Source organism: Salvelinus fontinalis, chromosome 31, assembly GCF_029448725.1.
Source record: "Salvelinus fontinalis isolate EN_2023a chromosome 31, ASM2944872v1, whole genome shotgun sequence".
NCBI classification, from domain to species: Eukaryota; Metazoa; Chordata; class Actinopteri; order Salmoniformes; family Salmonidae; genus Salvelinus; species Salvelinus fontinalis.
Genome location: NC_074695.1, coordinates 30,604,548 through 30,852,047, shown reverse-complemented (window position 1 = coordinate 30,852,047; position 247,500 = coordinate 30,604,548). Strand labels below are relative to the sequence as shown.

General features: G+C 43.2%; 4 protein-coding genes across 11 annotated transcripts in view; 3 read left to right on the top strand and 1 right to left on the bottom strand.

The window, feature by feature from the left end:
- samd11 (sterile alpha motif domain containing 11) overlaps positions 1–47,734 on the bottom strand; it is an 85,373-nt gene extending 37,639 nt beyond the window's left edge. For 2 of the 5 annotated variants that reach the window (XM_055892186.1, XM_055892188.1), the window contains exons 1-4: positions 46,521–47,732; positions 45,235–45,326; positions 31,882–32,057; positions 18,256–18,365 (exon numbers count right to left, since the gene is read on the bottom strand). In XM_055892186.1, coding sequence (XP_055748161.1) covers positions 18,256–18,365; positions 31,882–32,057; positions 45,235–45,326; positions 46,521–46,974 — 832 coding nt within the window. In that variant the 5' untranslated portion in view covers positions 46,975–47,732. Of the gene's footprint in view, positions 1–18,255; positions 18,366–31,881; positions 32,058–45,234; positions 45,327–46,258; positions 46,390–46,520 lie in introns of those variants that run through there. The other 3 variants (XM_055892187.1, XM_055892190.1, XM_055892189.1) reach the window with 3 other exon arrangements.
- Positions 47,735–100,856: 53,122 nt separating this feature from the next.
- LOC129830032 (forkhead box protein J3-like) lies at positions 100,857–187,202 on the top strand. 3 transcript variants are annotated; one of them, XM_055892183.1, is made up of 13 exons: positions 100,857–101,118; positions 135,080–135,197; positions 135,566–136,012; positions 149,570–149,644; positions 157,707–157,790; positions 163,001–163,102; positions 166,207–166,335; positions 174,400–174,517; positions 176,567–176,911; positions 177,928–178,029; positions 179,691–179,894; positions 182,069–182,170; positions 182,439–187,202. In XM_055892183.1, exons 3-13 carry the CDS (start codon positions 135,662–135,664, stop codon positions 182,549–182,551), a joined length of 1,725 nt encoding a protein of 574 aa, XP_055748158.1. In that variant the 5' UTR covers positions 100,857–101,118; positions 135,080–135,197; positions 135,566–135,661; the 3' UTR covers positions 182,552–187,202. The 3 variants fall into 3 exon arrangements, with proteins under 3 accessions (XP_055748158.1, XP_055748157.1, XP_055748160.1); XM_055892182.1 differs by having other exon boundaries at positions 174,313–174,517; XM_055892185.1 differs by lacking the exon at positions 163,001–163,102 and having other exon boundaries at positions 174,313–174,517.
- Positions 187,203–195,714: 8,512 nt separating this feature from the next.
- LOC129830031 (skin secretory protein xP2-like) lies at positions 195,715–212,885 on the top strand. 2 transcript variants are annotated; one of them, XM_055892180.1, is made up of 5 exons: positions 195,715–196,218; positions 208,884–209,306; positions 209,657–209,765; positions 210,348–210,417; positions 211,457–212,885. In XM_055892180.1, the coding sequence occupies exons 1-5, from the start codon at positions 196,152–196,154 to the stop codon at positions 211,511–211,513; spliced, it is 726 nt and encodes a 241-aa protein (XP_055748155.1). In that variant the 5' UTR covers positions 195,715–196,151; the 3' UTR covers positions 211,514–212,885. The 2 variants fall into 2 exon arrangements, with proteins under 2 accessions (XP_055748155.1, XP_055748156.1); XM_055892181.1 differs by lacking the exon at positions 210,348–210,417 and having other exon boundaries at positions 195,718–196,218.
- A 17,240-nt stretch (positions 212,886–230,125) lies between these two features.
- The window catches only part of prdm2a (PR domain containing 2, with ZNF domain a), an 18,903-nt gene continuing 1,528 nt past the window's right edge, over positions 230,126–247,500 (top strand). The window contains exons 1-4 of the mRNA XM_055892179.1: positions 230,126–230,451; positions 231,427–231,494; positions 236,248–240,750; positions 245,413–247,500. The exon at positions 245,413–247,500 is cut by the window's right edge and continues 1,528 nt beyond it. Of these exons, the coding sequence (XP_055748154.1) occupies positions 236,341–240,750; positions 245,413–245,427 (4,425 nt within the window). The 5' untranslated portion in view covers positions 230,126–230,451; positions 231,427–231,494; positions 236,248–236,340 and the 3' untranslated portion in view covers positions 245,428–247,500. The remainder of the gene's footprint in view (positions 230,452–231,426; positions 231,495–236,247; positions 240,751–245,412) is intronic.

Below are 247,500 nucleotides of genomic sequence, written 5' to 3'. Positions count from 1 at the left end.
TATTTTGGGGCTCTGTGGTGTCTGTTTGCATTTGTAAACAGAGCCCCAGAACCAATAGGGAGCTCTTCTCTCTAGGTTAATCTCTCTATAGGTGATGTAAAGTTTGGTTGTTGCTTCCTAGGTGGTTGTAGAATTTAACTCTCTTTTCTGGATTTTGATCATTAGCGGGCATCGTCCTAGTTCTGCTCTGCATGCATTATTTGATGTTTTACATTGTACACAGAGGATGTTTTTGCAGAATTCTCAATTAGGTATTTGTCATTTTGTACATTTTTGGTTGGTGAGTGGACCCCAGACTTCACAACATAGAGGGGCATGGGTTCAATGACTGATTAAAAGTATTTTTAGCCAGATCCTAATTGGCATGTCAAATTGTATGTTCCTTTTGATGGCGTAGAAGCCTCTTCTTGCCTTGTCTCTCAGATCATTCACAGCTTTGTGGAAGTTACCTGAGGTGCTGATGTTTAGGCCAAGGTAAGTATAGTTTTTTCTGTGTTCCGAGGCAACTGTGTCTAGATGGAATTTGTAGTCCTGGCAACTGGACCTTTTTTGGAACACCATTATTGTTGTCTTACTGAGATTTACTGTCAAGGCCCAGGTCTGACAGAACCTGTGCAGAGGATCTAGATGCTGCTGTAGGCCCTCCTTGGTTGGGGACAGAAGCACCAGATCATCCGTAAACAATAGACATTTGACTTCAGAGATGAGTAGGGTGAGGACGGATGCTACAGACTGTTCTAGTGCCCTAGCCAATTCATTGATATACACTGAGTATACTAAACATTAGGAACACCATCCTAATATTGAATTGCTACTTACCCCATTCAAAGGCGCTTAAATACACTGCTCAAAAAAATAAAGTGAACACTTAAACAACACAATGTAACTCCAAGTCAATCACACTTCTGTGAAATCAAACTGTCCACTTAGGAAGCAACACTGATTGACAATAAATTTCACATGCTGTTGTGCAAATGGAATAGACAAAAGGTGGAAATTATAGGCAATTAGCAAGACACCCCCAATAAAGGAGTGATTCTGCAGGTGGTGACCACAGACCACTTCTCAGTTCCTATGCTTCCTGGCTGATGTTTTGGTCACTTTTGAATGCTGGCGGTGCTCTCACTCTAGTGGTAGCACGAGACGGAGTCTACAACCCACACAAGTGGCTCAGGTAGTGCAGCTCATCCATGATGGCACATCAATGCGAGCTGTGGCAAGAAGGTTTGCGGTGTCTGTCAACGTAGTGTCCAGAGCATGGAGGCGCTACCAGGAGACAGGCCAGTACATCAGGAGACGTGGAGGAGGCCGTAGGAGGGCAACAACCCAGCAGCAGGACCGCTACCTCCGCCTTTGTGCAAGGAGCACTGCCAGAGCCCTGCAAAATGACCTCCAGCAGGCCACAAATGTGCATGTGTCAGCATATGGTCTCACAAGGGCTCTGAGGATCTCATCTCGGTACCTAATGGCAATCAGGCGAGCACATGGAGGGCTGTGCGGCCCCACAAAGAAATGCCACCCCACACCATGACTGACCCACCGCCAAACCGGTCATGCGAATTTGCCAATCTTGGTGTTCTCTGGCAAATGCCAAATGTCCTGCACAGTGTTGGGCTGTAAGCACAACCCCCACCTGTGGACGTCGGGCCCTCATACCACCCTCATGGAGTCTGTTTCTGACCATTTGAGCAGACACATGCACATTTGTGGCCTGCTGGAGGTCATTTTGCAGGGCTCTGGCAGTGGTCCTTGCACAAAGGCGGAGGTAGCGGTCCTGCTGCTGGGTTGTTGCCCTCCTACGGCCTCCTCCACGTCTCCTGATGTACTGGCCTGTCTCCTGGTAGCGCCTCCATGCTCTGGACACTACGCTGACAGACACAGCAAACCTTCTTGCCACAGCTCGCATTGATGTGCCATCATGGATGAGCTGCACTACCTGAGCCACTTGTGTGGGTTGTAGACTCCGTCTCATGCTACCACTAGAGTGAGAGCACCGCCAGCATTCAAAAGTGACCAAAACATCAGCCAGGAAGCATAGAAACTGAGAAGTGGTCTGTGGTCACCACCTGCAGAATCACTCCTTTATTGGGGGTGTCTTGCTAATTGCCTATAATTTCCACCTTTTGTCTATTCCATTTGCACAACAGCATGTGAAATGTATTGTCAATCAGTGTTGCTTCCTAAGTGGACAGTTTGATTTCACAGAAGTGTGATTGACTTGGAGTTACATTGTGTTGTTTAAGTGTTCCCTTTATTTTTTTGAGCAGTGTACTTTGTCTTTCAGAGGCTGAATGGCACACGTACACAATCCATGTCTCAATTGTGTTAAGGCTTAAACATACTTCTTTAACTGATTGACTTGGATTTAACAAGTGACATCAATAAGGGATCATAGCTTTCTCCTGGATTCACTTGGTCAGTCTATGTCATGGAAAGAGCATGTGTCCTTACTGTTTTGTATAATCAGTGTACATGTTGAAGAGGGTGGGGCTCAAGCTGCATCCCTGTCTCACCCCACGGCCCTGAGGAAAGAAATCTGTGTGTTTTTGCCAATTTTAACTGCATACTTGTTGTTTGTGTACATTGATTTCATAATATTGTATGTTTTTTTCCCCTAACACCGCTTTCGATCAATTTATATAGCAGACCATGGGGGACAAATTGAATCAAAAGCTTATTTTTTATCATCAAAGCATGAGATGTTGCATTTGTTTTTATTTATTTGTTTGTCAATTACGGTGTGCAGGGTGAATGCATGGTTTGTCGTACAGTAAATTGGTAAAAAGCCATTTTGACATTTGCTCAGGACATTGTTTTCACTGAGGAAATGTAGGAGTCTGATTTTAATGACAATGCAGAGGATTTTCCAGAGGTTGCTGTTGACACATATTCCACAGTAGTTATTGGGATTGAATTTGTCCCCAGAAAATAGGGATTGGGGAGATCAGTCCTTGCTTCAAAATATTGGGGAAGATGCCAGAGCTGAGGATGATGTTAAATAGTTTAAGTATGGCCAGTTTGAATTTGTGGTCTGTAGATTTGATAATTTCATTTAGGATACCATCAACACTTTAGGCCTTTTTGGGTTGGAGGGTTTGTATTTTGTCCTGTAGTTGGTTATGGTAGTCTTTAATAGCTGATTCTAAGATTTGTAATTGATGTATGTATACGTTTTTGCTGTTTATTCTTTGTTATAGGACCAAAAAGATAGGAGAAGTGGTTTATCCACACATCTTCATTTTGGATAGATAGCTCTTCATGTTGTTTCTTTAGTGTGTTCTTATTTTCCCACAAGTGTTTAGATTATATGACTTGTGAAATTCCATTGATCTGATTTCTGACGTGCTGTTCTTTCTTTTTTCTTAGTGTTTTTCTGTAGTGTTTTAGTGTTTCACTATAGTTAAGGTGTAGGTTCAGTTTTTTTTTTATGTTTGTGTTTTTGGTTGGGTAGGTTTCTCAATTTCTCTCTTAGGCTTTTGCATTCTTCATCAAACCATTTGTCATTGTCTCTCTCTCTCTGTGTCTCGGTGTCCTCTCACAACGATGGTCAAGCTGCATGCAACTCCTTCCTTCCTTCCTTCCATCCATCTCTCTCTCTCTCTCTCTCTCTCTCTCTCTCTCTTCTCCATGTATATTTTTATGGACAGGTTGGGTGGAAAAAGAAAACCATGCTTTTTTTCTATCAGGTGAAGTGCTCGCTTTTGTTTTGATATTTTGTATTGTTGAAAAGGGTCAAAGTGGACAGGAAACAAGATCTGGTATAAATCCTTGAGAATGGTTTTGGTGATCCATATTATATCTTCAACTGAGTTCATTCCCTTTTATTGTTACCTTGACAACAAGGAAAGATCCTGAATCGAGGGGCCAACCTTGAACGGAGACATTTTAACCCTTGACCCCTAACCTTTCTACTCTCTTTAACAAGAAAGAAAGAGAGAGACAGAGTGGGAGGAAAAGGAAGAGAGAGAGTGCAGAGGAGAGAGAGGAATAAAGGGTGAGAGAGAAGGAGAGAGAGATGGAAGAAAGCATGAAATAGTGTTTGGAGTGGCAGAGTTGGGGTCTTGGAGGCTTTTGTTTGGTTTGTGGAAGAGAGGAGCCCTAGTGTCGGAGGAAGGAGGTTTACTAATGATCCCCCTGTTTGATGTTTTCTCTCCGGGCATCTGGAGATCCACTCCCTACCCCTCCCCAGAGACGGAGAGATCGAGAGAGAGAGAGAAAGAGGGAGGGTGGGGGGGCACTCTGCAAGTGCAAACACACACATACAGATTCTCTCTTTCTCAATGTCTACTTGAATGAAAGGAGTAAGCTCCAGTGTCTTTTTCCTTCTTTCTCCTGTCTTCTCCTCTCTCCATTTCTAATACATATCCAACTATTGGCCTTTAATGTGTGTAAATGCATAACCAGTAGTATAATATTCTTGATTATTTTAACCATGATTGATAAAATATTTAATACATTAGCCTATATCAGACCTGAAATAAAATACTGGGATTGCCGAGCTTCCATACTATTTAAACCCTGTTCGTGGAAATAGGCTTATAGAAAGACAGGGCTGATATTCACAGGCACACACGCACATGCACACACACACACACGCGCACACACACACACACACACACACACACACACACACACACACACACACACACACACACACACACACACACACACACACACACACACACACACACACACACACACACACACACACAATTCTCTTGGGCCGACTTCACAGAAGACAGTGTCTCTCCTGAGCCATTGCCTGAGGGTCAGAGATTTTAAGGCGGAAAGCTTTTAAAGCCAAATTTCAATGCCTTCAGAAAGTATTCACACCCTTTGACTTTTTCCACATTTTGTTGTTACAGCCTGAATTTAAAATGAATTAAAATGAGGGTCAACAAGTATTCAACCCCTTTCTTATGGCAAGCCTAAATAAGTTCAGGAGTAAAAAAGTGCGTAATAACTTGCATGGACTATGTGTGTGCAATAAAAGTGTTTAACATGATTTTTGAATGACTACCTTATTTCTGTACCCCATACATACAATTATCTATAAGGTTCCTTAGTCAAGCAGTGAATTACAAACACAGATTCAACCACAAAGACCACAGAGGTTTTCCAATGCCTGGCAAGAAGTGCACCTGTTAGTAGATGGGTAAAGAAAAGCAGGCATTGAATATCCCTTTGTGCATGGTGAAGTTATTAATTACACTTTGGATGGTGTATCAACAGACCCAGTCACTACAAAGATACAGGAGCCCTTCCTAACTCAGTTGCCAGAGAGGAAGGAAACCACTCAGGGATTTCACCATGAGGCCAATAGTGACTTAAAACAGTTACAGAGTTTAATAGCTGTGATAGGATTGCATCCTACCTGGCAGGTCGCTCCTACCAGGATCTGTGTCTGCACCAAGTGCTCTCACTACTGGTGTCCCCAGGGCTCGGTTCTAGGCCCTTCTCCTCTTTTCTCTTTACTCAAAGTCACTCGGCTCTGTCATATCCTCACATGGTCTCTCCGATCATTGTTATGCGGATAACACTCAACTACTCTTCTCCTTCCACATGTGGTGACACGCATCTCTGCGTGCATGGCAGACATCCCAGCTTGAATGTCGGCCCACCACTTCAAGCTCAACTTCGACAAAACTGAGCTGCTCTTCCTTCTAGGAAAGGCCTGCCCGCTACAAGACCTCTCCATTACAGTTGACAACTCCACAGTGTCCCCGTCCAAGAGTGCAAAGAACCTTGGCGTGACCCTGGACAACACCCTGTTGTTCTCTGCAAACATCAAAGCAGTGACTCCCTCCTGCAGGATTATGCTCCACAACATCTATAGAGTACGACCAGGAAGCAGCGCAGGTCCTAATCCAGGCACTTGTCATCTCTCATCTAGAATCCTGCAACTCTCTGTTGGCTGGGCTTCCCGTTTGTGCCATCAAAACCCTGCCACTTATCCAAAATGCTGCAGCCCACCTTGTGTTTAACCTTCCTAAGTTCTGCCATGTCACCCCGCTCCTCCGCACACTCCCCTGGCTTCCAGACAAAGCTTGCATCATCTTCAAGACCCTGATGCTTGCCTATGGAGCAGCAAGGGGAACTGCACCTCCTTACCTTCAGGCTATTCTCAAACCCTACATCCCAACCCGAGCACTACGTCTCTGGTCTCTTGGCCCTCCCATCTCCCACTCAGCCCAGTCAAAGCTGTTCTCTGTCCTGGCACCCCAATGGTGGAACAATCTTCCCCCTAAAGTCAGGACAGTTGAGTCCCTGCCCATCTTTTGAAAAAGTCTGAAAGTATCTTAAATAACTCATGGCGCCTCCATAAAAAAAAAAAAAAAGAAATCCACTTCTCTTTTCCCACTAGCACAGACTTTACTGCTAGATACTTTGTTGAGGGAAAATGTACTTGATACAATTGTGATATGTTGTTGTCTCACCTAGCTATCTTAAGATGAATGCACTAATTTTACATTTCTGTGGATTAGAGCATCTGCTAAACTACAATTTTTTTTATTGTAAATGTGATAGGAGAAAACTGAGGATGGATCAACGATGTTGTAGTTACTCCACAATACTAATCTAAATGACAGTGAAAAGAAGGAAACCTGTACAGAATAGGAATATTCCAAAAAATGTTTGCAAAAAGGCACTAAAGCAATACTGCAAAAAATGTGTCAAAGCAATTGACATTTTGTCCTAAATACAAAGTGTTATGTTTGGGGAAAATCCAATAGAACACATTACTGAGTATCACTCTCCATATTTTCAAGCACGTTGGTGGCTGCATCATGTTAAGTGTATGCTTGTAATCCCTAAGCACAGGCAAAATCTTAGAGGAAAACCTGGTTCAGTCTGCTTTCCACCAGACACTGGGAGAAGAATTCACCTTTCAGCAGGACAATAACCTAAAACAAAAGACCAAATCCACACTGGAGTTGCTTACCAAAAAGACAGTGAATGTTCTTGTGTGGCCGAGTTACAGTTTTGACTGAAATCTACTTGAAAATCTAAGGCAAGATCAACAACCACTTTGACAGCTTGAAGAATTTTGAAAAGTATAATAGACAAATGTTTTCCATTTATGAATGTGTTATTCAATGCGTTTCTATGGGCTATAGTAATAAAGGCCAAATTCAATATTGTATCAAAAAATAAAACAAAGGGATCCTAAAATTCAAATAACTAAATGATCCACGGTATGACCATATGTTAGTTTAGTAGAACCCACCCCCAACAGCTTAGACTTTTAGAGGTTTAAAATGTTGAGGCTTCCATTTAACACCAAACCCGCTTTAAACCAGTCTGAGCTCTGTTAGCTCAAATGCTATCTCCTTAACTCCCAACACCAATGCTTATAACCAAGTTTGCTACTTCGCTAATTCTCCTGCTTGTTTCCCCTCAGCCATCCATTCAAAACTCCAAAACTCCAGGGAGCCTTGTCCTGTTCTGCCCTCTGGCCAACTGTATAGGAAACCCACTCCCTTCCAGGAGAATGAGGGATGAGAATGGTGTATTTGGAAAGAAAGGGAAACAGCCTTCAACAGAGGAAGAACCCGCCTAGGCATCTTCATAATCTACCACAGAAGCCGTCAAGCAACCACAGGGACATCCTCTGTCTCGCTCTCTCTCTTCTCCTCTCTTCCTTTCATCCTCATCCCTTCTTTCTTTCTCCTCTTTTTCTCTATATTTTCTTCCCGTGGAGGGCCCGCTGACAGCTCAGACAGCCAGACTCCTTAATTCCCCCTCTTATTCCGTTAATCTGTCATCTTTATCAGGCTGGGGGGGAAGTGGAGTGGGGCTGGGGAAGGGGCCTGGAGCCGTGGCCCCCGATCAATCTCCACATTACAGCTGACAGAATGGTGCTAATGACTTATTGATCCCCCTTCTGTGAGCTGGGCCTCCGCCGGCCCTGAAAGCCCCTCATTGATTGGCTACGGACCGACGGGGGGTTGGGGGAGGGAGGGAGGATCTTCCGTTCATACTGAGAGAGGGTTCACCACCGCCACTGCCGCGCCACACACACGCATTAACACACACGCTGTTCCTCTCTCCCACAGCGCAACCTCAGGGGAGCAGAGATAGATGGGGGGGGGGGGGGGGGGGGGGGGGCAAAGGGAGAGATGGATAGAGATTAGGGAGTGAGATGATTAAAGAGGAAAAAATGTAGCTAGAATAACCCATGAATTTATAGGAGGGCTGGGTTCACCCACTGTATATCAGTGATCAGGGTGTGTGTGTGTGTGTGAAAGTTTTGATGCCCAGAAAAATGTTTCACAGTGGTGCATGAGTTCCATGATGGCATGATGGCTAATATGCAAGATCACCAAGAGTCATCTGAGTAGTTTCCAGTCACAGAGTGAAACAAGGCTGTGTTCTAGCACCAACTGGGATCCACTTCAACTACCGCTTTGATGGGGGGCTGTTCAACCTGAGGAGGATGCATGCCAACACAAAGGTTGAGGCGGTGACTGTCTGCGACACAGAGGTGGGTAGTAATGGGCTACAAGTAACGCGTTAGATGTACTTACACTAGTCCTTTTCTAGTTACTCTCTGTGGGCTGTACTTGTACTCTTACTCAATTAATTTCTGAAGGACGTAGTTAACTTTTTACTCTGTTACATTTTACCAAATCACTTCAGGTACATAGCTTTATATTATTATATCTTCGCTGTCAGATTAAAACCTTGTCACTCCAAATGTTATTTGTAATTTTTTTACATGAATCGGTACTATTGGTTCCCCCTTTACGTGTGTAAGAACGTTTCACGACCCCTTGACCAATGAAATGTATTCAAAATATCTTGTCATCAAAACTCTCAAGTCCAGTGGCTTTCAAAGTTGTCTGTCAAACTCTGCATCTCCATCACCTCTTGAAGTGAAGTGCACGTCTTCACTCCTAGGAACATTTTTGTTTGTGGGTTCTTAGCCAAACACGATCAGAGGTAAGTTGCACTATAATTACCTTCTAACTTTGTAATATTATATATTTCTAGAGTAAGATTAGTATTTCTCTGATATAATTCTGCTGTTAAAATTGTGTTTTGAGGGCGAGTGCAAATGAAATGGCAAGGTAGCTAGCTAACTAGCTGGCTAGTTTGCTTTGGCTAACCCAGAATCTGACAGAATGTTTGCTGTCTGGTTTTTAGTTCCCCATATGGCCTCTGCTTGTTGGCGAGGTTAACTAACCACCTTGTCATTTGCATAAAGAGTGAACAGATAAATCAGATGTGTGTGGCAATAGCTAACTAGCTAGCTATCATATTAGGTTGCCTCTAGTCAACGGGGGGGTGCACCTTTTGGTTTTTGCCCGACCACTACACAGCTGATTGAAATAATCAAAGCTTGATGATGAGTTGGTTATTTGAATCAGCTGCACTCCATTGCTCTCTCAATGTGTGTGTGTGGTGTGTGTGTGTCTAAATTCCGTTTTTAGCCCTATAAGCACATCTGTCATATAGTGAAACATCTCAGTAAGCTTTTTGTGCGTACTGCGATGTGCTTATATAGCTACTAGAAATAAATTAGTGGCACAAGCGAGGGGGAGGAGAACGGGCCAGCCAAGAAAATAAAATAGCCTTCAAAGAGGAAAGGAGAAGTTCGGAAGAGGAGGATGGAGGGTAAATCCTAGCTTGACAGGAAAAAGATGATTGCGTTGTCTATGGCAATTGATATCTGCACTGTTTGATTATTTATTACTTACACGATTCTTACCTGAATATCTACCTTGATGTTTAATTCCATCCGGAAATGTGTCTGATTTGCATACTAGTAACATGATTGTGTAACGATGTGTGCTGAGAGTCGGGAAGCAAGTTCAGGGAGTGAGTGTCTTAATAAATAAATGAAACCAACACGTAACACAAACAAAGCACAGACATGACCCAGGAACAGAAACAATAACGCCTGGGGAAGGAACCAAAGGGAGAGACATAGATAGGGATGGTAATCAGGGAGGTGCGCGTAACGATGGTGACAGGTGTGCGCCATAACGAGCAGCCTGGTGACCTAGAGGCCGGAGGGATCACACGTGACAGTACCCCCTCCCCGGCGCACGGCTCCAGCTGTAGGACGCCCTCCAAAATGACGATCCTTGGAGATCAGGAGCGGACCGGTCACCTCTGCTGAGGCGCAGAAAACCTGTCAATCCAACTGAGACGCGGGAGCATGGTGACCTAGAGGGAGCACACGTGACAGTATCCCCTCCCTGGCGCGTTCGGCTCCAGCTGCAGGACGCCAACCAAAGGGACGGTCCCGGGGATCAGGAGCAGACCTGTCTCCCCTGCTAATGCACAGGAACCTGTCTCCGGCTGGGGTGCGGGAACCTGACAGACCGGCTGAGGCAGGGGAGCCTGGCGATTCTGCGATGGCATGAAAGACAGACGAGCCGGCTGAGGCAGGGGAGCCTCTCGATCTGACTGAGGCATGAGAGCCTGTAGCGGCTCCAGGACCTGACGTCATTCCCACTGACACACAAAAAAAAGACTCCCTGATGCTTCGGTTAGTTGAGGCGTTATTCTGTAACGATGTGTGCTGAGAGTCGGGAAGCAAGTTCAGGGAGTGAGTGTCCTAATAAATAAATGAAACCAACACGTAACACAAACAAAGCACAGACATGACCCAGGAACAGAAACAATAACGCCTGGGGAAGGAACCAAAGGGAGTGACATTTATAGGGAAGGTAATCAGGGAGTGATGGAGTCCAGGTGAGTCTGATGACACGCAGGTGCGCATAACGATGGTAACAGATGTGCGCCTTAACGGGCAGCCTGGTGACCTAGAGGCTGGAGAGGGAGCACACATGACAGATTGATAGTGAAATGTCGATATTGATTGTTTGACTGTTGTAATACTTACCTGATCCTCCTTGATACATTCTGAGTAAAAAGTGAAACATCACACTTGGTGTTAATCTTTTTAGTAGGCTACGCATTCACCATGTACTTAACATTATACTGTGAAATCCATTTTCATCAATGCTATTGAAATTGTGAAATTATTCCAATGTCTCAAGTACCGTTTACTTTTTTATGAAATTGAGTACAGTAGCTAGGTTTCCATCCAATTTGCGACAGATTTTCATGCAAATACTATAAAATTCCCATTACAAAAATATGCAAATTTTCCATCCAGTGATGTGCTTCCACCAAAACAGCTGTCAAGCATCGATCATCATGTCACCAGAACAAGAACCTCAACATTTATTGGAAAGGAGCATCAAGCTCATACTTCCACTTCCACCACCCTGAAGGTCATCATCATTTATTTCATATGTAGCCTAATTTTAACTGAATGGCTTCCCGAATCGCAGTGGGAGGACCACACACCATGTCATCGCGTGACTTCAAGTTTACTTCGATATGATGGTTATTAGATCAATATTTGCGCATAAAGGCATTTACACCGCCATTTCTCGCATAATTAATTGTACTGACACAAAAAGATCCCACCATGTTGAACGAACAAATGATCTGCCGGCATTTATGAAATTGTACCGAAACTTCCTTTTTCCAACACAGCCATAGTGATGTTTTATATACGGGGACTTTACTCATATAACAACTGTGGACGGAAACGTGGTTAGTGATAAATATGAAGTCAACTTTGAATAAGACCGTAATTGAAACTGTACAGCCTGTCAGTCTTCATTGGAGACTACCTGTGCTGGAGGACATCTGCAAGATGGTGCTGGCAGGCTTAAAAAATACATACATGTCAAATCAATTGCACCAAGTTGTTGTTCTTTTTGTTTGCTGTCACAATTTACCATAAGGTGTAAAAAATCTCCTAACTAAATTTGGAACTAGCACTTAAGTCGTTTTCTGACCGCGTAATTGTTTACTTTTACTCTAATAGTTTCATAAGAGGGCTACTTTTACTATAGTAAATTACAATCTAATTAACAATACTCTACCCATTTCTGCTGCGACCTCTTGTCTGCAGACTATTAGCTCCTGGCTCACAAGCTGTTCTGCAGATCCTCATGGACAACTTTTCATCAGCCTTACAATCAGTACAAAGAAGACCGAAGTTATGGACCAACCTGACGCTGGTAATCCTTTACGTTGACCCAACCATCTCTGTGAAAGGTCAGAAACTGTCAGCTATGCAGCGGTATAAGGTACTGCTTCGCAGTGCTTGAGGCGTCAATACAGCCCCAGGTTCGATCCCAGGCTGTGTCCCAGCCGGGCCCTGACTGGGAGACCCATGAGGCGGCGCACAATTGGCCCAGCGTCGTCCGGGTTAGGGGAGGGTTTGGCCGGCCAGGATTTCCTTGTCCCATCGCACTCTAGCGACTCCTTGTGGCGGGCAGGACACCTGCAAGCTGACTTCAGTCGCCAGTTGTACGGTGTTTCCTCCGACACATTGGTGCGGCTGGCTTCCGGGTTAAGCGAGCAGTGTGTCAAGAAGCAGTGCGGCTTGACAGGGTCATGTTTCAGAGGATGCATGGCTCTCGACCTTCGCCTCTCCCGAGTCCGTACGGGAGTTGCAGCGATGGGACAAGACTGTAACTACCAATTAGATATCACGAAATTGGGGAGAAAAGGGGGTAAAACTGTGGACAAATTCACCTACCTTGGTAGCACAATGTCCTGTGCTGTTCACATAGACAATGAAACAAACATCAGGATCCCCAAGGCTAGTGCAGCCTTTGGCCATCTGCGAGATTCGGTGTAGGAAAGAACAGGCATCAAACTGGAAACAAAACTGAGGGTTTTCCAGGGAGTTATATTATCGACCTTTATTTATGGCTGCGAAACCTGGACAGTCTACAGTACAAATGCCATACCAGGACACTTAATCACTTTCACCTGAACTGTTTGAGGACGCTACTGAAGATCAAGTGGCAGGACAGAATCCCAGACACTGAAATCCTCAGCCATGCCGAAATGACGAGCATTCCCACACTGCTTATGAAAGCACAGCTCAGACGGGTGGGCCATGTGACCAGGGTGCCTGCTACCTGTCTCCCTAAGCAGATCTACTTCGGAGACATGAAGAATGGGAAGCGAGCACAAGGTGGGCCCAAAAAATGCTTTAAAGACACCCTGAAGACCTCCCTCAAGAGCTTTAACATCGATCTAAGCTAATGGGAAAGCCTTGCTCAGGATCGTCCCACCTAGTGGAATCTCATCCAGGATGGCGCTACCACCTCTGAAACCAGCAGCACCAAAATGCCATGGTGAAGAGAGAACAGAGCAAGACCAGTAATAACACAGCCGTCGGTCAAGAGACTACAGAAGTACCATGTCCAGTGTGCCAAAGAGTGTTCCGGGCTCAGATTGGTCACATCAGCCATCTGCGCACTCACCGTACCCCAGACTCAACCCAATGAATCGTGTCATAGTCATCATCAACCTATGATGGACGATCAAAAAGGTGTGTGGGGGTTTAATAGGAGTATGATGGACCAAGATGGTACTAACACTCCTTTTAAGGCAAATAATACCCTGTTAAAAAGAAATTTGGCCTTTTAAACACACAAACCTCCCTGACCCCCACCCCCCTCCCCGACACACACATCGTCATCTCCTCTATAACTACGTCTGGGAGTCTGAATGAAGAGAAAAAAAGTGATAAAAAAAACACCTTATCCGCCCGTTAGAGTCTTTCTGGTCTGACCGCAGAGCCAAGGTTTACAGTTTCCACAGGCAGCCAGACGCTAAGCCCGGCGCCCCTGCTCTCTCCCATCCTCCTCCCTCCCTCCCTCCCTCCCTCCCTCCCTCCCACAGCCCCAGAGTAGCCAGAGGCCTGGGAGGCGGACGGTGGAGGGAGGAAGGGAGGAGAGGAAGGAGGGGGGAGTCAACCCTCCTGTCTGTCCCTCAGATTTAATTAACGGCCCACTCCGGCGCGGAGACGGCCCAGCAGCCTGCTTCCCTTTCCTTTGACTCATGCACACAGACACGCGCACACACACACACACACTCACACACTGCCGCCACACCCGCTGTCTGCCCTCCCCTGATACCGGCACCACACTCCTTCATCGCTCTCTCTGTCTCTTTCTCCCTCTGTCTTCTCCCTCTCCAAACTTTTCTTCCGCTACACAACCTATCCCGTTCTCTCTGCCTCTGTTTCTCTCTCCCTCTTTACTTCTCTCTGTCTCTCTGTCCCTCTTTACTTCTGCCTGTTTCTCTAACCACAGGCCTGTTATGGAAGTTAGACACAGAGTGGGGAGTGAGCTGAATAAAATAACTGATGCTACAACAGAACAGAGAGCAGTTAGTACTCAATTATAGTATTACAGAGGTACAGCACTAGAGTAAGAAGTAATGTCTGTTTGGGTGTGCATCTCAAATGGCACCCTATTCCCTATATTATGCACTACTTTTGAGACCCTGGTCATATAGGGAATAGGGTGCCATTCAGGACCCAGTCTGGGTCTCCTCTGATACTGTCGCAATCCCACCACAGCCAGAGTCACTATTGAAATAGTTGATATAGAAACAAAAGTTCACCCCATTACATGATAGCTACAGTGTATTCGATAAGTATTCAGACCCCTTTACTTTTTCCACATTTTGATACGTTACAGCCTTATTCTAAAATTGATTAAATTGTTTTTTCCCCTCATCAATCTACACACAATATCCCATAATAAAAAAGAAAACACTTTTTTGTATTGAGCAAATCTATGAAAAATAAATCAAATGAAATATCACATTCACATAAGTGCTCAGACCCTTTACTCAGTACTTTGTTGAAGCATATTTGGAAGCAATTACAGCCTTGAGTCTTCTTGGGTATAACACTACAAGCTTGGCACATCTGTATTTGGAGAGTTTCTCCCATTCTACTCTCAAGCTCTGTCGGGTTGGATGGGGAGCGTTGCTGCACAGCTATTTTCAGGTCTCTCCACAGAAGTTAGATCGGGTTCAAGTCCGAGCTCTGGCTGGGCCACTCAAGGACATTCGAGACTTGTCCCAGAGCCACTACTGCGTTGTCTTGGCAGTGTGCTTAGGGTCATTGTCCTGTTGGAAGGTAAACCTTCTCCCCAGTCACAGGTCCTTAGTGCTCTGGAGCAGGTTTTCATCAAGGATCTCTCCGTACTTTGTTCCGTTCATCTTTCCCTCAATCCTGACTGGTCTCCCAGTCCCTGCCGCTGAAAACATCCCCGCAGTATGATTCTGCCACCACCATGCTTCACCGTAGAGATGGTGCCATGTTTCCTCCAGACGTGACTCTTGGCATTCCGATCAAAGAGTTCAATCTTGGTTTCATCAGACCAGAGAATCTTGTATCTCATGGTCTGAGAGTCTTTTAGGTGCCATTTGGCAAACTCCTAGCGGGCTGTCATGTGCCTTTTACTGAGGAGTGGTTTCCATCTGGCCACTCTACCATAAATGCCTGATTGGTGGAGTGCTGCAGAGATGTTTGTCCTTCTGGAAGGTTCTCCCATCTCCACAGAGGAACTCTGGAGCTCTGTGAGAGTGACCATCAGGTTCTTGGTCACTACACAATCCTGTCTCGGAGCTCTACGGACAATTCTTTTGACCTCATGGCTTGGTTTTAGCTCTGACATGCACTGCCAACTGTGAGATCTTATATAGACAGGTGTTTGCCTTTCCAAATCATGTCCAATCAATTGAATTTACCACAGGTGGACTCTAATCAAGTTGTAGAAACATCTCAAGGATGATCAATAGAAACAGGATGCACCTGAGCTCAATTTTGAGACTTATAGCAAAGGGTCTGAGTTCTTATGTAAATAAGTTATTTCTGTTTTTTTTTTTTTTATAGATTTGCAAAAATGTCTAAAACCAGTTTTCACTCTGTCATTATGGGGTATTGTGTGTAGACTGGTGAGGAAAACATTTCATGTAATACATTTTTGAAGAAGGCTGTAACATAACATAATGTGGAAAAAGTCAAAGGGTCTGTATACTTTCCGAATGCACTGTATAACATTTGAAACGGTTTATACCATCATGACAAGAATGGTCAAAAAACGAGTCAAAAGTTTATGTCAAGTATTAAAACTTTTCAAAACTCACTATATACATCTACACTCTCCAAAACTGATCTTACCAATAAGGTGTGTTCATTCTCCGTCCTATTACCTCCATGTGTCCCAGTGTTTGCATTTGTGTGTGTGTTTATGTGTTTGTGTGTGTACTTGTTTGTGAAAGTGTGTGTCTGTGCGTTCGTGTGTGTGTGTGTGTGTATGAACATGAGTGGGTCGCTCTCTAATTTCACCGGTAGACAGAATGTGAGCCAGTGGCTGATGGGATTGGACTTGTTTACAGACACAGATCGAGCCGCTTAGCCACCCTGTTAAATCTCCCTGTAATGCTCAAACTGACAGATTTTAGGCCCAGGCCCCCTCCGGCGCAGGCCACACCGCGCTCAAATCTCCCTCCCTCCCCCCTCATATCCCCACTACCCATCCCTTTGTGTCTTTCTCCATTAAGATTACCATTCACGAGCTGATTTCCCCATTAAGCTTAGCAGCCGATTAGACAGGTCTTTTTGGGAAATCCGTCCCAAACTGGGGTCTAAAAACACTGGGCGTCTGAGACTATAACACCCCCGTGTCCCACGCAAATGAGGAAGGATAGGCAGACACCCCTCCATGCCCTCGTCCCTCCACACCTCCACCCCTCATCCCTTTCTATTAGCAAACTGTATGGGCAATTAAGCTACTAGAGGGATGAGCTCAGAGAGACTGTGTAGAGGACGAGGTGTTGGATTTGTAGGATGATTATGCTACATGTATGACCCTCTGACTAATGGGATGAAGAGGAACAGACCGTCCACAGGGGATAAGGATCTGCTCTCTGAATACTATACTACTTGACCATGGTAAGGGTACTTCTTTATGGGTTAAATCTGTGGTTGGTCAACTTTGTTGGTAACTCTTGATAAGTTTGTATTGGCTGTTTTAAAGGAAACCAAACCATGGGTTACAGTTTTTCCTGGCCCATAGACTACTTTCAGAGTGAGGAACCATCTAACCTCAAGTTGTAGAATCCTGAACTTCCCTTTTAAGATAAACTTTATAAAGGACATTTGACACTAAGGTAAAGGGGATACCTAGTCAGTTGCACAACTGAATGCATTTAACCAAAAGGTTTCTTCCACATTTAACCCAACCCCTCTGAATCAGAGAGGTGCGGGGGGCTGCCTTAGTCGACGTCCAAGGCACCCAGGGAGCAGTTGTTGTTGGAGGTTAACTGCCTTGCTCAAGAGCAGAACAGCAGATGTTTCACCTTGCCGGCTCAGAGATTCAACCCAGCAGCGTCTCGGTTACTGGCCCAACGCTCTTAACCACTAAGTTACCTGCCACCCTTTACAAATGTAACAAAGTTTTACCACTTCCTTTTTATTCTGTGACTCACCTCCAGCCTTTTGATTTTTTCTTGTGACAAACTGTATAAACGGAAACTCAGCTGGTCTAAGCCTATTTTTAACCCACAAACCAGCAGGTCCCCACCTAACCAACATTTGGGACATAGTTTGGGTTAAAAAAATATATAATTGTCAGTTTAAAAGTACAGTATGTCGTTGCAGTAAAACAAGGCCCTTCCAGACACCTCTGACTACTAAAACAGTTGGGGACTTCCGACATGGCTAATCCCTATTATTGGTAGTGTATGTCTACTGAATAGAAAACACACACACACACACACACCCTAAACACACATATGCACAAAGCATGATATGTAAGGACAAAAAAACAGAAAAGACACAATACAACACACAACAGCTAGAGTATCTAAATACCAATTAACTCTATCGTGTCTAACTTTTGCCATGTTACCCAGAAATATTACACACGTATCTACCTCAAAACATACTTATCCAACATTCAGTCTAACTCCGGACTTAAACAGTCTGATTCAGAACAACTAAAACTAATGAAACAGTGTCTGGTGTTAGGGGTGTTTAACCGTGGGGCTGTAAGCTGTTAGAAGGCTCTAAGCTTAACACACACCATGGTTCCTTTATGCCCATGAAACTGGATTAATGGCAAACAAAGCTATTTATTTAGTGGTCATTTAAAACAGGGGGTTAAGGAAAAACCTGGAGTGCAATAGAACAGGCAAAAAAATTACATTTAGTAATTGACTTGAGAGCCACCTTCAGGAATCAGTAATAAGCTTACAGTAAGTTCCCCAATCAAACAAATTACAGAAAATTAAGGGACTAATGCATAATAGTGATTAATTACTCATGCTAATAGAAGAATACGTAACCTCATTACAAATATATGGCATATGGAGAGAGAAAAATAGACAAACACACATTTATCCTACCTGTGTGTCCTGTGTTGGTGCTGAGGTCGGTGGCGGGCTGGCTCTCGGGCATGCCGTGCTGTCTGGTGTGGTGGAGGTTGGAGATGATCGTAGAGAGGTCACTGTCACGACTGAAACACAGAGTCAGGGGGTTAGCAACACACATTGCTTTACATGACACATTAAAACACAACAAGGCACACACACATAGTAACACAACATAGCAAAACGCACACAACCCCCCCCCCCCCCCCCCCCCCCACAAAACTCCAACAGGGAAAGACACAATGTACCATAACATGGCACAACACAACAGCACATAGCTACAGCTACAGTTAATTAAATATGTCAGATAACAACTCAAAACAGCTCCATTCTACCTTGTCACTCACAACAAACTTCATCCTCAGAAGAAAATTCTACTATAGAATTATAACAAAACGTTATGCAGGAAGTGGAGAGTCTGATCTGTAGCATACGAAAGATCACACAAACGCAAGCGTATATCCACACACACAAATCCACTCATCACCACATACAGCTGTGTGCGCACACATATACACGCTCGCACACACACACACACACACACACACACACACACACACACACACACACACACACACACACACACACACACACACACACACACACACACACACACACACACACACACACACACACACACACACACACACACACACACACACACACACACACACACACACACAATTCTCTTGGGCCAACTTCACAGAAGACAGTGTCTCTCCTGAGCCATTGCCTGAGGGTCAGAGATTTTAAGGCGGAAAGCTTTTAAAGCCAAATTTCAATGCCTTTAGAAAGTATTCACACCCTTTGACTTGTTCCACATTTTGTTGTAAACACACACACCTATACTGACCAAGAACCTCTCATCTACCAACTGTATTTCTGTATACTGAAGCAATTGGAATTCAAACAGACTTCATGAGTGGCAAATCAACCTGTTCTTCCCTTGGCTTTGAGGTACAGTGCATTCAGAAAGTATTCAGACCCCTTGACTTTTTCCACATTTTGTTACATTACAGCTTAATTCTAAAATTGATTTTTTTATTAACTGGGAGACCAGTCAGGATCGAGGGAAAGATGAACGGAGCAAAGCACAGAGAGATCCTTGATGAAAACCTGCTCCAGAGCGCTCAGGACCTCAGACTGGGGCGAAGGTTCACCTTCCAACAGGACAACAACCCTAAGCACACAGCCAAGACAACGCAGTAGTGGCTTCGGGACAAGTCTCTGAATGTCCTTGAGTGGCCTAGCCAGAGCCCAGACTTGAACCCGATCGAAAATCTAAAAGGTCTGAATAAAGGGTCTGAATACATATGTAAATGTGATATTTTAGTTTAAATGTTTTTAGATTTTTTGCAACATTTCTAAAAAACATGTTTTTGCTTTGTCATTATGGTGTATTGTGTGGAGATTGATGAGGGAAAAAAATATTTAATACATTTTAGAATAAGGCTGTAACGTAACAAAATGTGGATAAAGTCAAGGGGTCTGAATACTTTCCGAATGCACTGTATGTATGACACCCCAATGACAGACTCCTAAGCACCAAGCACTTTTTGGTCTCATCCCTACTCATCTTGAACCTTACAGTAAGATACTTTATTCAACACATTCAGAACTCAACTAAGTCGCTTAAGAGCTTAAAATGAGATTATTGTTCCCCCAACATTCAGATGGGAGAAGAGACCAGTTTGTAGTCTCTGTCTAGATACACTACAGTGATTTTATTTATGTATGTACCTCATTGTTTAAAACATTCAAGTAAACTGCAGTAGTCCAACTGGAATACTGAGCCTCAGTCAGTCTGATTCGCTAAAGGCCAGACAGTTCAAATAGTCTTTTGTTTACTTCAAATACTTTAGCTGCATTCGACTGAGCTTGCCTGGTGCAATGGAACCAATAACATAGTCCCAAAAGTGCAAAACCTGCCCATCGGGCACTCCAGAACTCAGTGAAAATTGACCTTATTAGGTTACAGGGACGATGCACATTTAGCAACATTTCTGTAAATGTGCCAGTTTGCTAATTTTGAACTGAATTTTGCTGAAAGTATTTGAAAGGAAACTAAACGCCCTCTCTCTCCCACAGTGACACCACTGCCCTAGCCTCTTGTCGAGACCAAACCCGAGGAGGGTTTTAGTGGTTAGGGCTGCCAAATTCCCCACCAGCTCCCTCTAACCCAGCAGCAGCAGCCATGGACATAAGTGTGTCATGGAGGTACTTCCACTCAATCTGATTAGCGCTCTGATCGCATTAAACAGCATAATGATGTAAAATAGGCGCTTAGCATTTGAGGGAATATCCCAGACAAATTTCTCTGTCACTTTATGGCGATGGGCAAACATTTTGGTTCACTAAATGTTGAATTGGTTGTTCAAGAGTGACGTCCTCAAGTGTCTACTTTATTGTAGAAAATATAAAACACAGATAAATCAGATACAGATACATCTCATTAAATTAAATCGTTTTCCCCTGTTTCCTTACATTTGGAGCATCAAGTCCAACTGAATATGTCCAAATCAAGTTCAGTGAAGATTCTAGTTACAGCATAACTTTGTCTAACATGAAAACAGGAGCCATGGAACATTATTGCTAACCAGGAAGAGACAGCGGAGGGTGTCATGGTAACGAGGCAGAGTGGCTGGGGATGGTTCTGATTGGTCAGCACTCCGAGGAGGCCACATGGTTTGCGGCTGCTGGATGCTGCCTTTTTTACAGCACAATGATTATAGGCTCTGGCTCGGTAATGCCAGCCTGTCGTGCTCCGAGCTGTTATCCAAATTGTACAGAACAGATGCGGGGGAATTTATTTTGTCTGATTCTGACCACGTTGGGTTACCAGTCGCTTCTCAGTTAACGGGAGTCAGTGAGTCAAACTCAAAACAAAACCAAACGCAGATATAACATCCTGTCTGGTTGCTAAGCAAGCGAGGATGCTTTTGTTGTGCCGGGACGTCACACTTTCGGTGACACTAGTCCGACTAAGCCCTAGACCTAAATCAAAATACTTACAAGTTGTAAATAATATATCATTTTATTTGTTGATGTTTTTATTCCACTCAATTCGGAGGTCTACTTTCATAAGGTTCATAGTCAGACTGCTGGCCAACTCAGATTAGCCATGCAACTCAGTTCCGCACTCATCCAAAATTGAGATCCCGTAACCGCTAGCAACTAAAGCCTCACCTGCTCCCAATCACACAAAGTGATCGTGATAATGTCACGCTGAACTTCTCACTGAGGCTACGATGTTATTATCCCGTGGCTAAATAGCGGCGCTAAACTGTGACAAGCAAGGACATCGTTAGCACTGGTAATTAGCACACTTTTCCTGCGCTGTCCATTGTGGATGGCTAAAGAGGGACAGCCCCTCCCTCCGCCCACACGAGTGGCCAGGTCAAGGTCATAATCTGTGCCTAGGGCTATAGGGGATGAACATGGGGAGATGTGGCTGTGAGGGGGGCTGGGCGGAGGGAGGGGGGGGGTTAAGACCTAGCCTCCTGACTCAGCTCTCCCTCATGAATTTGGGGGGGGTGCAGCTAAGAAGGACATGAGCTGCGTATTATCACCCAGGCCGCACACTGGAGACAATCATCTCATCCTCGGCTCATCCTTAAACTGCTCAATACCCCCCTAATCATCTTCAGTTGGTCCAGTCCACAGGACAGACAGACAGACAGACAGACAGACACCATGACCCAGATGCTACTACTGTAATAGCCAGGCCCTAATGCAAGGTAACTTTGACATGGATTACTATGGAAACTACATGTATTCATAAGCAGCATAGAAAGGAGGTTATTTTCATTGCTTACTGTTTGAGAATCAGAGAGAATCAGAAACTGGATCCATTTAATCCAATGAGCTTCGAAATCTACTCATCAAAAGATGAATACTTTTAGAGAACCTTTAGAGAACATTGTTGTGAGTTTAGCCAGTAGCTAGGTTTCCACCAGATTTTCATTCGGATATTCTAAAATCTGCATAAAAACAATATGCACATTTTCCTACCGGAGATGTGTTTCCATCAAATGAACTTCTTGCGGATAAAAGGATGTGCATGATGATGTATTGCACATAAAAATACATTTTGCGGTTAAATTCCCATATACTGAATAAAAAAGTTTTCATTGCATTTTCATTTTTTTGTTGCTTCATATAGCGAGTGTGCCCACTCTGGTATTGGTATGTGTGCTCTAGCCAACAGCACTATCTGCGCTCAGTTGGCTAGAGCGCACCAAAAGCTGAGATTATTATTATGGACAAAAGGGTAAGACTATTTTTATTTGTCAACTGCCAGCCGAGCATCAATCATGTCACCAGAATAAGACCCTCAATATTTTTTGGAAAGGAGCATCAACCTCATCACCTTACACTTTCACCACCCTGTGAAGTTCATCATTTATTTCATCTGTTGCCTTATATCAATATTTGCGCATAAAACATGTCCACACACATTTTCTCGCACAAATCATTATACCAAACACAAAAAGATCCCACCTTGTCTAGCATATTTAGTTTTGTCAACATTTGGAAAGTTTACTTAAAAATGTTCTGTTTCCATCAGGCCTGTCATGAAGTTTTTATCCGATGTAATTCAATTGCATAAAAAGGTTGGATGGAAACCTAGTACGTATAATGCTCTATAACATCCTTTATAATAACTTATAATGTGTTATAACACTGACCATAAGCATTAATAATAACTCATAAGCTGTTTATTAAACTCATGAACTACAGCAGGACCCAAACAGAAAATAGCTCCCATAGAAAAGGCTCAATGGGAAAGTTACTGGAACTTCCTCCAAAGGGAGATGGCAGCTGCTGCTCTGACATTACTACAGGAGACACTACTCACACTCTCCTAATGCCATGAAAAGCATCTTCTCCTGGCATGGGACCAGAATAGCGGAGGGTGACCACCACGGTGCCACGCTGTGACATTGTCAAAGAGGAGCTGAGGTGACAAAGCTGGAGGGCATAGTGTGAGCTGGCACGGGTTGGCAGTCTGGGCACCCCGATGCCATGTCTGACACCACGACTGAGACCGCATTGATAGACAGGGGTATTGGGGGGGTGGGGGTGGAAGGGGAATGTGCGCAGCTGCCATGGTGGGGCAGAGGAGTTGTCACGCAGGTGTAGAGCGAGGCAGCTTGCATTCAAAATAGCACCCTATTCCCTATATACTGTAGTGCACTACTAGAGCACTTAAGTCAAATGTAGTGCACTCTATAGGGAATAGGGTGACATTTGGGACAAACATGGAGAGAAGACAGCCTTGGAACAGCTGGTGCCTGCAGGTATGCTGCTACTGCAGCGCCCTCCCTCCTCCTCTAACCTCAAGACAACAAACAGACCACACAGCCAGCTCCAACCTGCAACTGCAGGTGATCCACAGCCTTTACTCAAGCCAGCCCTGACTCACTTTTAAATATTACCATGTGATATAGGCTCATGCCAATACAAAGGGAGAGTTCAAAAGGAGACCGCTTTAATAACCATTGCTGAATTATCCTCATTCTCCGAATGTAAATAAGATATTTTCTTGAGAGAAAAAACTAACAATTGTGAAAGAAATTTAGGCTTAATGCAAAAACATGGATTTCGACAAATTGTATGTTTTGTTTTCAGACAAAGACTTGTGTTCGTATACCGCTCACATTTGGATGGAAAGACAGCCTGCAACTGTGGCAGAGCAAGAAGAGGGAGTCATAAATAAATCCAGAAATAGATACATAAATAAATAACAACAGGCCAGGATATCTCTTGGGCTTTCCCTGTTGTTCCTTACAGAAGCTGATGTGGGGTCGATAAGGCTGCAGAGAGAAAGGAAAGTACAATGAAATAAAAGAGTCTGCCATGTGAAGGCTTGGTATGGTTTTCTACCTAGGCTAAACTGAGCCAGAAAATGGTGTCTGAATCTAATCTCAATGTTTATTGAAGTAGATGTATGTTGAATCATTGATCAAAACAAATATTCTCCCCAAGGTCCTATGTGATATCAGATGTTGTTTCGATTATGATCTATTATTATCTATTATCTAATATTAACTATAGACTGAGTTGTCGCTTTGTGCAGAGCCGATATTACGTTTTACAAAGTAAATGTATGAGTCCAATGACCATGATAATTTGGGATTCAATTAAACAATTCTTCAAAACAGGGACATAGATTCAAAACAGAACAAGATTCTTTAGGACATAAACCCTAAAAAAGGCATGAGGGTAGGTTTCCTATAGTACATAATCATACAGCTTTTTTGAACAGCCCTCTGTTTAAGGTACTACCCTCCATATGTTTAAATGGAGAGACCCTGAGTCCTGAGTATCTTTTGCTTGCCCCCCCCCCCCCCCCCCCCCACACACACACACAGCAAGCGCAGTAAGAAGACAAATACTCAACTTCCATGTGTGGAAAACTCTGTTCTTGCTACAAACACCTCCTAATCTGTCATTGGATTGTTAGAACCCTGTTGCCATGGAGAAGCGGTGTGAAAGGAGCAAATAAGTCTTCAGCCTTTCTTCAGAAAGCTTGAAAAAACTTTATGTTCACTAATTAGTGCTTTCGGTGAAAGCCCTTTTCAGGAATTCTTCTGTCGCCATAATGTCCCCTTGCTGGCTTTAACCTTAGACACAATTCACCAAGAACACCATAAGAGGGAAACTTCAAAGGAGTAAGAGAAAGGTTAACCCTAAGCATTTGTTAGCTGTACATATGTACGCGATACATGAACAATACAGTACTGTTACAATATTCATAACTTTTGTTTTAGGAGCAAATAGCTGTCTATAAGGAGAGGAGCAGACACAGGCCAACCTCTTATTCATGGACTAAAGAATTTAACTTAAGAAAACTGTCTGGACAATTCTAAGACAATGCTATAACTGAGTATAGATGTCTACCCATTCCTCCACTACACAACTGTAAACACACATCTTTCAGTCTTACCTACTGGTTTTAAGGAACGTTACCTCCAACAAACTTTCTCTTTGCGGAGCTGAGGTTTATCCCTCAGCGAGCATTATTGTTGCATCTACATAAATAAATTCACAACAATTACATTTTCTCTTTCTACAATACAAAAAAATGACATAAGACAAAATTCTAATTTACGCAGTGAATAAATTCCACTTCAGTACATACCAGCCTTGTCAGGTATCGTTATGCTAGCAGAGGTTGTGCAAGTTGGCCCTCCCCCTGGGTTCAACCTCTAGCACCTTGCACATGAAAAGTTAGCTCTGCTATCCAGAGAGGGCCTGGACACCTTGCAGGAACTAGTTCCACCTACACAGAGTCACAGCGCAATGTTGTGGTGGCTATGTTAGCATCCGGCAGTTCGCGGAAGGCTATGCCTGGTGGAAATGGGTATGGCAGCTTTGTACAGTTACCTCTCTCTCTTTGTCCCCCTGCGGAAGGGCCTGCCACCACCACCCTCATGACAGCCTCCCTCCTCCCATTTCCTCCCATGTAATCTACTTAGACATGTATACTACACAAATAATACTGCTCTTTTCCCTTCAATAAGAAATGGGGAAACATTTTGCTTTTGAAATAGGAATAATTGTATCGTTGTATATATGAAATAGAAAAACATTACATAAACGCACGACTTAGTGAGATTTCCAGGGCTATAGACGTATGTGTTGTGTGGCTTTTTTCTCCAGAGGGTGCCACCTAAAAGCCCAACGTCAGCAGGTGGAATTTATTTAACCCTCTCCCTCAGCATTTTCAAAAAGTCAAAACCTTGTTATCTTGACGACGTCCAACTCAAACAATACTCAGGTAGGCTGTGTTTTCCCTTGAGTATAAGACACCTAAGCTACCACCGTCAAATATTTAGTGCCGAATTTGATTACCGATTGCATCAATACACTTGCAAGCCACTCCATGCAACAACAACAAAACGATTGAATATCTACCTAATCATTAAACACCTTTGTCTCGCCGTATTGGAAGCTTCTGTTTCTATGGTATTTGTTTTCTGATCAGGATCTAGTCTCCTCCCTATTCACTGGTTGTGACTTTGCAGTTTGAGTTAAGGGAGAGAGGGACTACCCCACACATCGAAGACATTTAACTTTTGTTCCAGATGCGCCGGGGTTGGACCATTAATCATTGAGTGGGTTCCCCCGGTTCTCTGTCCTGGTTCAATCAAGCCTCAGGGGGTTTGCCGGGTTCTAAAGTGTCTCGGGCACTCTTTGCTTACTCAGCAGGAACGATGCGCAGTTCTCCGCACTGTTCTGGTGGGCCTACTGAACTAATCACCTGTAAAGCCGATGGCCATTAACATTAATCCGGTTAAAAGATATAGAGCTCTCTAATGAACTTGACAAGTCCTCTTCAAGGATGACAACACCTCCGAAGACCTTTTTGACAACTAGGAAATCCTGTTACTACGTAGCCACAGTACCTTAGCCTGATCCAAGAGCCTATTCCTCTGTGTTATAGCACGTCCACGTGGTAACATCCAAACCATTTAAAACGTGCAAGGTCAATATCTGATTGTTTGAAATATATTTGTAATTCTGAAAGGAAAATATGAATGAACGTTAAATGGTCTATAGGTCGAAGGTATTTCACTTTAATATTCTTTTAACCTTGATGAGTTGAGGTCACAAAACAGTAAACCCCTGATGAAACCCTAAATTGATGTACAAGTAGACCATACCACAATGTTTTTCAATTTAATCAGGTATTTTTCTGCATCAAGATGAGAATAACATAGTATAATTATCACAACTGAATATATTGCAGGATGTACCCAAGTGCGATGTGACACAATGTTAGCGAGAATCTTGATGATGTGTGAGGTAGAGAATAGATGAGGTAGAGAATAGATGAGGTAGAGAATAGATGAGGTAGAGAATAGATGAGGTAGAGAATAGATGAGGTAGAGAATAGATGAGGTAGAGAATAGATGAGGTAGAGAATAGACACACTCACACGTATGGACAGCATCCTGTATTTTTCACCATCCATTGACCAAATCCAATTTGTTAAGACCCCTCTACGACTCACTTACTGGGTCTGTGGTCAATATAAATCAGATTTCCTTGATTGGACATCCCATTATCCCTTTTGCTCAGACCCATTGCATTTGGAGTAAAGTAGGGCCGAGACGGATGCCCGGGACAGATCGGAGCTGTGGCTCCAGCGAGTCCGCCGCCTTTTAAAGGGTAAAAGCCTGACATATTAGTCATAAGTGTTCTTTAAATTCATTATCATCTTAACACGCGAGCGGCGCATGTGTCAGGGGGGGAAATAAGCCTCTTTAATGAGGTTAGTGGATCCATTTAAAGCTTTACAGTTGCTGTGCTGTCCTCCATGTCACAACCAGTCTCGAGAAGGCAGCAACAGCAGCATCCTCTCCTTCAATGAGATTGCACAAGTCGCTTCTCATGCAGTGAGCGTTAAAATTAGTTTCACTCAGGAAGTCAACGAGCAGATACTATTAACATTTCTGACAAGCTTGGCCGACAACAAAACGATACAAATCTCTTTTTGTTCCTCATATTTGCATGCACAAAAATTTTACGTGGATAAAAGTTAAAAACAGGATCTGGGGAGATTTTTATTCCCAATTACTTTGATTCTATTTGACTAGCATAGCACACACAAACGTGGAGTATGTCACCTCACCTGTGCTGGTGAGATATGTGAGCCTTTTCAGGAAAATAGGCATATGTTGCACGTCACTACTTCACAGGAAAGGCATTTGAACGTAATTCTTTTTTTTCTTCAAAATGCGTTTTTTAGAACCTTAATACCAACTTGTATGCCATCTGTAAACACAAATTAAATTGTTAAATTAAGAGCGTAGTTGGTTTAGCCACGGAAAAAGACAGGAAGCTTCCCGCTCGCCATTATTAGCTGAGATAATGGATGGGCTGGACATGCCAAGAGATGAGTTCGGATTGGCATGCCATGTAGCATGCTTCTGTCTATAACATGAGCTGTTCAGTATGTGTAGGGAATCCTTTCTACCTGTGCTTTTTTGAAAGATATCATGAAGAACTGCAAAAGTGTTGCTACTGTTCGTCACTTTCTGGAGGATGATCGTGCCATGCTGATTCTCTCTGACTCTGAAAATGAATCAGACGATGAGGAAATCCCTGATTTAGGTACACATATTTTAATTGAACCATAAATTGTAGTCTTCTGAAATGGCGATCAACAGTGTTGTTATCACGGAAAAAGCTGAGCGAGATTTGAAATCAGTGGAATTCCCGGTGGAAGCAGAGTATGATAGCTAAGGAGATGGAGACAATTCTGGCATTTGATTGCAAATATGCAGAGGGAGTCGAAAAGAGAACACAGAAGGTTGTTGTATAAAACACCTGTCTCCAGATGACATCTTCAAACTAAGGGCAACCATGGCATTCGTGACAGAGAGGGAGAAGCGTCCATCCATGTATACGGGTAATTTTGTGAGAAAGTTATTTTCATTGCAAATGAAAGCATACTGTTAGCTAGCTAGCTAACATTAGTTTGCTGGCTCGCTAGCCAACATGCATGGTGGCTAGCTATGATAATCAGTTTGTATTGTTAGTAGTATGGGTTGGGATTATTGCCGCATTCAAAACATCTGAACTTAGAACTGGGAACTCAGAAATCTCCGACTTCAGTGCGTTCAAAAAAACGAGCTCCGACTGGGAAAAATAGTTTTGAACGGTCCTCCAACTCAGAATTCCAACTCGGGAACTCAGACCTCTTTCTAGAGCCCCGACATTACGACCTGAAGATCACTGACGTCATGATTTGACCTCGTATTTTTCCAAGATCCCAGTTGTCCTAAAAGCACCATTAGGTTCATTGTTTAGCTAGCTACATGTCGAAAAAAACAGATGATTACTTGACCCATCATGTTAGCCGGATGTGTCTGTGGGTGATTACAATCTATTGTATTTCATGAACATGTGTACATGTCTAGACAATAGTGACCCATCCACTTAGCTAGATGTGGCTGGGCCTACTACTTTCACCCCTTTAGTCTTGAAATATTTGGTTGTTTACTACACTACCTTACTCTGTTTAGCACATGGCCTCACATGTGAATCCTTAAAGAGATGGGTGGGGCTCAGGCTTTAGAGGGTGTGAATGAATCTGAATGGGTGTAGACAAAGAAGAGCTCTCTAAGGTGGTGTACTAAAACATTTAAGGGCCATTTTCACAAAAGTGGGGTTACAAGTTTATCAACTTTCAAAGCAGAATTACTTTCCCCTTGTTCCTGAAATGCAGTGTATGACATACACTTTTCTAGCTCTGAGTCTACTTTTATCCAATGTAAAAAATAAAAATAAAAGATTTTTAAATGTTGCTACATAAGACCGGATCGAGCCGGTCGGTCACATATACCGTGTCTCTTTCTTTCTCTCTCTCCTCCTTAGGAACTCTTGGAGCATAGCCTTTCAGGCTATGACTTCTCTCTCCTCTCTGATCAGGCCTAGAATAATGCCTTGTAATGCTTTGTAATTTAAGCTTTTGTATTGTACAGGGAGGCAGGTAGCCTAGCGGTTAAGAGTGTTGGGCCAGTAACCGAAAGGTTGCTGGTTTGAATCCCCAAGCCGACTAGGTGAAACATCTATCGATGTGCTCTTGGGCACTTCACCCTATTTGCTCTGCATAAGAGCATCTGCTAAATGACTGGAATGTATGTGAATCCCTTCATTTTACAATGTTAATTCATTATTTGCTATTGATATAGACAATTCTTAGTTCTTGTTTGTCCTTTCTCTTACTGTAGCTCAGCTATAGTCTCTTGCATATTGCTAAATCATTTTTATGGAGTCAGATAATGAATTGAATGGACTTCGTTAATTGCATAGTCTTATTATGAGTTGCAGGTGAGGTGTATATAATATATAATATAATATTACCCCACTACACGCTCATTTGGTTCATCTTAATGGGGTGACTTCCCCACGAACCTGACTGTGTGAGTGCGTGTGTGTTTGTGTTTGTATTTTTTTCGGATGAGCGAGTGGGTGTGCATGTGTGTGCATTTGAGTGAGTGGCCTACAGAGTGCGATGACAACCCAAATCTACTTTAGCCGCCAAACACCATCCGCCATTACCCAATATTAGGCTCATAACTACTACCTCACCCACATCTAAGGAACAATTCAGCTTAGAAAAGTATATTGTTGGTCTTTGATCCACATTCACAAGAACGTGCTTCAATGTATTGTCACTTTGTCACTTCTGTCACTTTGAGATTAAAACAGTTGCATCCAAAAATATATCATTTTTTCCATTCCCAGCTCTTCAAATCTTATTTCACCTAATGCAAATACATCAAGATGTCCTTGTATACAGTAAACAGTCATTTGTAAAACAAGGTATCTGATGTCAATTTCATTACACAAATATTGTAGCCAGATGCCAATAACCATCAACATTATCCAACTGACACCTGGCACCAATACTAAACAGTACTAATAACAACAATACTACTACTAATCCCTACTGCCTATTTTATAAGATTAAACATAAAATAAAGGATAAAAAAAGAATAGCTGTGACTTTTATTTCCCTATTATGTATGAGATTATTGAGATTATTGAGATTATTCCAAACGCTGAGAAACTAGTGCAACAGCACAACTGGCGTACTGTGACAGACTGGATTATCTGCTCATTTTCTACCCGGTCCTGGCATGAGTTGAAATGAGAGTGATCTACAGCTTTGGCACAAAGAAAAATCCCCACTGAGGTGAAACTACCCATAACGTCTGTTTGAGATGACTTTCTGACTATTATCTGAAGCTCCTGTGGTACTGATATCTGAAACACAGTTTATGGCAAAGGTATTCAGTCTTTGAGATTTTCAGGACAAGATGTGTTAGAAGAGATGGCTTGATATAAGTATTTTTCTCATACTGTATTTGGACAATACTGACAACAGCAGTAGCAGCAAAGCAACATCATGCTCTCAAAAGCAGCAGCTAATGCATCAGAGCTCGTTCCTGCCTCAATGCTGTATTTTCCTTTCTTCAAGCCCTCCTTTACCCTAACCGTTGTCATGTAAAAGACCACACCATCTCCATCCACCATCAGAAGGGGTTGGTTCTTTAGTTATTTCTGGGGTTTTGGCTTATCATGCGGCTATTTGTATGCACTGAGTGTACAAAACATTAGGAACACCTGTGGAACGCTTCCACACCTTGAGTCTATAACCCGACAAATTGAGACTGTTCTGAGGGCAAAAGGGGGTACAGCTCAAAATTAGGAGAACGTTAGTTTTATTGCACTCACTTCATCCTGTACTTTAGAGCATTATTAGTATTATAAAGGGTTATTGCGCATATTCAACTCTATGAATACCAAAATACTGCACAGCGGTGGGAAGTGTTTCAGTGACTCAAATATTGCACTGTAGACTGAGCAAGGAGGATAAGCAAGAAAACACCAATGTCTTACATGTCAACACAACACTTTCTGTAAGCACAGAGCTTGTACACTTGTACACCACTTAAAGCAATGAACTGAGACAGGTTGGGAATGGGTATGGACAGATCATAGGTGATGAGTTAAAAAATGTAAAAAATGAGTTATTTGTATATCCCAATATCATTCAGACACAGGAGTTCATCCAGACCTTACCTCTTTCTCATGATACTGTAATGTAGCTCATCCTCCTGCTTGATGTGGGCATGGTCTCCGCTGGTGCGGTCGCTGCCCTCGCTGTCGTCACTGCTAAAGACGGAGGAGAGCTCCCTCTTGGGCACACGGTTGGGGGGCAGGGGGATGGTGCGCTTCTCTGCCAAACGCCCGCGGTTCTGCAGGAAAAAAGGTGCTCTTAGAGATGTGGTTCTCCAGTTTGATGCTAACAGCATGCACGTGCTAACATGCTAACATTAACCACATGCTAGCATGCTAACACTAAGCACGTGCTTAATATGCTAACAATAAGCACGTGCTAACATGCTAGTAGCTAGCGTTCGAAGCACTCCTCCACTCTAAACATCTGACTTGGTGTGCAGTGGCCACCATAATATTCCCCATCAGTCATACACAGAAATCAATGCTGCTGCTGTCACGGGCGCAATAGCATACATTTATACTAGGAGTGATCATTATATGAGATTAATTTGTTCTACAATACATACATTTTTCTTAACAGCATTTAGCATTATTCAGAGGCAATACTAAGAACGTAGAAAGTACCACACGGGCTCAAGCTCCATAGCTGAACATAACAGCTTTATTGGTCATTTGTATGACCGGAATATTCCAATAACTTATTCCAAAATGATCATTATTATTATTAAGTACAAATATGGAGGCTATTCATGAAACAAAACTACCAAAGAAAAATGAACACCTTAAAAAAGCCACCACGATTAGACTGATTAAAGTAAGATGATATCAAAGGATAAGAAAGTCATTTATTGCTATCTAATATGGGTGTCAATAAGTATTTACTTTTCAAGGGGGGGGGGGGGGGTAAAGCGATAAATGTACTATTTTAAAGGAAAACTCCACCCCAAAACTATCTTTTGGTATTTGAAATGGGAAACCTGACACGTGTGATCAACGGTCCTCGCAATGTGCTTGAAAAAGCAAGCCATTACTGGTGCACAAGCCCACTGAAATGTGCTCAACTGACTAAAAGTAGGATAGACTCCATACAGGAAACAAGGGAAACACTACTCTCCAAAATCATATGCTTTTCCTGAAGAATAGGCTTCATGTTCTGGCTGAGACCCCGCTGACACATATATAGGCCTACTATATGATATTTTTTGTGACTATAGCTGCGAGTAATGACACAGAATATGTTTCAACTTACATTATACCCCAATACAGACATACTTATCAAATTTACCACTGAAATCATAATAGGGGGATTGTCTAAACAACAATTGTTTACCATAGCCAGAGTCCTAAGTGATAAGGGGGTCATGCAAAGGGAGGACAGGAAATGATTATGCTTGGTGTGTTCAGAGCTTTTGGGCCACAAAGCTCTAATGAGCGGAGCGAAAGGAAAGGAGGAGTGTGGCCCTGAGGGGTTCTGGGAGTGAAGCTGGGTGACCTTTAATGTGACCTGAAGAGGTCACTGCAGATTAACACGGCTCTATAGAGATAAATATGGGGGGGAGAAAAAGAGAAAGAGAGAGAGGCAGAATGGGAGGAAAGGGGGGAGAGAAACAGAATAGGAGGAAAGAAAGAGATAATTGAATTTGAGTAAAAGGAGAAAAGGCTATACAGATAAACACAGAGAGAGTGGACATAGCCTTGAAACCCTCTAGCTCTCTCTATCCCCACCCTCTCTCTCCATCTCTCTGTCGCTCTTTTTTTCCTCCCTCCCTCTTGCTCTCTCAGTGCCTACATCTCCAGTCTACTCTCCCGGACGCCTCCGAGCCCTCCAGCTATCCCTTCCACCACATGCAACCCCCCCATCTCTCTCTCCCTCCATCCCACAAGGGGCGAAGACATGAGTGGCAGGCTGGGGCAGGGGCGCCTAGCCAAGAGGCAAACAGGTGCAGCCCCTCTGGAGGCTCTCAAGTGGCAGACATTAAAACGAGTGAGGGGGGAAAAGGGAGGATAAAGATGAAAACATCCCTCAGGATGAGCAGGGCCACATAGTTCTGAAAAGAAAAAAAAATCTATTTTTCTGTCTTACCGAAAGAGTGTTTTTCCTTTCTTCTTTCCACAGGCAGATCTGTGAAGAGCAGTACCTTTGTATAAGTTCTTCTCAACTGCGTGAGGACAGTGGAGGAGTTTTCTTCTATTCCCGCTCCACTTCCTCTGACTTAACTACTTGGACTAGAGGTATGGAGTATGCTCTCTCTCTCTCTGGATTTCTCTCACTATAAGACAGACACACACCTGTCATATACGCACACACGCATATACACACACACCTGTCTTGTGAACTCACACACGCTCTCTCACACATACATACACACACACCTGTTCATGGGCACACATACCACACCTGTTCCTGCATGTAAAGAGGGGTTTTAATTAGCGGACATCGTGTGCTGGTCTACTGGAATATTCTGCCTATATTATTCTGAATATTCTTCGTGTGTAGACAACCACCCACATGGCCCTGACATACCCAGACCACCAGCCCTGGAAACCCCCTATCCTTTCTTTAGCAGCACTGACGCAGAACTGGGGGTGGGCTCCCACTGTTTCCGGCAACACTTCCGCATCGCGGAGGAGGGCCCTCTAAAACAAAACATGAAACAAAACACACCCCTGGCAGTCCACGTAGGAGTGTAAAAAAAGACACAATCATAATAAACACACACAAAAACACACACATCAACAGGAGAAGTAGTAGTGAATACACACATGTATAAACATATATGTAAACACACACACACACACACAAATACACTGTAAAAAAAAAAGTTCGTTGTTTCAAGTAATTATTATTATTAAGTAACTGGTTCTACAGCCTTTTTTGTTTCCTCAACTTTTCAGTCAAAGTGTTACCTAAAAAAAGTGTTGGCCCAAACTTAGCTCCAACTTTAAAAATTCAGTCAACTTAAAATTGTGTTTGCTCAAGTTGTCTTGTAGTTAAAACACCTACATTTGTATTTATTTTAAGTACACGCACAGACTTAAGGCGGCCTTACTGTGTGGTCAACCCTCTGTCGGCCATGGAAAAAGTCTTTCAGAAACAATACACTAAAAGCACCTCTATGAATATCCCCTCCTACACATTCTGTCTGACGGTCCAAGTCTGCCAGCCAAGAAATCTGTATGAAATCATCACACACCAACAACACACACATTCGCGTGCACACCGACACACCGACAGCACCCACAAACACACAGGTTTAGGCTTCAACAAAGTATCATATACAAGAACTGTGGCTGGAATTCTTCCCAAAAAGCTTTTGTAATTTCACTAAAACCACTTATCCGACCAAAGTGTGTGTTTAACTGCATGCTGGCGTCGGCTATCCACCGCCGCACCACACACACACCAGTCTCTTTAGGAACATGGGCTGTGTACATTCATAAAAGGAGAGAATAACTGTTCTAAAACTACAGAAATATCCTGTTCTTATTGTTGTTGTTTTATCAAAACCCCAGCCTATATTTAATGCCAAACAATACCGGCAAACAGTCATTTTGTATTTTTTTACTAAGCTTATTCCAGACCTTAAATGAAGCCTCTGTGGAAAGGCTATTAATGTGTTTTTTTTTAATCTCCCTGCCTTATTTCCTAAAAGGTGCTGTACCCTGCCACTGGCTCAAACCAGCATGCACACACACACACACACACACACACACACACACACACACACACACACACACACACACACACACACACACACACGCTGAGAGGTAACGGCAGACAGGCGCGTGACTCATTAGGCATTCATCCCCCAGGGAGAACGCTGGGGGGGCGCGTGCGAGAGAGAGAGACCGCTGCAGCTGCAGGAATGTCGCGGGCGGCTACCACTGTGTGTGTGTGTGTGTGTGTGTGTGTGTGTGTGTGTGTGTGTGTGTGTGTGTGTGTGTGTGTGTGTGTGTGTGTGTGTGTGTGTGTGTGTGTGTGTGTGTGTGTGTGTGGGTGTGTGTGTGTGTGTGTGTGTGTGTGTGTGTGTGTGTGTGTGTGTGTGTGTGTGTGTGTGTGTGTGTGTGTGTGCAGAGGCAGGGGGGACTTGGCGCAAGGACTGGCAGAGGGGGAGGGGTAGTTAGGAGATGACAGGGGGTTGAGGGAGAGAGACCGAGAGAGAGAGAGAGAGAGAGAAGGGGAAGGAGGAAAGGGCAGTCATTGCCACGCTCACATAGGTCCAGTGAAAAAAAGAGCCAAACGAACGTGTTTGTGTGCACTTAACTCCTTTTTCTGTTTATGTTTACCTCCACTCTGTCTTAATCACCCACTCACTAAAGTAAGCTACAATTCTGAAGGTACGTTACAGACTTTAGAAGCTACATTAGAGACACATTATGAGGGAGGGATTTCAAATCATACAACCCCTCCCACAAATAATTCAACCTCCTTTTCACCATATTGTACATACGGCGCATCTATAAATGCTTAGCCGCGGACTATATTTAATAGTGGAAAAGACTGTGTGATAAAAGTGTGTGTCTGTGTGTTTGTGGAGGGGGGTACGTAGTGGCAAGGCAACACTTGGTTTTTCATGGCCAGAATAATATTTGGGGGGGGGGGGGGGGCATAGGGGGGGAGAAAGCACTGTAGGAAAGGACAGGCATGCAACCAAACACCCCCCTCCCCCCGTCACCTCCCTCCCTCACACACACACCATCCTCCCTTTCCTCTCTCTGCCCCCACCCCTCGGCCCTCACACGCTGAGCTGAACGGGCGGTTGCGGCCCAGTGGAGCAGGACGAGGGACGAGTGGGAGGAAGGGAAGGGGTTCTAGGAGGGCGAGAGGCGGCGAGGGGGAGAAGGGGCGGTGGTGAGAGGTTAGTGGCGGTGCAGCCAGGTGTGCCAGCGCCTCTCTCTTGTGTTTGGATAGGCCCGACCAAGGCAGCCGTGCGAGAACTTTAGACAGGTAACGACTCTGCCATTCTTTCCCCAGACAAAATCATCGGAAGAGGGAGAGGCAGGGAGGGGTTGTCTAAGGGAGATAGAGAGAAAGCCGAGTCCAGCAAGGTTGAGTTTTGCAGAATAAAACGAAAATATACTGTATGTCTGAGAACGCTTCATATCCGCCCCAATGTCTGTATTTTTGTATAAAAACAAATTTATGCAAACCTGTATTTATAGCATTATAGCATATATCTTTCATTCAATCACACTACTCTGCATACTGTGGCATGTGTGAAACACTGAGTTGAGCGACTACACTCTTGGAAAACAAGGTGCTATCTAGAACCTAAAAGGGTTCTTCGGCTGTCCCCATAAAGAGAAACATTTGATGAAGCCTTTATGGTTCCAGGTAGAACCCTATTAGGTTCCATGTAGAACCCTTTCCCCAGACGGTTCTACATGGAACTCAAAAGAGTTCTACCTGGAACCAAAACGGGTTCTACCTGGAACCAAAAAGTGTTCTCCTATGGGGACAGCCGAAGAACCCTTTTGGAACCCTTTTTTCTAAGAGTGTGGCGTCAGTGAAGAGGCCCCACAGAAAGAGGAAGAGACCACTCGACCACTATGCTATCATATGAGGTCAGACGTCTGTACACATACTGGGAGGAGAGAGAAGTTCCATAAATATCTCTGCTGGCTTTGTCATCATCAGCTGTAAACAACTGATAGATGAGCAGTCCACCTTATTTAGCTAACTCCATCAGTCCCACCGAAAAACACACACACATGCACACACACACACAGACAAGACAGGAGAAAGGCAAGGTATATAGGGGCTCTGATCGAGGCCAGAGGCTTCACTCTCCCTGTCAATCTCTGGTCCTGTCATCTAGCCTCTTACTGATAGTGCAGGCTAACACAGGCTAATGGCTAATTCACTGGCTAATGGCTAATTCACTGGCATAATGGATCATTGCAGACAGAATTATTCATAGATATATAAAGTGGCTATGTTGAGTGTATGTGTGCGTGCGTGTGCAGGCCTGTGTGTGTGTGTTTGTGTGTGTGAGACAGAGGGAGGGAGTGTGTTACAGTACTTGTAAGCCTGCCAATAAGTTGCACTTTTAGTATTGATTGCTAACACTAAGGCTACCCAGAATGCAAGGCCCCTAGTGAATAAGCAAATCATTAGAGACTCAGTTATTCTCTAATTTGGCCAATTGACTAAGAAACACACTAGAGTCCTGAACCATGCATCGCTCCTTCCCTAAAGATGGGTACTGTGGTTGCCATGGTAGCATAGCCTTAGTGCCATGTGGGACACACACAGAGACCCACACACACTGCACACACACACTGCACACATACAGCACAAACACACTCACGCAAATACATACACACATTTGTGCAAACGCATGCGCACACACACACACTCCAACCCCCTGCAGGGAGTGAGCTGTTCAGGGACAGAGAGGCGTCAGCCCTGCTTATCCCCAGCATCACAGTGGCACTCAGCCAATAGAAAGTCCCCAACAAATGGCCATATCAAAGCAATAACCAAGGGTGCGTTCAGCAGGAAGCAACGTTTTGGAACGTTCAAATATAAATATGCTATGTAGGACAAACATGCCTCTCCGACGTAGAATAAGGAATCATGTCGGCTCTCTTCATGGAATTTCTATCTGCAACGTTCGACAACGTTTTGCAACTGAACATCGCCGTGCGTCGTACAATATCAACAGCAACTTATATTGGTATTGTACTGGTAACTTCCTGTTCTTCCTGTCTTATCATTAAGAAAGGCACTAATATGGATCACTCCCTAATAACTACTGACTCTAGTCCACATATCAAATGAATGTCTGCTGCTACGCCTTGCCAGTGTCACACTGGGTTACAAGCATTTCGCTACACTCGCATTAACGTCTGCTAACCATGTGTATGTGACCAATAACGTTTGATTTGATTTGGTTACTATGTGCAATACATTGAAATATACACAAAACTCACACAGGAAATCTGATTTTGAAATGGGAACCTATGGCTCTTTGAGTTTCAACCGCCCTAAAATGACTGTTGTTGGAAGCAGGGATGTATAATAATAATAACAAAGAGTCATCTCCCCACAGTACCCTAACATGGATGTGTGTGTGTTTATGTGTGCGTGTGTGCTAGCGTTTGTGTGTGCATCTGTGCACATACTTTCCCACATTTTGTTGTGTTACAGCCTGAGTTTATAATTGATTACATTTAGATTTATTTTTCACTGGCCTACACACAATACCCCAGAATGTCAAAGTGGAATTATGTTAATAAAAAATGAAAAGCTGAAATGTCTTGAGTCAATAAGTAATCAACCCCTTTGTTATGGCAAGCCTAAATAAGTTCAGGAGTAAACATTTGCTTAACAAATCGCATAATCATTTGCATGAAAGCACTCTGTGTACAGTAATAGTATTTAATATTATTTTTGAATGACTACCTCATCTCTGTACCCCACACATACAATTATCTGTAAGGTACCTCAGTCGATCAGTGAATTTCAAACACAGATTCAACCACAAAGACCAGGGAGGTTTTCCAATAACTCGCAAAGAAGGGCACCTATTGGTAGATGTGTAAAAATACAAATAAAAGCAGACATTGACTATCCCTTAGAGCATGGTGAAGTTATAAATTACACTTTGGATGGTGTATTAATACACCCAGTCACTACAAAGATACAGGTGTCCGTCCTAACTCAGTTGCCGGAGAGGAAGGAAACCTCTCAGGGATTTCACCATGAGGCCAATGGCTGTGATAGGAGAAAACTGAGGATGGATCAACAACATTGTAGTTACTCCACAATACTAGCCTAATTGACAGAGTGAAAAAAGGAAGCCTGTACAGAATAAAACATTTCCAAAACATGCATCATGTTTGCAACAAGGCACTGAAGTAATAGTGCAAAGAATATGGCAAAGCGATTACATTTTGGTCCTAAATATGAAGTGCTTTGTTTGTGGCAAATCCAATACAACATATTACTGAGTACCACTCTACATATTTTCAAGCATAGTGGAGGCTGCATCATGTTATGGGTATTCTTGTAATGGTTAAGGACTGGGGAATTTTTTAGGATAAAAAAGAAACCGAATGGAGCTAAGCACAGGAAAACCTGGTTCAGTCTGCTTTCCACCAGACACTGGGAGATGAATTTACCTTTCAGCAGTACAATAGCCTAAAATACAAGGCCAAATCTACACTGGAGTTGCTTACCAAGAAGACAGTGAATGTTCCTGAATGGCCTAGTTAGTTTTGACACAAATCTACTTGAACATCTATGGCAAGACCTGAAAATGGTTGTCTAGCAATGATCAACAACCAATTTGACAGCTTCAAGAATTATGAAAATAATAATGGGCATATGTTGCACAATCCAGGTGTGGAAAGCTCTTAGAGACTTACCCAGAAAGACTCGCAGCTGTAATTGCTGCAAAAGCTATGTCTACAAAGTGTTGACTCAGGGGTGTGAATACTTGTGTAAATGAGATATTTCTGTATTTTATTTTCAATACCTTTGTTACAATTTCTAAAAACAAGTTTTCACTTTATCATTAGGGAGTATTGTGGGTAGATGGGTGAGAGACAACAATCAATTAAATCAATTTTGAATTATGGCTGTAACACAACAAAATGTGGAATAAATCAAGGGGTTTGAATACTTTCTGAAAGCACTTTATGTATGTGCGTGCATATATGTGCGTATATGTGTGCATGTGTTTTGTTTTTTCTTGCTCTGTGGTCAGGATGCAGGAGAGGGGGAGGCCCCTGATTGGAGGTGCTCTTTACGAGCCGGAGGTAGAGAGTGTACTTTCCTCCTGGCCTCCGCCGGTTCCGCTGGAATAACAGAGCGCAGAAGGCCCGGTTCTCCCTGGAGCACACACACGCACACACACACAACTTAACCCTCTCTCAAACAGCGACCACACACACCGGGTAAATGAAGAGCACAAATCTACAGAGCAGTTAAACGAGGGCGCTACAAGCAAAACATGGCTTTATTAACATGTTCTATTTTATTCATGTATGTCATACCTCAACATTATAACCTCAGTATATGAAATACAAGCAGACAAACCAGGCAATTGTCAATTATACAATGGGTGGGTCTAATCCTGAATGCTGATTGGTTAAAACCGCATTCCAGCCTGTGTCTTTTCCACAAGTTACCGCTGGCTAAATATATGACGTTAAACTGCCTATTTACTCTGTTCCATCTGACTGTGCAATCCACTGTCTCATCAGCCCAGCCAAGCAATTTATAAACTTGATCTCCACTATAAAAAGCATCAAGACATTATCTCACATTTCTTTTAGACTAACATTTAGTTTTCAACAGTGGAGATTTGTACAATCCTTGCCTGTCTGTCTCTCCGACATTTGCAACATTGTTTCAATATTCAATTCGGATCTTTGTCTGTCCCATAGTAATGAACGTGTTGGGATGAGACAGACAGACAGGCAGCGTTTCTCAGCCAGTCCGAATCATGAATCAACTGCCATCATTTTTATGGACATATACAAAGAAATGTCAATTGAAAAAAGGTCAGTTTGAAGTGCTTGTGTTAGCGGTGTTGTTGGCTTGCTCCTCTGAACAACAGTGTCCTGACGAGTGAGCACATTTTCTATGCCAGGCGAAATCGCACCTCATTAGCTCATTGTTATGGATGTATCCAAAAAAATGTCTCTAGAAAACAGTTTAAACAAATGCAAGTGCAGCTACTTTGCTGTTATTCTGGCTGCACGGTTTGACATGACTAAGTTAGCCGTAGTTGGCTGGCTAGCTAGCAAGCAAGGGATAAAAACGTTGCCAGTCAGTATGGCAATAGAACATTTAGAACTAATGACTGGGTCGCGTTCATAGACACAGAACAAAAAGACTGAATGACTGGGTCGCGTCTCTGGCAACCGAACCGATAGGACGAACGATCAGCTGGCTTGGGTAGCAACCCCAGATTTGTGTCGGGACTATATCTCGTGGAAGGATGAAATAGTATGAATAAATTCATCAAAATAAAAAACATTTATGATAATGTGTCAATCATTATTTGAATATGTTGGTAACCCGTTGTATAAAAGTGATAATGCCCTCGAAGCCGGTGTTTGGAGGATTTATTGACATGGTTTGCCGGACCTCGACCACCCGTGCCAATATATCCTCCAAACAAAGGCTTCTCGGGCATCATCACTTTATCAACATACACTTTTGTCTCATCTACAGTACACACAGTGTTTCCATGCAAAAACGGTATATATCTCAATGGTGACAGTAACTGTTAACAAAACAGTATACTGTATTATAGGCCTAGTATGGTAGAGCATAACACAAAACAATGAAAAGGGCTCAAAATTGCTCAATTGTTACAGTGTGAATATGTTCAGTAGCTCTGTATTAGTGTGGTGTGTGCGCGCATACCCGCATGTGTGTGAGATCATTTTCTATGCCAGGCGACTGGGTCGTTGCCACACTCTCATCACAGAGAGAGTGCTAGTGTGTACCATTCGGCGGAGGGCGGCACGGGGGAGGAAGACGCCGAGACAGGCGAGACAAGCCCCGCTGCCTTCCCTTCTCCTCCACACCTCTCGTGAACCCGCCGACACTATGTGCTGTGCTGTGTGCTTGCGTTTGTTATTCACCTGGGTAGCCTCTGTAGCTCTACCTCCCGAGAGAGCGAGCGCGAGAGAGAGAGAGTGAGCGAAAGCGAAAGTGAAACTGGGGGAAACTATAGGTTTGGACACACTCAGCACAACAGTACCATATTGTCATCCAACATTATCATGGCTTTTCAACCCGTGCCACTTTCAGCTACTTGATTGCCAAACAGGAGGCTGTCTACAATGTATTACCTTCTGCTGTACCAAGGATGTCATAAATAAGATGATAAGATGTTCATTTGTGAGATACAGGTAAGCCTACAATGTGTTTTCAGCAGTAATTTCAAATCTGTTGAAATCCCATCTTTGGTTTGTGAAAACAATTCACAGGAACCCGCACTGCTCATAAACAATAGATAGAATGAGGCACCATCACAAGCCATCAGACAAGCACATCTGTAGGGAAAAGCCTGCCATTTCTGGCTAAGCAAAGAACAGGCACTGACAACAAAGAGGTGTGCACACTGCTATAAACAGTACGATTACAATAGGCTTTTGTGTCAGGACTCAGAAAGCCAACTCCTGGCAAGTTACTTGAGTCATGTCACTCTATGACTGTTAATTTACTGTCAGTAGAAATGACAAACTTTTTTTTTAAAGAAAGACAATTTGCAGACAACCCGACAAAATGTATTGTGCCACTGTTCAGCTGCAGTATAACATTTGATGTTAAATTCCCCCCAAAACAAATCTACTTATGTATTCTCCCAGAACTCTCTTTTTAGCCAATGCATTCCATTTGTAATATTGTTTTCATGAACCCTATGTGGTAGTAGCGTGTATCTGTATTCTTGGCTGTGAAGAAAACGTCACCAGTTTACCTGTATCACTCAAACACCTCCAGCTTATCTAAACCGCTTTTGCCTTGCGTGCCTCACAAACAAAAATCAGCAGTAGCCACGCTCAGTAGCTCGCTAAGCCTCTTACTCCCTCAAGATTAGAGCTTTGGAGCGATGACAGATGCACTCTGTAGTGATAAAAAACACACACACACACACACACACTGCACCTGTGTGAACAGATTTGGCGACGGTGAGTCGGCGACGGTGAGTCGGCGACGGTGAGTCGGCGACGGTGAGTCGGCAACGGTGAGTCGGCAACGGTGAGCCAGCAACGTGCTCGCTCAAAGCCAGCACACTGGCACAGACACCACACCAGTGACACCTCACAACCTGCATGGCATAATGCCATTAGCTCAGCTGAACGGGGACGGCATGGCGAACACAGCCCAGTGAAACAGCTAGGAGAGGAAACGCAGCAATGGACAGAGGAGCCATGAGAATGAGACCAATCTAGCAAAAGGGAGCCTGACTAGTCACCCATTCATATTACTTATTAACATGGACTAGAATTGGGCCATTCAATCTCGGCTTCATGTTGTGGTTTGAGCCAGTGTTGATTTTAATGTTGTGTATATATCTGTGAATAATGACATAAAGAAGTGCATACTCAACCAACAGAACGAAAACTTCAGGCCAGGCACCATTCCCTCATATGGTGTTTTTCCCCCTTAATAATATTGCAATCAACTTTTACCAGTTGAACGTAAACACACATATAATAATTTTTTGTATTACAATTCTTCTGAAATATTGTATTGAAATATGAAAATTTGGCAAAATATCTTTAAATATGTGCAATAATAGTGTTTAACATGATTTTTGAATGATTACCTCATCTCTGTACCCCACACACATACAATTTCCTGTAATGTCCCTCAACCATGCAGTTTATTTCAAACACAGATTCACTACAAAGATACAGGTGTCCTTCCTAAGTCAGTTGCCGGAGAGGAAGGAAACCACTCAGGGATTTCACCATGAGACCAATGGTTATTTTAATAAAACAGTTACCGAGTTTAATGGCTGTGATAGGAGATTACTGAGGATAGTTCAACAACATTGTAGTTACTCCACAATACTAACCTAAATAGAGTGAAAAAATAGAAGCCTGTACAGAATACAAATATTCCAAAACATGCGTCCTGTTTGCAATAAGGCACTAAATTAAAACTGCTAATAATGTGGCAAAGAAATTAACTTTATGTCCTGAATGCAAAGTATTATGTTTGAGGCAAATCCAACACAACACATCACTGAGTACCACTCTTCATATTTTCAAGCATGGTGGTGGCTGAATCATGTTATGGATATGCTTGTCATTGACAAGGACTAGGGAGTTTTTTAGGATAAAAAGAAACAGAATAGAGCTAAGCACAGGCAAAATCCTAGGGGATAACCTGGTTCAGTTTGCTTTCCACCAGATACTGGGAGACAAATTCACCTTTAAGCAGGACAATAACCTAAAACAAAAGGTCAAATATACACTGGAGTTGCTAACTAAGACGACATTGAATGTTCCTGAGTGTCCAAGTTACAGTTTTGACTTAAATCGGCTTGAGAATCTATGGCAAGACTTGAAAATGATCAACAACCAATTTGACAGATCTTGAAGAATTAAAAAAAGAATAATGTGTTAAAATTGTACAATCCAGGTGTACAACGCTCTTAGAGACTTACCCAGAAAGACTCACAGCTGTAATCACCCAAGCATTGAGCATTATAGACCAATATTATTCTGAATATATTCTGTCACAAAAGGCAGATTGCTTAAGACCAATGCTGCTTACTCTGTGTCTCAATAAAAATAAAATGTAGTTTAGAGCAAGCTTTTAGCCCAGTCGTCATCACAGACAATTGGAATCAGCAATGCAACATACCGTTTTAAACCAATGATAAAGCAAGGAAAACAAATGTAAGAATTGAAATGCTGATGAAACCATAATCTTACCACTGGAGACGAAATTCGACACCCAGGGCAATCACAGATTGGAGGATGTACCTGTAAAATTCCTTTGGACATAAGGGTCTTTAAACTTTTCCCTGGGAGAGAGAGAAAGAGTGAGAGAGAGAGAGTTAGAACGAGTTATAATACAAAAATATACCATACTTATACAGGACCCATTGATATCAGCAACTTTAAATCAATGGCATGTATAACCTACACATGGAGGTGATTACAAATGACAGGACATTCAAGAGCCTTATATAGGCCAATATATTTGTCTAGCGAACATAAGACTATGTTAACAGAGTCTACACATAAACATCAATAAAACAGTTTGTGCAACACAAAATGTGGATAATTATTGAATAATCACGAATCCAAAACTAAAACATAAACATTACATTTGGAATTGCCAGTTTTTCAAACTAAATGACCTAGTTTCATCGATGAGTTCTAGTTGAGCCCCGTGTGTTAAGATACATGACAGTAGGCTATTGTCATTGTATCTAATCTCAGATATGTAACTATCTTTTATCAGGCTAGCATGTTTTGCCTGAGGGCAACACCCTCTCCCAACAGAACTTGGGGTGAGGTGAGGTTCTAAAATAAGTGCGCACGCGGCCAGCCCAATAATGGGTAATTATTAAAATAGTCCCGAAGTTAGTCAATAATATTCATTGTTCTAATAATAAATCAATTAATAAACATCTTCTGGTACGTTTGTTTTGTCTGAGCCAATGTATAACTTTTGAAACCAAAATAGTAGCCGGCCAATAACATCATTATTTTGGATAGTTGCAACGCAAACATAATCTACCCAAAATAAACCAAAAGAGTAAGGAATAGCCTACAACTTCAAGTCAAATAATTTCGTTCCCTGTCTCCAATATCATTCTGGTCTTTTGAGGTGTCAACACCCATTTAGCCTTCTGTTATACCCAACACTCAACGGAATGATACCCGCAACGTCTATCAACTGCCATATACTGTTTAAACAATTCTGTACCCAAATATTAACGTTTTTCACCTTAGTCCACGACTCCTTACGCCCCGTTTTGCGAATGGTCGCTGCCTGTGAAGATACAGTGAGGGTATGTGCTTTTCTCATCTCTCTTCTTACGCGCTGTAGTTGGTGTACTGCTGAGTAACCCTTTAACTACGAAACGCAGAACCAAACCAGGGAAACCGAATTTCCACTCACCAAACAATGACAAAAACCTTAAATTGGGTATCCTCCTCAAAATGAACATACTTAAAAAAAGGTATACATAATGTTTTATGTTGCCTACCTTTGTGCCTTATACTTCGTTTCCAATCTTTGGCGGTCTCCCTTCCACTGACGAACTGGAACTCATTCGGGGTGAGCCACTCGCCCCGGTATTTGATTGAGGGTCCCTTACTACCTTGGCACAGTTTGTTAATGTATAGTAAAGCCTTGTTCTCCCCGCACTCCACCTCGATGCATGGTTCCCCGTTCTCAAAAAACGGCTGAAAGTCGGGGATGGAGGAAAACCTCTCCAGCATTAAGTCGTCCGGGTGATGGTGAAGGTGCTGGTGATGCAGTGCGGAGTCGTGGAGCCCCAAGTACAAGCGGTGATGGCCGAAAATATGGTCGTACTGCGGTGGGTGCGGGGTCACCACAGTGATAGCGGTGTCATTTAAAGGGGCCAGGTATTCGGACTGGTTGAAGGCAGCCAATGCCAATACGTCCCCATCCAGTCTCTCCTTTTTGATGGCAGGCATGTTACTGGGAGCGAAGCGCCAGTAACAAGTGATTAGCAGCTAGTCCGACCAACTTGTGTGTCCTCTTTTCGGAGTTGGTCAGCCGCCCCAGACTTGAAGACGAGACACTTTGTTTTAGGCAGGGCTCTGGTGTCGCTCTGTGACAGCGGTCTGTTGAACTTCCCCGACAGATTGCCATTCACTAGTTTCCAGCTCTCTGTAGTCGCCGCGCTCTCTGCCGCCACACTCCACCACTCACCACTCGCATGACGGTTCTCGCCGCGCTCCTGCCTACCACCCGCGCTTCTGCCTACCACTTTTAATCGGACTTGCGCTACTAATACCTGACACGTTGGAGTGGTCATACCTTAGCCATGGACATCACGTTATCCACAATGATCATTGACACTTCCCCACATGTCTCTTCAGTTTAGTATTTTCTAAACAGTAAGCCTATTGTTATGATGTTGGTTTCTCTTATTTTACCGGCCTTTATTTATTGCAATTAACAAGTTTACAGTCATTGTGCCTTCCAATATGCTGGTATTACGCAAGACGGTGTCTACCTGAATAATAAACAATACTAGGCTATACAACGTCTTATTTGATGTATTAGAAGTTGTACAAAAAGATGCAGGTATAGGCTCCTTTGCTACATACTTTCCATATGCCATAAAACTAGAGCCTCTGGCTATCTGAGCATTGCAAACTTCCCTATTTTTCAAATTATTTCAAAGTATTTGCGTGGAACAAATTCAACTGATGGGACCTTTGAAATAGTTGTTTTTCAACCCTGTGTAGGCTATATCGTTAAAGTCACGGTGAAGTTCACAGACCCAGACCAAACAAGATTTGCACTCTCCGCCGCTTCTAAACTTGGCCCATTTAAACAGCCGAGGTTTTGCGAGCGCGAAAACTTGAAGGGGGGTGCGCGACGGACGTCATTATTGCGCAAAATTTAGCCTAAACACAGTCACATATTCCTGACACATAGTGTAGCCTACGGATTATAATATTTCCCTATTCTTAAATGTTTATAATATTCATGTTCATATATCAGCAGGTACATATAGCCTACAACAACAATACATATTGAAACAATAAAATTCAATGTCAGTTGATGGTTAGGCCTACCAAGGTAGGGATACATTTTTTGATAGGCTATGCTAACATAGAAGTAGGCCCCATTGTCTCGCAACAACAAGAAAACACGTACAGGCCTATAGATCATATTCCATTCAATTTAACAACAGCTTTGAACACATATATGTTCATTCTCTTTAATTGGTCTTTGCTCATAGTTCTACCCCTCACAACCTCTGAGGTTCAGAATGTGGTGGGTGTTCTCTGTTGTGCCCTCAGTGCTTGAAGTCAATATTTTTCTTGTACTCTTTGTAATCATCTTCCCACTACTGTAATGGTCACTCTCCTTTGAGAAAACTATGGCCATTTTAAATATCTGGAAAGGATATCATAAAGAATAGAAGATTTTATTCATCACATTTGTTAAGTCAAAATATCAGCAATTTCTCAGAATCTGCCTGCAGTTGTGAAGCTTCAAATCAAATGCACCAGACTAAATGTTGTGTGTTTGACCTTACCAAACATATATTACCTACAAATACCAATCACATACAAATCTAATCCCACACAGGTTGTTGTGAAATGAACAAAGGCGTGAGTGCAATTAGATAATGGATAGAAAGCCCTGTACGTGCTGTTCGCCTTCACATAGTCCCATAGTGGTAATATCTCCCATTGAAGAGGGCAAGAGCATGATCCAATGGACCTAAAGAAAAATCAGAGTAGAAAGTCACATCAGGAACGGTACTCCAAGCTGATCTAGAATCAGGTCCCCCTGATACATATATTCTTATTGATACATATATTCTTATTCATTATGATCTGAAAGGCAAAACTGATCCCGGATCAGCACTCCAGGCCCTGACCCGTCAACTTATCACCACCCAGGTTTATCCATTCTCCACACCACCACATGGAATAGCCATTCCACAGCAGAGGTTGGGCCCAAAGTCCTGTGTGTCAGACGCATATAAATCACACCGAATGCCCCCTGTCACGCACAGGAAGGAGCTATGCACTGCAAAGGGGCCCGGGCGCAGAGGGCCATAGATAAAGCATTGCTGGATAGCTCTACTGCTTGGGTTATACACCTATAAGCAAAAACATGCATGCACACATACGTACCCAAATACTGTACACACACACACACACACACACACACACACACACACACACACACACACACACACACACACACACACACACACACACACACACACACACACACACACACACACACAGTATGTGGACACTCCTTCAAATGAGTGGATTCGGCTATTTCAGCCACACCCATTGCTGACACGTGTATAAAATTGAGCACACAGCCATGCAATCTGCATAGACAAACATTGGCAGTAGAATGGCCCGTACTGAAGAGTTCAGTGACTTCCAACGTGGCACCGTCATAGGATGCCACCTTCCCAACAAGTCCGTTCATCAAATTTCTGTGGTAGGCCACACAAGCTCACAGAACAGGACTGCCGAGTGCTGAAGGGCGTAGCGTGTAAAAACCGTCTGTCCTCGGTTACAGCACTCACTAGCGAGTTCCAAACTGCCTGTGGAAGCAACGTCTGCACAAGAACTGTTCGTCAGGAGCTTAATGAAATGAGTTTCCATGGCCGAGCAGCAACACACAAGCCTAATGTCAACATGCGCAATGCCAAGCGTCGTCTGGAGTGGTGTAAAGCTCGCTGTCATTGGACTCTAGAGCAGTGGAAACGCTTTCTCTGGAGTGATGAATTACGCTTCACCATCTGGCAGTCGACGGACGAATCTGGATTTGGCGGATGCCAGGAGAACGCTACCTGCCCCAATGCATAGTGCCAACTGTAAAGTTTGGTGGAGGAGGAATAATGGTCTGGGGCTGTTTTTCATGGTTCGGGCTAGGCCCCTTAGTTCCAGTGAAGGAAAATATTAATGCTACATCCATCAATGACATTCTACACAATTCTGTGCTTCCAACTTTTTGGCAAAAGTTTGGGGAAGGCCCTTTCCTGTTTCAGCATGACAATGCCCCTGTGCACAAAGCGAGGTCCACACAGAAATGGTTTGTCTCGATTGTTGTGGAAGATTTGACTGGCACGCACAGAGCCCTGACCTCAACCCCATCAAACACCTTTGGGATGAATTGGAACGCCCATAAGGCAAGGCCTTACCGCCCATCTCACTAATGCTCTTGTGGCTGAATGGGCGTAAGTCCCCGCAGCAATGTTCTAATATCTAGCGGAAAGCCTTCCCAGAAGAGTGGAGGCTGTTATAGCAGCAAATTAGGATCAACTCTACATTAATGCCCATGATTTTGTTTGATTTTTGTTATTGCGCTCTTGACATTTAAATGTATCTTCCGGTTGAGCCAACCTAAGCCACATGGACTGTTCGCCATATTCCAGCCCAACAGGCGGTACCGGTGAACCAAGGCTCAGACCAAAAGACTCATAAACAACTTCTATCCCTTGGTCATAACACTGTTAAATGGCTAACAACTACTCCTCTTCCTCTCCCACAGACTATCCACACGGACTCTATGCCCATCCACAGGTCTCTACCCACTCACAATCACAGCATTTCTGGGAAAGAGCTCTCTCATTTCACTGTACTGTTTTACACCTGTTGTATCTTGTGCATGTGGTGAATAAATGTTGAAACTTGAAATAAATGCAGCCTTTCCGTGAATGCGGTCTCTGCGAACATGGGAGCATTGCCTTTAAAAAGTAGGCCTAAATAGTCAAAGCGCGATCGGATTGTATCCCGGCTTAAATCAAAAGTGCCTTTTAACTAATCTGAACCATAGATGACCGTGATGATAATATCTGATCTGTAAAGACTGTAGATATCATGCCTTGGTTCATAGCAATATTACAAAATGGTGTGGTATGCTAATTTCTCCAGTGTCTCTAAATGTAGACTACATCTAATCAACCAGGGTATTATAGTAACAGGCAGGAACAAAACCTTGCATAAGCAACGGACCTTCAAGGTAGAATGAACAACTGTTTCTAGGAAGGCGACTTAGTAGGTGAACGTTTTATTTTAATTCTCTCTTTTCGCCCCCGTCACCTCAGAAACACCTCTGTGGAAATGTGGGCTCCGGTCTCGATAAGGGTGCTGGGGTGGACCTTTAGGAGAGCCCTGGGGAACCCTGTCATCACTGTCATATCGGGGATACCCATGCCCCCTCACACCCACTCCCAGCCTGTGACTCATTGGCTCCATTGCATTACTGCACCCAGACACCCACCTTGGAGGGGTTCCCCCAAACTCCGACTGACATGGCAACATCTCGGCCTCCAGCAGTTCTCTGAAGAGGGTTGGCTGTTATTGGGCGTATGATTTCGTTATTGTTCAACCACCACCACCCTCTTGTTCTTTCTCTTTCATTCTATATCCATGTGTGGACATAATTAAAACATCACTTTTGATCGCATGTGCTACTAGGACACCATCTTTTTTCACCGAAAGAAATGGGATTCAATTATAGTTTTGTTCAAATATAAATGACAATAAAATTCTGTGTTTTCTCAATAAAATATTCAGTGAATGGCGTTTTGTTTATTCACTCCACGTCGGCCATATAGATCCCCCCTAATGACGCCCCTGCCTCTGCGCGGTTGTTGGCAGCGGCCCCAGAGCCGCTGCGCTGCCGGCGGGGGAGAGAGGCAATAAATAACCCGGGGAGAGGAGCGGAGACCCCCGGGCGGTGCACAGTCTGACCTGACAAATACTCACTGGAAAACCATCACAGAGTGAGAGCCCACCCCTAGTGCTTAGAGCCAGCCTTTCAGACATGAGCTGCAATATAGGCCTACCCCTACTGGAAAAAGCGGCGTCTCTCCCTCCATCTCTCTCCCCAATCGATAGCCAGACACTGTCTGAGACACGGCGTCAGTAATTAACTATTTAGAGAACTGTTTTGAATTTCTTGCTTGCACAATTTTATAAGCCTCTTATCTTATTGCCCCCACCAAATAAATGTGTCCCCCAGACTTTGGCACCAATTTGAGATTGATAGGTTCTTGTCCTGGTTCAAATAGGCAAGGTCATAAGTGACCCCACAAGGTAAACCATTAGTACAAAAATAGGTAGAATGTTTTCTGTGTATGTTTCCTGGCTGTCCTTATAAAACATACATTTTTACCGCCTTCGCCTGAAAGCTCACTGATTTGCTCTTCCAAAGACATCCAAAATGTGGTTTCAGATTAAACTGACAGTGGCACCAAGAGAGCTCTTTGACTTCCAATATTTCAGCACAGCGAGCGGACGCTGTAACAGGACCCGCAGAGGCTCATAGAGTTTTTGCTGTCGTGCCGGCGCCTTTCGTCTCTCTCGCAGGATCTAAGGGTCAGGATGCTGTCTGTGTGATCCCACACGGCTGCTCTTCCAAATGGATTTATTTCCTTTCTGGACGGCCAGGCAGGCAAGCAGCCCAGGAGGATACTCATTTTAGACCAGCGTCTGTAGCTGTCAACGCAAACAGAGGCAAGGACACCCAACCTTTTTCTCGTGGAACCCCCCTTCCTCCTGCAAGAACACACACACACAAATCAAATTCAATTTTAATTGTCACATGCTTCATAAACAGCAGGTGTAGACTAACAGTGAAATGCTTACTTACAGCCCTTCCCAACAACACAGAGAGAAGGAAAATAGAGAAATAATAGAAAAGTAATAGCACATAACAATACAAATAATAATAAATACACAATGTGTAAAAATAGCTCAGCTATATAGAGGGGGTACCAGTACCAAGAAATGTACATATAACTAGGAATAAAGTGATTAGGCAACAGGATAGATAACAGGATAGATAAACAGTAGCAGCAGCGTATGTGATGAGTCAAAAAAATTAGTGAAAAAAGGGTCAATGTAGATAGTCCGGGTATCTATTTCATAACTATTTAACTAACTATTTAGCAGTCTTATGGCTTGGAGTTAGAAGCTGTTCAGGATCCTGTTGGTTCCAGACTTGGTGCATCAGTACCACTTCCTGTGCGGTAGCAGAGAAAACATTCTATGACTGGGGTGGCTGGCATCTTTGACCATTTTTAGGGCCTTCCTCTGACTCTGACTGGTATAGAGGTCCTGGATGGCAAGGAGCTCAGCCCCAGTGATGGACTGGGCCGTACGCACTAAATCAAATCAAATCAAATCAAATTTTATTAGTCACATACACATGGTTAGCAGATGTTAATGCGAGTGTAGCGAAATGCTTGTGCTTCTAGTTCCGACAATGCAGTGATAACAACAAGTAATCTAACCTAACAATTCCACAACTACTACCTTATACACGCAAGTGTAAAGGGATAAAGAATATGTACATAAAGATATATGAATGAGTGATGGTACAGAACGGCATAGGCAAGATGCAGTACATGGTATAGAGTACGGTATATACCTATGAGATGAGTACTGTAGGGTATGTAAACATAAAGTGGCATAGTATAAAGTGGCTAGTGGTCCATGTATTACATAAGATGGCAAGATGCAGTAGATGATATAGAGTACAGTATATACATATACATAAGAGATGTGTAATGTAGGGTATGTAAACATTATATTAGGTGGCATTGTTTAAAGTGGCTGGTGGTACGTTTTTACATAATTTCCATCAATTCCCATTTTTAAAGTGGCTGGAGTTGAGTCAGTATGTTGGCAGCGGCCGCTAAATGTTAGTGGTGGCTGTTTAACAGTCTGATGGCCTTGAGATAGAAGCTGTTTTTCAGTCTCTCGGTCCCTGCATTGATGCACCTGTACTGACCTCGCCTTCTGGATGATAGCGGGGTGAACAGGCAGTGGCTTGGGTGGTTGTTGTCCTTGATGATCTTTATGGCCTTCCTGTGACATCGGGTGGTGTAGGTGTCCTGGGGGGCAGGTAGTTTGCCCCGGGTGATGCGTTCTGCAGACCTCACTACCCTCTGGAGAGCCTTACGGTTGTGGGCGGAGCAGTTGCCGTACCAGGCGGTGATACAGCCCGACAGGATGCTCTCGATTGTGCATCTGTAGAAGTTTGTGAGTGCTTTTGGTGACAAGCCGAATTTCTTCAGCCTCCTGAGGTTGAAGAGGCGCTGCTGCGCCTTCTTCACAACGCTGTCTGTGTGGATGGACCAATTCAGTTTGTCCGTGATGTGTACACCGAGGAACTTAAAACTTTCCACCTTCTCCACTACTGACCCGTCGATGTGGATAGGGGGGTGCTCCCTCTGCTGTTTCCTGAAGTCCACAATCATCTCCTTTGTTTTGTTGACGTTGAGTGTGAGGTTATTTTCCTGACACCACACTCCGAGGGCCCTCACCTCCTCCCTGTAGGCCGTCTCGTCGTTGTTGGTAATCAAGCCTACCACTAGTGTCGTCCGCAAACTTGATGATTGAGTTGGAGGCGTGCATGGCCACGCAGTCGTGGGTGAACAGGGAGTACAGGAGAGGGCTCAGAACGCACCCTTGTGGGGCCCCAGTGTTGAGGATCAGCGGGGTGGAGATGTTGTTACCTACCCTCACCACCTGGGGGCGGCCCGTCAGGAAGTCCAGGACCCAGTTGCACAGGGCGGGGTCGAGACCCAGGGTCTCGAGCTTGATGACGAGTTTGGAGGGTACTATGGTGTTAAATGCTGAGCTGTAGTCGATGAACAGCATTCTCACATAGGTATTCCTCTTGTCCAGATGGGTTAGGGCAGTGTGCAGTGTGGTTGCGATTGCGTCGTCTGTGGACCTATTGGGTCGGTAAGCAAAATGAAGTGGGTCTAGGGTGTCCGGTAGGGTGGAGGTGATATGGTCCTTGACTAGTCTCTCAAAGCACTTCATGATGACGGAAGTGAGTGCTACGGGGCGGTAGTCGTTTAGCTCAGTTACCTTAGCTTTCTTGGGAACAGGAACAATGGTGGCCCTCTTGAAGCATGTGGGAACAGCAGACTGGGATAAGGATTGATTGAATATGTCCGTAAACACACCAGCCAGCTGGTCTGCGCATGCTCTGAGGACGCGGCTGGGAATGCCGTCTGGGCCTGCAGCCTTGCGAGGGTTAACACGTTTAACACGTTTGGTAGCGGGCCGTGTCAGTGGCACTGTATTGTCCTCAAAGCGGGCAAAAAAGATATTTAGCCTGTCTGGGAGCAAGACATCCTGGTCCGCGACGGGGCTGGTTTTCTTTTTGTAATCCGTGATAGACTGTAGACCCTGCCACATACCTCTTGTGTCTGAGCTGTTGAATTGTGATTCTATTTTGTCTCTGTACTGGGACTTTGCCTGTTTGATAGCCTTGCGGAGAGAATAGCTACACTGTGTGTATTCGGTCATGTTTCCGGTCACCTTGCCCTGGTTAAAAGCAGTGGTTCGCGCTTTCAGTTTCACGCGAATGCTGCCGTCAATCCACGGTTTCTGGTTTGGGAATGTTTTAATCGTTGCTGTGGGTACGACATCGTCAATGCACTTCCTAATGAACTCGCTCACCGAATCAGCATATTCTTCAATGTTGTTGTTGGACGCAATGCGGAACATATTCCAATCCGCGTGATCGAAGCAGTCTTGAAGCGTGGAATCAGATTGGTCGGACCAGCGTTGAACAGACCTGAGTGCGGGAGCTTGTTGTTTTAATTTCTGTTTGTAGGCTGGAATCAACAAAATGGAGTCGTGGTCAGCTTTTCCGAAAGGGGGGCGGGGGAGGGCCTTATATGCGTCGCGGAAGTTAGTATAACAGTGATCCAGAGTTTTGCCAGCCCTGGTAGGACAATCGATGTGCTGATAGAATTTAGGGAGTTTTGTTTTTAGATTAGCCTTGTTAAAATCCCCAGCTACGATGAATGCAGCCTCAGGGTGTGTGGTTTCCAGTTTACAGAGAGTCAGATAGAGTTCGTTCAGGGCCATCGATGTGTCTGCTTGGGGGGGAATATATACGGCTGTGATTATGACCGAAGAGAATTCCCTTGGTAGATAATGCGGTCGACATTTGATTGTGAGGAGTTCTAGATCAGGTGAACAGAATGACTTGAGTTCCTGAGTGTTGTTATGATGATCACACCACGTCTCGTTAATCATGAGGCATACCCCCCCGCCCCTCTTCTTACCAGAAAGATGTTTGTTTCTGTCTGCGCGATGCGTGAAGAAACCAGCTGGCTGCACCGACTCCGTTAGCGTCTTTTGAGTTAGCCATGTTTCCGTGAAGCAGAGCACGTTGCAATCCCTGATGTCTCTCTGGAATGTTACCCGTGCTCGGATTTCATCGACCCTATTGTCAAGAGACTGGACATTGGCGAGTAGTATGCTAGGGAGTGGAGCGCGATGTGCCCGTCTCCGAAGCCTGACCAGGAGACCGCTACGTTTGCCCCTTTTACGGCGTCGCATAGGCTCCCCGGCTGGGATCAGGTCCATTGTATTGGGTGGAAGGCAAAACACTGGATCCGTTTCGGGAAAGTCATATTCCTGGTAGGAACGGTGGTTAGTTGACGTTAATCGTATATTCAGTAGTTCCTCCCGACTGTATGTAATGAAATCTAAGATCACCTGGGGTACCAATGTAAGAAATAACACATAAAAAAACAAAATACTGCATATTTTCCAAGGAACGCGAAGCGAGGCTGCCATCTCGCTCGGCGCCACTACCCTCTGTAGTGCCTTGCAGTTGGATGCCAAGCAGTTGTCATACCAAGCGGTGATGCAGCCAGTCAAGATGCTCTCAATGGCGCAACTGTATAACTTTTGAGGAACTGATGGCCCATGCCAAATCTTTTCAACCTCCTGAGGGGGAAGACGCGTTGTCGTGCCCTCTTCAAGACTGTGTTGACGTGTGTGGAGTGGACCATAATAGATCCTCAGTGATGTGGACACCGAAGAACTTGAAGCTCTCCACCCGCTCCACTACAGCCCTGTCGATGTTAATGGGGGCGTGCTCTGCCCTCCTTGGGTGTAACCCACAATCAGCTCCTTTGTCCTGCCAACATTGAGAGGTTGTCCTTCTTGCACTATACTGTCTGACCTCCTCCCTATATGCTGTCTCATTGTCGTCGGTGACCAGGCCTACCACAGTCATGTCGTCAGCAAACTTAATGATGGTGTTGTGAGCAGCCATGCAGTTGTGGGTGAATAGGGAGAACAGGAGGGGACGAATAACGCACGCCCGAGGGGCCCCCATGTTGAGGGTCATGGTGGAGGATGTGTTGTTCCCTACCCTCACCACCTGGGGGCGGCCCCTCAGGAAATCCAGGATCCAGTTGCAGAGGGAGGTGTTCAGTCCCAGGGTCCTTAGCTTAGTGATGAACTTTGAGGGTACTATGGTGTTGAACACTGAGCTGTAGTCAATGAACAGCATTCTCACATAGGTGTTCCTCTAGTCCAGGTGGGAAAGGGCAGTGTTGAGTGCAATGGAGATTGCATCATCTGTGGATCTGTATAATTGGAGTAGGTCCATGGTGTCTGGGATGATGTTGTGGATGTGAGTTATGACCAGCCTTTCAAAGCATTTCATGTAAGTACTATGGGGTGATAGTCATTTAGACAGGTTACTGTGGTGTTCTTGGGCACAGGGACTACGGAAAGGGGGATACCTAGTCAGTTGACCAACTGAAATGTATTTTTCGCATTTAACCCAACCCCTCTGAATCAGAGAGGTGGGGCTGCCTTAATCGACATCCACATCTTCGGCGCCCGGGGAACAGTGGGTTAACGGTCTTGCTCAGGGGCAGAACGACAGATTTGTACCTTTATCAGCTTGAAGGATTTGATCCAGCAACCTTCCAGTTACTTGTGTAGTAACCAAAATGTGTAGAATTGCAGGAAATTAGCTTTAAAACTGCAACATTTTCTCTCAGCCTCGTGGCAAAATGTTTAGAATTGCAGGAAATTCGCTCTAAAAGTGCACATTTTTCTCTTCGCCTTATGACAAAATGTGAAGAAATAGCATTATAAAACTGCACATGTTACTCTTTGCACCATGGCAAAATCAGTTTCCCTCCCCCCAATTATTTTGTTGTTGTTGCAGTTTTATAGCTAATTTCCTGCAATTCTAAACAATTTGCCATGACGGGGCCCCCTGGAGTATGGTGCCGTGGGGGCCCAAATACGGTAGTCTGGCCCTGGGCAAGCACACACACTCAAGCATGCCTGCAAGAACACACATTCTGTACACACTCACTCAAAAGCATGCAAGAACACACACCAAATGTATCGTATGAAAAGCAACCATAGAATTAAACAAGGAAGCTTAGAGAAAAACAAACATGTAAGGAGGTAAGTGAAATCTTTGTAATCAATGATCAAAATGTCAATAGTTTGTTCTATGATTCGAAAATTTGACCTTTCCAGTCTTTATCAAGCAAAAATTACCATGGCCTCATGTGTCCTCCAACCAGCCCCTATTGGTATAAAACACAATGTGTTCCCTTTCCACCTCAGTAGAAGCTCTGTTAATAATTTGTGCAGTAAAATATAGCGTGCCTCTCTAAGTTTGTGGGAGTTATTGGCACAATATTCCCCACACAGGAGGTTGGTGGCACCTTAATTAGGGAGGACTGGCTCGTGGTAATGGCTGGAGCGGAATTAGTGGAATGGTATCAAATACAACTATGTGTTTGATGCCATTCCATTCGCTTCCTTCCGGACATTTTTATGAACCGTCCTCCCCTCAGTAGCCTCCTGTTATTCCCCTCCATATTTGTGCGAGGCAGTGATAGGAACATAAATTATTTCTTATCTCTTCGGCAATCCATTTTTTAAAGGGTTCACCATATTTGAAAGGTAGCAGCGCCATCAGCCAACCTCAGATAATACTAGGCTAGCCTTCAAGAGAATCCATTTACAGATTTGAAATTAAATTATTTTTCAAATATTGGAATAACCCTAATTAAAATGGTCAGTCCTTAGGTCTATTCAACGGCCAATAAAACCAAAATAAGGTTATGACAAACAAACATACATTGTCTCACTTGTTTCAAATAGCCTATGAATGGTTGCCAAGATAGCCAACCAACAAGGAAATAGACATCCTTGCGCTTCTTCTAGCAAATATGTGTGGAAAGTATTAGTCTCTAATGTCAATGTTGGTTGGCCCCCAACCAAGAATCAACATAACGTTTGGCATTTTCTTGCCTTACTAAAATGTTATAGGCTAGCCCTGACTGTAAATAAACAAAAGCTTCAAAATATTAGAGATTTTTTTTAATGAACTGTCAGTCCTTTCTTCCATTTGGATATAAGATTGAAACAGGATTGAAACAGGAATTAAAGATATAGTTCAGAAATACAGTACCAGTCAAGTTTGGACACACCTACTCATTCAAGGGTTTTTCTTTATTTGTACTATTTTCTGCATTGTAGAATAATAGTAAAGACATCAAAACTATGAAATAACACATGGAATCATAGTCACCAAAAAAGTGTTCAACAGATCAAAATATATTTTAAATTTGAGATTCTTCAAGTAGCCATCCTTTGCCTTGATGACAGCCTTGCGCACTCTTGGCATTCTCTCAACCAGCTTCATGAGGTAGTCACTTGGAATGCATTTCAATTGAGAGGTTTGCCTTGTTAAAAGTTAATTTGTGGAATTTCTTTCCTTCTTAATGCGTTTGAGACAATCAGTTGTGTTGTGACAAGGTAAGGGTGGTATACAGAAGATAGCCCTATTTGGTAAAATACCAATTCCATATTGGCAAGAACAGCTCAAATAAGCAAAGAGAAACGACAGTCCATCATTGCTTTAAGACATGAAGGTCAGTCAATGCGGAAAATTTCAAGTGCAGTCGAATTTCTTCAAGTGCAGTCGCAAAAACCATCAAACGCTATTTAGTCATTTTTTGAGGTGCTATGATGAAATTGGCTCTCATGAGGACCGCCACAGGAAAGGAAAGACCCAGAGTTATCGCTCCTGCAGAGGATAAGTTCATTAGAGTTACCAGCCTCTGAAATCGGCAATTAACTGCACCTCAGATTGCAGCCCAAATGCTTCACAGAGTTCAAGTAACAGACACAACACAAAATCAACTGTTCAGAAGAGACTATGTGAATCAGGCCTTCATGGTCAAATTGCTGCAAAGAAACCACTACTAAAGGACACAAATAATAAGAAGAGACTTGCTTGGGCCAAGAAACATGAGCAATGGGCATTAGACTAGTGGAAAACTGTCCTTTGGTCTGATGAGTCCAAATTTTAGATTTTTGGTTCCAACCGCCGTGTCTTTGTGAGACGCAGAGTAGGTGAACGGATTACCTCCACATGTGTGGTTCCCACCGTGACGCATGGAGGAGGTGTGATGGTGTGGGGGTGCTTTGCTGTTGACACTGTCAGTGATTTATTTAGAATTCAAGGCACATTTAACCAGCATGGCTACCACAGAATTCTGCAGCGATACGCCATCCCATCTGGTTTGCGCTTAGTGGGACTATCATTTGTTTTTCAAAAGGACAATGTCCCAAAACACACCTCCAGGCTGTGTAAGGGCTACCAAGAAGGAGAGTGATGGAGTGCTGCATCAGATGACCTGGCCTCCACAATTTCCTGACCTCAACCCAAATGAGATGGTTTGGGACGAGTTGGACCGCAGAGTGAAGGAAAAGCAGCCAACAAGTGCTCAGCATATGTGGGAACTCCTTCAAGACTGTTGGAAAATCATTCCAGGTGACTACCTCATGAAGCTCGACCCTACACCCGCTAAACATGTGTACATGTGTGCTAAACATGTGTATGTGACCAATAATATATGATTTGATTTGAGAGAATGCCAAGAGAGTGCAAAGCTGTCATTAAGACAAAGTGTTGCAACTTTGAAGAATCTCAAATATAAAATATATTTTGATTTGTTTAACACTTTTTTGGTTACAGCATGTTTCCATATGTGTTATTTCATAGTTTTGATGTCTTCACTATTATTCTACAATGTAGAAAATTTCCTCATATCCCGGCCGATATTGAGTTTTGTTCCGTGCGATTTGAAACCAGCAATCAGCACTGCGGTTTGAGATAGCCCTGAAACCGGAGCCAAGACGTCGATGAGTCGCCGACACGTTTCAATTAGAGAGCCGCCCTGGCCGATCTATCCCCCGGGGCGTCACAGCTCAGCAGTCACGCCCCACACCGACTCCACACGAAAAGGAGTTTAGGGAATCAAGGAGTTTGGAAAGCATTGGTAAAATAATACCTTCTTAAGTGTTTTTAATTACACATCATAACTGTTGTTTTCATCACGATGCTAGAGGATTAGAGATGGAGGCATAGTTGCTTGTTTGTAGTGCTTGTAATCGTTTTTATTCCACAGTAATTACCAAGTAATAAAAGCCTCTGAATATTCCTGTGGGCATTAATGAAAAGACGGTTGGTTTCAATGTGAAAACGACATATTTTTTATAACATGAGTAGTCTGCTGAATTTGTGCAAACAACATTCAATCCCTTGAGATAGTTCTATGAAAAACACATTTTTCAATATTTTTGGGCTGAATTTGGCCTCCATAAACCATAACATTGCACAAATTACTTCTGATATGCCCAATCCTGTATGTAAAAGTACATTTAGCATGGTCACTGTCATAATGGTCAGTTTAAGGAGGAAGTTCAGTATTTTACAACTTAATGTTCGAAGGTTCCTCACCCTGAAAGTAGTTCTGTAGAGAAACCGTAATCCATGGTTCGGTTTTCTTTAAACAGCCACTACAAACTTTAGCGAACTTTAGTCACTGCTAGTTAATGCCATATTGGCATTTTTAGCTGTATAATTTTCAGACCATTGAAGCAACATGTGTGGTATGAGAAATTCATAATTCTAAAACCTTTAATATATGCTATCTAATGATAATTTCAGCTCTAGCCAGCTACTTAACTTGGTGCTGGGATCAAAGGCTTTTAAATTTGACTAACGAGTAGCAGACAAGTTCAAAACCCAGCCCATCCCCTTCTGAAAAGTCTAGTATACAATCAGCCCAGTCATATCATACCACCACCTCATCCAAATCAGGATTTGCCAAAATAATCAGTGACACCAATCCACCACACTGGAATATATTTTTCTCCCATTTTTGAGATGTGCACATGAGAATGGAATTTTATTCCAATTTTTATTTGAAGAATTGCCGCTGTAGTATAGATCTTACAGTTTTGGTGCATTAATTCAATGATTCAAATCATTTTTTAGAGAGGAAAATTACTGTATAATTGGATCTTGTGTGTGCACTGTGTCGGGATGTGTGTGTGTGGATGTGTGTATGTGTGTGTGTATCCTATGTGTGTGTGTGTATTTGCGGTGTGCAATATGGATGCGAGGCAGTCTTGGGGTCAGCACTATCCCTGCCCCTGAGCCATGATGCACGGCTCTGACTGTCCTCATCAACAACAGTAGACTGCACATTGTGGAGGAGTGTGCAACGGGGGCTGGGGGGTTACGGGTGAGCCACGGGGGCTCAGCGACAGCTCACTACCCCCATACCCCCCACTGCCCGCATCCCCCCCGCCGCCTCTGGCCTCCCACTCCTTGGCTGGATTGCAGCCCTGCATCAGGCTCACTGCAGGCGCTGCTCGCCTTCCCCACAACCCCCATACCCTCCCCGTCCCCCGACTGCCCAATCGATATGGCTCTTCGCCTTTCATCTGACCAGAGCTTTGGAGGAGCCGCACTTCCTGGAGAAAACCCAATACAGCACTCACTCTCGGGGTAGCTTACTGTTTGTGTGTGTGTGTGTGTGTGTGTGTGTGTGTGTGTGTGTGTGTGTGTGTGTGTGTGTGTGTGTGTGTGTGTGTGTGTGTGTGTGTGTGTGTGTGTGTGTGTGTGTGTGTGCGTGCCTGCGTGTGCATGTGTGTGTGCGTCCGTGTGCGTGCGTGCGTGTGTGTGTGTCCGTGTGCGTGCATGCGTGTGTGTGCGTGCGTGCATGTGTGTGTTGTCTGCACACGAGTGTGTGTGTACTGTGTCTGTGTCTGTGTGTGTGTGCACGCAAGCATGTGTGTGTGTGTGTTCGAGAGTTATAAATCAATTAACACACAAAATCAATGAATACAACACGTTCAGATTCATACCTTTTACTATTGTCAATACTATTTTCTCTTTAAACAAATGAATGAATGATGGAGTGCCTGATTTAAAGGGATTTTAAGACATGAAGTTCACAGGACCAATCTAGAAGCAGAACTACCACCTGACATTATATGGTTAACATGCATCAGGATGTGTGTTATGAAAATGCCTAATGGCTATTAGAGTAACATTTCCTACATGAACAATATCCTCATGTTGACGATTGGTGCCCTGATTCTGATCACACAGTACGTCTACCAGTTGTTGAGGTTTGCTTGTTGACGAGAAGTGGCTTAAGAGAGGTGAGGTGTAGTGTGGTAGGTTACTAAACTAAGCTCTCACGATGAGTCACCTTGCCTTAAAGCTATAATTCACTCCTAATCTCAGAGCGCTAACTCAGTCTTTAGTCACACAATCACACATGTATGGTATCACTGTTTATGGTCATCATTATTGTAATTTATTATGCAATTCAATTTTATATTGTATTTTGTACTCTCTTACTGTTTCATGTTTATGTTTTGTACTCAGTTATCATTCGAAAAAGAGATCACGGATCTCAATAGGATCTCCTGAATAAAAAATAACAAAAAATGATACTGAAACACCCAGAAATGTATTATGACTGGTTTCATAAAGGTGTTATGATTGTCTAATGTGTACCCTGTATAGTAAAGTGTTACCTAAAAACATACTGTTTACACTCAGATGTTCCTCTGAGGTACCTTGGGTAGCTTCATGCTATACTGCGTATAATAGTGTTACTTCCCGAGAGGGAAATTCACCGTTAAAGATCCTCCTCATAAATACTCCAAAAGCTGGAGACAGCATAATCCATCTCTCTTCCCTGCCTCTGCAGACAGTTTCCTGACTCTTGTTTGGGAATTCCTAGCTCTGCCTTCCTGTACTAAAAGACACAGGTGAGTGTCCCAAATGGCACCCTATTCCCTATTTAGTGAACTTCTTTTGACCAGGGACCATAGGGTTCTAGTCAAAGGTAGTGCACTATGAAGGGAAAAGTGTGCCATTCGGTACGTAGCCACAGACTGATCCTCTTCACTCCACAGCAATGTGCTAAACAGGGGGAACTGGATTGGTCAGGTCACACAGAAGCCAGATATAAACCAACCAAGGAACGTTCTTCTGGAGAAGACAGAAAAAGTACACTTCTGCAGGCCTGCAGAACAAAACACTTGGATCCCAAATGACACCCTATGGGTCCTGGTCAAAAGTAGTGTACTATATAGGGAATAGGGTGCCATTTGAGACGTACACTTAGAAAGTCTATTGCTCCGATGCAATACATTCATTACAGTAATTAGCTAAGCTGCCTTCATCAGGTTTTAACATAAACCAAGGAACAACCACAGGGAACTAGGGTGAAGCACAAAGGGTTATACAAAATATAACTAAAATCCCATGGTGTTGAATTAACATGGCGGTCATGTATCCTGCTCTTTGTATAGAATGAGTAGATATTCTGGGAGTCCAGGTATTATTTTATTATAAATTACCTCTAAGTGGTTCAGCCCTGTTCAGGTCCTGTGTATCTCAATTGGTAGAGCATGGTGCTTGTAACTCCAGGGTTGTGGGTTCAGTTCCTGCTGGGACCATTTATACAAAACTATATGCATGCACTTCTGAGTTGTGTTGTGTTGGATAAAAGCCTCATAAAAGCCTCATCTAAATGACATATATCTTCACTTCCTGTTAAGCTGATTCTGGATGGGGTAGGATATAAACACACACGCAGCACCACAAGGAGAAACTACAGTCTCGACGCTGTCCAAACAGATGTTCATTCTGCCCAAAGCGGAGCAGGCCCACTGTCTCTTGTTTTTATTTTCCGCCCTGAATCCTCGCCTTTCGTGTAACCATAGAGGCTCTGTCGCGGGGGTCAGCTCTTTCAACCCCACATGGCAGCACAGAGATGTGGCGGCAGCATCGAGACAGGGAGGAGGAGGAGAAGGGGGAGGAGGGCCTCAGCTGCCAGACTCATGGCGACCGACCGAGCCCTGGCCAGTCCTATAAACATGACGCAGTGTGGCCATCAGGGACTTGTCTTTAAAAACGTCCCTCTGGAAAAAATCTGCACCAGAGTGACTCACCGTCCGAAGAGGAGGAGGAGAGAGAACATGAGGGGGAACTGTCCCAAACATTTCCAGACAATCGAAAACAGGCCCGGTTTGTCCCTGACTGATGGTAACCAAATGTTGAATTAAGGGTAACGTTTTGCTGTTGTGTTTCCATGACAGAATAGAAAACCAAAGCTTCTTTATAAGCTCACGTGACCAGGGATAATGAATACGTGATGAACATTTTTATTCAGCATTTACGTACCATGGGAGTTGGTCAAGTGACGGGATGGGATTTCATTGCAGTGTGTGTGTGTTCCCTGTGGTCAAGAAGTGGTTTGTGTGAACCACTTCTTGATCCAGATTGAATAGAACTCAAATCCTATGGAACACTATCCCCACTTTAAAAAATATATAAATCCCAACTCACTGTTATTAAAACACATGAGAAAGTAACACATATCCAGCTCCCACATTTCACTGAATAGTTTCTCCAAACAGTATTGACAACCATCTTCCGTTCCTAACATCCAAATTAGTACCAATAGCCTACTAATGGGGATAGAAACACATGGCTGTACGCTGCTAAACTGTTACACAGAACCAGACATTAGCCCTGCTAATTCCCAGTCAGTATACAATATGTCTGGTGTGAGTTAAGGAAGCTAGTGCTCCACGTGGTCAAGGGGAAGAGGTCAGGGAAGCGCTACAGAAATGCTCGGTGAGGCCGCTGCCTTGGCAGGTAGATGAAGTGTGGATCACATGGGGCGGCGTAGGGGTGATTCATGCGCAAGGGAATGCACTGTAAAGAAAACAACGGCATAAATCAGCCAGCCCAGCTGCCATGCTAATTGTAATTGAAATGAATTTGTCTCCCGCCCAGTGCCGGTAATTGCAATTGGTATTGACCAAAAAAAGTCCACCGATGGTTGTTGGGAAATGAAACAGTGATTTGTCTCAAACGGCACCCTATTTCCTATATAGTGCACTACCTTTGACCAGAGCCCTATGGACCCTGGTTAAAAGTAGTGCACAACATTGGTTTTGTCCAAAATGGGAGGCCTATTCCTTAAGGAGCACGCTAAGAGCGATGTGGGGCCTAGCATTTGTGACGTAAATAAAAGGAGGGAGGGAAGGAGAAAAGAGGGGGGAAACATGTAACAGGTGAGTTACCGTTGTGCCTTGTTTGTGATGATGTGTTCAGTCAAAGTGTGATGTCTTTCATTTCGAGGGATGTCAGAGCTTGTGCTATGGCATGAAACGTAACATGGCTTATTGAATCTCACTTAGGCCAAGGACAGGTTGCATACTGAACATACACTATGCCTCATAACAAAGAGGTCCACTGTTACTATGTGATTTGGTTTAGTTGGAGATTGACCTAATACCTTGATTTTCACATGGTAGTAGCCAAATGCGGTCTATGAATTATGATTTAACACGCATCTGTTTACAAATAATTTAAAAAATAATGATTATTAAATTATGAATATTCATATTGCATTGGCTGTTTACCTGGCAATAATTATACCTGATAGTATCTGATTAAGTCAAGTGCAGGTCCTATGTGCATCATTTTTCTCCCCTCTTCAAAAAACTAGTGCAAACGACCCCACCGTCCCAATCGCCCCTATTGGCCGGTTCAGCCCTATTCTAGTCCTGGAGGGCCGAAACACTTCTGTTATTTCAAATCAAATCAAATCAAATATATCTCTTTTTTATTTCTCACATACACATGGTTAGCAGATGTTAATGCGAGTGTAGCGAAATGCTTGTGCTTCTAGTTCCGACAATGCAGTAATAACCAACGAGTAATCTAACATAACAATTTCACAACAACCACCTTATACACACAAGTGTAAAGGGATGAAGAATATGTACATAAAAATATATGAATGAGTGATGGTACAGAACGGCATAGGCAAGATCCAGCAGATGGTATAGAGTATAGAGTACAGTATATGGTACAGAGTACAGTATATACATATGAGATAAGTAATGTAGGGTATGTAAACATTATATAAGTGGCATTGTTTAAAGTGGCTAGTGATACATTTTTTACATAAATTTTTCCATTATTAAAGTGGCTGGAGTTGAGTCAGTATGTTGGCAGCAGCCACTCAATGTTAGTGGTGGCTGTTTAACAGTCTGATGGCCTTGAGATAGAAGCTGTTTTTCAGTCTCTCGGTCCCTGCTTTGATGCACCTGTACTGACCTCGACTTCTGGATGATAGCGGGGTGAACAGGCAGTGGCTCGGGTGGTTGTTGTCCTTGATGATCTTTATGGCCTTCCTGTGACATCTGGTGGTGTAGGTGTCCTGGAGGGCAGGTATTTTGCCCCCGGTGATGCGTTGTGCAGACCTCACTACCCTCTGGAGAGCCTTACGGTTGTGGGCGGAGCAGTTGCCGTACCAGGCGGTGATACAGCCCGACAGGATGCTCTCGATTGTGCATCTGTAAAAGTTTGTGAGTGCTTTTGGTGACAAGCCAAATTTCTTCAGCCTCCCGAGGTTGAAGAGGCGCTGCTGCGCCTTCTTCACAACGCTGTCTGTGTGGGTGGACCAATACAGTTTGTCTGTGATGTGTAGGCCGAGGAATTTAAAACTTTCTACCCCCTCCACTACTGTCCCGTCGATGTGGATAGGGGGGTGCTCCCTCTGCTGTTTCCTGAAGTCCACGATCATCTTCTTTGTTTTGTTGACGTTGAGTGTGAGCTTATTTTCCTGACACCACACTCCGAGGGCCCTCACCTCCTCCCTGTAGGCCGTCTCGTCGTTGTTGGTAATCAAGTCTACCACTGTAGTGTCGTCTGCAAACTTGATGATTGAGTTGGAGGCGTGCATAGCCACGCAGTCGTGGGTGAACAGGGAGTACAGGAGAGGGCTCAGAACGCACCCTTGTGGGGCCACAGTGTTGAGGATCAGCGGGGTGGAGATGTTGTTACCTACCCTCACCACCTGGGGGCGGCCCGTCATGAAGTCTAGTACCCAGTTGCACAGGGCGGGGTCGAGACCCAGGGTCTCGAGCTTGATGACGAGTTTGGAGGGTACTATGGTGTTAAATGCTGAGCTGTAGTCGATGAACAGCATTCTCACATAGGTATTCCTCTTGTCCAGATGGGTTAGGGCAGTGTGCAGTGTGGTTGCGATTGCGTCGTCTGTGGACCTATTGGGGCGGTAAGCAAATTGGAGTGGGTCTAGGGTGTCAGGTAGGGGGGAGGTGATATGGTCCTTGACCAGTCTCTCAAAGCAGTTCATGATGACGGAAGTGAGCGCTACGGGGCGGTAGTCTTTTAGCTCAGTTACCTTAGCTTTCTTGGGGAAAGGAACAATGGTGGCCCTCTTGAAGCATGTGGGAACAGCAGACTTGGATAAGGATTGATTGAATATGTCCGTAAACACACCAGCCAGCTGGTCTGCGCATGCTCTGAGGACGCGGCTGGGGATGCCGTCTGGGCCTGCAGCCTTGCGAGGGTTAACACGTTTAAATGTTTTACTCACGTCGGCTGCAGTGAAGGAGAGTCCACAGGTTTTGGTAGCGGGCCGTGTCTGTGGCACTGTATTGTCCTCAAAGCGAGCAAAGAAGTTGTTTAGTCTGTCTGGGAGCAAGACATCCTGGTCCGCGACGGGGCTGGTTTTCTTTTTGTAATCCGTGATTGACTGTAGACCCTGCCACATACCTCTTGTGTCTGAGCCGTTGAATTGCGACTCTACTTTGTCTCTATACTGACCCTATACTGACGCGATTTCCTTGCGGAGGGAATAGCTACACTGTTTGTATTCGGTCATGTTTCCGGTCACCTTGCCCTGGTTAAAAGCAGTGGCTTTCAGTTTCGTGCGAATGCTGCCATCAATCCACGGTTTCTGGTTTGGGAATGTTTTAATAGTTGCTGTGGGTACGACATCGGCGATGCACTTGCTAATAAACTCGCTCACCGAATCAGCATATTCGTCAATGTTGTTGTTTGATGCAGTGCGGAACATATTCCAATCCACATGATCGAAGCAATCTTGAAGCGTGATATCAGATTGGTCGGACCAGCGTTAAACAGACCTGAGCGCGGGAGCTTCCTGTTTTAGTCTCTGTCTATAGGCTGGGAGCAACAAAATGGAGTCGTGGTCAGCTTTTCCAAAACGAGGGCGGGGGAGGGCCTTATATGCGTCGCGGAAGTTAGAATAACAATGATCTCGGGTTTTACCAGCCCTGGTAGCACAATCGATATGCTGATAGAATTTAGGGAGTCTTGTTTTCAGATTAGCCTTGTTAAAATCCCCAGCTACAATGAATGCAGCCTCAGGATATGTGGTTTCCAGTTTACATAGAGTCAAATAAAGTTTGTTCAGGGCCGTCGATGTGTCTGCTTGGGGGATAATATATACGGCTTGTTTCTACCTGGTGTCCCAGGCATGAATTAGTCCCCGAATTAGGATGAACAGCCCTGACCTAAGGAATGGGGTGCCGTTTGGGATGTAAAAATGATGACTTTTATATGCCAATATATTGAGATTTGTCTGGTTCTGGCTCACACCACACATAGCCAGGTACTTATTCATTAAATCAATCTCTCGCTAGCTAATTGGGATGTGAACAGACCTGTGTGTGGACTGGAAATCAGCTAGAAGAGAAGAGAGAAAGGAAACATGTCCTAAATAGGATATACAAATATTTAATTGGATATTTTGGGACAAGGTTTACAAATTTGTGCAGGAAGACAAGCCACAGATATCCAGAGATACAAATTTCACTACCAAATGCATAGGACCTAGAATCAACAATTCAACAGTGTACTGTTATAGTGTTGAGAAATTGACTAGGTTTCCTGGCAGTATTTACAGTTTTTACTTCTGTATTCAGCAGATGGGACCAACAGTGTAATAAAATAGTGCATTGTTTATATGACAGATTTTTGGACAGTTCAGATTTTTGGACATTCTCTCTGTTGCAATGACTATGGATGTGATAGATAAACCAGTTGTGAAAGCTACCATGCCCCAAAATGACACAACGCTTCCATCGTGAAGCCCAGAAGACTCCACACAGTCGGAGGAGAAGACCACAGGCTTCTCTGCTCCACCGCACCCCCTCCCTCTCCGGCAGGCAATCTATATTTCATAAGCGGGCTGTGGAGCTCCAGTGCCCAATTATCAGCAGATAAGGCACAGGAAGCCCTGCAGCGGTGGCAGAGCTATTTAGACAGGGGGAAAGGAGGGAAGGCAGGCAGGGACTCAACCCCCCAGGGGCACTTCACCCACCCTCCCACCCTGCCTCCCTTCCTTCCTCCCTTCCTTCTCTGACAGCCTCCTCCCTTACCTTACTGCAAGGGTTCAATTAGTTGCGGCGGCAGCTACACTAGCACCCCAAGTCAGGGAGCAGGGAGGGAGCCATTATATCACCGCCACCACCGCCACGCAACACTGAACTCAACCTCTACCCAGCAACCTCAGAGTAGGCTCTGGGTTGATCTCCCACACACACTCTTACAGGAAAGCTTTGGCTTCCTCAGCCTGGAAAACAATAAGGTCATTCGTACGAACGTGAACTTAGCACTGAGGAGAATGTGTCAAAAATCAACAAAAGACGAGGATGGCTTATCTTTATGATTCCTAAACCTTTATTTTGCAGTCGATAGCAAAAACAACACTGTGACCTCATAGTGACTCTGGAGTCAAATTGTATCCCGTTTTCTGAGGCTTTGACCTGTATACCTCACATTAAGTAATTCCTGTCTTTGACAAAGTGCTTCCTGTGAACTCATTTCCTAAATGTTACAGCGTCATCGGCTTTATCAGTTAAGCACTTTAATGTCAGGGTTTTTCACCCCCCCCAAAAAAATAAATGAGTCAAGAATAAATTACTTTGAACCCAGAGTTGATTACTTTGAGGTAAAGCTCTATGCCGTGTTGGCGTCACACTTTATTTTGCCTCTGTCTGCTCAGGAGAGGAGCTCCAGGAACTAGTGCTGCGCAAGGTCGGACAAAGATCAGGCACGACTCATGGATACGAGACAGATATCGATTTGGAGGGACAAGCGACACACACACACTCCGCAGGGCAGGGCAGCCCATAGATCAGCCAGGGACAGGATGCAGGCTGGGTCAGAGATGAGGGTGTGTGTGTGTGTGTGTGTGTGTGTGTGTGTGTGTGTGTGTGTGTGTGTGTGTGTGTGTGTGTGTGTGTGTGTGTGTGTGTGTGTGTGTGTGTGTGTGTGTGTGTGTGTGTGTGTGCGTGCGTGTGTGTGCATGCGTGTGTGTGCGTCCGTGTGCATGCATGCGTGTGTGTGCGTGCATGTGTGTGTTGTCTGCGCATGAGCGTGTGTGTGTACTGTGTCTGTGTGTGTGTGCACGCAAGCATGTGTGTGTGTGTGTTCGAGAGTTATAAATCAATTAACACCCAAAATCAATGAATACAACACGTTCAGATTCATACCTTTTATTACTGTCAATATTATTTTCTCCTTAAACAAATGAATGAATGATGGAGTGCCTGATTTAAATGGATTTTAAGACATGAAGTTGACATGTATGTGCACGTGTGTGTCAGTGCGCACTCACATACAGTACCAGTCAAAGGTTTGAACACACCTACTCATTCAAGGGTTTTTCTTTTTTTTTACTATTTTCTACATTGCAGAATAATAGTGAAGACATCAAAACTATGAAATAAAACATTTGGAATCATGTAGTAACCAAAAAACTGTTAAACAAATCACAAATTAACAAGGCACACCTGTTAATTTAAATAAGCTGGTTGAGAGAATGCCAAGAGAGTGCAAAGCTGTCATCAAGGCAAAGGGGGGCTACTTTTAATAATTTCAAATATAAAATATAACCATTCCTTTATTGGGGGTATCTTGCTAATTGCCTATAATTTCCACCTTTTGTCTATTCCATTTGCACAACAGCATGTGAAATTTATTGTCAATCAGTGTTGCTTCCTAAGTGGACAGTTTGATTTCACAGAAGTGTTATTGACTTGGAGTTACATTGTGTTGTTTAAGTGTTCCCTTTATTTTTTTGAGCAGTGTATATGAGATTGCGAGAGAGCGAGAGAGCGAGACCGAGAGCGAGAGAGTGAGTGAGAGAGACAGAGAGACAGAGACAGAGAGAGACAGAGACAGAGACAGAGACAGAGACAGAGAGAGAGAGAGAGAGAGAGAGAGAGAGAGAGAGAGAGAGAGAGAGAGAGAGAGAGAGAGAGAGAGAGAGAGAGAGAGAGAGAGAGAGAGAGAGAGAGAGAGAGGCCAAAGCGAAAGAGGCCAGGCAATGCTCACGGGCATGGAAAGCAGGCCAACTCCACCCCCCACTATAGAGACACTCCAGACTCCCTGCTGAACGGTCATGTCGAGGTACCATCTTTCGCTCTCTCTCTCTCGCTCTCTCTCTCGCTCTCTCTTTCGCTCTCTCTCTCTCGCTCTCTCTCTCGCTCTCTCTCTCTCGCTCTCTCTCTCGCTCTCTCTCTCGCTCTCTCTCTCTCTATATCTCCCTTCCAACCTTTCTTCCCACATGAAAAAATACTATAGTATACTTTGGTATAAATACTATAGTATTCACTGTAGTGTTTTTGCGGATTGTAGTATACTGTATTATATACTGTAGGGTTTTTGCAGACCATAGTATAGTGTAGAATTTCCTGTAGTGTTTTGGAGACCATAGTATAGTGTAGAATTTACTGTAGTGTTTTTGCAGACCATAGTATAGTGTAGTATTTACTGTAGTGTTTTGGAGACCATAGTATAGTGTAGTATTTACTGTAGTTTTTTGTTTTGTTATCTTTGACATAGAAGTGGACACCTACTGGTGAAATATTAAAAGAGCAGATTTTCCACAACCTCTAGGTAGGTAGGACTGGGGTCTGAAAGGATATTCCAGGGTATATTCAAATTAAATACTGTAGTTTTTTCAGACATTACTGTAGTATTTACTACAGTGTTTTATATATATACACTAACTGGACAGTTTCTTAGGTACACCACCCTGTTTATGAAAATTGACAGTGAGTCACGTGGCCGTGGCAGACAGGCATCGAGGCATTCAGTTACTGTTCGATTGAACGTTAGAATGGGCAAAACAAGTGACCTAAGCGACTTTGAGCGTGGTATGATCCTCGGTGCCAGCGCGCTGGAAACGAATGCCCTCCTTAGGTTTTAATGCATGACACTGTCTAGGGTTTACCGAGAATGGTGCGACAAACCAAAAACATCCAGTCAGCGGCAGTCGTGTGGGTGAAAACAGTTTGTTGATGAGAGAGGTTGAAGGAGAATGGCAAGAATCAGGCAAGCTAACAGGTGGGCCACAAATAGACAAATAACGGCACAGTACAACAGTGATGTGCAGAACGGCATCTCGGAACGCACAACTCCTCGATCCTTACCATGGATGGGCTATTGCAGCAGACGACCAAACCGGGTTCCACTCCTATCAGCTAAAAACAAGAGGAAACCGCTCCAGTGGGCACGCAGTCACCAACACTGGACAACTGAGGAGTGGAAAAACATTGCCTGGAACATGACAGCGAGTTCAGTTTACTTGAGTGGCCTGGTCAGTCCCCAGACCTCAACCCAATAGAGCATCTTCGGGATGAGATGGAATGGGCTGTTCGCAGCGCGAACGTACCGCTGTCCAATCTGCAGCAACTGCGTAATGCATGGACCAACATCCCTGTGGAGCGTTTGCGCAACTTCTAGAATGCCTTGAAGTGGGGTCCGACCCGGTACTAGATGGTGGTAACTAATAAACTGGCCGGTGAATATGTATAGTAAAATAAAACATGTTATAGTAAGTACTACACATGATCATGGGATACTACAATGTGTAATATAATTCTGCAGTATACTACAGTTTACTGCAAAATTCTATAGTAAGGACTGTAGTATTCTATAGTAAATTGTAATATTGTTTCATGTGGGTTTAGCTCTCTTTCTCAATAGATTGTCTGCAATCTCTTAACTGCCTAGTGCTCAAGCTGTAGCTTTTCACAGAGAGAGAGATTGAGAAAGAGCAAGACAGAAAGAAAGAGAGCAAGAGAGAGAAGTTTCCCTTTTTTGAAGTGCATGTTCCATTGCGAGAATACCCCGGCAGCGGCAGCCCCAGACATCTGGTTAGAGTTAACACCGTGACGCGTTTCCTGTGCCAAACCGGGCCACGGTTCACGAATAGCTATTTATAAACCCTCCGACATAAGTTGAGGTCTTTGGCTTTGGAGACCACTTTAACACTTTCAAAACACTGTTCCAAAGTACGAGTAAAACCCATGATAACGCCATCACAGGAATTGTATCTAGAAGTACAACTAGAGGTAACAGGAGATGCAGTGTTACTCTGCACTTTGAGTATGATCTTGATCAACCACAGAGAAACTGAACACATTATCAGTGTCACACAATTCCAGTCACTCTATTCCCGATAACGATGATACTGATAAGTCATACTACATAGAACAGTACTAATGTCATGAAGCATGACTCTCCATAGGCTTTTTTAGTCCAGGACTAGGCTTAATCTGTGTCTGTGGAAACCAGACCCAAATAATCAGTGTTAAGCAGATAGGTCCTGCGTTATAATCTTTATGTGAGATGGAGGAGTGGAAAAGTGTGAACCCAGAGAGTAGTGGTGGAATGTGTAACAGAGGTGAGGGTTGAACCCACACACAGCCATGCTCTACAGGGAAACCCTGTGTACTGTGTGGGCCACGCCGGGGCTTGTGGGTAACGAAAGTGAGAAATGAGGGGGAGAGACCCAAGTCAGAGAACTGAAAAAGCAAAGAAGCGGAGGTGGAGAGAGGGTATAGGCCTTAGAAGGGATTTCCTGCGTTGGAGGGACACCATTTAGACAGATTTTCAGTAACTACAAAAGTAAGGGCACTGTTGTAGGCTACTTCTCAAAAGAGAGGATGTTCTTGAATTCAGTGTGAAAGTTCATACTCCATACACTGAGAAGACAAAAACGTAAACAGAAACGTATCAGTGGCATATTGCCTACCGAAATCCTTGTGTCATAAACTTGTGTCATAAACTACATTCTAATGTAGTGTAGCCTCTGAACTTGACTCCTGAAACATCGCTTGGATTGTTAAAGGATCAGTGCAGTCAAAAATGTGATTTCTGTGTTTTATATCTATTTCCACACTATGAGGTTGGAATAATACTGTGACATTTTGAAAATCACGATAATGCCCTTTTAGTGTAAGAGCTGTTTGAAAAGGCCGCCTGAAACTTCAGCTTGTTTTACAAGGATGGAGTTTTGGGCTGTCTGGCAACATCACCAGGAGGTATAAGTTAGTAGACCAATAACACAAAGCGTTTCAAACATTTCTGGCAGTAACTAGTTTCCAGGTTACATATCACTCCTGTTGCTCTCAGATTAGGCTCCTGCAATTGTGCCCCTCACTCAGACCATTACCAGACAGTCCTAGCAATATTCTTGCTTGAGAAATTGCTTTTTGCTAAGAAGCTATTTTTGTTTCTTTTTGACCATATTAATTGAAAACAATCAAAATAAGGGTTCTGTAACGGCTTTCCTCTTCCTCTTCATCAGAAGAGGAGGAACATGGATTGAACCAAGGCGCAGCGTTTTGGAACGACATGATTTATTAAACAAAAAAAACGAGGACGAAACGAAAACACTTGAATAAATTACAAAACAAATAAACGGTGTAGACAGACCTAGACGACTCACATAACACACGAGAACGCACGAACAGGGAAAAAAGCCTACACATAAATTACACTGAACAAACAAACCGAAAACAGTCCCGTGTGGCGCAACGACATACACAAACACAGGAGACAATCACCCACAACGAACACTGTGAAAACACCTACCTAAATATGACTCTTAATTAGAGGAACGCCAAACACCTGCCTCTAATTAAGAGCCATACCAGGCAACCCATAAACCAACATAGAAACAGAAAACATAGAATGCCCACCCAACCTCACGTCCTGACCAACTAACACATATAACAAACTAACAGAAATAGGTCAGGAACGTGACATAACCCCCCCCATAAGGTGCGAACTCCGGGCGCACCAGCACAAAGTCTAGGGGAGGGTCTGGGTGGGCATCTAACCACGGTGGTGGCTCAGGCTCCGGGCGAGGTCCCCACCCCACCATAGTCAAACCCAGCTTCCATCTCCCCCTATGAATGTCCACCCTCATCTTACTCCCACAAAATCCTTTTGGTAACATCGACAACAGGGGCAGCACCGGGACAGAGGGATAGATCAAGACAGAGGGATAGCTCAAGACAGAGGGATAGATCAGGATAGAGAGGTAGCTCAGGATAGAGAGGTAAATCAGGATAGAGGGGCAACTCCGGACTGAAAGGCAGCTCCGGACAGAGAGACAGCTCTGGACTGAGGGGCAGTTCTGGGTAAATAGCCGCTCCGGGCTAAGGGACAGCTCATGACTGGCTGACGGCTCTCGACGCTCATGGCTCGCTGACGGCTCTGGACGCTCATGGCTGGCTGAAGGCTCTGGACGCTCATGGCTCACTGACGGCTCTGGCAGATCCTGTCTGGTTTGCGGCTCTGGCAGATCCTGTCTGGTTGGCGGCTCTGGCAGATCCTGTCTGGTTGGCGGCTCTGGCAGATCCTGTCTGGTTGGCGGCTCTGGCAGATCCTGACTGATGACTGGCTCTAGCGGCTCCTGACTGACTATCGGCTCTGACGGCTGGGGACAGACGGGCGGCTCTAATGGCTCAGGACAGACGGATGGCTCAGACGGCGCTGGGGAGACGGATGGCTCAGTCGGCGCTGGGGAGACGGATGGCTCAGACGGCGCTGGGGAGACGGATGGCTCAGACGGCGCTGGGGAGACGGATGGCTCAGATGGCGCTGCGGAGACGGATGGCTCAAACTGCACCTGTCTGGCGGAAGGCTCTGGCTGCTCCTGTCTGGCGGAAGGCTCTGTAGGCTCATGGCAGACGGGCAGCTTTGCAGGCTCATGGCAGACAGGCAGTTCATGCGCCGTTGGGCAGACGGCAGACTCTGGCCGGCTGAGACGCACTGTAGGCTTGGTGCGTGGTGCCGGAACTGGAGGCACCTGACTGAGGACACGCACTTCAAGCCTAGTGCGGGGAGCAGGGACAGGGCACACTGACCTCTCGAAGCGCACTATATGCCTGGTGCGTGGTACCGGACTGAGGGCACGCACCTCAGGACGAGTGCGGGGAGAAACAACAGTGTGCACAGGACTTAGGAGATGCACAGGTGGCTTAGTGCGCGGTGCCGGAACTGGAGGCACTGGAAGCCTGGTGCGTAGTGTAGGCACTGGGGTTACTGGGCTGGGGCGGGGAGGTAGTGCCGGAAATACCGGACCGTGAAGGCGTACTGGCTCCCTTGAGCACCGAGCCTGCCCAACCTTACCTGGTTGAATGCTCCCCGTCGCCCGACCAGTGCGGGGAGGTGGAAAAACCCGCACCGGGCTATGTAGGCGAACCGGGGACACCATGCTTAAGGCTGGTGCCATGTAAGCCGGCCCGAGGAGACGCACTGGAGACCAGACGCGTTGAGCCGGCCTCATGACACATGGCTCAATGCCCAATCTAGCCCTACCCGCACTGGGCTATGCACTCGTACAGGAGACACCGTGCACTCTACTGCGTAACACGGCGCCTGCCCGTACTCCCGCTCTCCACGGTAAGCCTGGGAAGTGGGCGCAGGTCTCCTACCTGCCCTTGGCCCACTACCTCTTAGCCCCCCCCCCCAAGAAATTTTTGAGGTCTCCTCTCGGACTTCCAGCCACGTCTCCTAGCTGCCTCCTCATACCACCGCCTCTCTGCTTTCGCTGCCTCCAGCTCAGCTTTGGGACGGCGATATTCTCCCGGCTGTGCCCATGGACCTCTCCCGTCCAATATCTCCTCCCAAGTCCATGATACCTGTGTAGAATCCTGCTCGAACTCACGCCGCTTGGTTCTGGATTGGTGGGTGATTCTGTAACGGCTTTCCTCTTCCTCTTCATTAGAAGAGGAGGAACATGGATTGAACCAAGGCGCAGCGTTTTGGAACGACATGATTTATTAAACAAAAAAAACGAGGACGAAACGAAAACACTTGAATAAATTACAAAACAAATAAACGGTGTAGACAGACCTAGACAACGGACTCACATAACACACGAGAACGCACGAACAGGGAAAAAAGCCTACCCATAAATGACACTGAACAAACAAACCGAAAACAGTCCCGTGTGGCGCAACGACATACACAAACACAGGAGACAATCACCCACAACGAACACTGTGAAAACACCTACCTAAATATGACTCTTAATTAGAGGAACGCCAAACACCTGCCTCTAATTAAGAGCCATACCAGGCAACCCATAAACCAACATAGAAACAGAAAACATAGAATGTCCACCCAACCTCACGTCCTGACCAACTAACACATATAACAAACTAACAGAAATAGGTCAGGAACGTGACAGGTACCCCAAAATAGTTTGATATTGAGATAAAAACGTCAGCGTTGGACCTGTCGTACCCATATACGGGTTGAAAATGGAAGATTTAGACATTGACAAGTGCCTAAATTGGAATGCAGTGGCTGTACATGTCGTCAGAGTTCAGGGTCTCCACTTCACAGCTCTGTATGGGTTTTGACTGACAGCCGTTCTGAACTTGAGCACCGCGCATGACAAGGAGTTGCCCCCATCCCTCCCGCTAATTGGACAACTTCTGAAAGATTTTTGTTGTCTGAGTGAGAGAAGGTGTAAATTACAAGGACTCTCTGTATTTTGAAAGATGAGACGTTGAGGATTATAATAAATACTGCTTGATGTCAATCAAGCAAGACAAACGCCCAGTCCAAATGTGCACTTCACATTGCCATGCCATAAAACTCATGTAATATACAGTGTCAACATTTATGATCACTATGTTTGACGTACATTTACAAGATTACATGGCATTGTACCCTGGGTTGTCCTGAACAGAATGAGCCTGTTTGTAGTATTGTGAAGAAAATTTTCCCCAGGCTGCACTTCTGAATGCACTCATGGCTCCATTTTATGCGCACCAAAATTACCATCTGCTTATCTGAATTGCCTTGTGATACTTAATACTGTAAGATCATATTCTATCATTTATCTAGTCATCGAACGAGCTTTCAAATTATGCCCACTTGACCCAAATTGCGATTTATAATGGATTGTTTTTGGATTGCATAAACTACAACAGTAATTGTGTGATGGCTGGGATGCAGGGCTGTGTTCAAAACAACTAAAGGTGTGCTTGCTCTAATTCCTCAACGGCACAAAAGAAAAACACCTTATAGTTGAAAACTCTTCTTTGACTCATAAAGGTGCATTGATATTACGTAGGAACTGTGCAAACTTTGGAGAGGTGTGTAGCCACTTGGAAACACCAGTTAGACCTCTCACTCAAACACTTGTCATTTTTTTGTCTTATGTTGCACCTACCCAAAGGTTCCCATAATATTATTTTCATGTTACTGAATGTATCCAAAGAATTTTCAGATTTCGTTATCAACAAACGCAGCGAAAGGTACAGTAAATGTAAAATGCACATAAAATCAACAGTATAATGTTTGGATTCAGTCTTGTGTCAGTGGAACTGTTATGTCCTCACCTTTAGTCTAATAATTTCCCCATAATCTCCAAACTGATCCCTTTTAATTGCTGCCATAGTTATGCATATGCTTTCCATATTTCTTCTGTAAGGAACATTTCAATTTAGCCCTATCCATATAGGCCAATTCCCACAAGCGTAAGAGGTTAAGGATTCAATCATCCCACTCAAATTCCAATATTCCAATAATTGCCTAGAGATTTAAAGGATATTGAGTGGTGTAAATGGTTCTAACCAATCCAATCTGAGCTGAAAATACATGTTTAGGTTTGCAATTGAATCAGAAGACGGCAAACGAGGACAAACGAGGACAAATGAACGTTTAAGGAGAGTGTATTGATCTGTGTGAGGGTCACGGTGAGGTCAGCACTATCTGATGATAAATGAAAGGGTCCTCGGCGTGGACAATCACCTCCTGACCCACTCTACCTTTTCCAGGGCGAATGACCCACAGCTGCACCTGCCCACCGCACAGGATGCATGTGGGTGACTAAGACATTTGACTAAGACGGTGGAGCTAGCTGACGCTTTATCGCTGCAGCTAACTAATGGTGCTTTTCAATCCTATATGCACTCTTGTTTGTATCTCTCTTTCTCTCTCTGTCTCTCTCTCTTTCCATCCTGGTCTCTTCTTCCCACTTGAATTATCCCTCTCTCTGTCTCATTTTTTTTACATTCCTACTATTTCTCCCTCTCCACTCTCTCCATGCCACATCTCCTCCCGTCCTCCCTCTCTCCCTCCATCCTTCTCTCCCAGGCAGGCGGCAGTAACCGCCCTCCAGCGTAACATCCTGCAGGTGCCCTCAGGTTCTAACCTGTCAATAACCCAGCATTTTAGTATTTTTGGCACAAATCCCATTCAAGTCATGGTACCGATATTAGCATTTTCTGGGCCATTTGTGACAAAACCATGGACCTCCCGTCCCTCAGCCAACCCGCAGTGCCGATTAAGGCCTGTTCTCAGTTTACTGCTGAGTTAGATACATGGTATGATGGCCAGGTCTTGTATTGAACAGTCATAGGACTTACGGAACTGGAAATGGAACTGCAGGAATAGAGGGAAATCTTTTGGTTGAAGTTTGAGTGAGAGCCAATTGGATCTGCAACCACTAAATGTTTATCTATATACATTTCAGTGAGATACACAATCTATGTTGTTTATTTGATTTGGGAGAAAAAATAAGAAGAATTGAAGCCACGGAGGTTCAAGGCCAACCACCAGGCATTGTTTGCAGAAAACAGGATCCCCCTTATAATGAATGGATTGGACAATCTTCATGGTCAGTCTTCATGTAAAAACAAGACAGACGAGGTACCAATAATAGCCTGTCATATACCACAATATAACCTTGAACAGATTATTAAAATCGCACACAGAAGAAGTTCAAAGGATAGTTGAGTTGCTAATGGTAGCCTGCTGTACCCCAGTCGGCCTTCAACTTGAGTTGAGTTACTTGAGTTACTTGAGGTTACTTCAAGTTACCCCTCAACTTGAGTCAACTTGAGTTACTCAATGAGTTACTCAATGAGAGGGGGCAGCATTGAGATAGCCTGCAACGTCACTTCCTGGAGTAGCTCAAACTGCGCATGTTACAGTATGTCTCCATGACATGCCATCTTATCCAACTTTGTTTGGTTTCAATGCGCTTTTGAGTCTTCACATAGGAATGAATGGTGTGAAGTGATCGCTGGCTTTGTCCATTCATATATACAGTAACTTATCCCAAAAAATAAGTCAGCTAACCCATTCATGTCCATAACGGAAATGTATTATTTCCTTTAATACCTTTGTTCTCTGAGCGTACTGATGGACAATTCTGAAGACACTTTATTAAATTGGCCAAATCGCTTGTCTCCAGTTTTTATATATACAGTATATTGTACTGCAGTGAGTTTTTGTTTTACTACAGGATTTAAATAAATTGTTATTGTGTTACAAAGTGGGATTAAAATGGACAACATTGTAGTGACTTCACAATAGGGACCTAAATGACAGAGCGAAAAGAAGAACACAAATATTCCAAAACATGCATCTTGTATGCAACAAGGCACCAATGTAATACTGCAACAACAAAACATGGCAAAGGAATACACTGGCCTAAATGCAAATCCATGTATGGGACAAATCCAACACGACACGTCACTGAGTAACTGCCTCCTTATTGTCAAGCATGGTGGTGGATGCAGCATGGTATGAGTATGCTTGACCTCGGGAGTTTTTCAGGATAAAAAGAAACGGGTTAGGGCTAAGCACAGGCAAAATCTGCTTCAGTATACTTTACTCCAGACACTGAGAAAATAATTCACCTTGGCTACACAGGCTACCTGAGTTGACTAAGGGGTCTGAATACTTTTGCAAGGCATTTAGTCTTTCGACACATTGAGTAATTGTTTAATACACATTTCAATGAATCAAGTCCCTCTCTCACACACACATAACACAGACATACAAACACACAGGTGTACTTTGATGTCTGTGGTATGTGTGTACACACGTGTGTTTGTGAGAGAGGGAGAGAAAGAGGGAGAATGCGATCACTTGACACCATTCATTCCTATGTGAAGACTCAAAAGCGCATTGAAACCAAACGAAGTTGTGTAAGATGGCATGTCATGGAGACATATGTAACATGCGCAGTTTGAGCTACTCCAGGAAGTGACCCTCGACAACCACTGTGATTATTATTATTTGACCCTGCTGGTCATCTATGAACATTTGAACATCTTGGCCATGTTCTGTTATAATCTCCACCTGGCACAGCCAGAAGAGGACTGGCCACCCCTCATAGCCTGGTTCCTGTCTAGGTTTCCTCCTAGGTTCTGGCCTTTCTAGGGAGTTTTTCCTAGCCACCATGCTTCTACACCTGCATTGCTTGCTGTTTGGGGTTTTAGGCTGGGTTTCTGTACAGCACTTTGTGACATCAGCTGATGCAAGAAGGGCTTTATAAATACATTTGATTGATTGATTGCTGTAGCAGGCCTCACTCGCCATTGACTTACACTGGATTTGCTTATGATATACTCTAGGAATGTGTGAGAGTGTTTGGGTTTCTTTAGATATTATTTTTATTTACAGTACCAGTCAAAGGTTTGGACACACCTACTCATTCAAGGATTTTTCTTTATTTTTACTATTTTCTACATTGTAGAATAATAGGGAATACATCAAAACTATGAAATAACACATATGGAATCATGTAGTAATCATGTAGCTGGTTGAGAGAATGCCAAGAGTGTGCAAAGCTGTCATCAAGGCAAAGGGTGGCTACTTTGAATAATCTAAAATCTAAAATATATTTTGATTTGTTTAAAAGTTTTTTGGTTACTACACGATTATACTTTTCTTTCAAAGTAAATTTGTTTTTAACCCTTATGGTATATAGTATTTAGCATTTATTAGGATCCCCAATTAGTTCCTGTCGAGGCAGTGGTTACTCTTCCTGGGGTCCAAACAGGAATCAAAACACAACAAATAAAATACATAAATACATAAATAGCCATTCAGCAGGTGCTCCCATCCCAGAGTGACCCACAGCTAATACATTCATCCCAAGATAGCCAGTTGAGACAACCCTATATCAAAGTTGTATCACAATTATACATATCACATCGCTACATAATACAATACATAACACAATGCAAAATACAATACAAACTACATACAAATGTACTGTGTCTCTTCACAGTCCCCTTTGTGCAGTAAGGTGTTTTTGATCTGTTTCTTGAATCTGGTGTTATTGCTAGATTTAGTTACCTGGGGTGGCAGAGAGTTCCATGTAGTCATGGCTCTATTTAATACTGTGTGTTTCACAGCCTCTGTTCTGGACCTGAGGACTGTGAAGAGACCTCTGGTTGCATGTCTTGTGTGGTACCGATGAGTGTCCAAACTGTGTGCCAACTGATTGAACAGACAGTTCGGTACCTTCAACACATCAACACCTCGCACAAAGACCAATAGTGATGCAGTCAATCTCTCCTCAACTTTGAGCCAGGAGAGACTGACATGCATGTTACTTACATTCGCCCTCTGTGTACATCTCCGTGAAATACGTGCTGCTCCGTTTTGGACCCACTGCAACTTACCTATGTCCTTCTTTGCTGCACATGACCACACAACCGGGCATTAGTCCATGTGTGACAAAACTAGGGCCTGTAGGACCTGTCTGGTCGACTGAGATGTCAAGAAAGCAGACCAACACCTTACCATGGACAGACCTCTTCCAATTTTAGAGACCATTGAGTGTATACAGTTTTGACCAGGACAGCTTGCTATCTAGGGTTACACGCAGCAGTTTAGTCTCCTCAACTTGCTCAGTTGCCACATTATTCAATAATAGATCTAGATGAGGTTTAGGGTTGAGCGAGTGATTTGTCCCAAAAAACACTACTTTTTATTTAGCACCAGCCTATTGCTAGTTACCTATTCTAAAACGGACTGTGTTAAGGGTGTTAGTTAGTTATTTTACTGCCGTAGCCGACGTGTATACCGTTGTCGTCGACGTACATAGACACACAGACTATATTCAAGGTCAGTGGAAGGTCATTAGTAAAAACAGTAAACAGTAACGGCTCAGAGCATCTACAGAGGGACTATCTGGACAATCCAAATGATGTGTGACCCAAACATGATGTGTGACCCACAGAGAACACACAAATGATGCATGGCACTAACAGTCTTGTGAGGGACTCTCTCCAGTCTGAGATGAGGGTCCTCCCTAGGCCACACAGTACTGTAGGTGTGTGAGGAGTTCATGTCATCCTGATCCCAGCCGTAGCATGTGGCAGCATGAATACCATCCTCTCCTAACTGGGGGGCAGTGCGTATTTCTCCCGTGATCTCCTGTTACTGCGGTTAGCGGCACAGACGTCATGAAAATCGTCTACTCTCTACTGTCAGGTTGCCATTTTGCGAGCGGTGGGGCGGCTTGGCAGCGGCTTGATCTACAGTGCCTGCCTGCGTCATCCCACAGGCAGCAGCATTCAGAGTAGCACTACACCATGCCATCCCCTCCAGGTACAGGTATGATTTAAGCACCCGAGTACGCCCCCTCCCTCTCAATCACTATACACTCAGTGTAAAGAGTTTACTGTGAATTTGACAGTAGCTTATAGACAACTCGGTGGCAAGTAAAATTCTGTATTTCATATTACAGTACACCTACTGTAATATAAATACGGTATCAAAGCAAGTACAGTGTAATGACACACAGTAAACTGACTATTATACTGTAAAAGAGTAAATGCTACCGTAATCGGAAACAAATGAATGAATGAAGGGGAGGGGTTTGTACTTCACAGTATTTTACTGTAATTACAAGAGATTGGTGCAAGCAGGTTGGCTGTTAGGTAAAGTGTTTACACATTACAGTATATTAATGAATATTTGGTGTTTTATATCACTTGCACTTCCAGAGGCCTTAATAAAGGCTTGCAAACAGGAAGCCACTGCAGAGCAAAACAGAGCAAAACAACACAGCAAAATGCTCAAGCGATTAAGGTTTTAGACTTGCTGCCGCTCCAATCTGTCCCCTATATAAATTGACAGGGCACTATGACCATATAAGAGTTAAATTAGTACAGCATTCTCACTCACCGGTGCAACAAATACAGCCTCTTACAAAGCACGCCTCAAAATATGTTAATGAGCCAGAAACAATAATACCATTCACCCACTGTGGTCGAAGGTTTTTTTGGCGCTCCAAAGATACGATAAGGTACTGTATTCTGTGGGGTGGAATTACAGTACCATTCACAATACAGAAATTCTTACCCTGCCCACAACATTTTCCCACAATGCACCATCGTTTACAGTATGCTGCAGTAAAACGTTTCAGAGTATTTTACTGTTGATAATTCCCCAAATTTCCGTATAATTGACAGTTTTCCATTACAGTGCTCTCACACTCTCTTAGGATTTGCGATTTACTAGAGATCTGTATTGAGTGAAACTGCTTCTTGCTTTACTTGCCTGAAAATGTATTAGGGCAGTTGACGGCTGTAATTAGTGGTATTTCCATGATTCTGTTTCAATTGCATTGTTATTTAATGTTTTATAAGCTGCTGTTCTCCTTATTTTTGCCACACTTACAGACTGGTCTGCCCAATATACTACAAATCTGTGCCACAATGTGTTCCCCAAACCTGCTCAGTGGGTCATCTCTCATTGTGTCATGGCCGCTTCTATGGAACAGATCATCCTGGAGAAGCATGGGGGAGGTTGTTTTTGGGTTGTCCCATTGAGGTGAGGTGCACTCGAGGGTCAGCAAAGAGGGGACCCTCTAACCGCGACGAGGGTGCGATGGCTCTCCCGCTCAGCGTGGAATGGAATGGCACTCATGAATGATGCATGGGGGACATCTGCCACCACTGAATTATAGATCAGTGGAGCCCAAGCATATGGGAACAGACTAGCATGTGTTAATGGATGTGGCATGTGGCAGATATCATGTCAAACACATACAGTACATATCCATGGTGAATGGAAATAACCAAGAAACCCCACATTGTAGTCTACTATAGTATTTACTGTCGAGCTTTTGCGGATTGTAGTATTTACTGTATTGTTTTTGCGGACTGTACTGTAGTGTATTATTCACTGTAGTGCTTTTGCAGACTCTAGTATACTGTAGTATTTAATGTAGTGTTTTTGCAGACTGTAACGGGTGTCGTCGGAAGGATGAGACCAAGGCGCAGCGTTCTTTGAGTTCCACATAATTTATTGACGAAGTGAAACTTTAGAAAAGAAAAACAATAAAGAATACAACGACCAAATAGCTTCGTTGTGCAAACTACCTGCACACAAACAAAGAACAAGATCCCACACAGAAAGAGGGAAAAGGGCTGCCTAAGTATGATCCCCAATCAGAGACAACGATAGACAGCTGCCTCTGATTGGGAACCACACTCGGCCAGAAACAAAGAAATACAAAACCTAGAGATACAGAACATAGAATGCCCACCCAAATCACACCCTGACCAAACCCAAAATAGATACATAAAAAGCTTTCTAAGGTCAGGGCGTGACACAGACATTACTGTAGTGTTTACTGCAGTGTTTTTGTTTTATAATCTTTGACATAGAAGTGTAGGATTTTTCTTTCAGGAAACACACTGGAGAAATACTAAGAGAGCAACCAGTAGGTAAGTAGGAAGGTAGGACTGGGGTCTGGATGGATACTTACATATGGTCTATACTTGTTTTGTGGGTTTCTCTCTGATGCGTGGCAAAAATTGCGATATGGGGGAGGGGAATGGGCAGGGTATATGCAAATTAAATACTGTAATATTCACTATTGTTTAAAAAGTGTAGTGTTTTGGGGGACTGTAGTGCTTTTGTGGACATTACTGTAGTATTTACTACAGTGTTTTTTGTGGATTCTACAGTATACTACAACATAATATAGTAAGTAATACAAATAATCTCGGAATACTACAGTACAGTATGTAGTATAGTATTCTACTGTATACTGCAGTTTACTATAGAATTGTTTCATGCAGGAGTGAAGAAGATTCTACTGTACAATCCAGGTCCAATGGCAAGAGCAGTGGTGCAGTGGAGGGTAAACACACTTAATTAAACAAACATAAACAAAGTCATTGCCGTTTGCGTACCTTATTTACGGGAAAATGGGACCATTATTTTCTTCACAGTGAAAGGCGGTCAGTGTAAACCCACCTATATTTTTACCACTATGTCACTGGGCAGAAACCTTTACAAAATATTGGATGTGCCAATGTAAAATGTACAAGTGGTGATGATGCATTGTGTTCGGTTTGACATTTGCTCAAAAATCATTAACCCAATCTAAGGGATATGACTCAGTGAATACCAGGGATGGACTCAATTCCATTTCAAATTAGGAACTAAACAGAAATTACAATTACTATTTTAAAAAATTTGTCAGGGAGAAGTGTTGAGGAAAATTGGAATTGGAATTTCAGTTTAGTTCCTACAATCGCCTGAAGTCCAATGGAATTGACCCCAACTTAAAAAAACGACCTCCAATTTCCTCATGCTGGTAGTTTGTAAAGGTTCAAATGATGGAGCTAGTCTTCTAGGCATCCCTCTCGCTCCTTAACTCAGGCCTGCTTGAATAGTCTATACTCTCTGCTTACAAATCCGCTTGTCTTTTAAAGAGGGCAGATTTTCTTTAAACATTTCAACTCTAGATCTGACATGGTACAGGTGTCTTCTTTTCTTAAGCCCATAACCATGTGTGTGAGATGTATACTTTTGTTTCAAAGTAGATTTATTTTAAACTACCAAGAAATACCTTGTCTGACCCTGATTTAGCCCACTGCAGTAAAAGGTTAATTAACCAGCACCTCGCTCCAAACCACCCACATCTCACTCAGGCTTCTTTTAGCTCAGCTCTCCCGGAGTAAAAGGCGAGTGATCAGAAAAGGGCAAAGTTGACATCGGTGTAGTAGATGAACTGAAAGTTGCATCATACGGAACCCCCTCGCCCTCACATATATCTACACCACAGGTTTCAAAGGGAATCCTCTCGCCCACCACTGTTCCATGGCGACTCACTCTGTGTGTGCGCGCGCGTGCCTGCGTGCTTGCGAGTGCGCATGTGTGTGAAACTGTGCTGCCACTCACTCACCAACTATTTTGCCATTGATGCCTGCTGATACCTGACAGTGGAAACAGGCGTAGGCTGTAGGGCGTAGGGTGTAGGTGGGAGATTGGTGGTAGGAAACACCAAGAATTCCTCTGAAGTTCAGAGCACGCGGAACAGAATGGAATCAGCCCTGTCGCTTCTCACAACCACATCTCTGTCATGTGTATGTCCTTCTATGTATGTACTTAGTAAAACATTTTATAAAACTAAATACTGATAAACTTTCTTGCACTCACACTTGTCTTTTCTTAAAGGGAGTATCTACTCAAACATTTTTTTTGTAATTTTTTCATTAGTCCACTGTTAATACAGTCCCAAAATGTTTTCCATGTCAGCAGTCAAGTTTTTTTTACAATATATTTGGCATTTTAGTAACATAGTAGACACTCTCATCCAGTCAGTGCATTCAACTAAAACAACCACATATCACAGTCATCGCAATAACAGGTCAAATTCACCCCAAAATAATTGTGCTTTTTTTTTCATGTCAGCAGTCAAGTTTTCAATATATTGGACTTTCAAGATGCAGTATCACTGGCCAAATCATCATGATGATACAAAACGCATCACATGATGCAAAAAAAGGTGTTCAGAGTCAGAGACGGCCCAATAGTTTTGTACACACCTACAGCGGGCTAATTATCTGGCTAATAGAATCAGCGAGCATGGGGTCAGCATTGGGTCAGCTGAAGGCGAGTGTGAGCGCGCTGACTGCTGCAGATGAAAAAGATGGAGGGGAGAGAGGGAAGGAGGGAGTGGGCGGTGCCCTGCCCTGGCGATTGCCAAATGGCGGGGCTGGGGCGTGTGGGGTAGGCCAGAGCATTTATACATTAGCAGGCCCCGGCACACTAATTGCTTCTCACTTAGACAAATCTCCCGCAAATCACAGCTGCAATAGCAGCGCTGCTGGGCCCCCCCGGGACTGGAGACGGCAGGCGGGCAGAGGAGGAGAAGAGGAGGGAGGAGTGTAGGAGGAGGAGGGGATGGGGGGTGGTTGCTGAGTGGAGCGTGTGCACCAGAGGCGCCTCAGAGCAGGAGGAGAGGAGGAGGAGGGAGGAGTGGAGGGAGGAGGAGGGTTGCTCCCCTGAGAGAGTGGAGAGAGAAAAAAAGCTCCAACACTTCAAGAGCACCTCTCTCTCTCTTCTTCTCTCTCTCTTCTTCTCTCGCTCTCCGCTCATGAACAGTCCAGGCTGCACGCGCCCCACCCCCCTCAACCCCTAACCTCCCCTATCCTCAGAACCCCCACCACTTCTCCATTCCCCAACCACCCCTTCCGCAAGCTTTCAGATCCCTGCCCTACCCCCATGCTTAGCCATCCTCTCTCGCTCTCTCTCCATCACTCCTCTGAAAAGAGCGGAGAGTGGAGGAAAGACGAAACTCTACAAAGAGGGAGAGAAAAAAAAATCAATAACACAGATGGATAGCTGGATAACAGGGTCCGGCATGCTCCGGCAGTGAGGCAATCCAGAGGGTGCCCACACAACTTCCACACAGGCGGAGAGATGAGGAGACGAGAGGAAAACAACGTGCTGTGAAGAAGGTGGTGGTGATCTGCTGAGGCCTATATAACACACACACACACACACACACACACACACACACACACACACACACACACACACACACACACACACACACACACACACACACACACACACACACACACACACACACACACACACACACACACACACATGCACATAGACACACACGCGTGCTAACACACACACAGCTTTAGTACCCATTCAACCTAATCAGTGAAAATGATGTACAGTACATTAGAGTTAACTGGTCAAAGGAATGGTTACCTTATAAAATGCCAGTGAAAGAAGGAAACCATCCGGCCTGCCAACTGACTCTGGAGGTAATCTGAAATACTGAACGGCTGGTGGCAATAGCTTTCTGATCATCTGTAGTATACTGTACATTGTACACGTACAGTGTACTCGCTGAGCACTACCTATTATGACAGCGCCCACACTCATCAAACTCATTTCTGCTTTTCTGATATCATTTATATTTGTCACATTTGAAACATGCATGGCAAGCTAACTAGTTTAAAGCAGGGTTTCCCAAGCTCGGTCCATAACTTTGAGGATGCTGCCCTCTTGTGGACATACAAGATACCCAAAGAAAGCGGAATGTATTGATCATGTCAGGAAGGAAAGTGCAGTCATCAACTTAAAAAAGAAGATTAAGAATGAATTTCATATCTACGACTTTCTTTAGCCTCTTTCACAAAAACACTGCTAGGGCCTAAGAATATCTTAGCATATGAGGCTGTATGGACATGTACATTTGCCTACATGTACACACTAAGAAAAGAGGGTTCCTCAAGGGTTATTTAGGAAGGGTGATGGTAGAATAGTAGAATATACAAAGTGCAATTTCGAAATTTGGTTGAGCATCACCAATTTTTCTCTTGCTTTGTCAGCAAAGCCTGGCCTCATAGACTAGACGTAACTTGGTAAATGTAAATCCACAACACTCAAATTAGTATGATATGTTATGTTTGGTGTGGTTAGTTGGGGTGGGGGGTGCATAACGTGAACGTCTTGGAACTGAAAGGTTGCAAGTTCAAATCTCACGAAGGACAACTTTAGCATTTTAGCTAATTAGCAAGTTTTCTACTATTTACAACTATTTAGCTACTTTGCAAATACTTAACATGTTAGCTAACCCTTCCCCTTCCCCTAACCCAAACCTTAACCCTTTCAGCTAACCCTTCCCCTAACCCTAACCTTAAACCTTTAACCTAACTTCTAAACTTAACCCTAACACTAACCCCTAGCCTAGCTAACGTTAGCCTGCTAGCTAACGTTAGACACCGAGCCACCTAGCTAGATTTCATAACATACCATATGTTGTGCAAATTGATAACATATGTAACGTATTGTACTTTTTGCAAATTCATAACATAAAATACAAAATGTACAAAAATGTACAAAATTCATTCATGCCATTCGAAAAGTAACATATCACACTAAATGGAGTGTCACGGATTCACGTACAGAATAACACAACATGCTCTGAGACCAGGTTGTTCAACAGGACAGTTGCTTACCAAGTAGACATTGAATGTTCCTGAGTTGCCTAGTTACAGTTTTGACTAAGTCAAGATGTTTTTATAAGTTATACTAATCAAGAATCAATGGGTATATGTCATTCATTTTAAAGGATGTATCGGATGTATAGATTTTATTGGCGACGGCTATTCTTCCTGGGGTCCGACACGTAATGAAAAAAACATTACAGACAAAAAGACTACAATATACATACATTTTAAAACATGAACATAGACATTACAGATTTACACACATATATACATTACTACATATACATATGCCTTAACTAGGTTAACTGTGTTAGATAGGAGAGAGGCGTGTTGTGAGGTGTTGTTTTATTTGTTTTTTTAAAGTTACAGTGAGCACAAAGTATTGGGACTTAGACAAACATTTTGTTGTTTTGGCTCAGTACTCCAGCACTTTGGATTTTGAAATGATACAATGACTATGTATTTAAAGTGCAGACTGTTAGCTTTCATTTGAGGGTAGGGGACGGGGGACGGGGGGGGGACGGGGGGGGGGGGCAGGGGAAAGGGTATGATTTTTATGCCTCTGTAACGTTTTTAACTCTTATCGTAGATGTATATAATATGGAGAGAAAACTACTAAGCAGGAAAATAACATTGTTCGACGAAGGCTTTCAGTGTCATTGCACAACAAGCCTCCGTACATTTATAACAGGTCATACTCCTCCCATTGCAACCATATATGTTTAAAATTGTTATTGTAACAATAACATATATGATTGTGTTTTTCATTATTGAATGAGGGGTCCAGAGGCTTGGCAGCTTAATATTTTCCCCTAACAATGAGTGAATTATCAACCAGTATAACTCCTACACTGCATAATGAAAGTCCTCACATCCTGTGCACAGTTGTCACATATTGCTGCCTTATATTTCATTCTAAAAAGGGATTAAATGGGATTTATTTTCTATTTATCTACACAACCTACTGCATATTTACAAACTAAAAGAACAATTATTCGGGAACAGATCTGTTATTTTCAACTCTTGAGAACCGTTCAGTAATGTTATTTTTTGCTGCAAAATAAACTATGATGTCTAGCATATACTTCTGTAATTCGGTGAAGTTGTAATGCTACACTGAACAGAAATAGAAACGCAACATGTGAAGTCTTGGTCCCATGTTTCATGATCTGAAATAAAAGATCTCAGAAATTACCTACATAATTTCTCTTAAATTTTGAGTCAAATTTGTTTACATTCCTGTTAGTGAGCATTTCTCCTTTGCCAAGATAATCCATTCACTTGACAGGTGTGGCATATCAAGAAGCTGATTAAACAGCATGATCATTACACAGGTGCACCTTGTGCTGGGGACAATTAAAGGCCACTCTAAAATGTGCAGTTTTGTCCCACAACACAATTCCACAGATGTCTCAATGTAATGTTAATTTCTCTACCATAAGCCTCCTCCAATATTGTTTTAGAACATTTGGCAGAACGTCCAACCGGCCTCACAACTGCAGACCACATGTATGGCGTCATGTGGGCGAGCAGTTTGCTTATGTCAATGTTGTGAACAGTGTGGCCCATGGTGGCGGTGGGGTTATGATATGGGCAAGCATAAGCTACGGACAGCGAACACAATTGCATTTTATCGATGTCAATTTGAATGCACAGAGATACCGTGACTAGGTCCTAAGGCCCATTGTTGTATGATAATGCACGGCCCCATGTCGCAAGGACCTTCGCACAATTCCTGGAAGCTGAAAATGGCCCAGTTCTTCCATGGCCTGCAAACTCACCAGACGTCAACCATTGAGTACGTTTGGGATGCTCTGGATCGACGTGTAAGACAGCGTCTTCCAGTTCCTGCCAATATCCAGTAACTTCACACAGCCATTGAAGTGGAACAGGACAACATTCCACAGGCCACAATTGACTGCCTGATCAACTCTATGCAAAGGAAATGTGTCTCGCTGCATGAGGCAAATGGTGGTCACAGCAGATACTGACTGGTTTTCTGATCCAAGCCCCTACCTTGTTTTTAACAGATGCATATCTGTGTTCCCAGTTATCTGTGTTCCCAGTCATTTATGGCTCCCGAGTGGCGCAGCGGTCTAAGACACTGCATCTCAGTGCTGGTGGCGTCACTACAGACCCTGGTTGTATCATAACCGGCCGTGATCGGAAGTCCCATAGGGCCGCGCACAATTGGCCAAGCGTCGTCCGGGTTAGGGGGGGGGTTGGCCGGAGTAGGCCATCATTGTAAAATAAGAATTTGTTCTTAACTGACTTGCCTAGTTAAATAAAGGTTAAATAAAAATAAAAAAAATCCAGAGATAATTTTGATTCCAACCACAGGTGCCAACCATGGCTCAGCCTCCACTTTGAAATGGAATTTTCTCTCTCCTCCAAAGGAGGCAATATTGTGAGGAAATTGTTACAGAGAGAGGCATTTTGGATCTAAACTGTTATTGGCTGCAAATAGTTCAATTTCATTTCCAAGCCCCTCAGTTGAGCACCTGTCAAGCTTTATTTTCAATTTACCGCATTTGTCATGGTTGTACACGGTATAAGAGGCAAATGTATCTACCTTAAGTATCTTAATATCAGCAGATAGTATGTAGGCTACAGTAAATGTATTAAACATTGCATCTTCCTTTGTCATTAGAGGGATCGGTGGAGAGTATGGACAGTCTCATGATTGTGCTGCTGGGGAAGTTGGGAAGAGTGCCACAGGAAACACCATCCTGGGAAGAGAGGTGTTTACGGTGGATGTCGGTGATGGATGAGTCACCAGTGTGTGTCATAACGGGATGTCTTAAGTCAATGGGAGACACATTACTGTGATTAACATTCACGGGCTGTTTGACACAGACATTGACAATGTGGAGATCAGGCCCCACATCTTCCTCCTGGTCCTAACTGTGGGAGCATGCTTCACTCAAGAGGAGAGAACAGCTGTTAAGATAATCAAGAACATGTTGTAATACCATTGTACTATTCACTAGAGGAGATGACCTGGAAGGAAAGAGCAACAGCATACAAACATTTGTTGAAAAAGCAGGACGCCACATAAGGTAAATAACTCAGAAATGTGGGAACAGATACCATTCATTTAACAACAATTACAAAATAAATCACTCTCAGATCTGGAAAGTGAGGAAGAGAGAATACTGAAGGAAAGGGAGGAAGAGAGAATAAGAGAAGGAAGAGTTGAAGGTCAAACAAGAGGAAGAAAATGCAAAAATGAATAGAATCAAAAAAATATCAGATCTCAGGTATGACACAGATGCAGACAGTGTCGAAGAAACAAAAGTTTACTTCTAGTACAGGGGCAGGCAAACGACAGGTCAAGGCAGGGTGCAAAAGGTCCAAAACGGCAGGCAGTCTCAGGGGCAGGGCAGGCAAGGGTCAATAATCCAGTGAGGTGGTGCAAGGTATTGAACAGCAGGCAGGCTCAGGGTCAGGCAGAAGGGTCAAAATCGGGAAGGACTAGAAAACAGGTGCAAGAACAGACAGGCGCAGGGAAACAAACGCTGGTAGGTTTCACGAAACAAAAGGAACTGGCAACAGACAACCAGAGAACACAGGTATAAATACACAGGGGATAATGAGGAATGGGGGGGGGGGGGGGGGGTGACACACAGACAGGTGAAACAGATCAGGGTGTGACAAAAAAGCAATACGTGAAAAAGAGAAGGCTTCTCTTAAGAGGAAGACTAAGACAGAAGCAAGAAACCAAGCTGTAAATGAATTTAGTGCAAAATTAGAGTAAGAATTTGCAAAAGCTGGAGCGAAGGGGTATAAGGATGCACAATCTAAACTATTATTAGTTGGACAAATTGTGGGATTCACTTATGGTGCTCCGGTAGCAGCTGTTGAGGAGCTGAGCAAGCAGATTTTAGAAAAAGAACAACAACAAAATCTGACTTGCATGCATAAGATACTAAACAAATTATGCATAGGATATGTGATATTTGAGTCTCTCTCTCTCACTAATTGGTTGTACAATTGACACAGATATTATTTCAGTTTGTGTGATATGGGGGTTGGAGACAGAGAAAAAGAAAAACTTTTATTAACAATGGCAACACTGTCATGTTGATCTGTGCCTTGATGTTAGAAACCCAAATTAGTGTCTGACTTTCTTCTGTCGCAGTTGCACCTCCCCCAACATCACTCCTCGACTTTCGTCTACAGTCGGTTGCTTGAGCCTTACCACTTGAGCGCCCAATGACTCTGAGGGTAAACATTATTTCTACTCAGAGACAATCAAATGCAAGCACTGAATGCCACCGTTCCCATTCAAACTCGAAATCCAAATCGGAAGTTTGCCAGACTTCCAATAGTCGAGTGTACGAGACGAGAAGGAGCCAATAAGCTGATAGGAGCCAATAAGATTCCTCTAAAGGAAGAACTTTAGACCAGTTGAGTAAAATGAAAGAAATCTGTACAAGAGAAACAGCATACTGTGAAAAGCAACACAATCTCTAAATAAGATGTTGCAATTTGTCACATGTGCTGACATGTAATCAGTGGTGGAAAAAGTACTCAATTGTCAAACTTTAGTAAAAATAAAGATACTTTGGGATTTTGGCAGAGGTCCTTTATCTAAATGGTATCCACGAGTTTGTCTGAGGATGTCACGTTCCTGACCTGTTTTCTGTTGTTTTTGTATGTGTTTAGTTGGTCAGGGCGTGAGTTGGGGTGGGCATTCTATGTTCTGTGTTTCTATGTTGGGTTAAATGTGTTGCCTGATATGGTTCTCAATTAGAGGCAGGTGTTTGACGTTTCCTCTGATTGAGAACCATATTAAGGTAGGCTGTTCTCACTGTTTGTTTGTGGGTGATTGTTCCTGTGTCTACCACACGGGACTGTTTCGTTTGTTCGGCTAGTCTTTCCTGTTTGTGCGTTCTTCGTGTCTACGTAAGTTCTCAAATTCAGGTCTGTCTACGTTGTTTTGTATTCTATTCAAGTGTATTTCGTGTCAGTGTTCGTCTTGTTAAATAAATTCTTTGTCTGCATACCTCGCTGCGTGTTGGTCCGATCCATGCTCCTCCTCATCGGAGGAGGAATATGACGAACGTTACAGAGGAAGTAGATTAAGGGCCTCATTGCCAAAATCCTGAAGTATTCCTTTAATACAAAATGACTCAAGTAAAAGTGAGAGCCGCCCAGTAAAATACTACTTGAGTAAAAGTCTAAAAGTATCTGGTTTTAAATGTACTTAAGCACAGTGGTGGAAAAAGTACTCAATTGTCATACTTGAGTAAAAGTAAAATGTAAATGCTAGTCTTACTTCAAACAAACCAGACAGCGTGATTCTCTTGTTTTCTTTTTTAACGGACAGCCAGGTGCACAGTCCAACACTCAGACATAATTTACAAACACAGTATTTGTGTTTAGTGAGTCCGCCAAACCTGCCGAAAATCTGGTGTTTCTATGTCAAACAGTTTTGTTATATTTCAGTCTATAAAGTGTAATATTGGAATGCACACTCAAACTTGAATTTATCTGGCATGGTACAGGTGTCTTCTTTACATTCAGCCCATAACCATGTGTGTGAGGTGTATACTGTACTGTTGTTTCAAAGTAGATTTTTTAAAGACTACAAAGATGCACTCTGTGTGACCCTGATTTACACCACTGCACTAAAAGGTTAATAATGTTTTTGGCAACAATATTAATCATTCAATATGATATCAACATGAGCCAGGCATATCGTGATATCGCTTTATCCTTCCTGTTAACCCACACTATTATGTCAACAACAAAAAAAACACCTGGCTGTTCCCGCATGCACAAAACCCTCTCAAGGGGCTCTCAGTTTAGAGAGCAGAGCAGGGAGAGACCGAAAGGAGAGCTGCTGCACTGCAACCATGCACACCACCAAGACACCCTCTGTTTCATCCCTCTTTGATCCCTCTTTGATACCTCTCAGATACCTCTCAGTAACCTATTGAACGAAGTTGTGTTAAAAGTCTATAAAAAAGATTTCCATTTTTATACACTCAGGCAGAGAGGACCTGACCTCTAAAAAATAAGGTGGCAAAGATCCATGTTTTATACAATCATAATGTATTTTGTATGTGGGATGTTAAAACAAAGAGAATTAAAAGACAACAGATACTATTCATTTTCTATGGTTGTGTTTACCTAATGTTATTCCAATATGGTTTCGCTAAGAATGTTCATGAATCAAGAAAATCTAAACTAACAAGTCAATTATTGAGCAATTTACTCTTTTAGAAAAAGGTTTGGGGTTGCCAACATACATCTCTCTCCCAGTAATACTGAGAACTTTGACTCACAGTTGAAACGTTGATGTGCAGTAACAATTAACTATGTTTATAATCAGCCATGGGTAAGTCAGAGGTCAAGATTACCCAGTCCTGAATGAGTAGGATTGCTTGGCTGTCTCTTTGACTGAATATCCCTGTTTCCCTGATACTAACTGTTACCTGGTCTGGGTACCAGTTTATTTCACAACTACATGGAGTGGCATGTTAGCTAAACAGAACGTTTCACAGGCTAGCTTTAAGCCTGTATTTATAGCCCCAGGAATGAACCTCATTACTGTATACAGACATGTAAGCAGAAAGGCATATGGGCTATACTCTTTGCAAATTATGTTATTATTAGGGCACAAGGCGAGACCCAAATGCAGACACAGGAGGCAGATGGTAGAACTCCAATATTTATTATAACAAAGGGAGTAGGCAAAGGCAGGTTGGGGACAGGCGAGAGTTCACAAACCAGGTCAGAGTCCAAACAGTACCAGATGATAGGCAGTCTCAAGGTCAGGCCAGGCAGGGGTCAGAAACCAGATCCGAGTCCAAAAACAGTACAAGGGGATAGGCAGGCTGATAGTCAGAACAGGCAGAGTGATCAGGCAGGTGGGTTCAGAGTCAGGACAGGCAAGGGTCGAAACCAGGAGCACTAGAAACAGAGACTGGGAAAAATAGGAGCAAGGAAAAACGCTGGTTGACTTGGTAAACAAGACGAACTGCCACAGAGAGACAGGAAACACAAGGATATATAGACCGGGGATAATAAGCGACACCTGGAGAGGGTGGAAACAATCACAAGGACAGGTGAATCAGATCATGGTGTGACAGTTGCCCCTAAAACTCAACTCTTGACCTCAAAGCCAGTTCCACTGCGTTTTTATTGTTCCCCCCTTTAATCAGCTATGGATTTAGACCTGGGACATCAGGTGGGTGCAATTAGTTATCAGGTAGAACAGAAAACCAGCGGACTCCGGACCTCATACGATAAGAGTTGAATACCCCTGTTATAATGGATGGCATGAAAATGAAGATGGATATTCTAGGGAGCTTATTTGTGAAATATTTGCATTGACCCCCCCTTTTTTCCCATGCTGCTGCTACTCGCTGTTTATGATCTATTATCTATACATAGTCCCTTCACCCTTAACTACATGTACATATTACCTCAATTACCTTGACTAACCTGTACCCCTGCACATTGACTCGGTACCGGTACCGCCTGTATAAAGCCTCATAATCGTTATTTTATTGTTGCTCTTTTATTTTTTATTTTAGTTTATTTAGTAAATATTTGTATTTATTTTTCTTAAAACTGCATTGTTGGTTAAGGGCTTGTAAGTAAACATTTCACGGTAAGGTCTACTACACCTGTTGTATACCTGTATTAGGCGCATGTAACAGATACAATTTGATTTGATTTTAAATGATATTATGCTGTAATTACATAGGTCTGTTACTGACATCTACAGGCCCAAGGTGGTAAGGCAGGACAAACAAGTATCTCTATGGCAGTTATTTCAGTTATTACACACACACACACACACACACACACACACACACACACACACACACACACACACACACACACACACACACACACACACACACACACACACACACACACACACACACACACACACACACACACACACACACACTTGTATAACTAACCTTGTGGGCACACACAATTCAGTCCCATTCAAAATCCTAGTTTCCCTAACCGCTAAACCTAACCCTATTTCTTACCCTAACCCTAACATTAACCCAAAAAACCTAACCTTAACCCTAACCCTAGCTCCTAACCCTAAAACTAACCCTAGCTCCTAACCCTAACCCTAAACCACCTAGAAATAGCATTTGACCTTGTGAGGATGAACAAAATGTGTTTGTTTACTATTCTTGTAGGGAAAGAGGTAGGCCCATTGTGGTTTACGGAACTTGAGGTTTGGTCTCTAAGGGCCACAGAGAATGACACAGGGACAGAGGAGGCATTAGAGCCAGGAGGATGGAGGAGGAGTGAAGCTGCACAGAGGACTGAACCTTCTCTCTGTAACCGAAGGTGGGAGTGAGAAGGCGACGGCAGGTGGTGAAATGATGGAACCACAATGTCCCTCACATAGGGAAACCCCTGAACCCACTATGCCACGTTTTGACCTGAAGGTCTTCATCAGGCTGAAGCCAAGTTCATACCTGCTCTCAGTCCTGCCACAGGGGGTGCCCAGGCTGGGATTGGAGTCCCCCCCCCCCCCCCCCCCCCCCATCAACCTGAACATACACAGGGTAGGATTCTGTTATGATTGCCAGTGTAGCCATATATAAACTCAATGTATGGCAATGTATTAAAACGGTATTAAAATGCTACACAGATTTATAAACTATCTATAAATATGACTTAACATGACCTTGCCCAAAGAAATATAGAATATAGAATACATATAGAATCATAAATCATAGAACCTCTATCGCCACCACTGAGCCAGCTCCTTTACCAAAGGGAGAGGGATAGCAGGATAACAAGAGCAGCCACCAGAGGGGACTGTTGTTGGATAAATCTGACACACAAGTCATTCTCACCAACCAGCACCAGTTTCCTAATCACTGAAGGACTATAAACCATAACTCACCATCTACAGTATATATATATATGTCTCCCTGTCTGATCATATGTTGTGATATACTATATGTCCTGTGATGTATGCTATCGGAAGTGATGTGTATGCAAATTTCCCTATGGGACAAACATTTCTTATTTCCTTTTTTCCTTCCTTTTTCCCCTTCCTTCCTTCCTTTCTCCCTTCCCTACTTGCTTCATTTCTTGCTTCCTTCCTTCCTTCATGCATTGTACCACTAACTACTGAAACACTCTGCCTACATAAATAATAGGCTGTTCTAACTATGACAATTTTAAACACAAACTGAAGACATGCCTGAAAGCAAATCAACATTATAATGATGACTAGTTTGATCCATGCATAATTTTTATAATCTGTCTGATGTAACCTGTCCAGTGGCTATATATGTAAATTAGATTACTAGAAGAAGAAAAAATAACAGTTTATTATTATTATTAGCAAGTCGTTGTTGGCGATAACTAATTACCCACGAAAAGTTAATTAAATATGTAACACGGGAACTAGTTATGTAGATGTTAAATATGTTGTCAGACTGTGGTGCATGGATTTGTCTTCAACGTGCTCCGGTTGGCATTGGAAGTAGTTCCGGTGGTTTAGCAAGAGAACGGAGTCAGGAGACGCGGCGGGATCCTGTTGTTGGAGAAGCAAGCGCGAATAGCGGGATGAGGAAGTCTCCAATTCATGGCACACAATTGACCACAGCACCGGTCAATGTGACACGAGTATTGCATGGAGCATGCAACTTCAGTGACAGCCCTAGAAGGTGAAGAAGCTCAGTCCTCGGAGGAAATGTTCAAGTGCAGCGCTGGAACCTCTGTAAAATTTTAACCGGTTCATAACCATCCACCCGGGTAAGTAAGCTGAAGAATTGGGCAATGTCTGTAAGCAAGGCCGGGAGAAAATATCTCACATAGGCAAATACATTTAATTGAGCTTTGGGGTTACGTTGCGTACAGGCCTTGACAGGTTTTCTCTCCCTGTCATGCATATAGACAGCCCATGTTATTTGAGGATAGCTTTGAATTAAACTTCCACAAGTTTTTTTCAGGGTGATCCTGAGTCGTGCTTATCTGATTGATTGTGTTGTTTAATTGCCTTGTAAGGAGCAGAATGACTTTGACATTGAATTTAGAAATTGATCGAAACGGTTGCGCAAACATTCTGACATGTATGCATCAATGCATGCACTATAGGCTACTTTTTAGACATGCGTGAACTTCTGAAGTGGTGACATATGGTAGGTAGGGTCCAAAATTATTTACACCCTTGATAAAAAAAAAATGATCCGAATTGACTGCACAAAATAAATAATTCAAATACTGAGCTATTTTGTATGCAAAAAAATGGGAAATTATATTATTTTATACTTTTTTTTCTCTCAAAAGGGTAGGGGTAAAAATGATTGACACCCCTGTTTTCAATACATTTCAATACCTCATCTTGTTTTCAATACCTTTCAATACCTCACCATGTTTTTATGAGCTGGAAAACACATGGGGAGGGATTTTAGACAATTCCTAGATACAGAATATTTCCAGATCCTTGACATCCTTCATCTGCGTTTATGGACGGCCCTCTTTGATTCAAACCACAGTATTTCAATGGGTTTCAAGGCCGTAGATTGTCCGATTAATCTGGCTGTAATTAATTGGTATATACAGGCAGACACACTGGGGTGTAAATGTTCCTTACAAGCCAGAATATTTAATGAAAATACATTTAAACTTACTCCAAAAAAAAGTTATGTGCGGTTCGTCCTTCAGACGCTCAAAATTGATGACAAAATATCCACAGGAAAGTATTGTTTACCCGACTTGTTAGAGAGCCGTTAGGTATATGGTTTTGTTGGCTTGTATTTCCGGTTTATATTTTCAATCTACTGACGCATGCTTTGTGGTGTAAACACTTGCACAATATGTAAATGATAAACTATAACTGAGCATAACCAAACCAAACCATAGACCAAACCATAAACCGTTGCTCGCATTCAGCTGGCAGTGGCAAACCTACCGGCACTCTAAAAAGTCTGGTAAACAGTACTTTCCTGTGGATATTTTCTCTCAAATTTTGAACGGCTGAAAGAAAAACTGCACAGACAATAGAGTAAATTTCAATGTAATTGTATTAAACATTCTTGCTTGTAAGGAAAATGTACAAAATGTTATACTCCAATGTGTCAGGCTGTATATACCAATTAGTTGTGTATGACAGCGTGATTAATCAGTCCGGAGACTGAGATGGCCATGGCAAAATTTGATTTTGTGGCCAATTAAACCATGTTCTATGTGGATTTTGATGTGTTATTGGGGTTATTCTCTTGTTGTTTCAGCCTTTTGGCAGATGCAACCATGTTTTTGCTAAAATATCCTGGTCACTGGCCTACACACAATATCCTATACTATCAAAGTTGAATTGTGTTTTCAGAATGTTTTGAAAACTTTATAAAAAAGGAAAGCTGAAATGTCTTGAGTCTATAATTATTAAACCCTTTTGTTATGGCAAGTGTAAATAAGTTCAGGAGTAAAAATTCAACCACAAAGACCAGGGAGGTTTCCCGATGCCTCGCAAAGAAGGGCACCTATAGGTAGATGGGTAAAAAAAAGCAGATATTGAATATCCCTTTGAACATGGTGAAGTTATTAATTACACTTTGGATGGTATGTCAGTAAACCCAGTCACTACAACGATACAGGCGTCCTTCCTAACTGAGTTGCCGGAGAGGAAGGTAACCGCTGAGGGATTTCACCATGAGGCCAGTGGTGACTTTAAACAGTTAGAGTTTAATGGCTGTGATATAAGAAAACTGAGGATTGATCAACAACATTGTAGTTACTACACAATACTAACATAAATGACAGAGTGAAAAGAAGGAAGCCTGTACAGAATAAAACATATTCCAAAACATACATCCAGTTTGCAATAAGGCACTAAAGTAAAATTGCAAAGAATGTAGTAAAGAAATTAACTTTTTGTCCTGAATACAAAGCGTTATGTTTAGGGCAAATCCAACACAACACATCACTCTTCATATTTTCAAGCATGGTGGTGGCTGCATCATGTTATGTTAGTTTTTTATTTGGATAAAAATAAACGGAATAGAGCTAAGCACAGGAAAACTCCAAGAGGAAAACCTGGTTCAGTCTGCTTTCCAACAGACACTGGTAAACAAATTCACCTTTCAGCAGGACAATAACCTAAAACACAAGGCCAAATGAACACTGGAGTTGCTTACCAAGATGACATTGAATGTTCCTGAGTTTGACTTAAATTGGCTTGAAAATCTATGGCTGTCTATCAATGATCAACAACCGACTTGACAGAGCTTGAAGAATTTAAAAATAATAATGTGCAAATATTGTGCAATCCAGGTGTGGAAAGCTCTTAGACTCACCCAGAAATAATTACAGCTGTATTCGCTGCCAAAAGGTGATTATAGCATGTATTGAATACTTATGTATGTGAGATATTTCTGTATTTCATTTTCAATAAATTTGAAAAACATTTCTAAAAACATGTTTTCACTTTGTCATTATGGGACATTGTGTGTGTAGATGGGTGAGAAAAAAATGGACACAATTTTGAATTCAGACTGTAACACAAAAGGTTGTATGAATACTTTATGAAAGCACTATGTATTTTGTGCATAGAGCACACTTCTGACAAAACAGAATTTTCTGCTATGTTGAAACTAGCATACGGAACAACTCTCTGCAAAATGTGTCCTTTTCAGTCTGAAAACATTGCCGAACATAACATGTAGCACCAAAGGACATGTGTGGGGAGGGTTCTTGCATTATTATTTTTTGCAATATCAAATTCTCCAGACCTCCAAGGGAGGCGTGACAGCGATGTGATTTTGGAGGTATGGCAACGCGAGACTACTACCAAGAATAATTTAGCTACACTATATATACAAAAGTATGTGGACACCCCTTCAAATTAGTGGATTCGGCTATTTCAGCCACACCCATTGCTGACGGGTGTATAAAATCCAGCACACAGCCATGTAATATCCATAGACAAATATTGGCAATATAAAGACCTTACTGAAGAGCTCAGTCACTTTCAACGTGGCATCGTCATAGGATGCCACCTTTCCAACAAGTTAGTTTGTCAAATTTCTGCCCTGCTAGAGATGTCCCAGCCAACTGTAAGTGCTGTTATTGTCAAGTGGAAATGTCTAGGATCAACAACGGCTCAGCAGCAAAGTGGTAGGCCACACAAGCTCACAGAACTGAACCGCCGTGTGCTGAAGTGTGGAGCGCGTAAAAATTGCATGTCCTCGGTTGCAACACTCAGTACCGAGTTCCAAACTGCCTCTAGAAGTAACGTCAGCACAAGAACTGTTCGATGGGAGCTTCATGAAATGTGTTTCCATGGTCGAGCAGCCGCACACAAGCCTAAGATCATCATGCACAATGCCAAGAGTTGGCTGGACTGGTGTAAAGCCTGCCGCCAATGGACTCTGCAGCAGTGGAAACGCGTTCTTTGGAGTGATGAATCATGCTTCACCATCTAGCAGTCCTATGGACGAATAAACAATGAAATTCTAGATGATTCTGTGCTTCCAACTTTATGGCAACAGTTTGAGATGGTTTGTCGAGATCAGTGTGGAAGAACTTGAATGGCCTGCACAGATCCCTGCCCTCAACCCCACTGAACACCTTTGGGATGAATTGGAACGCTGAATGCGAGCCAGGCCTAATCGCCCAACATCAGTGCATGACCTCACTAATGCTCTTGTGGCTGAATGGAAGCAAGTCCCCGCAGCAATGTTTCAACATCTAGTGGAAAGTCTTCCCAGAAGAGTGGAGGCTGTTATAGCATTGTCTTGGAATGAGATGTTCGACGAGCAGTTGTCCACATACTTTTGGTCATGTAGTGTATTTGATTTTGAATTGTAGGACCGCTGTACGTACAGTTGAAGTCGAAAGTTTACATAAACTTAGGTTGGAGTCATTAAAACTCGTTTTTCAACCACTCAACAAATTTCTTGTACATAGTTTTGGCAAGTTGGTTATGACATTTACTTGTCATGCACAAAGTAGTTTTGCCAACAAGTTGTTTACAGACAGATTATTTCACTTATAATTGACTGTATCACAATTCCAGTGGGTCAGAAGTTTACATACACTAAGTTGACTGTGCCTTTAAACAGCTTGGAAAATTCCAGAAAATGATGTCATTGCTTTAGAAGCTTCTGATAGGCTAATTGACATAAGTTGAGTCAATTGGAGGTGTACTTGATGATGTATTTCAAGGTCTACGTTCAAACTCAGTACCTCTTTGCTTGACATCATGGGAAAATGAAAATAAATCAGCCAAGACCTCAGAAAAACATTGTAGACGTCCAAAAGTCTGGTTCATCTTGGGGATCAATTTCCAAACGCCTAAAGGTACCACGTTCAAGTCAAAGTTTATTTGTCACATGCGCCGAATACAACAGGTGAAATGCTTACTCACAGGGTCTAACCAGTAGTGCAAAAAAGGTATTAGGTGAACAATAGGTAGGTAAAGAAGTAAAACAACAGTAAAAAGACAGGCTATATACAGTAGCGAGGCTATAAAAGTATCTAGGCTACATACAGACACTAGTTAGTCAGGCTGATTGAGATAATATGTACATGTAGATATGGTTAAAGTGACTATTCATATATGATGACCAGAGAGTAGCAGTAGCGTAAAAGAGGGGTTGGCGGCAGGTGGGGTAACACAATGCAGATAGCCCGGGTTGGCCAATGTGCAGTAGCACTGGTTGGTCGGCCCAATTGAGGTAGTATGTACATGAATGTATAGTTAAAGTGACTATGCATATATTATAAACACAGAGTAGTAGCAGCGTAAAAAGAGGGAGGGGGGGGGGGGGCACACAATGCAAATTGTCCTGGTAGCCATTTGATTACCTGTTCAGGAGTCTTATGGTTTGGGGGTAAAAGCTGTTGAAGTCTATTTGTCCTGGACTTGGCACTCCTGTACCGCCTGCTATGCGGTAGTAGAGAGAACAGTCTATGACTAGGGTGGCTGGGGTCTTTGACAATTTTTAGGGCCTTCCTCTGACACCGCCTGGTGTAGAGGTCCTGTATGGCAGGCAGCTTAGCCCCAGTGATGTACTGGGCCTTACGCACTACCCTCTGTAGTGCCTTGCGGTCAGAGGCCGAGCAATTGCCGTACCAGGCAGTGATGCAACCAGTCAGGATGCTCTCGATGTTGCAGCTGTAGAACCTTTTGAGGATCTCAGGACTCATGCCAAATCTTTTTAGTTTCCTGAGGGGGAATAGGCTTTGTCGTGCCCTCTTCACGACTGTCTTGGTGTGTTTGGACCATTTTAGTTTGTTGTTGATGTGGACACCAAGGAACTTGAAGCTCTCAACCTGCACCACTACAGCCCCGTCGAAGAGAATGGGGGCGTGCTAGGTCTTCCTTTTCCTGTAGTCCACAATCATCTCCTTAGTCTTGGTTACGTTGAGGGATAGGTTGTTATTCTGGCACCACCCGGCCAGGTCTCTGACCTCCCTATAGGCTGTCTCGTCGTTGTCGGTGTTGTGTCGTCTGCAACTTTTCTTTTTTTTACCCTTTTTTTCTCAAATTTCGTGGTATCCAATTGGTAGTAGTTACAGTCTTGTCTCATCGCTGCAACTCCCATACGGACTCGGGTGAGGCGAAGAAGGTCGAGAACCGTGCGTCCTCCGAAACACAACCCAACCTAGCCGCACTGCTTCTTGACACAGCGCACATCCAACCCGGATGCCAGCCGCACCAATGTGTCGGAGGAAACACTGTACACCTGGCGACCTGGTCAGCATGCACTGCGCCCGGCCCGCCACAGGAGGCACTAGTGCGCGATGAGCCTGGGCTCGAACCCAGAATCTCTGGTGGCACAGCTGCGATGCAGTGCCTTAGACCACTGCGCCACCCGGGAGTCCGTTGTCTGCAAACTTAATGTTGGAGTTGTGCCTGGCCATGCAGTCGTGGGTGAACAGGGAGTACAGGAGGGGACTGAGCACGCACCCCTGGGGAGCTCTAGTGTTGAGGATCAGCGTGGCAGATGTGTTGCTACCTACCCCCACCACCTGGGGGCGCCCCTGGGATAATGGTGTTGATGTGAGCCATTACCAACCTTTCAAAGCACTTCATGGCTACGGACGTGAGTGCTACGGGTCTGTAGTCATTTAGGCAGGTTGCCTTTGTGTTCTTGGGCACAGGGACTATGGTGGTCTGCTTGAAACATGTTGGTATTACAGACTCAATCAGGGACATGTTGAAAATGTCAGTGAAGACACCTGCCAGTTGGTCAGCACATGCCCGGAGCACAAGTCCTGGTAATCCGTCTGGCCCCGCAGCCTTGTGTATGTTGACCTGTTAAAAGGTCTTACTCACGTCGGCTACGGAGAGCGTGATCACACAGTCGTCCGGAACAGCTGATGCTCTCATGCATGTTTCAGTGTTACTTGCCTCGAAGCGAGCATAGAAGTGATTTAGCTCGTCTGGTAGGCTCGTGTCACTGGGCAGCTCACGGCTGTGCTTCCCTTTGTAGTCTGTAATAGTTGCAGGCCCTGCCAAATCCAACGAGCGTCGGAGCCGGTGTGGTATGATTTAATCTTAGCCCTGTATTGACGCTTTGCCTGTTTGTTGGTTCGTCGCAGGGCATAGCAGGATTTCTTGTAAGCTTCCGGGTTAGAGTCCCGCACCTTGAAAGCGGCAGCTCTACCCTTTAGCTCAGTGCGAATGTTGCCTGTAATCCATGGCTTCTGGTTGGGGTATGTACGTACAGTCACTGTGGGGGGGACGTCCTCGATGCACTTATTGATAAAGCCAGTGACTGATGTGGTGTACTCCTCAATGCCATCGGAAGAATCCCGGGACATGTTCCAGTCTGTGATAGCAAAGCAGTCCTGTAGTTTAGCATCTGCTTCATCTGACTATTTATTTATAGACCGAGTCACTGGTGCTTCCTGCTTTCATTTTTCCTTGTAAGCAGGAATCAGGAGGATAGAGTTGTGGTCGGATTTACCAAATGGACGGCGAGGGAAAGCTTTGTATGCGTCTCTGTGTGTGGAGTACAGGTGATCTAGATTTTTTCCCCCTCTGGTTGCACATTTAAAATGTTGATGGAAATTTGGTAGAACTGATTTAAGTTTCCCTGCATTAAAGTCTCCGGCCACTAGGAACGCCGCCTCTGGGTGAGTGGTTTCCTGTTTGCTTATTTCCTCTGTACAAACAATAGTACGCAAGTATAAACACCATGGGACCACGCTGCCGTCATACCGCTCAGGAAGAAGACGTGTTCCTAGAGATGAACGTACTTTGGTGCGGAAAGTGCAAATCAATCCCAGAACAACAGCAAAGGACGTTGTGAAGGTGCTGGAGGAAACAGGTAGAAAAGTATCTGTATCCACAGTAAAATGAGTCCTATATCAACATAACCTGAAAGGCCTCTCAGCAAGGAAGAAGCCACAAAACTGCCATAAAAAAAGCTTGACTACAGTTTGCAACTGCACATAGATACATAGATTGTACTTTTTGTAGGAATGTCCTCTGGTCTGATGAAACAAAAATAGAACTGTTTGGCCATAATGACCATCGTTATGTTTGGAGGAAAAAGGGGGAGGCTTGCAAGCCGAAGAACACCATCCCAACCGTGAAGCACGGGGGTGGCAGCATCATGTTGTGGGGGTGCTTTGCTGCAGGAGGGCCTGGTGCACTTCACAAAATAGATGGCATCATGAGGTAGGAAAATGATGTTGATATATTGAAGCAACATCTCAAGACATCACTCAGGAAGTTAAAGCTTGGTCGCAAATGGGTCTTCCAAATGGACAATGACCCCAAGCATACTTCCAAAGTTGTGGCAAAATGGCTTAAGGACAACAAAGTCAAGGTATTGGAGTGACCATCACAAAGCCCTGACCTCAATAACATAAATGTGTGGGCAGAACTGAAAAAGCGTGTGTGAGAAAGGAGGCCACTAAATCTGACTCAGTTACAACAGCTCTGTCAGGAGGAATGGGCCAAAATTCACCCAACTTGTGGTAGGCTATCTGAAATGTTTGACCCAAGTTAATCAATTTAAAAGCAATGCTCCCAAATACTAGTTGAGTGTATGTGAACATCTGACCCACTGGGAATGTGATGAAAGAAATAAAAGCTTAAATAAATGATTCTCTCTACTATTATTCTGACATTTCATATTCTTAAAATAAAGTGGTGATCCTAACTGACCTAAGACAGGGAGTTTTTACTAGGATTAAATGTCAGGAATTGGGAAGAACTGAGTTTAAATGTATTTGGCTAAGGTGTATGTAAACTTCCATATATATATATATATATATATATATATATATTTGATGAAACATTGAATTTCGCCTTTTTGCTATTAGCCCATAGAAACACTTTGAATAACATATTCATTCATGGACAAATGGATTGAAGTGAAGTGAAATGAAGGATGTTTTGAAGTGTCTGTCCTATATCTGAGATATAAGAAAGCGCAGGAAAAAAGTAAAACATTTTTTTTACTGTGGAATTACTTGTATACCATTGACATGGAAATGCCTTCTTCCGGGTTACCTTCAGACGAGTCCCATGACACTTGTGGGGGTCGTAGAGCAAAACGGAGAACAGTCTTTCCATAGAGGAGTCATATTAATTTGTAGGCCAAACCGTACAGACGTTTTCGTGAGTAGACCGATTTTCGAGATGTCTCCTGGTCTGACATATCGATGTAGCTCAGACACCTTTGATTGCAGATGCGGAAGGTCGACATCGGCGGATGTGCTGGATTGAGACACAGCCCATGCAAAACAATATCTCTAGCTTAAACAGACAGATTTTGATGATTTTATTTATTTTTTATTTATTTTTTTATTATGCGTCGAGCGGAGCATGGGAGGCCTCAAGCGGAATGTTATTATTTATATTTTTTAATGCTCAGATCATGAGGACCCTTGATGATGTGATGCCTGAGGACATTGACTCTTCTGCCTAATGGTATTTCCACCTGTGGATTTATCTTTTTTGTTACAATTTAGCCATGTACGAACTCCATGGTTGAATGTGACATAGGCCTAGGTCTACATTATTATTTAGTCATTTTGAAAGCATCTTAAACTAAGCACAAGGAATTGTGCTGATTGTGAAATACAAGAATGATGATGCAATTGTGAAGTGTAGGCTATTCACTGGTAGCCTACTCAAGTCCATGACAAGCTAACATCTGTAGCCGACAATAGCCTATATTGGGACGTTTTTGTTTGAACAATGACCAATAGCATATTCAGTCCATGGCGTGTGTGTCTGCCTTTGAATACAGACCCTACTACTGAAATCATATTGCATTAGCCTTCTTTAGAAGTGCATTTGGTCAATGGGTTGTAAAACGAGCCTTGTTGGGGGTTTTTCTGTTTAAAAAAACCTTACATGCATTTGGTGTTGATGCATGTATTTAAATCTGAGAAAATCCAGTTTGCCATAGAGGAGTTGGGAATGACTCCTATCACAACACACTGCAGCTTCCAGCTACAGTACTGTGGAGACCCACATGATATATAATTGAACATAGGTCTACTGAAAGAATGTCATGCTTAATCTTAACAGAACATTAAGTGAAAGGTTGAAAGATGCCTGGTTCCTGATTTGGATGCGTCCCAAATTCCTATCAAGATGAGAGCTGTCTGAACAGATTTTTCTCATCATTATTTGTGCTGAGATTTACATTCGGTCTTAAATAGTGTTGATTGAGGGTAATTTGGCGTTTTAATTGCAGAACAGCTGCCACTCTCTCTCTGCTGATTGCCATTGTAGACATTCTCAATAGATCACTCATAGACCCTTAAATGCCTCATTAAAATATGTTATGCAGATTCCCATTAAACTTTCTAAAAAGGAACCTTCATAATGTTTTCTGATTTCTATTTTATTCTCAGAGGTCATTATAATCACTGTCAATGTCAGCAAATGCATCACCAAGAAATTAGGGATGCAGAATCAACCTACTTTTATTAAGTGAAATTGGAAATTATGTTTTGTATTTGGGCAAATCCACAGTAACGGAATTGTGCTGAGACTTATATTTTTCAGTTTAAAATGTACGCTAAACAAAAAACATTGATTTTGAAGTTTAAAATCAAACAAACAAATTACTTGAGTATCTGTTCAATATAATGGATCATCTGTGATAAAGAGAAAACATGTAATGTAACATCTAATTAGGGTCCCCTGGGAAACACTGACCAGCAACACTTTGGTTCCTACATTGTCCCATTAATTCCCCCCTGGCTATTTAATTTGTCATATCACACTACAGTGTGTTAAATGTGCTGCTCACTATATTCCAACTATAGAATTAGAATAATCATTCTATTTCCATGATTCCAACAGTTCACAATTATTGGGCCTCGCCGTTTTGCCCATATCATGCAGCGCTATGCCATTTTAACTTTTTTTTTTGCTCACCAAGCGAGGAGTTTGTATGGTCAATGAGTGTCCACAAGTGTGGAAATTAAAAAAAAATGAATGCAGGAAATGCAGAAATTGATTAAAGTACTTTTTTGGTTGAAGTTGGACTGAACAGTATAAAACAATCCAAATGGAGAACACCCCATTGAAATCACTTATAATTTGTGTGGCCACCCTAGGCTCATTAGGTACTCATAAAACATGTTTAGAACTTTTATTATAAAAATTTAAAAAACACTGAAAAATATCATATGATATTTTGGCCATATCGCCCAGCCCTAGTGTGTGTGTCTCTGTCACCAGATCTCAACCCAATTGAACACTAATGGGAGATTCTGGAGCACCGCCTGAGACAGAGTTTTCCATCACCTTCAACAAAACGCCAAATGAATGAATTTCTATTGGAAGAATGGTGTTGCGTCCCTCCAATAGAGTTCCATACACTAGTAGAATCTACGCCAAGGCACAATGAAGCTGTTTTGGTGGCTCGTGGTGGCCCAACGCCCTATTACGACACTTAATGTTGGCATTTCCTTCATATTGGCAGTTACCTTGTATATGCTTCGTTGGAGTTTAGTTCTTTGATTAGTGCCATGCATTGAAACAAATAAGATATCCTGATAAGCTCCAGCTCTTTGGTCGAACTGTAATGCTGTAATGCTGACTATATTATTTGCATAGGAGTATAGATGTCTGCAAATGATACATTTCAATTACAGCTCCGTATCAGACGACACGACTATGAAATTGTGCAATTGTTTCTCCAACCACATTAATACGAGGGAATGTTCCCACCTTTGCATACCAATTTGATCATTTGGAATTCCAGTCCTTTATCCCTGAAAGCATTACTAAATGCTACCCTTGTTAAAGCGATTATTCAAATGACCTGCCATTAGTTGAAGTAACAGACCCCTGTAGGTAAATTGACTCCAGAACAAGCTCAATGTGCTTTCAAGTCTCCATTCTGCTTGGGCTATTCCCAACATGTACTCTTATCAAGGACCTTTTCACAATCCATCCATGCCTAAAATGCTGTACCTTTTGAAATATACAGTACCAGTCAAAAGTTTGGACACATACTCATTCAAGGGTTTATATTTATTTTTTACTATTTTCTACATTGTAGAATACTAGTGAAGACATCAAAACTATGAAGTAACACATATGGAATCATGTAGTAACCAAAAAAGTGATAAACAAATCAAAATATATTTTTGAGATTCTTCAAAGTAGCCACCCTTTGCCTTGATGACAGCTCTGCACACTCTTGGCATTTAACCCCAATTGCTCCTGTAAGTCGCTCTGCATGAGAGCGTCTGCTATATGTCTAAAATGTAAAATGATGAAGAGGAAATTATATTACTAGCAGTGTGTACATTGATATTATTGTTCTGTGGGTGCTGCAGTTGAGACCAAGGACTTCTAGATGGATCTGAAAATCCATGCTGTGATCGTGGTCAGGGCCCTAACTGTTGCACATCACCAGAATCCCAAATTGATTAAGCGCTTTTCAACCGTGGGGTCTCCGACCTTTTCTAGCATGTGAGCACACTCATTTGTTTTAAAGCTTTCAAATAGGCACATTCTTCTCTTCTCCTCTCCCTTAAACTCCTCCCCAGGTCCTTAGTATACAAGAGAAAGTAGGGCACTATGTTTTCTGTCAATATACCTGGTAAAATAATGGTTAATAAACAAGTCTTAGGGGTCCTATAAAATCATTTTTTTCTCAAATTCTGTTTTTTATTTTCCCATATTATTATGTTTTCTCAGTTAAAATGTTCCTGGTTTTAGATTTGTTTTGTTTTTCACTCTCAAAATGACAATTGTTCATAGATAAAATAATTACAATGAAGTAGGATGTTCTGAGTCCATGTACAGTAAATGTTTAAATTACATCAGAAGACCTTTTTAGTGTAATTCCGCCAGATGCCTTTAATTGTGCATCTAGCAAGTGAGGAATGGTCCGGTCTAACAATGGTTATGCAGGCCTACTGCCGTGCTCATTTCATGGCAAGGTTTGCAAATAACAAATAATATATACAAATGATATACTTATAATATACTTCTGCCAGGTAAGTCTACTTTGCAGTTAACATTTAATTAAGACGATTTTGGGGAAAGGATGTCTGTCAACCCACAAGGCTGTTATCACATCAACTGGCTACACACAGAGTGATAGACAAACTTGTGCACTACGTAGACAGACGGGCAATTTTGCTGGAAATTAATTGGCAGATATTGTTAAGTTTGGCTTTTTAAGCCAATAGTGGATAAACCGGGTTGGGATAATGTTGCGTTGATTAGTTAGTAGCTGGGAGCTTGCCGTGTCTAATACTTTGTTTATGAGATTTGTTTCTGACAGTTTACGGTGGAAAACATGAACTGCGTGTATTTTCAGAATTGTTTGGCGAGCTACATATATGTAGGTCGCGATCGGCCTGCTGGAGACGTCTGTGTTAGAAAGACCTTTAATGATTTATTTTGAAAAATGTGTTCTGTCATTTCAAATTTAGAGAAAGACTTCAGATAAGTGGGACTCATTAGGTTTAAATGTCTAGTGTAGAACTGGTTAAGGAGAACTGAACTGGCATTTGCAAACTTAGTTCTGCCAACACCCTATGCAACTAGTGAGAAGAACACAGAAGCTCCACTTCTGAACTCTGTGTAAAACCTTGGGTTGACAGTAGTGTACTATTGCATTGTACTGGTTGTTTTTTAACGAGGAACAATTGTCAGCCTATTTGCATGTAAAACAATGTAATTATAAACAACCATCAGAAATATGTAATACTTCTAAAACATGTAAATGACTCCCCATTATAAAGTGCAACAAAACCAAAGCCGTTCCTTCAAGCGAATGCCTCTAGGTTTTGGGGGTTGTTGCATTATTAATGCTATCCAGAAGCCCAACTTTTAGGTTGGCGCAGTTGGGCGTTTTTAATCTATTTTTGCTGTAAATCAATGAATTTTTAAAAAGGACTTCTGAATATTGGTGGATGTGGGAATGCAGTTGATTTCCTTGGTGACGCAGTGCTGTAGCCTTTACTGTGCTGAACCTAAGTTCATAAAGAGCGTCCTTCCCTCTCCTGGGACCTTTCGGAGGGGGAGTATGCCCAAATGCTGCACTCCCATATTTTATTCATGGTAAAAGACGCCTTTTTAACTTTTCCGTTCTCAGGATTTGGAGTTGCGATAGCTTTTTCCTTGTTATAGGTGGTAAGTCGATGGGTTGCAACCTCTTCTATCGTGGTATGTTTTTAGGCGTTACTGTTTATCTGTGTAGGCTAGATATTTGATTCTAAGTTCTCAAAGGGCTCAGTGTGTCTTAAACTACTGGTTGAGACCATACCACCGCCTGGATTTAGCTAAACGGCATTGTCACTTGTATTGGAACCTGTGCCATAGTCAGATGACATGAAAATAGAGCTCTTTTGCCACACATACGAGTGGTGGGTTTGGTGTCGAAAAACTGAAGCATATGCAGAAAAGTACCTCATACCTACTGTAAAATATGGTGGTGAGGCTTTGATGTTATGGGGCTATTTTGCTTCCACTGGTCTTGAGGCCCTTGTTAAGGTCAACGCCATCATGAACTTTACCAAGTACCAGGATATTTTAGCCAAAAACCTGGTTGCCTTTGCCAGGAGGTTTAAACTTGACCGTATATGGATCATCCAGCGAGACAATAACACCGAGCGCACATAAAAATCCCCAAATAAATGGTTAATTTACCACAAAATCTACATTTTGCAATGGCCATCTCGCTCTCCGGACTTGAACCCCATTGAAATAATGCCCTCTCCAAATAAACCCCTGTGGTTTTATTTGGAGAGGGCAGTCCATAAGCGCAGACGAAGGATATCAAGAATCTGGAAAGATTCTGTATGGAGGAATGGTCTAAGATCCTTCCCAATGTGTTCTTGCAATCTCATAAAACATTTTAGAAAAAGGCTCAGTGTCATTATCCTCGCAAGGGGAGGGTGCTGGAGTATTAAAACAAGGGTGCTAATCTTTTGTAGATGTTTTTTTACACTTATTAAACAAAATCTCTTTCAGAGAAATTGTATTTATTGCGTATACAATATAGCTCAACATTTGTAGTATTTATTTTTGTATTTTTTGCTGATCTTTATCAAGAATGCCAATCATTTTGGACATCAGTGTACAGTACCAGTCAAAAGTTTGGACACACCTACTCATTCCAGGGTTTTCTTTATTTTTACTATTTTCTACATTGTAGAATAATAGTGAATACAAAAAAATCTTGAAATAACACATATGGAATCATGTAGTAACCAAAAAAGTGTTAAACAAATCAAAATATATTTTATATTTGAAATTCTTCAAAATCGCCAACCTTTGCCTTGATGACAGTTTTGCACACTCTTGGCATTCTCTCAACCACATATGTTTTGATTTCTAAGACATTCTAAGGTTTGTATCATCCACAACTAGTGATGCATCGATATTACATTTTTGGCGAATACCGATATCCATTTGCCCTGCCAAGAAAACCGATACCAATATTACATTTTAAGCATTCTAGTATAGTTCAATAGTTAAAACACAGGCACTGCATCTCAGTGCAAGAGGGGTCACTACAGATCCTGGTTCGAATCCAGGCTGTATCACATCCTCCCGTGATTGGGAGTCCCATAGTGCGGCGCACAATTGGTCCGGGTTTGGCCAGGGAAGGCCGTTATTGTAAATAAGAATTTGTTCTTAACAGACTTGCCTAGTTAAATAAATGTTACACACCACACTGACCCAAAAGTTATTTTGTTGGCATTTATGTATGTCCCCATTTCCAGTAAAACATAATCAAAACCTATTTCTTTCACTTACTTGCTGTGCTGTTTCGTTGTTCATTTGTTCAGTCGTTTCATTCTAGCTAGCTAACTATATAGCTAGGTGTCATAATCAAAAATAACCCTAATTTATAAGACAGTTCTTATTTGATTAATGGTGGTCGGACCCATCTATGTGAAGCTAGCCACAATAGTGGACTTTGCAGTTAGCCTTCAAAATAAAAGTATGTCCTTGACAGTGATGCAAATGAATACAAATAGTAGAATTTTGCCATAATTGAATACATCATGCTAAACGAGGCTGGAATGTTATTTAAAATCAACAAAAGACAATAATTTGTTCATTTGACAATCTATTAATCACACTGGACGTAATATAAACTCAGCAAAAAAAGAAATGTCCCTTTTTCAGGACCCTGTCTTTCAAAGGTAATTTGTAAAAAACCAAATAACTTCACAGATCTTCATTGTAAAGGGTTTAAACACGGTTTCCAATGCTTGTTCAATGAACCATAAACAATTAATGAACATGCACCTGTGGAACGGTCGTTAAGACACTAACAGCTTACAGACGGTAGGCAATTAAGGTCACAGTTATGAAAACTTAGGACACTAAAAGGGACTCTGAAAAACACCAAAAGAATGATGCCCAGGGTCCCTGCTCATCTGTGTGAACGTGCCTTAGGCATGCTGCAAGGAGGCATGAGGACTGCAGATGTGGCCAGGGTCAATAAATTGCAATGTCAGTACCGTGAGACGCCTAAAAAAGCGCTACAGGGAGACAGGATGGAGAGCTGATCGTCCTCGCAGTGGCAGACCACGTGTAATAACACCTGCACAGGATCGGTACATTGGAACATCACACCTGCGGGACAGGTACAGGATGGCAACAACAACTGCCCGAGTTACACCAGGAACGCACAATCCCTCCATCAGTGCTCAGACTGTCTGCAATAGGCTGAGAGAGGCTGGACTGAGGGCTTGTAGGCCTGTTGTAAGGCAGGTCCTCACCAGACATCACCAGCAACAACGTTGCCTATGGACACAACCCACCGTCGCTGGACCAGACAGGACTGGCAAAAAGTGCTCTTCACTGACGAGTTGCAGTTTTGTCTCACCAGGGGTGATGGTTATATTTGAGTTTACCGTCAAAGGAATGAGCGTTACACCGAGGCCTGTACTCTGGAGCGGGATCGATTTGGAGGTGGAGGTTCCGTCACGGTCTGGGGCGGTGTGTCACAGCATCATCGGACTGAGCTTGATGTCATTGCAGGCAATCTCAACGCTGTGCGTTACAGGAAAGACATCCTCCTCCCTCATGTGGTACCCTTCCTTCAGGCTCATCCTGACATGACCCTCCTGCCTAACAATATCACCCTCCATACTTCTCATTCTGAGCATGATTTCCTGCAAGACAGGAATGTCCGTGTTCTACCATGGCCACCGAAGAGCATACCACCATAGTCCCTGTGCCCAAGAACACCAAGGTAACCTGTCTAAATGACTGTCGCCCCGTAGCACTCACATCTGTAGCAATGAAATGCTTTTAAAGGCTAGTCATCGCTCACATCAACACCATCATCCTAGACACCTTGGACCCACCTTAATTCGCATACCACCTGAACAGATCAGGGTTTCCGTTAGCCGGTATATGACAGCTTTTGGCCGATTAAGAAAATAGAGAAAAATAAAAAACATTGCAAAATAATAATTTTTATTCATTGATGGAAATACCAGTCGATGTGCTCCAACTTCAAAGGCAAATATACTTCATATGATTATAAATCCTCACGTTGCTTGGAAATTAGTGTTGGGTGTGTGTGTTTCCATTTTTACTCACGTAAAGGAACTTGAGGTCATCATAAGGGACTTCAGATAAGAGTGCCCCGACTAGGATTCTGTTGATTATCCCTGTTTCCAGTGTGCCCGCCGAGAGGATTGTGTTGATTATCTCTGTTTCCAGTGTGCCCGCCGAGAGGATTGTGTTGATTTTCCCTGTTTCCAGTGTGCCCGCCGAGAGGATTGTGTTGATTATCCCTGTTTCCAGTGTGCCCGCCGAGAGGATTGTGTTGATTATCCCTGTTTCCAGTGTGCCCGCCGAGAGGATTGTGTTGATTATCCCTTTTTCCAGTGTGCCCGCCGAGAAGATTGTGTTGATTATCTCTGTTTCCAGTGTGCCCGCCGAGAGGATTGTGTTGATTTTCCCTGTTTCCAGTGTGCCCGCCGAGAGGATTGTGTTGATTATCCCTGTTTCCAGTGTGCCCGCCGAGAGGATTGTGTTGATTATCCCTGTTTCCAGTGTGCCCGCCGAGAGGATTGTGTTGATTATCCCTGTTTCCAGTGTGCCCGCCGAGAGGATTGTGTTGATTTTCGCTGTTTCAAGTGTGCCTGCTGAGAGGATTGTGTTGATTTTCGCTGTTTCCAGTGTGCCCGCTGAGAGGATTGTGTTGATTTTCGCTGTTTCCAGTGTGCCCGCCGAGAGGATTGTGTTGATTTTCGCTGTTTCAAGTGTGCCTGCTGAGAGGATTGTGTTGATTTTCGCTGTTTCCAGTGTGCCCGCCGAGAGGATTGTGTTGATTATCCCTGTTTCCAGTGTGCCCGCAGAGAGGATTGTGTTGATTATCCCTGTTTCCAGTGTGCCCGCCGAGAGGATTGTGTTGATTTTCCCTGTTTCCAGTGTGCCCACCGAGAGGATTGTGTTGATTTTCGCTGTTTCCAGTGTGCCCACCGAGAGGATTGTGTTGATTTTCGCTGTTTCCAGTGTGCCCGCCGAGAGGATTGTGTTGATTTTCGCTGTTTCCAGTGTGCCCGCCGAGAGGATTGTGTTGATTTTCGCTGTTTCCAGTGTGCCCACCGAGAGGATTGTGTTGATTTTCGCTGTTTCCAGTGTGCCCGCCGAGAGGATTGTGTTGATTTTCCCTGTTTCCAGTGTGCCCGCCGAGAGGATTGTGTTGATTATCCCTGTTTCCAGTGTGCCCGCCGAGAGGATTCTTTCTCCAAAACAGCAGAAAGACGGACTCAAGATTGCTCTTTCTTGAGGACAAAGTAATAAGACTAATGACCATTGCGAGCTGCTCCAAGAAGTTGGACAGTTTTGACTTCCCAACAACATTGATCATTGTAGTCCCGTGTGGCTCAGTTGGTAGATCATGGCGCTTGCAACACCAGGGTTGTGGGTTCGATTCCCACAGGGAACCAGTATGAAAATGTATGCCCTCACTACTGTAAGTTGACTAAAATGTAAATAGTTAGTCCGGGTAGCTACTCGGTTATCTACAAGGACCCTTTTTGCACTAACTATTTTCAGTCTTCACATGCTGTCAATGATCTACACAAAATACTCTAATGTCAAGTGGAAGATTAATGAAAAATAAAACACTAATATACCTTGATTAGATAAGTATTCACCCCCTGAGTTAGTACCTATTTGAAACACCTGAAAAACTTTCAAGTCTTTGCTGATGTTATTTGTGTAGACAAACAGTGAAATGCTTACTTACGAGCCCTTCCCAACAATGTAGAGAGAAAAATGTTAACTTACCAGTACGGAGTAGTGTTGTCACGATACCAGATTTTTGACTTTGATGCCATTACCAGTTTTATTATCACAATACACGATACCGAAACAATACGCAACACCAAAACGATACTCGATACCGCGGCAAAAAAACAAAACAGGCCATTTGACTGATCACATTCTCATTTACAGCAACAGCCTGTATAATAATTACAGGGGAGATGAGGGGGATGAATAAGCCAATTTGAAGCATGGGATGATTATGTGGCCATGATGGTATGAGGGCCTGATTGGGAATTTAGCTAGACACCAGGGTTAACACCCCTAACTCTTACAATAAGTGCCAAGGGATCTTTAGTGACCCGTTTTAACATCCCATCTGAAAGACGGCAGCCTACACATGGCATTGTACCCAATCACTGCCCTGCATATTGGGATACATATTATTTTTTACCAGAGGAAAGAGTGCGTCCTAGTGCATTCTGAAACCACTTCCAGCAGCATCTTGTCTCCCATCCAGGGACCGACCAGGACCAACGCTGCTTAGCTTCAGAGGTAAGCCAGCAGTGGGATGCTCCTGGCAAAAAAAATCTAATTGTATTAGTTAAAGTCAAAGAATAAACACTGGCCTTTTATTTTTATTTTTTTTACATTTTACATTTACATTGATTACTGGTAGAACACATACAATAGAAAATATAATATATTCAATTTCTAGCAAAAATTAAACACCATATTAAATAACAGAAAAATACCTTCAATTTTCCTTATGCAAAACCATATTGGAGACTCAGAGCAGAGAAAATAATTGTACAATTACATGTAAACTGTTTTAAAATGTAATTTGATACATATCAGGGTTACTTTGCTCATCTATAGCCATAATATTGTCAATTGACATTCATTAGACCTATAATTCATTATTCATTATAACGAAATAATTGTATGTATTGAATGAATAGTTTAGTTCCAAAACGACAGGGACTCTACAAGGTGTCGAAAGTGCTCCACAGGGATGTTGACTCCAATGCTTCCCACAGTTGTCAAGTAGGCTGAACTTTTGGGGTGTTGTACCATTCTTCATGCACACAGGAAACTGTTGAATGTGAAAAACCCATCAGAAAATCCCAAACCGGTGTGCCTGGCACCTACTACCATACCCCGTTCAAAGACACTGAAATCTTTTGTCTTGCCCATTTGCCCTCTGAATGGCACACAGACACAATCCATGTCTCAAGGCTTAAAAATGATTCTTTAACCGGTCTCCTCCCCTTCATCTACACTGACTGAAGTGGATTTAACAAGTGACATCAATAAGGGACTGACCAGGTGAATCCAGGTGAAAGCTGTCATTGAAAGAGCCTGTTCTTAATGTTGTGTACACTCAGTGTAGCTTTGGACAGCACAACAGCAATCAGCCTGTAGAGCAGTGGACGGGAGTTCTCACGGCCGGCAGGGCACAAGCACGAAAGACGTGCTGGTGTTATATGCCGTTCCGTACATTCTAATAGAATTAGTAGAGAGGAGAGAGCGATAGCAAGTGGAGAAGAAACGGCACAACATGTTAAGGGGAAATAGTAGGCTCGTGGGTTACACACCTGAAACCAAACATAAAGCCTAGACTGGAAGCATGCGCTAGAGCCGTGCTAGATCAACATAAAAATGTCATAGTCCCATGATGAGTGAATATGATTGTCTAACCTGTACAAATGACAATACAATTTGATACAATGAAGGCTACATTGTAAAGACTATGCCTATGCATTGCATGCAGAACTTAAGAATGAAGTGGCAATGAGTAACGATGAATATCGTCAGATAAATATAGGTGGATCATGAATTATACTGTATGCACCCTTGTCCCTGCAGAAGATAGCTACTGTATATTTTGAAATAACTGTTTGGTCCCTGCAAGATAAAGTTTGACACAAGACAAAATGATGTTTAGCAAAGAGCCATAGTAAGAATGTATGACACTGAATATGAATCCCGGATGTAAGGAAAACCCATAGGTTAAGTGTTCCCCATGAATAGACTTGAGACTTGAGTAAAATGAGCGTTAACAATAAATCCAACCAGATCAGATAGCTGAAGTGAATGATATTATATATCAATGTGGAATGACAGCTAACCACGCCCACAGATCTTAGAGATGTAATTATCAAGCTCTCTTCTCCAGGAGTTAAGCCCCATGTTTAACTCAATTTTATTGAAAGATGAGCAAGAACCCGCAAATAAAGGCATCGGCTTTGCCTCAGTATCTAATAATTGAACTTTTTTCAGATGGAATGTCGTCTGGCATCGAGGCGGAGAGTAATTATGATTATGGATTTGCCTTTTTGGACCTTTTTTCTCCCTCTTTCAAAATGCCCAGTACTCCCAGACATGACAGTTGTTGGCGTGCCGACAGGCTCCTTTTGATACATTAGCATAGTCCTCCTCAGAAACCCCGTCAGCTCATCACACTCGGGGGTTGTCATTACTTCGCCTTCTTCCGATAGAAAATATTTGGATTCCTCCTTCTCTCTCACTCCATTCAGAGTCCCTATTAAAATGCAGAAGTGTAAAGCCACTCTTGGTCTAAAAGCCTGGCGAGCAGCGGGGGGCTGTTAGCGATGCAATCATCTGAGTGAGTGCATCCCAGCCACAAAGTCTAATGGGTGAATACAATAACAATAACACACAGGCCCAAACTCTTCTAAAAATGGACAGTATGCCCAGTTATGAGTCTCATAACCAGTTCACAGGGTTGTGCTAATTTTAGGGCTTTTTGAAAGATGTTCAAATAATGTTTAAAGTCACTGAAACCCCCCCCCCAAAAAAATTCATCATATTCTGTTACTGCTCATGTTTTTTAGGTCGAGGCTAAAAGTTGCAAATCAATTTAAAATGGCCCTATTGCTCACTATTTCCTCTTGAAGGCACCAGACATGTGTGGCAGACAGGCTTTTGTCACTATATTTTGAGCGGGGGAAGGAACATATTACGGGCCCTAATCTCGTTCACCAAAATATGCATATCTGTTTTAGTTACAGGCAAATGATATAATATTGAAAGTCAGGATAATAAGGAATAATAGGAATCAATGCAATTACCAAAGTCCTGCTAATCTAATCCTCTTTGGGATCACCCTTCTTTCTCTCTGCACAGAGTGTTTCAGTTTTGGTATTTTGGGGTATTTTATTAGGATCCCCATTAGCTGTTGCAAAAGCAGCAGCTATTCACCCCGGGCTCCACACAAAACATGAAACATAATACAGAATTACATAATACATCACATCAAAAGACAAGAACAGCTCAAGAAGAGAAATACATAAAACATTTTAAAGGCACACGTATGGAACCCTGACCTGTTCACCGGACGTGCTACCTGTCCCAGGCCTGCTGTTTTCAACTCTCTAGAGACAGCAGGAGCGGTAGAGATACTCTTAATGATCGGCTATGAAAAGCCAACTGACATTTACTCCTGAGGTGCTGACTTGCTGCACCCTCGACAACTACTGTGATTATTATTATTTGACCATGCTGCTCATTTATGAACATTTGAACATCTTGGCCATGTTCTGTTATAATCTCCACCCGGCACAGCCAGAAGAGGACTGGCCACCCCTCATAGCCTGGTTCCTCTTTAGGTTTCTTCCTAGTTTCTGGCCTTTCTAGGGAGTTTTTCCTAGCCACCATGCTTCTACACCTGCATTGCTTGCTGTTTGGGGTTTTAGGCTGGGTTTCTGTACAGCACTGTGACATCAGCTGATGTAAGAAGGGCTTTATAAATATATTTGATTGACGTAGCATACATATCAATTCATACACACAAACTATCCAGGTCAAATAGGGGAGAGGTGTTGTGCCGCGAGGTGTTGCTTTATCTGTTTAAAAAAAAAAAAAAAACAGGTTTGCTGTTTATTTGAGCAATATGAGATGGAAGACGGTTCCATGCAATTAGGGCTCTATATAATACTGTATGCTTTCTTGCATTTGTTCTGGATTTGGGGACTGTGAAAAGACCCCTGGTGGCATGTCTGGTGGGATAAGTGTGTGTGTCAGAGCTGTGTCTAAGTTGACTATGCAAACAATTTGGGATTTTCAACACATGAATGTTTCTGATCAAAAGAAGAAGTGATGCAGTCAGTCTCTCCTCAACTCTGAGCCAAGAGACTGGCATGCATAGTATTTATATCAGCCCTCTGATTGCAATTAAGAGCAAAACATGCCGCTCTGTTCTGGGCCAGCTGCAGCTTAACTATGTCTTTCCTTGCAGCACTGGACCACACGACTGGACAATATTCAAGATTAGACAAAACTAGAGCCTACAGAACTTGCTTTTTGGAGTGTGGTGTCAAAAAAGAAGAACATCTCTTTATTATAGCCAGACCTCTCCCCATCTTTACAACCATTTAATCTATATGTTTTGACCATGGCAGTTTACAATCTAAAGTAACTCCAAGTAATTTAGTCTCAACTTGTTCAACAACCACACCATTCATTACCAGATTCAGCGGAGGGCTAGAACTTAAGGAATGATTGGTACCAAATACAATGCTCTTAGGTTTAGAGATGTTCAGGACCAGTTTATTACTGGCCACCCATTCCAAAACAGACTGCAACTCTTTAAGGGTTTCAATGACTGCATTAGCTGTGGTTGCTGATGCGTATATGGCTGAATCATCAGCATACATGGACACACATGCTCTGTTTAATGCCAGTGGCAGGTCATTGGTAAAAAATAGAAAAGAGTGGAGGGCATAGAGAGCTGCCCTGCGGTACACCACACTTTACATGTTTGACATTAGAGAAGCTTCCATTAAAGAAACCCCTTTGAGTTATATTAGATAGATAGCTCTGAATCCACGATATGGCAAAGGTTTAAAAGCCGTAACACACGTTTTTTTCAACAACAGGTTATGGTCAATAATATCAAAGTCTGCACTGAAATATAACAGTACAGCTCCCACAATCTTTTTATTATCAATTTCTTTCAACCAATCATGGGTCATTTGTGTCAGTGCAGTACATGTTGAGTGCCCTTCTCTATAAGCATGCTGAAAGTCTGTTGTTAATTTGTTTACCAAGAAATAGCATTGTATTTGGTCAAACACAATTTTTTCCAAAAGTTTGCTTAGAGCTGGCAGCAAGCTTGTAGGTCTGCTGTTAGAACCAGTAAAGGCCACTTTACCAGTCTTGGGTCGCGGAATTACTTTGGCTTCCCTCCAGTCCTGAGGACATAGACTTTCCTCTAGGCTCAGATTAAAAATATGACAGATAGGAGTGGCTATAGAGTCAGCTACCATCCTCAGTAGCTTATCATCTAAGTTGTCAATACCAGGAGGTTTGTCATTATTGATTGATAACAAAAAAAAATCTGCCTCTCCCACACTAACTTTACAAAATTCAAACTTGCAATGCTTTTCTTTCATATTTCTTTTTTAATGCATGAATATAATTGCTCACTGTTCATTGTTGGCATTTCCTGCCTAAGTTTGCCCACTTTGCCAATGAAATAATCATAAAAATAAATGGCTTATTCCTCACAAAACTATCTGATTCAATGAAAGTTGGAGTTGAATTTGTCTTTCTGCCTATAATTTCATTTAATGTACTCAAGATTTTCCCATCATTCTTTATGTCATTGATCTTGGCTTCATAATACAGTTTCTTCTTCTTTTTGTTGAGTTTAGTCACATAATTTTTCAATTTGCAATAAGTAAGCCAGTCAGATGTGCAGCCAGACTTATTAGCCACTCCTTTTGCCCCATCTCTTTCAACCATACAGTTTGTAAATTCCTCATCAATCCTTGGAGCCTAAACAGTTCTAACAGTCCGTTTCCTAACAGGTGCATGTTTATCAAAAATTGGAAGAAGCAATTTCATAAATTCATCAAGTGCAGCGTCTGGATGCTCATTAATCACATCAGAAGAACAAATATTTTTAACATCATCAACATAAGAGTCACAGCAAAATATTTTGTATGATCTCTTATACACTATTTTAGGCCCAGCTGTTGGAATTTTGGCTTTCCTGGAAATAGCCACTATATTGTGATCACTGTATCCAATGGGTACGGATACAGCTTTAGAACAAGGTTCTACAGTATTAGTAAAAATGTGATAGATACATGTGGATGATCTTATTCCTTTAGTGTTTGTAAACACCCTGGTAGGTTGATTTAATCATCTGAACCAGATTACAGGTTATTACATCTCTTGCGCCTCCAGAGATGCAACCTCTCTCATCGGCACTCAATGCCTAGGTTTACCTCCACTCTACTCGCACCCTACCATACCCTTGTCTGTACATTATGCCCTGAATCTATCCTACCACTCCCAAAAATCTGCTCCTTTTATTCTCTGTTCGCAACGCACTAGACGACCAGTTCTTATAGCCTTTAGCCGTACCCTCATCCTACTCCTCCTCTGTTCCTCTGGTGATGTAGAGGTTAGCCCAGGCCCTGTGTGTCCCCAGGGGCTCTCATTTGTTGGCTTCTGTAAACGTAAAAGCCTTGGGTTCATGCATGTTAACATCAGAATCCTCCTCCCTAAATTTGCTTTATTCACTGCTTTAGCACACTCCGCCAACCCTGATGCCCTAGCTGTGTCTGAATCCTGGTTGAGGAAGGCCACTAAAAATTCTGAAATTTCCATCCCCAATTACAACATTTTCTGTCAAGATTGCAACTCCGCCCCCTTTAGCAGTTCTATCTACTGCAGAGAGAGCCTGTAGAGTTCTGTCATACTATCCAGGTCTATGCCCAAACATTTCGAGCTTCTACTTTTAAAAATCCAACATCTTAAATAAGCATGCCCCTTTCAAAAAATGTAGAACTAAGAACAGATATAGCCCTTGGTTCACTCCAGACTTGACTGCCCTTGACCAGCACAAAAACATCCTGTGGCGTACTGCACTAGCTTCAAATAGTCCCCTCGATATGCAACTTTTCAGGGAAGTCAGGAACCAATATACACAGTCAGTTAGGAAAGCAAAGGCTAGCTTTTTCAAACAGAAATTTGCATCCTGCAGCATTAATTCCAAAAGTTTTGGGACACTGTAAAGTCCATGGAGAATAAGAGCACCTCCTCCCAGCTGCCCACTGCACTGAGGCTAGGAAACACTGTCACCACCGATAAATCCACGATTATCGAGAATTTCAATAAGCATTTCTCTACGGCTGGCCATGCTTTCTACCTGGCTACCCCAACCCCGGCCAACAGCTCTGCACCTCCCGCAGCAACTGGCCCAAGCCCCCCCCCCTCTGCTTCTCCTTCACCCAAATCCAGACAGCTGATGTTCTGATAGAGCATACAATTGGCCGATGAAGACGGCTGCACAGTACTGTCTTTTATACAATTGTATCCCTGATGTCCTTACACAGCTCTCTGGTCTTGGCCATTGTGGAGAGGTTGGAGTCTTTTTGATTGAGTGTGTGGACAGGTGTCTTTTATACATGTAACGAGTTCAAACAGGTGCAGTTAATACAGGTAATGAGTGGAGAACAGGAGGGCTTCTTAAAGAAAAAACTAACAGGTCTGTGGGAGCCGGAATTCTTACTGGTTGGTAGGTGATCAAATACTTATGTCATGCAATAAAATGCAAATTAATTACTTAAAAATCATACAATGTGATTTTCTGGATTTTTGTTTTAGATATCGTCTCTCACAGTTGAAGTGTACCAATGATAAAAATTACAGACCTCTACATGTTTTGTAAGTAGGAAAACCTGCAAAATCGTCAGTGTATCAAATACTTGTTCTCCCCACTGTATATCCACAGTAAAACGAGTCCTATATCGACATAACCTGAAAGGCCACTCAGCAATGAAGAATCCACTGCTCCAAAACCACCACAAAAAAGTCAGACTACGGTTTGCAATTGCACATGGGGACAAAGATTGTACTTTTTGGAGAAATGTCCTCTGGTCTGATGAAACAAAAATAGAACTGTTTGGCCATCGTTATGTTTGGAGGAAAAAGGGGGAGGCTTGCAAGCTGAAGAACACCATCCCAACCGTGAAGCACGGTGTCACGCCCTGGCCTTAGTATTCTTTGTTTTCTTTATTATTTTAGTTAGGTCAGGGTGTGACATGGGGAATGTTTGTGTTTTGTTGGTTTTGGGTGATTATATGGTAAAGGGGGTGTTGGGTGTAGTGTATGGGTTTGTGTTGAGTGCATGTGTCTAGCTGTGTCTATGTTGGTTTAGTTTTCTAGGAGAGTCTATGGTTGCCTGAATGAGTTCCCAATTAGAGACAGCTGATTTCTGTTGTCTCTGATTGGGAGCCATATTTAGGGTAGCCATAGGCTTTCATTTGATGTGGGTAATTGTCTATGTTATACGTTTGTAGCCTGTGTGTGCACTTTGTTCTTAGCTTCACGATCGTTTTCTTGTTTTGTTTAGTGTATAAGTGTTTTTGTTTCGTTTTGCCTCCGTATTCATTAAAAGGAATATGGCTTATTTTCCTACTGCTGCGTTTTGGTCTGTCAATCCTCCACACGATCGTGACAGAATTACCCACCAATACAGGACCAAGCGGCATGTAAAGCGGCAACAGGACCCACCTACACAGGATTCTTGGACATGGGAGGAGATACTGGATGGTAAGGGGCCGTGGGCACAACCGGGAGAATATCGCCTTCCTCGTGAAGAGCTGGAGGCAGCTAAAGCCGAGAGGAGGCGATATGAGGAGGCAGCACGGAGACAAGGCTGGAAGCCTGTGAGTACAACCCAAAAATGTATTGGGGGGGGGGGCCTTAAAGGGAGTGTGGCGAAGTCAGGTAGGAAACCTGCGCCTACTCCCTGTACTTACCGTGGAGAGCGAGAGTACGGGCAGACACCGTGTTACGCAGTAGAGCGCACGGTGTCTCCTGTACGCGTGCATAGCCCGGTTCGGTACATTCCAGCTCCACGTATCGGCCGGGCTAGACTGAGCGTTGAGCCGTATGTCATGAAGCCGGCCCAACGCATCTGGTCACCAGTGCGTCTCCTCGGGCCGGCGTACATGGCACCAGCCTTACGCATGGTGTCCCCGGTTCGCCTACATAGGCCGGTGCGGGTTATTCCACCTCCCCGCACTGGTCAGGCGACGGGGAGCATACAACCAGGTAAGGTTGGGCAGGCTCGGCGCTCAAGGGAGCCAGTACGCATGCACGGTCCGGTATTTCCGGCGCCACCTCCCCGCCCCTACCCAGTACCACCAGTGCCTCCTCCACGCACTAGCCCTATGGTGCGTGTCTCCAGCCCTTTACCACCAGTGCATAAACCACGCACCAAGCCTCCTGTGTGTCCCCAGAGTCCTGTGCGTCCTGTTGCTGCTCCCCGCACTAGCCCTGAGATGCGTGTCCCCAGTCCGGTACCACCAGTTTCGGCACCACGCACTAGGCCTAATGTGCGCTCCCAGGGTCCAGTATGCCCTGTTCCTGCTCCCCGCACTAGCCCTGAGATGCGTGTCCCCAGCCCGGTACCACCAGTTCCGGCACCACGCACCAGGCCTACAGTGCGCCTCAGCCGGCAAGAGTCTGTCGTCTGCACAGCGATGCCTGAACTGCCCGTCTGCCAAGCGCCATCTGAGCCATCCGTCTACCCAGCGCCATCTGAGCCATCCGTCTACCCAGCGCCATCTGAGCCATCCGTCTACCCAGCGCCATCTGAGCCATCCGTCTGCCCCGAGCCATTAGAGCCGCCCGTCTGTCCCGAGCCGTCAGAGCCGTTCGTCAGTCAGGAGCCGCTAGAGCCATTCGTCAGACAGGATCTGCCAGAGCCGCCAACCAGACAGGATCTGCCAGAGCCGCCAACCAGACAGGATCTGCCAGAGCCGCCAACCAGACAGGATCTGCCAGAGCCGCCAACCAGACAGGATCTGCCAGAGCCGCCAACCAGACAGGATCTGCCAGAGCCGCCAACCAGACAGGATCTGCCAGAGCCGCCAACCAGACAGGATCTACCAGATCCGCCAGCCAGCCATGAGCAGCCAGATCCGTCAGCTAGCCATGAGCAGCCAGATCCGTCAGCTAGCCATGAGCAGCCAGATCCGTCAGCCAGCCATGAGCAGCCAGATCCGTCAGCCAGCCATGAGCAGCCAGATCCGTCAGCCAGCCATGAGCAGCCAGATCCGTCCGCTAGCCATGAGCAGCCAGATCCGTCCGCTAGCCATGAGCAGCCAGATCCGTCCGCTAGCCATGAGCAGCCAGATCCGTCCGCTAGCCATGAGCAGCCAGATCCGTCCGCTAGCCATGAGCAGCCAGATCCGTCCGCTAGCCATGAGCAGCCAGATCCGTCCGTTAGCCATGAGCAGCCAGATCCGTCAGCCAGCCATGAGCAGCCAGATCCGTCAGCCAGCCATGAGCAGCCAGATCTGTCAGCTAGCCATGGGCCGTCCCTCAGTCCGGAGCTGCAGTCCCTCAGTCCGGAGCTGCCGTTCCTCAGTCCGGAGCTGCCCCTTATCCTGGTGCTGCCCCTTATCCTGGTGCTCTCCCTTACCCTGGTGCTGCCCCTTAGTCCGGAGCTGCCCCTTAGTCCGGAGCTGCCCCTTAGTCCGGAGCTGCCCCTTAGTCCGGAGCTGCCCCTTAGTCCGGAGCTGCCCCTTAGTCCGGAGCTGCCCCTTAGTCCGGAGCTGCCCCTTAGTCCGGAGCTGCCCCTTAGTCCGGAGCTGCCCCTTAGTCCGGAGCTGCCCCTTAGTCCGGAGCTGCCCCTTAGTCCGGAACTGCCCCTTAGTCCGGAGCTGCCCCTTAATTCAGTGGGGTTAATGTGGAGGGGGGTCATTTGGAGGAAGCTAAGGAGGCGGTTAGTGACTGTGGTGGGGTGGGGACCACGACCAGTGCCGGAGCCGCCACCGTGGAAGGAAGCCCACCCAGACCCTCCCCTAGACTGTGTAATGGTGCGCCCGGAGTTCGCACCTTAAGGGGGGGGGGGTTATGTCACGCCCTGGCCTTAGTATTCTTTGTTTTCTTTATTATTTTAGTTAGGTCAGGGTGTGACATGGGGAATGTTTGTGTTTTGTTGGTTTTGGGTGATTATATGGTAAAGGGGGTGTTGGGTGTAGTGTATGGGTTTGTGTTGAGTGCATGTGTCTAGCTGTGTCTATGTTGGTTTAGTTTTCTAGGAGAGTCTATGGTTGCCTGAATGAGTTCCCAATTAGAGACAGCTGATTTCTGTTGTCTCTGATTGGGAGCCATATTTAGGGTAGCCATAGGCTTTCATTTGATGTGGGTAATTGTCTATGTTATACGTTTGTAGCCTGTGTGTGCACTTCGTTCTTAGCTTCACGATCGTTTTGTTTAGTGTATAAGTGTTTTTGTTTCGTTTTGCCTTCGTATTCATTAAAAGGAATATGGCTTATTTTCCTACTGCTGCGTTTTGGTCTGTCAATCCTCCACACGATCGTGACACGATCGTGACACACGGGGGGTGGCAGCATCATGTTGTGGGGGTGCTTTGCTGCAGGAGGAACTGTGCACTTCACAAAATAGATGTCATCATGAGGAGGAAAATTATGTGGATATATTGAAGTAACATCTCAAGACATCAGTAAGTTAAAGCTTGGTCACAATTGTTTGTTCCAAATGGACAATGACCCCAAGCATACTTCCAATGTTGTGGCAGAATGGCTTATGGACAACAAAGTCAAGGTATTGGAGTGGCCATCACAAAGCCCTGACCTCAATCCTATAGAAAATTTGTGGGCAGAACTGAAAAAGCGTGTGCGAGCAAGGAGGCCGACAAACCTGACTCGGTTACACCAGCTCTGTCAGGAGGAATGAGCCAAAATTCTCCTAACTTATTGTGGGATGCTTGTGGAAGGCTACCTGAAACATTTTACCCAAGTTAAACAATTTAAAGGCAATGCTACCAAATACTAATTGAGTGTATGTAAACTTCTGACCCACTGGGAATGTGGTGAAAGAAATAAAAGCTGAAATAAACCATTCTCTCTACTATTATTCAGACATTTCACATTCTTAAAATAATGTGGTGATCCTAACTGACCTAATACAGGACATTTTTACTAGGATTAAATGTCAGGAATTGGGAAAAACTGAATTTAAATGTATTTGGCTAAGGTGTATGTAAACTTCCGACTTCAACTGTAAAGGCAATGGCTTCTAGACTGGCAATCATTTGTGTATCTTTTCAAATAAGTTATAGAAGCATGGGGTCTTTAGATGTGAGTCCTGTGATCATAGCCGTGTGAATTTATTTATTTTTTTGCAGAAAATTTGTTGTCAAAGGGGGTGGCAAAACTCTTCTTTTTTTTTTGCCCGCGCTACAGTCGTCTATAACAGTCAGCTTGTAACGGCAGTCTAAGTCGTCCTCCTCCTCAGACGAGGAGAGGCGAAAAGGATCTGAGGACCAATGTGCAGCGTGGTAATTTTCCACTATTTAATTCACACAAAACAAGACACTATACAAAATGACAAAACAAACTGTCACAGTCCTATCTGGTGCAGAACACAAACACAGAGACAGGAAACAACCACCCACAATCCCCAACACAAAACAAGCCACCTATATATGATTCTCAATCAGGGACAACGATTGACAGCTGTCTCTGATTGACAACCATATTAGGCTGGACACAGAAACAGACAAACTAGACACACAACATAGAATTCCCACCCAGCTCACGTCCTGACCAACACTAAACAAGCAAAACACATAAGAACTATGGTCAGGACGTGACACAGCTAATACAAGGCTAGTAAATGCCCAATGCACTACTTCTTTGAGAACATGTCTCTTTAAAAACAATACAAATAATTTTTAGATTTTGTTCAGATTTTTCAGGGGGTGCTGCAGCACCCTCAGCACCCCTACTTCCCGTCGGCTATGCTTGTGATTGTATTGGTGTCGTTGCTGTCACCACACTACTATGCATTTGAAAGGTTCCTTACTCACAGCCCAGCTGCAAGGAGAACGAGATAATCCCTCTGATGTGAAATTCATTGGAGGTTGTTATTCAATATTTGACATGAAATATCAATGTATTTTATTAGATGTTTGTTTACATTTTAGTCATTTTAGCAGACACTCATATCCAGAGCGAAGTACAGGCGCCTTTAGGGTTAAGTGCCTTGCTCAAGGGGACATGGACAGATTTTTCATGTAGTCGGCTCAGGGATTCAAACCAGCGCCATTTCGGTTACTGGCACAGTGCTCTTAACCGCTTGTCTACCTACCTGATTGCCCCTTTAATGAATCCATTTGCAGACTTGGCACAAGCCCCTTCTATCCAAGGTATCAGGGTTCCCACAAGTCTTCCTGTTTTTGCCTGTAATTACTATGTGTCAAGTAACTCTCATGACAGGCAATTCTTCTATGGATGGCTGTGGTACAAGTTGTGGTTACATTCAGATATTTGATTTTGGAGTTTGCTTCATCATGGCTGAGCCGTGGTTACAGAAGCTAAATACCTCAGTTATGGTATTAACACACAACCACAAATCAGAGACAAGCTCTGAACCCTGTGTACCAATTGAGCCTGTGCTACGGAACTCAATGCTTCAAAATAGCTAGCCTATTTAACTGTTTTACTCTAGAAAGCTCAGTAAGGCGTGTCTATGCAGACTTGAAGGAAAACAAATGAACTGTAACGGCACACTTGCTTCAGATACAATAGGCAGAGCGCTTCCAGGTATATGGGTTAGGACAGTCACTGTGGGACTTGTTGACTGGGTAATCACTGTCTTTGTGTGTTCGGTCCCCTTTTTCCCAGAAGCAGTGTCATGCCCCCTCGCTGTTGTAGCGTATTACTCATCCTAGTGCCTCGCTATGCTAACGCTATGCCATCACAACAGTCAAGCCCACGCTCTAAACTGCAACAACAACAGCAGCAGCAGCAGCAGCAACACAGCAGGTCGGGGCTTGTGGCAGCCTGATTTGCAGCTAAAGCCTACTCTTAATGAGGGGAAAATAATAACTTGTGTTGTTTTTTTTCCCTTCCCCATCCCCCTGCAGCAAAAAGGTGGACTAATTAAGATGGCTTCCTGGGATTGGGGGTCTGGCTCTGCTTTCTCTCACAGTGCCACTGTCAAGGGCCTTCAGGAAGAGACGGGGGTGGCGGTACAAAAGCTCACCCAGCATTTTCCCAGCATGTTTGGCTAGATGAATATGCGTTAAACATTTTTGTTTTTTCAACTTGTAATTAAACTGGTTTGCGGGCAGAGTATTGTCTTCGTTTTCTTCTCTTGTATGTTGCTCTCGAGGGTGATCTGCAGAAACCGAGTTTTGTATTCCTGGTAGACCGCCTTAGAAGTTTCAGGAGATGATACTGTGTGTGTGTGTGTGATTGCGTGGGCTGGTGTGTTTGTCTCTGTTTAAGGACACTTGAAGGTTGAATGGGCTCAGAGATGTACAGGTATCCTTTGGAGGCTTAGCTCTACTACTGACCAGGTTTTAGCCTGGAAATTGTATTTTCAGGGTTCAAGCAGGACATTGGTCCACACTGAAATGATTCTATACTCTGAAATAGATAATTTAGATTTTATTAATATATGAAGTGCTATTTTATCATGTTATTTGTGTACAGCAACATTTAGCCCTGCTTGTGTTCTTCTACATACCTTTGCGGATTATGGTACTGTGTGGATCTGAGTCTTACAAAAATAGCTGAAAACAAATTAAAAGTAGAGCCTTCTCTTCTGAAGCACTGTGGTTGTTTTGTGGCAGAAGCGCTACTACCTTCAGGTCTGAAACTGAGAGGTGGGCCTGGACTTGACAGCAGAGTGGGGCACGTCGACAGAGAACAGTGGAGATTCTGGGTTTTCGGGTTCCTCTGGGGAGTTGGAATTCCTCCCGTGCTGTTCCCCCATTTGGCAGGCAGTTGTGAAAAAAATTCCCAAGCTTTTAGTCACTACGCAGATCGAGTTGCCGTTTCTACTTTGTTGGAGGGAGAATGACAGAAGCAAGCCAGATAGACAGAACTCCGACAGTGTTGCTGTTGTGGTGGGTGGCTTTGCGATAAAGTCTTTTTTTTTTGTCACTAATGAGTGTTGTCAGCCAGGACTTGACAAACTCCCCTTTTGTGTGTGCTTTCTGTATTACAGCATTGGCGCCTCAATGAGGAGCGTATGAACATGCACCATAGAAGGACTACTCTACCTTTCGGTTCAGTACATTCCACAGATGCTTGGGCCAGAGAAGAGATGTAAAGATACTAAAACAGTAAGAATTTGCTCAAATTAACTCAAATGACTCTGTTTGCTGATGCCTTTGTTTCTTTATTGTTACATGTACAGCTTTGAGTGAAGTTGAAACTTAGAGGAAACAGTTTCTATGTAAAATATATGTTTGATATTGAGGGAGGCTATGACAGACACAGTATTTGCTGTGCTGAAATCTGGACCATTTCATGAAAAGAATCAAGAGCACCAAATCCCTCTCCTGGCCATATCTGATCACGTACATACACTATCATCTCCTGACACTTCTATCCATCCGTAGTCCAGTCAGCTGCAGTGCATACCGTTTCATATCTGTTCATTTCTTCCTAGTTTTTCTATTGTTTAGCAAACACCCTACTTTTCTTCTAGATTTCAGCCGGTGCCGCTGTGCAACAGCAATCCAGTGAGCGAAAGGAGAGCATCTCCCCACCCTGCCCCTGAGTCCCCCAACCCTTCACCACCATCATGACCTCTGAACTAGGGAGCAGCCTTACCTCCATGGACTGGCTTCCCCAGCTTACCATGCGGGCAGCCATCCAGAAATCCAATGCCGGGCACCAACACCACACTCACGTGTACCCCCATGGGCATCATGGCCACGGGCTGGGAAAGAAGAATGCCCCGCTGGACCAGGGAAACATGCTGGACCAGGAGGAGGTGGCCCAGCATAGGGATGGCAAACCACCCTACAGCTACGCCAGCCTTATCACCTTCGCCATTAACGGCTCGCCGCACAAGAGGATGACCCTCAGCGAGATCTACCAGTGGATCTGTGACAACTTCCCCTACTACCGGGAGGCTGGCAGCGGCTGGAAGGTAGGAGGTGGATATGGAAGAATGGCATTTGGTGTATATTAACGGGATGGTTCACTTCAGATTCAGTTTATTCTAATGGAATTAGGTGGTGCTCATCTTTCCTATTAGTTTGGGATTGAGGTCTGCATATTTTTCTGATTGCATGATGTGGGATCTATGTAACCCACTTTTGAGGATACGAATGTCTGATAAACTTAGATTTTTGGTAAACTATCCCGTCAGGTACGTTTATACCTGTTGCAGTAACGGGTCTTGTGAGGACAGGATTTTACAAGTTCAATTAGCAGACTTGGTCTGACATAGTCCACCGTTTATCACCTTCTAAATTCAGTATAATGTATATTATAATCTGGGTAGTTTGGGTCCTAGATGCTGAAAGGTGTGGAATATCAGACCAATATTACATGAGTATGACAAAAAAAATGTTTTTACTGTTCTAATGACTTTGTTAACCAGTTTATAATAGCACCTCTGGGAGTTTCTGGTATATGGCCAATACACAGTACCACGGCTAAGGGCTGTATCCAGGCACTACGTGTTGCGTCGTGCGTAAGAACAGCCCTAGGCCATATACCATAAATCCTCAGGCCTTATTGCTTGATTTCAATGTGATAAAAAAAATACATTGAATAAGTCTGAACCAGTTTTGACATTTTGTTTGAATGTTTGTTTCACATTTAATTGCTGCGCTGGTCTTGACTTTACAACTTGTCTCGGATGTATGAGGAAATATTACTGGTGACGGTCAGTCATTGCGACAGTTGTCAGATCCAACAGCAGAATGTGGAAAAAGCTTTGTGGAGGAGTACGGCAGTGAGTGACCGCGTGCATGTTCCATTCAGGTGGCATTAACAAATTATTAATGGTGCAATCTGCGATTTGTACATTAATTTAAAATGTTTTTACTTTAAATGTATTATATATGGATTGCAGCTTTCATGTAAATGGCATTGCATGAATCTAGGCAATATGATATGACATGCTTCTTTTACTTGAAAGGTGAGTGGAATCATCTGGAATCTTTTGGTTTAGTCTAGGGAATACCTCCCATTATTAATCACATGACAGAGGCTGTGCTTTTTCTGAGGAGGCTGCCTGGCTCCAATGTCCCAAGTAGATGAGTCCCAAATGGCACCCTATTCCCTACAGGCCCTAGCCAGAAGTAGCACACCATATAGGGAATAGGATGCCATTTGGAACAAATCCACAACAATCTCCATTTAATCTCTTTTTTTCTCAGTGAGTGAAAATATCTTCCCTCTCCATGCTCCGTTCACAAACCTATGTTTATTCTCAGGATTTAATCTTCCTGAGCTAAATTGCATGCCAGCAGCTCAAAATGGTTTGTGATAAAAGTCTGTTTGTTTTGGTAGGGTTCCAAGCTTGTTGACATGGTCATGAGATATGTTCTGCAGATTTCTTCTTTCATTTGCTCACAGAAAACCAAGAGAAATAGATTTTCTAGACCTTTCAGGTATTGTGATTAGTTTTTTCTTGAATTGTCAATGGTTTCTCTCTCAGTTCAGGCGGTTACGCCGTCATATGGGCAATATAACTCAGTCTTAAATAGGATAGGCATAATGCCCTCATTAATACGTGTGGTACTACAGATGTTTAAGATCTGTAAGCTTTCTCTGATGTGCTTATAAGTATTTATTTAAGTACCAAGAGTGGTATGTCTTCCACACAACAGTAATAAGTAAGGTTGACCCCAAATATTCTATTCTATTCCGATTCTATGAGAAATAACTGAGTTTTGGCGCAGATACAGTGACTAATGCTAGCTAACGTTAGCAACCATAGCTACTTAGCTGACATTTGTGGATTTGACAGATACCATATTTGTTTTTAAATGGCAAATCTGATTCAAACCTCACAATTGGGATTCAGGGACAGCCCTAGTATTATGAACGTTAATACAGACATCAATACTAAACTGAATCTATTGATCAACGATTTGTATTTATATTATTATTGTTTTTTAACTCTGCATTGTTGGGAAGTGCTCGTAAGCAAGCATTTCACAGTTGTCTCCACCCGTTGTATTTTGTGCATGTGACAAATACAATTTAATTTTCGTTAGAAAAACACTTCTTCAGTACATTGGCCCTCTTGGGTATTATAATTGTCCTTGCATTGACAAGCTAGATGAATCACACGTGTACTTACATGTGTAAAAAGGCTACCCATATATCCACCATAAGCATAAGAACCATCCCGAGGATTTGGCCTTTAATTTCCTCAAGACCAAACTAGACATCCTAGGAATACTCCAGATGACCAGATGATGAGATGCACAGAATAATCTGGCACGAGGACTGTTGAGGACTAATAGGCCGACTGCATACATGGCTCAGCCTCAAGCTGTAAACATTTCATCCCGGATGTACGTGGCCAGTGCAGAGGTGTTGTGGTTGAAACGGTGATCTGCATCAAAGTGAACGTGAACGAATTCATTACAGTCAAGGTGATTACTGTCAGCTGCAAACAGTGGGAGACAGACATGGAGCCCAAGCAGTGTCTGGATTCCTTGATTTGGAGAATATACTGTTGATGCTCAAGTAAAATAGCTTGTACAACACGCACGCACACTCACACAGACACTTACGCGCACACACAGTCCACACACACAGTCCACACACACACACAGTCCACACACACACACAGTCCACACACACACACAGTCCACACACACACACACAGTCCACACACACACAGTCCACACACACACACAGTCCACACACACACACAGTCCACACACACACACAGTCCACACACACACACAGTCCACACACACACACAGTCCACACACACACACAGTCCACACACACACACACAGTCCACACACACACAGTCCACACACACACGAGTGAGTGTGTGAGTAAGAGAGACTCCCACTCAGGTAGGCATACGTGTGCAGTCTACAGATTACAGTAGGGCTGCTCAGCCAGAGGAGATGGGTAGTGGTGAGTTTACTACCCAGCACACGCACACGTCTGCTCTGTATGATAATGTGGATGCACAGGCAGCAGAGAGGCCTGGTTGAAATCAGGCCAACGCTAACTCCTCTCCCATTTTGAACACAAGCGCATTAGCCACAGGATACACTGAGTGTAATCAGATAACTCGTCAAGGTCATAACACGTCCACATGGTATGAGGGAGCAGGACATGGGATGCATCCCAAATGGCACCCTATTCTCTTTATAGTGCACTACGTTTGACGGGGGCCCACGTAAACCTCTCACTCATTGGTCGATAACAGCATTTCTCATACACATAGGGCTCTGGTCAAAAGTGGTGTTCTACAAAAGGAAAAGGGCTCCATTTTGGACATGGACTCTGGTCAAAAGTAGTGCACTATAAAGGGAATAGGGTTCTAATTTGGAACAAGGGCCCTGTTCAACATTTGTGTGCAATATAAAGGCAATAGGGTGTTGTTTGGACTAGAGGTTGGCAGAGGTTGATTCCGGCAGGAATGGGAGAGAATTTCTAGTCAAGTTCGGAACAGGACAGGATTCCTTATTGATGTCACTTGTTAAATCCACTTCAATCAGTGTAGATGAAGGGGAGGAGACAGATTAAATAAGTATTTTTAAGTCTTGAGACAATTGAGACATGGATTGTGTACGTGTGCCATTCAGAGGGTGAATGGACAAGACAAAAGATTTAAGTGCCATTAAACAGGGCATGGTAGTAGGTGCCAGGTGCACCGCTTTGTGTGTCAAGAACTGCAACGCTGCTGGGTTTTTCACGCTCAACAGTTTTCTGTGTGTATGAAGAATGGTCCGCCACCCAAAGGACATCCAGCCAACGGCAGGCCAGTGTTCGAAAACGGGTTATTGATGAAAGAGGACAAAGGAGGCTGACACAAATTGTGCAGAGCTAGTTAGTCAACTGACATTTCAGTAGAATATTGCTGCCCAAAGACCAATAAAAGAATGCACAACTCGTTGTACCTTGACACGAATGGGTTATGGCAACCAACTTACGTTCTACTTCTTTCAGCAAAAAACAAGAAACTGTAGTTGCAGTGGGCTAAGGAATGAAAATACTGGACACTGGAGAATTGGAAAAACATTGCCTGGTCTGACGAATTGAGGCAGTTCTGAGGGCAAAAGGGGTGTAGCTCAATATTAGGAAGGTGTTCCTAATGTTTGGTAAACTCAGTGTAATTTAGTTGAGAAAAAATAAGAAGAAGAAAATAAATGCTAATTTCCCCCTTCCGTCAACTCACTCATGCCTCGCTCCAGTTGTAGCCAGCCACTACTTTAACTTATATGCACGCGGAGACCCACCATTACACATGCCCATATCCATAAGTTCATCCAACTCTGGGTAAGAGGAAGGGCTGCCTTCATTGCCCAAATCTCGTACTGTGGTTATTAGCTGTGTGTGCAGGCAATGGTCTCGTGAGCGCTGAGCAGCAGCCAAACGAAGCAGTTGCTATGGCTACTCACAACCCAAGCGGGAGACAGACGATTTCCACTAGATGGCACAGCCACGAAGTCTAAATTGCCTGTATTGGAAAAATGCATGAACACTAAATTGAAATCTTAGGTTAGGGTTATGCAGTGTGATTAAGGTTAGGTGGGGTTTATGACTTTGACTGTGGTAACTAGTGATGACCGGGACAAACAAACAGCAGTTAATGGAGGAAGTTATTTCTGATTTCCGCTTGTAAAAATGGGCACCGAGGGATTTTTAGCGGGATGGGACAGGAACATTTCCGGGGTTATAGAACTGTTGCGGGATCAGGACTGTACGGGGATTTGTTATTTTCTTTAAAGGACAAGTCGGGACAGGAATACATTTTCACTCCTGTGTCAACCTCTAATTTGACATCCCAACTGCTATTCTGATACCAGCTGTTATGGAAAGGGGTGCTCTGCTTTATAAGCAGTAGGCCTAATATAAATGTGTGTTTTATGTCACATTGAGCTATGATATAATGTGTTTTACATGCATACCTACATATGTACTGTGTTTTATAGAGCTTTTATAAACTTCTGGAACTCTGGTTTTGATTCATAAACTGTTGTCTTTTCTCTTTGAAACCTTTTGTGAAGTGCACATATGCTCATCAGTTGAAAATCATATGATCAGTGTTGCATCCCGGTAGAAAACCGAGAAATCGGATTTGACTATGCAATGTTTCAATCAGTGTTCTTTTTTATTTTTTGCAATTTTTTTTTGCTATTCAGTTGTCATTAGGTTGCATCATATGAACTGGACTTGTAGCTCCCGTGCAGAATGCCTCATATTCCTTCTAGATAACATATTGGGGTGCAGTCTTCGCCGCCTGATTTCTCTCATGTTTTTTCTTTCAGCCCCGTCCTCCTTTAGATTCCATAGTGCCTGGCTCTACTTTCTCATGCCCTGTTCTCTGCCCTTGCAGCCTTTTCACATCGCTGTGTCCTTCCACCCCACACGGCCTAGGCCCTCTTCACGAGAACACGTAATCAGTGCCAGTGGAATTCACCACAGGCATTTCCTCTCGTCTCACTAGTCAATATTAGTGTTTCTCTTACCATTATTATCATCAGCGGGCATGAAAGCCTGCTGAAGGGACTAGGCTGAAAATGAATATGCATCAAATACTAACCTTAAGTTGGAATTGAAACTGTAACAACACAAGTTTGCATTTTAGACACTCCGTCGCACGCACACACACACAAAGGACCAATCAAAGACGACGTCTTTACTGTACTGTCCTTTGCCCCCAGACCCAAAAAGTAGTCCCATGAGCGCAAAACTCACTGATGCATTTATCCCCATTATTCTAAAACCAACTGTTGAAAATAAAATCCAGAAAAAAATCCATGACCCTTGCTAATTTTATATCATTTGGTGTGACACGTGGCGTCCATTGAAAGGCCAAAGGCCATCAGAGCAGCCTTTTGCACCGTCACATTAGGGGCGCTAATTCAGAGCCAATTATCTGGCTGTAAGGGCAGGCAGCAAGACTGGTAGCAGGACCACAAGGGCAGGCACAGCAGCATTACATCTAGATTTACATAAGGATAGGCATATTTTGTCATATATATATATATATATAGTCTATATGGATATTTTATTGTGTTTTTCTCTTTCGTCTTGTTTACTCTCTGTTGCCTGGCAACGCAGACATAGCTGTAGCCTCTTGCATGCATCCCAGCATCCCCTGTTAACATGTTACGCATGTCCTGTCTGCCAGCCAGATGTGTGTGTCTCCACGCACCTGTTCCTTAGGCTCCACTGTCAACCTTTCTTGGCTATTACAGACTACTACACATGGTCTCCTGTATAGTAGAAACATTTGCACACATTATTAAAACTTAGATAAGATTTTTATTTTAAAGATTTTTTTTATTGTGGATGAGGATGAATTTGTGGTGGCTCCTGATTTACATATGTTACGTTTATGTGCTTGACAGACATGCGGCTCAACGTCTTATCATTGACCACCGTAACTCTTGTTGAACAGCGGCCTTAAAAGCACTGTTTGTTAAATCTGCCCCTCTATGTGCCCAGATTTCATTCCCAAATATTTCATACTAATCAGTATTATCAGTCTGTATTTATGTTGTAATTAAAAGTGTGAGGTATTTCCCTGGTTCTATTCACAGGAAGATAGGCATACGTCCAATGTCATATTTCCTTCATTATTCACCTAGGGTTGTTATTCTCTGATATGTCTAATAATAGGGGTGGTGTTGATTTCAAAAGGGGCTGGAATGCAACAATTACAAGGCTGCATCTGGGATTTGGCATAGTTGATAGAGTATACAGTATGTCATACCTGTGCAATGTTAACGACCCTCTGCATTGCAAGGTGAATAAGGGTTTTTAATGTAATTATATTGCATTAAATTGAATATTATTCCGATGACAGTGGCATCAGTAAGTTGGGTCTTCACTTTGTTAGGAGGTAGGGAGGATATGTTTGTCTGGATGTGACATTAGGGTGTTGAAATACTTGATGCAGCACAGAGGAGTTTAGGCAGTAGGATCTGATTCATTAAAACATGTATGTACAACCACTGATAGGTGAGACGACTGGATAGACAAATTCACTTGGGAAAAGAGACAAGGAGTTAATGAAAATATACTATTTAGGCATTCTATATTTAGGGCCCAATAAAATCTGTTGTATTTTTTGACCAATTCTGTATTTTGTTTTTCCAGGTTTCAGATACTTCCCAGTTTTACAGGATTTTGCTCTCAAAATTACACTTTAAAAAAAATAGAAGAACAACTTAATTTGATGTTCTAAGTCCACAGCTATTGCCTAAACCACATCAGGAGACCACGTTTGAGGTCTAGGAATTTTTGGGGAAATGTTTGGGTGTAGATACCCTTTAATTCAAGTGTGTAACAGCAAGAGATTTTAAGTAGAACACAGGTGATGCTAGAGTTTGCTTAACAAATCACCACTGGATTGATGCAAATTATAATGATATCATTCTGCCAGGTATGTCACGCCCTGACCTTAGTTATCTTTGTTTTCTTTATTATTTTGGTTAGGTCAGGGTGTGACGAGGGTGGTATGTGTGTTTTTGTCTTGTTTAGGGTTTTTTGTATATCTGGGGTTTTGGTATTGTCTAGGTATATGTAGGTCTATGGTGGCCTGAATTGGTTCCCAATCAGAGACAGCTGTTTATCGTTGTCTCTGATTGGGGATCCTATTTTGGTTTTGTGGGTTATTATCTATGTGATGTTGCATGTCAGCACTTGTGTCATATAGCGTTCACGGATTGTTATTTTGTATGGTTTGTTCAGTATTCTTCGTTATTAAAAGGACAATGTATTATCATCACGCTGCGCCTTGGTCTCCTCACTACAACGAACGTGACACGGTAGGGATAGACTACTTTTGTAGTTAACATTTCATTGAGGAGTTTTTGGGAAAGCCTTTCCATCTACCAGAATATGATTGTCATTCGCATCATTGCTAACGACTACACAAAGTGGTAGACAAATGCTGCGTCATTGCCTCTTGAGAAAGTTGAAGGAAAATACGAATCACTTAAGCATTTTATCTTATCATGTCTTATCATAATCTTAAGAAAATGTTATACATGTTCTAATAAGTTCACTGTCCTTAACGTCTTTGTATTTTCTTTAAAGAACATCTGGAAAACAGAACAAAAAAAGTTATGTTTTTGGGTCGGCTAAAACTATGATTTGGTCAAACAGTAAATTCCTGCGCTCAAACTAGTGTCTGCTCTGCCCCTGTACCTGTTTCGCTGCCCCTGTACCTGTTTCGCTGCCCCTGTACCTGTTTCGCTGCCCCTGTACCTGTTTCGCTGCCCCTGTACCTGTTTCGCTGCCCCTGTACCTGTTTCGAGCTTTGATGAGGGAGCCGCACTGGCTCTTCCAACTGGGCGCTCCGAGTGGATAGAGAAAATATGTGTTCTGATTGGCAGCATTTCAAAATGCAATAGCAGGAAAACTGTTCTTATAATTAAAGAGCGGCGGGCCTCAGCTTTCTGTACGTACTCAGTAAATCAAGTATAGTTGAAACCAGTGTTTTTTTTAAAAAATGGGTTAAATTGACTCTACTGGGAGTTATCTTAACGCTCGAGAGTGATATGCTCCCTCAAGTTAGTGTTGATAACTGGAGTTCATTGGCAAGGAGGACTTTTAACTCCATTAAAAGTAACCAGGGAGTTAAATCTATGGAGTTATCCACAGATGTGGGAGGAGCTTCATTATTATATTTCCCAGCATGCTCCGTTACAGGCAAATTGTTTGTTTCAATGTCTGTGTTTTTGCATTTACATTGATTTGTTTTGATCGTATGCTTCACAAAAATAAGAAACATATTTTTCTAAACTAATCCAGTCTGTAAATAGTTGGCTTTATAGCGACCATTGGTGAGAGAGTTGTTCCAGTTTACATGATGTAGGTAGTCTTCATGTACTGTTACCCTAGTCTTACACGCATTCTAAATGCAAGTTGTGAGCAATAATTTAAAAGTGCTAGATATTTTCCTAAAATTGCACGGGAGTGGATTAAAAACGACATTGAAAAGTGTAGAAAGGCAATTTGAGTTAAATTGAAGCAACTCTGAGTTGGATATTTACTCCATTTAGTGTCGTTTTAACTCCAAAAATATCAACACCATGACCAGAGTAGTTTTAACACAAAATGGGGGTGGGACCATATAAAACCTAAAATAGTGTTACATTTGACTTCATAGGAGTTTAATTAACTCTTGATTTTACGGCACATTTAAAAACAAAATCTCAACTCTCAATTTTGAGCGTTCTACCAGTTTTACAACCAGTCATTTGTGTGGCTTTGAGATACGGAGCACGGGAAGCACGAGACTGCCATTGGCAGTGATTTCATAGGGCTATATAGTCATCATTGGGTAGTGGCAAAGGTTTTTTAGGACAATCAATTCCACTGCTAACTAGCAGTATATTATATTTAGCTAAAGAGTTTTGAGTTTGCACTTCGTCAGATGGTGAATTATCCCGTTTGTGTTATTAGTACACACAAAAATATGTAAACAAATTAATCTGTATGGAACTAAAGGATTTTGGAGCCCTATTTTGATATAGCAACAACAGCCTGATTGTCAACCCAAAATGTATGACAATCACTGGTTTAGGTTACAAATATCTTGAATTATCCATTTTCTGCTGCTTATTATATGAAACAACTTATTTATTGAACCATACTATCTCAGTAGCACTGTGAATGAAGATGATTGCACATTTTTTCTATTGCGTGACGCCATGGCAAAATGTTGGTGTGGCCAAATCATGGGCTGGTGCCACCAAATTAAAATGTTAGTGGCACTAATGCCACCAGGGGAAAATGTTAGTCTGGAGCCCTACCCTAACCTTAATTCATTTCAACCCCTATACCTTACCTTAAGTTTCCGTTCTGCTGGTTGAATATACACCTCCTACTATTTTAGACTGTTGGGACACAGCCATGTGCTTTGGCAACACTTCGTGTCCCTGTCCCCATTCTCCACAGAGAAACCCGGTACTGACAAGACCAGTCACTTTGCTGCATCACGGGGTCTGATATGCACTGGAAGGAGCCAGTCGCCATGGCCTACCACTGGCCCCTTTCCCTATTAAATTTCTACTATCTTGGAAAAACAAAAGTTGGGATCAATTCCCTACCAATCCAAGTCAGGTTAATCCAGCAGATATGTTCAAATTAAACCAACAAACTGAAAGATTTCCACAGAAAAACAGCACATGCTTTGCTGCACTATAGTGTCTGTTTTGTCTGTATATAGATGTATGCAGCGTGCGCACGGATCCTCGCCAGGTCCCCAGGGACACTGGCAGCTCAGTCTCCTGAAATCTCTTTGTGCCCATCACTCACACAGTGGGCTCCAGTTACAGCAGACTTCTCATTCTGCACTAAGAGGGTGGGGTGGTGCTCCATCAAATGGAATGATAATGTATTTGGTTGCATTTGAAGCAGTGAGTCGTATTCTACCCCCTCCTCATACAGGATGTGTCGATCACTGTCTCTGCTTAGACCTGTAGTTAAGGTGTCCCGGTGTTGTCTCTAGATCCCGTGAGATATTTAGATGTGACAATGCATCTCCCTATCCCCAGACTCCCTACCCTTCTCTCTTCCAACACTATCCTTATCTATCTCTCTGCCTGTGTCCTCATCCTCTCTCCTAACCATTTGTTTACCATCTCTCTCGCTCTCTCTCTTTGTTTCTCTCGCTCTGTTTCCCTCAATCTCACTCTGTTTCCCTCTCTCTCTCTCGCCCTCTCTCGCTCTCGCCCTCTCTCGCTCTCGCCCTCTCTCGCTCTCGCCCTCTCTCGCTCTCGCCCTCTCTCGCTCTCGCCCTCTCTCGCTTTCGCCCTCTCTCGCTCTCTGTGACAGTGTTACAGCGACCCCTGGGAGCCCCAGGACAAACATGCTGAAACTCCAGGAGAGTTAGTAGATTCCCTATACTGTTCCCTATACTGTACACACCCTATAACACCACCCCCCAGTCCCCTCTTTCTCAGCAGACCTCACCTTCTGACCTCAAGTCATTTCTGTTGCACCCATAGCTTTAACATTATCCACACATGTTACTCTGGCATATATCTACTTCAACAATAACCATTACTCTGTCCTATATCTTCCTCAACATTACCCATATGTCTTACTCTGTCCTATATCTTCCTCAACATTATCCATATGTCTTACCCTGTCCTATATCTTCCTCAACATTATCCATATGTCTTACCCTGTCCTATATCTTCCTCAACATTCACCACCATGTCACTGACTATTTCAGTCGGACCTTTTCCCCTGTATTTGCTAGGCTACATCTCCCTGTAATCTCATTATCTCATCTAGACCCTTTATCTTCACCATAGCCAGCACATCACACTCTCTGACCTATATATCCAGTGCGTTAAACGCTCTCCATCCCAAACAGCACTCTCACAGATTGCACTCTGAGCTAATATCTCCAGCACGGTTATGTCACCTTCCGGCCTATATCCTCTAGTGATCTGCACACACAACCTCTATCTCTCATTCTCTCTACCCCTCTCTTTTTCTATGCATTTCTGAAACCCTAGATTTTGGCTCATGTCATGCTTATTCAGCGTAAGCTTGTGCGATATTACACATCATAGATATTACTAAAGCAGAGCGCTTACTAATAATAGCCGCAATGATTATATAAAAAATGCCTGCATCCTTAAGGCAAAGTAAACCGTCTAATTTCAAATCCCCCAAATCGTCTAAGAACAAGGAAGTAGGAAGTCAAATTTGACAACCTCCATTTCACCGTATGCCGCCTTCCAATGAGATTAATTTAGCGCTGGGCAGCAGCAAAGCCCCAGCTGTGCCCAATAAGCTTGTTAATCATCCAACGCCATCAAACGAGTGGGCGGACGCGGGAGCGAATCACATTAGCGCCGTTCACGTCGCAACCACTCAGTGCATTATTGTCAATGCCATCGCATCGAGCTATGACAAATTCAGCCCATTCAGTGAGAAAGGCACTATCTCTCGCCGTGGTAACGGCTCTCCGTTGGTTTATGGCCCGATACAGCTGGCAGGGCTTACTATAGTAACTGGTAAAGAGTCGTCACTGTGGAGCGATGTTCTCATTCTTCTACATATGTCTTCTGAGGGACCAATGGTAGCACCACTGGGAGTACTACACAAAGACGTGGTCTTTTGAGTTAGAGGCCTGGTGGTTTTTATACAGGGATATCTGTCTGTGTGTGTGTGTGTGTGTGGCATCTGCCTGCAACTGGTCTGTGTTCTGTGTGTTTTTGGTTTATGGTTTGGCCTCTTTTTGAAAAAACGGTGCAGCAGGATGCCATGGGCATAAATTAATTATTCATGTATTTGTCAGGTAATGACTCTTTGCATTAGCTTGCTGTATTCTCCTCCTCCATATTCTGACCATGGGCTATGAGCTCACAAGATAGATTGAAAAGTTGGAGAGAGGATGGAGAGGGTGAGGAGCAAATGAAGAGATCCTTTTGAAGAAAGGGATATTGAGAGAAGGGCATGGATAGAGAGAGGGGGGAGAGAGATAGAGAGGGGGGAGAGAGATAGAGAGGGGGGAGAGAGATAGAGAGGGATATAGGGGGAGAGGGGGAGAGGGATATAGAGAGAGGGGGAGAGGGATATAGAGAGAGGGGGAGAGGGATATAGAGAGAGGGGGAGAGGGATATAGAGAGAGGGGGAGAGGGATATAGAGAGTGGGGGAGAGGGATATGGGGAGAGGGATATAGAGAGTGAGGGAGAGGGATATAGAGAGAGGGGGAGAGGGATATAGAGAGAGGGGGAGAGGGATATAGAGAGAGGGGGAGAGGGATATAGAGAGAGGGGGAGAGGGATATAGAGAGAGGGGGAGAGGGATATAGAGAGAGGGGGAGAGGGATATAGAGAGAGGGGGAGAGGGATATAGAGAGAAGGGGAGAGGGATAGAGAGCGAGGAGGACTCTCTTCTCCCCTCCCCAGTGGTATTAATTAGGCGCTCCAGATGAGTGGAGGAGCCCTGAGGGGGAACACGGTTCATGTCAGGCCAGGTGTACTGGAGCTTTACTGTATGGTAGAGGAGCTACAGTCAGACAGGCTGATAGAGGCTCTTATCTCCATGGATTTCCACTATACAATTACTTAGTGCTGCTAGCCATGGAATTACTTTTGTTTAAGACTGCTAAATCACAAACGTCTCCATTGCATAGTTAACCACCTAATACAGTTCTGGATAGTTTTTTCCAGACCCAGATTAAGCCTAGTCTTAGACTAAAATGCTGTTTTAAATGGAGGCATACTCGGCAAACCGGCCATTCAACTTTTCTTGAAGTGTAAAACAATAGAGCATGGTGAATTAATAGATGATGCAGGTACTGACTGTATCTTCTTCTTACTAACAGGTGCCTGGGAGGGTGTGGTTGTCTGGTAGTTTGCGCAAAAGTATAATATTTAATCTTACTCATGCAGACCAAGTGAAAAGCTACTTGTCCTCTACTTTTTATGTTTTGTAAATGTATATTATTTTCTATGCTGTCATGATTGTGTTAATGAAAACATGTCTATCTCCCCTCTTCTCTCTCTTTTCTCCCAGAACTCAATACGGCATAATCTGTCCCTGAACAAGTGTTTTCTCAAAGTGCCTCGCTCTAAAGACGACCCTGGGAAAGTAAGTATTTCCTGACCAATTTAGTCTATGAGAACATATTTAACACAAGAACCGCTTGGCCTTGAGGGATCCCCCCTTCAAGCTAAAGAGCAGTCATTCTGACAGTGTAATTAATACATTCCATATATGCTACGCAAAAAAATGATTGGTTGGGTTGATGAAGGTAACATTAAAGTATGAAAAATATATTTCAAATAACACAATAGAATTTTCATTTGTTTATGTAAAAAAAATATAACAATTCAAGTGTTGAATTTTATTTGTGGAGTACCTTTGTTACAACTATGACACAGAAAGCATATGTGTAGGAATGCGGGAACAGCTTATTTTTTATAAATATAAAATAAAAAACCCTAACCACCAAGCCACGCGGTCAAATGATAACCCCAGTAGCCTAAAAATCAAGCGCCAAGTGTGCTTGTTAAACAGTGAAAATCAGCACACTATCAATAATGGTGGCATAATGAACATACAATAAGTGTAGATATGACAGCACTCAAAAATAGTCCATTATTGTCAGCTCGTGCTTACATGGTGTGCATCTTCACGTAATGGCATCAGTTGGAGCATGTCCATGTCACATAATGAAAGCTGGTGAGTACGTCGCTGATGTTGTTTATTGCTTTGGGTCTGCTCTCTGTGATAGGGTTTTGTGCTGATAATCGGCCGCAGCATTGTCACCGGCTTGTTCTATCTAAACAGTGCCATGCCTTCCTCGCCCCCATCTCACTGTTTCATTTGGTGGTGGCGCGGGCACCTGCACAGTGCGCACCGTTCTGACATTGTAGCGCAAAGGTCTTGGGTGTGTACAGTGCCTTCAAAGTATTCTTACCTCATTTGCACACACTGTAAATAGATGTTTCTATTGTGTTATTGACTGTACGTTTGTTTATTCCATGTGTAACTCTGTGTTTGTGTCGCACTGCTTTTACTTTATCTTGGCCAGGTCGCAGCTGTAAATGAGAACTTGTTCTCAACTGGCCTACCTGGTTAAATAAAGGTGAAATAAATTAAAAAACATTCATACCCCTTGACTTATTCCACATTTTGTTTCATTAGTCTGAATTCAAAATGGATTATAATAAATGTTTTTGCTCACCCATCTACACATAATACCACATAATGACAAAGTGAAAACATGTTTTTAGAATTTTGGCATATTTATTGAAATTACATAAAGAAATATCACATTTACATAAGTATTCACACCCCTTTGCTATGACACTACAAATTGAGCTCAGGTGCATCCAATTTCCTTTGATTATCCTTGATGTCACGACAACTTTTTTGGAGTCCACTTGTGTCCAATTGTTTGGACATGATTTAGAAAGATACACTTTTTCCATTTTTTTTTACACTTTTTCCATATAAGGTCCCACAGTTGACAGTGCATGTCAGAGCAGAAACTATACCATGAAGTCTATGGAACTGTCCGTAGATCTCTGAGATATAATTGTGATGAGGCATATATCTGGGGAAGGGTATAAAACAACCTTTAGAGTGTTGAAAGTTTCCAAGAGCATCGTAATTGCCATCATTGGGAAATTGAAAAAAAATTGAACTACCCAGACTCTGCCTAGAGCTGGCCGTCCGACTAAACTGAGCAGCCAGGCAAGAAGGACCTTGGTCAGGGAGGTGACCAAGACCCCAATGACCACACTGACAGAACTACATAGATCCTTGGCTGAGATGGGAGAACCTGCCAGAAGGACAACAGTCTCTACAGCACTTCACCAATCTGGGCTTTATGGGAGAGTGGCCAGACGGAAGCCACTCCTGAGAAAAAGGCGCATGCCTGGAGTTTACAAAAGTCACGTGAAAGACTCTCAGACCATAAGGCAAAAGATTTTGTGGTCTGATGAGAAATATAACTCCTTGGTCTGAATTGGGGCGGCAGCGTAGCCTAGTGGTTAGAGTGTTGGACTAGTAGCCGAAAGGTTGCAAGATCAAATCCCTGAGCTGACAAGGTACATATCTGTCGTTCTGCCCTCTGCAGTTAACCCACTGCTCCTAGGCTGTCATTCAAAATGTTGCCTAGTTAATAAAGGTAAAAAATAAATAAAATGCAAAGTGTTATGTCTGTAGAAAACCAGGCACAGCTCATCACCCTATTGTGAAGCATGTGACAGCATCATGCTATGGGGATGCTTTTCACTGGGAGACTGGTAAGGATAGAGGGAACAATGAATGAAAACAAATTTGATGAGAACCTATTTCAGAGTGCAAACGAGCTTAGACTGGTGCCAAGACTTACTTTCCAACAGAACACTGTAATGTTGGAACGCTTTAAAACAAGAATGTGAGTGGCCTAGACAAAGCCCAGACTTGAAACCCATTGAAAATCTGTGGAAAGACTTGAATATTGCTGTTCACTGCCTCTCCCCATCTAACTTTACAGAGCTTGAGAAAATCTGCCAGGAAGAATGGGAGAACATTTTCAAATCCAGATGTGCAAAGCTGATACAGTACAGACATACCCAAGAAGACTCAAAGCTGTAATCGCTGCCAAAGGTGCTTCTACAAAGTATTGACTCAGGGGTGTGAATACATTTGCAAACATTTCTAAAAACATGGTTTCACTTTGTCATTATGGGGTATTTAACAGTGGTGTAAAGTACTTAAGTAAAAATACTTTAAAGTACTACTTAAGTAGTTATTTGGGGTATCTGTACTTTACTTTACTATTCATATTTTTGACAGCTTTTACTTCACTACATTCCTAAAGAAAATGTCGGTTTTACTCCATACGTTTTCCCTGACACCCAAAAGTACTCGTTACATTTTGAATACTTAGCAGAACAGAGCATGGTCCAATTCAAGCACTTATCATGAAGATATCCCTGGTCATCCCTATTGCCTCTGATCTGGCGGACTCACGAAACACAAATGCTTCGTTTGTAAATTATGTTGGAGTGTGCACCTGGCTATCTGTAAATAAAAATACATTTAAAAAAGTGTCTGCTTAATATTAGAAATTATTAATACTTTTACTTTTGATACTTAAGTATATTTAAAACCAAATACTTTCAGACTTTTACTCAAGTAGTATTTTACTGGGTGACCTTTACTTGAGTAATTTTCTATTAAGGTATCTTTACTTTTACTCAAGTTTGGGTACTTTTTCCACCACTGGTATTTAATCCATTTTGAATTCAGGCTGTAACACAACAAAATGTGGAATAAGTCAAGGGGTATGAATACTTTCTGAAGGCACTGTAGATTCAGGCTGTGGCTCAGAATCAGAAGAATAATCATCATAGATGTCATGATTAATTTCTTCCTGACCATTTGAATTGTTTTCATTCAGATTTTGTAGCATCGCTAACACAGCATGTGCGTCCAATCATCTTGATCTTCTTGCCATTGTAAATTACGCACGTTCTCACTGTGTACTCCGAGATGGGCAGAGTAGACAGACAGGACTGCTTGGATTCGGTCGACTGATATAGGGTTTACCATTTTGAGATTATAATTAGAATAGATCAATACAATATAATGGGTCACCCTGCTCTTCATTCACAATTGGTGATTACCCAATTATGCATCGTTCGCCTCCCCTCGCTCATCAACTCACCCACTTTCCCCCTTTTTCCCCCTCTTCCTCCCCCATCATACTTTCCTTCATTTATTTCATCTGTTATATGTGTGAAATTAGTTTTGGTATAGTTTAGGTTCAGTTGAGGCAATTATCGGGGTGATTATCAAATGTGCACGGCACCTTTGGGGTGATTATCAACTGGGCATGGCACCGGGGCAACCGTGGAAAACCATTAAAAAAATGACATGCCCTCCTAAAACTCATTAAAACACTGTCAAGGACAGAGTGGGGCATGACTTAAAATGTGCAGAGTAATATTATTATTTTTAAATTCATGAGCTGTCCAAATGACTGTTTTTCATGGTTCCAATTTTAACTTTGAATAGCCACCTGTTTTGGTATGAGAAAGAAGAGTCTGTGTTTTCAGTGTGTTTCATATCAAATTGCCCACCAATGAGGTTGAAAACAGTTGATTAGACTTCATGTAAAAACACAAACAATTGATGAAACCATTTTTTATGTGAACATATGTTTGTAATATGATTAAGTGTACTGTATCTGTGTCGAGTGAATGTAATAATATTGCCCAAAAAAATGTACCTCCGACTTAACCCCAAATCCCACGTGGTCAATTGCTGATTTATTGATTATGCCTAAAGTCTTGGTCATCTGGTTGGTTGAAGGTGGTGCAATTGCTGACACATTTTGCATAATGCCCCTCATTAAACATATAGGCAAAAATGGTTTCAATGAATGCATGGCCAGACTGAATCAGTGAAGTGTAACAATGGTGAAACAAAAATGATATGTTCAATCTGGATTCCAGGCTACCATTCTTTTTCAGTTTTACCAATATTGTTTTGAGCAAAGAGTGTTGAGCTCCGCCATAGGGATATGAACTGCTTGAAAAATGAATCAACTCAATAATTAAACTGGAATCCTTGGCCGTGGCCTGTAGTTTGACACAGAAAGAGAGGTTCTCACCTGATTTAGCTCTACTTGGACCTGGCCAGAGCCTAAACTCGGGGGAGAACCACTGTGTAAAACAAGGGTAGCAATACATCTCTCTTGTTATTGTGATTGGCCACCTTAGAGACATAAATATAGCTAAATCATGTATGTACTCACATTATCAACTTGTTTTGGGTTATGATACTGAGAGCAGATGATCCATGTGTGTGTTCCTATTAGGGCTGTCAGAGTTAATTCAACTTTTTGTAATTTTAGTGCACCAATTTTTTTTCTTCTCAGTGTTCAAAACACACTGAAAACATCAAAAATACATTATCTATACAGCTAAAAACAACAAAGCGATGTCAAAATAAGTTGTTATTGAAGTTAGAGTGCCAGATTTTGCATAAGTGATAACTTATAAATGCCGCATGAGCTCAGTTCAAAACCCAAAATATAAGTTTGTTTTACTCCAAACTTTGTAAACCATGTAAATGTAAACAAACACTCTATAGCCTCAAAACATGGTTAAAATTATAATTTTGATTAAAAAATGTACAGTATGGTCAGTCCCTGCATCCGTAGCTCTGTGTATGAATTTGAGAATGATTACATTTCTCCAGGCCCATCTCAGCTTGTTAACAAAACAGAGGCGGGTTGCCTGCTTTGTTATTGTTTCAATTAAGGACTCTAGCTTTAATTGTAAATCATGCCATTGTTGATGAGATGCGTTTTTCAATAAAGCTTTAATTGAAAATAATGCCATTGTTGATTAGATGCTTTTGTAATTAATTAGGCTATTTTCTCTTGAACCATATGGTTTATCCACTAGACTAGAAACTATTGTAGTGTAATATAGAACATCACCATCAACTGGATGTCACAATTTTGTTTGGTGGAAATTATCTAACCATTATGTAGGTTGGTGGAAATCCCCATCAACTGAGGATGAGGGGTCTCCATTATGTAGATGTGTAAAAAATTATGTTGAATACTGTAATAGTAACCTACATTTATCAATCTGACTCCATTGCTATGTGAATGCTATAGGCCCATAATCGTATCCAGTGCGTATAGCCAAGGTTGCGAGCCTTGCATCACCCCTCGGAATACTATGAGATGCACATGTCTAGGTTTACCGTTATGCAAGTATTAAGAGTAATTAATTTTTAATTAATAAAAAAAATTCTGTGCTTAGCTTCATTCCGTTTCCTTTTTATTCTGAAAACCTCCCCAGTCCATAATGATTACAAGTATACACATAACTTGACGAAGCCACCACTATGGAGAGTGGTACTCAGGATTCCTTCTATTCACTCTGTCAATTAGGTTTGTATTGTGGAGTAACTACAATGTTCTTGATCCATTCTAAGTTTTCTCTTATCACAGCCATTACTCTGTAAATATTTTAAAATCACCATTGGCCTCATGTTGAAATTTCCTTCCAATTTCCTTCCTCTCCAGCCTGTATCTTTGTAGTGACTGGGTGTATTGATACACCATCCAACATGCAATTAATAACTTCACCATGTCTGCTTTTTTTTATGTTTACCCATTTACCAATAGGTACCCTCCTTTGTGAGGCATTGGAAAGCCTCCCTGGTCTTTGTGGTTGAATCTGTGTTTTAAATGCACTGCTCAACTGAGGGACCTTATAGATAATTGTATGTGTGGGGTACAAGGGATGAGTTAGTCATTCAAAAATCATGTCAAACACTATTATTGCACACAGAATGAGTCCATGCAACTTATTATGTGACTTGTTAAGCAAATTGTTACTCCTGGATGTATTTAGGCTTGCCATAACAAAGGGGTTGAATACTTGTTGACTCAAGACATCTCAGTTTTTATTAAGTTGTAAAAAAAAAAGTGTATAGAAGAGTGATACAAAATCTCAATTTAATCCATTTTGAATTCAAACTGTAACACAACAACATTTGGAAAAGGTATGTGAATACTTTTTGAAGGCACTGTACAAGTGATTTTTTTATTTAACCTTTATTTAACTAGGCAAGTAAGTTAAGAACAAATTCTTATTTACAATGACAGCCTACCGGGGAACAGTGGGTTAATTGCCTTGTTCAGGGGCAGAACGAAACCTATCCTTTGGCGTGACTTTGATAGTGAATCTATTTCGTTTTCTAAGTGGAGTTCTCTCAACAGTAATTTTCACGATAGCACGTTGGTAATAGTCTGTGACAAATATCAAAGCTAAGCAGGGCTGGGCTTGGTAAAAACCCTGGATAAGATACCAAAGGGTAGCTGTACGTAGATCAATGCTCCAGTAGGAGGTGCTGCCCAGCCTATTGTATTTTTTCTGTGCTGGATATAACATTGAAGATCTGAAGTTTTTATAGGTACAAATTCAACATATCGAGTGCTTGGACTACAAGGTTCTATTGGCAAAAAGATGATTCTGAGATAATTGGCTTTAATGTTCTGAAACCTAATTGGTTTTAATGGTGTCAGCTATTTTTATATTGTATTTTTTTAACTTAAGAACATGAATTGGGGCAGTTAGAGTAATATAAAGGTAGAAAACATTGAACAGACATTTTTTAGAAAGATGCAGATAGAACCTTATAGTCCAAAGCTCTCTATATGTTGTACAATGTTTGTCTGTGTTGAAATTTGGTTACTGTAAACAGGTTTCCATCCAACCTTTTTATGTGAGTAAAGTACATAAAAAATGTAACTAGAGGCCTGATGGAAACAGCAAATTTGTCTGTAAATTTACCAAATATTGACTAACAAAATACACTAGACAATGTGGGATCGTTTTGTGTCGGTTAAATTCATTATGTGAGAGATGGCGGTGGAAACGCATTTATGCAAATATTGATATAATAACCATCATATCAAAGTAAACTTGGAGTTACACGATGATATGTTGTGTGGTCCCGCGATGATGTGATGACTCGGAAAGCATGAAGTTTATTACTCTACAGATTCAATAAATTATGATGAACTTCACAGGGTGGTGAAAGTGCACAGTGATGAGCTTGCTGCTCCTTTCCAATAAATATTGATGGTCTTATTCTGGTGACGTGATGATCGATTCTTGGCTGCCGTTTGACAAAAATAATCCATAATATTCTCATCGTGTAGCTAGCCTACCCGCAATGTATACAGTATCTGCCAGCTGTTGGCTAGAGTACACATGCCAAGACCAGAGTGGGCACACTCGCTATGTAACGCACCCAAAAAATTGTGACAAAACCATCAGTAGAGTTGAAAATGGCTGCAGACCTATTTAACTTGTATTTATTATTCGATACATGAGAAATTAACTGCAAAAGTTATATTTAGGTGCACTACGTCATCACACAAAGCCTATTATCCACAACCAATCAATATGATGGAAACACATCTCTGTTGGGAAAATATAATTTTTATGCAGATTTTAGAATATTCACATGAAACCCTGTCGCCAATTTCACCCTCAAAACAACAGTTGATGACTTTTTTCAAGTCCAATGTATTTTCCATGTAGAGACCACATCAAAACAACATTGATTCAACCAGTTTCTGCCCAGTGGGTAGTGTTAATATCTTGTTTGTTTTGGTTTCCAGGGGTCCTACTGGGCTATAGACACCAACCCTAAAGAGGACACACTGCCCACCAGACCAAAGAAGAGGCCGCGCTCTGGAGAAATGGTGAGTACTGGATTTAAAATTAGAGTGGACCAGATGATCCCAAAAGACCGGTCATCAGGAGTCGGGACGAAAGCAACAGCTTCCGACACCGCTGAATTGTCCTCACATGGGCTGACATACAATTTACACTGGTCCTATTAACGGTCATCTGCGGTGTGCACAAATGTAGCATATATACACTACCAGTCAAAAGTTTGGACACCAACTCATTCAAGGGATTTAATTATTTATTTATTTTTATTATTTTCTACATTGTAGAATAATAGTGAAGACCTCAAAACTATGAATAACACATGGAATCATGTAGTAACCAAAAAAGTGTTTCGCAAATCAAAATATATTTTCGATTTGAGATTCTTCAAAGTAGTCACCCTTTGCCTTAATAACCGCTTTGCACACTCTTGGCATTCTCTCAACCAGCTTCACCTGGAATGCTTTTCCAACAGTCTTGAAGGCGTTCCCACATATGCTGAGCAATTGTTGGCTGTTTTTCCTTCACTCTGCGGTCCAACTCATCCCAAACCACCTCAATTTGGTTGAGGTCAGGTGATTGTGGAGGCCAGGTCATCTGATGCAGCACTCGATCACTCCTTCTTGGTCAAATAGTCCTTACACATCCTGGAGGTGGGTTGGGTCATTGTCCTGTTGAAAAACAACTGAAAGTCCCACTAAGCGCAAACCAGATGGGATGGCGTATCACTGCAGAATGCTGTGGTAGCCATGCTGGTTAAGTGTGCATTGAATTCTAAATAAATAACCAACAGTGTCACCAGAAAAGCACCCTACACCATCACACAGATTTCCACCAGTCTAATGTTCATTGCTCGTGTGTTGGCCGAAGCAACTCTCTTCTTCTTATTGGCGTCCTTTAGTAGTGGTTTCTTTGCAGCAATTCGACCATGAAGACCTTATTCATGAAGTCTCCTCTGAACAGTTGATGTTGAGATGTGTCTGTTACTTGAACTCTGAAGCATTTATTTGGGCTGCAATCTGAGGTGCAGTTAAATCTAATGAACTTATCCTCTGTAGCAGAGGTAACTCGGGGTCTTCCATTCCTGTGGCGGTCCTCATGAGAGCGTGTCATCATAGCGTTTGATGGTTTTCGCGACAGCACTTGAAGAAACTTTCAAAGTTCTTGACATTTTCAGAATTGACTGACTTCCATGTCTTAAAGTAATGATGGACTGTTGTTTCTCTTTGCATATTTCAGCTCTTGCTATAATGTGTTTTTTTACCAAATAGGGCTATCTTCTGTATACCACCCTTACCTTGTCACAACACAACTGATTGGCTCAAATATATTAAGGAAAGAAATTCCACAAATTACCTTTTAACAAGGCACACCTGTTAATTGAATGTATTCCAGGTGACTACCTCAAAGCTGGTTGAGAATGCCAAGAGTGTGCAAAGCTGTCAAGGCGAAAGGTGGCTACTTTGAACAATCTCAAATATATTTAGATTTATTTAACACTTTTTTTGGTTGCTATATTATTCCATATGTGTTATTCCATAGTTTTGACGTCTTCACTATTATTCTACAATGTAGAAAATAGTAAAAATAAAGAAACACTCTGGAATGAGTAGGTGTGTCCAAACTTTTGACTGGTACTGTATATTGAACAAAACTATAAATGCAACATGTAAAATGTTGGTCCCATGTTTCATGAGCTGAAATAAAAGATCCCAGAAATGTTCCATATGCACAAAAAGCTTATTTCTCTCAAATGTTGTGCGCACATTTGTTTACATCGCTGTTAGTGAGCATTTCGCCTTTGCCAAGATAATCCATCCACCTGACAGGTGTCAAGAAGCTATTTTATTTCAGCTCATGAAACATGTGACCAATACTTTACATTTTGCATTTATATTTTTCTTCAGTGTATATAAGAGACGATAATCAATTGTTCCGCGTCAGATCAATATAAATGTAACAAATTCCTAAACAAATTCTAGGCTACAGTATATGGACATTGAGTATTGCATTCAATGCTTAATGTAAAACGACTCAGTCTCATGATCCTGTATCATTTCGGCCAACAGTTATCACCTATCTACTTTGAAATGGTGATATCATGCTGTGAAAAATCACATCTCTTCTGCCCCTATAGAATTAGCACTATACCACTGGCGTTCAGTGACCTGAGCGCCTGAATGAACACAGCGCTGCAGCTCACTGAGCCCCGAGCAGCAGCAAGCCCACTCTCCCCCTTCACATCTACCTCTGCCCTACCCATCACCACGGAAACAAAGCAGGCATATAGCGCCAAAGTGCACAATCATCACAGCCCAATGAGAAGAGAGAGGGAGGGGAAGAACGGAAGGGAGAGGGTGAGAGCCACAGGAAGGGTGAAAGAAAGCAAAAGAGTGAACGAGAGAAAACGAGAGGGAGAGAGAAGGGAAAGAGCAGGAGGAAGAGAACAAGAGAGAGGAAGAGTGAGAGGGAGTGGAGAGAAAAGAGGTAGAGTATTCTAGGCTTCTTTTCCAGTTAACACACAAGGCCCTAGGCTTCCGTTATACATATTTTCTTCTGGATTTTTTAAAATCACAAACATTAATTCAGAACATAGTCATTTTTTATTACACGTAAGCCCTATGACCCTTTTAGTACGCTTCGGTTGCATTGCTGGCAGATTTGCAAGAGTTGTCAGATTGGCTCACAGAAATATAGCCGTCTTTCACTGTCAAAAGAGTATGTGTGTTCCATATTAGTTTTCTCTAGATCTATTGGCAACAGACAAAGCATTTTAGTATGTGGTTTTCAATGCAGTATAGTGCATTTGGAAAGTATTCCATCTCCATGTCTTTTTCCACATGTTACATTACAGCCTTATTCTAAAATGGATTAAAAAGTATTTTTTCCCCTCAATCTACATAAAATACCCCATAATGACTAAACAAAAAACAGATTTGTAGACATTTTTGCAAACAAAAAAATTAAATATTAAATTTACATAAGTATTCAGACCCTTTACTCAGTACTTTGATGGAGCACCTTTGGCAGCGATTACAGCCTTGAGTCTTCTTGGGTATGATGCTACAAGCTTGGCACATCTGTGTTTGGGAATTTTCTCCCAATCTTCTCTGCAAATCCTCTCAATCTCTGTCAGGTTGGAGGGGGAGCGTCGCTGCACAGCTATTTATAGGTCTCTCCAGATATGTTCGATCTGGTTTAGTTCCGGGCCCTGGCTGGACGACTCAAGGACATTCAGACTTGTCCCGAGCCACTCCTGCGTTGTCTTGGCTGTGTGATTAGGGTTGTTGACCTGTTGGAAGGTGAACCGTCGCCCCAGTCTGAAGTCCTGAGTGCTCTGAAGCAGGTTTTCATCAAGGATCACTCTGTATTTTGCTCTGTTATTTTTTCCCTCGATCCTGACTGGTCTCCCATGCTTCACCGTAGGGATGGTGCCAGTGGCATTCAGGCCAAAGAGTTCAATCTTGGTTTCATCAGACCAGAGATTCTTCATTCTCATGGTCTGAGAGTCTTAAGGTGGCTTTTGGTAAACTCCAAACGGGCTGTCATGTGCCTTTTACTTAGGAGTGCTTTCCATCTTGCCACTCTACCATAAAGGCCTGATTGGTGGAGTGCTGCAGAGAGGGTTGTCCTTCTGGAAGGTTCTCCCATCTCCACAGAGGAACTCTGGAGCTCTGTCAGAGTGACCATCGGCTTCTTGGTCACCTCCCTGACCAAGGCCCTTCTCCCCCGATTGCTCAATTTGGCAAGGTGGCCAGCTCTAGGAAGAGTCTTGGTGGTTCCAAAGTTCTTCAATTTAAGAATGATGGAGGCCACTGTGTTCTTGGGGACCTTCAATGCTGCAGACATTTTTCAGCTACTCTTCCCCAGATCTGTGCCTTGACACTATCCTGTCTCAGAGCTCTACGAACAATTCCTTTGACCTCATGGCTTGTTTTTTGCTCTGACATGCACTGTCAACTGTGGGACCTTGTATAGACAGGTGTGTGCCTTCCCAAATCATGTCCAATCAATTGAATGGACCACAGGTGGACTCCAATCAAGTTGTAGAAACATCTCAAGGATGATCAATGGAAACAGGATGCACCTGAGCTCAATTTCGAGTCTCATAGCAAAGTGTCTGAATACTTGTGGAAATAAGGTAGTTCTGTTTTTGATGCACATATCATAGCTATTGTTTGTCTGTAAGGTGACTAGTCCATCTAACTGTTCTTCTGTGGTATATAGTGGTCAAATAGCAAGTAAATGTTGTTAGGGCCGGGGCACCAACTATCCTTTCTTGTAGGCATACAGGAGGACTAATTCTCTTTCTCTTTCCTGATACACTCTTGAATCAAGCCATTCTTTCCAAATACACACACATCTCATGGATCTTGCAACTCTCTCCCCTCTTTTAGAGTTTATCATAAATTAAAGTTTGCATTTGTTGCAAACCAATCCTCTTTCAGTGAGCAGTTTTGGGAGCTAGGCAAGTGAGGGTAGACTGAAAGTGGTGAAAGATACATTTTGTGTCTGTAATAATTATTAACATTGTTATGGTTTACTGTAGACTATACCAGCTCAACATTAGATGCTATCTATCCCATCAGTGTTCTGTGGAGCAGTGTTGTAAAGTACTTAAGTACTACTTGGTTTTTGGAGTTTTACTTCACTACATTCCTAAAGAAAATAATGTACTTTTTACTCCATACATTTTCCCTGACAACCAAAAGTACTTGTTATATTTTGAATGCTTAGCAGGACAGGAAAATTGTCAAATTCACACTTATCAAGAGAACATCCCTGGTCATCCTTACTGCCTCTGATCTGGCAGACTCACTATACACACATGCTTTGTTTGTAAATTATGTCTGAGTGTTCCCCTGGCTATCTGTAAATTAGTGTTGGAGTGTTCCCCTGACTATCTGTAAATTAGTGTTGGGAGTGTTCCCCTGGCTAAAAAAACTAGAAAATAGTGCTGTCTTGTTTACTTTATGTAAGAAATTTTAAATGATTTATACTTTTACTTTTGATATTTAAGTATATTTTAGCAATTGCATTTGATATTTAAAACCAAATACTTTTATACTTTTACTCAAATAGTATTTTACTGGTTGACTTTCACTTGAGTAATTTTCTATTAAGGTACCTTTACTTTTACTCAAGTATGACAATTGGGTACTTTTTCTGCCACTGCTGTAGAGACCAAAACACAGCCCTCTCCCATCTCTCCTTTATATTACTCTGTCCTATTCTCCAGGCCTCCACCCCCTACAGCCTGGAATCGGAGTCCCTGCGAATGGACTGTATCATGTACGGAGATGCCTCTCCCACTCTGGCAATCAACACTGTGACTAACAAGGTAGTTGTCTGTCGTAATGACATGCAAACCCTTAGCCCTCTGGGGCAATATTGTAACACTGGCCATCTTTGTTCGAGGTAGTGATATTAATGGCGCCCATCTTTTTTTCCCGACCTGCCAACCCGCACACAATTTGAGGTCAGCGTATGCTGGTACGAAAAACGACCCTAAAATAGGCAAAAATAGGTTTCAAGTTGGCACATTGTGGGCGAGGAGAGAACCTCTAGCTCTCCGCTCCGCCCGGTAGTCGTAATAGCCTACTATTTCCCTCCTGGCAGCGCTCCACCTTTTCCTTTGATACCAACGGTGAGGAAAAGGGGTAGGGAAAATGGAGAACGAGCTGTTTGCCAAATACATCTTCCCAAATTGTATGTGTTAGTCAAGCACATAACCACGTGTTATTTTGTAGTTAGCTCCTTAGCTAAGTCGTTATTACGACGAAGGTAGTTAGTTACAGCATTTAGTCAACTAAGCAAGTGTAACGAATGTGAAATGGCTAGCTAGTTAGCGGGTGCGCGCTAGTAGCATTTCAATCAGTTACGTCACTTGCTCTGAGACTTAAGTAGTGTTGCCCCTTGCTCTGCAAGGGCCGCGGCTTTTGTGGAGCGATGGGTAACGCTGCTTCGTGGGTGTCAGTTGTTGATGTGTGCAGAGGGTCCCTAGTTCGCGCCCGTGTCGGGGCGAGGGGACGGTGTAAAGTTATACTGTTACATTGGTGCCGTGACCCGGATCACTGGTTGCTGCGGAAAAGGAGGAGGTTGAAAGGGGGGTGAGTGTAACGAATGTGAAATGGCTAGCTAGTTAGCGGGTGCGCGCTAGTAGCATTTCAATCAGTTACGTCACTTGCTCTGAGACTTAAGTAGTGTTGCCCCTTGCTCTGCAAGGGCCGCGGCTTTTGTGGAGCGATGGGTAACGCTGCTTCGTGGGTGTCAGTTGTTGATGTGTGCAGAGGGTCCCTAGTTCGCGCCCGTGTCGGGGCGAGGGCACGGTGTAAAGTTATACTGTTACACAAGAACACTTTGTTAACCGCACATGCTTTGATCTCCACAGCGGTAGTAGGCGCGAGTGCATTGACGTGCGGTGTTGCGTGAATGGAAACAGACAGGGATGTTACGCTAATACCGTCCTTCACAGAAAGTTATTATAAACGATTACAGTAGTAGGCCTATGTTAATTAACCCCCTGGGGTCGATTGACGATCTAATTAACATTTTAAAAAATCCCCATTAAAAGCTGTCTGTTTGAGCTAGATATATACGTTTTGTTATATATATGGGCTGCGTCGCAATCCATATCGCTAGTGTCGGTCTTCCGCGCCTGCGGTGTAAAGTGGCAGAGCTACAGCGTTGTTTGTCAGTCCAAGAGACATCCCTAAAATTGCTCTTCACACGAAAACATTTGTAGCGGGCGAACTGTTTGGCCTACACGTAGTTTTTTTCTGTTTGTTCCACGACCCCCACAAGCCCCACGTGACTCGTTTGAAGTCGGTTCCACTGATGTGCCAACCTCTGTCTGGAGCATCAAACCGTTTGGGCAACAAACTAATATGACCCCACTATGGAAAGGGGAGACTCACGAACACGATGGTGTTCAACGAGAGCCAGAAACAAGCGTCACGGAACTCGTCCCAAGGTAATCCGGTACCGGTTTAAAAAGTGAATGGAAGTAGTTTTGTGCTACCAAAAAAATGGGATTAAATATGTCAATTTTTTGGGGGGAGGAGAATTTCGTAGCCTTCTTATCTTCTAGATATAGGAACGACACTTCAAACCCTTATTCCTTATTGTTTAATTTTTAAATGTCTGTTTTGCCATTTATGATTGTGTTATTCAATGCATTTCTATGGGCTATAGCAGTAAAGGCCAAATTCAATATTTGATCAATGAATTATACCTACAGGGGTCCTAAAATTCTAAATCAAATAGCTAAATGATCCATGGTGTCATGGTTTACCAATGACAACAAGGGATGTTGAATGAATGGTAGCCTAGTAGTCAGACTTAACTTGATGCATTATGTCAGGGATGGAGATCTCAAACAAGCTCATATAGGCCTAGTTCAGTTGTTTCATATTCCAAATAGCCTACTGTAAGCTAGACTTCTACATTGCATCCAGTAATTGAATTAGTCAGACTTTTCTCCCCAAACAAAATGAAGACAGTTTACTTTTTCACTAGACTATCCACATTAAGACACCTATTAATTAGAATAATCATTACCCCTAAGTTTAACTTAGAAACATTTGAAAGTTTCATAGAGACCACCTCGATTTAATGTAGAATCAAACAGAATACTTCTGTGTTGGCTACATTGTTTGCTATAATTTCAATGGATACTTATGGACTTCCCCAGAGTCAGATGAACTCATTGATACCATTTCATATCTCTGCAGTGTGAAAGAAGTTGCTAACTAGCGCTAGAGAAATTGCTAACTAGCTTTAGTGCAATGACTGGAAATAGCATGCTAGCAGATACCCATAGACTTCCAGTCATTGTGCTAACGCTAGTTAGCATCGTCTCGCAAAACTACCTCTATCTTCCTTCATACTGTACACAGAAACATACAAATGGTATCCATGAGTTCATCTGACTCTGGGAAGTATATAAATCCCAAAGTATCCCTATTAGACTCTAGGTTTCTAAAAATGGCATTTACAGGTTTTTCAAATGCAAAATGCTCCAACCTCCTGAGGGGGGAGTTGACTGACCCCCTCCGTACCTCCCCCTACCCAACCTTAGACCAGCACCACTTTGTCAGAAAATCCCAGGGAGAGCCCTGATTTGTACATTTAAATGTATTTCTAGTTAGCTACTGAAGAGCAGCAAATTACCAAGTACCTATAACAGTCTTCTGCCAACATCAATATTAGGCTAAAAAGTGCATTTGCCTATGATTTGAGCAGTGCGGGTGTCACGTGTCGTTGTGGGGGCCATGGGTGCCCCCACCGCGCTGAAGTGTTACTCGTAAGAATTCTTCAAACTTGGCAGGTCTGTTATTCCAGCAAGTGATATAAACATTGGCCATCTTTGTTCCAGCAAGTGATATAAACATTGGCCATCTTTGTTCCAGTTGGGGATATTAACAACCACCATCTTTGTTCCAGGTAGTGTTGTACAAGACGGAGCAGGAGGACAGCGACAGCCCCAGGAGCAGCCTCAATAACAGCATCTCTGACCAGAGCCTGGCCTCAGTCAACCTCAATAGAGTAGGCATCGTGCACAGCTACACGCCGGTACGTCACGCACCTCACTTAATAACACCGCTAACACTGCCGCAACAGGATGTTTCATGTCCAACGGCTTGACGAGAACGAAAGCTATACTAAGACTGTGACCCACGTGACTCTTTATTCCCTTTTATATTGCTACTTTTAACCAGGACCCATATGACTCTGGTCAAGAGTAATGCACTATATGTAATAGGGTGCCATTTGGGGCAGAGAATATGTGTTGTGTCAAACGGTAGAGGTAGGGAACATCTAAACCAGACTGCCTATATTGATTTGAGTGACCTTTGCTTGAAAAAATCATATTTATTTTATTTGTCATTAGAAGTCTTAGTGGGAATCTGCCATTGTTGCTATTGGTCGACCTTTACTGCTGTACACGACTTCAGTCTTGGATCAGAGTGGACTTTCCCAGCCAGTGTTTGCTGGCTCACTACTTCAGTGGTTATTGCGGCAATCCTGCTCATGTGAGGCTGTGTTATTGTTTGTGTCTGAGGCCACGGCAGTGTGACGCAGTCACTACTCACACACAGCCCCTTACCTATTCCAGGTCACACACACAAACACTGTGTGGAAATACCTGGAGTGGGGTGGTGTGCATGAACACACTACTGAGGCGAGGGTTAAATTCATACCTAAAGGGTTGTTTCTTTAGGGAATTAACTTCTTTAATATAGGGGGCAGCATTTTCACTTTTGGATGAATTGCGTGCCCATAGTGAACTGCCTCCTACTCTGTCCCAGATGCTAATATATGCATATTATTATTACTATTGGATATAAAACACTCTGAAGTTTCTAAAACTGTTTGAATGATGTCTGTGAGTATAACAGAACTCATATGGCAGGCACAAAGCTGAGAATAAATCCAAACAGGAAGTGAGAATTCTGAGACTGGTCACCGTTCAACTCATCGCCTATTCAATTCCCTGTAAGAAATGGATTTGTTTGCACTTCCTACGCCTTCCACTAGACGTCAACAGTCTGTAGAACGTGGAATGAAGCTTATGCAGTGTTGTGGGGCCGGATGAGAGGGGAATGAGTCAGTGGTCTGGCAGATTGCCAGTTTCTGGCTTTCCTCATGATATCGCCTTGCGTTCCATAACTTCTACAGACATGAAGGAATGCTCCGGTTGGAACGTTATTGGATATATATGATAACAACATCCTGAAGATTGATTCTCTACTTAGTTTGACCAGTTTATTCGACCTGTTATATAACTTTTTGAAGTTTTCGTCCGAGTTCACCTGCATCTGCGCGAGCGTTTGGACATGTGCACTAAACATGCTAGCAAAAGTAGCTACTTAGACATAAGTTTATGGACATTATCAAACAAAACAACAATTTATTGTGGAACTAGGATTCCTAGGAGTGCATTCTGATGAAGATGATCAAAGCTAAGGGGATATTTATGATGTCATTTCGTATTTCTGTTGACTCCAACATGGCGGAGAAATTTTGTTATTTTTGAGCGCCGTCTCAGATTATTGCATGGTGTGCTTTTTATGTAAAGTTTTTTTGAAATCTGACACAGTGGTTGCATTAAGAACAAGTGTATCTTTAATGATATGTAAAACATGGATCTTTCATTCAAGTTTATGATGAGTATTTCTGTTATTTGACGTGGCTCTGCAATTTCTCCGGATATTTTGGAGGCGTTTCTGAACATGGCGCCAATGTAAACCGAGATTTGTGGATATAAATATGCACATTATCGAACAAAACATAAATGTATTGTGTAACATGATGTCCTATGAGTGTCATCTGATGAAGATCATCAAAGGTTAGTGATTAATTTTTATCTCTATTTCTGCTTTTTGTGACTATCTTTTGCTGGGAAAATGGCTATGCTTTTCTGTGGCTATGTACTGAGCTAACATAATCGTTTGGTGTGCTTTCGCCATAAATCTTTTTTGAAATCAGACATGTTGGCTGGATTCACAACATGGGTAGCTTTAATTTGGTGTCTTTCATGTGTGATTTCATGAACGATTGATTTCTATAGTAATATATTTGAATTTGGCGCGCTACATTTTTTTCTGGCTTTTGGCCAAGTGGGACACTACCATTTGGTTGAGATCTGGTGACTGAGACAGCCATGGCATATGGTTTACATTGTTTTCAAGCTCATCAAACCATTCAGTGACCACTCGTGTCCATTGTCATCCTATGGGGGCATAGCCATGGTAGCCAAAATAATGGCCTGCCCAGCATTTGTATACATGACCCTAAGCATGATGGAATGTTAATTGCTTAATTAACTCCGGAACCAAACCAGCGTGGAAGGACCTAAACTCAGCAAAAAAAGAAACGTCCTCTCACTGTCAACTGCGTTTCTTTTCAGCAAACTTAACATGTGTAAATATTTGTATGAACATAACAAGATTCAACAGCTGAGACATAAATTGAACAAGTTCCACAGACATGTGACAAACAGAAATGGAATAATGTGTCCCTGAACAAAGGGGGGGTCAAAGTCAAAAGTAACAGTTAGTATCTGGTGTGGCCACCAGCTGCATTAAGTACTGCAGTGCATCTCCTCATGGACTGCACCAGATTTGCCAGTTCTTGCTGTGAGATGTTACCCCACACTTCACTTCCACCAATGCACCTGCAAGTTCCCGGACATTTCTGGGGAGAATGGCCCTAGCCCTCACCCTCCGATCCAACAGGTCCCAGACGTGCTCAATGGGATTGAGATCCGGGCTCTTCGCTGGCCATGGAAGAACACTGACATTCCTGTCTTGCAGGAAATCACGCACAGAATGAGCAGTATGGCTGGTGGCATTTTCATGCTGGAGGGTCATGTCAGGATGAGCCTGCAGGAAGGGTACCACATGAGGGAGGAGGATGTCTTCACTGTAACGCACAGCGTTGAGATTTCCTGCAATGACAACAAGCTCAGTCCGATGATGCTGTGACACACCGCCCCAGACCGTGACGGAACCTCCACCTCCAAATCGATCCCGCTCCAGAGTACAGGCCTCGGTGTAACCCTCATTCGTTTGACGATAAACGCGAATCCGACCATCACCCCTGGTGAGACAAAACCGGGACTCGTCAGTGAAGAGCACTTTTTGCCAGTCCTGTCTGGTCCAGCGACGGTGGGTTTGTGCCCATAGGTGACGTTGTTGCAGGTGATGTCTGGTGAGGACCTGCCTTACAACAGGCCTACAAGCCCTCAGTCCAGCCTCTCTCAGCCTATTGCAGACAGTCTGAGCACTGATGGAGGGATTGTGTGTTCCTGGTGTAACTCGGGCAGTTGTTGTTGCCATCCTGTACCTGTCCCGCAGGTGTGATGTTCCAATGTACCGATCCTGTGCAGGTGTTGTTACACGTGGTCTGCCACTACGAGGACGATCAGCTGTCCGTCCTGTCTCCCTGTAGCTCTGTCTTAGGCGTCTCACAGTAGAGACATTGCAATTTATTGCCCTGGCCACATCTGCAGTCCTCATGCCTCCTTGCAGCATGCCTAAAGCACGTTCACGCAGAGGAGCAGACACCATTTTGGTTTTTTTCAGAGTCAGTAGAAAGGCCTCTTTTAGTGTCCTAAGTTTTCATAACTGTGACCTTAATTGCCTAAGCTGTTAGTGTCTTAACGACCATTCCACAGGTACATGTTCATTCATTGAACAAGCTTAGGAAACCGTGTTTAAGCCCTTTACAATGAAGATCTGTGAAGTTATTTGCATTTTTACCAATTATCTTTGAAAGACAGGGTCCTGAAAAAGGGACATTTCTTTTTTTCTTGAGTTTATATACTTTATATCCCTCATTTACTCAAGTATTATAATTTATTTTGTCAGTTACCTGTAGTTGGACATATTTTTGGGGTAGGTGAGGCAACTGTTTGCCATTTGTTTATCAATCACTCCCCCACCCCACTCCCACCTCCCCTGCACCTGCATTATACAAAAGGTCAACACAATTTCATCAAATTAATCTATCTATTCTCGAGGCCATCCTCTGTTTTCCTCCTATCCCCTCATCTCTCGTTCCGAGGGTAATCCCCAGACCTAATTTACGGCCAGTCATGTGGGATCAGGGTTAGTTCTGCTTCGTTAGTCCACCCAGGTGACGCCTCCTCGTTGAAGGTGATTACTCCTGGCGTCTCCTGCTGAAGTCTCAAGTCCCAGCACTGCCAAGATCGCTGGATAGAAAGGCCACGTCGGCAGGGATGGATGTGTCGCTTTCAGTTTGATCAACTTCAGGGAGGTGCCACGCCGATTGGACTTCTAATTGTATATTTGAGGCCACTGCACATGGCAGAGCCACAATTAGGATGGAGAAAGGGTGAAAATATTATACATACAGTGCCTTCAGAAAGTATTCACACCTCTTGACTTTGTCCATATTTTGTTGTGTTACAGCCTGAATTTAAAATGGATTACATCTAGATTTCTCACTGGCCTACGCACAATACCCCAGAATGTCAAAGTGGAATTATGTTAATAAAAAATGAAAAGCTGAAATGTCTTGAGTCAATAAGTAATCAACCCCTTTGTTATGGCAAGCCTAAATATCTTCAGGAGTAACAATTTGCTTAACAAGTCACATAATATGTTGCATGTGCTCATTCTGTGTGCAATAATAGTGTTTGACATGATTTTTTAAATTACTACCTCATATCTGTACACCACACATACAAGTATCTACAAGGTTCCTCTGTCGAGCAGTGAATTTCAAACACAGATTCAACCACAAAGACCAGGGAGGTTTTCCAATGCCTCGCAAAGAAGGGCACTTATTGGTAGATAAAACTTTTTTTTAAAGCTGACTTTGAATATCCCTTTGATCATGGTGAAGTTATACGCTTTGTATGGTGTATCACTACACCCAATCAATACCAAGATACAAGCGTCCTTTCTTCTCCAGATAGGAAGGAAACCACTCAGGGATTTCACCATGAGGCCAATGGTGACTTTAAAACAGCTACAGAGTTTACTGGCTGTGATAGAACATTGAGGATGGATCAACAACATTGTAGATACTCCACAGTACTGACTTAATTGACAGAGTGAAAAGAAGGAAGCCTGTACAGAATAAAATATTCTTAAACATGCATCCTGTTTGCAACAAGGCACTAAAGTAAGTATGCAAAGAACGTGGCAAAGCAATTAATACTTTGTATTTAGGACATAAAGTTATGTTTGGGGCAAATCCAATGCAACACATTACTGAGTACCACTCTCCATATTTTCAAGCATAGTGGAGGCAGCATCATGTTATGAGTATACTTGTAATCGTTAAGGACTGGGGAGTTCTTCAGGATAAAAAATTTATGGAATTGAGCTAAGCACAAGTAAAATCTGACAGGAAAACCTGGTTCAGTCTGTTTCCACCAGACACTGGGAGATAAATTCACCTTTCTGCAGGACAATAACCTGAGAAACAAGGCCAAATCTACACTGGAGTTGCTTACCAAGAAGACAGTGAATGTTCCTGAATGGCCTAGTTACAGTTTTGACTTAAATCCAAAATGTATGGCAAGACCTGAAAATGGTTGTCTAGCAATGATCTACAACCAATTTGACAGAGCTTGAAGAATTTTGACAAGAATGATAAGCAAATGTTGCACAATCCGGGTGTGGAAAACTCTTAGACTTACCTCAAGACCCACAGCTGTAATCACTGCTAAAGGTGTTTCTACAAAGTATTGACTCAAGGGTGTGAATAATGTAAATGAAATATTTCTGTATTTCATTTTCAATACATTTACAAAAAACATGTTTTCACTTTGTCATTATGGGTTATTGTTTGTATGTGGGTGATTTTTTTTTTTATAAACACAAAAAACAACAATTTAATCCAGACTATAATTCAACAAAATGTGGAAAAAGTCAAGGGGTATGAATACTTTCTGAAGGCACTGTATATGATGGACTTTATAGAAGTAGAATGACTGTATAGTATAAACTACTGTAGTGTTGATATTCCCTCAGTAAATTGCGTTGAGAAGGTAATTAGGGCAGAATCCTAACATGAGAATTTTCGTAACACAAAATTTTTTGTTGGTTGTGGTGGTCTCCGAAAGAGGTGCTGGCTTAGTATAGATACAATCGGCCTGGGCTCTCGGGTTAGAAGGGGGAATGACTAGCAGAAGACAGGCTAGGGGCGCTGTTGTCACTATTTATGCTAATCGTGTAATTTTTGAAACGGCTTCCCACAAAATTCTTGATCGTACAATATGCATATTATTATTATTATTGGATAGAAAACAGTCTATAGTTTCTATAGGAGTTGAAATTTTGTCTCTAAGTGGAACAGAACCCATTCTACAGCAATTTCCCTGACATGGAGTCAGATTTCAGAAATGTTGGCCCCTGATCTGGAGTCAGTTAAAAGGCCACTGTTATTGCTATGAGTATACGGACACTGCTTACGTCGTCCCCTGGATGCCTTTACGTGATGACGATTTGAATGGGGTCGATTGCGCAATCACAGGCACTATAAATTAAAAAACCCTGTAGCTAGCAACTCTTTTCTTGGTGCGTCATGCGCGTGGAGGACACCGACCCGCACCTGTTCCAAGCATTAGTGTTGGGAGTAATCTTTCTCCGGTCATGTTAAGACTCGTTATAGGAGTTAAAAACAACGTTTTATAGCAATTTATATCCGTTTAGTGCGATTTTGGGACATTTATTTCTGAAACGCTGTGAATCGCTGGGCACGCTTCCAGTTCATCCCGAACGCAGTTGGCATTTCCACATGGCAAGAGGACAGCTTTCCACCAAAAGACGATTAGACCCAAGAAAGGATCCTTTGCCCAAGATACTGATGGAAGAACAGCTCAAAGTAGGAAATTTTTATTATGATAAATCGTGTTTCTGTCGAAAAATGATAGTGGCTTAGGACGCCATGTTTTTTGACGTAGCTTCGCTTGGCGCAAACTGTATTGAAAAGTAAGGATAATTTTAAAAATGTAATTCCGCGATTGTATTAAGAATTAAATTGTCTATCAATCGCTGTCCACCCTGTATTTTTTAGTCACGTTTATGAGTATTTATGTATAAGAGTAGATCACTGTCTAATATGGCGCACCAACATTTTCTCACCAGCTGGGCTACTTTTGTCATTGTGTAACCATGATTTTGGTGGCTAAATATGCACATTTTCGAACAAACTGTATATGTATGTTGTAATGTGATGTTACAGGGGTGTCATCTGAAGAATTCTGAGAAGGTTAGTGAAAAAAATAATATATTTTGGCGATGTTTACGTTATCGCGCTCTTTGGCTAGAATCAATGCTGGGCTGCTATGTGCTATGTGCTATGCTAATATAACGATTTATTGTGTTTTCGCTGTAAGACACTTAGAAAATCTGAAATATTGTCTGTATTCACAGGATCTGTGTCTTTCGATTAGTGTATGCTGTGTATTTTTACGAAATGTTTGATGATTAGTAGTTAGGTAAACACGTTGCTCATTGTAATTATTCTAGTCCATTTGTGACGGTGGGTGCAATTGTAAACTATGCCAGCTACCTGAAATATGCACATTTTTCTAACAAAACCTATCCCATACCATAAATATGTTATCAGACTGTCATCTGATGAGTTTTTTTCTTGGTTAGGGGCTATAAATATCTTAGTTTAGCCGAATTGGTGATAGCTACTGGTGTTGGTGGACAAATAAAAGATGGTGGATTATGCTAATGTGTTTTTAGCTAATAGATTTACATCTTTACATATTGTGTCTTCCCTGTAAAACATTTTAAAAATCGGACATGTTGGCTGGATTCACAAGATCTGTGTCTTTCATTAGCTGTATTGGACTTTAATGTGTGAAAGTTAAATATTTTAAAAAAATATTTTTTTTTGAATTTCGCGGCTCTGCCTTTTCAGTGGGGGTGGGGGGGGTGTGCCGCTAGCGGCACCCCAGTCCTAGACAGGCTAAACAGACCCAGTGTGGATACCTCAAGTTAGCATCCAGCCTTTTTAACCAAAGTCATGAAAATACCCTTTCCCCCTCTCTCTCTGTAGGTCAGTAATCACTCAGAACCCTCCTCCCAGTCTCTGAGTTTAAAGCTGCATCCTCCCCCTCCACTTCCTCCTCCTCCCCAGCCCCAGCCCCAGTACAACGTAGCCGAGGGGGACAAGCAGCTCCTCTTCTCCGACTGCTCGGACCTCAGTGCCTCCTTCCGCAGCCTCTACAAGTCTGTCTTTGAGCAGTCCTTCAGTCAGCATGGTGAGTCATGGGCAGAAGCACTCTGATGCAGACCTAGGTTCAAATACTGTTTTGTTTTCTATCAAAATACTTTGGGGCATTTGATTGAGCCTGCCTGTAGTCACGGTGCGGTTTGCTGCAGGCTAGCTAAATCGAACACAGCTGAAGTATTTGAAAGAAAACATGCTACCGTCATACCCGGTTGATGAGAAAACAGAGGAAGAGCTGCATGGGGAACATAAGTGGGAATGAAACATGCTTTTTCTACTGATTATTTTACTGGTTAGCTAAAAGCACACACCACAACAACATGGCGATCTCCTACACCAAAGTTTGGACGGTTAATTACGTTAACCAGTAATAAAAATATTTCTTTGTATTCCTCTATTGAACTCACATAAACAAATAATAAATTGTGCTAAAGATCTAAAATCTTTGCGTCACTTAATCAAACGAGCCAGGCAATCAAGGGGAATTCTCAGAAAAACAAAACATTGTATTCACACTTGATTGGAGCAAAGTGCAGCGGCTGTGTGACTAGCTTTGATACTTGCTAATTAGATTGTGAAGCTTCTCGCTAATTGCTTCCTGTAGCTTCCTATTGGGTCAACAGGGCCTCTTCCTGCTTGTTATACCATCCACCTTCTCTAACCCCAAACATGGACGCGCTCTGTCGGTCTGTTGCCTGAAATCAATGCCTTCATGACAGTTTCTTTTTATTGTTAAGGAGGAGGAGCAACGAGCTGAATTGTGTACAATGAAATATAAAAACGTAACAAATATACATCACTACGAGAATAAATAACAATTACAAAGCCTAGGGCATTGAAAGTCAATGGCTATGTTGGCTGCTTTTTAGCAGGTGTACCATGGCTGGAGTGGCACTGTAACCATTGCACTTAATCCCAAAGTGTATGAGGTCCCAACACCTCTTTAATGAATTGGCAGTTTGCTGTACTCCCACCATACAGTATGGGCAAAGTTTACGTCATGCAAAAAACCCCACATCTGTGCATAAAATACTGTACAATTTGTAAAAAATTCTTCAATGTGCGTTCATTTAAGAAGGCGACTATTTATGCCTTGCTCAGTTTAGGGAACTCTAGCCTTGTTAAATAATCGCCTCCATATAACGTACATTGTTATATGTATATTTAAAAGTTAGAAATTAAATCACGCTGCCATATAATAATGATGTTTACGGGTATTATTTGCACCAATCTGTGCTCTCCTGCGTTGTTGTGAAAATGCCATCCTACAATATGTGGTCCGTTCTATTTCTATGGCCCCCACAGCCTAGGCAAAGTGAAGCTCACTGCCTTGCATGCTTGGTGCTCCCGAGTGGCACAGCGGTCTAAGGCACTGCATCTCAGTGGAAGAGGCGTCACTACAGTCCCTGGTTCGAATCCAGGCTGTATCACATCCGGCCGTGATTGGGTGTCCCATAGGGTGGCGAACAATTGGCCCAGCGTCGTCTGGGTTTGGCCATCATTGTAAATAAGAATTTGTTCTTAACTGACTTGCCTAGTAAAATAAAGATACAATTTAAAAAATGCTTCTACCAAAGGAATGGTGTCAGTAGTCATTGCCTTTGAGGGGCTGAAATGCTGTGAGTCACCCAAGCAGCCAAGCTCCTCACCCTCCCTAGAAAACCACAGCGTGTCTAAACCACATGGACTGACTCAGTCAGGGTGCATCTCAATAGACTAAAGTGGCTTCTCCTCTCCCGTCTCCTTTCCTTCATCTGTGTTGTGAAAGCCTGCCAGTGCAAATAAAGGTGAATGACACAAGGAGAGTAGAGGAAGCCACTTTAGACTATTGAAATGCACCCTCAGAGCTTCAGTGAGGATTCCTGATGTGGTAAGGCAGATATCAGTCTAAATAACACACATGCATCTAGAGTCAAATTCATCAAACCCATCAGAATGAAATCCCTCCGGTTTGTGTGAGTATTTTTTTAATGAGAAAACATCTCTGCATCAGATGCAGTCACAATTGGCGTAGGTGTAGTGCTTCTAACCTTTCCTGTCCTGTCTGTCTGTTTGTCTGTGATTGTGGTTGGCCCTGCAGGTCTCATGGGTATGCCCAGCGAATCGAGCCAGCAGCCACGGACGTTGTGCTCCTACCAGCACTCCCCTGGCCGGGGCAGCAGCAGGGGCATCAACGCCCACAACCACCAACACGCACACAACCACGGTCACCGCCATAACCACCACCCGCCCCACTCGCAGCACCTCTCTCCCCACGCCACACACAACCAACACCAACCTCATCAACACACTCAGCACAGGCAGCACTCATCTCAGCACACACAGCACCCTCAACACCGCCAGCACCCCAACAGTGGGCAGCAGCAGTCACAGCACCTCCAGAGCCATACTGGCCAGCCAGCACAGATGCCCTGCACCAGCACTGGTAAGACGCACTAGTGTACTGTCTGAGACAAAACGCACCTAAAAAATGGACGGCCGAGTGCCTCTGACTAGAATATCGCCCGTCATTTTCTGTTAATTTCCCGACGATTTCACATGCTGAATCGGCACAAACAGCAACCGCTCGGCGACACCCAGCAGGCAGTCGCTTTAACACACTGCGGCGACAACAAACGATAGGGCGGCCACCCGCTGCTTTTAGCCATTCGTTGTGGTGGTGTGTCTGAAGCTTAAGGCAGGACTCGGGTTCAGCTGCTATCCATGAATACTACTCCCTACATGCTCAGCAAGGACTCATGGATTGCATTGTATTAGCTATGTAGTTTGTTTTCCCACTACTCCTCAAAGCGTGTCACACCGTGTGAAGCAGACTTAAACTCATAGAGACAGGCATTTCTGAACCTCGTCGAGGTCTCTCATTTGCCTGGGCTAGTCTTTGTTTTTCCTGTGTCTCTGCACTGGGCTCTAGGCTCAGAGAAAAGCCCTGTACAAATAGACGCTGCATTATCTGGGTTATTTCCCTCTCCACAGCGCCTGGGATGAATGAAAGCAATCCCCTGTCTTTGATCCACAGCTTCAAATGTGTTGTCGTTTGTGGTTTAAGGCAGAAAATCATCCCTATTCACTAACGTCTGTGACTTGAATTTACTCAGTGAAAAAGATGACATCTTGTGGTCAAAAGTGTCACTGCATCTTACTCAAACTACATGACTTCTGTTGGTCCTTGGCTGTCACTCTGTTGATTGCAGCACCATGCTCTTGTGTCAACGTTTCCCTGATCGTGTTCCCGGGCTAACGAGACTAACATTTTGCCTACCGTTACTTAGTTGTGCCTTCCTGCCTAACACTGACCCTGCCTCGCTCTATTGCCCACTCCCCCTACCTAAAATAATTGATTTTAGGTTTGTTTTAATAGAATTATTAGATGCCTAACTGGTTTTGGGGCCCTGGTGCTACAACAGGAAGAAATCTAGGGGGAAAACGTGTGTGTCTGTGCAGGTCTGTCAGCCGACTGGTACCCCAACTTGGACTGGCTGAAGGAGAGCTGTCGCATCGCCGGCAGCTACAACTGGGCTGACGTGGACCTCGCTCCATTCCAAGGTAAGAAGAAGGAATACTTTATTAAGACGGACCAAACCACTGATTACACATTAGGTTGGAGAGGCTGGAGCAGTGGGAGCCACAACAGTGTTGTTGTTGTTGTTGCACAACAGCACAACAGCAGGTGAGGTTATCTTTCTTGGATTTGTCACTAACAACCCTCTTGTAGTCGGCTCAAATCCCATCAGATTTTTTTCCATGATTTGAACCGGAAACCTTCTGGTAGCAAGCCCACCCCTCTAACCTCTAGGCCGCCAAAACCACCGACTAGCATATCCTAAATGTAAGAAATGGTGTTAACATCACATGTATAATGCTATTGTAAAACCTGTCACAATCATCTCATAGCTCCTTATTGTAGCCTTATTTCTGAATTTAAATGTATAATTAAATTCATTAAAGTTCATCAATATGCACAGATTATTCATTTGGAAATTATACTGAAATGTACGAAAATGTCACTTACTGTCAAATAATTTTTCTTTGACACAAAACTCTTTCATGACACAGAATGACCAGATGAATCCAGGTGACAGCTATGACCCCTTAATGTCACCTGTTAAGTCCACGTCAACCAGTGTAGATGAAGGGGAGGAGACAGGTTAAAGAAGGATTTTTAAACCTTGAGATAACTGAGACATGGATTGTGTATGTGTGCCATTCAGAGGGTGAATGGGCAGGACAAAAGATGTACGTGCTTTTGAACAGGGTATGGTAGTAGGTGCCAGGCTCACCGGTTTGTGTCAAGAGCTGCAACGTTGCTTGGTTTTTCAACTCTCAACAGTTTCCTGTGTCTATCAAGAATGGGCCAACACCCAAAGGACATCCAGCCAAATTGACAACAACTGTGGGAAGCATTGGCGTCAACATGGGCCAGCATTCCTGTGGGGGGTGCAATTCAATATTAGGAAGGTGTTCTTAATGTTTTGTATACTCAGTGTATGCAAACGTTAGACCCTATGTGTTGGTTGTAAGTCACTTTTAATGGATGTAGCCCAATGTTAATGATCGTTTCCCAGGTAGAAAATGCCCATCCTAGGATGCTTATGAAATGGCACCCTATTACCAATGAAGTGCACTATATGCATCTGAAATGGCACTCTTTCCCAATGTAGTGCACTACTTTTTGACCAGGGGTCCCTAGTCAAAAGTAGTGGACAACGTAGGGAACAGGGTTGCAGCGGTAACTGCAGCCCTGGTCTCTGGTCTGCTTGGCCACTGCCTCAGTGTGAATAATCTAATTATCCCTGGCTGTGGAGCACTCTTATCAGGGTCATTGCACAAAGCTGCACATCTACTTATGATTGATGACCGTGCTGAATGTTTAGATGCAACTCGCCCCCACAGCGCTTGACCTCCTTCACAGTCGAGCAGCAATGGTGGAACCCAATACTCCTTCTACCCTAATTAACATACTGCTTTCATCCATCTTGTGTTTTCAGAAGGGTTGCAAAATTCTGTTAACTGTCCCAAAATTCCCAGGTTTTCCAGAAATTCCAGCTGGAGTATGCTTGAATTTCCTGCTTATTCCCTCCTGTTTCTTGAAATCTTCTGGGAAAGTTACCATAATTTTGCAACACCAGTTTTCAGACCAGTGCAGGTGAGGGAAAAGAAGACTAGAACAAGAAACTAAAATGACCCAATCTGTGTGTGTCTGACAGGACTAAAGGAAAGCATGAGGCAGGCGGAGCTCAACAACTGGTCCCTGGACCCAGCCCAGATAGCCGACCTGTGCTCCTCCGTCAACCAGTTCTTCACCCGCACTGGGGTCATCCCACCACAAGGCCCATTGCAACCACAGCCACCCCCGCCTGCCTGTCACGGCCCCATGCACACCAGCAAGCCCAGTCAGCACATCAACACAGGTCAGTGGCCAGTAGGATGGAGTTGCCCCTCTAGAGACTGGTCTAAAGTCAGTTGTTAACAATGGTTCTGCTTAGGCTTCGAGGACGATGGAAACCTGATCCTAGGTCTGTGCCTAAGTGCAGTCTCTACCGTGCCTCCCATATAGATCTGAAAGGGTTTGATTGATTAAAGCGAAACTTCCTTTACTGATCTAATCAGGCTGGAGTTCAAATGTTATTTGTCACATGCTTTGTAAACAACAGGTGTCAACTAACAGTGAAATGTTAACTTACTGACCCTTCCAAAAATGCAGAGAGAAAAAGAGAAATAAAAGAAAAATATAATAACACAAGGAATACATTTTGTTACATTAAAGCTTAAATAGTTTTTTCCCCCTCACCAATCTACACACAATACACCACAATGACAAAGCAAAAACAAGTTTTGGGACATTTTTGCAAATTTATAAAAAATGTAAAACCGATATCACATTTACATAAGAATTCCGACCCTTTACTCAGTACTTTTTTAAAGCACCTTTGGCATTAATTACAGCATAGATTCTTCCTGGGTATGACGTTTCAAGCTTGGCACACCTATATTTGAGGAGTTTCTCCCATTCTACTCTGCAGATCCTCAAGCTCTGTCAGGTTGGATGGGGAGCGTTGCTGCACAGCTATTTTCAGGTCTCCAGAGATGTTTGATCGGGTTCAATTCCAGGCTCTGGCTGGGCCACTCAAGGACATTCAGAGACTTGTCCCGAAGCCACTCCTGCGTTGTCTTGGCTGTGTGCTTAGGGTCGTTGTCCTGTAAGAAGGTGAATCTTGGCCCCAGTCTGAGGTCCTGAGCTCTCTGAAGCAGGTTTTCATCAAGGATCTCTCAGCCTTTTTTAAAATTTGATTTATTTTACCTTTATTTAACTAGCCAAGTCAGTTAAGAACAAATTCTTATTTTCAATGACGGCCTAGGAACAGTGGGGTAACTGCCTTGTTCAGGGGCAGAACGACAGACTTTTACCTTGTCAGCTTGGAGATTCAATCTTCCAACCTTTCGGTTACTAGTCCAACACTCTAACCACTAGGCTGCGTTTGCTCTGTTCATCTTTGCCTCAAGCATGACTAGTCTCCCAGTCCCCTGCCACTGAAAAACATCCCCACAGCATGATGCTGGCACCATTATGCTTTACCCTAGGGATGGTGCCAGGTTTCCTCCAGATGTGACGTTTGGCATTCAGGCCAAATATTTCCATCTTGGTTTCATCAGACGAAAGAATCTTGTTTCTCATGGTCTGAGAGTCTTTAGGTGCCTTTTGGCAAACTCCCAAGTGGGCCGTCATGTCCCTTTTATTGAGGAGTGGCTTCCGTCTGGCCACTCTACCATAAAAGCCTGATTGGTGGAGTGCTGCAGAGATGGTTGTTCTTCTGGAAGGTTCTCCCATCTCCACAGAGGAACTCCAGAGCTCTGTCAGAGTGACCATCAGGTTCTTGGTCACCTCCCTAACTAAGGCCCTTCTCCCCCGATTGCTCAGTTTGGCCAGGCAGCCAGCTCTATGAAGAGTCTTGGTGGTTCCAAACATCTTCCATTTAATAATGATGGAGCCCACTGTGTTCTTAAGGAACCTTCAATGCTGCAGATTTTTTTTCAGTGCCCTTCCCCGGATATGTGCCGCGACACAGTCCTGTCTCGGAGCTCTATGCACAATTCTTTCGACCTCATTGATTGGTTTTTACTCTGAAATGCACTGTCATCTGTGGGACCTTGTATAGACGGGTATGTGCCTTTCCAAATCATGTCCAATCAATTGAATTTACCACAGGTGGACTCCAATCAAGTTGTAGAAACATCTCAAGGATGATCAATGGAAACAGGATGCACCTGAGCTCTATTTCGAGTCTCAAAGCAAGGGTCTGAATACTTATGTAAATATTTCTAAAAACCTGTTTTCACTTTGTCATTAGGGGGTATTGTGTGTAGATTGCTGAGGATTTTTTATTTATTGAATCAATTTTAGAATAAGGCTGTAACGTAACAAAATGTGGAAAAAGTCAAGGGATCTGAATTCTTTCCTAAGGCACTATACTGTATGTAACTGGACAGATAATAAACAGGAGCATCAGTGTGTGATGAGTCAAAAGAGTTTGTGTAGGTAACTGAATGACTGTTGCTTCCTGTTGGTTGTCTTCATCTCCTGTAGGTAATCTGTATATGGACTCTAGACAGAACATGTCTTCAATGATGGGATCCCCGGGTTACCCCCACATGACCCCCATGAGCACCGCAGGCTCCACGATGACAGGTACTACTGCTAACTACTCAGCCCCCGCACATATTGGACTGTGTGTGTGTTTGTGTGTGTGTAAGTAATGTCATGTAGTTTTATAACGTAATAATGGTGCAATGTACATTTGTATAATGCACAATGGTTTGTTTTATGTCTGTTTGGACCCCAGGAAGAGTCTTGGCAATAGCTATTGGGGATCCTGCTAAAATACTCGTACTGTTTATGTGTTTGCGTATGTATGCGTGCGTGCACAGCTGCCTTACACCTTTACCTCCATCTTCAGGGCTCCATGGCCAGATGAACCAGCAGCACATGATGCCACCTGGACACTACCAGATGAGGAGGCTGCCTACCGAAGACATCCAGGACGACTTTGACTGGGACTCCATCGTTTAGAACTGCCCCAAGGAGAGGAAGAACGAGGGATAGGGAAAGAGGATCAGAAGAGGGGAAGAGGATTGGGACCGGCCACATATGCCCTTTGGAGAAAGAGAGACATTACAGGAGAGGAGTGTCAATCACCTGATTTTGGTCTTTTTATACAAGAGTGTAGAGTGACTTTGAAGACAATCAAACGTAAAGAGAGACTAGTCAACGTTTACCACTGGACAAGTTATGGTCATTTTGTCGAGAAAAAATTACATTTGGAACGGTTTCGTCTCAATGTTCCAAGTGCCAACAGGTTTAGAAGTTGCCACAAATTGTGACAAGCGACGGTGAAGTATTTTGTTTAATATATGCTTCGATTCTCGTTTCCTTCCGCTCAAAGTGGAAAGTAGCGTTTGTGTTTTCCGTCAGGTTTTTTTCAAGACACGTCCACCTGCCACTGAACTGAAAGGACTGGGCGTGGATGAAAAAGATAGTGCCATTATACGTCGGCACAAACAACCGGCATCATGCCAATTAGTCCACACAGTATTGTGACTTTTCCTCCTCTACTCCCCTATCTGGCAGAAGGGATAAGAAATCCACAGAATTATATTTGCGCCACTTCCAAGAAATACAGGTAGTTAGAAATGTGACAATAGGGGTAGACCAGATAAGAATCGTCACGCTAATAAGGGAATGACATTGGGGTACGGTGGCTGTCGACAACAACAAGTGTTTGACTGACTCAGGCGCCATCTTGTTGGTGTAGGCTTATATTGCAGAGAGAAGTGACCGTATGTTATCAGAGGAGAAATCACATTATACCACACCTGGGTTCAAATGCTATTTGAAATCTTTCCCGCCTTGAGTGCGAGATTAATGGGGTTTGCACTTTTGAGATGTTTCTATTGGTCCAAAAAGTCTTAATCAAGCACAGATGATTTTTTTGGAATTCAAATAAAATATTTTGTACTTTTTAGCCATTTTTCTCCCCAATTTCGTGATATCCAATTGGTAGTTAGTCTTGTCCCATCGCTGCAACTCTCGTATGGACTCGGGTAGAGGCGAAGGTTGAGAGCCATGCGTCCTCCGAAACACGACCCTGCCAAGCCGCACTGCTTCTTGACACACTGCTCACTTGACCCGGAAGCCAGCCACACCAATGTGTCGGAATTAACCTCATACAACTGGCAACCAAAGTCAGCGTATCCCGGGCCAGCCAAACCCTCCCCTAACCTGGACAGCGCTGGGCCAGTTGTGTGCAGCCTCATGGGTCTCCCGGTCGCGGCCGGCTGCTACACAGCCTGGGATCGAACCCGGGTCTTTAGTGTAGCCACTCGGGGGACCTTTGAAATTATTTCTCATAGTATTTGCATTGCACCCTTAAATTTGTATTTGAAATCTATGTAACTTGCTTTAACATTCAATGGTTTAATGAGAACAAAAATCTTCCAGTGTAACAACTTTTGTGTTTAGTACTTCGCCACTTTCTTAACTCTGATCATGAAAAAATGGTGACGCTGGGCCAATGTTATGTATGTGTCTCCTGTTAATCCCTTACTGGTATTGTTGTGGTGTCTACAGTTGTTTTGTTCTCGCTATCTCTGTGTGTTTTTCTGAGTGTGTGTGTGTGTGCGTGTCTGTGCGTGTGTGAGTGCATGCGCCTATGTGTGACAGCACATGTGTTAGCGTTCATCAGGACTGTCCTGTTGGAAACTCCATGGTACCAAGTCCTCAGGGTCCCTGTTTCCTCTTCTTTTTTCTTTTTCAAATAAACCCTATTTCCTTTTGAACGTTACTGAAAGGTCAAATGGGTTTGTGTGTCGTTTACTGTACATGTTGGCAGGTGTTTCGACCACTGTGGTGGAAATATGCGCCTAATGTACCACATAATCTACAGGGCCTTCAGAAAGTACACACCCCTTGACTTATTCCACATTTTGTGTTACAGCCTGAATTCAAAATGAAGTCTATATTTTTTTTTTCTCACTCATTCTACACACAATACCCCACTATGACAGCGTGAACACATGTTTTTAGAATTGTTTGCAAATTTATTGAAAATGAAATACAGAAATATCTAATTTACATTAGTATTCACACCCCTGAGTCAATACTTTGCAGACTCACCTTTGGCAGCGATTGTGAGTCTTTCTGGGTAGGTCTCTAAGAGCTTTCCACACCTGGATTGTGCAACATTTGCCCACTATCATTGTTAGACAACAATTTCCAGGTCTTGCCATAGATTTTCAAGCAGATATAAGTCAAAACTATAACTCAGCCAAATTCACTGTCTTCTTGGTGATAAACTCGTGTAGATTTCACCTTGTGTTTTAGGTTATTGTCCTTCTGAAAGGTGAATTAATCTCCCAGTGTCTGGTGGAAAGCAGACTGAACCAGGTTTTCCTGTGCTTAGCTCCATTCTGTTTATTTTTTTTATACTGACAAAACTCCCCAGTCCTTAACAATTACAAGCATACCCATAACATGATGCAGCCACCACTATGCTTGAGAATATGGAGAGTGGTACTCAGTAATGTATTGGATTTGCCCCAAATATAGCACTTTGTATTCAGGACAAAAACTTAATTGCTTTGCCACATTTTTTTGCAGTATTACTTTAGTGCCTTGTTGGAAATGGGATGCATGTTTTGGAATAATTTTCTTCTGTACAGACTTCCTTTTCTTCACTTAGATTATTATTGTGTAGTAAGCCCAATGTAATTGATCCATCCTCCGCTTTCTATTATCACAGCCATTAAACACTATAATGGTTTTAAAGTCACCATTGGCCTCATGGTGAAATCCCTGAGCGGTTTCCTTCCTCTCCAGCAACTGAGTTAGGAAGGATGCCTGTATCTTTGTAGTTACTGGGTGTATTGATACACCATCCAAAGTGTAATTAATAACTTCACCATGCTCAAAGGGATATTGAATGTCTGCTTTCAAAAAAATGTCCCATCTACCAATAGGTGTCCTTTTCGATGAATTGAGAAAACCTCCATGGGCTTTGTTTGAGATTCACTGCTTGACTGAGGGTCCTTACACAGATAACTGTATATGTGGGGTATAGAGATGTGGTAGTCATTCAATAATCATGTCAAACACTATTATTGCACACAGAATGAGTCCATGCAACTTATTATGACTTAAGCACATTTTTACTCCTGAACTTATTTAGCCTTGTCATAACAAAGGGGTTGAATACATATTGACTCAAGACATTTCAGATTTTGAAAACATAATTCCACTTTGGTATCGTGTGTAGGCCAGTAACACAAAATCTCAATTAAATCAATTTTAAATTCAGGCTGTATCACAACAGAATGTGGGAATTGTCAACTGGTGTGAATACTTTCTGAAGGTACTGTACATTTAAGTGAAATGCTATGGATTTAGGACTTAAGAAGTCTCATGTACCAGGTGAATTTGGCTGGTGAACAAGAATACTAGAACTTGACTTCAGTTGAGGGTTAGATTAATTTGGCCTGTCTCTTACAAAAAGAAAGTGGCCTGTTATCCTGTTCACTAAATGACCACTGGGCTAGAGTCGGTTACAGATTGGCTACATTCCGAATCTCTACCCTTCTACCGACGTGTGCAATCGTACACTCACCCCTAATAGCTTTAAAAGGAACCAACTGGTGTGAGGAATATGGTGAAAACTCTTCCAGCCATGCTTGCACCAATCCAGAGCTTTTAATCGAGGAGTGATTGAGTCAACATTGCTGGAGAAGGGTACCCACTGGGAACACACTTGTTGAATCAATGTTGTTTCCGCATCATTTCGATGAAATTAGGTTTGAACCAACGTGGAAGACGTTCAATTGACATCTGTGTTCAGTGGGGTAGAGAATCGTAATGCAGCCATTGACTCTTTAAACACTCTTGACCCCTCAAAACACAAATCCATTCATGGGCATTGGATGGGGACACACGATGATTCCAAGGTGCCTCGTCATAGGATGGGAGAGGGTAAGCAGTTTTTGCACATTGCTGGACAATGTGGTACGGTAGCATCAGGTAAAGAAAATGGTTGGACTGCTAGGTCTAACCTCCCCCTTAATTGAATCATAAAAAGAGCTCAGTGAGGGAAAGAGAGGATGGTAGATAATGCAGGATAAATAAGGAATGAACAGACAAAATGATCAAATGAACTGCGTTACTTACGTTTGTCATTGTGTACAAGTGTGTTTTGTCCTCTCGCTATCCCGTTAGTATACCTACAAGTACAGAATTGAAATCGTATCCATTCAACAATGTAAATCAGTATTTAACGAATATATACTGTAATGATGGTGATTATGAAACGGGACCCTAAAGTGCTCTTGTGTCTTTGAATACACTGACTCAGTTGAGTTGCAATGTTCCAGACAGCATTTCATTGAAGAAGGATTAGCATATACAGTATATTGTATGTCTGTGTTATTGTGCTTACTGTAAATACTGTATGTCATTTCAATCATCCCTTTACCCTTCAGCAATGGGACTCATGAATGAGAGAAAATGGAGAGGGAAAGTATTTCAGTATTCCTCCAAGAGAAACACAGTATGTATATTCCTATATGCTGTATATATCATACGTGATCAAATGCATTTGCTTTTTGTGTGACACTTCCGTGTACTGCAGTCCGATATAATTGTTTCAATGTTTATTAAAATGTCAAGTGAACCTTTATTTCTTCATTTACCTCCATTTTGTTCTTTTTAGAAAGTGATAAAAATGTGCTACACAAGATACTTGGGTGCTACAGTTACATACATTTATGTTTTCCCTTGTATTTTCTTCCTGCTCCTCCTGCCCTTTCTCTCTTGAGCTGACAAAATGTTGACAAATGGGTCGTTCCATCAATTCGGTGCATTTTGAGAAGTGTAACTTGGTAAATTTTAACATTGTCATGAATAGCACGTTCAACTTCATAAAAAACATGTTTTCCTAGCTCAGGAGGTTAAATAAAAATACTATAGTAAGTGCCTATTAAGTATCAAATAAAGTAACAGGGTTGATGATTTCATCTTAAATCAGATATAAATCCCCTTGTGACGGGGGAATAGAGCTTGTTGTGTGGAACAGAGCGTGGCAACTGAATGCAAGTTTCACAAGAACCACAAAACACCAGATAATTGCCCAAAATAATAAATCCAGCTCACCTGCTTTTACACTGTGATTTGAATATTTTAAAACAAATACTTTAGCCATATTAAAACGAGAGTTTAGTTCATGTAACAGGTTTGACCTAAAAATGAGGGACAGACGTAAATGAATCACTAATCACGTGAAATAAATAATATTCTTCAGAAATTACTTTTGTCAAAGTAACAAGACAACTAGGGCTTTATAGTGATGGTGAAACTTGGATGCGTTTTTGGATGATGTGGGTTGAAATCTTCCTAGAAGTGACACGGTTGACAGAGGGACATGTCAAAATGGTGAATTTTGGCAATTTAGCAAGCCTTTATTCATATAAAATGTATTGAATTTATTGAATTATCCATGTGGTTTATATTACAATACAGTTCATTTCATATAACAGGCTTTTAAAGTGCACCATTGGTGCACAATGTCTACTTAAAACATCAAAGGTACACAAAAGGCACTCTTTTCATGGAATGACCCAAATATGATCTTTCCTCACCTTCTAATCTTTACACTCCATGCTTATTTTGTCCAACAGATGTCGCTAGTGTGCAAAGCTAGAGTGTGTTGCGCTCTACTGTATTCCATGTAAACTCTTTGGACCACCTTGCTCGAACGTGTTAAAGTCACACTGTTCTACCTGAATTTACTGTTCTTTTTTCATTGTGAAAACGTGTTGAAACCAAGTGGAGGCCACTCTCTGTCAGCAAAGCATGTATGTTATCCTAAACCATTTAGTCAATCCACAAGAGAAATATATTAAAAGAACATTGTAATGCATATAGACTTCATAGAAGTAATGGGCACTCCTTTTAATCAAATGAATGGGGAAAACTCACCATTTAGCTGAATCTAAGATCACAACCGGATGATGGAGCATGATGACATCTTTCTTCGTGTCATTTTGATCCAATTGAAATGCTTGCAAATCATTGAGTGAATGAGAATTCAAACAACAGAAAAACGTTGCTTAGAATGTATTTCTCCGCTCAGTGTAAATGTTTTGTGTTTAATTTATTAGTATCTACATTAAGTACTAGACATGCAGCAGCTACTCTTCCTGGGGTCCACATAAAACGTACAAACACATGATCAAGTACAAAACAGTTATAGACAAGAACAACATATTATATTTAAATTGGAGTTATATATTAAAGACACCGAGACAACAAAAATACTTTTTACACACTATTCATACATTCATATTCTTATGTACAGTACCATTGTGATACAAGATTTGTTTTTTTTAAGCTAAACTTGCTTTTTGCCTGAGTTACCTCTGGTGGCAGAGAATTCCATTATGACATGGCCCTATACATAACTGAGCGATGCATTGAATCTGTTTTTGGTTTGGGTATCGTGAAGAAACCCATAGTGGTGTGTCTGGTGGGGTATGTACGTACAGTACCAGTCAAACCTTTGGACACACCTACTCATTCCAGGGTTTTTCTTTATTTTTGACTATTTTCTACATTGTGCCTCACGAACCTGCTTCCCTATTCCCCAGCTGAGAGCCATCGCCAGGCACAAGGTGGGAAGGATGGTCTCAGGTTCCGGGGTAGTAGCCGTGGGGCTATAGCGGCGTGACAGCGCATCCTGCTTGATATTCTTGGATCCCGGCCGGTATAAGAGGGAGAAGTTGAACCGGGTGAACTGTAGGGCCCACCTAGCTTGCCTGGAATTGAGGCACTTGGTGGTGCGAAGATATTCCAGGTTCTCGTGGTCAGTCCACACAATTAAAGGATGTTCCGCCAGATACTCATAGTGATCGTTGCCCGTGTTGAAGGCAGTCTTCCACTCGTCCCCTTCCCGTATCCGCACCAGGTGGTAGGCATACCGTAGGTCCAGCTTGGAGAACATGGTGGCCCCCTGGAGCGAAGGCCGAGGAGATGAGAGGTAGCGGTTCTTCACCGTGATATCATTCAGACCTCGGTAGTCGATGCACGGGCTCAGGGTTTTGTCCTTCTCAACAAAGAAGAATCCTGCGCCGGCAGGGGAGACAGAAGGACGGATGAACCCAGCAGCTAGAAAGTCCTCAATGTAGGTCTCCATAGCCTTGGTCTCCAGACCCGACAGAGAGTACAGTCGTCCACCTGGCGGAGTGGTGTTTGGGAGAAGGTCAATCCCGCAGTCATATGGTCGGTGCGGCGGCAGCAAAGTGGCCCTGGCCATACTGAACACCTCCTGGAGGTTCTGGTAATCCGCGGGAATGGCGGAGAGGTCCGGTGCAACTTCCGAGCCCCCAGGAAGACGCCCCGGAGCAGGATGTGCTGACTTCAGGCATTGGGTGGAACAAGCTCCAGCCCATGATGGCACCGGCAGAGCAGTCAATGAGGGGATTTTCCTGGCTAATAGCAAAACCATGGGAACCTGAGGAGACTTAATGAGCAGGAACTGGATCGTCTCGCTGTGGTTCCCTGACACACGTAGGTTGATAGCGCTGGTATTGTGGGTGACCCTTCCTATAAAGCGACCGTCCAGTGCTCTAACGTCCATGGGAATGGAGAGGGACTGAGTGGGGATATCCAGCTCAGAAGCCAGGGTAACATCCATGAAGCTCTCATCGGCCCCAGAATCAATGAGTACCCGGAGAGATTTCGACTGGTTCCCCCACAGCAACATGGCATGAAATGGGATGCGAGTAATGGGAGAGGAAAAGTTATCCGTATGGCCCACCAGAGTACTCACTCCTACCAATGAGCCTGGTCTTTTAGTGGATAGGTGGAGACGAAATGGCCAGTTGTCCCGCACTACAGGCAGCTCTTAGTAAGAATGCCTGCATAGCCGTTCAGCTGGAGACAGCCTAGCTCTGCCTCATTGCTTGGGAAGAGGTGAATCGGCAGTCTTCGGAGGCTCTCGGGGAAACTCAGGTAACCTCGGGTTCTCTCGGCAACGGAGCCGTTGGGGACTTCCGGGATACCTCGGAGGCGAGATGGAATCGAATCTCCTCTCCTTCCATCGATCCGAATGGTCAAAGCGATGAGCGAGTCGAGATCCGTTGGTAGTTCCCGGGCTGCAAGCTCGTCCTTTGCTTCCTCCGATACTCCGTGTAGGAACATGTCGAACAGCACTTCCAGGTTCCAAGCACTCTCAGTTGCCAACGTGGGGAAATCCACCACGTAGTCTACCACATTACCGGAGTCTTGACGTAGCTGGAGCAGCTTGCGAGCAGCCTCTCTCCCGGACAACGAAGAATCAAACACCTTCTGAACCTCCCCAACGAACTCCTCCAGACTGAGGCAGATGGCGGATTGTTGCTCCCACAGCGCCGTGGCCCAGGCGAGTGCACTGCCGGACATCAGCGTTATGATTTGATTTGATGTACACTATCCTCGAGCGGCCTGAGGGGAACGAAGAAGGCTGCAGCTCGAAAATGAGGGATCACTGGGAGAGAAAAGCCCGGCAGGTTTCGGAATCTCCAGTATAGTGCTCCGGAGGAGGAGGAGGTAAGCGGGGTTCTCGGGACACTGGAATAGGCTGGGAGATCACCATGGTGGTAGGCTGCCTAACGGATAACCCACAGAATTGCTCCAGCAATGTGTTAAATGCTCAGTGATGGCGTTCGGCCAAGTTCTGGAACCCTTCCATGAGCCCACTAAGCAACTCCTCGGGCCTTCCAATGAGGGCGTTGCGGCACTGGTCCATGTCTGCTGGGTCAGTTTAAGGCCAGTTCGTACTATCAGGTTTCAGGTATGACCCAGATGCAGACAGTGTCGAATAAACAAAAGTTTCTAGTACAGGGGCAGGCAAACGACAGGTCAAAGGCAAGTAGAGGTCAGTAATCCAGAGAGGGTGCAAAAGGTCCAGAACGGCAGGCAGTCTCAGGGTTAGGGCAGGCAGGGGTCAATTATCCAGTGAGATGGGGCAAGGTATAGAACGACAGTCAGGGTCAGGGCAGGCAGAACGGTCAAAACCGGGAAGGACTAGAAAATAGGATCAAGTACAGACAGGAGCAGGGGAACAAACGCTGGTAGGTTTCACAAAACAAAACAAACTGGCAAACAGAGAATACAGGTAAAAATACACAGGGGATAATGGGGAAGATGGGCGACACCTGGAGGGGGGTGGAGACAAGCACAGGTGAAACAGATCAGGGTGTGACAGCTTTTGGTTTTAGATGTATTTAAGACCAGTTTATTCTTAATTACCCATTCTAAAAGTAACTAACTCCTTGCTAAGAGTTTCAGTGAGCTTAGCTGTAGGTGCTGATGTGTAGAGTGTACAATCATTATCATACATAGTCATTTTAGCTTCTTGTAAGACAAGTGGCAAATCATTAGTAAAATTAGAGGAAGAGTATTGGCCCAAGGCAACTGCCTTGAGGGATACCAATGTTAGAGAAGCTTCCATTGAAGAATACTCTCTGAGTTCTATTGGACAAGTAACTCTCCCACCATGTGATTGCAGGTGATCTAAAGCCATAAAAAGTGAGTTTTTTTTTCAACAACAAATTATGATCATCAACATCAAAGGCTGCACTGAAATCTAAAAATGCAGCTCCAACTATCATCTTATCCATGTCTTTTAACCAATAATCAGTCATCTGAGTCAGTGCATTATACAGTGGGGAGAACAAGTATTTGATACACTGCTGATTTTGCAGGGTTTCCTACTTACAAAGCATGTAGAGGTCTGTACCAACCAGTAATAATTCCGGCTCTCACAGACCTGTTAGTTTTTCTTTAAGAAGCCCTCCTGTTCTCCACTCATTACCTGTATTAACTGCACCTGTTTGAACTCGTTACCTGTATAAAAGACACCTGTCCACACACTCAATCAAACAAACTCCAACCTCTCCACAATGGCCAAGACCAGAGAGCTGTGTAAGGACATCAGGGATAAAATTGTAGACCTGCACAAGGCTGGGATGGGCTACAGGACAATAGGCAAGCAGCTTGGTGAGAAGGCAACAACTGTTGGCGCAATTATTAGAAAATGGAAGAAGTTCAAGATGACGGTCAATCACCCTCGGTCTGGGGCTCCATGCAAGATCTCACCTCGTGGGGCATCAACGATCATGAGGAAGGTGAGGGATCAGCCCAAAACTACACGGCAGGACCTGGTCAATGACCTGAAGAGAGCTGGGACCACAGTCTCAAAGAAAACCATTAGTAACACACTACGCCGTCATGGATTAAAATCCTGCAGCGCACGCAAGGCCCCCCTGCTCAAGCCAGCGCATGTCCAGGCCCGTCTGAAGTTTGCCAGTGACCATCTGGATGATCCAGAGGAGAAATGGGAGAAGGTCATGTGGTCTGATGAGACAAAAATAGAGCTTTTTGGTCTAAACTCCACTCGCTGTGTTTGGAAGAAGAAGAAGGATGAGTACAACCCCAAGAACACCATCCCAACCGTGAAGCATGGAGGTGGAAACATCATTCTTTGGGGATGCTTTTCTGCAAAGGGGACAGGACGATTGCACCGTATTGAGGGGAGGATGGATGGGGCCATGTATCGTGAGATCTTGGCCAACAACCTCCTTCCCTCAGTAAGAGCATTGAAGATGCGTCGTGGCTGGGTCTTCCAGCATGACAACGACCCGAAACACGCAGCCAGGGCAACTAAGGAGTGGCTCCGTAAGAAGCATCTCAAGGTCCTGGAGTGGCCTAGCCAGTCTCCAGACCTGAACCCAATATAAAATCTTTGGAGGGAGCTGAAAGTCCGTATTGCCCAGCGACAGCCCCGAAACCTGAAGGATCTGGAGAAGGTCTGTATGGAGGAGTGGGCCAAAATCCCTGCTGCAGTGTGTGCAAACCTGGTCAAGAACTACAGGAAACGTATGATTGCAAACAAAGGTTTCTGTACCAAATATTAAGTTCTGCTTTTCTGATGTATCAAATACTTATGTCATGCAATAAAATGCAAATTAATTACTTAAAAATCATACAATGTGATTTTCTGGATTTTTGTTTTAGACTCCGTCTCTCACAGTTGAAGTGTACCTATGATAAAAATTACAGACCTCTACATGCTTTGTTAGTAAGAAAACCTGCAAAATCGGCAGTGTATCAAATACTTGTTCTCCCCACTGTATGTTGAGTGCCCTTTCCTATATGCATGCTGAAAGTCAGTAGTTAACTTGTTCTTTGAAAAATAGCATTGTATTTGTTCAAACACAGTTTACTACATCAGTTTAGTATGAACAGACAGCAAACGGATTGGGCGGCTGTTAGAGCCACCAACGGGTGCTTTACTATTTTTAGGTGGTGGAATTACTTTAGCTTCTTTCCACGCCTGTGGACACACACTCCTTTAGGCTTTGGTTAAAGACATGGCAAATAAGGGTGGCAATACAGTTTCCTACCATTCTCAATAGTTTCCCATCTACGTTGTCTATACCTAGTGGCTTATCATTATTGATTAAAAATAATTGTTCCACCTCATCCACAAAAACTTGACCACATTAAAAACAGCAGTCCTTCTCTTTCATTATTACATATTCAACACACAAATACAGTGCCTTCAGAAAGTATTGACACCCTTTTACTTTTTCCACATTTTGTTGCGTTACAAAGTCAGATTAAAATGGATTAAATTGTAATTTCTTTGTCAACAATCTGTACAAAATACTTTAATGTCAAAGTGGAAGAAAAAATCTAACATTTGTAAGAAGAAAAATAATAATGAAAAATAAAACACTATCTTAAATAAGTGTTCAACCCCCTATATTAATACATATTAGAATCACCTTTGGCAGTGATTACAGTAGTGAGTCTTTCTCGGTAAGTCTCTAACAGCTTTGCACGCCTGGATTGTACAATATTTGCACAATATTCTTTAAATTCTTCAAGCTCTGTCAAGTTGGTTGTTGATCATTGCTAGACAGCCATTTTCAAGTCTTGCCATAGATTTTCACGTGGATTTAAGTCAAAACTGTAACTAGGCCACTCAGGAATATTCAATGATGTCTTGGTAAGCAACTAGTGTATATTTGGCCTTGTGTTTAGGGTTATTGTCCTGATGAAAGGTGAATTTGTCTGGAAAGCAGACTGAACCAGGTTTTCCTCTATCTTGCCAATGACAAGCATACCCATAACATGATGCAGCCACCACCATGCTTGAAAAAACTCAGTGATGTGTTATTTTGGATTTGCTCCAAACATTTTTTTTGTTTGTTGCAGTTTTACTTTCGTGCCTTTCTGCAAATAAGAAGCATGCTTTGGAATATTTTATATTCTGTACAGGCTTCTTTCCGTTCACTGTCAATTAGGTTAGTATTGTGGAGAAACTACAATGTTGTTGATCCATCCTCAGTTTTCTCCTATCACAGACATTAAACTCTGTAACTGTTTTAAAGTCACCATTGGTTAAATCGGTTTCCTTCCTCTCCGGCAACTGAGTTAGGAAGGATTCCTGTATCTCTGTAGTGACTGGGTGTATTGATACACCATGCAAAGTAATTAATGACTTCAAAATGGGATATTCAATTTTGACCCATCTACCAATAGGTGTCCTTCTTTGCGAGCCATTGGAAAACCTCCCTGGTCTTTGTGGTTGAATCTGTGTTTGAAATTCACTGCTCGACTGAGGGACCTTACAATTATCTGTATGTGTGGGGTGCAGAGATGAGGTAGTCATTCAAAAATCACACTATTATTGCACACAGAGGCAATGCAACTTATTATGTGACTTGTTAAGCACATTTTTACTCTTGAACTTATTTAGGCTTGCCATAATAAATGGGTTGAACACTTATTGACTCAAGATATTTCATATTTCTTTTATTCATTTGTAAAAGTTTAGTCAAAAGATTTCTCAAACGGCGTTATGCTTAGACCTAGTAGCTGAGGAATGGAATTGTTTTTCTGTTGTGCTGCATGTTAATTTATTTTGTGTGGAAAGAAGGTGTCTGTTTTGAGGGTATATTTGCATGCAACTAATTGCGTACCTTTTTGTGGTGTCTATCTTGTGTGTATAAATATATTGGTGTATTTATTTATATATTTCTGTGTGTGCTGCTGGTATTGCAGGGCAGTCCGCAGTCAGCAGCTGACTGGACTGTTTAAGTAGGGAGGCAGCACCAGGGCAGAGACCACCTTACACTGCCCAGACCCCCGCTCACCATCACACCCCCTGAAAGTACCAACACCCGTCATCCACTCCCGACACACTCACACTCTCTCTTTCCCTTGCCCTGTGCCTGTCTCTCTCCATTCTACCAAGTAGCCGGCCAGACCTTTTCTCTCTCTCTCGCTCTCTCGCTCTCTCTCCTGCCCTGTCGACATCCATCGAGCGTTCCACGCCTTTCTCCCTCAGCCTCCAAAGCCGTGCTGTCTGCCGTTACTGCTGCTGACCGTCCGTGTCTCTATCTACAACTGCAACAAGTTCCCTGGGACATTTTTGGAAACTTTTTCCTTAAGACATTTCTTTTTTTCCTATCTCCCTGGAGACGCCAGTGCATGTGGTGCTGTGTGTGAAAAGGTCTAGTGTTACTCTTTGCCCTGGGGGTCTCTGTACACCATTAACCAGAGGAGAAGACTACTTGACATCATGATCAAAGTTCAGCTGCTGCTTCTACTGGCCCTGGTCGGCCCCCTCTGTGGCGTCGCACACGCAAGTAAGTCAACACCCAGGGCTCGAGCCCTCATGGCACACTGTCTTTTCTGTCTGGCCACTCTGCCTGACTTTCACACTCCCACACCACACATCTCTTATCATACTCACACACCCTTTGTCTGTTTGGCTTGTATCCTGCCGCGTCGTGAATTTGAATCTTGGGGCTGCTCTTAGTTCTTTGTCCTTAGTTCTAAAGTTTCTTTCTCAAGGAAAAGTGAAAACACCTTTTTGGCTTGATTGATGTGTAGTTTATTTTGTTTTTCACAGTAGTTATTTTTTCATTTGAAATGTGTACAGCTGTGGTATTGGCCTCTTGTATTCTCCTCTAAATATAAGTTGTGCGTTTCATTTAGCAGTGAACTACTTTGGATCATCCTGAATGGAAAAAGAAGAGCTTTGGCCGAGGGTGTTAATGTAATAAAGAGGGGCGACTGGGTGGATAGTCTGTGTCGATTCTAACAGTTCCCTCTCTCTCCCTCCCCCCGCACTCCTTCCCCAAGCCTCGGTGAGGAGGAAAGTTGGATTCGGAGACACAAGGGGGAATGTGATGTAATGGTGCGAGGTCTTGTGCCTCGTGCTCATGATTTCTTGGCCGCCGACAGGGAGAAAAAGGAATATCCTTTGGAAGGCTACCAAACAGTGCTCGGGTCTGACCAAGTATACACACTGTACACGTTTATCCGAAAGCTTTACCCTCCCTATCTTTCTCTTTCCCTCTCCCACTCTCCCTTGCAAGTCCTAGGTAGGAAAGCCTTTCCCCATGGGGAGGGAGGGAGGAAAGTGAGCAGAGACAGAGTACAGAAGGGCTAGTTTGTGTGTGGGTATTAATAGAAAGTAGCTCTATATTTAAGACTGTCATATGGATGGGACCGGGAGAGAGAACACCCGGCTACGTGAGGGCTTAACAGGGAGGGCTGCTGCCTGCTGCCCCACCTCTACCGCATGTTGTTAGACTGCCATGGCCCACCGCCCCCTCCACATTTACCCATCTTTGGCAGGGTGTCAAGCTTTACCAGCCCCCCCCCCCAACCCCCACTCCGGCCACCCCCTCCTCTCCTACATTCCCCCACTCCCGGTTGATGAGTCTAGGGCCGCGCAGTTGAGGGGGGGTTATTTTTAAACGGCAACCTTTACCGACCAGACGCAGCCCTTTTCACGAAGGCCCATTTGGAAGAGCGTTAACTCTTAAAGCTGCTCCTCTCTGCTCCACGCCCTGACAATAAAAATAAAGATAACATGAGTCAATTAAGTAGAAAAACCTGCACATGCTCCGAAAAGAGCCTGTTGATTCTTTTTACCCAGTTGACTCCCTATGCATTCCTCTCCCAAGCCCCTCCTGGCTCAAAATGAGCTTTGTCAGAGCCGCTCGCCTTTAAAAGACTCACTCCAGCACATCTGGCTACAGATCCGGGTCAGTGCCCTCTGTCCACGCCTGCTTGTAAAGTGATTCAAGTGTGCCCTCACACACCACATACAGTGCATTCGGAAAGTATTCAGACCCCTTGACTGTTTCCAATTGTTGTTACGTTACAGCCTTAATCGAAAATCGATTAAATACATTTTTATCTTCAATCAATCTACACTTAATACCCCATCATGACAAAGCGAAAACAGGTTTAGACATTTTTGCACATATATTAAAAAATAAAAACAGATACCTTATTTACGTAAGTATTCAGACCCTTTGCTTTGAGACTCAAAATTGAGCTCAGGTGCATCCTGTTTCCATTGATCATCCTTGAGATGTTTTTACAACTTGATTGGAGTCAACCTGTGGTAAATTCAATTGATTGGACATGATTTGGAAAGGCACACACCTGTCTATATAAGGTCCCACAGTCGACAGTGCATGTCAGAGTAAAAACTAAGCCATGAGGTCGAAGGAATTGTGTGTAGAGCTCCGAGACAGGATTGTGTCGAGGCACAGATCTGGGGAAGCGTACCAAAACATTTCTGCAGCATTGAAGGTCCCCAAGAATACAGTGGCCTTCATCATTCTTAAATGGAAGAAGTTTGGAACCACCAAGACTCTTCCTAGAGCTGGCCACCTTGCCAAATTGAGCAATCAGGGGAGAAGGGCCTTGGTCAGGGAGGTGACCAAGAAGCCGATGGTCACTCTGACACAGCTCCAGAGTAACTCTGTGGAGATGGGAGAACCTTCCAGAAAGACAACCATCTCTGGTGCACTCCACCAATCAGTCCTTTATGCAGTGGTGTAAAGTACTTATGTAGAAAAACTTTAAAGTATGGGGTATCTGTACTTTATTTTACTGTTTATTTTTTTGACAACTTTTAGTATTACTTCACTAAATTCTTAAAGAAAATAATGTGCTTTTTACTCACTACTTTTTCCTTGACACCCAAGAGAATACTTGGTCATCTCTATTGCCTCTGTTCTAGCGGACTCACTAAAAACAAATGCATTGTTTGTAAATTATGTCTGAGTTTTGGAATGTGCCCCTGGCTATCAATACATTTTATAAACAAGAAAATGGTTCCGTCTGCTTTGCTTAATATAAGGAATTTGAAAGTATTTATACTTTTACTGTTGATACTTAAGTATATTTAGAACCGAATACTTTTAGACTTTTACTCAAATAGTATTTTACTGGGTGACTTTTACTTTTACTTGAGTAACTTTCTATTAAGGTATCCATACTTTTACTCAAGTATGGCAATTGCGTACTTTTTCCACCACTGCCTTTATGGTAGAATGGCCAGACGGAACCCACTCCTCGGTGAAATGCACATGACGGCCCACTTGGAGTTAGCCAAGAGGCACCTAATGAACTGACTATGAGAAAGAAGATTCTCTGGTCTGATGAAACCAAGATTGAAATCCTTCGACTGAATGCCAAGCGTCACATCTGGAGGAAACCTGGAACCATACCTACGGAGAAGCATGGTGGTGCAGCTTCATGCTGCGTGGATGTTTTTCAGCAACAGGGACTGGGAAGACTAGTCAGGATCGAGGGAAAGAGCAAAGTACGGAGAGATCCTTGATGAAATCCTGCTCCAGAACACTCAGGACCTCAGACTGGGGCCAAGGTCACCTTCCAATAGGACAACAACCCTAAGCACACAGCCAAGACAGCGCAGGAGTGGCTTCGGGCCAAGTCTCTGAATGTCCTTGAGTGGCACAGCCAGAGCCCGGACTTGAACCCTATTGAACATCTCTGGAGAGACCTGAAAATAGCTGTGCGGCGATGCTCCACATCCAACCTGACAGCGCTTGAGAGGATCTGCAGAGAAAAATGGGAGAAACAGGTGTGTTAAGCTTGTAAAATCAAATCAAATTTTTATGGTCACATACACATGGTTAGAAGATGTTAATGCAAGTGTAGCGAAATGCTTGTGCTTCTAGTTCCGACAGTGCAGTAATATCTAACAAGGAATCTAACAAATTCACAATGACTAGCTTATACACACAAATGTAAAGGGATGAATAGGAATATGTACATATAAATATATGGACGAGTGATGACCGTGCGGCATAGGCAAGATGCAGTAGATGGTATAGAATACAGTATATACCTATGAGATGAGTAATGTAGGATATGTAGACATTATTAAAGTGGCGTTATTTAAAGTGACTAGTGATACCTTTATTAAATCTATTTATTAAATGTATTAAAGTGGCCAGAGATTTGAGTCTGTATGTTGACTGCAGCCACTTTGTTAGTGATGGCTGTTTAACAGTCTGATGGCCTTGAGATAGAAGCTGTTTTTTAGTCTCTCGGTCCCAGTTTCGATGAACCTGTACTGACCTCGCCTTTTGGATGATAGCAGGGTGAACAGGCAGTGGCTTGGGTGGTTGTTGTCCTTGATGATCTTTTTGGCCTTCCTGTGACATCGGGTGCTGTAGGTGTCCTGGAGGGCAGGTAGTTTGTCCCCGGTGATGCGTTGTACAGACCGCACTACCCTCTGGAGAGCCTTGTGGTTGTGGGCGGAGCAGTTGCCGTACCAGGCGGTGATACAGCCCGACAAGATGCTCTTGTGTTTTAGGTGAAAAGCCAAAATTCTTCAGCCTCCTGAGTTTGAAGAGGCGCTGTTGTGCCTTCTTCACCACGCTGTCTGTGTGGGTGGACCGTTTCAGTTTGCCCGTGATGTGTACGCCGAGGAACTTAACTTTCCACCTTCTCCACTACTGTCCCGTCGATGTGGAAGGGGTGATGCTCCCTCCGCTGTTTCCTGAAGTCCATGATCATCTTCTTTGTTTTGTTGATGTTGAGTGAGAGGTTATTTTCCTGACACCTCCGAGGGCCCTCACCACCCTGTAGGCCGTCTCGTTGTTGTTGGTAATCAAGCCTTCCACTGTAGCGTCATCTACAAATTTGATGATTTGAGTTGGAGGCGTGCATGGCAACGCAGTCGTGGGTGAACAGGGAGTACAGGAGAGGGCTGAGAACACACCCTTATGGGGCCCCAGTGTTGAGGATCAGCGGGGTGGAGATGTTGTTTCCTACCTTCACCACCAGGGGGCGGCCTGGACCCAGTTGCACAGGGCAGGATCAAGACTCAGGGTCTCAAGCTTAATGATGAGTTTGGAGGGTACTATGGTGTTAGATGCTGAGCTGTATTTAATGAACAGCATTCTTACATAGGTATTCCTCTTGTCCAGATGGGATAGGGCGGTATTGTCGGACGGTATTGTCCTCAAAGCGAGCAAAGAAGTTGTTTAATTTGTCTGGGAGCAAGACGTCAATGTCCGCGACGGGGCTAGTTTTCTTTTTGTATTCCGTGATTGACTGTAGACCCTACCACATACGTCTAGTGTTTGAGCCGTGGAATTGTGACCCTACTTTGTCTCTATACTGACGCTTTGCTTGTTTGATTGCCTTGCGGAGGGAATAGCTACACTGTTTGTATTCGGTCATGTTTCCAGTCGCCTTGCCATGATTATAAGCGGTGGTTCGCGCTTTCAGTTTTTCGCGAATGCTGCCATCAATCCACTGTTTCTGGTTAGGGAAGGTTTTAATAGTCACAGTGGGTACACCATCACCGATGCACTTGCTAATAAATTGGCTCACCGAGTCAGCGTATGCATCAATGTTATTGTCTGAGGCTACCTGGAACATATCCCAGTCCACGTGATGGAAGCAATCTTGAAACGTGGAATCCGATTGGTCAGACCAGATTTGGATAGATCTGAGCACGGGCGTTTCCTGTTTTAGTTTCTGTCTATAGGCTGGGAGCAACAAAATGGAGTCATGGTCAGATTTGCCGAAGGGAGGGTAGGCGAGGGCTTTGTATGCATCGCGCAAGTTAGAGTAGCAATGGTCCAGAATGCTACCAGCTTGAGTCACGCATTCAATATGCTGAAAGAATTTAGGAAGCCTTGTTCTCAGATTAACTGTTAAAATCCCCAGCTACAATAAATGCAGCCTCAGGATATATGGTTTCCAGTTAACATAGAAGTTCTTTCAGGGCCGTCGTGGTTTCTGCTTGGGGGGGATATACACGGCTGTGACTATAATCTAACAGAATTCTCTTGGTAGATAATGCGATCGGCATTTGATTGTAAGGAATTCTAGGTCAGGTGAACAAAAGGACTCGAGTTCCTGTATGTTGTTATGATTACACCATGAGTCGTTAATCATAAGGCATACACCCCCGCACATCTTCTTACCAGAGAGATGTTTGTTTCTGTCACCGCGATGTGCGAAGAATCCGGGTGGCTGTACCGACTCTGACAACATATCCCGAGTGAGCCATGTTTCCATGAAACAGAGAATGTTATAATCGCTGATGTCTCTCTGGAAGGCAACTCGTGCACTAATTTCGTTCACCTTGTTGTCTAGAGATTAGACATTGGCGAGTAATATGCTCGGAAGCGGTGGATGGTGTGCTCGCCTTCTAAGTCTGACCAGTAGGCCGCTCCGCCTGCCTCTCCTGCAGCGACCGCGTTGTTTTGGGTCGGCCTCTGGGATTAGATCCAATGTCCAGGGTGGAGGTCCGAGCAAAGGATCCGCTTCAGGAAAGACGTATTCCTGGTCGTAAAGTTAGTAAGTTGACGTCGCTTTTATATCCAATAGTTCTTCCCGGCTGTATGTAATAACACTTGAGATTTTCTGGGCTAACAATGTAAGAAATAATACATAAAAAAACTAATTACTGCATAGTTTCCTAAGGACCTGAAGCGAGGCGACTATCTCTGTCGGTGCCATCATGCGTCATTCCCAAGAAGACCCGAGGCTGTAACCGCGGCCAGAGGTACTTCAACAAAGTACTGAGTAAAGGGTCTGAATACTTATGTAAATGTGATATTTCAGTTTTTATTTGTAATAAATGTGCAAAAAATGTCTTAACTTGTTTTTACTTTGTCATTATGGGGCATTGTTTGTAGATTGATGAGGGAAAAAACAACTATTTAATCAATTTTAGAATAGGGCTGTAACATAACAAAATGTGGAAAAAGTAAAGTGGTCTGAATACTTTCCGAATGCACTGTATGAGACGTGGGCTGTAAAATCAACTCAGGAAAGCATCTCTTACGTCACCAGCGTGCCTTTTTTAAGCTATCAAAAGTTTCAAGTTTGAAGTTGTAGGCTTGCCTGTTTTATGCCAAATCTGTGTGGAGAGAAAATACAGATCTGTCTGAGTTTTAGTCAGCCAAGGTGGAGGCTATTTTAGCTTGTGAACGCAGTAGCCCCAGACAGAGGTGTAGTTTGGTGTGGCAGGCACTGACAGAGAGGGTAATTCAGTCCAGCCATTAGGCCAAGGGGGCACCTCCACAACATAGCCAAACCAAGGGCTTGTGTGTCTACACTGTCAGCATGAACATGAATGTCTCACTCCTCTTACACCTACACCACAGGCCCAGACACAGTGAAGAGAAGAAAGAAAAAAAGACATGACTGCATAGAAACTTATGGTATCATTAATAATGGGTTTCTGGACTTTAACTTGATATATTTCTTGTGGCTCCTTTTAAGCCATCTCAATTCACATTGCTGTATTTATTATATGCAACTTTTCAGGGAAGTTAGGAACCAATACACACTGGCAGTTAGGAAAGCCATGACTAGCTTTTTCAAACAGAAATGTGCATCCTGATGCACAAACTCCCAAAAGTTCTGGGACACTGTAAAGTCCATAGAGAATAAGAGCACCTCCTCCCAGCTGCCCACTGCACTGAGGCTAGGATACACTTTCACCATTGATAAATCTATGATTATCGAGAATTTCAATAAGCATTTTTTTATTTTTCAACGGCTGGCCATGCTTTCCACCTAGCTACCCCAACCCCGGTCAAATGCTCTGCACCCCCCCCCCCCCCCCCCCCACAGCAACTTGCCCAAGCCTCCCCCATTTCTCCTTCACCCAAATTCAGATAGCTGATGTTCTTAAAGAGTTGCAAAATCTGGACCCCTACATATCAGCTGGGCTAGACAATATGGACCCTCTCTTTCTAAAATGATCCGCCACAATTGTTGCAACCCCTATTACTAGCCTGTTCAACCTCTCTTTCGTATCGTCTGAGATTCCCATAGATTGAAAAGCCTGCCGTGGTCATCCCCCTATTCAAAGGGGGAGACACTCTAGACCCAAACTGTTACAGACCTATATCTATCCTACCCTGCCTTTCCAAGGTCTTCGAAATTCAAGTTAACAAACAATCACCGGCTATTTCGTATCCCACCGTACCTTCTCCGCTGTGCAATATGGTTTCCGAGCTGGTCATGAGCTGGTCTGGTCTGGTCATGGGTGCACCTCAGCCACGCTCAAGGTCCTAAACAATATCATAACCGCCATCGATAAAAGACAATACTGTGCAGCCGTATTCATCGACCTGGCCAAGGCTTTCGACTCTGTCCATCACCGCAATCTTATCGGCAGACTCAACAGCCTTGGGTTCTCAAATGACTGCCTCACCTGGTTCACCAACTACTTCTCAGACAGAGTTCAGTGTGTCAAATCGGAGGGCCTGTTGTCCGGACCTCTGGCAGTCTCTATGGGGGTGCCACAGGGTTAAATTCTCGGGCCGACTCTTTTCTCTGAATACATCAATTATGTCGCTCTTGCTGCTGGTGATTCTCTGATCCACCTCTACGCAGACAACACCATTCTGTATACTTCTGGTCTTTCTTTGGACACTGTTAACAAACCTCCAGACGAGCTTCAATGCAATTCAACACTCCTTCCGTGGCTTCCAACTGCTCTTAAATGCAAGTAAAACTAAATGCATGCTCTTCAACCGATCGCTACCCGCCCGCCCGTCTAGCATCACTACTCTGGATGGTTCTGACTTAGAATATGTGGACAACTACAAATACCTAGGTGTCTGGTTAGACTGTAAACTCTCCTTCCAGACTCACATTAAGCATCTCCAATCCAAAATGAAATCTAGAATCGCTTCCTATTTCGCAACAATGCCACCTTCACTCATGCTGCCAAATATTCCCTCGTAAAACTGACTATCCTACCGATCCTTGACTTCGGCGATGTCATTTATAAAATAGCCTCCAACACTCTACTCAGCAAATTGGAGGCAGTCTATCACAGTGCCATCCGTTTTGTTACCAAAGCCCATATACTACCCACCACTGCGACCTGTATGCTCTCGTTGGCTGGCCCTCGCTTCATATTCGTCGCCAAACCCACTGGCTCCAGGTCATCTATAAGTCTTTGCTAGGTAAAGCCCCGCCTTATCTCAGCTCACTGGTCACCATAGCAGCACCCACCCATAGCACGCGCTCCAGCAGGTATATTTCACTGGTCATTTCCAAAGCCAACTCCTGCTTTGGCCGCTTTCCTTCCAGTTCTCTGCTGCCAATGACTGGAACGAATTGCAAAAATAACTGAAGCTGGAGACTTATCTCACTCACTAACTTTAAACATCAGCTGTCAGAGCAGCTTACAGATCATTGCACCTGTACATAGCCCATCTGTAATTAGCCCACCCAACTACCTCATCCCCATATTGTTATTTTTTTTGCTCCTTTGCACCCCGGTATCTCTACTTGCATATTCAACTTCTGCACATCTATCACTCCAGTGTTTAATTGCTTAATTGTAATTATTTCGCCACTATGGCCTATTTATTGCCTTACCTCCCTAATCGTACTTCATTTGCACACACTGTATATATACTTTTTTATTGTGTTATTGACTGTACGTTTGTTTATTCCATGTGTAACTCTGTGTTGTTTGTGTCATACTGCTTTGCTTTATCTTGGCCAGGTCGCAGTTGTAAATGAGAACTTGTTCTCAACTGGCCTACCTAGTTAAATCAAAATAAAAAATAAAGAATTCCTATTAGCTGCTGCCAAGAGGAGGGAGAAAAGGGGGGGTTAACTTAATGTACTGTTAAAGTTGACTTAATAATAGATTCATGAGTTTCACTCGATTTATCGCTATATTTGTTTTGGGGACTCAATATTTTGCAGCAGTCAGCTTGAGAGATATATTGGTGATATTTAGTCTATATATTTTTTAAGTTCACAGGATATACGTCTTGATAGAAGTCTTGTGCCATTGGTGGCCTCAGTTATGTTGTCCAGAAGAGGACTGTTCAACGTCTATTTTTTATTTACATTCGGTTGAGTTGTCAACTAACGCGAATTCAACGTGAAATCAACAAAAATGTCACCATGTCATTGGATTGAGATTAAAAGTTGGCTGAACAAAAATACTAAATCTCCTTATGTTGATGACTTTTTGCAAATCCAATAAGTTTTCCACGATTCTGCGTCATCACCTTAATTTTTTCTGTTTTAAATGATGTGGAAACAACGTTGATTCAACCAGTTTTTGCCTAGTGGTATATTTCTACTCGAGGAAAAAAACATGGCCTGTATGTGGACACTTTTGCGTCTAAGATAAGAGCCAGTGGGAATATTCCACTCTGGCTATCAGACCTCTCCCACTCAACTTAAAGTGCAACTCCTACGGTTAGCATGGGAGGCCAGCGGTTCTGGGTATGCCATACCGTGATGAGATGGGATGGGAGGATACCTCCCCAGCTAAGGAACAACATTCTTTGGCTCTGGGACCATAGCAGACACACTCCCTCATACATCTGCAGATGGGCCCTACCTGTCTACAGACAGCTTAGCACAGGCCTATCTCCCCCCTAAACTTACACACACGCATGCAACACACACACACACACACACACACACAGAGACACACACAGACACACGGGGGACCCTCAGTGGCAGCTGATGGTGATGGATCTGTCCTGCTATCTCTCCCTCTCTCACAATGTATATTTTTCTCTCTCCCCCTCTCTGTTGTTCTCCCTCACGATGCCATAACTGTCCGACAGGCAGGATCCCGACCCAATACGGGCCCCACCGCTTCTCCCGGGGCTTTGCTGTATTCTGTCACTCTCTCACTTTTCACTCTCGCCCATTTGCCTGTTTGCCTGCCTTTTATGGTCCCCCCTCCTCCCCAAGGATCGTGTTTGAGAGAAATTTTAAAGCAGGGTCATCGAGACAGACTTTTACTGCTCAGCGGTGATTTAGGGAGCTGATGATACCTACACACACACACACACACACACACACACACACACACACACACACACACACACACACACACACACACACACACACACACACACACACAGACACACACACACACACAGACACACACTGAAACTCAAGCATTCACACACCAGTTGAGGCTGGTGGGAGGAGCTATAGGAGGACAGGCTCCTTGTAATGGCTGGAATAGAATAGGTGGAACAGCGTCAAACATTGTTTGATACCGTTCCATTAATTCCATTCCAGCCATTACAATGAGCCTGTCCTCCTATAGCTCCTCTCACCAGCCTCCTCTGTCACACACACATCTGCTCTGAGGTCAGGCTTTAATGGGACATTAAACCTGAGACAGACTGTGGAACTAGGCCCCTGTTCATGGAACAGGATGAGTGAGAGAGTGAATAAATGAAAGTGGCTGCCGCTGGGCTCTATATTGTTCCGGCTTCAATCAACCCTTTTACACCGCTCTTGCTCCCTCTCCACCTCGCCCCGCTCTCCTCTTGCAGAGCTAACGTTACAGCATTCCCCAAATCTTTATCAGGGGCAACTTCATTCATGGGGTGGAGGCAGGGCAGGGAGAAGATGGGGAGAAGAGAGAGAGAGAGAAAGAGAAGCATAGTGGTAAGGAGGGAGGGAGAGAGAGGGAGACAGGGCAACAATCCTGTTCTCTTACTCACAAGCACAGCTGTATTAGCCAGCACAGTTGGAAGGAAATAGTACTTAGAGCTTATTATGAGCAGCGGATATAATGGCACTTTATCATTAGATTTTCCAAACAAACAGCAAAGTCGTTGGAGAACAAACATTTTGTTATATTTGAACTTTCTTGTTGCTAATGAGAATGTGAGCAAATAGGTGACTAAGAATAATGGGGCAGTTGCGGGACAATGAGAGAGAGAGAGTCAGTTATTTTAACCTCGTAAAGCATTCTCTATTGTGAAGGGTTTTGAAGAATCACTGGAAAACGGCAAAGAAATTATGTCAGTTTCTAAGTTTAGACAGATCGGAGTTCAGAGAACTTTCATATTGCAGATTTGAAAGGGCAAAGAGTACTCTCAGGAAAAAGGAGAGACTGCAGCAGAACATGTTGCAAGTTTGCAGGTTTACCATAATTTCAGTCCTCCACTAAAATGGACTTCTACTTAATAATTTTGAAGCTGCGCTGTCCAAGCAAGTTGTGGTCTGGAAGGGATCAGACACAGATAGGACTTGATTTGTAGAGTGCTACAGTAAGGTCTCACTCAGCTTCTACTTTGCGGTCCAACCCTTCGAACAAAGAGGCTATTCTTATTACAAGTGGGTTCATACAATTATAGGATAGATTATAGTACATTTCACTACAAGCATTGACATTCCACTGAGCTCAGCTCAAAGAGCTTCCTTTCCAACTGTTATTGCCATCCAAAAATGGCCAGATGAGAGGATTTTTATTTAGTTTGAGATCGTGCAGATCTTTGGTCTCTCTGGTAACATCACAAACAACTAATTCCAACACATCCGAGTAATTTGGATCCCGTTTTCTCAAGCAATGCGCAACAACTGCTAAGCACCTACTGTAGTTGTGTTGTTTTATACTGAATTGTCCATTGTTTCTTACCCCTATTGGTGTTTTAATGGTATGCCCTCATCTGCTGACTTCCTGCTGTCCCCATCCAGGGCCTGTTAAGGTGGAGACTCCATGAACAGCAAATGAGGCAGAGGGTGTGGCATGCAAGTGCGCAAACACGGCCCAAGACAGGATGGAGAGGGGTGGGTGGGACTGGGAGGAGGGAGGGAGGACCAATGTTTGTTCAGTCATGGGATGTGGCAGTCATGTTCTCACTGCTACTGATGAGTCAAGCCTTAGGCTGGGAGAGAAAATTACTGGGAACATAATGTCAAGGAAGAATGTTAATATTCACGTAGTTTTTCTCTCAAATTATTTCACCATGCCTTTGCAATGAGGGACTTTCCAACCGTCATTCTCTTTCCAGCTACTACATTTCAAAACTATTGTGAAATGACAGAGAAACCAAATGGTGAATAGGACTCCATGAGCTGTTGTTTAGGATATTAACATCACATTCAAAAATAAATGATAGTAGTACAATGTACAAATGTAGTCTCTCTCTTCAGCGTGTGTGAATATTGTTAATTTGCCTCTACCAATCTCTGACCTCTCTTTGCCTCTCGTCAGGCACACTGGTGACACCAGTAGAGCTGGTGACAGATTCCCCTGCTGTTCCCGAGGCCACCGAGCCCCTCAAAGAGGAAGATCCCATAGTCACCCATGCCCCTTCAGCTGAACCCGAGGCTGCGGCCGAGGATGTCGTAACGGACACCCCTGCCGCCGAGGATGTCGTAACGAACACCCCAGCGGCCGAGGATGTCGTAACGGACACCCCAGTGGCCGAGGATGTCGTAACGGACACCCCTGCCGGAGAAGAAACCGCTACTGAGGCTGCTGCCACGGAAGTCGCTCCTGTGGAGACCGAAGCCCCTGCCACTGAAGCTGCCAAGCAGGAGGCGGCCACAACTAACGCCCCTGCCATCATCACCGAGGCCCCGGCGGAGCCCGAAGCCAAGGCCACGACAGCTGCAGAGGTGGAGGAACCAGAGGGTAAGGACTGAGGATCTCAGGACAGGAGATATCTGTAATTAGATAGATATAGAGAGATCATGAAACTGAGGAAACCCTCCCAATGCTACAGTCTGTCTGCTCCCATATAGGGGAATCAAATAGAGGCCAATGATATGTAGAGCACAAGACACCATGAGATTGCTTTGCCCCATTCTCCCTTAATTTTAATTATTTCCTTTCAGTTGATTTTGTCTTTGTTCTGTATTTCCCTCTTTACATCTATCTTTTCCTTCTCTCGGTTTCCTTCCTGTTCTTTCACCTAACGTGTTGTTGTGTCCCTATTGAGGTCAGTCTGGTGGAGTAACTCAGCCTTTGTGTTCCTTCCACAGAGGGTATGGGCTCTGGACAAGTGGTTGGTATTGGGATTGGTGCATTGGTGGCAGTGATCGTTGTCATCGCCGTGGTGATCGCCGTGGTGAGGAGAATGGGCAAATACTCGTAAGTACCTCCAAGGGATGCACATATGGAACTAGATTGAGTGCAGGCATGCACGTGAACGCATACACAGTGTGCACGCATACACAGTGTGCATGTCCTGTTTGCCTTGTCATGATCTTAGTAGAGGACTAATAATGCTGTAGAAGCATGAAACTACCATAAAACCATGCATAATACTCTTATATTTCCACAACTTACGCATGCAGATACATAAAAATGGTATCCCGAGTTCATCTGCCTCTGGGGAAGTAGATACAGGGCCAAACTATCCCTTTAAGCCACAATGGTGAAATTGGTGTACGGGTTGTTACGAAGAATGTGTTTTAATAGGTAAGACACAACCTGCATCACTTTTCAACCATAACTGGTCCTCTGAACATAATATATTTGAATCAAAGATTCAATTAGAAGTGTCTGAATTCCTTTGAAAAGGAAGTTGTATTTATGAACTTTTTAAATGGGAACAAGAAGCATGTTCCAACAGAGCGCTGCTGTACTCTCTACATCACCTCTTCCTCTGAGAATGCTGTCATGTCTGGGGATGTGCTTGCCTGCTAACGGGGAGCGTTTTCTATGCCATAGGGCTGCTGCTGCTGCTGCTGCTGCTGCTGCTGCTGCTAAGAAAAGGGCTGCCAAAAAAAGGAGCATCTTGGTTTCTATAATTTTCTCTTTGATTGTTTCCCAGTTAACCATCTTAACCCCCTGACTCTCCATGATCCAACGTCACAGACACATAACAAAGGTTGCATCCCAAATGGCACCCTATTCCCTGCACTACTTTCAAAAGTAGTGCACTATAAAGGAAATAGGATATAATTTGGAATGCAGACAAACTGTCCGTCAGACAAACTGTCCGACAGGCTGTTAGTTACTTCTCCTCTCTAAGACATCCACTCATGGGCCCATGAGCCATCGGGTATTGTTCATTCACTGAAACAGGTGGCTCTATTTGAGATGAAATGTCAGCGCAACACCTCATGTATTAAGTTAGTAGGTCCATTTGACAAATGGTTTCCCAGCTGTGGTGGCAGAATTTTCCGCAACACAGCCGTTTGGCTTTACATCGTCAGTTTCCGATTGATTATGTTGCCAATGTCAATCACATATTGGTCTGAAACCGAGTAGCAATTCAAGGCTGTCCTCTTGAATGTTCTATCTCGATAAATAATTCAAAGATATTTGTTGTTGTCGTTGGTCCATTTTAAAACGCTTTGTATGAATTGACTAGATATGGAATTTAATACATTTTACTTTCACAAATTCCATGATTTCAAGTCTGTTTCTCCTTATTTAAAACCATTCAAAACAAATTATATCCTTATCCCAGGCCCAAAATGTCTGTACAGTGTCCATAACCAAGATAACACCCAGTATATTGAGGTGTGTGAATTAATTAAATTACATGAATCCATGCTTTTATTTCCTCATTTTGGGGTCAATGGAGACTCCTTATATTTATGAATGAATATTATATTTATGAATGAATGAATAAAACTACAGTATCTACTAAAAGGAATGTTCTGTATGTGCTGTTATCTTTAAAATCATAAATCAAGTATGTTTTTATATTTTATTTTCCAATCCATCTTCTTCAATCATCGACTGACATTTTTATGATGCATAACCAGATGTTTATGTGTGTTGGCCTGTTTGTCTTACTCTCTCGTTCTTCTTCTCGCTTCATCCCTCAGCCCCTGAGGAGAAAGGCTGCAAGACAGGAAGTCCCCAAAACGTTCTGGCAATTCTGATCTATGTAATTTCCTGTCATTAAACAAGCATTCTACCAGCACTCTAACTTAACCAGGATCTTGGACTGTTGACAAAAGGAGGGGATGATGTGTGGGGGAGGATGTTTGCCCGCCTCTCCTCTTCTCCCCCAACCCCAAGACATAGCCATTGACATCAACGGTCCTGTACAACCACACAGCAACCCCCCCATATCAACAACCAAACTGAAAAAAGGTTGCCCACAGGATGTAACATTGAATTTCAGGGTCCTTCATTTGGATTTGTAAAAATAAGTAAGGGATTATCTCACTTGTGGTAGAAAACGCTCTCTCATATGCAAGGGTGTGTACATTAACACAGATGTGCATTTGAGTTGGTGAAGAGGACCTATACAAGAAAAAATGGGAATATGGAAAAAAGGAGATGGGAGAGAATGTTGTGAATTCCATAGGGTGTATATACCATGCAAAGGGACTATAGTTATTACTTTATCATATGTTGCAGTTGCTCACTATAGCATTCAGTATATGGAACATTGCAAAGCAGCCAAAAGCTATTGTGGCCAATGGACCTAACTGAAAATCCCTTTGAAAAACCAACCACATTAGCATTTTGTCACCTTAACACCTAGCCAATGAGTTCCTCACTACAGAAATGTTCCAACAACTATATGAAGCACTGTATGCAGAAGTTGTTTTGACATTGTGCTCATGTTCTGAGGGTTAGCGAGGGGCTAATTAAAAGACGTCTCATTTGCAAGTGTAACGTGACATTCTGCCAGCTTTAACACTGACATAAAAACCTAGTACATATCTGTGAAATTTAGCAGAAGGGTTTGTGCCACTGTCTCTGGTATTCTCTGGATAGTTTGGAGATGTTACTGTTGAAGTACATTAATATGAATTGACTGTACTTTAACTGCCACCCATTCCAATAGGACAGTTTTGACGACTTCGGGTTTCACCAAAAAATGTGTTCCATGTACAGGTAGTGGTTATCAGCCCCCATTCTGCTAGCATTGTCTTTTATAATGTATCCACCGTACTTCTGCTTACTTTAGTTGGGATAGAGTATACCAAGCAAAAATACACACAGATTTTCTTCATAATCGTTAGTAGTCATTAATGGGTGTAAAAATCATTGTCTCAACTTAGCTCCGCTTGCTTTAAGAACTCAGTTAATAAGTGCACTGAATGAGTGATGATAATTGTTTAATGAATCCGCTTTAGACACTGCAATCGTTTGCGACGACATTTGTTTTCTGCTTTTGCTCCATATTATCAACTCTAGGTCTTTAATTTTACTGTCTGATTTCTTCAAGTCTTTTTATTTAATTGCAGTGTGTTTGTTCATACTGTTTCAATAAAAAAGTGAAAACACTCCACAAATATACACTGACTTACGACTGTTTTTTTTTTTAAGTCTGCATTGGTAGAATTGAAATGTTGTATTGTCTTTGTTGCTCCTTTGTTTCTTAGCTGTTGCTTATCAAATTTGTTTCCATGACACTTTCTAAAGTAAAAAAATTCACAAGTAACTCCCTAGAATGTCGAACACCAAATAAGTAGTGGTGAAACAGCAAGGAATTAATTAGCTCATGACACTGCGATTTTTACCTCAAACTGTTTCCCACATACTTTAGTGTAAAAGTAGCACACACCACTACCCAGCTTGCAGAAGTCGGCGGCGAAAGCTGATTGGTCCAGTCAGGTAATGCACAAAATTACAACACTGCTCCAGTGAATCAAGACAAACAACAGTCAAATGCAGTCCCCGGGGGGGTTGTATGGGTTGCTTGAGACCGTTGAGTCCGTTGGTTGGCTGTCGACACCCGGGGTGGTTCTCTGACAGTTAGGTGTGTATTTTTATGATGTGTTGCGGAGTTTTTCGTACAGCACTGCTAACTTGGGGCAGCGCTCCAACAGTGAGCTGTGAAGCACACAGAGCTGGCCTGTGTCTTGCTCTCTCCTCCATGTGGTTTTAGGCAGCGTCCCAACGCCCACTGCCGCAGTCCGCCAGCTTCAGCCCCCTTTACCTCTGCTCTCTCTCTCTCCACACTGGGAACAATGGAGTCTTTTGAGAGGGAGAAGATGGAGAAGCTATGGGTCGTTGTGAAGCTCACCAGCTCTGCTCTCCTTCTGCCAGTACACATGTAGCCTAAATGGGCTTCCCCCCACGACCCACAGGAGGTGCTACGGCAAATTCTGTACATTGCTCCAGGGTGGAGTCACTTCCTGGGCTGGCCTCATGTTGATGCACGCACTCATATACACATACAGACATATCCAATGCAGATGTACACACATGTAACACAACTATATACATTATAATGTACAGAGACAAACACTTGACTCTCATACAATGCATTCGGAAAGTATTCCAACCTATTGACTTATTCCACATTTTGTTACGTTACAGCCTAATTCTAAAATTGAAAAAGAACTAAAAAATTTCCTCAATCTACACGCATTACCCCATAATGACAAAGCAAAAACAGATTTGTATACATTTTATGCATAAAAATAAGAATAAACTGAAATATAAATATAATTCATAAGTATTCAGACCTTTTACTCAGTACTTTGTTGAAGCACCTTTGGCAGTGATTACAGCCTCAAGTCTTGACGCTACAAGCTTGGCACACTTGTATTTGGGGAGTTTCTCCCATTCTTCTCTGTAGATCCTCTCAACCTCTGTCAGGTTTGATGGGGAGCGTTGCTGCACAGCTATTTTCAGGTCTCTCCTGAGATGTTAGATTGGGTTCTAGTCCAGGATTTACCTCGGTCGCTCAAGGACATTTAGAGACTTGGCCTGAAGCCACTCCCCCTCGTTGTCTTGGCTGTGTGCTTAGGATCGTTGTCCTTTTGTAGGTGAACCTTCGCCCCCGTCTGAGGTCCTGAGCGCTCTGGAGCAGGTTTTCATCAAGGATCTTTCTTTACTTAGTTTCGATCACCTTTCCCTCGATCCTGACTAGTCTTCCCGTCCCTGCTGCTGAAAAACATCCCCACAGCATGATGCTGCCACCACCATGCTTCATCGTAGGGATGGTTCGAGGTTTCCTCCAGATGTGACGCTTGGCATGCAGGTTAAAGAGTTCAATTAGATATTATATTAGACATTAGCAAACTCTAAGCAGGCTGTCATGTGCCATTTACTGAGTGGCTTCCGTCTGGTCACTCTACCATAAAGGCCTGATTGGTGGAGTGCTGCAGAGATGGATGTCCTTCTGGAAGTTTCTCCCATCTCCACAGAGGAACTCTGGAGCTTTGTCAGAGTGACTATCGGGTTCTTGGTCACCTCCCTGACCAAGGCCCTTCTCCCCCGATTGCTCAGTTTAGCCGGGCGCCCAGCTCTACGAAGAGTCTTGGTGGTTCCAAACTCATTTAAGAATGATGGAGGCCACTGAGTTCTTGGGGACCTTCAATACGGCAGACATTTTTTGGTACCCTTCCCCAGATCTGTGCCTCAACACAATCCAGAGCTCTACGGACAATTCCTTCGAACTCATGGATTGTTTTTTGCTCTGACATGCACTCTCAACTGTGAAACCTTATATAGACAGGTGTGTGCCTTCCAAATCATGTCCAATCAATTGAATTTACCACAAATGGACTCCATTTATGTTGTAGAAACATCTCAAGGATGATCAATGGAATTAGAACACACCAAAGCTCAATTTCTCGTCTCATATCAAAGGGTCTGAATACTTATGTAAGTAAGGTATTTCTGTTTTCAATTTTTTTATACATTTGTAAAAATGTCTAAACTTGTTTTCGCTTTGTTATTATGGGTATTGTGGCTGTAATGTAACAAAATGTGGAGAAAGTCAAGTGGTATGAATACTTTCCGAATGCACTGTATACATGCGGGTACATACTGTACAAATACACGCACGCACGTGTGCAGTACACACACAAACACAAAGACAAAAGCAACACTCATGCAGAAGCCCAGAGAGGCACAGACAGCCACACAAAAAAATCTGTCATGTCCGTCTGCACACACATTCACTCAGATAAAGCTACCCACCCACACTGAAATGTACACACACATTCACTCAGATACAGCTACCCACCCACACTGAAATGTACACACACATTCACTCAGATACAGCTACCCACCCACACTGAAATGTACACACACATTCACTCAGATACAGCTACCCACCCACACTGAAATGTACACACACATGCAACTCGCTGCCTCACATGTACAATATCTCCTTCATAAGCTCCCACTTACGTGTGCAGGTGTAAACATGAGCTTTGTGTGTGTGTATGTGTGAACTAAAGCTTTGTGCTTGTGCCCTCCTCCCTGGGTTTTTATGGTTGCCGCCTCCCCCCCAACCTCACTATTCACTCACATGCACAGCCCCCAACCACAGGCCCCTGTCCTGCTCACTAGGTGACGGACTGTTGCACAGGCCTGTAAACTCAGAACGGCAGAACAGAGGGAAAATATGCAGCACTACAGTAACCCAGGCAAGCAGAAATATTCCAATAGAAAGTCCCAATAGATCTTGTGGAGAAAAACAATACCTGTACCCTAGATTATCCAGCACCCACTATGCAGAAGTGAGTTAATTTGTGACTGGAAAGGTGATAGTGTTATAGGCCAGGGTTCAATTCCAACCAGGCGTTGTTGACAACGCGCGTTCCGACATTTTGAAATTCACGGTAAACGCTGCATATGTCAGCTCAATCGGAAATGACCTTTACATGTCAAGCACGCTACAACACGCGATCGGATTACATCCTGGCATTAATGTAAGAAAGTTTGTACATGTATGTATGCAAATGTATGATAAACTCAGCAATAAAAGAAACGTCCCTTTTTCAGGACCCTGTCTTTCAAAGATAATTCGTAAAAATCTAAATAACTTCCCAGATCTTGATTGTAAAGGGTTTAAACACTATTTCCAATGCTTGTTCAATGAACCATAAACAATTAATGAACATGCACCTGTGGAACGATCATTAAGACACTAACAGCTTACAGACGGTAGGCAATTAAGGTCACAGTTATGAAAACTTAGAACACTAAAAGAGGCCTTTCTACTGACTCTGAAAAACACCAAAAGAATGATGCCCAGGGTCCCTGCTCATCTGTGTGAACGTGCCTTAGGCATGCTGCAAGGAGGCATGAGGACTGCAGATGTGGCCAGGGTCAATAAATTGCGATGTCCGTACCGTGAGACGGCTAAAAAAGCGCTACAGGGAGACAGGATGGACAGCTGATCGTCCTCGCAGTGGCAGACCACGTGTAACAACACCTGCACAGGATCGGTACATCCGAACATCACACCTGCGGGACAGGTACAGGATGGCAACAACAACTGCACGAGTTACACCAGGAACGCACAATCCCTCCATCAGTGCTCAGACTGTCTGCAATAGGCTGAGAGAGGCTGGACTGAGGGCTTGTAGGCCTGTTGTAAGGCAGGTCCTCACCAGACATCACCAGCAACAACGTCGCCTATGGGCTGGACCAGACAGGACTGGCAAAAAGTGCTCTTCACTGATGAGTTGCGGTTTTGTCTCACCAGGGGTGATGGTTGTATTTGCGTTTATCGTCGAATGAATGAGCGTTACACCGAGGCCTGTACTCTGGAGCAGAATCGATTTGGAGGTTGAGGGTCCGTCATGGTCTGGGGCGGTGTGTCACAGCATCACACTGAGCTTGATGTCATTGCAGGCAATCTCGACGCTGTGCGTTACAGGGAAGATATCCTCCTCCCTCATGTGGTACCCTTCCTGCAGGCTCATCCTGACATGCATCCTCCTGCTAAATAATTGACCTACTTGGTAAGGAAGAGGGGAGGACATTGTCATATATGAGTATAACATGATAATATTGTATTGTTAACTCCTCCCTGTACGGATATAACTTTGTGTACCCTGTTAATTATGAGCTAAACTCTTGACAGTATGTAAATACTTCTATTGTTTCGGTAAAAGTTGTAGCCTTTGTTTGTATTGTCATGATTGCTGATATCTGTGGTGTGATCGTCTGGTATATTATGTGTATTGTATATTGTAAAACATTTATTCAAATGTTCATCCTAAAAATAAAAAAATACATTTTATAACAGTACTACTTGTTACAGTACTAGTTATGTATACTGAACATGTTCATATGAGGAAATCAGTCAATTTAAATAAATAAATTAAGCCCTAATCTATGGATTTCACATGACTGGGAATACAGATATGCATCTGTTGGTCAAAGATAACTTTAAAAAATGGGTCTTACAATGCCCTCAGTATCTGTCAACGTCGTGTATATAGGTGGCAGGGAAGTCAGGCGCAGGAGAGTTAAACGAAGTGTAAATGGAGACTTTTAATAAATGTCCACATAACATGCTCCAAACACGAAAATATACATACATAAAATATACAGGGGTACGAGGACCCGTCGCTCACCTATACATCAACAATCAACACTTGACATAAAACAATCTCTGACAAACACATGAGGGGAAACAGAGGGTTAAATACACAACAGGTAATGAATGGGATTGACAACAGGTGTGTGGGAAGACAAGACAAAACCAATGGAAAATGAAAAATGGATCGATGATGGCTAGAAGGCCGGTGACGTCGACCGCCGAACACCGCCCGGACAAGGAGAGGCAACGACTTCGGCAGAAGTCGTGACATTACCCCCCCTGACGCGCGGCTCCAGCAGCGCGTCGACACCGGCCTTGGGGACGGCCCGGAGGGCGAGGTGCAGGGCGATCCGGATGGAGGCGGTGGAATTCTTTTAACATGGAAGGATCTAAAACGTCCTCCACCGGAACCCAGCATCTCTCCTCCGGCCCGTACCCCTCCCAGTCCACGAGGTACTGAAGGCCCCTCGCCCGACGTCTCGAATCCAAAATGGATCGAACAGAGTACGCCGGGACCCCCTCGATGTCTAGAGGAGGCGGAGGAACTTCACGCACTTCAGCCTCCTGGAGCGGGCCAGCCACCACTGGCCTGAGGAGAGACACATGGAACGAGGGGTTAATACGGTAATTAGTGGGCAGTTGTAACCTATAACATACCTCGTTCACTCTCCTCAGGACTTTAAACGGCCCCACAAACCGCGGACCCAGCTTCCGGCAGAGCAGGCGGAGGGGCAGGTTTCGGGTCGAGAGCCAGACCCTGTCCCCTGGTGCGAACACCGGGGCCTCACTGCGGCGACGGTCTGCGACAATTTTCTGGCGCCTTATGGCACGCTGAAGGTGGACGTGGGCTGCCTCCCAGGTTTCCTCAGCGTGCCGAAACCAATTGTCCACCGCAGGAGCTTCGGTCTGACTCTGATGCCAAGGAGCCAGAACCGGCTGATACCCTAATACACATTGAAAAGGGGTAAGGTTAATGGAGGAGTGACGTAGCGAGTTCTGGGCCATCTCTGCCCAGGGCACGAACTTCGCCCACTCCCCCTGCCGGTCCTGGCAATAGGACCGCAGAAACCTGCCCACATCCTGGTTAACTCTCTCCACCTGCCCATTACTCTCGGGGTGAAAACCTGAGGTAAGACTAACCGAGATCCCCAGACGTTCCATGAACGCCTTCCAGACCCTTGACGTGAACTGGGGACCCCGATCAGACACTATATCCTCAGGCACCCCATAGTGCCGGAAAACATGTGTAAACAGGGCCTCTGCAGTTTGTAAGGCCGTAGGGAGACCGGGCAAAGGGAGAAGACGACAGGACTTAGAGAACCGATCCACAACGACCAGGATCGTGGTGTAACCCTGTGAAGGTGGAAGATCAGTCAAAAAATCCACTGACAGGTGCGACCACGGCCGTTGAGGAACGGGTAAAGGTAGAAGCTTACCTCTAGGCAGGTGTCTAGGAGCCTTGCACTGGGCGCACACCGAACAGGAGGAAACATAAATCCTCACGTCCTTAGCTAAAGTGGGCCACCAGTACCTCCCATCAAGACAGCGCATCGTCCGACCTATCCCAGGATGACCAGAGGAGCGTGATGTGTGAGCCCAATAAATCAATCGGTCGCGGACAGCAGACGGAACGTACAAACGACCAGCTGGACACTCAGGAGGAGAGGGCTCTGCACGTGACGCCCGCTCAATGTCCGCATCCAGCCCCCACACTACTGGCGCCACCAAACACGACTCTGGGAGTATGGGAGTGGGATCCATGGGCCGCTCCTCTGTGTCATACAGCCGAGACAATGCGTCTGCCTTGACGTTCTGGGAGCCTGGTCTGTAAGTAAGCGTAAACACAAAACGAGTGAAAAACATGGCCCACCTTGCCTGGCGAGGATTTAGTCTCTTCGCCTGCCGGATGTACTCCAGATTGCGGTGGTCAGTCCAGATGAGAAAAGGGTGATTAGCCCCCTCAAGCCAATGCCTCCACACCTTCAAGGCTTTTACGACAGCTAACAGCTCTCGGTCCCCCACATCATAGTTTTGTTCCGCCGGGCTGAGCTTCTTCGAAAAGAAAGCACAGGGGCGAAGCTTCAGTGGCACACCCGAACGCTGAGAGAGCACTGCTCCTATCCCAGCTTCGGATGCGTCCACCTCTACTATGAAGGGCAAAGAGGGATCCGGATGAGCCAACACAGGCGCCGAGGTAAACAGAGCCTTCAGTTGTCCAAAAGCCCTATTCGCCTCGGCCGACCACCGCAAGCGCACCGGTCCCCCCTTTAGCAGTGAGGTAATGGGAGCTGCAACCTGACCAAAACCCCAGATAAATCTCCGGTAGTAATTGGCAAACCCTAAAAAACGCTGCACCTCCTTTACCGTGGTTGGAGTCGGCCAATTACGCACGGCTGTAATGCGGTCGCTCTCCATTTCCACTCCTGAAGTGGAAATCTGATGCCCTAGGAAGGAGATGGATTGTTGGAAGAACAAGCATTTCTCAGCCTTGACATATAGATCATGCTCCAACAGGCGACCTAGCACCCTGCGCACCAGGGTCACATGCTCGGCGCGTGCAGCGGAGTATATCAAAATATCATCGATATACACCACTACACCCTGCCCGTGCAGGTCCCTGAAGATCTCATCTACAAATGATTGGAAGACTGATGGAGCATTCATCAACCCATATGGCATGACCAGGTACTCATAATGACCTGAGGTGGTGCTAAATGCCGTCTTCCACTCATGACCCCTCCTAATACGCACCAGATTGTACGCACTCCTGAGATCCAATTTTGTGAAGAAGCGGGCCCCACGCATTGACTCCATTACTGTATTAATCAAAGGTAGCGGGTAACTATATTTTACCGTGATTTTATTGAGATCTCGATAATCAATGCACGGGCGTAAACCGCCCTCCTTCTTCTTCACAAAAAAGAAACTCGAAGAGGCGGGTGAAATGGATGGCTGAATGAACCCCTGACGCAGGGATTGAGATATATGTATCCATAGCCACTGTCTCCGCTTCCGACAGGGGATACACGTGACTCCTGGGATATGCAGCGTCTACCAGGAGATCTATCGCACAATCCCCCTGTCGATGGGGTGGTAATTGATGCACGGCGAGTGCATCAATTACGAGTGCCAAATCGGCATATTCTGGGGGAATGCGCACGGTGGAGACCTGGTCTGGACTTTCCACCGTAGTAGCACCAACGGAAACCCCTACACACCTACCTGAGCACGCTCGCGACCACCCCGTGAGAGCCCTCTGTGGCCAAGAAACAGTGGGGTTATGATAAGTTAACCAGGGTAGGCCTAGCACCACAGAATACGCAGGGGAATCAATAAGGAAAAGACTAATCTTCTCCTTGTGACCCTCCTGCGTTATCATAGACAAAGGAGCGGTGACCTCCCTGATAAACCCTGACCCTATTGGTTGACTATCTAAGGCATGAATAGGGAAAGGCATATCCACAGACACAATAGGAATCCCTAAACTATGAGCTAAATTTTTATTAATGAAATTCCCAGCCGCGCCTGAATCTACTAGCGCCTTATACTGGGAATGCAGGGGAAAATCCGGAAAAGTGACAGAGACAAATATAAGTGCAGCAGAGGGCTCTGGATGAGTATGGTGCCTACTCACCTGGGGTGATGCCAGAGTGCCCTGCCTGCCTTCTCTATTCCCAGAGGAACCAACCCGGCACCGATCAGCAGTGTGATCTCTGCGATCATAGATGGTGCTCGAGCGGGTACCCCCTCCGGTCTCCCTGCGCACCATCCCTCCCAATTCCATAGGTTCGGGAGAGAGAGTGCGGGAGGATGGAACAACCAGACCCCGATCTAGACGTTCCGGAGTAGCCAGCATGTTGTCCAGCCTGATGGACATATCCACCAGCTGGTCGAAGTTGAGGGTGGTGTCTCTACAGGCCAGCTCCCGACGGACGTCCTCACGTAGACTACAACGGTAGTGTCGATCACGGCCCTGTCGCTCCATCCAGCGCCGGACGCCAAAGTCCTAAACTCTAAAGCAAACTCCTGTGCACTCCTCGTCCCCTGCCTCAGATGATAGAGGAGCTCACCCGCTGCTCTGCCTTCGGATGGGTGGTCGAATACCTTCCGGAAATGGCAGATGAACTCCTCAAAATGGTCCAACGCCGTATCCTCTCCACACACAGCGTTGGCCCACTCCAGGGCTTTCCCGGTGAGGCATGAGATGAGGGCGGAACTTTTCTCACGGTCTGATGGTACTGGAGAGACCGTGGCCAGATACAAGTTCAGTTTTAGGAGAAAACCCTGGCAGCTGGCAGTATCTCCATTGTATCCCGTGGGTAGGGATAAATGGATCCTGTTCTGTTCAGGAGGAGGAAAAGCGTTCAAAGGAATTCCAGGTGGTGGTGGAGGTGCTGGAAAAGCTCCCTGTCTCTCCCAGCGGTCCATATTCTGTACAATGCGATCCATGGCAGCGCTCAGACTGTCAATCTCCTCCGCTTGTTCCATGACGCGTTCCTCTACCTCCATTAGTGAAATGCCTCCTCCTGCTGACTTCATTTTTGTTGGTCAGAGATTCTGTCAACGTCGTGTATATAGGTGGCAGGGAAGTCAGGCGCAGGAGAGTTAAACGAAGTGTAAATGGAGACTTTTAATAAATGTCCACATAACATGCTCCAAACACGAAAATATACATACATAAAATATACAGGGGTACGAGGACCCGTCGCTCACCTATACATCAACAATCAACACTTGACATAAAACAATCTCTGACAAACACATGAGGGGAAACAGAGGGTTAAATACACAACAGGTAAGGAATGGGATTGACAACAGGTGTGTGGGAAGACAAGACAAAACCAATGGAAAATGAAAAATGGATCGATGATGGCTAGAAGGCCGGTGACGTCGACCCCCGAACACCGCCCGGACAAGGAGAGGCAACGACTTCGGTAGAAGTCGTGACAGTATCTCATTACGGTATTTTTGTGCATTCAAATTGCCATCAATAAAATGCAATTGTGTTCGTTGTCTGTAGTTTAAGCCTGCTCATACCATAACCCCACCGCCACCATGGGGCACTCTGTTCACAACGTTGACATCAGCAAACCACTTGCCCACACGACTTCATACATGTTGTTTGCAAATTCTCTAAAATGATGTTGGAGGTGACATATGGTAGAGAAATTAACATAAAACTCTCTGACAACAGCTCTGGTGGACATTCCTGCAGTCAACATCCCAACTGCACATTCCCTCAAAACTTGTGGCATTGTGTTGTGTAACAAATCTGCACATTTTAGAGTGGGCTTTTATTGTTCCCAATGATCAGATTATTGATATGCCACACCTGTCAGGTGGATGGATTATCGTGGCAAAGAAGAAATGCTCACTAACAGGGATGTAAAGAAATTTGTGCACAACATTTGAGATAAATAAGCTTTATGTGCGCATAAAACCTTTCTGGGATCTTTTTTTACAGCTCATGAAACATGGGACCAACACTTTACATGTGGCATTTATATTTTTGTTCAGTGTATATCATTGTATTTGTGTACTTCAAATATACAAAATAAATTAATAATTTGTATGAATCGATGTTCACTGAGGCAGATAACAAAAGGAGCATATCGAAAGTTATATCCATTGATTTTCTTCAAAACGAAGGATGTTAGTTGTCACGTTTGTCTGTTTCTGTGTCCAGCCTAATATGGTTCTCAATCAGAGACAGCTGTCAATCGTTGTCCCTGATTGAGAATCATATATAGGTGGCTTGTTTTGTGTTGGGGATTGTGGGTGGTTGTTTCCTGTCTTTGTGTTCTGTCTGCACCAGCTAGGACTGTGACGTTTGTTTTGTCATTTTGCATAGTGTCTTGTTTTGTGTTAATTAAATCATGGAAAATTACCACACTGCACATTGGTCCTCAGATCCTTCTCGTCTCTCCTCGTCTGAGGAGTACGACTTAGACGGCCGTTACATTAGTTGATTTGGGGGAAATTGAGTTTGAGGGAAACTAAAGGAAAGCATGGCACATACATTAATAAAGTCATTTTATACCGGTATACTTGTGTATGACATTGTGTATGTGTATTTAAAATATACAACAATTAATTGATGTTTACTTAGGTGGCAAAATAACAAAAAAATTGCATAGAGGTTATATTCATTATAAAGATAATTTCACGTTAAAAGTCTCAGTAGACAATACTATCAATTTTACATGACAAAAAACAACAGAATATTTCCCGACCATCATTTCGACCAATGTACATTACAATCTTAAGTGGGCACATATTTCCCTGTGTCAGCAGGTCATCCATGTTAAGAATGTGTGCATTTTTCCATGCATGTGGCTAGTATGCCCATATCCTCCACAGGGAGTTGGCATGAATGCCTGGCCTGCTCTGCCGTGGGCTTGATGGGCCAGCGTGTGCACTTGAGAGGGAGTGACACATGCCTGAATGTGAAAGTACATGAGATCCTGATGTAATGGAGAGAATGTCAGCCCATAGGCCTTGAGTGCAGCAGACAGCTGGGGCAGAGGGTGTGTGTGTTTGTGCATGGGCGCGCATGAACGTGTGTCTATGTGTTTGTGTGTATGGGAGACGTGAAAGGCAGAGCACTGCTTGTGGTGTGTATGTACAGTACATGTAAATGTGTTATGTTTTTTAGGGAACTAGGACCATGGGAGTTAGGAGACTTAAGCCCAATTTATGACACAATATGCCGGGGTGTCTGCGACGTTTAATTTTCTTTAAAGGTGAACCAACCTCCACTCCGGACAACACCTAGCTTTTCTACCATCAAAATAGGATTCCAGGACAGGTGGTATGTGTGTTTGTATAAGTGTGTGTGTGTCTTTGTGCACGTACATGTCTTTGTGCACGTTCGTGTGGGCGCGTCCTTTGGCTGCACATCTGGTGGGCTGGGATATATAGAAGTGTTTTTCTGTTCCAATGACATGACTGTACTGTCATGAGAGGCACGGTTTTGTGCCTGGCAGCTGGGAACATGGATTGCCGTCGTGTGACACAGTGTCTGTAAGAGACGCCTATTGTTTGGCCAAAACACTGTACATTGATGGGGCCCTGATACACAGTGGCATTGTAGGCCCTCGGCCCCCCACACTTCTCTGGCTACAGTATGGTGCATGTGTCATTGCCACGAGCCTGTATCTGCCTCGACAGGATACTCTCCCATGCATTTAAATCAGTGGCATGTTTCGTCCCAGTTTTACTGATTTCTCCAACAACAGTTCCGTTTCTTAGATCACCCTTTGCCCCATAAAGTCCTAGTAAGTCATATTCAGCCTCAAGATCTGTGCGAGTAGCCTATTTGAAAGGTGCAATTTCCTGGTTGCTAAAATTCTAATAGTTCACCTAATTTCAGTTTGTGACAAAACAAGCAGTCATTGTGTAGCGAATCATTGTTCCGCAGTGAAATATGTTTTCCAAAACCAAAAGTATTTTCAGCTGTTTAGAGCTGGTGTACAAAATCGAAAGATAAAGACGCATAAAAAAAATGGATAAAACAAATCTACAGCTTCTTAGACTTGCTTTCAATAAGAATGTGAGTTTGGTCGGGTCGCCCAAAAAGTTACATATTGCACCTTTAAAATTGGGTGAACTTTGCTTTCAGGTCAGAATATATTGGGTCCTGCCCTCTTACTGGTGTAGAAGAAGGATTAAATAGTGTGTTAACCTTAAAGTAGTAGTGTGTAAAAGTAGTCCTCATCTTGGCAGAGCAACACTGACATTTATCATATGGTTAACCCGTTTCTCAGAAGTCACAAAAGATGGCATGTATTGCACTCGTCTCGACATGTGGTGGCAACATTTGAAACACATGATCCCTGTAACTCAACTTGACAAGTCAAGGGAGGTTGAGCCCAATTGCACAATGTGAGACTTTTATATGAAAGTATAGCTTTTTTTCTCTTGCTTTTAAAAAAATTGATGATTACGTATTATTCTGATGCTTTCTTAATTAAGTTACAATAACTGATTGATTTACAACAAATATACTCGCCAGACGTGAACCTTAAGCAAACACAGAACTATTGAGTCAAATTCTACCACACATCACACAAAAAATGCTCCAATGCTGTGAAACTGACACATCAAGTACATCCATACTTACAGAGTTTCAATTGTGCCATAGTTTATAGGCTATCTTTCTTCTCCATGGAATACCCTTTAGTCAACTGGCACATGCACCTCATGCTACTTTTGCTTATATTTCAAAGGTGGGGAGGTCAGGCTCTTGAGGTCAGACTCTTGAGCCCAGTTTACAGTCAAGTGTGTGAGAGCAGCAGCAGCTCCAGTCGTGGCCTCTTACTACCATCACAATGTCTAGTTTGGCCTACAGAGTTTTGATATCGGAACAACCCCCTGTGGATAACCAACCGACCGACAACATGAAAAGAACCCCGCCTCCTCATTGATCACATGATAAACGTCTCCAACGATATGACGGGCTAACATGTGCAGGTATTCATATAGCCCTCTCAAAGAATGTTCTTTATGTTGACATGAATATGAAAGCGGGAGATATGCCATGAGAACAGCTGCTCTATCAGTGTACTGTAGGTGCTGGATTAATGCAAGGCAGCTTGTGGCTCAATTGACAATTGTTGAGAAAACAGGTCTGGTAAGTTTTGGACGCATTAAAGACATTCCCCAAACAGCCATTTTGGGTTAAATTGGTCTGCTGTGTTTTTTCCTTTCTTTTTTCTCTGTAAACTACAAAAATGAATCCACCAAAGAAACATACAGTACTGCTAAAAATATTATATATATAATTTATGTTTACAAAATAAAACATGTAAATAAACACTCATAAGTTATCCAGTGTTTGATTGTAGACTACTTGACACAATATACGTTTGTGAAGAAAGCAAGATCAAGGTAAGTGTAGACCTATCTAGGATACAACGGATTCAACAAGCCTCCAAATGTTAACCACTTTTACTTATAACATTTACTACTATTTGCAATTGTATAGTGAGCCACATAATTATATATTATCAAACAAAGCAAGGTATTCTTTGATAGATGTAGTCTGCAGCATCAGATGCTGTCAGATGGAGAAAGTGATGTCAATCTTCTTCTATACATTGGGACATAGTGCACTCAGGTGGAGAATGAAGCTAGTGCATTCCTGTGTCTGCAGAACTGCTGGTTTTCATCCTTCCCTCAAATATGGGACCTGGACCGATTTAGACCTGGGACACCAGGAGCCTAATTTATAAAACTGTGTGGAGGATTCACGTCAAAAGGTGGCGTAAGGATGAAACACAGAAAGTGCTTACGTACAAAAATATTCTGATTTATAACACAGTGCGCACGCACCTCCCACACCGGTTTCCCTTTATAAATCACAATCAACTCTAAATATGGCGCGCGTGAGCGAGCGTCTTGTCCCATAGTCCCAACGCCCATAGTTGCCTATAAATAGTGAAACGCCCTTAATTAATATTCATTCTTACTGACTGCATGACGACAATGATGGCAAATCCCGAAAGAAAGGCTAAAAAAAGGAATTTCACCCAGTGTGAAATGGAAGTTCTTGTATGGAAAGTTGAAGCAAGAAAAAATATATTGTTTGGTGGACACAGTGTGGGCATTACAAATGACAAGGTGTTAGTGGCAGCATGTGGCGGACGCTGTTACTGCTGCTGGCTCAGAAGGTCGGACTCTCTCAGAAATAAGTGGTCCGACATAAAAGCGGAGGCCATACGGCGCATAGCCTTACACAGACAAAGTGTTTGTGCCACTTGATGTTTGTGCTACTTGTTTGTGCCACAACCCACTTGATAAGCGCCTTTCCAGTATTATAAGGGAATCCCTCCTGAATAGTGACGGAGGTGGAGGGGGACACGGACATGCAAGACGCACCGGATGATCCAGGTATGTAATTAGTATTCCCTCGTTTGAAAATAGTAAACCAAATGCATTCAAGTTGTTTACACTTATTTACACAAACAATGGTGACATTTTCTATTGTTTTTAGTCACTGTGTTCCAGCGAGGTCCGTGGTGCTGCAGCTGAGCAGGAGCTGAGTCGCCAAGTCCCCTGTCTCCACTGCACCTCGTGCGTCACAACCCTCCAGCACAGATGCAGTCCTGCAAACGCAAAGAGACACCATCGATGCTAATAACGAGGTTGCCAAGGAGTTGAAGTGGGAGTTGAAGTGCGGGTCCTTCTCTGTAAAGATGGGCCCACTACAGCACAAAGATCCAAGAGAACAGCTCTTGGTAATCGGAACCGGAACCACTCATCATCATCGGCCAGTAAATTTTGCTGGTCTCTGAAAATTTGCTCCCTCTGAATTCTTCCATTCGCCAAATCTTCCAACAGTGCCAAAGCAGCCATTGTGCGTCATTACGCATTGTAATTGCATGCCTTTTTATACCCACCCATTTGATTGTCACAGCTACCCAATTGCGTAACACCTTCAGGTGTGGTGATTACCCTGATTGTAACTGACAATGACAGGGCCATTATCACATTGACAGTTCTGCGCAACGAACATGTGATAACAATATATGAAACTGTGCACTCGTATCTGCCGGACTGAGGCATCGTAAACGGCATCAGTTTAAATGTAATTTGTCCTACTGTTCACCTTATTATTTATGAGAATACATTTCATAACATGCAAGTATTGTTTAATAATTACAGATCCAATGAAACACGATTCCCGATTAAACTGGACAACATATCTGAGGGGTTCTGTAGCAAAAACAGATATCTCCGTTTCTATTTATTATCCTAAGTCATGTTTTTTTTTTTTTTTTTTTTTTGTGTGCACTCCAGGGAACTCTTCCTATATAATGCGTGAGAGGTAATATTTTTTATTTATTTTACACAATGGTATCAATTTCAAAGCGTTTCTCGAGTATCATCCTTATGCCATCAGAGTCGCAGTTTCTCATTTCTCCAGTTTATGTGCGTAGGTATGGGTCAAAGTGTCCGTGGAGGACCGCACCTTCTCCCATCAAGTTTTAGTTTGATCCAATGAATCATTGCATTTCTGTTCAAAATGTAGTATCAAGACTGCCCAAATGTGCCTAATTTGTTTATTAATAACTTTTCATGTTCAAAGTTGTGCACTCTCTTCAAACAATAGCATGGTATTCTTTCACTGTAATAGCTACTGTAAATTGGACAGTGTAGTTAGTTTAACAAGAATTTAAGCTTTCTGCCAATATCAGATATGTCTATGTCCTGGAAAATGTTATTGTTACTTACAACCTCATGCTAATTGCATTAACCTACGTTAGCTCAAATGTCCAGTGGACGGGACACCAATCCCGAAGAAGCTTTAGAGAGTGGCATACCCTTCTTTTGTGCCTACGCAACATTTATAAATGAGGCCCCAGGTGAGTGGGATTTGATTAGTCAATGACCTTACAATGACTTGATTAAAATGACCAGGGAGAAAATAAAATATGCAGCACTGCTGACTTCAAAGGCACGGATTTGATTACCCCTGAAATAAGAGAGATTTGGTGAGTATAAAAAATACTAGTCCTGCTAGGTCAGTTGCAGCTTTCAGGAAGGCGTTGTTGGAATTTTTGTTTAGAGGTGACAAACCAGATGCATCATTTTATCTTGGGTCTATTTGAATGTGCAGTCAATTTGACTATGTTGTTGATGAGCTGATGAGAACTTAACAATTAGGCACCAAACTTGTCAATTTTGTCAAACCATCCAACAGAAGCTAAACTCTATTATAAACTGTATTAGTAAGGGCAGTCCCACCTATGCAATAACAGGGGAAACACTGGCCTAATTATTTTTGTTCACTCCAGCTCATTTTTATGTTATAGTGGACATGTATTGCAAATTGGAATGAAATTGCAATCCACATGTGGATAAGTTGAATTTCATACAGGATTTATGACATTCAATCGTCTGCATTTTAATATAGAGTTTATTTATTGCACTGTGGTAATATGTACTGTGTGTTGACCAGGCCCTGGCAATGCTGCAAACCGTCAGCACATCTTGAATATAGCCCTGACTTTTTTTCTCTCGTAGCCTAACAAACCTGTTGTTGATTGGTCCTACATTTCTGACCTCCACATTGCAGCCAATGAACATTTAGGAAACAATTCTGTTATGGCACAATAAGGAAGACAATAACAGATGCAAGCCTACAACTGCAGAATACCCAAAGCTTTATTCAAGATTCATCTACAGGAAAGTATTTTGAAAAATTGTAAATGCCCTAAGAATATCAACTGCATAGCAGTTAGTGCATTCAAATGCATGTAATGTCATCGATGTGAACCCTCTTATCATTGCTCAATTAGCTAACTTTAGCTAAAGCATTCGTTAGCTAGCCACACGTTTGTTGTGTTAACGGTCAATGACAGCTGGTAGATTGGCTGTAGAATGATTATCGGTGTGTTTTAGCTGTATTGCTAGCTAACTGGCGAGTGGAATGGGTCCGCAATGAGCTTGCAGCCAAGTGACCTTTTGAGTTGATAGCTACAGCTCGAGGTGTTCTCGTTAGCCAGCTTGCAAGTGCTAGCTAACCGTGACGTTGATGCGACTAATGTGCAGCTGATGATATCTTACGTAGGGTAACCGTGTTGAAATAACTAGCTAGTTAGTATATCAATATCGGAAACCTGGTTTGTTTTGAAGATAGATAGTTAACGTTAAAGTGATGCAGCAGGCGATCCAACAAGAATATGTGGTTAGAACATTGTGATATGAAACTTGATTTGGTATCTAACTATAGTTATCTATTCATACAATTAAGGCTGGTGTTAGGATGAGGTAACATAACAGGCTCTGCTATGACACGGTATGTGTCGACTGGGCCTCAATCTTAATTTAGCTGCATTAACTCAAGTGATCACCAATCTCATGAAAATAAGTCAATTTTAACATTCAGATAACATTTTGTAAGGTCTGATGACTAGGCCCTATCGTGAAGCATGAGCCCCATTGTTAACAATAATGGCTAGCTCTATCTAGTTAGCTTTTTCTGTCTGTCTAGTGACTAGTCTGTGCATTAGCCTCGATATCTAACGTTACCCTTGTCTTTTGTCTTGACTAGTGCATTAGCTAATAGTTAGATTTCAATTGAATTAGCTAACAAAGGCCTTTCTGCTACTAAACATTTGAGTCATGGTAACTTTCATACATTCCTAATCAAATGTGACTGGTACTGCCAAACAGTTAACGCTAGGGATTCATCATCCAAACTATTGCCAAATTTACTGTACATTTTGTGAAATTGTTACAATAGCCTACTAATCAGTCCAAATGACCTTGACAAACGCTTCTCCCCTGGTCCTGCTTTGCATGTGTTGCTGACCCCGATGTTAGACACTGACAGAACGTTTCCAACTGTAGTTCTGGTTGTTGTTCTCTGCCGTCATTGCGTTGCCATTTTCTTGTATAGGGGCTCAAAAGATAAAGGCGAGCTTGCAAAGAAACACGTATGTTTCTACTACAGTAAGATTGTCAGGTCATGTACAATGATGTTTTGCTGCTAGTCTCTTACTATTTCCTTTATTAATATATGTTTGTCACTTCTTACAGACAGAAGCCTGGTCAAAACAAGCAAAGTCAAAAATTATGCAGTGAACCCTGCATCGATTCTGAAGATGGTAAGCATGCTGTGGACTACTTCAGCCTAAATCCAATTGAAATGTGTTGTTTTATCATATCTATCCTCAGGTTTGTAACACCAAAAATGTAGTTTAGGTCACTCCCTTATCTGAAAATACAAATGTAAGTAGGTGTTTTTCAAGACCATGTGACATACCAAGCATTTAACCTGTATTTCACATCCATGAGGCGTAACTGCAAATAATATATAGGCTCACAAATAAAATGTTATTTGTCACATGCTTTGTAAACAACAGGTGTGGACCAACAGTGAATGCTTACTTATGGGCCCTTCCCAACAATGCAGAAAATAGAGAAGTAATAGAAAAGTAAGACACATAATAGATACACAATGAGAAATGATAATTTGGCTATAATCAACGGCTACCAGTACAAGGTAATTGAGGTATATATGTATCAGTGGAGGCTGCTTGGGGGAAGGACGGCTCATAATAATGGTTGGGATGGAGTCAATGGAAAGGCACGTGTTTAATACCATTCCATTAAACTCCATTCCAGCCATTATTATGAGCCGTCATCCCCTCAGCAGCCTCCACTGATATGTACATACAACTAGGAATCAGCAGCATATGTGATGAGTCAAAACATTTAGTGCAAAAAGGGTTAATGCAGACAGTCAGGGTAGCTATTTTACTTTACTAAATAGTTAAGTAAACAGTTAGCCAAATAGCTACTCTCATCTGGATAGTACATTACTTTACCAGTCAAAAGTTTGGACACACCTACTCATTCAAGGGTTTTTCTTAATTTTGTACTATTTTCTACATTGTGGAATAATAGTGAAGACATCAAAACTATGAAATAACACACATGGAATCATGTAGTAACCAAAAAAATGTTAAACAAATGAAAATATATTTGAGATTCTTCAAAGTAGCCATCCTTTGCCTTGATGACAGCTTTGCACACTCTTGGCATTCTCTCAACCAGGTTCACCTGGAATGCTTTTCCAAAAGTCTTGAACGAGTTCCCACACATGCTGAGCACTTGTTGGCTGCTTTTCCTTCACTATGTGGTCCAACTCATCCCAAACCACCTCAATTGGGTTGAGGTCAGGTGATTTTGGAGGCCAGGTCATCTGATGCAGCACTCCATCACTCCCCTTCTTAGTCAAATAGCCCTTACACATCCTGGAGGTGGGTTGGGTCATTGTCCTGTTGAAAAACAAATGATAGTCCCACTAAGTGCAAACCAGATGGGATGGTGTATCGCTGCAGAATGCTGTGGGAGCCATGCTGGTTAAGTGTGCCTTGAATTCTAAATAAATCACTGACAGTGTCACCAGCAAGCTCCGACTGGGAAAAATATTTTTGAATGGCCATCCAATTCGGAATTCCAAGTCAGTAACTCTGACATCTTTTTAGAGCTCAGACAGACATCTGACTTGAGGATCACTGACGTCATGATTTGACCTTGAGTTCCCAGTTGTCTTGCACCGATCGAACGACTTGGGAAACTTAGTTTGATCACCTAGTGAAATAAATGAAAGCCTCACCAGGGAGCTACATATCTATTTTAGTTTCACCTTGCAATCATTCAAAAAAAAATATTTTTACCTTTCCACAAACCATCTTTACGTGTTGCTTGATATGAGCAAGTTAACCCAAATGTTTCAAAGAATGGGTCATGCGTCCACGATTTAGTTAGTGACTACTGCCTGGCCAGTGATCTAGCTAGCTGCATTTCAGTAATTACCTATCCTCCTAAATGCGGTGGTCAAGTTGAAAATATTTGCCTGAAAATGAACTAGTCACCAGTTATTGTTGCCCATGGTGTAATCATGTCTAACCAGTTGGCTAGTGTAGCCTGTGTGCCCTTGAGCTACAAAGACTAGATAGCTGTGTTTTTTGGCATCCACGATTAGCTAGCTAGTTGGCTACTTCATGGCCGGTGTAACCCCTAGATTCTTGACTGTCGCTACTTTGCAGGACAGATACGCACACACACGATCATTGGGTTCAGGCGAGTTTATTGTAGTCTTCTTTGCCATGTAGTCTTCTAGCTAATCCCAGTCAGTGTTGCCAACTCCTCACTCAGTAAGGAAAGTAGATATTGGCTGTCCTAAAAGTCGCTAAATGACGTCACTGATTAATTTGCATAATTAGCCATGTATGTGTAATTGTGATGGACGCTGTAGGAGAGAGGAATAACGTCATGGGAGAGACAAAGTGAGTAAAAAACACCCTAAATATGTTTAGAACTACAAATGAACTTTCTTCTGCCGATTCTTGTTTTTTTTTTAATGTCACAATTCCAACCCTCCTCCTTTATCCGGGCTTGGGACCAGCAAAAGTGACCCAAAAGAGAGACTCTGGCGGAGTTACTTCGTTTTTTATTTGATAGAATTTTTTTGTTTCTTTTGTTAATTTTTTTACATTTATATCCCGCCCTGAATGTAAGCCAGACAGGATCAGCCAGCGGCGGCTTCCCGCATGCACGATTCATTTGCAGTTTGGACGCGGAGGGGTGAACATCTCCTGCTCTGACTGCAGCTGGGAGGGACTGGGCCACCTGTGAGTGCTTTGGGACGGGGGTGGGGCCCACGGCAGCACCCGTTGCTCGTTGAGAAGAGTAAGAACAATGCGTGCTTTCACGTCAGTCTCAAATAACACCAGAAAAAGTCGCTAGATTTGTCGCTAGTCACTTTTATGAAAATGTATTGCTAGAGGGGTCTGAATACTCGCTAAATGTAGCGACAAAGTCGCCAAGTTGGCAACACTGAGATTCCCAGTCGGTATTAGATAGAACGTCACGGCCCCACCTGTGGAAAAAACAACCCGTGGTTACCCCATTGGTTCACAGCAAAATCCTTTTTCAGCTGGGCTGTTTTATAAGAAAACGTCTGACATTAATCAAAACACTCTAGCAAGCCCTCATCGGTGACAATGTTATTGGGCCACGGGAATGTCAGATTCGTATTTTAATTTTATGTAAACTGTCAATAGGCAGGTTTCCATTGACCCAGGTTTATTACACAAAAGCAATGTTGCAAAAAATATATAAATGCGACGTGTAATCGAAACGGCAGGTATAGGCTAACTTTTCTGAAGATGGACAACATTTTTATCTGTTCAACAGGGTGGATTTTTCTGTTGTCAAACTTTCTTTATTACGAAAAAATTATGATTTCCAAATCATTGTGAAGGTATGCCGGGCATGTGATGTCACAGTGTAACTATAACGCTCCACTCAGCATTTACTTCTAAATGCCTACTGCAGGACAAGGATTGTCCTGACTTTCAAGAATGGCTGAATTGCTTCGCCTTGCTTTTCTGGTTGGCTGGCAAGTTTCACGATCCAATTATTTCAGATCTATAGGAGTGCAAGTTTCACTATGACACGGACCGTGGCGATAGGTTGGCACAGCAGAATTATTAGAATATGGCAAATATTAGTCCATTATTGCGTTCTAACCATTATGACTTTCGTGGGCAAGCTGAGACATGAAACCGATAGGTGGGAGGACATAAATGTTTTCGGCAATTCATGTGTAATTTGCCTAAATGGGCAATGGAAACACTTCAACCACAATTTTTTTTTTTATTGGATACTAGATTGTAATTATTATATATATTTTTTAGGTGTGACGCCATTACATCTAGCTGTTTTGATCGACACACGATGGGTAAATGGAAACGCACCCTCGAAGGAAATTGTCATATTTTCAATGCAAACGTTCTAAATGTCAACAAAAAGAATCACTGCACAAGTTAATGGAAACATAGCTATTGAAGTTGGTGGTTACTACTGGGTTCAGATCCGAGGTGAGAGAAATTGTCCGCCATGTTTTGGTAAAGGCTCAGAGTGATGTCTCGCACTTAAGAAGGCTCAACCAATCACCTGGCGCGTTCACCGTTTTTGTCTCCATGCAAAAACGCACAATTTGTTCACTCCTACCAATGAGACATGGTAGTCATTACTATGGCAATTCAAGATGGCGCTCCCCATACCTCTAATAAACATTTTTCAAGATCAAAAAAATAGATGCACGTGTTTAGTATTAGTGGATTGAATACATCTCTTTGCTTAGCTTTAATTCCTGAAGTGTTTCCATTCCCCTTTAAGGTAAAAACAAATTACGTACATTTTATAAAAAAAATTAAATAATAATCAAGAAATTGACATAGTTTGTAAGCTTTTAAATTATAACAATGTCAACCGTTTATCTTTTCCCGTGATGAATAAGACATGGATGTCTGAGGTATGTAAAATAGGTCAACTTTGAGCACCTTTATCTCTTGACTGTTTTGGCATTCAGGTACAAAAAGTCACTTTCTGAACACTTCTTCTACAATGGACAAATTTGGTATGAAAGGTTTCGTTCAAATAAAAAGGGGTGTTATCAAAAAGTGATTGAATTCAAATGGATTTTCCTAATGCATATCTTATTGGCATCTAAGTGTCGGGCTCATATCGTGAGATCCTTGGCAATATCCAGCCCTTGTTTTGAAGCGATAGTTGAACTAAGCCCAAAAATGTATGTACCAATTCCACATTGACCCTTTGTTAAATACAAATGGAACATATTTTTTTTCCTGTTTTAGAGTTTTAAAATGTACTGCCCCGAGCAGGCCATTGGAAAGTTTGATTAACTGGGGGTTCGGAAGACGTTGTCGTGCAAGCAGGCAAATAGGAATTTTGAGCCCTGACTAGTGTGATTTGAGCTGTCAATATGGGGCTAAATGGATATTAAATGACAGGATCTTAATTTGTATATCTGTTCAATCATAGGTCTGAGCTGAGAGGTTCTCCCACCTGCCGGTCTCTGCAAAAGGTTGCTGTGTCAGAGACTCCAAAGAGAAGAGTACACAGCTTCCCAAGGCCATGGAAGACTCTCACACTTTATACATCTCAGAGTTGGGAGATGATGAAAATTTAGAGGGGGATAAGGAGCTTGAGGAAACTCACTGCAGTCTTTATTTAATGTCCATGGAAACGGATGAGCTGGCAGATTCAAACACAAGTTTGCAAAAACCTGAGACCAAAGGCTGTGACCTGAAGCAGGATTTAGGATCGGTCTCCCATTCAACAACCCCTGAGCTCCCAGAGGATCCTGACCATGACCCTGATGTAGAGCTCCAGGACTCATTTCCCTGCCAATTCTGTGAAAGAAATTTTAGCAGCAAGCAAGGCTTAGAACGTCACATACACATCCACACCTTAGCTAACCACCACACACACATATTTAAGTGTAAGTACTGCAGCAAGTCCTTTGGCTCAAAAATTGGCCGGCGACGGCATGAGAGGAGACATGAAAATGCAAAGGCAAGGCCTGGATCTTTAATAAAGCCTGTGGAGCCTCTAAGTTCTGCCCTACAGCACAACGGTCCAGAATGTGGTTCTTCTCCCAGTAGCTCCGGTGCCTCTGTTTTGGCAGACAGAGAACAGATGCCTACGTCAAATGAACATGGAGAATTACAGGGTGGTCACACTTGCAAGTATTGCAAAAAGGTTTTTAGCACACATACAAACATGCGACGACATCAGCGCAGGATCCACGAGCGCCATCTCCGGCTCAAAGGTAAGGAAGCCACACTGTTGCAGGAAGCAAAACATCCAAAGCTATCCCCTATTAAATCTCAACAGAATACCAACAACACAAGCCCAGTAGCAGTTCTTGAGATCGAAAGTGACCAAGAGGAGCAATATATGCTGGATATCTCTGGTAACATCTCTGAGAACCTCAGCTTTTATATAGATGGGAAGATTGTATCAACAAGCACTGTCAGCGGCTGTGAGGTAGTTGAAGTGAACTCTGGATCTGCTACTTTAGTTGGACTAAATGCTGTGATTATTAATCCTGCCCAGATCAGTCAGGCTCTTAAAGTAGAGACTGCTACTCACACAGGAAAAGGGATATCTGGTCAACCCTTGACAAAAAGAAGAACTGCCACACCACCTCTTCTACCCCAAATCAAAACTGAACTAGAATCGGAAGTTGTTGTGTCCTCCTCTTCTTCATCATCAATTGTGTCATCTTTGATAGAAAGTCTCATTCCTCAGAACACAGAGTCTACTATCCTTCAGAGAGAGAGAACAGTTTATCTGTCACCTAAGCTGAAACAGCTCTTACAGATGCAAGATGGCCTCAAACCCAGCTTTGCCCTGATCACAGAAGGCCAGAAGCTGTGTTCACCACTTTCCCTGGCTGTCCTCCCAGCAGGATTGGGGAGGTTTAAAAGAAGGACAGGGTCTCCCCCAAACTCACCACAACAAAGCCCTATGTTGAATGTTGAAAGCACAACAGATGTGGGTGTTTCTATTGCTGTCAATGCCCCAACTTCAGAGAGCCAATGCAGTTCACCCGCATGCAGTTTATCCAGTAATGATGAGAGTGAGATCTCCAACAGTCCACCAGTAAACGATGCAATGACAACTCGTCTCTTGCCAGAGGGATGGTCCCCAATGAGTGGGGGTAGTTCCTGCAACCAGCAACCTTTGGACCTCTCAAACGCTGTCAAGAAAAGTGAAGACGAAGCCCTGCGGGAAGCTGTGTTGGACTTGAGTGTGCACAGAAAGAGTGCAGATGATTCAGAAGCAAAGAGAATTTTAGTTCCACAACCCTTAAATAAAAAGAGGAAGCCAAACACCAGCATGTTGGAGAAGGTGCTGATGAATGAGTACGCAAACTTAGAGGTTGCTGCAGAGCACGAATTAAGTATATTAGAAAATCATGATGCACCATTAGGTACAGACTTTGCCATAGTTACTGCTTCGTATATGTCACCTGCTACTGAAGGCGAGGTGTTCGGATTAACTTTGCCCTCTTCAGCACTTAGTCCATCCCCTTCCTCTCTAGCTTCAGTCACCAGGCAATCGATCTCACCATGCACCATAGCACTTGCTTCCCCATCTCCACATCCAGTCTTACCCACTGCTCCGTCGCTAATTACTGTTTTAGCACCACCAACATCTTCCTCTAGCAATTTCACAAATCAACCTATCCTTCAAGTATTGGCCCCTAAGATATCTCCTAAACCTTTAATAATCTGCACTGAAAATTCATTGAATTCAGCTGAGTGTGAGTGGAGAGCTGCTTTGCCAGATTGGGCTACCTCTAATTCTGAAAGCCAACTTGCCATCTCTAAACCCCTTGACCCAACTCTCAATCTACAAGGGCATGTGTTTCTCACAGATCACACTATAAATCAAATAGCTCTGAACACTACCACAGTTGATTCCAACATTGGATTTGAAGTGCCAACATGCTCTCCAGCTTTAACTCTAAACGATTCCCTTATCAACTCCTTTGACATTACTAGTAATACTGTTTTAATTGAATGCACAGTTGCTCTTGAAACCCCAGAGAACCTTGTCCCTACCACAATTGCTTTCCAAGAAAATAATTTTGAATCCACAGCACCTGCGCAAATTGTCATAAATCAGCAGCAGCTTCTGTCCTTGCCTCATGAAACCGTTGACCCTACTATTTTAGTATCTTCTTTAGAGCAATCGGTTACCCTTTCAACGCTGTCTGCAGTCATATCTGAATGTCAAGAATCCATTTCCTCCCCTGTTCCTGCCATTATTAAAAAGGAATCTAACCAAAAGGTAGTATCAGAGGACATATCTATCTGCCCCTCTAAAACAGCACCTCCCTCTGAGGGCACAAGTCAAGTGGAAGAATCATCAAATGAGACCCTCTCCAAGCTACAAGAGACTTTCACTAAGGAATTCATATGCAATGTATGTGATAAGCTTTTTCATTCAATGAAGGAACTGGGTCATCATGTAAGTGAGCATTCTGATGAATGGCCATACAAATGTGAGTTCTGTGTGCTGCTCTTTGGGAAGCCCACGGCATTGCTTGATCACAGGTCAACCCTCCATGGCGTCGGCAAGAGCTATGTTTGCTGCGCATGTACAAAGGAATTTGCTTATCTTTGCAACCTGAAACATCATCAAAAGGAGTTGCACCCTGGCCAGGAATGCAAATACACAGAGGAAGAAAATGGCAAGCTACGACCCCAGAACTACAACAATTCAACAAAAGTTAGCACAGAGGCTTTGTCCTACTGTGCCATGGCGGAGTCCAATAAACCTGTCATAAAAGATGAGGGAGAATTAGATGACGCTACTGAGGAACTCTTTACCACAATAAAGATAATGGCTTCTGAGGGAGGAAAACCCAAAGGCCTGGATGTTTGTCTTGGCATCAACCAACACTATCCCAGTTTTAAGCCGCCTCCGTTTCCCTATCACAACCGGACACCTGTTGGCTCTGTAGCCTCAGCTACCAACTTCACCACCCACAACATCCCACAAACCTTCAGCACTGCTATCCGATGCACTAAATGTGGCAATAGCTTTGATAACATGCCAGAGCTGCACAAACACATTCTTGCCTGTGCAAATGCCAGTGACAAAAGACGCTACACACCCAATAAGAACCCCATTCCTCTTCGTCACTTTGCAAAAGCCCAAAATGGAGTACTGTCCTCTACTAATTCCACTAATGGCCAAAATGCTCTACACACGGCAAGTCAAACAAATCGTCCCAAACTCAATCAGGAGCCACCTGCCAAGTTGAAGCTTAATGCACTCAACAAAAGGAAAAAACATCTGGTACAGAGGGCCATTTCACAGAGGAGTAAGTCTACCTCTTTGACAAAGAAAACCTCTTCTCTAGTGAATGAGGAGCAAGAGATCTATGTCTGTCCACATTGCATTAGAGAATTCACATACCGCCGCAGCCGAACCAAGCACATGGCCGTCTGCCCCAGGAAACCTGCTGCCAAAGAGGCCAAGAAAAGAAAAGATGGCAGTATCTCTTACACTAAGGAAAATAACGGCCACCTTCGCGGAGAAGTCCTTCATTTGGAAGAGAAATCTGACCATGAACAGAAAAGCAGAGCCCATAGTTCTAGTCCAACAAAGAGGACAGCCATATTACCAGCTCATAAAGTCCTGTCAAACAAAAAAAGTAAAGCCATCATTGCAATGGCAAGTGTCCAAACACCGCAGGAGGCACCCAAACTGACTGCACTGTCTCTTGTTCGCCCTTTCAACTCCCCACAACGTCAAGGCAATAGGATGCCGCATGGTGTAAAGGAAATTCGTTCAAACATTACAATGGTGAAATCCCACCAACAACAACCACAGGTGGATGAGCACCCCTGCAGTCAGAGTGGAAGGGTGAGGGGACCAGTGACCCGCAGTCTACAGCAGATTGTCGTCACAGCTTCAGCAAAGGAAGAACAGCTGACCAGTCAGGAGCCACCAAGGGATCTGCAGGTATTCTATGCATGAATGCATGCCTAACATGACAATTCTCTACCCTTCTCCCGAAGTGTGCACTCATACATTCCCCCTCATGGATTTAAAAAGAACAGACTGATGTGAGGAATATGGTCGAGACTCATCTCCAGCCATGCTTGCATCAATCCAATACTTTTGAATACATGAGGAATGAGTGAACAAGTGCGGCAGGTAGCTTAGCAGTTAGAGCATTGGGGCAGGAATCGGAATGTTGCTAGTTCGAATCCCTGAGCCGACGAGGTGAAATCTGTCGCTCTGCCCTTGAGCAAGGCACACGTAACCCTTAATAAAGTGTTTTCCACAAGTACATGGAGTAGCCAGCCAAATAGAAAAAGTTGCCAGCCAGGGAGTTCGGAGCCGGGGGGTCCGTTGTAGCCTAGTTAAATAAAGGTTAAATAAATATTTTAAAAATGGTAAAGCCTGACGATCACACTAAATTCTTTGTTTAGTTTGAGACTAACATTGATGTTGTTTGTGGGCACGAGGGATGTTGTACAAAACTAGTCCGAGTATGAAAGCCAATGACGAATTTTCTAACTTCCGCTTTACCTATGTGGTTTTTGGCCCAACCCATTGGTTTCTGGACCAATCAGACGGCCCCGAATGTGTTTGCATTCGGTGACAGGTCCGGGATGTACTCAGATCCAGATTAATTGCGGAGAAACTAACATCTGTGGGCGTAAAGTTTGGCCGGAGCAAGGAGTCCTGGTAGCTAGGCAAGGTCCGGCGGGCATTTAATTTTTGGGGGCAGAACAAGCTGTATTTTGGTGGTCTTTGGTACGTTGTAATGCCTTGATTCCATTGGAAATACACAGCTAAATGAATGGAAGCTTTTAGCGACTTTACCTCCCAGATTGGTAAAATTAGTTGTGGTATTGAGTAGGAAGACATGACTTCACAGTTAAAATGACTGAAAATGTTTGAATTTAGTGTGTTTAGTAGTTTTTGATATCTTCTAGGTCTATATGATCAGGACTATTTTCTAAGTAAGAAACTTTTTAAAAAACATTAACACCTGTCTTGATTAAAGTCATATTTACAGTTTTACTGCAATATATGAATTGCCACAATGATGTTTGATCTTCAAATAATGTATTTTATTCAGGGCATCACTTGATTTAAAATCATTAATCAAGTTAATGGCACTTTTTTTTTTTTTTTTTAATTGCTCAGATTTGGCCCAAAAGAAAGGTTTTTCCAATGTATTTATTATTTTATTAACTTTTATTTACTCAGGAGAACACAAATGACACCAGTGTCTCATTTACAATGGTGCCCTGAGGACAAAAAAATTACATCAATACAGCAACAACAAAAAGATAAACTACAAGATGGCAATAAATACATTACATCCGGTTATTACAAGTTATTATAATCAATTGAAACAATTGCACACTTCAGTGAACTAATTTAACAGCAGAGTTTTAAACTACCCTATTGGCATCAGGGAATCCAGGTGTCATTTGTTTTGTAAGGTATTCCGTAACTGGTGCATTAAAACTAAAGTCCAGACAAGCGGGACCTCGAGTTACCAAACCTGTCTCATATTTTTACATTTCAGCAGGGAAGTAAGGTATGTTGGACACTTGTGGAGCAGAGCTTTGTAAACAAGAATGGAGTAATGAAGTGATTTACGGGAGTTTAGTGAGGCCCAGACAACCTTCTGATACAGGATGCTGTGATGAGTATTAAAACTGTCACCTGTAATAAAGCGAAGAATGCATTCAAAGGTTTAAGAGTAGTTGCTGCTGCATTCTGGTAAATAGTATCACCATAGTCAAGAACTGGCAGGAAAGTTGACTGCACAATCTGCTTCCTGCTGTTCATGGATTGGCAAGATCTGTTTCTAAAGAATAAGCCCACTTTAAATGTTAGCTTTTTAACTAGCTCATCATTTTTTTTTTTTAAACGTTAGATCTTTATCAATCCAAACGGCCAGATATTTATAGGCAGCGACCGGCTCCATGAGCGACGCATCCAATAAATGAATATGTAGCCCATCTGAGAAATTATTCTGTGAATCACAGAACATATATTTAGTTTTGCCCGCGTTAAGTAAACCTTTTAAATCAACAAGGGCTTTCTGTAATATAACAAAATCAGATTGCAGCTCGAACATAGCTTTGTCAACAGTCGGTGCAATGGCATACATACAACCGTATCGTTTGCATACAGATGAATATTACTGGATTTAATACATAGACCAATAATATTTAAATAGTAAAGAGAACAGCTCCCAAAATCGCTCCCTGCAGTACACATTTCGTAATATCAATGAAACTAGACTTGACACCATCAGAAAGCAAACATTGTGTCCTGTCTGTCAAGACCTCTTATCCAGGCCCATTTCAGACCGTTTTTGACAAGAGATGGTGTCGAATTCCTCAAAGGTCTGTAAATAAAGCAGCACAAAGTTTTTTTTTTTAATGATCTAGGCAATTTAACACATCTAAAACAAGCATAGTGGCTGAAACAGAGTATTGTCCAGATCTAATACCAGATTGGTGCATATTTAGAATAGAGTGAAGTTACCAAAGTTCTTAGCTGGGAGTTGGTCAGGGATTCTAATACCTTGGCTTGGCAAGATAAATTGGCGATTGGGTGGTAATTATCTAAGTCAGAAGGATCTCCACTTTTATGTAGGGGGAAGACATGTGACACTTTCTAAATCTTAGGGAAAACACCAGTACCAATTGTCAAGTAAAAAAATACAAGTTAAAGGTACATCAATGAGTGGGGCAGAGAGCTGTATTAAGAAGGGGTCAAGTGTAGCAGCCCATGTGGATTTCATTACATCGTTCTTTAGCAAGGCAACTCAAAGCAGTGCATTGAGTTACAGGCATACTATGCTTTGATTATAAGGGACGGAAACACAATATCTACATCAGAATGTTTTAATGGCATTTTCACCGTAAACAATACTAAAGTCACTAACATTAATGCTCCCAATGTTTAAGTAGGCCTACTCCCTCTTATCAATGTTCTTGTGATACTTGCGCACAGTACACGGACACACACACAGCTTTAGTACTGTTAAAGCTTCAGGCATTCTAAATGAGTGTGACTATAGGAAAAAAGAACTGGCTCTGGATACAAATAGCTTTTTAACTTGTCCAACAATGTTATGAAAACACTTTAACCAATCTGTACTGTTCAGATAACTTTACACACAGGCCTACACACACTCCCTCTCAGTAGCCTAATCCTTTTCAGTTATTCCCGTGCCATCCACATTTGTGCGTAGTTTAGTCAGTTGTCAATTTCAGGTTGCTAGCTAGGTAACATGACTAGATTTAAGAATGAAGCATGTGTTTAACATGTGGATTTTAATCAAATCAGTAAGCCTATATGAATATGTTTAATAATGTCATGTTTTCTTTTTCATATTTTGGACTAGAACGAGTCTCTCTTGCCACTACCTATTTATTGTTCCTGCAGTGCGGATTCAACATCTTCATCAAATGTTTTCCTAATTTATCTGCAGTTTTGTTCAAAAAGAGCCATTCGCAAACAACTCATCACACTGAGAGAGTCCTTAGCGGTCACTGGCAAGTATCGACATGGGCTTCGAATCCTATGAAAATACAAACAAGATATTTGGTTTACTTGTCCCGATGCAATACCGTTGACAAATAACTGTTTATTAAATCAGTTCGACACCTTTTATAAACTAGTCCAGTGGTATGTTTGTCCTGGGCTACAACAAAATTGTGTACTTTAGGGGGCAGTAGAGGACCGGAGTTGGGAACCTAGCACTGAACTAGTCAACACTTGCTGTTCGGTCATCAATCAAAGCGCACAGTAGCTTATAGCCTACACGCCCTGACTCCGTGGCTGTGTAGGCCTATGAAACACGGGAAAGAAAATAAATGAATGTGGCACAAAACAATAATTAGGTGGATTTCCACACATAGTTTACTATTGGCAGTTTACAATTGGCACATTCATCCCCCTCCTCTCCCCTGTAACTATTCCCCAGGTCGTTGCTGCAAATGAGAACGTGTTCTCAGTCAACTTACCTGGTAAAATAATGGATAAATAAAAAATAAAAATAGTTACCACTTACATTACACAAGACCTAAAAATGTGTTCACAGGAGACAATGAAGAAGCATCATGCTCTCCCTCTGTGAAAATAAATGTTGACTAAAGTCAACCACAGCGCACAAAAATAACACCGCGGTACCGAGAGGAGGGACAGACAGGAGACTGACAAACCAGCAGTTTTTCCCTGTCCTATCAATAGATCACTAGAAAATGCATATCGATCATTCCGGGAGAAGGCTATTCTGATTTGTCTGACTAGCGTCTTGAAACTTTTATATGAAAAGAAGCCTAGTTAATTAATGAAGTGCAAAAAGTAGCCGTCTTGCAATGAGTCTTATCAGCTATTTAGCCGATGGCTAGCGCTTATGGAAAACACAGATAATTGCTGATCCCTGGCAGTGACCAGTGTCTTGGGGAGTGGGATATGCAAAAAGCACATTTGCATTTCACACCTCACACTTGTACAGGTTACACCCTTGTACATGTGTGAAACAGGACAAATAAACGCACCCCCTATTTGAGTGTACACTTGTAATTCAGGGGGATTAATTAAAGTTGCACCTTTTCTCACATTTAATTTTTATATTCTCAGGATCCTTCAATTTGAGATTCATCCAATGGACTGCTTCAGACAGTGGACAATTGAGGATCATGATACATTTGTGGAGGCTTAATGAAATAAAAACAAATGCAAGAAGAGATGGAGAATGCAGCAGTGGGTAGGTGCAATCGGACAATGTATGGAGGCTTTCAGAGAACATTTTTGTTGTGCATTTCTTGTCCTTTTCATAGAATGTTTGGAAAAGACTGCTGTGCACTTTGAGAAACTTTACCTGTGATGGGCACGTGCATCACAGAATAAGTAATCTGATGATTATCTGAAAAAATTACTTATTTAAAAAGCCCATCCCTATGAATAACTAGTGAGGTTTGCAAGTGGCAATCATAGGGGCATGCAGTTATTACATTTTTTTCAGTTATCCAAATGTGTACTGTTATGTGGCCTTTTTATTTTGAACCTAAATGCATGCTACCAGTTTATTGTAGTATTAGATTGCCCCTTTCTCACTGAGTCTGTCCAATTTTAAACCACACTTTTTAGGTTTGAATGATCATCAACTTGTGAAACTCTGGATCTCTTAAAAGGATAGTTTTCCAAATGTTTAACGTAATCGTAATAATTGTCATACTTCAAGAGGAGTTATGTGGCTGTCTTAAAATTTTTATACAAGCTCCAAGGAAAGACCTGAGAAGTAAACAATGCATGGAATGTGAGTATAAAAACCTAGAGCTGGGCGATATTTGATTAATTAGAATGTATGTTTAGCGCGATATTCCAAATGCCTCTATCTCAGGAATCCATTTTTTTTAATGAGCGTTTGTCTGATTTTTCTCACGTTGTACCTACACATTTACACACACCAAGCCCAGCCCCCTGCCACTCACAACAACAAAATGAGAGATCGCTTCTTCTCTGACAGTGGTTTCAACTCTCATTTGCATTTTAGGTTTGGTCCGACAGAATCTGTCATGGAAACCAAAACCCATAAAAAGGTTAATCTCCTCTATTACAGTAAAGTAATGTTTCTAATGGAGACCCCCTGGGGGTTAGGGGGGCCCAGATAGCATATGAACACTCATAAATAATGGCAAAATGTGTAGAATTGCAGGAAATTTGCTTTAATGGTTGACTTTGGGTGCGATAAGCGGTCCAACTTCTCAATTGTCAAACAGAAATGGGGTTTGCCTTGGGTGTCATCCTGGTCATGCGCGGCATGACTGACGTAGCTAGTTTGTTAGCTAAGATAGCCACTTCTAGCTAGCCAGTAACTCCTCCAGTATGTGTTTTTTATTTTTTATCCCATTTTTCTCCCCAATTTTCGTGGTATCCAATCGCTAGTAATTACTACCTTGTCTCATCGCTACAACTCCCGTACGGGCTCAGGAGAGACGAAGGTCGAAAGCCATGCGTCCTCCGAAGCACAACCCAACCAGCCGTACTGCTTCTTAACACAGCGCGCCTCCAACCCGGAAGCCAGCCGCACCAATGTGTCGGAGGAAACACCGTGTACCTGGCCCCCTTGGCTGGCGCGCACTGCGCCCGGCCCGCCACAGGAGTCGCTAGAGCGCGATGAGACAAGGATATCCCTACCGGCCAAACCCTCCCTACCCCGGACGACGCTATGCCAATTGTGCGTCGCCCCACGTACCTCCCGGTCGCGGCCGGCTGCGACAGAGCCTGGGCGCAAACCCAGAGACTCTGGTGGCGCAGTTAGCACTGCGATGCAGTGCCCTAGACCACTGCTCCACCCGGGAGGCCCCCTCCCAGTATGTGTTGACGTCATCTCACACGATTTGTTTTTGGACGGAAGCTGTAGAGATTGGCAAGAAATGGAACTTCTATAGCCAAATATCTTATTCATCAGTATATATTTTTATTTACGCATTTCATGACCTTGGAATTATGGTGCATTGATCAGTTATACAGTTTAAAGCCGTTATTTTAGAGTTTTTGCCCAAAGTCTACCTTTTTTAAAGTAGCATTCCAGTGTTTCCAGATGTCTATGAAATATGATCTATATTTAATTACAATACGAGTTAAATATTTTTTCTTCCAATATTTTTTTATTATGTTAAGCAGCTGGGTGTATACCAGTCATTAAAATTATTCATGGGAGTA

Bases quoted from the DNA above. Each gene is read 5' to 3' on its own strand.
- LOC129830032 (XM_055892182.1), top strand. From the start codon at position 135,662: ATGACCTCTGAACTAGGGAGCAGCCTTACCTCCATGGACTGGCTTCCC. The intron at 136,013-149,569 runs GTAGGAGGTGGA...CTTTTCTCCCAG, and splicing joins AGGCTGGCAGCGGCTGGAAG to AACTCAATACGGCATAATCT. The intron at 166,336-174,312 runs GTACGTCACGCA...CTCTCTCTGTAG, and splicing joins TCGTGCACAGCTACACGCCG to GTCAGTAATCACTCAGAACC.
- LOC129830031 (XM_055892180.1), top strand. From the start codon at position 196,152: ATGATCAAAGTTCAGCTGCTGCTTCTACTGGCCCTGGTCGGCCCCCTC. The intron at 196,219-208,883 runs GTAAGTCAACAC...GCCTCTCGTCAG, and splicing joins CTGTGGCGTCGCACACGCAA to GCACACTGGTGACACCAGTA. The intron at 209,766-210,347 runs GTAAGTACCTCC...TCTATGCCATAG, and splicing joins AGGAGAATGGGCAAATACTC to GGCTGCTGCTGCTGCTGCTG.